The sequence below is a fragment of the Rana temporaria genome, chromosome 6 (genome assembly GCF_905171775.1).
Source record: "Rana temporaria chromosome 6, aRanTem1.1, whole genome shotgun sequence".
NCBI lineage: Eukaryota > Metazoa > Chordata > Amphibia > Anura > Ranidae > Rana > Rana temporaria.
In genome coordinates this window covers 172,046,408-172,290,200 of record NC_053494.1, presented here as the reverse complement: position 1 = coordinate 172,290,200, position 243,793 = coordinate 172,046,408, and the positions used below count along the sequence as shown (strand labels likewise).

General features: G+C 44.2%; 1 protein-coding gene and 1 long non-coding RNA gene across 2 annotated transcripts; one reads left to right on the top strand and one right to left on the bottom strand.

Moving 5' to 3' along the window:
• Positions 1–1,157: 1,157 nt before the first annotated feature.
• Positions 1,158–243,211, bottom strand: CERS6 (ceramide synthase 6). Its single transcript, XM_040357813.1, has 11 exons — positions 242,891–243,211; positions 160,532–160,637; positions 156,742–156,872; positions 131,050–131,107; positions 80,879–80,929; positions 67,146–67,238; positions 33,538–33,666; positions 30,908–31,014; positions 9,073–9,229; positions 6,216–6,239; positions 1,158–1,802 (listed from the first exon to the last, which is right to left on the bottom strand). The coding sequence occupies exons 1-11, from the start codon at positions 243,061–243,063 to the stop codon at positions 1,644–1,646; spliced, it is 1,188 nt and encodes a 395-aa protein (XP_040213747.1). The 5' UTR covers positions 243,064–243,211; the 3' UTR covers positions 1,158–1,643.
• Positions 107,719–108,719, top strand: LOC120944048. The gene is made up of 3 exons (XR_005750350.1): positions 107,719–108,068; positions 108,210–108,406; positions 108,634–108,719. It is a non-coding gene; the product is annotated as an uncharacterized LOC120944048 (long non-coding RNA).
• Positions 243,212–243,793: the final 582 nt, after the last annotated feature.

Genomic DNA, 243,793 nt, shown 5'->3' with positions numbered 1-243,793 from the left:
ACTATTTCATAATCTCTGACTATTAGTCAAAATGTGCAAGTGGCAGTGATGAAGGAAATATTTTTTTCTAAGATGATGCTCTTGTGTAACTGATGATAAATAGGTAATGTAAAAGGGAAAAGTCCTGGAAGTCGCACATCTCTGCAAACCCCTGTAAGACAATGTATACAGTATGACAGTCTCAACCTGGGCTCCAACCAGACATTAGATGTCTAGAGCTGGGACGAACTTTATCTTTGTCTGCACTGCAAGCGGTTGCTATATAAGAGAACCTGGTGAAGTCTTGAGCAGCACCTGTAAATTTAGTTTGGATGATAAATATGGCAAGCCACCCCTGTCGCCAGCAACGGATATATCGCTTGAAAGAAACGTCACAAACTTTTGTTCCGCACTTAATGATCTATCATCTTTTACCTTTGTGTATGGGTACCGTGTGTGCATGTGTGTTGTGTGTGGGTACTGTGTGTGTATGTGTGTTGTGTGTGGGTACCGTATGGGTACCGCGTGTGTATGTGTGTTGTGTATGGGTACCGTGTGTGAATGTGTGTTGTGTATGGGTACCGGGTGTGTATGTGTGTAGTGTATGGGTACTGTGTGTGTATGTGTGTTGTGTATGGGTACCGTGTGTGTATGTGTGTTGTGTATGGGTACAGTGTGTGTATGTGTGTTGTGTATGGGTACAGTGTGTGTATGTGTGTTGTGTATGGGTACCGTGTGTGTGTTGTGTATGGGTACCGTTTGTGTATGTGTGTTGTGTATGGGTACCGTGTGTGTGTGGTGTATGCGTACTGTGTGTGTATGTGTGTTGTGTATGGGTACAATGTGTGTATGTGTGATGTGTATGGGTACCGTGTGTGTATGTGTGTTGTGTATGGGTACCATGTGTGTTGTGTATGGGTATCGTGTGTGTATGTGTGTTGTGTATGGGTACCGTGTGTGTAGTGTATGGGTATCGTGTGTGTATGTGTGTTATGTATGGGTACCATGTGTGTTGTGTATGGGTACCGTGTGTGTATGGGTACCGTGTGTGTAGTGTATGGGTATCGTGTGTGTATGTGTGTAGTGTATGGGTATCATGTGTGTATGTGTATTGTGTATGGGTACCGTGTGTGTATGTGTGTTGTGTATGGGTACCGTGTGTGTATGTGTATTGTGTATGTGTATTGTGTATGGGTACCGTGTGTCCACCACTGTGAGAATGACAGGACTGTTCATTCCACAGTAAAGTGTGTTTGGCTATGTGTACATATTATATCAATGATCATAAACACTGTCTTAATCAAAAAAAATATCATAGAGCTTGATCACAGTCATCACTAAAAATAAAAAATAATAATAATAAAACATTTCACTCTGAAATTTAAAGCAAATACCAAAAAATAAATAACATTCAAGCATATGAAAATACTGACTCATTTGCAGCAGTTACCAAAACATAAAGCATGCTCACACGCACATAGACTAGTGCTTTTTCTATCAGTCACAAACTTAAAAATATAGAAAAAATAAAAATGTTAGTGCACTATTCAAATGCTTGATATTCCTATACTGGATTCTGTTGCAGAGATATTACGGAGCAATGTCATTTACAATTGACTAAATGGTTCCAGTAGCAAACAGTTTATTGTTCCATTGAAGACAGTTTAATGTTCATCTGAAGAGGTTCCAGCCGTCAGATAACCATTAATTCCGTTGGTACCGTTGACCCCGTTAGTACTGGAGTTATGAGGTTTTTGTACACGGGGTGGCGAGTCTTCGTCTTCTGAACTGGATTCAATATCACTTCTGTCATCTTTTGACACCTGTAGAAAAGATTATCAAAACTGTTTAATATTAAAGTGTTTTTGTCGTCAAAATATATGCTTAAAATAAAGGACATTTAAAATGGTAGTAAATTGCCGGTAATCTTTTATTTTTTTAACCTGCTAGGCAAAGTTATAGTGTGTTAGTATGCATCGCATACTAGCATATTATGTGAAACTTACTTTAGAACGAAGCCCTTCCAGCGGTGAGCTGTCACCACCTCCATCATCACTTGTCTTCCTTATGGGTTTGCTGACTCCGGCTGTGTGAGTGGCTGGAGCTGCAATGACGTCACTCCCGTGCATGCACGCAGGAGCCATCGTTCAAGGCATAGGATTCTGAAGGGTGGCCGTTCCTTCAGAGCGCATGTGCTGTTGATGTCACCAGCTACATCTACAGTAAATATCTTCTAAATGGTGCACGTTTAGGAGCTATTTACAGTACCTGTAGATAAGCCTTATTATAGGCTTACCTATAGGTAAAATTCATGTATGGGAGTTTACTCCCACCTTAATACTCACCTATTGCCTTTATAGACAATTTGATACTTCTGCGATTGTTGGTCCCCCACCGCTGTCACTGGTTCATCCCAGCAGTCCTTATATCACGACAGGACAGCATAGTGATGTAAGGAGAGGTGGATCAAACCACTCAGCACAGCAGATTTCTCTTCTTAACTGTTTCTTTTTACTACATTAAAGCGGGGGTTCACCCTATTAAAAAAAAAATATATATATTTTTTTCCTCTAGCATAAAATTAGGCATAGTAGCGCGAGCTACAGTATGCCTGTATTTATTTTTTTAGCCCCGTACTCACTGTGCAATCGTATATTGAAGATTCCGACTCCCCGCGGGGAATGGGCGTTCCTATCCAGAGGGAAGGTGATTGACGGCCGGCTCTGGCACGTCACGCTTCTCCGGAAATAGCCGAAATAGGACTTGGCTCTTCACGGCGCCTGCGCATAGTCTGTGCGCAGGCGCCGTATAGCGCCGTGAAGAGCCGAGACCTACTCCGGCTGTCTTCGGGGAGCATGACGTGCCAGAGCCGGCCGTCAATCACCTTCCCTCTGGATAGGAATGCCCATTCCCCGCGGGGAGTTGGAATCTTCAATATACGATTGCACAGTGAGTACGGGGCTAAAAAAATAAATACAGGCATACTGTAGCTCGCGCTACTATGCCTAATTTTATGCTAAAATGTTGTTATGGAGGGTGAACCACCGCTTTAAAGCTCCACAGGGCTGATAGCAGGAGAGTTGACTGTAAAAGTGGAAACGTTTTCAATTATTAAATCCTCCCCCATCCGGTTTTAAAAGAAAAAAAATGCCTGAGCTGTACTTACCCTCTCCACACTTCAGCAATGTCCCCACTTTCCTCCTCAGTTTAGCACTACCAGTCTTCTTCAGGCAGAATAGAATGACACATCAGACATACAGGCTATGTTCACAGTACACCAGGACTGAGCAGCACTCACACATCATTACCTTAGCAAAACTCAGTCCAGAAGGAATGGCTATATATATATATATATATATATATATACATACAGGGCTGGATTCCTGACAAGGCCACCAAGGCCAGGCCTCGGGACGGCAGTGGGTGCAGGGGCGGTGGGTGCAGTTGTAACACACAGCGGGAGACTGCTGTGTCAGGGAGCTCACTGTGAAAAGTTTGGGCACGCTGTGATAAAAGTGCTGACCTTCTCCTAGACCAGCTCATGTGATAGAGGCAGTGTTCTGTCTATCACACAAGCTGGCCTAGGAGGAGGGCGGGACTTTTATCACAGCATGCCCCAACTTTTCACAGTGAGCTCCGTGACACAGCAGGAGCAGGCGATGCCCGATGTGCGTAATGCACACACTGACTGGTGAGGCTACATGATTTGGCACAGTAAGGCTGCAATGATAGTGAGGGGGCTGTAATAATGGTGAGGGGGGCAGCAATGATGGTGAGGGAGGCTGCAATGAGGGCACAGTAAGGCAGCAATGATGGTGAGGGAGGCTGCAATGAGGGCACAGTAAAGCGGAAGTGATGGTGAGGCTGCAATGACGGCACGGACGGTAAGGCTGCAATGATGGTGAGGTGGCAATGATGGGCACAGGTTGGGGGACTTTCATTTTTTTTTTTGGGGCGGCATTGAAGGACCCGGCCTTGGGGTGGCAAAGGGAGTAAATCCGGGCCTGTATATATATATATATATATATATATATGTATATATATATATATATATATATATATATATATATATATATATATATATATATATATATATATATATATATATATATATATTTTATAAAAAGGTCTGGGGAGAAAGGGGGCAGGGTGCTGGCATAGATTTTAATTTGAAATGGAGTTCCACTTTAATTGTCTTCTTTGAAGAGGTCATAGTGCCACACACCTGGGAAAACTCCAAGTCAAAACAGAAGCAATCAATGTCCTAGGCTTAGGAGAAACCCAACAAACACAGATAATATAAAAAAGTCTAAGCAACAAAGTAAGCTCTTTTATTAACATACCTGTTGGTAAACCAAAATTAATCCAAAATTAAATAATGCCCTTGCTATAGGTGTAGGCTATTTATGTAGCTCATGAAGCCTGACTTGAAAACTCCCAGAATGCTGTTAAGCAAGGCCACCTTCACCTTCACCATCCCAGGAGCCAGCTCTTTCTCCTATTTAAACCCGCTCACATGCACTCTCTCTCTCCTGATGCAATAGCTCTAAGTTCACTCCTGAGGTATAGTGGTGGTGAACAGTAATAGCAGGACCTTGCTGTGCAACATCCTCGGGTATTCCAGTCAGACCTCATGAGGTATGTTAATGGCCTACACCTATAGCAAGGGCTTTAGTCAACTTTGGTCAGAACTGCACAGTTTAATTTTATCTACAAAATGTCCCTTTTCTGCATAGGTAGTTTTAGGTAAAGGTGAACTAACGCTTTAACCTCCTTAGCGGTATTCCTGAGTCTGGCTCGGTGTGAATTTTTCACACCAAAAGCGGTAACCCCGAGACACACTCGGGATCGCAGGATCAAGGCAAAGTTACTTACCTTGTCCCCAGGATCCTGGGATGTCTCCCCGCTGTGTGTGTGAGCCATGTTTACGCTCGATTCATCACAGTACCGGGCTCCGTTCCCTGCAAGCGTCGCGACAAACAGGGAAGGAGCCCGGCACTAAATTCAAAAAGTTAAAAACACATAACACATACAGTACATTGTAATCTTACAGAATACATTACTGTATCAAATTATTTCACATCCCTAATGCTTTGTTCAGTGACCTGCATGCAGTTTTATATTATATATACTGTGCTTTCTTTCTGGAAACGGCAGATTGTCCAAAAAGTGTCCCTTTAAGTCAAATGTGGTTTTAGACCAGCTAGAAAACAGCGATAATAAATTAGAATCACTTGTAGAATTGAGCGATAGCGATTTGTGGGGAAATTCGTCATCAAAAACAGAGTAACGACAGCGACAATTCTGCAACTGAGTACATTTCAGTGTTTTTGATTTGATTACATTATTATTGATTAAATTGTATTATTAATATATTATTATTTGTTATAATTATTTATAGTTATTTAATATCATATAATTTATGATTTCGTGTTTCAGATTTTATCATACTCGGGATGTCTAATTGACTCCTGTTTGATATAAAGCGGAGTTCCACCTAAAAATGGAACTTCCGCTTAATCCACTCCTTCCCCCCTTACATGCCACATTTGGCATGTAATTTTTTTTTGGGGGGGGGGGGAGTGGGGGGCGTCAGGAGGAGTGGGACTTCCTGTCCCACTTCCTCCTTCCGCCGAGGGGCTGGTAAGGCGAATAGCTTAATCGCCTTATTGCAGCCCCTCCCTGTAGGCGAGCGCCTGTGCAATCGGACGGCGCCGCGCCACTCGCGCATGCGCAGTGCCGCTCGCGCATGCGCAGTGGGTGCCCGACCGTGAAGCCAAAAGCTGTCACTGCCGGGTGCCCACACTAGGAATGAAGACGCCGGCCGGCGAGGGGGGGCGAGGAGCGGAGCCCCGGCCGGCGAGGAGCTGGAACCGTGGAGCAGGTAAGTGTCTGTTTATTAAAAGCCAGCAGCTACACTTTTTGTAGCTGCTGACTTTTAATAAACTGAAAAAAAGGCTGGAACACCCCTTTAAGAATCCTAGAATACTAAATACTAGAATAAATAAAAATAAATAGAAGAATAAAGAATACTAGAATCCTGTTTGATTTAAGTGTGTTTTTCCTAGGAATTACAGGCCTACAATATAAAATGCCAAATTTCCATGCAAAACATTGTACTGCTTTGAGCATCAAAAATCTGACATAATCATACCACCAGGGAGGTTAATGGGAGTTGTCCATGCAACAAACACCTAAGCTGTAAAATGATTTGACTTTCTGTAACTGAAACTTACATGCAAAGGATTCCACTTTCCAGTCTTCAGCGAGAGCAGAATGAAAAGAGCATAATTGTCAAAACACGTGAAAGCAGATATGTAAATAGAGATTCTCAAGAGTAGCGTACACAAATCAGCCACACAAAAAAAAACATACGCCAATGAAGCAACATAATTAAAAGATGCTTGAAAATTGGGAGTCATATGTAAACAACTTCACCAAGTAAATGATCCCTTCATTACATGAATTAAACAAGGCCCTTATGATTTATCAGTATAATTAAAGCAAAACTGGATCTTTATGTAATAGGGATTCTAGAACAAAGCTTGTGAATAAAACATAATATGAAGAAAACGATACTGAGGCCTTGTAAACACGACCGAACATGTCTGCTGAAACTGGTCCGCGGACCAGTTTCAGCAGACATGTTCGGTCGTGTGTACAGCCGACCGGACAGGTTTCCAGCGGACATTTGTCCAGCCGACCGTTTTCCAGCGGACAAATGTTTCTTAGCATGCTAAGAAACATGTCCGCTGGAAGCCTGTCCGTCGGACATGTTCGGTCCTCTGTACAGACTCACCGGACATGTCCGCTCGGCCGCCATCCCTTGCATGCGTCGAAGTGATTCGACGCATGCGTGGAAGCATTGACCTTCCAGGGCCGTGCACGTCGCTGTGTAATCGTCGCGGCCACGTCACCGCGTATCGTGTACGCGCGGATTTCTGTCTGATGGTGTGTACAACCATCAGACAGAAATCTCCGGGCGGACATGTCCGCTGAAAACGGTCCGGTGGACCGATTTCATCGAACAGTCCGTCCGTGTGTACGAGGCCTGAGAGTCATAGCTCAGACCTTCAAGCTCAACAGTAAAGCCCTGTACACGCGATTGGTTTGTCCGATGAAAACAGACCGAAGGACTGTTTTCATTGGACAAACCGATCGTGTGTGGGCCCCATGTTTTTTTTTCCATCGGTGGAAAAAAATAGAACATGTTTTACATTTTTCCTATGGATAAAAAAAATGATAGAAAAATCCGATCGTCTGTGTGGAACTCCATCGGACAAAAATCCACACATGCTCAGAATCAAGTCGACGCATGCTCGGAAGCATTGAACTTCATTTTTTTCGGCTCTTCGTAGTGTTGTACGTCACCGTGTTTTGGCACGATCAGATTTCTGACTGATGGTGTGTAGGCAAGACTGATGAAAGTCAGCTTCATCAGATATCTGACGAAAAAATCCATCGGATCAGATTCCATCAGATATCCGATCGTGTGTACAGTGCTTTAAAGTGCAGATGAACTGTTAAAAAACACATTAGTTATTTTAATAGAAGAATAAAATGAATAACACAATTCATGGTTACCAAACAATGTTGCCATTATTACCCTTCCGCCTTTTATTTCCCTGCAGATTTAAAGCAGCCATTACAGGCCCAGGTCAGTTGCAACGTTACATTTAGTCACTCTGCATCTGAAACTACAAACTTGTTTGTTTCCATATATAAACAATCTTGACAGGCTGCGCTGCGGGCGTCCATTTTTTAAAACTCGCGGCTTCCTCCTGGTCCCGCCCCGTTCCGTGATAGGCGTTTGACACTGTGTTCAGTGTTACACCTATCACGGACGTTCTTTCATCCTCGGACTCAGTTTCCCAGCAGACACTGTGTTCAGTGTTCCGCCAATCACGGACGTTCTTTCATCCTCGGACAAGAGAAGGTGATAGGCGGAACACTGAACACAGTGTCTGCTGGGAAACTGAGTCCGAGGATGAAAGAACGTCCGTGATAGGCGGAACACTGAACACAGTGTCAAACGCCTATCACGGAACAAGACGGGACCAGAAGGAAGCAGCGAGTTTTAAAAAATGGATGCCCAAGGTACAGTGACTCGAGTATAAGCCGAGAGGAGTTTTTATAGCCCTATAAAAAGGTCGTACACACAATAATTTTTCGGGTTGTAAAAAAAATCATTTTTCAGGCTCTTGAAAAAACTATGTTTTTTTCAACTTGATCATTAAAACGGCCTTGCCTACACACAATCATGAAAAAAAATGCTCTAGCAAAGCGCGGTGACGTACAACACGTACGACGGCACTATAAAGGGGAAGTTCCATCCTTTGGGCTGCTTTAGCTGATTTTGTGTTAGTTAAAGACGATTTGCGCTTTTCTGTCTGTTACAGCGTGATGAACATGCTTACTTCATTACGAACGGTAGTTTTACCAGAACGAGCGCTCCCGTCTCATATCTTGCTTCTGAGCATGGGCGGATTTTTAATGTCGTTTTAGCCCACACACAATCATTTTTTACAACCCGAAAAACGACAACGTTAAAAACGTTGTTAAAAATGTTTTTTTGGTCGTTTTTTCAGAACCCAAAAAATGCTCTGGAAGCCCACACACGATTGTTTTTAATGACATAAAAAAAAACTTCATTTTTTACAACCCGAAAAATGATCATGTGTACGCGGCATTATGCTCGAGTATATATGGTATTTTTTTGGGGGTTTAGTTGTAATTTAATAATTCCAAACATTTTACTTTCAAACTTCTACTGAGAAAGAAAAGAGGAAAAACTATTATCCCCGCCTCTTTTTTTGTTATTTCTATTATTTTGCATTATCTAGTAAAGATCTGTTGAAAGAATGGGTCAAAAAAGAAAAAGGTCTGTGTGTGTTTCAGCCGGGAAGGAAAAGAATATACTATTGTGAAAATGAAATTATTGATTTTTAGAAGTCAGGGTTTTGAATAGATCTATTATTGTGAGCGACATTGCGTTTTGCTTGGAAGGGTTATCAAAGCTCAGGAACGTTCTCAAACAGTACTCCGTGTTCAAAGGCCGATGGCTATAATAGGGATGGAGAGCACAAACCTCACCTTGCCTTTTGTGATGGCTTTGCAGGTGATCTTGATTATTAGGTAAGACCAGAATAGATGCAAAGACTGCAGGACTAGAAGCAGAAGATTAAAAACCCACCAGGAGGGATATGGACCCACAATTTCCCAGCTTTCAAACAACGTGGTGTTTAATATCCTGCAATACAAACATCAGATATTAAACAAACGGGGTCATCACAATTATTACACTCACGTATACAAGGCATCAATGGATTACTAGTGAATCATCAATGAATGTGAACACTGCATAGGGATAAAAAGGCACAATAAGTAATTGGTGTTATTGAAGATATAAATGAATGACTTTACTACACTGTAACTGCACACAAGTATAAAGGAGAACAAATGAAAGGAAAGTTATACAAATATATAATAAATAGGGCTGTGCAAATTACCTTTTAATTATTAGATTAATCTTTAATTTTTTTGATCGATCAAAATCTTTTTGATCGATTAAAATTATTTTGACTGGTACTCACCTCTCAGCCGGCTTCTGGGCCTTCAGGGAGTTCTGTCGGAGATCCAGTAATGTCACGGACACCAGCGGGGCTTTCCGTGTCCATCTGAAGGGCTCCTTTGCTGTGCCTTCATATCTGCATGCCGGCGGGACCTCACTATCTGCCACACGCAAGGGCTGTTACACTTCCCTCTATCACTTTCCTTTATCAACCTGGGATTCTACAGCCATCCACTGGAAGTTGTGATAGTTCCCTTCATGGGACATCTACATTCCAACGGACTGATGTTAACCCCTCCGCATCTGGATTCAGCAGTGGCATCGTTGTACACATTTTTATACCAGTATCATACTTAGCTACATGTTTTTATGACTGTTTTTGGTACCGTTTGGTATTACTCGCACCATTTTTACAGTTTATGTAGCTACATCGATTTCATCTTTAGTGCAATATTTATTTGGTTACCTACTTGAAGACTATAAAAGTTTTAATGCTATTCCCATCGAGCGCTGCCTTTGTGTGTTTTTTGTATCCGGCTATCCATTTTTCCAGTGGTTGGTAGCTGCACTGGGAATCAGCCTGCAAGAAGATCAGCTAAAAGTAGTTGGATCTGTATGTGCGTTATAATTATTTGAAATTAGTCGATTAATCGATTAAATTTTTTTTTTTATCAGTAGCAGCCCTAATAAGAAAGTGTGATACTGAAAAATAAGCCAATTAATAACAAGAAAGTATAAGTAAAAATGGTGATCAGCGCTACAATTTAAACAAAAAACAACTAAACTATAAAATAACAGTGCAAACCTAACATATAATGAGCCGTGTAGTCATCGGATTGGCTACAGCAGCAGGTCACCCTAAAGGTGATAAAGCCAATCTACTGCAAGACCAAATTATACAGTGACAATAACCTCTACGAGGGAAAAGGTCCAGTGAAAAACAAGAAAAAAATTGATTGAAAAGGAGGGAATGATCAATGTTAGGACGGGTGCAATATGGAGTGTACAACTACACAAGTCACTGAGCCTTATTCGTTAAACTCAATGGGAAAAGATGGGGAATGGGTCTTCTGTGTCAGGTGAATAATCCAGCAGCAGTCTCACATTGCCCTTACCTTCATCCAGTAGTCAGTTCACATAGAGGTCAAATGCTGTCTTCTCCTGCAGGTTCAGCGTCACCGGTCCCCCGTTCCAAATACACTCCACCGATATCCTCGTCCAAGTAAAGGATAAAACTTGTTTATTCCAAACAAGTTTTATCCTTTACTTGGATGTGCTTCACTATTTTTTGGCACCTTTCCTTCCCACTGGGCCCTACCTGCTTACACTCACGGATCGGAGGATATTGCACCCGAGGACCATCCACCCTACCAGGATATCGGTGGAGTGTATTTGGAACGGGGGACCGGTGACGCTGAACCTGCAGGAGAAGACAGCATTTGACCTCTATGTGAACTGACTACTGGATGAAGGTAAGGGCAATGTGAGACTGCTGCTGGATTATTCACCTGACACAGAAGACCCATTCCCCATCTTTTCCCATTGAGTTTAACGAATAAGGCTCAGTGACTTGTGTAGTTGTACACTCCATATTGCACCCGTCCTAACATTGATCATTCCCTCCTTTTCAATCAATTTTTTTCTTGTTTTTCACTGGACCTTTTCCCTCGTAGAGGTTATTGTCACTGTATAATTTGGTCTTGCAGTAGATTGGCTTTATCACCTTTAGGGTGACCTGCTGCTGTAGCCAATCCGATGACTACACGGCTCATTATATGTTAGGTTTGCACTGTTATTTTATAGTTTAGTTGTTTTTTGTTTAAATTGTAGCGCTGATCACCATTTTTACTTATACTTCATTCACTGTTCTAGTGCACCCTAAGATTAAGCAGCTTCAGTTTTTTACACGTGTTCATTTATTATACGTTCCAACACTCGCAGTAGCGCAATAGACCTTTTCACATAACAAGAAAGGCCTCTTGCATTTAAAGAGGAACTGCAGTCTGCTCACATAATTTGTAATGAAAAGATCTTTGCCATTCTGAAGCTTCCCTCCAACCACTTTGCATATTATTGTATCTATACTGCTATTCTATACTTGCCAAATATGCTGCTGAAATCTCCCTCCACTGAGTCTGGCTGCAATCATTTTAACCGTGGGCAGCTGAAGCTGCTGCCTGTTCACTTCCTGGATTTACACAGACACACAGAGGCACACCTCCAGCTCTGCAGCACTCATTGGCCCCCTCCCTTCCTGGCAAACTCTCACGAGAGTAAGAAAGAGAGCTGTGCATGATGTCATAAGCCTAGGCTTTTCACCAGACAAGAATAAGTGGGCTGTATAAGGTATTTTACTGTCAGAAATTTTTTTTTACTATCCAAAGTTAAAACAACAAGGGCAGAAGATTTAATAGATGGAAAGTTGAAAAAATTACTGAAGTTACGGTTTAAAGTGTTACTTAACCCACAACAGTAAAATCAGTCTGTAGATGCAGTAAAGCCTGCTTGTTGTTATACTCAGTGTGGAATCGAATGGAATAATCCTCAGCATTGTGTACAAAGGCTGTCTTCTCTGATCCTCCCCTTCTTTTACTGTCCCAAATCCAACTGTTGATAGTACAGAGCCTTGGGGGGCACTCTGCACATGCTCAGTTTGGTGTGTATTGCTAGAGAGTTTTTTTTTTGGAGGAATGTTCATGTGATCAGCAAAGGGCCAACCTGCACTGTCCAGACAGAGGGTCAGGGATCAAGCATTCTCTCGAGAAAATTGAGAAGCGGGGGGTGCCACGATTTGGGAGGGAGGGTTGCCCTGGGGACCTCTGGGCCCCTTACAAAAAAATAATAATAAATATATAAATATATAAAAAAATATATATAAAAAAGGGGGTAGCCATCCGGGGCCCTGGGGACCTCCGGGCCCTTTAATAAAAAGGAAAAAATATATATATATATATATATATATATATTAACATAAAATAAATGTTTTTTTTTTATATATATATATATATATATATATATATATATATATATATATATATATATATATATATATATATAAAAAAAAAGGAGGGTTGCCATCCGGGGCCCTGGTGTACTGCCTGTACATTGCTTTATTAATGTAATAAATGGTAAGTATTATACTCACAAGATGACAAATGTAACAAGCCCATCACATAGTACAGCATCATTAAGTTCACATTGCATCATATCATGTGGTAGGAGAAGGTAAATAGGCTAACGCATCTCGAGGGCTAGCCTCTTCCTCAGGATACAGCGCAAGACGAAGTGCATCTATACAAGCCAGGAATAAGATATAGCCTCCCAAGCGCAGGAGATTTTTGTGTTTGTATGGATTTGCAGATATAGCAAATGCAGGGTTCTGGGTTTAGTAACTCTTAAAATTTTTACTTGAATTACGAATGATCGACTCCTGTTTTCTGGCAAGTTAGAAGACATGGCAGCAAAATATTTGGCTTTGTAAAGAGCATTTATTATTTATATTGCTGTACATGCTCTTGAAGGGCATAATGCAAATTTTGCTTGGCCCCCTAGAAAAGTAAGACATGAGTTTCTGTGTCTATACATTGTGCAGAGATTGCGTCTTGAACACCCCATGGAATATGAACAACTAACAGAGGACATAAAATAATCTGCATAGGCAAAATGAAACAATGCAGGTAATAAATACAAGTTACACAGTGAAAAGTTTCTTTGTCTTGATTATATTTAGGAAGAAGGTGTTAGTTATTAACAACAATGTAAAATATGATATCCAAGATATAGCATACTTACCTTGGGCCAGCTTGGCACGCATGTGTAATACCTGATCAGTGATACAAAGACTCAGGTGCAGTTGCTATCCACTGACAAAGCAGGTAATGGCATACCTTCAATTTATAATAGCAGTCAAATTAAAGCTGAACTAGAGGATTTATTTTTCATACTTACCTCCAGCTTGGCGCAATGTAAACATGCCTACAGCGGCTAAGTGGTTAGCACTTCTAGCTAGCAGCATTGGGGTCGTTGGTTCATGTCCCAATCATGGCACTACCTGCCTCAAGTTTGCCTGTTCTCCCTTTGCCTGTGTGGGTTTCCTCTCAAATTTCAAAGGCATGCTGCTGGGTTCATTGACGCCTGTCTAAGTTGGCCCCAGTATGTGTATGTATGATTATATGTTAGGGACCTTAGACTGTAAGTCCCTTGAGGGTAGGGACTGATGTGAATGTATAATATAAATTGATGTGAAGTGCTGTGTAAATTGATGGTGCTATATCAGTACCTGTAATAAATATGATACCTGATTGGCCTCTGTAGAAGCTGTAAATCACTGCAGTAGCCTGAGCTTATACAGTGATAGGTGCAGTCTGCTGGGTCCATTGTAGATTTGCTGCCCTTCTGCATAGTAACCACAGGAGGTCACTTACTTGGGATAGCAGCCAGTCAGAGGCTGCTTTGTATTTTTCATAATGAATGCAAAGCGTTCTCTGATTGGACAAGGTGGAGAAGAAATACAGTGATGTCCGTGACCCCCTGTGGTTACTATTCAGAAAGGCAGCCACTCAATACGGCACCCAGAAGACTACGGCCATCGCTGTAGTAGCTCAGGGTACTACAGTGCATTACAGCTCCCACAGAGACCAATCAGGTATCACACATACACACTTACATTGTACCAAGCTGGCCCAATGTATAGGAAAAATATATAATCTATGGAATTCAGCTTTTAATTTCACTGTTATTATAAATTAGAGGTAAACCTTTGCCTGCGTTGTCATTGGATAGCAACTGCAAGTGAGCCTTTGTATTTATTTTTTCATTCTGGTAGAAGTTAAATTTTTATCAGACTTTTAGCAAACTTTTATTTTTTTTGCAGTTTTGATAGTTAAATCACAGAAATGGAAAAGAGAAACGTCCTGGAAATCTATATGTATAGATAGATAGATAGATAGATAGATAGATAGATAGATAGATAGATAGATAGATAGATAGATAGATAGATAGATAGAGTAATAATACACATACCTACACAGTGTATATAAATCTGTATCATAATTACACACTTTGAAACATAAATCCATTAATGTACAGGAGGGATGCAATGACATGACTGTGCCACCTAGTGGTGACAATAAACACAGCAAATGTTCTCTAGGATAAAATAGTCGGCTAAGGTGCTGGGGGGGCAAAGTCTTCACAAACCAGAATCCTCCCTTTTTTGCTGATTAAAGGGCACATTAATTTGCATGTAATATACACAGTGTATAGCATATAGATGCCCTATTGTTAGAAGCATCCGGAATTAGAAAAAAATCATACTGAGTGGCCTTTAAAAGTATTAGGTACCTCATTAAAGGTAATCATTCTTTCTCAGAAAATCTTATTCACCTGGTAGTTGTTCTAATGCACCAGCTTCAATATTTTTCAATATTTCACAAGCTACTAACACAGAACAATATGCGGATGGACTTCACTGTCGGTGGCGGCAAGTAGCTTATCTCTGCTATATTTACATCCTAATACAGAATATATATACAGTATATAAATAAACGTTACAAGCTCTTCTCTGACAACACTAAGGAGTTCCACCCAAAAGTGTAAATTGCACTTTAAGGCCTCCTCACCGGCTTTTGTTTGTGAAACAGAGCTTTTGGGGAGGCAGGGGGGAGCAGGTATCTGTTCCCACTTCTATTCCGTTTGCCTTAGGTGATCAGCAGGGTTCAAGTCCTGGGGAAAAAAGTGTGGGAACTCCCACCCAAGATCCACTCCCCCACCAAAAAAAAAAGAAAATGATACGCTCATATGCATATTTACTAAACGGCATGTTTTTTCGATCCACTGTATCTTAATAATCCTTTATGTTACTGGCTGCTACCTGTATATGTCTCCTGGGAGCTTTTGTCATTGTTCCCAGGAGGAATTGCAATGTCTCCTGGGAACAATGACAAAAGCTCCCAGGAGACATTGGCGGCATCGAGGAAGTGACAGAATACCCGCACACTACCCGATGAATCCCTATACAGGAGGCGGCCAGTAACATAAAGGATTACTAAGGTTCGCCTGCCCCTGACAGTGACTCGAGCTGGGCATCGCCGCTTAGTGAAGGATTGGCTCGGGCGGCTCGGCTGCTCTCGGCTGCTCTAGTCCTGCAAAGGGAACTGAGTTCCTGCTGTGAAAAAAGTGCAGGAACTCGGTTTCCACGCGTTCCCGCAGGACTTGAGCCCTGGTGATCAGAAGAGAAAGTTCTCCATCACAAAGCCTTCTGGGACACATGACAGGCAGGGATGGACTGACCATAGGGACTACAGGGAGTTTCCCGGTGGGCCGATGGCTCAGTGGGCCGTTTTAAAAAATATTTTTTTTTTTAAACGGAGACTCTCTCAGCCCCCCGTCTCTCAGTCCCCCCCTCTGTCTCTCAGTTCCCATGTCTCTTATTCCCCCCTCTTTTAGCCCCCTCCTCTGTCTCTCAGCCCCCCTCTATCTCTCAGACCCCCCTCTGTCTCTCAGCTCCCCCCCCTGTCTCTCAGCTCCCCCCTCTGTCTCTCAGCTCCCCCCCTCTGTCTCTCAGCTCCCCCCCTCTGTCTCTCAGCTCCCCCCCTCTGTCTCTCAGCTCCCCCCCTCTGTCTCTCAGCTCCCCCCTCTGTCTCTCAGCTCCCCCCTCTGTCTCTCAGCTCCTCCCTCTGTCTCTCAGGTCCCTCCTCTGTCTCTCAGGTCCCTCCTCTGTCTCATTCACTCCCTGATTCTTAGGCTGCTTTCACACTGGGGCGGGCATTGACGGTAAAACACTGCTAGTTTTAGCAGCACTTTACTGTCATTTTAGCTGCACTATTCGGTGTCTAGCAGGCGCTTTTAACCCCGCTGGCAGCCAAATTCAAGGTTAAATGTGCCCGTGTAGCACTGCTGCCGAAGTGCATTGCAGGCACTTCAGCTGCGGTGGCCATTCATTTCAATGGGCTGGAACGGTTTGTACACCGCTCCTCCACCGCCCCAAAGATGCTGCTTGGAGGACTTTTTTTAACGCCCAGGCAGCGCCCCAGTGTGAAAGCACTCAGGCTTTCACACTGGGACTGCAGTGGAGGTGTTTTTCAATCGCTTTACAGGCGCTATTTTTAGCCCAAAAGCACCTGAAAAATGTCTCAGTGTCAAAGTGGTCCTACACTCACCCCCTCTCTTTTACACTCACTCTATTTTTCTTACACTCACCCCCCTCTCTCACCCTCTTTCCCTCAGCCCTCCCTCTCTCTCTCTCATCTCTCTCACCCTCTCATGATATACAATAATAGATGTAGGGGCCTTTTGGTGGGCGTGATTTTTTGGGGGGTGGGGGGCAGCATTTTATTGAGTGGGCCGGTCTGGATGAAGTCCAGGGCCAAATTTTTGTCCCAGTCCAGCCCTGATGACAGGTCCTAGAAGACTTTGGGAACCTGTCACAGAGTGCAGTGTCGCTAATGCATGCGCAGTGTTGCTTGCACATGCGTAGTGGGCACCCGGATGTGAATTTGCAAGCTGTCACAGCCGGGTGCCCATAGAGATGCCAGCGCTGCCATAGAAGAGAACAGCGCATGTGGGTGCACCGCTGGATCGTGGGACAGGTGAGTGGCTGTTTATTAAAAGTCAGCAGATACAGTTTTTGTTGCTGCTGACTTTTAATAAACAAATATTTGGCTGGAACTCCGCTTTAAATTGCATCACATAATAAAATAATTATTAACTTTTCCAACTATATATTACAATTATTAATTTACAACAGTAAATTTTATGGGTGGTATTTGATCACCACTTGGTTTTTTATTTTCTGCAACATAAAAAAAAAAAAACATTTTTTTAAATAAAAACAATATTTTTAACCTTTTGCTATAAAACATATCCAATAAAAAAAATGTAAAAAAAAAATAAAAAAATTCTTCATACATTTGGGCTAAAATGTATCTTGCTACATGTCTTTGATAACACAAAAATCCTAATAAAGTGTATATTGATTGGTTGGCATGAAAGTTATAGTGCCTACAATTTTTTTTTGTTATACTAGTAATGGCGGTGATCAGCGACTTATAGTGAGATTGCGATAGTGCAGTCCCACTATAAGTCGCACCCCAACTATAAAAAGCTAGCACATTACACTTTAAGGGGAGCAGCTTTAATACTATTCATTTTGCACATTTTTCTCTTTAGCCGCAATGTTCTTATCAAATTATTAAAACAAATTTATACTGGGAGGAGAGGGACTGACAAACTACAGTTGACATCACCAGTTACACTGATACAATGATCAGTGCTAATAATATACACTGTCACTGTATTAATGACACTGGCTGGGAATAGTTTAACCAGGGTTTTTTTTCTGCAGGAACGCGGGGGGACGCAGTTCCGGCACCTCCAGGACTGAATGTGTACAAGGGTTGTTGGGGTGTGCTGAATGGTCTGCTGATGCTGGCTGCTGGGGTATCTATTGTAGCTGGGGGGGGGTCTATTTTAGCATGGGAGGGTCAATTTTTGCTGAGGAAGTCTGTTGTTTCTGGTGGGAGATCTATTGCTGGTGGGGGTGGATCTTATGTTGCTGGGCAGGTTAGTTGTCGCTGGGAGAGATCCACTGTTGAGGGAGGGGTATATTGTTCCTGGATGCTGGAGGGTCTCTTGATGCTGGCTGTGGGGATATCTGTTGTTGCTGCCGGGGGTCGCTAGTTGCTGGGGAGCCTATTGTTACTGGGGGGTCTATTTTTGCTGTAGGATATTTGGCTGCTGGTGGTCCATTATTGTTGTAGGAAGATCTATTGTTGCTGGAGGTTCTATTGGTGTTGCTGGCTGCAAGGGATCTATTTTACTGCTTTTCTTGTTATTATTAACAAATTCAATACAAAACTCTTGGCACCAAAAAATTATACTTGGTTCTGTATTCTCTATAAAGGGCACTACTGGAAGGTGGGCAGGGGGTGGGGTAAAGGAACGGTCACTTGAGGTGGGTAGGGGAGGAGAAATGGGGCAACTCATAAAGGGGAAGTTCCTGCACCTACACTTTGAGAAAAAAAGGCCTGGGTTTAACATCTAGGGTGATCAAGGGGTTTGTTTAATGTCTCTCTCTGCTTTGCAAGGATGAAAAACACAGAGATGTTCCCTCTGTACAGAGCACTGTGTTGCTTGTTAACACGGAGCTCTGAGCTGTGATTGCACACAACAGATCAGCAAGTCCGGGGAATCAATCATTGGCTGGGACTTGCTGAAAAGCTCCCGCTGTGTACAATAACAATGGGTGTCCGCAGGGGGGGGGGGGGCGTATGTGCGTTAGACATGGACGCCGTCAATAAACTAGTTTTGTTTCGTTTCGAATTGGCCGAAAATTAGGATTTCGTAATTCGTGTCTGAAATTCAATTTGGATTCGTACGAAATATGAATTTTTGTTAGATTCGTTAAATTTTCGTAAAGTTACGAAAGCAAACCCAGGAAGTCAGCAGTAAAAAATAAAAAATAAATACAAATTCCATAAATATATGCCATAATTTGTAGACGTTATGACTTTTGCGCAAACCAATCAATATATGCTTAGTGGGATTTATTTTACTAAAAGTACGTAGCAGAATACATATTAGCCTAATATTTTTGAAGAAATTTGATTCTTTCATTTTTTTTATTGTATATTTTTTAGAGCAGAAAGTAAAAAATGTTGTTTTGTTTCTTCAAAAAAATTTTTGTTTAAAGCGCAAAATATAAAAACCGCAGAGGTGATCAAATACCACCAAAAGAAAGCTCTATTTGTGGGAAAAGTAGGACATACATTTTATTTGGGCACAGTGTCGCACGACCGTGCAATTGTTAGTTAAAATAACGCAGTGGCATATCACAAAGGATGGACTGGTCATAAAGGGGGTAAATCTTCCTGGGGTCAAAAGGTTAAAGTTTACATTTTTATCTTGTTATTTTGTCTGGAGTTCTGCTTTTTGTGTTTGTGTTTTTTTCACTTTTTTTTTATTTTTTATTATTAAACCTCAAGTCATGTCAGTTAGCCTCCCTCTAAACTGACCCTCACCCCTATCATGTAATGTTATGACAGCATCACTCTCTGTTCTATTGTACTGGAAGCCCAGGCCGATGTAGTGAGGCACCCCCACGGGCTCACAGATAGTACCACACCATACAATTGTAGTACAGCTGTTTTTTTTTTTTTTTTTAGGCACATTGGGTAATGAATTTTTAATTATTTTTAATTTGGACGTTATTGTATTATGTATGGAAGAGCCCTGGGGCCATTAAAAAAAATAAAAAAAACTGAGTTTGAATAATTTTTTTTGAGATTAAGATTAAAAAAAATTAAAATAAACTCAGAATTCTTTAAAAAAAAAAATTCAAACTCAGAATTATGATTTTCAAAAAAAATAACTTTTATGATGACTGTAAACTTTTTTATTTTTATTTTAAATTTAGAATTCTGTAAAAACAAATGTTTTTTGATGGCCCCAGGGCTCTTCCATAATTATGTGGCCAGATTACATGTAAATGGAGCTTAGCTGATTTCTTCTTTAAGACAATGAAAGGAGCCAAGGTTGAAAAAGAATTATTACCAATGTAAGAAGCTTGCCATTCCAGAGTAATTACTTTCTGAAATAGTGGCAATGTCTGAGATCGCTTCCCATTCCTTGTTGCCAGAGGGTTCCTCATAGCCGCACTTGATTAAAGTCTTAGAGTCTTGCAATAACTATATGACCACTTTTTGATCTTTGCTAAATTGCTTATTGGCTCTCTACACTGTATCAGATTCAAAAGTCAGCAACTGAAATAATAAAGTGCATCAGCAGAAAAATGAACAAAGTGTAACAAAGTAGTTGTGACACCCCTGATACTATTACTGTAATGCTGGTATAGAAATATGAACTAGAACACAAAACTTACACGTGGTTTCGGCCCCTCAACTGTAATCAATCAACCCAAAGTTCAAGGTTTAATCCACCCAAAACAGACACGATCGTCTTATGTACATGGTGTCAGATTGCTAAACTCTCTGCATTTTCTACAGTGCCTCTGGATTCGTATACTGTATCTCTGGATTCTTTTACTGGATCTTCTTAAAGGGTAACTCCACTTTTGTGGGGGAAAAAATAAAGAAAAAATAATATAGTCCTGATCAAAAGTTTAAGACCAGGGCTCAAGACCTGCGGGAACGAGTGGGAACGGAGTTCCTGAACTTTTTTCACAGCAGGAACTCAGTTCCCTTTGCCGAACTAGAGCAGCTGAGAGCAGCCGAGCCGCCCAAGCCAATCCTTCACTAAGCAGCGATGCCCAGCTCGAGTCACTGTCAGGGGCAGGGCGAACCTTAGTAATCCTTTATGTTACTGGCCGCTTCTTGTATATGGATTCATCAGGTAGTGTGCGGGTATTCCGTCACTTCCTCGATGCAGCAATGTCTCCTGGGAGCTTTTGTCGTTGTTCCCAGGAGACATTGCGGAGGAATTTAGAACTTGCTTCTTTCTAAATCCCGCGATAACTCGCGGCAGACCTCCTCAATGTCTCCTGGGAACAATGACAAAAGCTCTCAGGAGACATTGCGGCATTGAGGAAGTGACGGAATACCCGCACACTACCTGATGAATCCATATACAGGAAGTGGCCAGTAACATAAAGGATTACTAAGGTACAGTGGATCGAAAAAAAAACATGCGTATCATTTTTTCGAAAAAAAAAACAGCGTATCATTTTTTTTTTCTTGGTGGGGGTGTGGATCTTGGGTGGGAGTTCCCACACTTTTTTCCCCAGGACATGACCCCTGTTTAAAACCACTTTAAAAATGGCAAAAAATCATATTTTACATTGTTGGAACTTAACAAGGTCCCAAGTAGAGCTTCAACAAGAAGAAATGAGAGCGAGACAAAACATTTTTTGAGCATTCAATTTAATGAAAACAACGAAAAAACTGAAACAGACTGTTTTTCAGCTGATGAAAAGTTTAGGACCACATGCCTTTAAAAAGCCAAATCTGTGCAAAGATGTGGATTCATTGTCATTTTCTGTCAGGTAGTCACACGTTGTGATGGCAAAGACAAAAAAACTCTCCCTTTTTGAACGTGGTCGGGTTGTTGAACTGCATAAGCAGGGTCTCTCATCAAGACACTGGACCATCCTCGACCCAAATTAAGGCCCTTACTGGTGCTAACTGCAGCCCCATAACCATCAGACGGCATCTGAGACTGAAGGGCTTCAAAAACAAAAAACGTCTTCAAAAACCTTGTCTCCTGGAACGCCACAGAATTGCTCATTTGGACTTTGCAAGAGAGCACCAAACATGGGACATTGAAAGGTGGAAGAAAGTTTTATTCTCTGATGAGAATTTTTTTTACCTTGATGGTCCTGATGGTTTCCAACGTTACTGGCATGACAAGCAGATCCCACCTGAGATGTTTTCTACGCGCCACAGTGGAGGGACGCCATAATGGTCTGGGGTGCTTTTTCCTTCAGTGGAACAATGGAGCTTCAGGAAGTGCAGGGGCGTCAAACGACCGCTGGCTATGTGCAGATGTTGCAGAGAGCATTCCTCATGACTGAGGGCCCTCGTCTCTGCGTGGTAACAACTGGGTTTTCCAACAGGACAACGCTACAGTACACAATGCCCGCAGGACAAGGGACTTCTTCCAGGAGAATAACATCACTCTTTTGGCCCATCCTGCGTGTTCCCCTGATCTAAATCCAATTGAGAACCTTTGGGGATGGATGGCAAGGGAAGTTTACAAAAATGGACAACAGTTCCAGACAGTAGATGGCCTTCGTGCAGCTGCCTTCACCACTTGGAGAAATGTTCCCACTCATCTCATGGAAACGCGAGGCATCAAGCATCCCGAAACAAATTTTTGAAGTGATCAACAATTACGGCGGAGCTACTCATTACTGAGTTCATGTTTGGAAGTTGGATTTCTGTTTTGGAGGGGGTTTAGTTTTTTTTTGGAGGCGTGGTCGTAAACTTTTGATCAGCTGAAAAACAACCTGTTTCAGTTTATTCGTTGTTTTCATTAAATTGAATGCTCAAAAAATGTTTTTTCTCACTCTCATTTCTTCTTGTTGCATGTTAAAGCTCTACTTGGAACCTTGTTAAGATCCAACAATGTAAAATATGATTTTTTGCCATTTTCCAAGTGGTATTAAACTTTTAAACAGGACTGTATATAGCATATACAATTGCGACACAAGTTATATTGTAATTGAATGTTATTAAAAATTACCTTTCCCTTTCAATCTGCAGCTCTGTAATTTTCTGTAAAATGCAATATGGCTACCTGGAGGTGTTCTGTACACAGAATGTGTACAGAACGCCCCCAGAAACATAATTTGATGCTTGTGTGATTGGCTCACTGATTTTCACAGAAGTCTGCACTAAGATACAATGAAGATTTCAGGCATCCCTCCAACAAAATGTTTATTTTTGGTGAGATACTTCCAATAGGAAATCAAAATGTGTGCAGGCCCAGTAGCTTTCCTCATTGGTGCCCTGCAGGTGCAGCAACTGATTGATAATTATGAAACCACACCTGTTAGATTCACTTTGCCACATGGACACAGAGAAACACACAGGGATTTTGTCAGATTAACAAAAGTTAGGAATCTGCAACCCAGTTTGTTACAATCCTTGCAATGTACATAGATCACCCAGAGGGGAATGTTTTTTCTCAAGAAAAGTAGAGATACTCTTTAACCACTTCCCACCCGGTCAATAGACAATTGACGTCCAGGAAGTGGTTGTGCAATCCTGACTTGACATCTATTGACGTCCAGCAGGATTACATGCTGGCGCGCGCGGCGATTGGTGATGCGGGGTGTCAGCCTCTGGCGGAGGCTCTTTACCACGTGATCAGCTGTGTCCAATCACGGCTAATCATGATGTAAACAGGAAGAGCCGTTGATGGCTCTTCCTCACTCACGTCTGACAGATGCGAGTAGAAGAGAGCCAATTGGCAGCTCTCCTGACAGGGGGGTTCGCGCTGATTGTTTATCAGCGCAGCCCCCCTCGGATGCCCACACTGGATCACCAGGGAGGCCCACACTGGACCACCAGGGAAGGGGGCAGTAAAAAAAAAAGAAATGAGAAAGATGCCAATCAGTGCCCACAAATGGGCACTGACTGGCAACATGGGCACTGGGATAAACAAGTGATGCCCAGTAATGCCCTCAGTGCCACCCCTCAGTGTCCATCAGTGCCACCCCTCAGTGTCCATCAGTGCCACCCCTCAGTGCCTATCCATGCCCAGTGCCCACCTATCAGTGCCCATCTGTGCCACCCATAAGTACCCATCAGTGCCACCCATGAGTGCCCATCAGTGTCACCTATGAGTGCCCAGTGCCGCCTATAAGTGCCCATCAGTGCTGCATACCAGCGCCGCCTATCAGTGCCGCCTATCAGTGTCCATCAGTGCTGCCTATCAGTGCCCATCAGTGCCACCCCATCAGTGCCCATCAGTGCCACCTCATTGGTGCCCATCAGTGCCGCCATATCAGTGCCCGTAATCGAAGAAAACGTACTTATTTACAAAAAATAACAGAAAAATATAAAAACTTTTTTTTTTTACATTTTTTCGGTCTTTTTTTAGTTGTTGCGCAAAAAAAAACCCGCAGAGGTGATCAAATACCACCAAAAAAAAGCTCTATTTGTGGGAATAAAATTATAAAACAATTGTTTGGGTACAGTGTAGCATGACCGCGCAATTGTCATTCAAAGTGCGACAGCGCTGAAAGCTGAAAATTGGCTTGGGCAGGAAGGTGCGTAAGTGCCCGGTATGGAAGTGGTTAAGGTTCCAGTAAGGAGATCTCTCCACCTGAGCCCCCTGCTCTGCCTATATGCTGCTTATTCATTTTACTATTGGAAAATACAGCAGCAGTACTGAGACTGTGTTGGCAACATTGGCTGAATTGAGAACGACAGCAGAAAGGATCGATGTATAATTTCCATCTACCTAGGCCAACTATCTTGTGCTCACCCACCTCCATATTTTCTGGTACAATGTTTTTATTGACATAAAGAATAAACAACAAAAAAAGTATAAACCAGATAAATTCCCATGCAGGGGATATGGGCATGAAGCATAAGACCACATGTAGAGATATAAAATAAAAACATAAAGCGTGTGGTGAAGGCATAAATTATAGACTAACACTGACCCGCAGGCCGAGGCTGGGGGTCTGTGTGATATGCCCGAGCCTATAGGCCCAGGGGCTAAGGTAGATAAGAGGGAACAGAACTAGCCGCAATAACGGGGGAGAAAAAAAAGGGTCAAGATTGGGGGGGGACGGACACAAACACTAACTCACACACAAACAATGGGGGGACAGGGAGTGGAGAACAGAGTGGCGGGCAAAAGGCCCAGAAATAGAACGTGTGAGAGGAGGGGGGTGGGAGAAAGAAACGTCCTTCAGGCTGGGGATAAGGTCAAATTAGTTTGGGAGTCCCAGGCTGGAGGGATGCAAAGTGGGGATTGCATAGGACCACCTATTTTAAGGAATTTGGAGTTTTAAGCCCCACCCACAACGCTCTGCACACACCACCAAATCCTTTCCTCCTGGGTCCCCATGGTTGAACTCCCCATTTCTTTTTTTGAATCAAATAATTTTTATCGAATTTTTTTCATTATACAACAAAAAAAAAACACATTTCCATCACATAGCCCCAACCAACATCAATACAAGGAAGAACAAAAAAACTTCTAGTTGTGTTGAATACCTGTCCACCCTCTGTACTCTCTGGCTCTTCTCTCTGGCCCTTACAGGGGGAACAGGCATCCAGTACACCCAAAGGTGTAGTGGATGCAGAAGATTCTTTACTTAGCCGGCAGTACTTCCTATATACAGCAAAATGTTTGAGGTGCCTGAAGCGCAACAATCCCTTGTTGCTGATCATCTTTTCTTAGAGCATCCTGTTGTTGACAGCATGTTGTCACATTACTGTATGGTTACTCTTGTGGACCCTTCCCCCCTCTGTCACAGTATAAATAAAGGAGCTAATATACAGGTAAGGCAGTGACACACCCCCAGTCACCTGCCCTCCATCTACTCATCAGTATTTATATGCCTCTATTGAGGAGACTGCAGAATGCAGAGAGCCTTGGCGAGGCCTGCAGCTTAATCATGTATTTGCAAATGCGTGCAACCAATCCTCTGTTCTTAATGCACACAGTTAGACAGTTGAATTTGGTTTGCTGTTTGGGTGGTAAGTGTGAGCCTGGTTATTACGTATACAACTTTATTTATACTTACTTTTGCTTAAAAATGCATTTCATTTAAAGTCCCAAAAACTCCCCCTTCTAATATACAGGTAAAGGCACAGGGAACTAGAGCAGTGTATCCCACAGTGTTGTTAGGACATACAAATAAATTAATTAATAAGCATAGTGATCTATGCAGGAGAAAATAGGATGACAAGAGTCCATGATCTTTAAATCTGTTTAAAAGTCCAAGGACCATAAAGGATGTTAGTGGAGGGTCCAACACTCAGGGCTGTCGTCATATGGGAACAGAATAAACCATGTTCCAGTTACACTGAAAGATCACAAGGGGAGAGGCACCTCTGGGTGCAGATATAGGACAAGTCCCTTGCTGGGAATTTTCCGCCAGGATCGCTGGGAACGAAGCCCGACACACAGAGTATCGGGCGGAGGACACAGCCCGCAGACACAGCAGGGGGACATCGCAGGTTCCTGGGGACAAGGTAAGTAACCTGGACTAGGATTCTGAGATGCAATCCTGTGGCTTGAGGTTATCGCTAATGGTACTGAACTATAACCCAGAGCCGCATTCGAGATTACCAACAGGGAGGTTAAAGTGGAACTGGATCCAGGGGCGGTTATGCGTTTTGAGGGTGTTCCCTCTTTATCAAACCAGCCTCCCAAGGTGAAAGATCTCAAATGTTCTGAAAACGCACCACACTGAATCTCACAGTAATGCGGACCAGTGTGAATATGCCCTAAAGGAACAAAAAGTCATGAATAAAAAAAAACACTCAAGTTAGCCCGATTTTTTTTTTGTATAATGTGAAAGATGATGTTACGCTAAGTAAATAAATTCCTAACATGTCACGCTTTAAAATTGCGCACACTTGTGGAATGGCACCAAACTTCAGTACTTGAGAATATACAAAGACAACGCTTGAATTTTTTTTTTTGAGGTTACATGTTTGGAGTTACAGAGGAGATCTAGTGCTAGAATTATTGCTCACGCTCTAACGTTCACGGCGTATGTAAGCTGTGTGTATCTGGCTCTGATATTAGCCAGTGCCTCACCAGCCTCTGACTTCACAGCACGCCCCTGCTCTGCACCCATCCCAGACTGCTTCATCTCAGTCCTCTTAGACGGGCCTCCCAGTCCTCTACTAACTGTGTGTACACTCATCAGCCCTCCTGGCTGCAGCTGTGGCCCAAGTTCACCCCCCAAGACTGGGGAGCTCCCTCAAAGGCCCAGACAGCCTAACGCTCCATCTTCCACCCAATCAACTCCCCCCCAGCTGGACTGACCCTGGATATTTCAGGAGGCCTGCCCCCTGCCAATCCAAGTTGGCAATTGGTCAGGGCTCCCTAGAATACCCCAAACAGCTCCACCCCTCTTCTCCTTCTTCCTTTATAGAAGACACTAGAATGTTCTAGAAAGAAGTGGGAAGTCCCAGTGATCCTGCCTGTGAGCCACCAGCTCTACTCTGAGCCAATCCCATGCCTGCCTAAATTGACCTATTCTACTATAAAACCTATATACATCACTCTAGCAACCTATAGGGTGCTACATAGCTATAGTACTACAGAATGTTTTTTAGCACCGCCATTACCTCTTAGACTGCGTTCACACTGAAAACCCCAGCTGTTAGCACTAAAGCTCCACTCGGGTTAAAAACTCCCATTTTACGGTGCTTTCAAAGCGATTTTTAGATGATTTGAAAGAGATGCCCATTCATTCCAATAGGCAGGGGATTTTGGGAACGCTAAATACTCCCAACCCGCCCCCAAAGATGCTGCTTGCACAAGTGCACCACCCGAGTGTGAAACACTGGAATGAGTGGGAGGCGGTATTCAGGAGCTTAGCAGAGGCGCTAAAGCACCTGAAAACTGCCCCAAAGGGGTCTTAGAGCAGAAAGATAATCCTCCATGTCCTTCCATAAGATATTTACAGAGATGTGCCTGAAATACAGGACTGTGTGTGGCTCCCAACTGCGAATGACATTTTTAAATGTCAAACATTTTATATAAAGTGACTATAAAGTCAACTGTGATTTGTATTTGTTTTTGTGTAAGGCAGCGGCGTCAGAAATGATTAGAATGTAACTGTGAAAGAGACAATGTTAGGCTATACTCTTCTGACACCAACAATACACTGGTTGACAATAAGACACAATAATTATTTAATGACTAGAATGCCCTTGTCATCGTCACACATAAGCCATGGGAATGTCAAACAGAAAGAAAGGGCTGGGTTAATAAGACATTCATTGTAGAGTTTACACAAGACTTTATGTAGGTGTAAGAGAATATTTTGGAAAAAATCTGGAAGGATTACATTTTCGGTCAGGTCTTTATTGATCTCTGTGTCCCCAATGGGCTGATTCAACTTTAATATTGGTCAAGATGACTATTGTCTTTGTTACAGAAATTGATGGGAAATAAAACATGTGTGAGCTTTCACAGCAACATGAGTTGAAGATAAAATTTCCAAAGGTGACACTGATTCTGGTGACAATTGTATAAGAGGGGATCTCATTTTAGTGAGGCCATCTCTTACTTCCTGCTGCATCTCTGGGACAGGAAGTGAAAGCAAATCTCCCTACTCAGGCACAGTTAGCAAAAGTAAGAAAGTGGTCTTAATTATTCCCTGCCCCACCTAGTATAGTTTTGTAATCCAGATAATTTCACAAGGAATTATTAAACTCTACATAACCTTGTAGCGTATCCAGAGGTATGCAAAATAATGACCAGTCAGATAGCTATCAAATTATCCTTACAATGCAGAATATAATTCCTACTGACCATAAAAGGTAGACTGGTTGAGAATAGCAATTTTACAGATGGTTGTGAAGGTAAGGCCTCATTCACACTTCGGGCCGTTCAGGTCCATCTGTCACGGACCTGAACGGCCGCTCCATGCATCGCTATGGAGCTTCGGATGTCAGCGGAGACATGACTGCTGACATCCGACCCGATCCGACCCGCTAAAAAACAGAGGTATGGGGGCCACGTCCCCATCCGTCCATGCGGATCGGATCGGGTAAGATCTGATGAAAACGGACATGCTGTCCGTTTTTTTCAGATCGCTCCATAGGGAGACAGCGGTGCCCGACAAGCCCCTCCCCGCTCAGTGAGCAGAGAGGAGCTTGTCATCCGGCGGCTCAGCGGGATCTGCGGACTGATCTCCCGCTGAGCTGACGGGAGCAGGCGGACTCCGTAGCGACGGAGTCCGCCAAGTGTGAATGAGGCCTAAGTGTAATGAGTCTCATTACAACTCCTCCAGTTGGCAGATAGGGTATGGTTTCATAGCACAGTGATTTAGGCACATTTATGAAGTGTTGTAAGGCTTTTTGAGATTTGATTTCCTATAACAGTTGGGGGTTGCCCTGGTGGATGGATTTAGGTAGGGGATCAATTACAAATAAGGTGTTCTGAGACATTCTTGTCTAATGAAGCAGGAGTCTGATTTAATAATGAGTTTTTTTACTTGGTTCTTTTATACATACAGTAAGCAAAATTGTTAAAAATATAGAGAACTTTACTCTTTCACTTCAAAACAAGATGAAAATGTGGTTTTATTGGTACAAATTCACGTTCACTTCTAAAAATTTACGTCTGCTCAGCTTGTGGTCCTAGATTCACTTTTGCCCTGCAAACAGATTCCATAAGGGACCCCATGTGTGGACAGTGCAGCAGTTTCCTCTTCCCCTCTTCACCGTTGTCCTTTTCCTACACCTCTTGTCCTACCACACTCCCCTTTTCTTGCCTACCATTCCTAACCCTACTTGTTTCCTATTTTCTTCCTCTCTGACCACCCATAGTGATACCAAACTATAGGCCAGATTCACATACCCGCGGCGCAGCGTAACGTAAACCGTTTACGTTACACCGCCGCAAGTTTTCAGTCTAAGTGCCCGATCCACAAAGCACTTACCTGTAAACACGTCCGGCGCAAGGCGGTCCAATTCAAATGGGGCGGGTACCATTTAAATTAGGCGCGCTCCCGCGCTGGACGTACTGCGCATGCTCCCGTCGCAAATTTCCCAACGTGCTTTGCGCGAAATTACGACGCGCCGTTTTGAGAATCGCGACGTCAACAAAGCACTTACGCTGGGAAAAATAAAAAAAATTCAAAAAATTCAAAAGCGAAGTGGGCATACTTTAACATGGTGGAGTCATTTTCCACCATGTTAAAGGTGCACTATCTTTGCGACGGAAATCTAACACTTGCGACGACGTAACGACGGGAAAAATCTTTGTGGATTGCCGTAACTCCTAATTTGCATACCCGACGCTGGTTTACGACGCGAACTCCCCCCAGCGGCGGCCGCGGTATTGCATCCCAAGATCCGACAGTGTAAGTCCATTACACCTGTCGGATCTTCTGGCTATCTATGCGTGACTGATTCTATGAATCAGTCGCATAGATACTCTGAGTGATACGACGGAGTATCTGAGATACTCCGTCGTATCTCCTTTGTGAATCTGGCCCTATATTCTTTGCTCAGTTTAATGAAGATTCATGTCCAAGTGTATGTACTCTCCATAGGTGTACGCAGCCTATTGCATGTGTGTGTGTATATATATGAACATGATGTTGTAAATTTCTGAATTTTCAGTTTTATGCTAAAATCCTGGATATTACACTGTCCCAAGTGCTATGGTCATTTCTGGGTTCGTAGATATGTACAGTATATTTCAGAAAGTGACTCAGAAACAGAGAACTGGGAATCTTTGGCCTGGGAGAAAAACACAACCAACTGAACCTTACATATTACACATAATGTGGTAATTGGATAAAACTATTTTTTTTTAGTTAAACTTTATAAAAATAACTCAGATAAACTAACCTAAGTAGAATATGCGCTAGCTGAAAAAAAGTCTGCGTGCTACTTCCCTTTAAGTACATAACTGTCATTAAAGTACTATTGAGTATGAAAGTGCCATGCACTAATATAGTTTCTGACTTAATGGCTAAGTAGGTGACAGCTGCGTCATCCTTTAGTAAATCTTCCTTCAGCAAAAGTATTTTGAAGCATGGAGTATGGAATGATCAATGGATTAAAGAAATGTATGAAATCAAATCAACCCAATAAAAGCCTTCTAATGGCAGGCTGTCATCAAGGAAGCTTAGGATATCATTATCACTGCATAACATAAGTCATTTTCTTCAATGTCATGACTACTTACCATAAAGGGAAAACACCAAGTCTGGCAATTACGAACACCAGAGCAAACACGACAAATAGGAGGTCGCACAGTTTTTGACATTTGGAGTAATTTGCCATTTTTGCTGCCTGGAATATAAAAAGAAAAACAGACGTTACTGCAAACTGACTGACAGCTCCAGCCTGTTATTAACAACTGGTGAGTTTTTTTTATTCTCACCCTTTAAATTGTTTTTGTAGAAGAAATTAAAGCAGACGCTCCAGCCTTGAGACATTGCCTAGATACTGTTTGACTTTTTTTTCAGAGTAGGATTATAGGATCAAGGAGAAATTTATTAAAGTGCCAGGAATGTCTGAAAGCCAAAGTGATAGTGGCTTGTTTATTGTGTTTTCACTTGGAATATGACAAGGTAATAAATTTCATGATTTATCTTCTCCGTCGCTAGATACGTAGATATAACTGCTATATATATATAATATATATACAGTAAAATCTTGGTTTGAGAGTAACTTGGTTTGAGAGTGTTTTGCAATGTTTTAATACATTTTGCCTTGATATACAAGCGATGTCTTGATATAAGAGTAGGGTCATGTCACAACCGAGTATAAAAAAGGAGAGAGGAGCCTCTAAGTGTAGCAATATGGTTACATTTGATGAAGGTACAACATTTAGAAATGTATTGCTACACTTAGATGTGCCTCTCTTCTCTTGTATACCCTGTAAAAAAAATGCTTTGATATACAAGTGCTTTGGATTACAAGCATGTTTCTGGAACAAATTATGCTTGCAAACCAAGGTTTTACTGTATATATATTATGAGGCACTAGCTAGCAGGATTGTGGGCAGTGTATAAGTGTTGCCTAGGTTTCTTGCCTACACGTTGTGAAGGGCTCCAGGGTTTGTGTCTGATATGGACAAAACAAAGGGGTAGATTCGCGTAGGGGCGCGCAATGATACGGCGGCGCAGCGTATCGTATTTACGCTACGCCGCCGTAACTTACAGGAGCAAGTGCAGTATTTACAAAGCACTTGCTCCGTAAGTTGCGGCGGCGTAGCGTAAATGGGGCCGGCGTAAGCGTGCGTAATTCAAATGTGGAAGGGGGCGTGTTTTATGTAAATATATGATGACCTGACGTGATTGACGTTTTTTTACGGACGGCGCATGCCACGTCCGTGTACATATCCCAGTGTGCATTGCTTTCAAGTACAGCGCAACAACGTATTGGTTTCGACGTGAACGTAAATTACGTCCAGCCCTATTCGCGAACGACTTACGCAAACAACGTAAAAAATTCAAATTTCGAAGCGGGAACGACGTCCATACTTAACATTGGCTGCGCCTCCTAATAGCAGGAACAATCTTACGCCGAAAAAGCCTAACGTAAACGACGTAAATACATTGCGACGGGCGTACATACGTTTGTGAATCGGCGTATCTAGGTAATTAGCATATTCTACGCCAACAACAACGGAAGCGCCCCTAGTGGCCAGCGTCAGAATGCACCCTAAGATACGACGGCGTAAGAGACTTATGCCAGTCGTATCTTAGGCAAATGTCGGCGTATCTAGCTTTCTGAATACAGAAAGTAGATACGCCGGCGCAGATTTGAATTTACGCGGCGTATCTATGGATACGCCGGCGTAAATTCTATCTGAATCTACCCCAAAGTTGCTATCTTCTCAGAACTTAAATACATTTTGGTCTGGGTCCTGGAGCCCAGAGTCTTTGTAAAACTCTGGGTAGGAACGTCCCCATTCCTAGTTCCTCATCTTACCAGTAGCCACACTTGCTCAGGATGAGGAGGCTGACTGCTGACAGACCACTAAAAAGGTAAAAATGTTGCCTGTTTACAGGACCCCATACAGCCTACCTAAAATGCCACAGCAGAAATGATACCCCCATCATTATTTTTTTTAACAAGGACTAGCTGTACAAAGCCCTCCTGCACTGAGACTATGTTTATTTGCTGCCTTGCTGAATAAAAGTGTAGGGCAAACCAGTTTCTGAGTGTCTCTGTCTTATGCATGGTTTACTGCTTCCGAAACCAGTTAAAGGGGTTGTAAAGGTTTGTTTTTTTATTTTCTAAATAGGTTCCTTTAAGCTAGTGCATTGTTGGTTCACTTACCTTTTCCTTCGATTTCCCTTCTAAAAAAATGTTTTCTTTGTTTTCTTTGTCTGAATTTCTCACTTCCTGTTCCTCCTCAGTAAGCTGTTCTGGCTGACTAACCCCCAGCAAGAACGGCTCGGATGGTGGAGGCAAACTTACTGAGGAGGAACAGGAAGTGAGAAATTCAGGCAAAGAGAAAAAAAATCATTTAGAAGGGAAATCGAAGGAAAAGATTAGTGAACCAACAATGCACTGGCTTAAAGGAATCTATTTAGAAAATAAAAAATTAACCTTTACAACCCCTTTAAGCCTATCCCTATTTTTATATATTTTTTAATATTATATTTTAATCCTCGCATTTGGGGCCACTGTCCTTTCTGAACTTCTTCAGGCCTGAGTTTTAGCACTTCAGGTTTAGTTTTAGCATTGTAGATCATTCTATAATTATTTCCAATAGTTTAAATGTAGTAAAAAGCTAGGACTTTAAAATGCTAACATGATTATGGATGGCTAATTCTAATCACACCATTTGGTTTCTCTTACCTCTAGGAGAACGTCGGCCATGTCATGAAGGCACATCACTAGGGTACCCACTCGTACCATATTGTTGACATAAGAGAACGTAATAAGAAATATCGTTGCAAGATGGTGAAGAAACATAATTCCAAAGTCCTATAAGAGAACCAAAGTCACAAGTTCAGAGTCAAACCAAAGTCTACGATAGATTCAGATTTTTTTTCCGTCAATTTATGGATATTTCTTCAAATTTTTTGTGTCCACAGTGAAGGTTTTTTTTTTTTTCCAAAAAAAAAACTAGTTGTTATTATGCATTCTATATTCTATACAAAACTACCAAAAACTTTCCTTATCATAAAAGCTGATTTTAGGTATTTGGATCAAAGATTTTATGAACGCTTTCATGATTTTTAATTAATATACAACTTTAGTGGTTCTGAACATTTTTTTGGAGTTCAAAATCGTATCTATACACTAAACAAAAATGTAGTATACTGCAGTTTACCAACTGCATTAGCTTTCTTTCTTAGGCTTTTTTTTTCAGGGGTTGTAAAGGCAAAAAAAATAAAATACTAAATAGCTTCCTTTACCTTAGTGCAGTCCTCCTTCACTTACCTCATCCTTCGATTTTGCTTTTATATGTCCTTATTTCATCTGAGAAATCCTCACTTCCTGTTCTTCTGTCTGTAACTCCACACAGTAATGCAAGGCTTTCTCCCTGGTGTGGAGTGTCGTGCTTGCCCCCTCCCTTGGACTACAGGAGAGTCAGGACGCCCAATAACACACAGCTCCTTTCTCTATCTGCAACGTAGAGAGCGTCCTGACTCTCCTGTAGTCCAAGGGAGGGAGCGAGCACGACACTCCACACCACGGAGAAAGCCTTGCATTACTGTGTGGAGTTACAGACAGAAGAACAGGAAGTGAGGATTTCTCAGAAGAAATAAGGACGAAGGATGAGGTAAGTGAAGGAGGACTGCACTAAGGTAAAGGAAGCTATTTAGGAAAAAAATTGTACCTTTGCAACCCCTTTAACTTTCATTTAGTGGTCCTGGAAGTAAAACATTTCCTGTCTTATGCCCCGTACACACGTCGGAATTTCCGATGGAAAAAAGTCAGATGGATTTTTTCCATCGAAATTCCAACCATGTGTATGCCCCATCGGATTATTTCCATCGGAAATTTCAAGGAATTCCGTCTGAGTTTAGATAGATAGAGAACATGTTCTCTTTTAATCCGATGGAATTCTGTCGGAATTCCGATGTGATTTTGGTCGGACAAAGGTCCGACCGTGTGTACAGGGCTTTATGGTGACAACTTTCATTGTAGTTTATTTATAGAGGAGCAGTGTTGTCACCTTTCTCCTCTCATCTATATTACATAGGATGAAGTGGATATATCTGAGAAGACTGATAACATTGTTTTGAGAAAGATACAAGGACACTAGATTTATGACAGGATCAACAAGCATTTTTTTTATACCAGCAAAAAGTGTTCTTAGCTTAAAAAAAAAAAAAAGGAAGAAGAATGCAAACACCACATCTTCATAATTCTTAATATGCAATCAATATACACTATTACATTTTTGTTCTTGGGTTTAGATATACTTAGCATGCACCAAGTAGATAATATCTATACGTTTTATGCAATGACTTTATTCAAATAATAAATAAAAAAAACATTATTCATAAAGAGGTTTGAGGTTTGTCATAATGCCACTCTGTTAAATCTTATAATCTTCAGATTCATCCCAGTTTGCTTGCTTCATATCTATCATGCATATATTTCACAATGAATGGTTTATTGATGGCTGAAATTTATGGAAACAGTTTTTTTCTTTCCAAAATATATTAAAACTGTCATCTCTCAGTAAGATAACCTTATAATGTCAGCCAAAACAGTTTGCTTGCCACCAATGTCATCTAAATATGCAGGACCAGGAGGCTATATCCTACTTTTAATCAGCAGGTCCTGGGATTTGATGATAGCTCTCTGCGGTTCATATTATGTGATAAAAAAACAAAAACAAAGTCAATAAATTACATTTTCTAAATTTTAAATTTGCAGAGGAAATGCAAGATGTACAATGAGTTGGTATTGTCATACTCAATGTGAAAAAAGGATATAGCTTTCCTTTTTGATTTCGGAAATATTTTTCAGAACAAGTTCAAATATGCATAGGTGCAGGGGTGGACTGACCATTGAGTCATTTGGGCACTGCACGAGGGCCCCATGCCACTAGGGGGCCCCATCAGGGTTGCCAGGCTCAGTAAAAGCAGGGACAGTATGTAAAAATCTATGGTTTTTTTTACATCTGTCCCTGATATGTCCGAAACCGACATGCTTTTGATGTGAAAATCCTGAGATTTTAGCTGCCCCGCCTCTGCACTGCCTCCTGGCGTGGTGACCATCTGTAAGCCCAGGGGCTTACAGGGAGTTGTCAGTCCGCCCCTGCAAAGGTGTCAAATGGGGTGTAAGTAAAAGGACAGCAACTGGACTCAATAATCAACCTTTCCACCTACCCATCATGTAAGGAGAATTAGGGACCTCTGTTATTCAATAAATTTACTCTGAAGCCTCGTACACACGCACAGTTTTCTCGGCCAGAAACAGCAAGAAAACTGCTGGCGGAGCTTTTTGCCAAGAAAACCGTGCGTGTGTACGAGGTTTTGAGGTTTCTCGTCGAGAAAACTGCCTGGAATCTCGACGAGAAAAATAGAGAACCTGCTCTCTATTTTCTCGTCGTGATTCTCGGCAGTGTTTTCCTGCCGAGAAACCCGAGCGTCTGTATACTTACCTATCGCTGTGGAAACCCGCGCATGCTTGAAATGACTTTGACGCATGCGCGGTTGCTTCCAAGGCATAGTGTAGGGTGCAGCAAGATGGCGGCGGTGGCATCGAATGTGACGAGCGCATGCTCGTCGTAGTCGATGACGTCACCGCGTTTGTACACTCGGCAAGCAAGAAAGCTTGTCAGGAAAAACAACGTTTTTTTCCTGGCGAGATTCCCACCCGTGTGTACAGGGCTTGACATTAAAAAACAAAAGTCCTTGTGTGCTAGAACTGGCAGTCATTAAAAAACATATATAGTCTTCTCATAAATAATGTATAAAAATAACCGAACCTCAGTGCAGCTGCCAAATTCTGGAATAAAGTAGACACAAAATATAGACAACAAATGCAGCGCTCGATGGGACCAGTAAAAAATAACTTTTTTGCAAATGTTTGTGCTCAATCAAGTTAATTTATTGAATGCAACATTGAAATAATAAAAAACAACTATCAAATGAAAATGAGATGATTAAAATAGACATAATGAATGAAAGCTCATTCTCATGGTTGAAATACTCAGAAAATTTATATATATACGATACCGCCACAACTCCAGGTAACATAGGGTTAACATCCACAAGTGTCCTCCCAAGTCCTGATCCTGACTGGATAACCAGATGGCTAGGAAGTGCAGAGGGACCAGGACTTACATGTTTCACGCGCTTGCACTTTGACAAAGCGCAGGCGTGTGAAACATGTAAGTCACGGTCACCATAGCAACATCGAGCTTGCGATCCGCCCAGCATCCGGCTACTCCGCGTTTTGGTTCCCGACATTTGCTTCCGGCATTTTGGATCCAGTGCGCGTCACTAAGGCCCCATACACACGATAGAATTTATCCGCAGATACGGTTCAGCGGACCGTATCCGCGGATAAATCCTCTCTAAGATTTCAGAGGATTTCAATGCGATGGCGTGTACACACCATCGCATTGAAATCCGCGCTGAAATCCTCTGCCGATGACGTGTCGCGCCGTCGCCGCTATTATGACGCGGCGACGGGCGCGACACTGTCATATAAGGAATTCCACGCATGCGTCTATTCATTACGGCGCGTGCGGGGAATCCCTTTGGACGGATGGATCCGGTAAGTCTGTACAGACGAGCGGATCCATCCGTTGGAATGGATTCCAGCAGATAGATATTCTGTGCATGTCGACAAATATTTATCTGCTGGAAATCCATTCCAGGGGAGATTTATCTGCGGATAGATATCCGACGGAGTGTACACACCATAGGATCTATCCGCAGAAACCCATTTGATGGGATTTATCTGCGGATAGATTCTATGGTGTGTATGGGGCCTTAGAGTGCCATCCAGGACACTAGGTCTCAGCACGCTTGATCAGCCTGCTTGACCACCAACATCTAGTGGCGTGGACTATAATACACCTCCGCAGCACAATGAGTTGGACACCCAAAATCAAGGTTGCAGATGCACTTTAGAGAGCTGAGTCTCTCCACCCTGATTTTCCCTCTGCACTTTCTAGCCATCTGGTTATCCAGTCAGGATCAGGACTTGGGAGCACACTTGTGGATGTTAACCAGGGGTCAAGTCCTGGGGAAAAAAGTGTGGGAACTCCCACCCAAGATCCACTCCCCGACCAAAAAAAAAAAATGATACGCTCATATGCATAATTACTAAACCGCATGTTTTTTTAAGCAAGTTCTTTCTAAATCCTGCGATAACTCGCGGCAGAAAACCGGCTGGTTTTCTGCAGGGATGTTTTAGGATGAACGGGGAAGGGGCTGGTAAATATGTAATTTACTGATCCCTTCCCTCTCGGAATGAACACAGTGGGCGATCTGTAGTTTGCAGTGTGTTTGAGCATTGGGATGCACACCCTAATGCAATGGGCTACGCACACCTATGCAGGGGTGTATTTAGGTTTTGTGCTGCCCTAGGCCTGGTGAAACTCACGCATCCCCTACTTTATATATGACGCACCCCTTCCTTTTTAAGACCCGCCCTGTCATTTTCATGGGATGAGGACAGTGGGACAGGGTGGGATGAGGACAGGGGGACAAGGTGGGATGAGGACAGGGTGGGATGAGCACAGGGGGACATGGTGGGATGAGGACAGAGGGACAGGGTGGGATGAGCACAGGGGGACAGGGTGGGATGAGCACAGGGGGACAGGGTGGGATGAGCACAGGGGGACAGGGTGGGATGAGCACAGGGGGACAGGGTGGGATGAGCACAGGGGGACAGGGTGGGATGAGCACAGGGGGGCAGGGTAGGATGAGCACAGGGGGACAGGGTGGGATGAGCACAGGGGGACAGGGTGGGATGAGCACAGGGGACAGGGTGGGATGAGCACAGGGGGACAGGGTGGGATGAGCACAGGGGGACAGGGTGGGATGAGCACAGGGGGGAAGGGTGGGATAAGCACAGGGAGGCAGGGTGGGATGAGCGCAGGGGGACAGGGTGGGATGAGCGCAGGGGGACAGGGTGGGATGAGCACAGGGTGGGATGAGGACAGATGGACAGGGTGGGATGAGCACAGGGAGACAGGTTGGGATGAGCACAGGGGGGCAGGGTGGGATTGCTTTTTCGCCGCCCCCCCCGCAAAGTGCTGCCCTAGGCCTGGGCCTTGTCGGCCTAGGCCATAATACATCTCTGCACCTATGAGGGAGACAATCAAATTTAATCTAATAAACTGGGCTGGTAGACATCTTTCTACACTGGGTTACCCAAATCACAATGGCTTTACTAATCAATGTCTGATATAAGAGTACAATTGATCCTCATTGGTAATTGGGATGCGCAGTGCAGAACTCTGATTACTGTTCCCAGAAATTAATTTACTGCACAACACTCTCGCCTTTGAACATGGCAGTGAGTGATGTAAACTGCTCTGCCAATTATGCTCAGTTACTTAAAGGAGAGATTAAAACTCCAGTAACATACTAATTAGAATCATTTCAGACATCTCAATGTTATTAGAGAAGAGGCAATCAGTATTACAGCACAGAACAAGTCTTTATTACATGTAATAACTAGAATTCATATATTACAAGGCAATTTATCTGAAGACGAAACAATCATTTTATATATTGAATTGTCAAAGGGAATTTATAGCCTGCACAAACAATTTGACTCTTGCAATTTACATAGGGAGGTCACCAAGTGATTGCACCTCAGCTCAGCCCAATTCTCCAAGAAAACAGTTACATATTTAATTGAAATACAGTGCCTTAAAAAAGTATACATATCCTGGAAATTTTCCACATTTTGTCATGTTACAACCAAAAACATAAAACTTATTTTATTGGGATTTTATGTGATAGATCAACACAAAGTGGTACATAACTGTGAAGTAGAAGGAACATTATAAATGGTTTTCATTTTTTTTTACAAATAATTATGTGGAAAGTGCATTCAGAAAGCAAGATACGCCGACATTAGCCTAAGATGCAACTGGCGTAAGTCTCTTACACCGTCGTATCTTAGGATGCATATTTACGCTGGCCGCTAGGTGGCGCTTCCGTTGTTTTCGGCGTAGAATATGCAAATGACCAAGTTGTTATAGCAACAAAGTTTTTTTTTCCCCCTAAAAAGCTTCCTTTACCTTAGTGCAGTCCTCCTTCACTTACCTCATCCTTCCATTTTGCTTTTATATGTCCTTATTTCTTCTGAGAAATCCTCACTTCCTGTTCTTCTGTCTGTAACTACACACAGTAATACAAGGCTTTCTTCCTGGTGTGGAGAAAGCCTCTTGAGGGGGGAGGGGGTGAGCAGGAGTGTCAGGACGCCCACTAACACACAGCTGAGAACACACATCTGCAAAGTAGAGAGTGTCCTGACTTTCCTGCTCGCCCCCTCCCCCCTCAAGAGGCTTTCTCCACACCAGGGAGAAAGCCTTGCATTACGGTGTTGAGTTACAGACAGAAGAACAGGAAGTGAGGATTTCTCAGAAGAAATAAGGACATTAAAAGCAAAATGGAAGGATGAGGTAAGTGAAGGAGGACTGCACTAAGGTAAAGGAAGCTATTTAGGGAAAAAAAAAATTCTGTTACAACCCCTTTAAGTTAAAAACAAAGTTTAAGTTTATTAAAAGAAATTAAAAAACCTAAAAAAAAAAGTTTCAGACTCTCCACCACTCGCCACCATATATTTCCAAAATCAAATATTCCAGAGCCCTTATTCACAGTTAGGTCTAAAACTCATAATCTGTAAGGGCTCGTCCACACTAGAGGCTGGGGGCCAGAAAAACTCCACTTCAGAGCCATGCTTTTACCATCCCCCAACTGCTACTCCTTTAGTTGCAGAGGCAGCAGCTGGGCGAACGGTTTGGCCTGAGCAAAAGTTAGGCCCGAACACCGCCTGTTCGGCGAACACCCAAATTTGCATGGTGTGCTGCACAGTCCATTCTGAGATCTAATTGGGCACAGCTCTGCCCAATCAGCGTCTAGTGAATAGCTTGTTGTTAAGGTGCTGGGCGGGAGAGCCGGCCGCGGAGTCATCAGCTGTCAATGGGCTTTGGAATCTGGAAGCCCCCTTTAACAAAGGGGCCCCAGATCCCAGCCCACCCCTGCCCATTCACCCAAAAAAATTCAAAAAGTAATAAAAACACAGAGACAGTTTTTGACAATTAATGTATTAAAAAATAAATAAATCACGTGTCCCCCGATGTAGAGCCATCATCAATAACGACTCCACCGCCGGATCCGAAAAATACATTTTGAAAAATCATTCCGCAGTTAACTAAGGCAAACCGCCCAACGCCTAGCTTGCAGTTTGACAGTTCTTATATAGGTAAGGGGTTGAGCGACATCACCTGGTGGCACCACCCTCGGAACGTCATGGACGTTACGTGCATGCTGGATCAGTGATGTCAACAAGGGGGCGGTGCCACTAGGTGAAGTCGCCAAGTGGCCCTTCACTTACCTAAATAAGAACTGTCAAATGGCAAGCCAGGCATTTGGCGGTTTGCCTTACTGGACGGCGTAGCTATTTTTTTTTCTTTTTCGGGTCCGGCAGTGCAGCAGTCATCGTGATTGATGATTTATTTACATCGGAGGACACTGTTTTAATTTTTTTTTAATAAAGGAATTGCCTCTGTGCTTTTATTACCCTTCGACACTTTTTTGGTGAATGGGTAGGGGTACTATGTACCTCATACTCATTCACATGGGGGGGGCTTCCAGATTCCAATAAACCCTCTGCCCACAGACCCCCACAACCAAAGCCCAGGGTTGTGGGGATGTGGCCCTTATTCCCATCAACATGGGGAGAAGGTGTTTGGAGTGGGGGGTGTAAAAGCCACATCCCTATGTTTAGGGGATGTGGCATAGAATGGTTTGGGGGGGCTTATTTGCCCCCCAACCTTTCTTGGCCTGCCAGGCTGCATGCTCAGATAAGGGTCCGGTATGTCATAATTTGAATGATAATTGCGCGGTCATGCAACACTTTACCCAAATCAAATTTGAATCTTTTTTTCCCACAAATAGAGCTTTCTTTTGGTGGTATTTGATCACCTCTGCGGGTTTTATTTATTTTTTCCTATAAACAAAAGAAGAGCAACAATTTTGAAAAAACACACAATATTTTTGACTTTTTGCTATACTAAATATCCCCAAAAATATATAAAAAAACATTTATTTTCCCTCAGTTTTGGCCGATACGTATTCTTCTACATATTTTTGCAAAATAAAAATCTCATATTTTGATTGGTTTGCGCAAAAGTTCTAGCGGCTACAAAATAGGGGATAGATTTATAAAAAACATTTTTTTTTTTTTTACTAGTAATGACGGCGATCAGTTATTTTATACTGTATGTGTATCACTTGTGCTGCATGCTGTGCTCTATCCCTGCACTGGGTGTGCTCTCACCTTGGATAAAGGTTATTTGTATTAATATGTTCAAATAGCGCCTTTGTCCCTCCCAAGGGGACTGGAAGTGTAGTTCCCGTGGTTCAATGACAGAATCTCTCCCTGCTTCTCCTACCAGTTTCTTCCGTCAGCCATGCACATATGAATACAAAAACGTCAATAGTGCTTTATCTTTAAAAACACACCATTTATTACTAAGGTATGAAACGCACATTAACAAAGTACTTCCAGTATACCAGACTGTTAAACACATATTACATCAGCTATATGCACCAGCATGGAACTACTAGATGTTAAATTACCACAGATTGCTATTCCTCGTCATCCACTGAGAGTTGTGGCATCAATGGGAGGGGCTTTAATGCCCCCCAGCCCGCAGACCCCCACAACCACCACCCAAGAGTTGTGGGGAAGAGGCTCTTGTCCCCATCAACATGGGGACAAGATGCTTTGGGGTGGGGAGGGCAAAGCCCCCCCATGCCCCAAATCACCCCCCCCCCCATGTTGAGGGCATGCATGTGGCCTAGTATGGTTCAGGAGAGGGGGGGAAATCGCTCGTCTCCCCTGTTTCCTGTCCTGCCAGGCTACATGCTTGGATATGTATCTGTTATTGATTTTGGGGGACCTCTACCATTTTTTTTAAAAATGTTGGCGTGGGGATCCCCCTCAAAATCCATACCAGATCTTAGGGTCTGGTATGGATTGTGGGGGTGACCACACTCTGTTTTTTTTAATTGTGGCATGGGGACCCCCTTTAAATCCACACCAGATTTAAAGGGCCTGGGATGGATTGGGGGGACCCTCATACCATTTTTTTTTTACTTCTATTGCCTTCAAATTCTGCAGCTGATGACTCATCCATTGTTAAGGACACGGCAGCCAGCTTTTTAACAAACTATTGACTGTGCGCTTGGTGGGTGTTCGGTAAACACCCGAACGGGTGATGTTCTGGGCAAACTTACGCTCAGCACTAACTGTTCGTCTTGGGCCCCAACCCTATTACTGTATTGGGCTTGTTTACTTTTCTTTTAACTGATAGGTGCCACATTGGGTTAAAATACCTTGTGTTGCCAGCACATAGGAGAGTTTAACTGCGGCTCAGTTTTCAAGTGGTTCAGCACATATCTTTCTCCCCAACAATGTGCTAATCAACATTGTTCTCGTTCCCTAAGCAGAACTTTTGATTGAAGTAGTGTTAGTGGGATTGGGGGGAAAAGGAAGTGGTAGATAACTGGAGAGCCAGGTCACTGCTTTGTGTGAGCGAACGGTAGTCCAACTCTATGTGCTGGCAACACATAGTACTTTAACCCTTGCTGAAGCACTTTGCAGTAAAAAAAAAAGTAAAAGAGCCCCATACGTATATGCTGTATACAGCTTGGTTGCAAGTTATCAAAAACAAGCTTCTAAAAAAAATTATTTGGAATAGCAAAAAGTGAAATTAGTTAGGTCTAATGATGACTATCCTACAGTATGTCTGGATAACTGCTGTCTACTGTAGGAATCTTGTATACATACCAGAGGCTACACACAGTACCCTTCTCCTAGAGCTGTGACTTATGCCGCCTACACACGACCGTTTTTCGGGTTCTAAAAAATGACGTTTTTAAGGGTCTAGAAAAAACAAAGTTTTTTTTCAACCCGATCATAAAAAAGGCCTTGCTTGCACACGTTCGTGAAAAAAAAATGCTCTAGCAAAGCGCGGTGACGTACCACACGTACGACGGCACTATAAAGGGGAAGTTCCATTCGGATGGCGCCACCCTTGGGGCTGCTTTTGATGATATCGTGTTAGTAAAAGACGATTCGCGATTTTCAGTCTGTTACTGCGTAATGAATGTGCTGCTTACTCCATTACGAACACTAGTTTTACCAGAACGAGCGCTCCCGTCTCATAACTTCTGAGCATGCGCGTTTTTTTCAAGTCGTTAAAGCCCACACACGACCATTTTTTACAACCTTAAAAGCGACAACTTTAAAAACGTTGTGAAAAAATAGAGCATGTTCGAAATTTTTAATGGCAATTTTTTAGATCGTTTAGATCATTTGATCGTTTGATCGTTTAGATCGTCTGATACTATATATCTTCATTGCATTTTCTTATATGTTATATATGACTAAGCACTAATCAATAGTGTGAAACGCGTCAGCTGTATCCCCTATTTTTGCAGTGATATGTGGTGGTTGAAGTTTTTTTACCAATAAAAGGCAACCGAAAGTTTTTTTAGAGTGCGGCTGTCCAAATATTCTTTCAAATTTTGCTTCGTGTATTGAGGGCACCTGGGCTTTTCTGAGAGGACACGGATCGTTTCCATACACCCATCTGGAGCAGTAACTCTATGGGCCAGATCCACAAAGACTTACGACGGGCGTATCAGTAGATACGCCGTCGTAAGTCCGAATCCGCGCCGTCGCAACTTTAAGCGTATTCTCAAACTGAAATACCCTTAAATGTTGCTAAGATACGGCCGGCGTAAGTCTCCTACGCCATCGTATCTTAACTGCATATTTACGCTGGTTGCTAGGGGCGTGTACGCTGATTTACGCCTAGAATATGTAAATCAGCTAGATATGCCTATTCACGAACGTACGCCCGGCCGTCGCAGTAAAGATACGCCGTTTATGTAAGGGGTTTTCAGGCGTAAAGATAAACCACCAAAAACATGGCGCAGCCAATGTTAAGTATGAACGTCGGAACCGTGTCGAATTTTTCAAATTTTACATCGTTTGTGTAACTCGTCCGTGAATGGGGCTGGCCGTAATTTACGTTCACGTTGAAAGCATGACGATTTGCTGACGTCATTTGGAGCATGCGCACTGGGATACGTCCACGGACGGCGCATGCGCCGTTCGATCGAAACGTCATTTACGTGGGGTCACAGTTAATATACATAAAACACGCCTACAGCTTACGCTGGCCCTAATACGCTACGCTGCCTAAAATTACTTAGAGCTACGTGGATCTGGCCCTATTTCTTTATTGAACTTTTTATTTACTAAGGCTAGCAGAAAAGGGAATACTTGATTGTGAGAATGTTGATTGAGAGAGTTTAGTTTAACTTTAAGTTTCTTGGTAAGATAGATAAGTTACATCATCCACACTTTTTGAAATACCATAACATAGACTTCAACAATATTTTTCTTTTAAATGTTTCTAACATCAAAAGCACCTTCCATAACTTATTCCCATACACTGCCTTAAGAAAACAATGTACGTTGCAATGGGTCATGAACCATTATTATGCTTGTTGTTTGAATACAGAATCCTAGGAGGCCTGACAAACCTATCTTTCATGGAGAAACCGAAGCTCCAAGTTCTTTATTCATCCAAAAACATAGGCATTTAGTCATGTGATGACTGCTAAAAAAATTCAGATTGCCTGATCCCCCCTTCAGCAGAGATCACATACCCAAATATCCAGGCTTCTTGTTATGTTAGCTTAGGAGAGAACTAAGAAAAGCACTTTCTCCAGGGAAAGTATTTCAGCCTCTTTGTTGTTTTTTATGTCAACCTCAGCAACACTGTTAAAGTGTATGTAAATTCAAATTCTGATTTATTTAGGTTTGGAATTGTGTTTTCTGTATAATTTTCTTAACGTGTAACGTCACTCTCTCATTACACATTTGCTATTTTAATCCTTGTGCTGCCAGCCTTAGTAAATGGATAGGAAGCTATATTATATTTACTAGTTTAAAAAAATAAATTAACATTTCTTCAGTTGCTTGCTGGTGTCTAGCCTAGACCAAAATGTCATACATCACACGAGTCTTCAGGTCATTTTTTTCTTTCATTTGGAGGAGGGGCTTTCTTAGCTAATCACACTCTCCCACCTTGCTGCTTGAGCTAAGGATTGGGTAGTGGTCCAGGTATGCGGTATGCCCTGGATGGCCACGCCCCTTATGACATCAAGGATCAGGCCATGCCCCTTCCTTTTTTAAGCAGCAGGATGCAGCGGAAACCACACACCCCCGTGTTATGGGTATGTAGCACTACCCCCGAAGGAGCTGCTGGTTTGTTTTGGGCGGCATGTTACCTCGTATTTCTCTGATGTCTAGGGGTGATTGGTGAAAGTTGTAGTAACGGAATGTCCATGACAGGTGTCTTTTTCTGTGCTCTTTATTACCCAGCCGGGTAAAAACAATAAAACTTGGTGAAGAGTAGAGGTAGAAGAAGAAATAAAGACAGCAGATCCAGATGTCAGAATTAGGGAAACAGTCCTGCTCCCACATGTAATGTCTATTTCACCTCCCCAGCCTGAGTGGGTTTAGCGCACCTGGCCTCTCTCACTGGCCTGGCAGCCAGAATGTCACTCGAACCTTAGGAAAAAGTCTCTGCCACAGACCCTCCTAGTAAATGAACAGCAGAGATAATCCTCCTTAGCAGACTTGGCACCTGGATCTCCTTCAGGTAGTTTTAAATTAGGGTACCGACTGACGGGCGGCCAACATCCAGCCTTTCAGTGTCCGGTTCCCCTGGTCCCCAATGCATAGTCAGGCCCTTATCGGAACACCAGCCTCTCTTGGTACTCCTCAGGCAGACTCTCCACCATCAGGCCTCCTCCAACTGGACAGACGACCCAGGACCTTCTTAAGTGGGACCCAGTCGATTACTGAGTCCCCAAGCGGCAGATCAATTGCTTCAGGCTAACGTGGTCCTGAAGCCAGGATCCTTGCGTTGCACGCGCAACCCCAGCGCGGAAGGCCATTCGCCGGGGCGGCGTGAAGTGGCTACCCTAAAGGTGCCTTCTGCCTCATAAATACCCTCTCCCAGCATGCACAGCGAGGCCAAACCCTCCTGATAGGCTGCTGGGCAAGAGCACCCAATCCTTGACTCCACTACTGCCACCTGCCGACCTGGGGTGGGATCAGCACCCCAGAAAAAACAGAATGGACCACAGCACAGCCAAAGTTGAGACAGAGACACAAATTTAAACAAATCAAATTGGTCAGAGTCCACTAACTCTCCGACCCCCTCTAAATTTAACATAGCACCGGTACTGGAGAATGACCAGGCGCTACAGGTATATGACCTGGTATGATTCAGTAGAGGGTGGGACACTCGCTTGTCCCCCTTCCTTGCCTGCTGGGCTGCATGCTTGCATAAGGGCCTGGTATGGATCTGGGTGGGGGGGCCCCCACGTAATTTTTTTTTACATTTTGGCATAGGTGTTCCCCTTAAAATCCATACCAGTCCTGAAGGGTCCCCACGACCCCACAACATTTTATGAGCATATGGCTTGATATGATTCAGGAGGGGGTGGGGCGCTCATTTGTCCTCCTTCCTTGCCTGCTGGGCTGCATGCTTGCATAAGGGCCTAGTATGGATTTGGGTGGGGGACCCCACGTAATTTTTATTTTTTTACATTTTGGCATGGGTGTTCCTCTTAACAACCATACCAGACCTGAAGGGTCCCCACAACATTTTATGAGCATATGGCCTGATTTGATTCCGGAGGGGGTGGGGCGCTCGCTTGTCCCCCTGCCTGCTCCTTAACAACCATGACTGTTACCGGTTGTTAAGATAAATTACTGCAAGCTTTCACTACTGAAATACTGCATCGCTTCATAAAATAGTGCATGCAAATGCCCAAACAATTGAGTGGTAATTTACCCAATTTCTTAAAGTGAAAATACTGCTTTGTGAATGAAGCCTTATGTATCTTTCCATTATAGCAAGGACTACTTTCACCTCAACATATTTCAAACTCCTGTGAGGAATATCATAAGTACATACTGCTCTACAATAAAGCTGCAGTAAGGCAACCTCTGGAGAACAGAGATAGAAATAGAGTGCTGCAAGGTAAGCGTGAGCTTCTTGCCTATTTTAAAATACAGACACTAAGAAAGAGATGAGAGAAGTAGAGAATTTTGCCCAGAGTTACTGTTCAGATGTTTTCTTTTTTAAACTAGCTGTAGGAATGTGATATTTCTACAGACTTCACAAGTACTTCCAACAATGGGCGGCAATTCAAATAGCCTTTTCTAAGCTTGAAAATGTACAGCAGAGTCATCGGGTATGATTGAGCTTTTATCCTTGCATATCTCCAAACTGTCCCTTATTTGGAGGGACGATCCCTCATTTTGAACCAAATCTCCCTGTCCCTCTTTCTCCCTCACCGGTCCGTCTTTTTGGCATGAAATAAGGATATCCATAAAAAAATGTATTATCAAAGGTTTTTAACTTCACTAAAACTTTTTTAAAAAATGTAAATGATTTGATTTGCTATTTTGAAATTTCAAAACAAAGGAAACAAAGTGATTAAAAAATTGGATTAAGCCAATAATTTTATGCACATTATTCCTCATGGTTAGTGTTACCAGAGGTATGGTAAGAGGGTGTCCTTTACCTAAATATTTTATGCTATAATATGTCCCTCTTTTCCATCTCGCAAAGTTAGAAGGTATGTCCTTCATCCTTAAAGCGATTCTATGGGATATTTTTTTTTAATAACAAACATGTTATACTCACCTTCTCTGTGCAATGGTTTTGCACAGGGCAGCCCTGATCCTCCTCTTTCCAGGTCTCCAGACAGCACTCCTGGCTCCTCCTCTTTGGTGAGTGCCCACCATAGGAAGCGGCTTGGTATAGGGGCACTCATGCAGGCTCACTCCAGAGCCCCGCTGCCTGAGTCTAAAGACACAGACAGCAGGACTCGGCCTTGCCACATACTCCTTCGTCATAGGATTTGATTGACTGCAGCAGGAGCCGATCCGTTCTGTCAGGAGGGAGAGAGAGGAGAGAGCTGTTGCTCCCTTGCGAATCATTGATTTGCGACGCAGCTTTTCTCCGTAAGAGGCATCGGCTCCTTTCCCTGCCGATGCCCCTTACGAAGAAACGCTGTGTCGGGTGGAGCATTAGGACTTGACATCAACACGAACCAGCTGACAGGCTTGAGAAGTATTGTTTTAATTGTTTGCTACCTTTTGCTTCTAAAGATGTCAGTAGCCCAGCAAATGGAATAAAAACTTTTGTTTTAAATCTACTGCACTATGAAGCCTTCCTTTTTCCTCTTTTAAATATCCTGCATGAGCTAATCCAGTCCTGGAAAAAAGGATTTCACGGAGATCACCACAGCACCTGGAACTGAAAAGTGGAGGAGAGGATCGTGTTGGACGAGTGAGCTGATCGGTCCGTGACCAGATTGATCCCTCCTGTATGTGCCCATATGATCTCCGTAATAGAGATCCTACAGATCTGGTAAGCGGCCTGTGTGGCGACTTTTATTATTGCCTATTATTACCTGTCTGTCCTGTGAAAAACAGTATTATCACCTGCGTTTTTTACCTAAGGATCCATCCATCATCCATCCACAGTGAATGTCATTTGCTATGGACGCTTAATTCAGTCAGTTTGTTTCAGTATTTGTTTTACATTCATTATTGGGAAGGATGTATAGGATACATTCCCAGTGCTTTCAATTTGTGAAGGACGCACATTTGATATATGTGAAGGATGCACATCTGATATATTTGGTTGCACAGTTAGGCTGGTAATTTCAAGAGAGGGAACATACAGCTCCTACAAGTTGGGACTTTGCTAGAATTTTACCCAGTAGACACAGAGGCCCAGATCCACAGAGGCCCAGATCCCCAAGATCTGCCTATCTTTAGGCAGGCATAGCGTATCTCAGATACACTACGCCGCCGTAACTTACAGCGTACTTTCCGTATCCAGAAAGAATTTGCGCCGTAAGTAACGGCGGCGTAGTGTAAATGTGTCGGCGTAAGGGCGCGCAATTCTAATGACGAACATGTGGGCGTGTTTTATGTTAATTCAACTTGACCCCACGTAAATGACGTTTTTTTTTAACGACCCATGCGCCGTCTGTTGGGGTATCCCAGTGCTCATGCTCGAAATCACGTTGCAAATAGTCAATGCTTTCGACGTGAACGTAATTTACGCAAAGCCCTATTCGCGAACGTTTTACGCAAACGACGTAAACAACGAAAAATTTGATGCTGTCCCGACGTCCATTTTTAACATTGCGTATGCCTCATAGACCCAGGGGTAACATTACGCGAAAAAAGCCTTACGTAAACGACTTAAAAAAATGCGCCGGGCGTACGTACGTTTGAGGATCGGCGTATCTACCGTATTTTCCGGCGTATAAGACGACTTTTTGGATGCAAAAAAATGCATCCAAAGTCGGGGGTCGTCTTATACGCCGGGTACGGTCTCCGTGCAGCTGCGATCGTCATAATTTCAAAGCTGCGCGCCGTCTTCTCAGCGCGTCCTCGCTGTCCTGTGATAGGCGGAACAGAAATCTTCCCAGCAGCGCCTCTGTTCTGTTTTCCGCCTATCACGGATGCCTTCTCATCCTCGGACGAGATGAGAAGGTATCCGTGATTGGCGGAACATAGAACAGAGGCGCTACTGGGAAAATTTGTGTTCTGCCAATCACAGGACACGCTGAGAAGTCGGCGCGCGGCTTTGAAATCATGGACGCTCGCAGCAGACGGAGACTGTCACCGGCCTGCAAAACGTGAGTGATGGCACAGTGGGGGGGAAAGTGGGGGCATGTAATGTGATGGCACTGTGGGGGCATGCAATGTGATGGCACTGTGGGGGCATGCAATGTGATGGCACTGTGGGGGCATGCAATGTGATGGCACTGTGGGGGCATGCAATGTGATGGCACTGTGGGGGAAAGTAATGTGATGGCACTGTGGGGGCATGCAATGTGATGGCACTGTGGGGGCATGCAATGTGATGGCACTGTGGGGGAAAGTAATGTGATGGCACTGTGGGGGAAAGTAATGTGATGGCACTGTGGGGGAAAGTAATGTGATGGCACTGTGGGGGAAAGTAATGTGATGGCACTGTGGTGGCATTTAATGTGATGGCACTGTGGTGGCATTTAATGTGATGGCACTGTGGGGGCATGTAATGTGATGGCACTGTGGGGGCAAGTAATGGCACAGTGGGGGCATGTAATGGCACAGTGGGGGCATGTAATGGCACAGTGGGGGCATGTAATGGCACAGTGGGGCTTGGAAAAAAAGGGGGTAGTCTTATACAGTGAGTATATCCCAAAACCAAAATTTTTCCTGGAAAATTAGGGGGTCGTCTTATACACCGAGTCATCTTATACGCCGGAAAATACGGTAGCTAATTTGTATACTCTACGCGGAAATCAACGGAAGCGCCACCTAGCGGCCAGCGTAAATATGCACCTAAGATCCGATGGCGTACTAAGACGTACGTCAGTCGGATCGAGCCCACATTCAGTCGTATCTTGTTTTGTGGATACAAAACAAAGATACGACGGGGCATCATAGAACTTACGCGGCATATCAATAGATACGCCGGGGTAAGTTCTTTGTGGATCTGGGCCAGAGCTTCTAGAAAGGGAATTTCCATTGTCATTTCCAGAGATACTGTTGCTGTTCCAGAGAAAATACAGTCAAGGATTTGTCATTTTTTCAGTGTACATAGAGAGTGTTATGCTGTTCTTCAAGTCAAGTTGGGCATCCCATAAATCCCTATTCCCTATCCAAGTTGTTTTCCCCAATAAAAATAACAAAAAAAGCCCAAGGACTGATTCTTTGACTCTGAATGGAAGTTAAAAAATGTGCGCTGCCTGGCTTTTCAGGAATAGGGGGACCCAAAATCCAGGGGCCCTCTAGGGGGTAGCAAGTGCAAGGGGCTCATAGACTGGTGCCTATTATGCCTAGCTACTAATCCAGCACTGATCTTTTCCTGTGAGATTGTGTAGAGGGGGTTGTGTCCTTTCCCTCCACTAAACTCTCAGATTACACTCGGCTCTCTGCTGTGCATTGTGGGACATCAGATACCTGTCCCATGCCTTCTAGAGCTGAGACTTTGAACAGCTGTCGTGAAAAAAGTACTGCAGATAAACAAGTACGACCTATGTAGAAGGTTTTGCTTCATCTCGGTTTATCACCAGAGGCAAGTCACTTATACTGTATGTAAAGGTTTAGAACCACTTTAATTTTGTGCTCACTTTCTTCTCTCAAGTTTTATGAAGCAGCACCTAATAATTTGAGTGGGCAAAGGGTGTGCAGCTTTCTTATGGTCTCAAAATGTCAAACTGCTAATTGTCGTCTCCAGCCAACTTTACCGCTGCAATGAATATTAGCAATTTCTAACTTGGAATGCTCAAATTCTCATTGCTAAATGTTAAAAAAAAAATTATATAAAGTAATTGATAAAAAGCATAGAGAACATTTTTGGATGAATAGGTTCCTACGTGCCATTAGTCTGACTGTTTAGTAAAATATATTACTCAGAGCATCAATTTATATTTTGCAGCCTGTTAAACAAACTGCATAGCAGTTATTTAACCACTTAAGGACCAGCCCATGTACATATACGTCCACAATATGGCACGTACAGGCACATGGGCGTATGGGTACGTCCTCGCCTATTAGCGGGTGGGGGGTCCGATCGGGACCCCCCCCGCTACATGCGGAGGTCGGGTCCGCTCGGGGAGCGATCCGGGACCACGGCGCGGCTATTTGTTTATAGCCGCTCCGTCGCGATCGCTCCCCGGAGCTGAAGAACGAGGAGAGCCGTGTGTAAACACGGCTTCCCCGTCCTTCACTATGGCGGCGCATCGATCGCGTCATTCCCTTTATAGGGAAGACACGATCGATGACGTCATTCCTACAGCCACACCCCCAAACAGTTGTAAACACATACTAGGTGCACCCTAACTCCTACAGCGCCCCCTGTGGTTAACTCCCAAACTGCAACTGTCATTTTCACAATAAAGAATGCAATTTAAATGCATTTTTTGCTGTGAAAATGACAATGGTCCCAAAAATGTGTCAAAATTGTCCGAAGTGTCCGCCATAATGTCGCAGTCACGAAAAAAATTGCTGATCGCCGCCATTAGTAGTAAAAAAAAAAAAAAAAAAAAAATGCAATAAAACTATCCCCTATTTTGTAAACACTATAAATTTTGCGCAAACCAATCGATAAACGCTTATTGTGATTTTTTTTACTAAAAATAGGTAGAAGAATACGTATCGGCCTAAACTGAGGAAAAAAAATGTTTTTATATATGTTTTTGGGGGATATTTATTACAGCAAAAAGTAAAAAATATTGCTTTTTTTTCAAAATTGTCGCTCTATTTTTGTTTATAGCGCAAAAACTAAAAACCGCAGATGTGATCAAATACCACCAAAAGAAAGCTCTATTTGTGGGGAAAAAAGGACGCCAATTTTGTTTGGGAGCCACGTCGCACGACCGCGCAATTGTCTGTTAAAGCGACGCAGTCCCGAACTGTAAAAACCCCTTGGGTCTTTAGGCTGCATATTGGTCCGGGGCTTAAGTGGTTAAAGCACTGCACATAGAAAGCAATCCAATCACTTCGATAGTTCTGATGGGAAAAGGCAACAAAGAAAAAAAAAACGCAAGCGCTGGAATGGTGCCATTGATTTTTTTGCTGATAGGTTTGCTTAAATTAAATATTGAAGAAACCCTGGCACCCTCTCAATTCCTCCTAGCTACATAGTAACTCAAAGGGCACCAGATTTAGACATGAGCAAGCTGTCAACAGATCCTGTAATAATGTAAAATTTATTAGTCTTTCTGAATATTTGAGGATGGAATAATGTATGAGGTTGACATTATGTCAAGCAAAAATATATAGCTATTCCACTGAACTCTAACACTAAAATAATATATATTATTTCTTAACAGGAACAACCAGAACTGTCAGCATGCATGCATTGTGCAACATGGTAAATTGTATCTGAAACACGTTTTGTTTTGAGTTTTCACACTTTTCTACTCAATCTGCTGATATATTTTATATAATGATTTATAATGATTTTAAGCTCCACTACAGTGCATGGAAAATCCTTTCTAAACAACTACCGCATGAACAATTTTGGGCCCAGATTCACGTAGAATCGCGGCGGCGTAACGTATCATAGATACGTTACACCGCCGCAAGTTTTCATCGCAAGTGCCTGATTCTCAAAGCACTTGCATGAAAACTTACGGTGGCGGCCTCCGGCGTAAGCCCGCGTAATTCAAAGGGGCATGTGCCATTTAAATTAGGCACGCTCCCGCGCCGGACCTACTGCGCATGCTCCGTTTTGAAATTCCCACCGTGCTTTGCGTGAAGTGACGTAATTTTTTTGAACGGCGACGTGCGTAGCGTACTTTCGTATTCCCGGACGTCTTACGCAAGAACAAAAAATTTAAAAATGTCGACGCGGGAACGACGGCCATACTTTATACAGCTGTGGGCTGTGTAAAGTTAGGGCAGGGAAAACGACGACTAAAATTGCGACGGGAAACTAGACTAGCAGCGACGTAGCGAACGCGAAAAACCGTCGTGGATCGCCGTAACTACTAATTTGCATACCCGACGCTGGTTTACGACGCAAACTCCCCCCCAGCAGCGGCCGAAGGTATTGCATCCTAAGATCTGACAGTGTAATTCAATTGCACCTGTCAGATCTTAGGGCTAACTATGCGTAACTGATTCTATGAATCAGTCGCATAGTTAGGAAGACCCTAAAACAGAGATACGACGGCGTATCAGGAGATACGCCGTCGTATCTCTTTTGTGAATCTGGGCCTTAGTATTTAACTTTAGTGCATGCGACTTTGGCATTAAGATGCAATCAGAGGGAAACAGGTGCACCGTCATGCCCCAGTGCTGGCAGCCTGTAAAAGTTTGTGAAGGGCTAACAGCTGCTGTGGCTGGATGGGGTTAAATGCTGCACTGAGTGATACTAACACTTAAAGCAGTTTGTGCCTAGGGACAAATGCCTAGAACGCAGACTGTTTGCATCCTGGGAAATTTGTTCCTAGACCAAATACTACCCCATGCTTTATTAGCACTCTCCTGCCCCACCCAGCCGCAACAGCTTTCAGTCTCTCAGAATTTAACAAGCTACCAGCATTGAGGCAGGATAGCGCACCCGTGCCCTCTGCCCGCACCTAAAGGCCCAGTGTGCATGGGGCTTAAAAGCCATCTAAAGACTCTTTGTCTTGTTGACCATAGCAATCAGAAAAAAATCTTTGAAGCCTAAACCCAGGTGTTAGTGAACTTTGCATAGCTGGTCCAAACTAACAATTTTTTTCACCAACAGATGCAGAGGCTGGGTCTACTGTAAAAAAATGTGCGCAGCATCAACAACATACAGTAAGTATACAGCGCTGTATTCCGGCAGCAGTACAGGAACAAAGTTAGGTGTAGCTGAGTGCTGCTCAGCTATTCACAGGAGGCTTTGTATTTTATGAAGGGGTACAAGGCTTCCTCTGAATTGCTGAATTGTAGAGGCAAGCAGATGACATCACAATCTCTGTCTCAGCCAATCAGAGGAAGCCCTGTATTTATTCATAGAAATACAAAGTCTCTTAGGAATGGCTGAGCAGTTGTGTTTCTGGAGCAGGGAGGGAAGTTCCTGTACCATAGCCAGAACACAGCACTATACATATAAGTTGTGAATGTACAGTAGTTAATTCAAAAAAATAAGCAAATGCATTTTTAAAATTCAACTACTATAATTACCTAAAATGGTCTTGTTATTAGCCTATTGTAATCTGCTATACAGCTGCACCCCAGAGGGAGGGAGGACCAGCACTAGCAGCCAATCAGGATCTGTTGCAGTGCACATGTGCTGCCAGTAAATCTTTGGACAGGAGAAAAGAGCACAGAATGAGAAGAGTATGCTGCTTTCCCTTCACTGTCCAATCAGAAACACAAGTGTGTGTCCAGATCGTGCTGTAAAGCTGTAGCAGCTGCGGAGGTCCCAGACCTACACTATCTATGGTGTCTGGCTGGGGGGGGGGGGGGGTTGGGATGGATCACCAGGCTAGTTGAATTACAAATGCTATAGCAGGTTAAATAAAAACAAAAAACTTGCCTGGACCATCCTATGTTGACATATAATAGACCACCATCGGGTTACTATAAGTACTTTGCGGAATACCTGACCCCCTCTTAACTAGGGTGTTTATTTCCCTACTAGATGGCCATTCCTTTCAACCAAAAACATTGACTGTGCCGCTTATTATGCTTCGGAAAATTGATCCTGACCATATGTCCTGGGCTAACTATCATCCAATCTCCTTGCTTAACCACAATGTTAAATTATTAGCAAAGGCCCTTTCCTCGCATCTGAAGGAGATCATAAGCTCTCTGATTCATAAGGATCGAGTGGGCTTCATTCCTAAATGTAAAGCCTGACGTCTTTATTACATTTAAATAATTCCTGTCGCATACCAATCTTAGCTGTCTTGTTATACTAATAGGTTGACTATACTCTTGGGATCGTGGCCAGTTCAATCCCATGAACCATCCTTCTCTTTTTACCCCCCCCCCCCCCATTCCCCCACTACTTCTCTACCTTTTTCTTTTATTTATCAGTACATTTCTGGATATTTTGCTGACTTCGCTGGGTCCTAGTTTCCCCCCCGGGCCATGGCTGGGGTGGGCCACTTGAATGTCATCTCTTCATCTTAAAGCCATCATTTGATGGAATAGATTTGTCCATATGTTGATTGGTTCGCCTCCTGTGTACAGTTGTCATTTGTTTTGACATGTTAATGGCACTTGTTAATGTACCACTCCCTGTGTGGAAGCATTCCCTAGGATAGCTGTTATGTTTCATGTGATGGCTATTTATATATATATATATATATATATATATATATAGTATCTATATGCCAAATATCCTAAAACTACAACTACTGTGTAATGAATATGTTGAAGTTGAAGCTATAAGCTATAAGGGCCAGATTCACAAATGAGATACGACGGCGTATCTCCTGATACGCCGTCGTATCTCTGTTTCTATCTATGCGACTGATTCATAGAATCAGTTACGCATAGATAGCCATAAGATCCGACAAGTGTAATTGTTTTACACTGTCGGATCTTAAGATGCAATACCGCGGCCGCCGCTGGGGGGAGTTTGCGTCGTAAACCAGCGTCGGGTATGCAAATTAGGAGTTACGACGATCCCCGACGGTTTTTCGCATTCGCTACGTCGCCGCTAGTCTAGTTTCCCGTCGCAAAGTTAGTCGTTTTTTTTGGTGCCTTAACTTTACACAGCAATCGTATTGCTGTGTAAAGTATGGCCGTCGTTCCCGCGTCGAAATTTAAAAAATAACGTTGTTTGCGTAAGCGGTCCGGGAATACGGAATTACGCTACGTGACGTCACTTTGCGCAAAGCACGGCGGGAGTTCGGAAACGGAGCATGCGCGGTAGGTCCGGCGCAGGAGCGCGCCTAATTTAAATGGCACACGCCCATTTGAATTGGCCCGCCTTGCGCCGGAGGCCGCCGGCGTAGGTTTTCATCGCAAGTGCTTGGTGAATCAGGCACTTGCGATGAAAAATTGCGGCGGTGTAACGTATCTAGGATACGTTACGCCGCCGCGATTCTACGTGAATCTGGCCCTCAGAAACTGATGTTTTCTGCAGCCCTGAAGTCATTCGCCTTCATCTCCTAGTATAAGATATGAATATCACTAATAGTATTGTATTGCTAGGCAGAACATGAGAACATCTTAATGAATGAGATGCTTCTACTTTTTATCTCTAGGGAATGAATACATAAGAGATGTTAATATGCTTTAGGTTACATGCAGGTAGAATGTAAAACCCTGTGAGAATAGCATGAAAAAATGAATCATACACAATGTAGAATATTTAAATTGTATCAACGTTTAGGACTGGATTGGCTAAATCTATAAGGACAGGAGAATACCCTTTTAAGCCTCAGACAATCTGGTCATTTAAGCATTTAGGGCCAGATTCACAGAAAAAGTACGCCGGAGTATCTGCTGATACTCCGGCGTACTTTCAAATTTGCAGCGTCGTATCTTTAGTTTGAATTCTCAAACCAAGACGGCTTCTAGCTTCGATCCGACAGGCGTACGGCTTCGTAGCCTTCAGATCGTAGGTGTAATACTTCGGCGCCCGCTGGGTGGAGTTTGCGTCGTTTTCTGCGTCGGGTATGCTAATTAGCTGTTTACGGCGATCCACAAAGGTACGCGCGGTCGTCGCATTCTCTTACGTCGTCGCTAGTCGGCTTTTCCCGGCGTAAAGTTACGGCTGCTATTTCGTGGCTTATATTTAGACTTGCCATGTTAAAGTATGTAACGTAAATGCGATACGTTACACCGCCGCAATTCTATGTGAATCTGGCCCTTAATGCTGAACCCCGGGAAAATCAAAAAAATTCCCTTGCAGTAGGGCTCTCCCCACAATACAAGAATTAAATGCTCAATTAAAGTTTTTTTTTTTTAAATCTCATCTTGCTCCCCTGCCACCCAGCCCACTCCTCTTCTTCTTAATGCTCTGGATTGAGGGTGATCCACTGTCCAATAGCCCTGATTTGTATATTATGACATCTTAAGCTGGCCTCAAATGGATCGAAATGTGACCAGTCCCTCCCACACTAACACAGCAGGGGGTTAACACTTGTGTAAATGGGGGAATCCATTATTTTTTCGACTGACCCATCTATGTCCAACCTTAGAGCCTGCGACCACTGGGGTGCCTTGGGGAAGAGGCTGCGGGCGCTGGTCCTGAAGTGTGAGGATTAGGTATCTAAAGCCTTATTTACACAGGTGGCAAACAGACAGTTGATCTATGTATTTACCACCTAAAGCCTAACAAGGCAGCCTGAGTGGATGGCACAGATGCCACGACTCCAATGCTTTTCTTCATGGTCACAGCAAATTTAACTTGAAATGCTGAGTTTGACAGGTGGCATGGGACACCTAGAGATGTCATTTGGACTGTGCTGCCTCCTGAACATCTGGTAACCGCTGCTCTACCACCCTCTAAAGAACCATCTAGTGTGGCACATAGGGGCAATAGGGACTGCGGCAGGTCTAAACAAGGCATATACATTTCCTTTTTATTGGTACCCTAGGCATAAAGGAGCATTTAAAACTTTAAGCGCAGGGGGAGCCCCACTGCAAAGAATTTGTTATCCCGGAGTTTAATTTTAAATTACTGATTCTATGACACATTTCTGCTTCGTTTTAGGAACTTTACATCTATCAGTGGTGTAGAACATTCCACTCTTTAAAAAAGTCACAATCTATTTGTATGAATTTTCTCTATAAGGAGTAATAGAGATTTTTTAAGCAGAAAATGTTCCCTACTGAAATTACAGTTGATGCTCAGCCATGCATATCACCAGTGCCGTGTATTTGGTATTCTGTTATGAAAACCTTGGTACAAGTAAGGTCATTTTAAATTGCTGCTGCAGTAGCTACATCCCTACAATAGAGATTGGCTCAAACTATTCCTTCTGCTCCGTGCTCAGAGATTCAATAGCAGAAACTGCAACAAAAAAGTTAAAAAAAGAAATACTGCATATAAAGTTAAGAGAGTTAAACTGAAAACACTCTTATCGTTAAAATGACATTACGAATATTAGTTTTCTCCAAAAAATAATCCATGCACATCCACTAATGGCCCTGTAATTAATATTTCATTAAATCATTTCTTACTTCTTACCACTTACTTGCTTAAAAAAAAATGATAACACATTTTTGAATGCTTTCGATTTTTAAAAACTGGCTCCGATTGTTTTCCGGGCAAACCGGAAGTGATGTCATGTCATCGATTTTGGTTTACTGTTATGATCAGTGGACCAAAGCTGATCCTGGCTTTTTTTTGCATCCACCAGCCGGTGGATGCAGAGGCTGATCGCTCGGGTCTTCCAGAGGGACTCAAGAGCCAGAGAGAACCGCGGAACGTGGTGGGAGGGGGACGTCCCCTTCCACTGCTTGTAATAGCATTTGAGCGGCTAGTAAGCCTCTCCGATTGCTATTACAAGAGAGCCAAACGTCGGCTCTAAAAAACGATACTGGATGCCTGAAGCTGTACAGGTGCCGCCCCGCTGAAAAATGCCGCCCCAGGGAAACGTCTTGTTTGCTTTTTGGTAGATACGCCCCTGTGCACTGCTGCATGCATACTACAAACCCTATAGTTCATGGTCCATCTCAGGCGCGAGAAAAGAAACAGTGGCTAAGGGCCAGATTCTGAAAGAATTACGTTGCTCCACGGCAGCGTAACGTATCTGATTTACGTTACACCGCCGCAGGTTTACAGCGTAAGTGCCTGATTCACAAAGCTCTTACCTGTAAACTTGCGGCGGTGTAACGTAAATCTGCTCGGTGCAAACCCGCCTAATTCAAATGGGGCGGGCACCATTTAAATTAGGCGCGTTCCCGCGCCGAACGTACTGCGCATGCTCCGTCGGGAAAATTACCCGACGTGCATTGCGCCAAATGACGTCGCACGGACGTCATTTGTTTAGACGTTAACGTAAATGGCATCCAGCGCCATTCACGGACGACTTACGCAAACGACGTGATTTTTTAAATTTCGACGCAGGAACGACGGTCAAACTTAACATTGCTTAGAACAACTAGGGCTCAGCCCTAATTTTACGCGGCATATCTCGATGGAAACAACGTAAAGTTAGAGCGACGGGTAACGCGGACGTTCATGGATCGCCGTAACTAGTCATTTGCATATTCTACGCCGACCGCAATGGCCTCGCTACCTAGCGGCCGGCATAGAATTGCATCCTTAAGATCCGACAGTGTAAGTCAATTAAATTATAAGATTTTTTAAATATGGAGTTACTTTTCAATCACCCTGTATATCTAAGCTGTATATACAGCACTTGCCTCTCTGACTTAAAGCGGCGCAGCGTAAATACTATACGCTACGCCGCCGTAAAAATGCGCCGATCTACGTGAATACAGCCCATTGACTGTACCTACAGGTAAGCCTTATTGTAGGCTTACCTGAAGGGACAAGTTCACAAAAAGAGTTTACTACTGCTTTAGGGGATGGGTATGATAAGGGAGAAAGGTGCAGGGTATAGAACGGGTTCTCAGTATGTGCCCAGCGGTATCAAGGTATGAAAAATTTTCTTCATTTTCAGCCTTCCTTTTCTTTTGTTTGCACCTCTTGATCCTTTCAGTAACCCACTTCCTGTCTAAGGGTGGCTACACTCACTGAGCATCATGTATCAATGGAGGTGCAGCGTTGCTACCCTGGGCTGCTCTCCTAATATTTCATTACACAGGTATATGGTTTGTAATAGATAGCTCAGAAATATATTAACATTGCTTGATACGTCAGTTCACAGGAAGTTTCAAGGACACTGGAATTTGGCAGAATTAACAGTACTTAGCCTGAGAAAATATGCATCTACCGCATCAAAGGCTATCTAAGCTTACAATAGTACAACAAGCTGAAAGAATGGGACTTGAATTATACCTTACCAGTATTATAAAGAGCTTAATAACTAAATATTACAGAAAAAGATAAATTTTATAATTCAAAATTATTTAGTAGAAAAATACTACATTGCATGTGTCACATATAATATTCCAGACATAAAAGCTTCTGTCCGCATTATTTTCAGACAATAATGACGACGGAAGCTTTTATGTCTACACGTGATGTAGTATTTTTTTTACTGAATTTTAATTATTTTGTATAAAAAAGTGGATATTTATATGTAATAGTGTGTTATTAAGCTCTTTATTACACTGGTAAAGTATAATTAAAATCCAATTATTTTCATCTTTTTGTACAATTCCACGCAATTATAGGGCTGATACCTACCAGTGTTGGGGTAATTAATACAGTATTAAATTGGGCCTTCACTATTTAATATCTAAGCTACAATATATTACATTTATGTTTTTGGGTTAAGATATCCTTTAAGAGAACAGGGTTTTCTTTTAAGCTAATTAAAGAAAATATGCATCTAGCATGCATATTTCTGAGCATGCATGGATTTTTCTCCGACGGAAATTCCACACAGACGATCAGAATTTCCTATTTTTTTACACCGATGGGCCCACACACGACCGTTTTTTCCGAAGAAAAAAGTCCATCTGACTTTTTTCATCTGAAAAAACGATCGTGTGTACACGGCATTAGTCTTCTCCAGTCCAGAACAAAGATAGCATGGAGGGAGACAGCGGAGATCAGAGCTTCTCCTCTGCCCATGTAGAGCCAGAGCATGTAAGATGGGTATGACGACATCTGATCTGTCCCTTGCAGGGAGGATGGATGGATGGGGGGGATCTTATCATACTGGATGGTATGGTGACATTGTGCTGGGATGACAGTAGGAGGGAAAGACAAGCTTCCTTCACTGCACACTGATCTGTGCTGGATCAGGACACTGACAGGCAGATCTATCATCTCCTGATCATCCAGGGATTCCCTCCTGCAGGAGATCCCTCCCTGTTCTTTCCATTTTCTTCCCTGATCATGTCTGCAGGGATGGACTGGCCATTGGGACCACAGGGAGTTTCCCAGTGGGCCGATGGCTCAGTGGGCCGGCATCAGTGACAGTGGACTGCTGCCCCCCTCCGCTCCTCTGTCTCTTCCTCCCAGAAGCGCTCACCTGGGGGTAACAAAGAAGCAGGGGGGACAATAGAGGAGCATGGGGGGAGGGGACAGACAGCTGACTCAACAGCTATGGCCTAGGAGTTTCTCACTTCTGCCTAATCTTGTACCATAAGGGGGGCACTGAACTGAATCAGGTGAAATAATGTCTAGCTTCCCCACTGGTACTGCCTATAAGAGTACCAGTACCAGCCGTTCTACTCTAATAAAGTAGAACGGCTAGTGGCTAGTGAAGGGGGAGAGGGGGCTTGGGTGGCCGGGGGGGGGGGGGCGGGAGTTGTCCGGCCACCATGGGAGAGACCTGTCAAAGTGGGCCAGTCTGGATGAAGTCCAGGGCCAAATTTCTGTCCCAGTCCATCCCTGCATGTCTGTATATGGAGAAGGTAGTATAGCAGTGCAGGAGAGTAGGATTCCTCACTGCCATATACTAAAGTGTAGCTGGAGTATATATAGTGGACATCTGCCAGAGAGGGTTTGGTGGTCTGCTTTGGGGGCTCCATGCTAACATTGGCTTGTACAGAACTTAAATCAAAGACAATGTATCTGTTAGCACCCAACTGTTGACAATAAACTCTGTGACATTAGCTGACTTATATACAGTATATAATTGTCTACATATAAATGCTTTCATATTGTATTTGTATTATTATTATTATTATTATTATACAGGATTTATATTGTAGATTGTTTTTGTTTTTTTACCATGCTAAAAACAGCAAAAATGCATTCAGTATGAAAGAAGTTTAAATCTGTTTCTTTTCTATTTATGAAAAAAAAAATCTACAATACAAAAACATTTCTTTAGGTATATAACAAATCCACAACCATCTCTTTAAACCCTATGGGACTCTTCACAGCTGCAGGCTCAGTGTGTTTTGAAAAGCCCTGAATTCTGCATTTTTTGTACAGTTTTTAAAACCACCCAAAAACACAGATTAAAAAGCATAAGAAACGCATCAAAAACACACCTGCATTGGAGCGTAACCGGATTGGCCCAAAGGAGATCCGATCAGATTTGTCGCCAGTTGGAGGACGGAGACGTAGGAGAAAGCAGTTACCCACGAGATGGGGTAAGTGCGGGGCCCCGATTGACACTGACTGGCTGGGGGGGTGGGGTGGTTGAGTGCAGGGCCTTGTGCCATCCGTAACGGGGGGGGGGGGGGTTTGGGGTGGCGGCGGGTGGATTGCTTGTGCCCCCCCCCCCCCAAACGTTTCCTGAAAACAATTGGACGAGAGGAGCTATCTGGGCTGCCTTGTAGCAATAGGTGATGTTCATTTTATTGGGATTTTATGTGATAAATCAACACAAAGTGGCACATAATTGTCAAGTGGAAGAAAAATGATAAATGTATTTCCATATTTTTTACAATAAATATGTGAAAAGTGTGCATTTGTATTCAGCCCAGGGCTGTCTTAATGAGAGGGCATACCTGGGCACTGCCCAGGGGCCCCAGCTGCATGGGGGGCCCCTGTTTTTTCCCTAAAGCAGCTGGTCCTTGAGCCCACGCTGCCCCCAAATTTGGGGCCCCATGATGGCACTGAGAGTGATAGATACAATGGGGAGGCAGTCTGCCTCCTACCTACTTGATGTCTGTTTACCTGCACTGTCATCATTGTAGGGGCCCCATATCATTACGTTGCCCAGGGGTCCATGATGCTATTAAGATGCCCCTGATTCAGCCCCCCTGAGTCAATACTTTGTAGAACCCCCTTTCACTGCAAATACAGCTGCAAGTCTTTTTGGGGATGTCTCTACCAGCTTCGCACATCTAGAGAGCGACATTTTTGTCCATTCCAAAATAGCTCAATGTCTGTGAACAGCAATTTTCAAGTATGAATACTTTTTCAAGGCACTGTACATTGCTTGCATTTAAATATATATTTAAGGACACATTAATGAATACAGAGCAGCATTGATTTGTTTCTTTTATAGCTGCCTGAATTGTAGCTTTAATTACTAATGACAATTAGCTACACAGTTTTTCTTTCTAATTAAATGAATGTAATTATCTGCAGAATCTTTATAAGGCTGGAGCTGCTTATTGATCGCCAGTTTAAAAAAAAAAATCACATTTCTCTGCCTTGACTATACAGTAAAACCTTGGTTTGCAAGCATAATTCGTTCCAAAAAACATGCTTGTATTCCAAAGCACTTGTATATCAAAGCATTTTTTTACAGGGTATAAAAGAGAAGAGAGGCACCTCTAAGTGTAGCAATACGTTGCTAAATGTTGTACCTTCATTAAATGTAACCATATTGCTACACTTAAGGCTCATACACACGGTAGGACATCCAACAAAATTTCCCTTGGATTTTTGTCCTAATTGATTTGTCCTGCCACACCCATAGCATACACACAGTCAGACTTTTCTGCAAACTTTTCTAAAAGTTTCCTAACATCACGTGTTTTTTTTTGCTCTTTTCTGCTCTTTACCGCCACCCTTTGGTTAACTTCTGCTATTGTTTGTTGCTTTTAACATTGGTTTTGAGCATTCGTATTTGCACTTTGTCCAAAAGTTGGTTGGATTGCTGTACACACGGTCACACAAAGCACCATCTGACTTTTGTTGCCGAAAAGTTGGTCCGTTCGCAGACCCAACTTTTTGTTGGATGAAACCAGAAAAAGTTGGTCTGATGGAGCGTACACACGGTCGGACAAATTTGAAAAGTTGCAGATTTTGAAGTTGGTTGGCCAAAAGTCCTACCGTGTGTACAGGGCTTTAGAGGCTCCTCTCTTCTTTTTTATACTCAGTTGTGACATGACGCTACACTTGTATCAAGACATCGCTTGTATTTCAAGGCAAAATTTATTAAAACATTTTGCTTGTCTTGCAAAACGCTCTCAAACCAAGTTACTCTCAAACCAAGGTTTTACTGTAATTGACCACAATGTATCACTTGATCAGACAACCAGACACCTACAGTAGGTGTTTTTTTTTTTTTTTTTAACATGTTCAGCAGAAAATTTAGATTTATTAGAACTTAAAAAAAAATGAGGACGGAAGCAATTGTGTGTCATGTTTTCATCGCTGCATGTGACCTCACTGGTGAGACCCCTTTTTGTTACAGGACACCACAAAAAGAATGAAGGAAACAGGTGACACCACAAAAAGATTTCCCTATTTTACTTTGCAGTCTGTTTCAATTGCCTTCCCATTTCAGTAAATTCCCATTATTCCTTGTCCTTCAATCTCTAGGACAGGAAATTAGGGGGATTTTCTTAAACGGGGGTGCAGACATCAATAAAAACCTACTGTAGCAGAAATTCCAATCATTCTCAGCTCTATTCAAAACCAAGAGATACTGTATAGTAAATATAGTACTTTATGGTAAGCTGATTACACTTATGGCCTGTACACACAATCGGTTCTTCTGATGAAAACAGACCGATGGACCGTTTTCATCGGACAAACCGATCGTGTGTGGGCCCCATCAGTTTTTTTCCCCATCGGTGAAAAAAAATAGAACCTGTTTTAAAATTTTTGTATGGTTAAAAAAACGATAGAAAAAAACGATCGTCTGTGGGGAAATCCATCAGTCAAAAATCCATGCATGCTCAGAATCAAGTCGACGCATGCCCCGAAGCATTGAACTTCATTTTTCTCAGCACGTTGTGTTTTACGTCACTGCGTTGGACACGATCAGATTTTTAACCGATGGTGTGTAGGCAAGACTGATGAAAGTCAGCTTCATTGGATATCTGATGAAAAAATCAGAATCCACGTAGCCCATCCTATCACCGTGGGCGAAGACGAGAGAAAGCCACAGTGATTTCAAATCTCCAGACTGAGCTAGTATGCTATGCATACTAGCTCATTATACCTTTGTCTTGCAGGGTTTTTTTCCCAAGGGTTTACAACCACTTTAAACCTTTAAATGGCATTTTGCTCGGTCTATTAAAAAAAGTAAACAAAGAAATCATTTCTGGATCAACAAGTTAAAATAAAGGGGAAAAAAAGCCTAAAAAGAACAGCCATTACATCTTAGGCCTCGTACACATGACCGAGTTTCTCGGCAAAAACCATCAAGAAACTTGCTGGGAGATATTTTTTTGCCGAGGAAACCGGTCGTGTGTACATTTTCATGAAACTCGACGAGCCAAAAAGAGAGCAAGTTCTCTATTTTCTCGACGGGAATGGAGAAACTTGCCTTGTCGAGTTCCTCGACAGCCTGACAAGGAACTCGACGAGGAAAACGATGTGTTTCGCCCGTCGAGTTCCTCGGTCGTGTGTACGAGGCTTTAGAGATTGGTTTACTGCAATCTATAACATTTTTGTTTTGTGGGTTGATTACACTTAAATTATTAAAATAACAAACAACAAAAGTTACAATGATCATAAACCATCCAGGAGATAAAACACAATGTAAATTTTATCATATTCATAAACTGTCAGGAACTTATTTTAATGCTGCAAAGATGTTAGCAGGAAACAAATACAGACAAATAATGGATTAATGGAACAAGGCAAAGGATCATCATATTGACATAAAAAAAAAAAATCTGTAACTTTTTCTTTGCTATTGAAGTGAAGCTCAACAATTTAATGTAACAATGTAAGGGTATGTCATGAAATTAGTTTTTACCTTTCGTTTGATGTCTGTAAATTGAGAAAACATCAAAGACCAGTAAAAGGACAGCTCGACAATGTAGTAGTAATGCAAGTCAGCTGTTAGTTGCTGAAAAACAAATAGAACTGTTTCAATTTGAATAACTATGTAAGATTACAGAACACAGCATAAAGAAAAGTATTTACAAAGTGTATTAGCAGAAGTAGAACTCCAAATGCAAAATACATCACAACAATCTCTCCCATCATTAGTATGCCCCTCACCAGACTTTAAGGCCCGGATTCTCGTACGAGTTACGCCGGCGTATCTCCAGATACGCTGTCGTAACTCTGAGTCCGAGCCGTCGTATCTATGCGCCTGATTCTTAGAATCAGTTACGCATAGATTTGTATTAGATCCGACCGGCTTAAGTCTCTTACGCCATCGTATCTAAACTGCATAGGGGCGTGTACGCTGATTTACGCCTAGAAATATGTAAATCAGCTAGATACGCCAATTCACGAACGTACGCCCGGCCGACACAGTACAGATACGCCAGGCTTTTCCCGGCGTAAAGTTACCCCTGCTATATGAAGCGTACATGAGGCGTACCAATGTTAAGTATGGACGTCGTTCCCGCGTCGAATTTTGAAAATGTTACGTTGTTTGCTTAAGTCGTTTGCGAATAAGGCTGGGCGTCATTTACGTTCACGTCAAAAGTATTGGCTTCTTGCGGGTAAATTTGGAGCATGCGCACTGGGATACTTTCACGGACAGCGCATATGCCATTCGTAAAGCGTCATTTACGTGGGGTCACATTAAATTTACATAACACATGCCCACATATACTACATTTGAATTAGGCGGGCTTACGCCGGCTTATTTACGATACGCCGCCGCCAGGGCAGGACTTAGGGTGGTGGGGGCCCCTGGGCTTGAGTCAATTTCGGGCCCTACCTTCTATACATTACGGAAAATGGGCGTGGGTCATGCAAAATAGTGGGCGTGGTTAAAATGGGCGTGGTTCGGAAGGGGTGTGATTAGAGTCTGAAATGAATGAGGGATAGAGGGAGAAAGAAAGAGGGAGAGAGGGGGAGAGAGAGAGAGAAAGGGAGAGAGAGAGAAAGAGAGGAAGAGAGATGAAGGGACAGCAGGCCCAGATCCTACACCACAATACAAATATGTGTATCTATCTATCGATCTATCAATTTAGCTATCCATCTTAAATATATAACAAGCTCTTTAACGTCTATTTGCACACCAATGACTCTATCCACAACCAATATTTCTTGGTCCGAAAAGAAACAAAAGGCTCACTTTTTTTCCAATAAATAAATAATGATTAAAAAAGTTCAAAGTGATCATGTGTTTATTGCAATGCACAAATATCTTGGTCACAATAAGAATAAAACACTTATTAACCTGGAAAACATTTTGAAAAACAAACAAATACCTTGTAAGGTTGCAATCATAACTCATTGAACTAAGTGCAAGATAAATTGTGAGTGTTGTAGTGAAAAATCAAAACTATGCACACAAATTAGAAATGTACAGTCAATAAAATAAAAATAGTACACTATCATATTTTAAAGCGGAGGTTCACCCAAAAATCAACTTTCTGCCATTAGATGCAGCATACTGCTGACATCTGCAGTATGCTGTTTTTTTCTTTTTTGTAATTATCGTTTTATCAGCCGTTGTTATCTGGCTCCGAGCGGGGATTTCTGCGGGGAATAGGCGTTCCTAAGCCAAGCGGATTTGATTGACGGGCTGCTAAAGCGCGTCACGCCTTCTGAAAATACCCTTAGTGACATTAGGGTGTTTACGGCGCCTGCGCCTTCCGTGTAGAGCTGATTGCGCAGGCGCCGTAAACACTCGAGTGTCACTTCGGGTATTTTCGGAAAGGCGTGACGAGCTTCAGCAGCCCGTCAATCAACTCCGCTTGGCCTAGGAACGCCTATACCCGGAAGGAATCTTCGCTCGGAGCCGGATAACAACGGCTGATAAAAAAAAAAAAATAGCATACTGCAGATGTCAGCAGTATGCTGGATCTAATGGCAGAAAGTTGATTTTTGGGTGAACCCCCGCTTTAAGAAAGCATTACATCAACAACAGAATCCAGAGGCTGATCATTTAAAACAACAGGCAAGGTAGAGAAAAAAAGAAAGGTGATCAGGTTATGACTTCATGCATGTCATCTCATTTTAAAGATATTAACAGTACTATTTAGAAGTGGCATCTTCTGGATTTCTTTGCAGCAAAGTCTTTGATCAAATCAGAAAAATCCACTTTACGTAGAAGGTCACTCTCAATTGACATCAGAGTGAGATGATTTAATTTCTGCTGTACAATCATGGATCTTAATCTATTTTTTACTAGTTTCAGTTTGGAGAAACTGCGCTCCCCACTTGCATTTGTCACTGGTAATGTCAGGTAAAGTCTGAGAGCGAAATCCATGTTTGGAAAGATGGTCTGTAGTTTTCTTTTTTTAATGCACAAAATAAGTTCCCTAGCAGATGATGGCTCATCATGGCAGATGAATTCTTTGAACTGGATTATTTCTTCACAAAATTCATTTTCCAGGTCAGTGTGGTATCTCTTCTGTAGATCTGCCGCTTTTTTATTAAGATGTTCTGCAGAGAGGGTAGATATGTTGTTCAGGAAGCCAAAAGTGCTGTTAAGGTCATTATAGGACTGAAAACGGCGATCAAGTTCAGCCAGCAGCCTATCCATCATAACTAGAAACACACCAGATGAGAACCGTTCTCTACCTGATAAGTGAACCTCAGGTGTTGCAGACTCATCCACATGAGTCTTGCGTTTTCTTTGTCTTTGTGTATCTTGTTTGTATGTTGCTGAAACAGTGGGAGACATCGCTTTTGCTTGCTCTTCAAACACATCAAATTCATCTCTCAAACCAACAATATATTCCCGTAGTGACCTCACCAAATCAACAGCATTGCACAGGTCCAGATCCACAGCTTGAAGTGCAACACTTGTCCCATGAAAGCGTTTGAGAACATTATTCCACATAGTGCAAAGAAAAGCAATCTCAAGCCTGTTCATTTTTTTATGCAGTGACCAAGCATCATTTTGTATTGTCGGGTTCTGCTTGCTGTCTTCTGCAATGTTCATCAGTGACGCTTGAATATTGGCATAATTCCTGCACAGTGCCTTGGTGGCCTGTGCATGCGCAGCCCACCTGGTGTCAGAGAGAGATTTTAGTGTCTCAATTCGGTGGTTTTCATTAGGCTGCAAGCCTGCAGTTACCACTTTCCATCTAGCTGTGGATTTCGAGCAGAAGTTAAACAAAGTCTGAATGAAGTTAAAAAAATCGGCGGTCTCTGTGCAGCAGTTTACACTATTAACTCCAGCCAGATTAAGCGTGTGCGCGGCGCACGGCACCCACTCTACTAGTGGATTAATGCTTTTGATGTGAGCTTGCAGCCCGTTGTACACTCCTGACATGTTTGCGGCATTATCATAGCACTGTCCACGGCAGTTACTGATATCTATGTCCATCTCATGTAAAACTGTGAGCACTGCATCACAGAGTGCCTTCCCTGTGTGGCTAGATATAGGGAGAAATTTTAAGAATCGCTCTTCTACGAGGCCCTCTGGTGAAACATACCTTATGATAAATGTAAGCTGATCAATGTGCGTCATGTCAGGAGTTGAATCAATGCAAATGGAAAAGTACTTTGCCACTTTCACTTCAGAAATGATTTCAGAAAGCACTCTATTGCTCATTAGCTCGATAAATTCGTCGCATGTTTTTGATGAAAGATATGAGGGGGTTCCTACCCCAGCATTGCCATATATCTGTATGTGTGATTTCAAGAATGGGTCGAATTCACTGATCAGTTCCAGGATTCCCATGTAATTCCCATTGTCAGCTCGACCAAATATTTCACTGGAGCCTCGGAAAGCCAATCCCCGCTCTGACAGAAATTTTACAACTGCAACCACTCTTTGCAAAACTTCATTCCAATAATTGCATTGCGACTCGATCTGCTTTTTAAGCTGAGAATCTATAACTCCGTCATCTGCTGCTCTGTTGATGTAATTAAACATAGCCTTTCTATGACTGTCACTATTCTCGTGCTCGGCAAAGCGTTTGGTAGCATGTTTCCAGTCATTATAGCCAGACTCAAAAAGGGATTGACCGTTACCATCGCCAAAAAGGCGGCAAGCAAAACAAAACACACAGCCGGCGGATGGTGAGTAGAGCAACCATTCTCTGGGCAAGTATTTACCATTCAAATGCTTGCGTTTGAAATGATTTTTAGAAAACAGTCTCTTCTGATCTTTGTATTGGCGTTCAGAAGCCTTGACATTAGCATCCTTATTTTGAACGGACTCCGGCCCTTTTCGCGCCCAATAAGCACGCACGCTTTCATCAATTTTACCCCAGCGAGCAGGATCAGTGGATAAAGAATCTGTAGTTGGACATTGTTCGGTCGCTGTTTCTGACTGAAGAGATGACGATTCATTGATGGGCTGCCCTGCTTGTGAATTCAAATCATCTCCAACCGTTTCTTCCACTGGGTTCGGGTTGTTGTCCTCTGGATTCTCCGCTTGCACATCAGGCTGTGGTGTCATGGGTGTAAAAAATCCAGTAATCCTTTTCGTTTTACTGAGAACTTCCTTTTTGCGTTGCTGTCTTTCATTCTTTAGTTTTCTTTTAAGCGCGCCACTCTGATACCGTTTGTCCGCCATTACATCACTGTCTAATAAACACAAAATCCAGCGCTCAATGAAGAAGCAGGCTATTCAAATCACTGTTAAAACATTTATTAGTACTTCCAAATGATCCATAAATACAAAAAACTGATTGGATGGGACAAATTTGCTGAATAAATAGCGATTGAAGCAAACTTTCTGTATAGCATCAACGTCACTCCTCCTGTCCGATGGACCGTTTTCATCGGACGAACCGATCGTGTGTGGGACCCATTGTTTTTTTTCCCCATCGATGAAAAAAACGTAGAACCGGTTTAAAATGATCTGATGGTTAAAAAAATTATAGAAAAAAAACGATCGTCTTTGGGGAAATCCATCGGTCAAAAATCCACGCATGCTAAGAATCAAGTCGACGCATGCTCGGAAGCATTGAACTTCATTTTTCTCTGCACGTTGTTGTGTTTTACGTCACCGCGTTGGACACGATCTGATTTTTTAACTGATGGTGTGTAGGCAAGACTGATGAAAGTCAGCTTCATCGGATATCTGATGAAAAAATCCATCGGTCCATTTTCATCAGATATCCGATCGTGTGTACGTGGCATAAGAGACGGCCGCCAAGCTGACTGATGTCCGGGGCGGGTAGTAAGACATATAATGTGCCTGTGATTGCATGATTTACACACCCTGTCTTGGCACTCCTATAAGCATGTCACTAAAACCCAGACATGGGTGCAGCCCAGGTCTGAGGGACCAGACTCACCTGCACATCAAATCCTTCTATGCAATACCATGGCAAGCACCCAACACCCATTCATGCACCTTAAAACCTCAGGAGAATGGAAAAGCCTAAATTGAGCCCCTGTGCTTGCTTGCCCATTCATATCTGTGTTGGCATTCTATAGCACCACAAAACCCTCTAACCTCCTTCAGATAGTGTCATGCCACCATTATTGACACCAAAGACTTGACTACCTCCTGTTTCATGCTAGCCCATGGCAAGTACCCAGCACCCCCCTCACACCATCCTCTTACACACTCAGCTAGTGACAGTGTAAAATATTAATGTAAGCTTTGATTGCACATTGCATATGATGCCACATTGCCACCAATACCCCTGCCCTGTGGGTTCATTCGATTGCATCCCACCTCTAAGGACACCATATACTTGACCACTGTCTGTTCAATGCAGTCAGAAGGCAAGCACCCAACAGCCACTCATGTATTGTACCAACAACACCTTATACCAGCAGATAGTGATCAATGATCATGTAAATGTAAGCCCTGATTGCACATAGCCTATGCTGGCATATGATGATCATGCAGTGCCATCAATACCCCTGTGGGTTCATTGGAATGTGTCCCACCTCTAAGGACACCATAGACTTGACCACTGTCTGTTCAATGCTAGTAAATAACATAAAGGGTAAAGGCAAACACCCCACAGCCACTCATGTAAGTCTGTACCAACAACAACACCTTCAGATAGTGATCTACTGATCATTTAAATGTAAAAGCCCTGATTGCACGTGACATGATGTGGATGACATGTGGGTTCATTACAAATTTCCACCTCTAAGGACACCAAAGACTTCACTTTACCACCTGTTCAATGCACCTGACCCGGCCAGCACCCACTTATGTACTTTAGATCAGACAGAGTCAGAGACCTTACCTTAACTGTCGTTTAGTAGAGAGTGAGTAAGAGTCCCGACGTCAGGTGAAGAGCAGCTTGCTCTGAGTCACTCACGCGCCCAGCCCCTGCAGAACGCGGACTTGCCTAAGACGAATCGTCGCAGACTGCCAGTGACTGGCTCCGACGTTGGCAGTGGCAGAGCCGCAGGGGGGAAACAGCCGGAAGTGTGCTGTATACGGACAGACCGTCACGGTACCAGTGCAGTGCCACTGACTACCCAGACTACCCAGCAGTGACCCTTACGGACGGGCCCCCTATTGGACGGCTGGCTTACGGACGGGGCGCCGGGGCCCCCTATTGGATGGCTGGCTTATGGACGGTGTGCCGGGGCCCCCTATTGGACGGCTGGCTTACGGACGGGGTGCCGGGGCCCCCTATTGGACGGCTGGCTTACGGACGGGGCGTCGGGGCCCCCTATTGGACGGGGCCCATGGGCTTGAGCCCAGTCAAGCCCTATGGTAAGTCCGGCCCTGGCCGCCGCAACTTTGGTTTGAGAATACGGCACTTGCCTGTCAAAGTTGCGGAGGCGTAACGTAAATAGTATACGTTACGCCCGCACAAAGATACGCGCTTCTACGTGAATCCGGGCCTGAGCCTTCAGTCTACATCAAGCAGGTGCTAATTTTATTTTATTTTGTAGAAAAGGCGGAATAGAGAATGGTCAGAATGTCACTCATTTTTTATTTTATTTTTTGCTGTCAATGTCCCCGCCGCTATCACCAGGATGGAGAAAATATCTCAGTAAGTTTTCTTCTTACTTCCTGTTGTGTCTCTGGGAACGGACATAAAGAGAAATCTATCCAATGACACACAGAAAGTAAACAAAAAAAAAAAACTATCAAGGATTTTAACCATTACACTTAAGCCGCATACACACGATCGGACTTCCATCTGACAAATCCGTGGATTTTTGTCCGAAGGGCGTTGGCCGTGAATACAGACAGCAGAACTTTTTCAGCCAACATTTACGAAACTATGTGGTTTTTCTGCTTTTTATCATCACCCTTTGGGCAACTTCTGCTAATGATGTCTTATGGTTAGCATTGGTTCGGAGCATGTGTGTTTGTTCTTTGGATTTTAGTCCGACGGATTTGTGTACAAATGATCGGATAATCCGACGGAACACATTTGTTGTCGAACAATTTAAGAGCATGACCATCCAACATTTGTTGTCGGAAATTCTGACAACAATTGTCCAATGGAGCATACAGACGGTCGGATTATCCAACAAAACACGTCCAATTGTTGTCGGAATATCCGATCACGTGTACGGGCCTTAACACTATCCAAAGTTCAAGTTCTGCCATTTGACAAGCTGAGGAAAGAGGAAAAATAGCGCTGGACCCTAAAGTTATATTATTGGTATTGTGGTATTGCTATCTTAGTATTGATGATGGTTCAAGCAATTTGGTTCCTGGGCAGACAGCTGCTATACTCCAAAGGATCTCCACAGTCCCCATGGCTTGTAGAGTAGTATAACAAAAATGTAAATTAAAGCACCACACCACAGCTAAAAAGTCCACATATGAATTTATTATTTATAATAATTGATATAAATGTCAAGAACACAACCCAAAAAGTAGGCTACTCTTTGGACTGTACCCCTGACTTTTATCTGAATACAGGCGGTCCCCTAATTACAAACACCTGACTTACAAACGACTTCTACTTACAAACGGAGGGAAACAACAGGAAGGCCCTTTTCACATTGGGCAGTGAAGGCGCGGTTACATAGTTACATAGTTAGTCAGGTTGAAAAAAGACACAAGTCCATCCAGTTCAACCACAAAAAACAAAAAAACAAAATAAAAAACACAGTAAAATCCTATACACCCAACTCCATACCCACAGTTGATCCAGAGGAATGCAAAAAACCCCAGCAGAGCATGATCCGATTTGCTACAGCAGGGGAAAAAATTCCTTCCTGATCCCCCGAGAGGCAATCGGATTTACCCTGGATCAACTTTACCTACAAATCTTAGTACTCAGTTATTTTATGTACATTTAGGAAATAATCCAGGCCTTTCTTAAAGCAATCTACTGAGCTGGCCAGAGCCACCTCTGGAGGGAGTCTGTTCCACATTTTCACAGCTCGTACTGTGAAAAAACCTTTCCGTATTTGGAGGTGAAATCTCTTTTCCTCTAGACGTAAAGAGTGCCCCCTTGTCCTCAGTGTTGACCGTAAAGTGAATAACTCAACACCAAGTTCACTGTATGGACCTCTTATATATTTGTACATGTTGATCATATCCCCCCTTATTCTCCTCTTCTCAAGAGTGAATAAATTCAGTTCCTCTAATCTTTCCTCATAGCTGAGCTCCTCCATGCCTCTTATCAGTTTGGTTGCCCTTCTCTGCACTTTCTCCAGTTCTCCGATGTCCTTTTTGAGAACTGGGGCCCAAAACTGAACTGCATATTCCAGATGAGGTCTTACTAATGATTTGTACAGGGGCAAAATGATATCTCTGTCTCTGGAGTCCATACCTCTCTTAATACAAGAAAGGACTTTGCTCACTTTGGAAACCGCAGCTTGGCTATTTTAAGCGCCGCTATACCATCATATTTACCGCCATATTAGGGCACTAGCGGTGCGGGTCTAACCCCCGCTAGCGGCCGAAAAAGGGTTAATACCGCCCGTAATGCACCTCTGCAGAGGCGCATTGCGGGCGGTATTACCACGGTTTCCCATTGATTTCAATGGGAAGGTGCGGTATAGGAGCGGTAAACACCCCGCTCCTATACCGCTCCAAAGATGCGGCTAGCAGGACTTTTGGAGCGGTCCTGCTAGCGCACCGCTTCAGTGTGAAAGCCTTCAGGCTTTCACATTGAAGCCTGCAGGGCATGATTTTTTAATGCGGCATAGCAGAGCTATTTTTAGCGCTGTACCGCATGAAAAACGCCTCAATGTGAAAGGGGCCTAAGTGTGAGGAAATCTACCCCTAGGAAGGGAAATTCTCTCCTGTAATGCCCTGTACACACGATCGGTTCGTCTGATGAAAACAGACCGATGGACCGTTTTCATCGGACGAACCGATCGTGTGTGGGCCCCATCAGTTTTTTTTCCTCATCAGTGAAAAAAAATAGAACCCGTTTTAAAATTTTCGTATATGGTTAAAAAAACAATAGAAAAAAACGATCGTCTGTGGGGAAATCCATCGGTCAAAAATCCACGCATGCTCAGAATCAAGTCGACGCATGCCCCGAAGCATTGAACTTCATTTTTCTCAGCACGTCGTAGTGTTTTACGTCACCGCGTTGAACACGATCGGATTTTTAACCGATGGTGTGTAGGCAAGACTGATGAAAGTTAGCTTCATTGGATATCTGATGAAAAAATCCATCGGTTCGTTTTCATCAGATATCCGATCGTGTGTACAGGGCATTAGAGTTAATATGGGAAAAAGGTGTCTCCACTGATGCTTTATCACTAATCCTTGTTTCCCTAATAACTCAAAATTTTCAAAATCCAATTGTCATTGGGACAGAAAGTGTGGTGAAATCTTCTGAACAAGGGCACAGACAGCAAAACAAATGTTACAGGGGTGATAACCCTTCACTATGCTATCCAAAAAGCTTAAAAATAGATTTTTTGGGCTGGAGCTTCACTTAAAAAATTGACCTGTTCCAACTTACAAACAGATTCAACTTAAAAACAAGCCTACAGTCCCGGGCCCGGATTCAGAAAGGAGACACGACGGCGTATCTCCGGATACGCCATCGTATCTCTGAGTGTGCGGGGTCGTAACTATGCGACTGATTCATAGAATCAGTTACGCATAGATTTCCCTAAGATCCGACCGGCGTAAGTGTCTTACACCGTCGTATCCTAGGCTGCATATTTACGCTGGCCGCTAGGTGGCGCTTCCGTATATTTACGCAAGGAATATGCTAATTAGGTAGATACGCCGATTCAGAAACGTACATTTTTTTACGTTGTTTACGTTAGGCTTTTTCCGGCGTAAGTTACCCCTGCTATATGAGGGGTATCCTATGTTAAGTATGGACGTCATTCCCGCGTCGAGTTTTGAAAATTTTACGTCGTTTGCGTAAGTCGTTCGCGAATAGGACTGTACGTAAGTTACGTTCACGTCTAAAGCAATGACGATTTGCGGCGTAATTTCGAGCATGCGCACTGGGATTCTTTCACGAACGGCGCATGCGCCGTTCGTGAAAAACGTAAAATACGCGGGGTCACCATTCATTTAAATAAAACACGCCCACATCATCCACATTTGAATTAGGCGGGCTTATGCCGACATACATACGTTACGCCGCTGTAACATAGGGCGCAAGTCCTTTCTGAATACGGAACTTGCGTCCTAATTTACGGCGGCGTAACGTATCTGCGATACGTTACGCCCGCCGATAGATAGACAATTCTATCTGAATCCGGGCCCCGGTCTTGTTTGTAACCCAGGGGCCGTCTGTAAAGTCGTATCTGGACCTTTTAGCAGCAGTGTGGTGCTTCAGTTTAAATTTTTACTTCTGGAATTTGATATGGCAGAAATTTTCTTTATGTGACTTTATGTGACCATTTACCATCTGACTAAAACAGAATAATAAAACACAAAGTATCCAAAGACAAATTAGGGAGCAAATTTACATTTTGACAAGTAATCCTACATGATTAAATAAGATTCAGGCTTAAATTATTTATAACTCCGGTCGTGACCATTTGTCTTTAAGTAAAGCATCATTAATGGAGCTTTTGCAGCCCGCTAAGCCCAACATTCAGGGACACAGAATCGTTTCTGAAATAGAATTAAACAGCTGGGGCTCAGAAACATGAAATGGCCTCTGCAAAGATCAGCGCTTTCCAAATATCTATGTAGTGTTCAGCAACAGATGTGAACCTCCAGGGTTTAAAAAAAAAATCCTTCATGTTGTCGGTTCATATTCTTTTCAAACTCTGAGCTAACATTTTTTTTCTTTTAACGTAAGCTTCCAAAGCACACTAAGTTGTATTGCAATTTAAACATAGGGCCACTGCTGGGTGACACTGCTACCACTATCCCCAGAATACAAGAATTAGATAGGCCAAAATCTATGGAACTTTCCCAGACATGTCTCGAAAATGTTTACTTTAAATCAAGATTAACTACAAACGTGAACATTTGGCATTTAAGCGTAGTTGATAGACCAAGCTTAATCATTCACTGCCTATAGTTTTCCCCTTGGCTTTGACCTTAAAAGGGGACTTTAACCCTAAAGCCCTGTACACACGATCGGTTTGTCCGATGAAAACAGACCGATGGACTGTTTTCCTTGGACAAACCGATCGTGTGTGGGCCCCATCGGTTTGTTTTCCTATGGATAAAAAAACGATAGAAAAAAACGATCGTCTGTGGGGAAGTCCATCAGTCAAAAATCCACGCATGCTCAGATTCAAGTCGACGCATGCTTGGAAGCATTAAACTTAATTTTTTCAGCACGTCGTAGTATTTTACGTCAGCGCGTTTTGGCACGGTCTGATTTTTGACTGATGGTATGTAGGCAAGATTGATAAAAGTCAGCTTCATCGGATATCTGACGAAAAAATCCATTGGATTAGATTCCATCAGATATCCGATCGTGTGTACGAGGCTTTAAGCTCATGTCCTGTTGCCCTGCTTTCTCCTCCCTTCCTCTCTTAGGCCTCGTACACACGACCGAACATGTCTGCTGAAACTGGTCCGGCGGACGAGTTTCCGCGGACATGTTCGGTCGTCTGTACGGCCGACCGGACAATTTTCCGGCGGATCGGACAGGTTTCCAGCGCACAAATGTTTCTTAGCATGCTAAGAAACATGTCCGCTGGAAGCCTGTCCGTCGGACATGTTCGGTCGTCTGTACGACTCACCGGACATGTCCGCTCGGCCGAAAGCCCTTGCATGCGTCAAAGTGATTCGACGCATACGTGGAAGCATTGACCTTCCAGGGTCGCGCACGTCACCGCGGCGACGGCGCGGCCACGTCACCGTGTTCGCTGTTCGCGGGAAATTTGGTCTGATGGTGTGTACAGCCATCAGACCAAAATCCGCCAGCGGACATGTCCGATGAAAACGGTCCGCGGACCGTTTTCATCGGACATGTCCCGTCGTGTGTACGAGGCCTTACAATTTTTTACTTAAGTTGACCCTACATGGATGGAAATTTGGCCACTTCAACAGGGACTGGCTGAATTTCAATCCATGTAGGGGCAGGAAGAATATACAGAATTATTATTATTATTATTTCATGTACAACTATGTTTAGTGGTAGATATGCAAGACCACCCACATACAGTGGGAGGAGTCTGGGAGGTTCCTCATGGCTCGATGTCATGGTGCATGGTCATGTGTGCGTATGTGTTGTGTATATAAGGGAGGTATTTTGAGGAATGTCTTCACTGCTGGGCTCTGATGAAGAGGCTTAGAGCTTCGAAACACGTCAGCCAGCGGTGACCACCTTCACTTTCTCCATGACTGATCGGAGTGTGGTTCGAGGTCTTCTTACTGCAGCTTATGTCGATTAAGCTTTACTGCGATTCTTTCTTCTACACTTGTGAGTAGGCCCTGTATACATTTTGATTCCATTAAAATCTTTTAACGGTAATACACTAGGCTGGTGTGCCTTTGTTTTCTTTTCTCTTGTTTGCCATCCATGAAAGGCAGCAAAGCCAGTGGTACCGTTGTTGATATCATCCCTATGGGCATTTGACTTTTGGATTATCCTCTCGTGCGCAGGAGAATTTGTTTTCGATATACAGAATTGTCCTGTTGCCTTCTTCTTGGGTTGTGTATAAAGTTGTATGTGGACTTTTTAGCACTGGTGTGGTGCTTTAATTTACATTTTTGTTACATTACTCTACTAGCCATGGGGACCGTGGAGATCCGCAGGGGTGTAGAAGCTGTCTGCCCCGGAACCAGATAACTTGAATCAACATCAATACTATAAGATAGCAATACCAATAATATAACTTTATAGGTATTGTCTTTTGCAGGCTATTGCCTACAACGCTGATCTGTGTATACTGATTAATGTCACAGAACTGAAGAAAACGAAAAAAAAAAACAAATGCAGCCACTACATTTAAGGATTGGAAACTGCAATATATAAAATCTATGTTCTTGATTTTAATACCGTATTAATGAATAGCTTTTCTTTCTGTCCTTAGAATGACAGAGTACCTGGCATGCAAATAACATCTTTCCTGTAATTGACAGAGCCACATAAAAAATATCTGTGCCCCATCTCAAATGCATGGTGACATCAAAGTTTACAAGAAGTGGAATCACCTTTTTAGAAGATGAAATCATTGGCCGTATGATGTATCAGAGACAAAGAATGGGCACACAAAATGGATCAAATATTCAAACTCATTTACATTTTCCTGAAAATAAGAGGCAGAGGTACATAGTGTTCTGCTTACCTGATAAGGATAATTGTACCAACATTGTCTTGTGTTCCAGAGCCATGGAGTCTTAAAAGAGGGAAAAAATATATATTGTTAGATCTTGTTAAGCAGGACCTAATATCGTTTGTACAATAAAATGTGGCTTATTTAGTTAAGGAGTTGATTCACTTAAAAGAGAAGTGTAGGAATGGGAAATAACAAACATTGATACACACCTAGATGGCTGCAGCAATAATCTCAGCTGCAGCTTTCCCCTGATGCCTCTCAAGCTGCGTACACACGATCGGTTTGTCCGCTGAAAACAGACCGATGGACTGTTTTCATCGGACAAACCGATCATGTGTGGGCCCCATCGGTTTTATTTCCATCGGTGTAAAAAAAAAGAACATGTTTTACATTTTTCCTATGGATAAAAAAACGATAGAAAAATCCCATCCTCTTTATGGAACTCCATCAGTCAAAAATCCACGCATGCTCAGAATCAAGTCGACGCATGCTTGGAAGCATTGAACTTCATTTTTTTCGATTCGTCGTAGTGTTGTACGTCACCGCATTTTGGCATGATTGGATTTTTGACTGATGGTGTGTAGGCAAGACTGATGAAAGTCAGCTTCATCGGATATCCGCAGAAAAAATCCATCGGATTAGATTTCATCAGATATCCGATCGTGTGTACAGGGCTTAAGATCGAGAACTGAGCTATCAAATACCACTGATCACTCAGTTTTTGGTCTTCCGTGAGCAGAGAGTGGTGCCTGTCAATCATCAGCTCTCTGCTCTGCCCCTCCAGCACTCACTGGAGCGCAAGGCTGTGGAGGGGGCGGGAGCAGCTGTCTTAGTCTCCCAACAGCTTGCTGAGAGCCTGAACCAGCTGCTGGTCTGGGTATCTGGGTGGATCTCGACTTTAACATCAGGATTGATCCACAGCTTGAGTGATGCCAGCCAACAGTGGACTTTAGCCTGCTATCAGATGAAAACAGGTCACAGGAGTGCAGTATCAAGTGCACTTCTGTGACCCACAGGAGAAGCAGAGCTATATGAGCTTTTATGGGGGAAAAAAAAATCAATTTGCACCCGAAAAAAATGAGACTTGGAAACTACAAAACTTGTGTTTATTAAATATCAAATAAAATAAATAATTCTTGTTAGGCACACAGTGTTGCAAGGAAAATACATAAATAAAACGATTGCAATTAAAATCAAGAAAGGAAAAAAGACAAAAATAACAGAAATATATGTCCGGACTAGGAACACTGTGGGAGCTGCATTTGTCAGTGCGGGAACAGCATGTATGGATGTGGGGAGATTAACTCTGTAATGAATGCAGCACTGACACTTGCAGTCCACCCTACTTCTCCTTTAATACATTTTGTAAATATTAACTTAAATTATCTAATAACTTAAGAAGATAATTCCTCTTCACTTTGAATGCCCATTCATGTGCAGGTGAAATGAATAAACAGACTTTGCTATTTACATGATTGGATAATTGAAGCAAATTTTCAATTCATAGAGTGAATATTCACAAATCCTTCAGTAAACCAGACTCTACTGTATATGTTGTGCTATATGGCTTGCTGAAAATATTCAAAGCAGCCTTTATGAACATGGAGGAACTTTTAAAATAACTTGTCATGGACCTTGGAATGCTGAAGTGTATCTCTTTGAAATCTGTTACACAGTGGGGGGTCTTCTGCCCTGTCTTAAGGCTAACCCCCCCCCCTCCAGACGTCTCCATGGTCTGGAGGAAAAGCATTGTTCTGTGTCTGGCTATTGTGTACATTGATTGCCCCCTGGGGCTTCTGTCTCATTACACATAACAGTCCCTCCATTCAAGCTATCGGACCAATCCCTGCTGACTCATTTTCAAGTCCTCATTTGCATGGCTAAGGAGGACCTGAAGGAGGACTACATGTACTTTACAATTGACCAATAGGAAAGCGATTGTTGGGGGTGGGATATTCCAAGTTCTGTTTAAAAGTGTGTTGTGTACTTCCAATAAAGGTCTTTCTGTTTGAACTTACATACAGCCTGCCTGGTGTTTGTTCTAATTGATTACGAACGGCACATCGCTGTAGTTCAGATCCCGGAGCCTTGGATGACCAAACCATCAGACGTTGCGATCTGCAAGCTGACTCAATAGTAGCAGAGGAGTGTAGGGAGAGCGGAAGCGAGCGAGCAAGGGTCTCGTTACATTGGTTGGCAGCAGTGGGATTTGCTCTCCAGTAACTGGGACACTCCAAACCACAACAATGAATGACCAGCTATGCAGTCTGCAGGAGAACCAAGCTGAAAGATTAACTTGAGAGCCGTGGAGGGACCGGTGGGACAAAGAACAAGGCCACCCTGATCAGTGAGCTAGCCGAGATGGATCAGAGGGATGGTGATGCAGGACCCCGGTCAGTTGAAGACTTGTTTCAGCAACGAGTTCGAGAGCGGTTGGCATTATATGGTGCTAACCCATCAGAGACCGCCATACAGAATGCCATTAGAGACATCCAGCTGCAAAATGAGCGACAAGAGAGAGAATGATAGCGGCAACATGAGCAGAAAATGGCAGAAATACGGCAATCGGAGAAAACGCCTAAAGATGCAGCACCTTTCCGTAAGTTGCCCTTTCGGGCGTTCAAACTATTTAAGGAAGTAGAGGAGGAAATTGAAGAATTCCTGCAGGACTTTGAGAGACTATGCCAGATACATGAAGTACTGTCCCAAGATTGGGTTGCCTTACTGGCGAGTAATTTAACTGGCAGAGCGGCAGATGCGTATAGGGCCATGAAGGACGAGGACGCTAAAGACTATGACCGGGTAAAAGAAGCTCTGCTAGCCAGATTTGCCATTACACCCGAAGCCAGCCAGATTAAGTTTAGAGAATCCCGGAAAAAAACCAACATAACATACGTGTAGTGGGCACATCGTCTGCAGCGGAACCTTAAGGGCTGGTTCCAGGGAAGCTACGCTCATACTATAGAGGACATCACCCAGTTAGTACTCTTGGAACAGTTCTTTAACCACATTCCTCCAGTAGTACGGGATTGGGTGCAAAATAAGCGACCACGAACTGTACAGCAAGCGGCTACTTTGGCCGATGAATATCTGGACTCTCGAAGGTCAGGCAAAAGCGAGCGCTATCCCCTATCTCGGCCCAGTTTACCAGCCCGACCCAATCCTCCTACCAGACCTAAGTGCTATACCTATAACCAAACTGGTCATCTGCAGCGATATTTCCCTACCCGATCCATGAGGTACCGAGAGACTGCTCATCCATCCAGACCCTCAGTCCGACACAAACCTCCTACCAGACCTAAGTGCTATACCTGTAACCAAACCGGTCATCTGCAGCGATATTGCCCTACCCGATCCACAAGGTACCGAGAGACTGCTCATCCATTCAGACCAGCGGCTCATCGCTTCCAGAACGAGCCCAACCATCGAGATGTTCAGGAAGAGTGTGGCAAACTTTTTGAGGCTGATCCTGTCCAAGCTGGCAGTATGGGTTAATGGTCAGCCGGCCCAGGGACTCAGCGATTCTGGGGCTACGATTACCCTCATCCAGCCTCACATGATTCCCCAGTCGGCCCGGACCGGCCAGACTGTTGCAGTCAGGGTAGCAGGGGGCAAGGTGCTATGCTTATCCACCGCCCAAGTCCTCTTGGATTGGGGCTCAGGGGAGCGACAAGTGCGAGTGGCATTACTACGTGAGTTACCCGCAGAAGTACTTTTGGGGAACGATTTGGGGCATTTAACTTCCTCATATGCCCCAGAGGCCACCATGGCCGTGACCACCCGATGCCAGAGCCAACTTCAAGGCAACTCCACTCCTATGGGGACCCAGACGCCTCCATGTTCGGGCTGGGAGCTGTACTCAAGTTGGTGATGACGGGAAAGAGCAAACCGGTGGCGTATCTCAGCCACAAGTTGTTACCCTGTGAAGTTGGATATGCTGGCGTGGAAAAAGTGTTTGGCCTTAGTCTGGGCTCTAAAGAAATTGCAGCCCTATGTGTATGGACGCTCTTTTACCGTCATGACAGACCACAATCTCTTGATATGGCTTAACCGAGTGGCGGGAGAGAACGGGCAATTACTACGGTGGAGCCTGGCTTTGCAACTGTACAATTTCACCATACAATATCGGCCAGGGCCTCAAAATGGGAATGGGGATGGGTTATCCCGACAGACAGACCTGGAACCTTAAGACCGCTTTTCCAACATCCTCGAGTTAACCCGTTTGGGGTGCCACTGTGGCTGTTGGACTGTTTCCCAGGGGGGAGTAATGTCATGGACCTTGGAATGCTGAAGTGTATCTCTTTGAAATCTGTTACACAGTGAGGGGTTTTCTGCCCTGTCTTAAGGCTAACCCCCCCCCTCCAGACGTCTCCATGGTCTGGAGGAAAAGCATTGTTCTGTGTCTGGCTATTGTGTACATCGATTGCCCCCTGGGGCTTCTGTCTCATTACACATAACAGTCCCCCCATTCAAGCTATCGGACCAATCCCTGCTGACTTATTTTCAAGTCCTCATTTGTATGGCTAAGGAGGACCTGAAGGAGGACTACATGTACTTTACAATTGACCAATAGGAAAGCGATTGTTGGGGGCAGGATGTTCCAAGTTCTGTTTAAAAGTGTGTTGTGTACTTCCAATAAAGGTCTTTCTGTTTGAACTTACATACAGCCTGCCTGGTGTTTGTTCTAATGGATTACGAACGGCACATAGCTGTAGTTCGGATCCCGGAGCCTTGGATGACTGAACCATCAGACGTTGCGATCTGCAAGCTGACTCAATACTAGCAGAGGAGTGTAGGGAGAGCGGAAGCGAGCGAGCAAGGGTCTCGTTACATAACTTTTTATAACAATTTTTTTTTAAAAACAAGTTCCAGGGAAACTCTGCTAATAATGATCATATTTAGAGCTCATGGGACATTACCATGGACAGTACGTTGATTTATAAGAAAACAATATGCAAATTAACAATAACGCCTAACATTCTACCACATCCAATTTGCATAGCAGGAGATTGTGACCAACTCTCTATGGAGCCGGTCCACACGTCTCCAGAGTGAATTGCACAGGAGTCCTGTGCGTCTTTTTGTCAGTTTTAGGTCCGAATTCAGTCAAAAATTTGAGCTGAAATCTGACCTGAAAACGGTGAATGGGGACGCACCGGACTCCTCCTGTGACCCGGAGTGTACTGCAGTGTGACCCCAGCCTCTAAGATGAGAAGGAGAAACACCTTTTAGCGTAAAGTATATAGGCAAATTTCACACCCTCGTCACACCCCACAGTTACATGGACTATGGAGAATTACTAACTAAAAAAGAAATGGTCAAACCCACCAGTGCTGAAGTTTTTTCTATTTATACTGTCTTTTCATAATTGCAAATTCAGTCATTAGGGCCTGGTTCACACTATTGCAGATTTACAGCCCACTTTTGCATTGGCACGGCAGCCCATTCATTTGATTATACGCAGGGAAAAGGTCCCTGCAATATTTCAAAAATCATATAGGATATCTAAAACATAAATTACAAATGAGAAGTTGCTTAAGCAATCTGTGACACTAGATATAAGAATTATATGAAGCAGTGCTAAAAAAATTTAACTCAATATTGTGAACACACAAAAATGAATCAATATAGTGGCATAAAACTTATTAGGTGAAAAACCTGCATAAAGAAATCACATCAAATATAAAAAAAGTGTCCATAAGAGATCATTCACAAGGGCTAAAAAATAAAAATATATGTGAAACAAGAAAGTTAAAAGGAAACAAATCGTCCACGATTCACTTGCTCCACCAGTGTCCCCAAAATCACAATTTGTAGTGCTTCCACCACCAGGTGACACTCAGGCCGTACACACGGTCGGACAAATCCGATGAGAATGAACCGAGGTTCAGTTTCATCGGTCCAAACCGACCGTGTGTATAGCCCATTGGTCTGTTTTCCTTCGGTCCAAATTTTTAAAACATGCTTTAAAATCGACCCAATGGCCCGCTGCCCGATCGGTCCAAACCGATGGTTAGTACAGAAAGCATAGGTTCAAAACACGCGCATTCTCAGAATCAAGTCGACGCATGCTTGGAAGCATTGAACTTCGTTTTATTCAGCACATCGGGTGTTTGACGTCACCGCGTTCTGACCCGATCGGTTTTTGGAATGATGGTGTGTACGCACATCAGACCATCAAGCCAGTTCAGCGGTGAACCGATGGAAATGGCCCGTCCAGCCATTCTCATCGGTTTGGAACGACCGTGCGCAGGTTACATCTCCATATGATCTTCAAAGCACCAAACGGTTTAAAAATGCAGTAGCCGGGAAATCACCATGTTATTTCCCTGCAGCTCCTGCACCTGTGCTCCATTTTTAAATGTGGGGGCGGGGGGGGTTGGGGGTACCAGTAAGAATGAATGGTAGCCTCTCGCATTTTGACTTCGGGTGTAGGAATTGCTGCTTGCTGTGGGGGCAGGAAGAAGGACCAAGGAGAGCCGGTGGGGGACTCGAGAAGAGGGGATTCGGGGCTGCTCTGTGCAAAACCAACTGCACAGGTGCAGCTAAGCATGAACAAAAAAAAACACTTTATTTTCACATAAGCACCCAGAGGAAGAACAGAGAGGCAGGGCCACCATCAGGGGGGTACGCTTTTTTTTCTCCGCCAGCACCCAAAGCCCCCCCCCCCCACCTCTAAGGGGCCAGGTGGTCCCCAGGGCCCCCGGATGGCATCCCCCTTTTTTTTCTGTTCGTCAGCACCCAAAGCCCCCCCCGACCTTTATTCGTGGCGGCAGCCCCCCATCTTCTCGATTTGCGGCCCCCCCCCATTCTCAATTTGCGACACTCCCCCCCTTCTCAACTTGCATGACTCCCCCCGCTTCTCTGCTTCAGGGGGCCCATGCCAAAATTCCTGATGGCGGCCCTGCAGAGAGGGGATAGAGCACAAATGTCACCACTGTGCTGTGCTTTTTGACTGACAACAGAGGAATTGGTCAATCGCACACCCCATTCTGATGCAGCCGGGAGCCAGAAGTGTGCATATCAGATGCTCTCAGCAATGCTTAGAGAGCTCTTCTTGAGGAAACAAAAAATAAAATTAGCAATGTGCAGATTAAAGTAGGAAAAATATGGTGGCTCCTTCTCAAAATGTTGGCTGATGTGGTGACGTCTTCAGTATATTCTAACTATCTGAACAGTTACAACTATACAGGTAAGGGGTTCTGACTTTACCTGCTGCATACCTGTTCCAGATTACAGATTCTGATAGAAAATGTCATCAATAACATGCTTTGTACATCTGTCACCAAGCCTTTGTTTAACTGAGCATAACCATGAAGGAACAGCAAAAAAAAAAAAAAAAAATCAGTAACAACCTCAAAAAAGGAAATCTCCCCTTTTATGCTTGACATTACCCTGAACCTTCCATTTGCTGTCCCTTTGAATGAGCTATAACAGGGCACTTACATAACACTGTAACACCATAGCAACAGGACATTAAAATTCACGCTGAACAATGCTCTCTGGGCTTTGTGAATAGCTAATCAACTTCAGTTAGTCAGCAAAATGATATAATAAGTAAAGGACAGAATGTACGCTATTTTCTCTTTAGAAATGGTACATTCTTTTTTTTTATTATTATTATTCTTATTATTTAGTATACAGCAAAATGTTGTATTATACACTTCACCATTGTCAGTTTTTTCACTTATTTTATGGTGTGTTTTTATACTTAACCTTCCACTAGACCTTTTAACAGATGGAAAGGAAAATTGGCCAGCCTCATAATTAGAGAGGCACCTGCTCTAAATGACTCTATTATAGATGAAAAAATGAAAGCTTGATATAAGATACTGATTAAATCAAACGTGCCCAGGCAACGCTCTTTGAAAACTACGTAGGGTACAGCTCTTCCCCTATACCTCAACAGCTGTTTTCTGACATTACATATTTCTGGGACAAAAATATGGCCCTGGACATCATCCAGACCGCCCCACTTTAATTTTGCAAACAAAGGTGGGCACTGTGTGGGGGGTGGAGGACACCCAGGGACACCGTGGGGAGTGGAGGACACAGTGGGACACTGTGGGGGGGGGGAGTGGAGGGCACAGTGGGATACTGTGGGGGGGTGGAGGACACAGAGGGACAGCGTGGGAGTTGGAAGACACAGAGGGACAGCGTGGGAGGTGGAAGACACAGAGGGACAGTGTGGGAGGTGGAAGACACAGAGGGACAGTGTGGGAGGTGGAAGACACAGGGGGACACCGTGGGGGGTGGATGACACAGGGGGACATCGTGGGGGGGTGAAGGACACCATAGGGGGGGTGGAGGACACCATGGGGGGGGGGGGGGGAGGACACAGTGGGACACCGTGGGGGGGTGGAGGACACCATGGAGGGGGGGTGGAGGACACAGTGAGACACTGTGGGGGTGGAGGACACCATGGGGACTGGAGGACACAGTGGGACACAGTGTGGGGGTGGAGGACACAGAGGAACAGAGTGGGGGGTGGAATACATAGGGGGACACCGTGGGGGGGTGGAATACACAGGGGGACACCGTGGCGGGGTGGAGGACACAGTGGGACATTGTGGTGGGGTGGAGGACACAGTGGGACACCGTGGCGGGGTGGAGGACACAGTGGGACACCGTGGCGGGGTGAATGACACAGAAGGGGGTGGAGGACACACTGGGACATCGTGGGGGGTGGAGGACAGAGGGGGACAGCATGGGGGCTGGAGGACACAGTGGGGGTGAAGGACAGAGGGGGACAGCATGGGGGCTGGAGGACACAGTGGGAGGTGGAGGACAGAGGGGGCAGCATAGGGGGTGGAGGACACAGGGGGACACCGTGGGGGATGGAGGACACAGGGGGACACCATGGGGGCTGGAGGACACAGGGGGACAACATGGGGGAGCTGGAGGACAGAGGGGGACAATGTGGGGGGGGGGGTGGAGAACACAGTGGGGGTGGAGGACAGAGGGGGACAGCATGGTGGGCTGGAGGACACACAGTGTGGGAGGGGAGGACAGAGGGGGATAACGTGGGGATTGGAGGACACAGAGGGGGGTGGAGGACAGAGGGGGACAGCATGGGGGGCTGGAGGACACAGCGGGGGCTGGAGAACAGAGGGTGACACAGTGGTGGTGGAGGACACAGTGGGGGGTGGAGGACAGAGGGGGCAGCATAGGGGGCTGGAGGACACAGTGGGGGGGGTGGAGGACCGAGGGGAACAGCGTGGGGGAACATGAGAGTATCATGGAGCCTCATCCGATGCCCGCAATAAGACCTCTCATGGCGCACTGCTCTCTGCCGGCCCCTCCGCTCTTCTCATCCACCCTGGATGATATCATTTACAAGCACCTAGAATGGACGGGAGTGAAGGAGGGGCCAGCGAGGAACAGCACACTGAAAGAGGTCCTATTGCAGCCGCTTCCAGTGCTAGTGTTGCAGCTGTTATAGGGCCCCACAGTATCGATAGGTCAGTCCACCCCTGCAGTACAGCAGTGCTCAAAGTAATGGCTGAGTGGGCCGCGCAGCCATTACTTTGATAGGCTGTCACTCAAACCGGACCCCTGAACAATCGCCCACAGGGATACTCCAAGTAATCCAGATGGCCAGTACATGCCTGGAATAAAGTAATGTGATGTATGTGTAGGCTTTGGCTCTTTCATTTAAGTGCTGGATGCAGAAGAGTCGGTGTTATTGTTGCAATGCCAGTGGAATAAATAGAAATATCTGGCAAAACATGATCTACACAATGGGCCGGATTCAGATACATTGCAGTATCTGTCGGCACGGCGTAACGTATCGCAGATATGGTACGCCCCTGTAACTTAGGGCGCAAGTTTCGTATGCAGAAAGAACTTGCGCCCTTAGTTACAGCGGCGTAACGTATGTGTGTCGGCGTAAGCCCGCCTAATTCAAATGGGGATGATGTGGGCGTGTTTTATGTAAATTCACTGTGACCCCACGTATATGACGTATTTTACGAACGGAGCATGCGCCGTTTGTGAAAAAATCCCAGTGCGCATGCTCGAAATTACGCCGCAAGTCGTCATTGCTTTAGACGTGAACGTAACTTACGTACAGCCCTATTAGCGAACAACTTACGCAAACGGACGTAAAATTTTCAAAACTCGACGCGGGAACGACGTCCATACTTAACATTAGCTACGCCTCATATAGCAGGGGTAACTTTCCGCCGAAAAAAGCCTAACGTAAACTACATAAAAAAATTCGCCGGACGTACGTTTCTGAATCGGTGTATCTACCTAATTAGCATATTCATTGCGTAACTATACGGAAGCGCCACCTAGCGGCCAGCGTAAATATGCAGCCTAAGATACGCCGTCGTATCTCCGTTCTGAATCTGGCCCAGTATATCTATGGGGCTGAGGGCACTGCAAAGGTTGATTGCTCGTTTAGGTCTAGGGGACTTATTAACGTATGATTGACGATCCTCTCCTCCTTTGTGCTGCTAGACCGCTCCCTGCAGCCTTGTCTCCTCTATACTTCAGAGGGCTAAGGTTCTGTCATCATCAAGACCAATGTAGGGTCCATAACCTCATAGCAAAGGATAATTTTGAAGTCTCTCAGAGGTGGGCAATAAAAGTGAAGAATTAGATCACTACAAACATCCATAAGGGATTGTTTCTCATTAAAGCAAGTCTAGCCGGCCTAATATCTTGATAAATAAGTGCCAGAACGTACTGCTGTTCATCTGGCCATACATTCAAACGTTTGAAAAGAAATTCTGAAAAAAAGTTATTCGAATATTCTTTTTTGTCATCATGGAGTCAACAATTTTTTTTAAAAAGCTCTTAAAGTATAACCAAAAGCAAAACTTGTGTTTTAGTTTTGGATAGAGTGGAGAGGGATTAGAATGATGGTCAGTTTTTATTGCTGTCTGTGCCCCTTTTTAGAGAGATTCACCCTCTCTATTTGTCCTGTTTACTGTTATCATTGAAAGAGTAAGCAAAAAAAATTCCACATATTAGGTTGTACCCAGAAAAGTAATAGAGGAGTGTCTTCCAATGGAGACACTAGTTGTGGTGACCTGGGGTCTCCAAGGAATTCCCTTCATTTGCAGGAAATTCATCTTACTTCCTGTTTGGATATGGGACAGAAAGTGAAGGTAAATTTCCAGAATTGGACACAGATGGCGATACAAAATCTGACAGATGCTATATACAAAACAGAAAAAAAAAGTACTTTCAAATGTGTCCAAACCTGCTATTTGAATGAAATCCCAGCTGTATTAAAAAGACTTCAATTACAATATGTATGAAATACCGAAATATACTACAAGAACCACATTCACAGTTGGAAATTCATTTGTTCACGGGAATGTTTTCATCCTGCGCCTTGGAGTTTTCTCATCAATATGACTGAAAATGAATATCGACTTGACCCTACTAACCATTAATAAATAAATGTTCAGAAAACAAATATCTTCGAACAAAATTCATCATGTCTTCTGTTTAAGTCAATATTAAGCTCTGCCTCCTCCAGACACTAATGCCCTGTACACACGCTCAGGATTCCCGACGGCAAAAGATCAGTCGGAAATTCCGAGGTGAAAACCGAGAGCCTGCTCTCTACTTTTTCCCCCGTACACACGTACGCACGTTCGGTTTTCCCGTCGGGGAAAACTCCTATGAGAGCTTTTCCTCTGGAATCCGACCGTGTGTATGCTCCATTGGTCTTTTTCTCCACAGGAAAACTGACAAAAACGTCAGTTTTCAGCCTGGAAAAAGTCCACCGGGAATCCCAACAGGAAAAAAGAGAGCTGGTTCTTTTTTTTTTTTTTTTTTTCGGCTGATTCCGGCTGTCTGTTGGAAAAACTGCAATGGAGCTTACACACAGCTGGGATTCCTGGGCAAAAGCTCCCCTCGCAGTTTTCCCGTCAGAAAATCCGGTCGTGTGTACGGGGCATAAGCCCTACATTTCTCATTAAGCACTTGCCAAGTCCAACTTGCAGAAACACGGGGCCAGATTCAGATAGGTGAGCGGATCTTTAGATCTCATTTGCGTTACGCCGCCGCAAGTTTTTGAGGCAAGTGCTTTATTCAGAAAGCACTTGCCTGTAAACGTGCGGCGGCGTATCGTAAATCCCCCAGCGGAATTCAAATTCCGCGGGTAGGGGGCGTGTAAAATTTAAATCAGGCGTGTCCCCGCGCCAAACGAACTGCGCATGCGCCGTCCGTAAAATTTCCCAGCATGCATTGCTCTAAATGACGTCGCTAGGACGTCATTGGTTTTGACGTGAACGTAAATTACGTCCATCCGTATTCGCGAATTACTTACGCAAACGACGTAAAAAATTCAAAACTCGGCGCGGGAACGACGTATACTTAACATAGGATACGCCGCACATACCCCTCATATAGCAGGGGTAACTATAAGCCGGAAAAAGCCGAACGCAAACGTTGTAAAAAAAAAGCGCCGGGTGGTCGTTCGTTTCTGAATCGGCGTAACTCCTCATTTGCATATTCCTTGCGTATACAAACAGAAGCACCACCTAGCGGCCAGCGTGAGATTGCAGCCTAAGATCCGACGGTGTAAGTCACTTACACCTGTCGGATCTTAGGGATATCTATGCGTAACCTGATTCTATGAATCAGGCGCATAGATACGACGACCGGACTCAGAGATACGATGGCGTATTAGGAGATACGCCGGCGTATCTCTTTTCTGAATCCGGCCCACGGACTAAAAATGTAAAAAAACTATAAAATGTTACATATTATGTTTGAATTTCCTCTGTGGTGCAGGGGTAATCATCCTTCCAGGGAATTATGAGTATTATGAGTACTTCATGTCTTGAGAAAAGATGCTAGAACCCAGTACTGGGAGTGAGATCTCAGCGAGATGTGGACTTCTTTATATTCCTCACTAAAATGTTATCCTCTACTCTACAGGCATTTTTTTACACTTTCAACCGCTTTTTTAGCACAGGCGAGGGGAGTCACTAGTGGTTGTATACCCAGTGAAGTGACTGGCCTCAGGTGAAATACAGAGATCAAACAAATCCTCCAAGATATGTAGTTCCTTTTTATCTGCAGTCTATTATCTACATCCATTCAAAACCCAGCATTTATAAAGCTTGTCTGAGCTGTTAAGAAAAGGGGAGCAGAGACCTGAAATTACACACTGCACGGAGCTCAGTGAGGAGAGCTCTGAGAGCTGATTGGAGGGAAAGGACACCCCCTGCTTCACACAGCATACAGGAACAGAGCTGAGGCTATCATTCACAGGCTTTGTGTTGGAGCTCCCTCCCTGACACCTTTTTTTCTCTTGGCATCAGGAAATCTTGTCGGAAATGACTCATGCAGATAGCAGAGGAACAGGGTAGCAGGCAGAAATGACACTTAGGCCCAGATTCACGTCCAGCGGCGTATCTCTGCGGCGGCGTAACGTATCCAATTTACGTTACGCCGCCGCAACTTAGAGGGGCAAGTGCTGTATTCTCAAAGCACTGGCTCCGTAAGTTGCGGCGGCGTAGCGTAAATCGGCCTGCGTAAGCCTGACCCGACGTGATTGACGTTTTTGCGGAACGGCGCATGCGCCGTCCGTGGAATTTCCCAGTGTGCATTGCTCCAAAGTACGCCGCAAGGACGTCATTGGTTTCGACGTGAACGTAAATGACGTCCAGCCCCATTCACGGACGACTTACGCAAACGACGTAACTTTTTCAAATTTCGACGCTGGAACGATGGCCATACTTAACATTGGCTGCGCCTCATATAGCAGGGGAAACTTTGCCCCGAGAAAAGCCTAACGTAAACGTCGTAACTTTACTGCGTCGGCCGCGCGTACGTTCAGGAATTGGCGTATCTAGCTAATTTGCATACTCAACGCGGAATTCGACGGAAGCGCCACCTGGCGGTCAAAAAAAAACCGCAGTTAAGATCCGACGGCGTAAGAGACTTACGCCTGTCGGATCTAATAGATATCTATGCGTAACTGATTCTAAGGCCCCGTACACACGAGAGGATCCATCCGCTGGAATTGATCCGCGGACCGGCTCCAGCGGATAGATCCCCTGGTGTGTACAATCCAGCGGATCTGTTTCCGCGGATTTTTATCCCCTGGGTTGGATTTCCAGCGGATAAAAATTTTAAGACATGCTTTAAAATCTATCCGCTTGAATCCATCCCAACGGATTGATCCGCTGGTCTGTACAGACTCACCGGATCAATCCGTCCGAATCAATCCCCCGCATGCGTCGCAATGATTCGACGCATGTGTGGAATTCCTTATATGACAGCGTCGCGCACGTCGCCGCATCATCATCGCGGCGACGGCGCGACACGTCATCGCAATGGGATTTCGGCGCGGATTTCGATCCGATGGTGAGTACACTCCATCGGATCAAAATCCTTGCAAATCCTCGAGAGGATTTATCCGCGGAAGCGGTCCGGTGGACCGTATCCACGGATAAATCCTCTCGTGTGTACTAGGCCTAAGAATCAGGCGCATAGATACGACGGGTCGGATTCGGACTTACAACGATGTACATGGCGCTACGCCGTCATAAGTTCTCTGAGAATCCGGGCCTTAGTGCTCTGGAGTGAGACAGGTACACATTACAGAGGGATATGCTTTGTTTATATTTCATATCTGAGGTTTACAACCACTTTAAGGACACAGAACTTAATCTGTTTGAGAAAGAAACAGCCAATCAGTTCCTATGCCTCTCACAGAGGTGCCTGTATATACCCGTTACAGCCTAGCCTGCTAAACCCTTCTATCGTGGCCTTTAAGCTGATCTCTTTTGCAAATACATCTAAAAATACAATGGTTAAAAAAAATGTTTAAAAAAGACAATCACATTTGTAAATGCTAAATATGAAAAGCTCCCTCTACTTCCTTGCGGCTCGGAAGCGTTTGCTTCTAAACGTTTCCATAAATGTCTTGCACGGCGTGATAGTAGTTCTGAGGAGTCAAATTTATGCAGCCAATAAGGTTAAGAAATGTCTCCTTTTGTGTTCATATAATCTACCTGTTACTTCAACATTGTTCAACATATGAAGATCATCCTCCTAAGCACACTCATTGTTCTTTCAGCATGTAAGAGAACTATAATTGTCTCCAGTACACTAGTCTGTTTCCAATATATCATGCTGTGAAGAATTGTAGTGCAATTTAATTTAGAGCAGCATCGCGGTGTCTTTTTGCGTGATTTCAAAATTGTTTATTATAAGAAAATTCCATGTCTCCATGCCGCCTCCAAAAACAATTTGCAAAGCTGCACTTTATGACACACTCAAATGGCTTATAGCTGTAAAAAGAAAAAAAAAATCCCCACTTTAAATCAATTGGCTCATAGCTCAATGTGAAAACATTCTACTTGTTTGTGGATATAAGTGATGAATTTCAGCAAAAATATACTGTATATACTCGTGTATAGGCCGACCCGAATATAAGCCGAGGCACCTAATTTTACCACAAAAAAACTGGGAAAACGTATTGACTCGAGTATAAGCCTAGAGTGTCCATCTGCATGCCTCACTGTGCCTCACTGTGTCCATGTTCATGCCTCACTGTGCCCATGCCTCACTGTGCCCATGCCTAGAATGACGTTTAACATGGGAGTCTATGGAAGGACTGCCCGGATTTTGAAAAATCGGTGCTCCCCAGCCGTAGGTCCCCCAGACAACAAACTTTGCACACTTGTAGAGGAAAAATGGGGCTACATGTGTGCCAAGTTCCGGGATCCTACGACCGCCTGTTACCGGGTCTCCAAAGTCACCGGAGAAATTACCATTTAACATGGGAGTCTATGGAAGGGGTGCCGGCTTTGAAAAATCGGTGCTCCCTGGCCGTGGGGCTACATGTGTGCCAAGTTTGGGGTCCAGGGGACCTACGGCCGGCCAGTACCGGGTCCCCAAAGTCCGGGAGATCAGGCGCAAAAAGGTGACTCGAGTATAAGCCTAGGGGGGCATTTTCAGCACAAAAAAATGTGCTGAAAAACTTGGCTTATACTCGAGTATATACGGTAACTGAAAAACTTTGTGTATATCATCATGGATCAAGTTTTTTTAAAATAAACGGTTTCCTTAAAAACCTTGATCCAAGAAGTGCACAAAAAATGGTTTCCCTTTATCTCTAAAGTTAAGAACTACCAGGGAGAAATGGTTCATTCGTCCCCTGGAAATAGCAGAGGTCTTTCATGAATACTATAGTTCATTATACAATGTGAGTCAGAGGGAGGAATGTAGGGAGAGAGAAATCCATGAGTACCTGAGAGACCTTAACCTTCCCTCAGTGTCCACAGAGGAACTGAAGAAACTTAATGTCCCAATTACTCCAGAAGAGGTAAAAAGAGTATGGCCCTTGGAAAGTCTTCGGGACCTGACAGGTACTCAATCTTATACTATAAGAGATTTCAAAAGCTTTTGATCCCTAAACGATGAAAATATCTTAATGCCCTTGTCGAAGGAGAGACCCTGCGGAAGGAATCACTATTGGCCCATATAACCCTCGAGGGAAGGACCCAACTGTCCCAGCGAATTACCGGCCAATATCCCTGTTAAATAGAGATATAAAGATCTTTGCCAAAGTAATAGCGGAAAGACTAAAGCCCCTACTACCAAGTTGGGTAAACAGTATCAGTGGACTGTACCAACGTACCCAATCCTATTTATATACCATGGAGACACGTTCCAATGAATTGGCTTTTTTGGTATTGTTTTCAGCATGAACCAATTAGAACTATCTCTATTATTGTTACCATGAACTGTTGGAATTTTTGCAATATCCTTTGATTATTGTACCAGGTTCAATATGTTACTATTGTAATTGTTTTACTTTTACGCTATTAAATAACTGACTGTGTATTGTTGTCAGGCAATGCTTTCATGTTATGCGTGTGGTTCTACTGATTCTGTCACTTGCCATTTTCTATTGTTATCGCCAATCTCCTGGGGTTCATGCCTCAATTAAAGTCCCACCCTCTCTTTCTCGCTCGTAAACAGTGATCAGGTAGGGTTTTTACCAGGGAGGGAGGGAAAAGATAATGGCCTGAAGTCACTATGTCTGATTCATAAAGTAGAGGGGGGGGGGGGGGAGTCCCCAGTCGCATTCCTGACAATTGATGCCAAAAAGGCCTTCGAAAGGGTGGACTGGGGCTTCATGTTTAGAACATTAAGACATCTGGGTATTGGTAAATATGATGAAATAGATACTAGCCTTCTATTTTCACCAAACGGCCAAAATCTGAATAAATGGGACCTTATCTCCCCCTTTGGACCTATTTAATGTGACAAAGCAGGGGTGTCCCCTGTCGCCAATGCTGTTTGTAATAGCACTGGAACCCCTGTTAGCTTCGTAAAAACCAGGACTTTAGAGGGGTAAACGTAGGGGAGAGGTAGTTCAAAGTATATGCCGATGACCTGCTATTTTACATGTCCAATCCTAGAATAACAATCCCAGTTATAATTGAGGAGTTGACCAGGTACGGAACTAACTTTAAAATAAATATGTCAAAATCAGAGATTCTAAATACTACTACGGTATCTCAAGGGAGGAACAGCCTACCTAGGAATAAAATTGACTGCATCACTAGGGAATATGTTCAACGCCAATTACATACCAGTGCTCAATAAAACCAAAGAACACTTGGAGAATCTGAGGCATAAGCCCCTTTCATGGATAGAAAGAATTAATGCTTTAAAAATTAATATATTACTAAGGTTGACTTATATTTTTCAAATAATCCCAATAACAGTGCCCCAGGACTATTTTAAGAATTTAAGATCAATGATATTAAAATATATCTGGGCACATAAACGGCCCAGAATTGCATATGCAACCTTGACAAAAGCTAAAAGGTTGGGAGGATTAGCAGCCTCAGACTTTGAGAAATACTATCAGGCAATCTGTATTTCTCGGATGTTAGGCTTTATTCACACCTACTGTATGCATTTTTAGTGCTTTTTGCATTTTGTAGATTTGCACCACAGAACGTGTTCCATAGGAAACCATGTTAAATGGACTGTAGTGCAAATCTGAAAAATGCAAAAAGCACTAAAAATGCATAGGTGTGAATCAAGCCTAATGGCGCGTACACACGATCATTTGTCAGCATGAAAAAAACTTTGTTTTTCAGCATGTCCAAAAACCGACGTTTTCCCAACTTCATCATTAAAACGACATTGCCTACACACTGTCGTTTAAAAAAAATTATCTAGCAAAGCGCGATGACGTACAACACGTACGACCGCACTATAAAGGGGAAGTTCCATTCGCCTTTGGGCTGCTTTAGCTGATTTCGTGTTATTAAAAGACGATTCGCGCTTTTCTGTCTGTTACAGTGTGATGAATGTGCTTACTCCATTATGAACGGTAGTTTTACCCGAACGAGTGCTCCCGTCTCATAACTTGCTTCTGAGCATGCACAGGTTTTTTACGTCATTTTAGCCCACACACGATAATTTTTTACAACCCGAAAAACGACATTGTTTAAAACGACGTTAAAAAATGCAGCATGTTTGAATTTTTTTTTGTCATTTTTCAGAACCTGAAAAATGATGTGTAGCCCACACACGATCATTTTAAATGACGTTTTTGAAAAACGTTTTTTTCATGCCGAAAAATTATCGTGTGTACGCGGCATTAGAGTGGATACATAATAAAGAGGGGAGAAACTGGGTGAATATAGAGATTTCTCAAAGTAAGGTAGATTTAGGGAAGTTGGTTTGGATACCACGGCAGTACCGAGAATTAGTTAATAGTACAAACCCACTAATTAGAAACATTTTTAGAATTTGGGATAGCTTGGGAAAAATTCACCATTGGGATCACAATTCACCACTATTATCGATACTTGGCAAAATTATTTTAAGCCAGGGAAAGAGGAACAAAAAAAAAAAAGAACATTTTTTTTAAAGGGTAAGTATATTCAACCTACTATATCCCTGTATAGGGGAAAGCCCATAGAATTGAAAAGGCGTAGAGCCTGATCATCCTTATAACCTTACCAGTAGTAACTGTATTAATCTTTTTAATGCAAACACACACAATACATAACCCACATTTTTGGTAAAATTTTAAAGATTATGTTACGCAGATTAAATAGATACCAAACATGTCACGCTTTAAAATTTCACACGCCAAAACAAGGTAAATTTTATTATCCACATGCAACACTTTACAATCCTTTACAGGTTACCACTTTAGATTTGCACAGGAGTTCTGGTGCTAGAATTAGTTCCCATGATGTGACATTGGTGTTAATACCTCACATGTGTGAGATGATCACTGTTTACTCATGCGTTTGCCTTTGTGCACGAGCACAGGTGGGGCACTTTAAAAAAATGTTTTTACATTTTTTTTATCTGTCGCTTTAAAAACAAAATGTTATCACTTTTATTGCTGTCACAAGAAATGTAAACATCCTTTGTGACAGCAATATTCATGTGACAGGTACTCTTTATGAAGAGATTTGGGGACTATAGGACCCAAGATCCCCCTCTGCCATTAAAAGCATTTGATCACACCAAGGTCGGCATGTTTGAATGCTTTTTATTTTTGAAAATGGGTAAACCAGAAGTGATGTCAGGTTATCGCTTCTGGGTTACCATAGCCAAGAGCTGAACAAAGCCGCTCCGGGCTTTGTTTCGGCTCCCCGATTAGCCGACGGAAGCGCTGCCTGGTCGTTCCGGACTCCTGGCGGGCACCCTAACCACTAAATGAAATTGAACCAGACTTTTTTACAAATCACACCACTGGCAGCACTCATACGTCTTTTTCCCCAAAACAACCTCTGGATATGACTCTGAGCACGTGCACTCAACTTCTTTGGTCGACCATCGCGAGGAATGTTCTGAGTGGAACCTGTCCTGTTTTATGGTATTGGCCACCATGCTGCAGCTCAGTTTCAGGCAATCTTGGCAATCTTCTTATAGCCTAGGTGATCTTTATGTAGAGCAACAATAATTTTTTTCAGATCCTCAGAGAGTTTTTTGCTATGAGGTGCCATGTTGAACTTCCAGTGACCAGTCACCAAATTTAACACACAAGCTTGCCATTCACACCTGAGACCTTGTAACACTAACAAGTCGCAGCACAGAGAGTCAAAATGGCTAATTGGGCCCAATTTGGACATTTTCACTTAGGCGTGTACTCACTTTTGTTGCCAGCAGTTTAGACATTAATGGCTGTGTGTTGAGTTATTTTGCGGGGACAGCAAATGTACACTATTATACAAGCTGTACACTCACTACTTTACATTGTAGCAAAGTGTTATTTATTCAGTGTTGTCACATGAGAAGGTATAATAACATTTTTACACTTTTGTGATATACTGTAAAGGCTCATACACACGATCGGATTTTCATCGGACAAAGCGTAGGACTTTTGTCCGAAGGCCTGGGTGTTGGCCGTGAGCTTGTATTGCATACAAACGACAAAGAATTGACGGCAATTTTTTTTAACCAATAATTCCACCTTAATGCCACTGTTTCTTGCAGAGTTATATGGGAACGGCACAGAAAACTGATGCTGAAATATTCATACTACAGATGTGTCTTGTTGCTCTTGAGCTAGTAATTCCCCAAAGGCAAACATGTGTTGGTAGACATGCTGAGGCGGCATCCCCTGGGATAGTTATTTGTTCGGTAGCTATCCTCATAGGGGGATGCTCTTGCCCTGGCACATTACAGACAAATGATGTGTTTCATTTAACCTGTATTAAGTGTTTTTCAATTAACTGCCGTGCTTAGATTGTGTGATGCTTATATATGTATACACTGGTTTAACAAAAAAAAAAAAAAAGAAAGAAATCCCTGCTTTGAACAGATGGTGCTATGCATCATTTCCCATGCATGGAACACTGTGGGAACTCTTCTAAATACTGCACAGACCAACCGTGTTTCATAATTACTATTCATATTTTGGCAGGAGCCTCGATCACTAATACAACACTGTCTCTGCAGGAGATCACTCAGCCCAGGGAAGTACTACCGCTTACCTGACTGCCTTCTTCAATTTGCTCGGCTCCCAAGGGAGCAGAAAAAGAAAGTTAATTTCACAGAGTACCTACTATTTTTGTCTCTTTTCACTTTTCCGAGTTGCCGTTCAGCAAGTCACATTATAGCTAAACTCTAGGTAGTAAAAATAACTAAATGACGCACTTATATAATCATTGAAAAACAATTTAATGTATTTTTAAATGTGATTAATGTAAATACCTGAATTTGACTTGGTATCGGTCTCTTGTAATTGCCTACATAGTACATATTTAGAGCAAAAGGAGGAAAGGGTTTCTATGAATACTTTAAATAAAAGATATGTGACTTTAGATAATTGATTATGATTGTGATGATGAATGTAATATATTGACAACTCTAAAATCCCTTATTTGGCTTTCTTGGGATAACAACTAAAGGCTAAGAAGCCACTCAGCTGTTATCCCAAGCATCGGGAGGGGACTCACCCCCTCTTGTCGCCTTCCGTGGCTTACCCAGGCTCTCCGACACATGAGCCGGCTGGCTGGAGGCCTAAATGAATCTGGTGTTCCGTCAGAATCCTCTGCATATTACACCGCCACCCTGCACATCACCCAGCCCCCCTGCATATTACACAGCCCCCCCTCTGCATACTACACAGCCCCCCTAACCCCAGATGTGTAAGCACGGATGGAAGGGGCGCTTTACATTTTTTTTATATATATATTTTTTTACACTGTCCCTGTGAGAAAAAAAATTCTGATCAATTTTATTGCTGTCAGAAGGAATGTAAACATCCCTTGTGATAGTAATAGGCAGTGACAGGTACTCTTTATGGAGGGATCTGGGGTCTATAAGAATACAAACCCCTCCTTTGCACTTCAAAGCATTTAAAAGGCCAAGTTTGGCTGTTGTGAATACTGTAATTTTTAAAAAATTTGGCGCCTGTAAATCGAAAGGGATGTCATAATATTGCTTCCGGGTATTAGGTCTGAGAACCGATCGAAACTGATTCCAGTGCTCCGCCAGAATCAGCAACCCATTAGGAGGGATTTGTGGTCTTATAGACCCCAGGTCCCTCCATAAAGAGTACCTGTCACTGCCTATTACTGTCACAAGGGTTGTTTACATTCCTTCCAATAAAAGTATTCAGAATTTTTTTCTCTCCACGGAACAGTGTAAAAAAATAAATAAAAGGGGAAAGTGCCCCCTCCCTCCACGCTTACACAGCTGGGGGGGCTGTGTAGTATGCAAGGGGGGGTGTGATAAGCAGGGGGGCTGTGTAAAATCAAGGGAGGCTGGGTGATGTGTGGGGGGGGTGTTTAATATGCAGGGTGGACTGTGTAATATGCAGGGGGGCTGTGTAATGTAAAGGGGTCCAGAGTAGGGTGACCACATTTCGAAACTACCATTCAGGGACACCTCCCTTCCCAAAAATCAGCTTGTGTTGTAAAGAATCACAGCACAGTGATTGGACACAGGAGGCAGGATTTATGATTCCTCCAATCACAAGCGGGGGGGGGGGACTGTGCTCCCCCAGGCATTCCCGGCCAGGACAAGTACTGTCAGTGAGTAAAGTAGTGAGGTGGCGGCCTTTTTTGGGGGCATTAGTTTGGCTTGGGGGGTGGCTGTGTCAGTTTCATTCCGGGACACTGTATTGTCCTGAAATGAAGGTGCCCGGGACAGACCTGCAAAATGCGGGACTGTCCCGGGCAATCCGGGACACGTGGTCACTCTAGTCCAGAGATGCGGGGCTGTGTAAATTAAAGGGACCAGAGGTGCGGGGGCTGCATAAATTAAAGGGGCCAGAGGTGCAGGGGCTGTGTAAATTAAAGGGGCCAGAGGTGCAGGGGCTGTGTAAATTAAAGGGGCCAGAGGTGCAGGGGATGTGTAGATTAAAGGGGGCCATGGGTTCGGGGGCTGTGTAATGTTATCTTCATTTATTAACAGGTGAATGTGGCCCCCCATGCATTCACCCTGCTGTACATTGTACACTTAATCACGCTATTATTGTAAAGAAAATTCCACCTAGAGATAAAATAGCCTAGTAGCATTTGATTTTCCCCCATTGTTCCCCCATTTCACTCAAACCACAAGAAATGTACATGCATTTTCACAGAACAAATAGCTTAACAAAATTTAAGACTACCAGGGTTTAGTAATGACTCAGAGAACACGCTTTCTATAAAGAGGTGTTTTTGCAAAGCTGTCCTTAGCAATGGCTAGGGGATTGCTATTAAAAAGCAAGAACCACTTACCAAAAAAACAAGACACAATCAGTGAAGGCCCTTTACCTACCACAGCTCTAGGTAGTCTTAACGCTGTGTCCTAAATTGTGTCTACAATCAAATTAAACTCTCTAGGCATCAGCACATTAAATCTGACACCGTTTAAGCTGCAAATAAAACATTAGTGTTTTAATCACCACAGTCCACAGCCCTAAACCTTATTTTAGCAGCCAGTTCCAACACTTCTGCTTTCAGCCTGATTGTTATAATATAAAAAAAGGGAGGTGGCGCTGCTCTTCAACTGAAGGGTGACCCACAGGAGTGAATCACAATCCACTTTAATAAGTGAGAAAATAAATTGTAAGTTAATCCACAATAGTGTGATGTGTTAAACACAAAAAAAAAAAAAAACCTCAGTAGCAGGTGACATTAAAGTGCAACGTGCTATTACATGATCATCAAGTGCATAATGCAACATACCATAAATGTGCCAAAAAATGTATATATACTATATTATATATATATGTGATCATTTTTTCACCTTTTTGCAAATGCTTTTTATATGTATACACAAATGTTTTACCTTTCATTTCTATTTTAAACTGATTGTAGTGTTTTACAAAGTGAGGATTTATAATCACTTTAATAACTGTCTAACGGGGCATTCCCATCATATTGGAGAGATTTACTGTTGCTAAATAATGTTTTGCTTCGGTAACCCAAACACTGAAAGAGTGATTTCTGTAACTGATCCAATTGTGATGAGAAAGCTTAAAATGATTGTAAAGTCTTGTTTTTTTTTCTATAAAAATAACAAATATGGTACACTTATGCCGCGTACACACGATCAGTCCATCCAATGAGAACAGACCGATGGACCGTTTTCATCGGTTAACCGATGAAGCTGACTGATGGTCCGTCGCGCCTACACACAATCGGTTAAAAAAACGATCGTGTCAGAACACGGTGGCGTAAAACACAACGACGTGCTGAAAAAAATGAAGTTCAATGCTTCCAAGCATGCGTCGACTTGATTCTGAGCATGCGCGGGTTTTTAACCGATGGTTGTGCTTACTAACGATCGTTTTTTTTCCCATCAGTTAGGAATCCATCGGTTAAATTTAAAACAAGTTGGCTTTTTTTTAACCGATGGTTAAATAACCGATGGGGCCCACACACGATCGGTTTTGACCGATGAAAACGATCCATCAGACTGTTGTCCTCTGTTTAACCTATCGTGTGTACGAGGCCTTACCTGCTCTGTTGCAGTGGTTTTGCACAGATCGTCCTCTTTTCGAGTCCCTCTTTGGTGCTCCTGGCCCCTCCCTCCTGTCGAGCGTCCCCCACAGCAAGCAGCTTGGTATGGCGCACACGAGCCGCAGCTCCTTGTATCAATTCAATCATGGAGCCACTGTGTGGCTCCGCCCCCTCTCTCTCATTGGCTAACTGACTTTGATTGACAGCAGCGGGAGCAAATTGTGCCACTGCTGTGTCTCAGCCAATCAGGATTTTTATGAACATCGCTGGATCGAGATGGGCTCAGGTAAGTATTAGGGGGGCTGCTGTGCACACAAGGCTTTTTATCTTAACGCATAGAATGCATTAAGATATAAAAACATTTTGCATTTACAGCTTACAGTCTAGTATCTTGGCAGACAGTGACTCAATCCAATCTATGTGGGAACGGATGCATGTAGGTTTCTCTGAACTCAGTGTCCCCGCACCCACATGAATGTCAAATTGGGAGCAGCAGCTGTGTCTGTGCAGCTACTGCATCCCATTAACATCAATGGACTGTCGGCATGGGGATGCATGAAAAACCTGTTCATTCCTGTGTGGGTAACAATTTAGTAGGTCCCATGTGAATGAGGCCTTAAGCTGCCTGTGGACGATGCAAGTCAGTAGGTGACCATACTGTCTGGACAAACCGGATCTAAGGAGGTATACCAATGCATAAAGCGGCTATTGAAACAGCACAACAGTACTATTTTTGTTGTTTTACAGCAACCATAAAGTGAGAATGTGATTCAGAACAAAAATGGATATAAAAGAGTGTGGAAGCTAAGCCAGCACTTGCTATGAAACTGTATCTGAGTTTGCATATATTCCTTGTCCTTGTGTTGCTTTTCTCCGGCTACCTCCCACACACCAACGACATGCATAGATTGTAAGCTCTTTGAAGGCAGATCCCTTTTTGCTTTCCCTGATATGTATTGCCTTCAAATCATCTGACCAGCACTTTGATATGAACTCTGTATGCCTAACGCAGTCTTCCAAGGGCTAACAAATCCCAGAGTGTCTCTGCAGCTAAATACATTTATGGTTTGTAAGTCTACAAAAAAAGCCACAGCTTAAACATGTTTGTATTTAGAAAATCAGATCTCACAATGTGTCGGTACCCAAGATCTTATCACTGCGCCAAAGAAACACCTAATATCAATAGAGCAGCCACTTTAAAGAGACAAATGTAATAAAAAGCATCTACCAGACACAAGATGGAATGTAAATAGTGGCACTAAATAAACAATAACATAAACAAAATATAATATATCACACACCCACTGAATATTAGTGTATGAAACTGTTGATAGGTATTCAGAGCAGAGATTCTCATGACTTCCGCTGTGACAACGACAGACTATGGCTTCATTTTAGAGATCTACAGTTAGACCTTGTACACACGATGAGAACGGTCTGAAGGACCGTTGTCATCGGTTAACCGATAAAGCTGACTGATGGTCCGTCACGCCTACACACCATCGGTTAATTAACCGATCGTGTCAGAACGCGGTGACGTAAAACACAACGACGTGCTGAAAAAAACGAAGTTCAATGCTTCCAAGCATGCGTCGACTTGATTCTGTGCATGTGGGGGTTTTTAACCGATGCTTTTGCATACTAACGATCGGTTTTGACCTATCGGTTAGGCGTCCATCGGTTAAATTTTAAAGCAAGTTCCTATTTTTTTAACCAAAGGTTAACTAACCGATGGTGCCCATAGGGCAGGCACTGATGCGTCATATCTGACGCTGGTGTATTTCCCCAGGAGTTTCCTCTTCTCCGCGCCGGCGCGCTTGACTCAGCATCTCCTAGAGGGATGCCCTTCTCTTGCGCAGACGCGGTCCCTGTGGCTCCCATGGGTAATCCCCATGACATCTGCCGTGACAACCACGCCCATTTCAGAGTGAGGAGCTGCCCCCTATTCAGCTGTATATCATCTCACTCTGATTGAGGGCAGCATATTAGTGAGCCGCACAGCTGTTCTATCAGCGTGAGCTCTACTAGAGGAATCATTCCTCAGTATACTGAGGCAACAGCAGGTCATAGGTATGCTCTCATGTACCATCTTTTTTCATATCATTTTATTTTTATGCTATATCTCCCCCCTTTTTTCTTTCAAGTGTAATTCAGTGTTCACAATAATCTGGATGTGATACTTTGTTGTCACTTGCAAACTTTGTGAAAATATATTATATTTTACTTATTTATTTGTCAACACTGAGGAAATATTTTCTCTTGGGGTGACTTTTTTCTTTTTCTTTTATTTTATTTTTCACTATCCAGTATTTGGACTATACAGATCTCTTGGGCAATTTATCAGCCTAATTTCTGGCAGTTACTACTGCAACTCCAATCAGGTAATACTATTACCATTATTTGTTTAAATCAGACAAGTACTTATTGTCACTTTCTTCATGTTCTACCTCTACTATTCTGATAGGTTTAACAATTATAAGGTTTAATTACTACACAAGAAATGTTACATTTCTCTTGTAACTTAGATTCTTTTAATATTCTGCAGCCTATATAGGCGCTTATACCTATATTAATATTATCTTTATTACCGCTGTCATTTGCAGTTTTAATAATTAACTCTCAAACTAATCTGTTAATATATAATCTTATGACATAGTGAATGACTTCCTATTTTGTGCTGTACAGTATTGACAGAAATCTCTTGGGATGATCCATATCAATCTCTTTTGAGACTACCCCATCATCAATCTTCCCATTATTCCTATCATTATTTGAACCAGGTAATAATCATCAATCCTTTTACATATATCTTTCTATAGATGTCTGTTCATCACATTTTTTCTCTTTTTCTGATTATATTTCTTTTTTTTCTTCTTTTTTATTTATTAATTTTTTTTAATATTTTTATTCTGTACCCATAGTACCTGCTTGCCTTCGGCTCCTCCTCCTCTACAGGCTTGCATCCAGGCTCTGTGAGGTGCACGGTGACCCTACCTGCATGCATAAGAGGATTATTTCCTCTTTTTCCCATCCCCCCTTCCTTCCATCTGGGATTTTCCATCTGGGATTTTGAGCCAATCACGGCTAACTACTCAGGTTTTTCAGTCCATTTTTTCAGGTAAATATTTCTGTCAAAGTCCACAGCTATCACAGACACTGCATTAACTCGACTTCCGTCTACTTAAACAAAACACATTGTCTCTATGCCTTATAAATTATGATTACATCAACATATATGGTCAATCAGATACGTTTGTATGTACTGATACAATAAATCTATGTGACTATTTGTATATATTATTACTGATATATTTCCGTTTATTGATATACTCTTTGTTTGTTCAGACTACTGCCCCCCATTGGTTCCTGACGAAGCCCCCTTGGGCGAAACTAGTAGAACCGTTACATGTGGGATGAAATGAAGATCACCTGCATCTTTATGCACTTGAAGTATCATTTTATTTGTTAGTCTGGAATTTGTCTAGTATGCATTTTATAGCATTCAATGTATAATTTTTTCTTTTTTCTTCTTTTTTGATTTTTCTATGTCTTTTTACAAAGAAAATCTTTTTACAAAATAAATCTTTTTGATATTTATATTGGTGTTGTGGCTCTCATGATTGAGGTTTGACCAGGCCCACATATTTTCATATATTATTACTGTTCATGCTTTAACAAGAGTCCCCATATTTTGCCTGTAAAGGGTAACCCCTATAAATCTTCTTTTTTAGAGGGACTTGAAAGCTGACAGTCAATCCTTTGTAATTAATGTTTATGCTCTGTCAATCCACTTATAACTGATGGTGCCCACACACGATCGGTTTGGACCGATGAATGGTCTGATGGACCGTTTTCTCATCGGATGGACCGATCGTGTGTACGCGGGCTTACAGTTTAGAGAACAGTCATAACGTGGTTCAAAAAATTGTGGCAGAGGAAGGATGTACTGCCAGAAACCTGATTGCATGGAGTGTGCCCCTGGAAAGCAAAGAAGGGAAATCCAAGTGGTCATGTGGAAAACCTAAGAGAGGAACCCACAAATCTTCCAAACAGAACAACTCCTTTCATTGCAAACTGAATGCTGGTTCCACAGCAGATAAAATCCATGACAAAAGCCCAACCAAAACACGGCTCTCTTGGAAGGTTGACCTGCGAGCACGATACTGGGCATTCCTATTTGACAATTTCAGGAGCGCTGTGGATGAATTATATGTGAATCAAACCAAAGTGTTGATGAATGGAAGATTACGGATACCTTGTGGTCTTTGGATACCTGGAACATTTGATGGGAAATCCATGACCCTGAGGGGTACAATGCTTTACTAGCCGAACATGAGAATGTGAGTCAATTTATGTTGGTGAGTTTACATCTAACTGGAGAGTGGAGACATGGTTTTGATCACGTGGTGTGGTGTCAGATAATTCAATCAACTGAATACCCATCAACGGATTTATTACCCGGAATTGGATGTTATATTTATGGACTTTTTTCTTTTTTGCATCCTCTGCAATATTCACTGGGTGTGTAATATGTTATATTTTGTTTATGTTATTGCTTATTTAGCGCCACTATTTACCTTCCATTTTGTGTCTGGTAGATTTTATTATGTTTTGTATTTAGGCTATAGAATAATTGTGCCACTAACAATTTTATAATAATATAATACGAGGTGGTATAAACAGTTTTGAGACAAGTTTTGTAACATGCCAACAGATGGCAGCACAAGTCTGCATGCACAGTCACAGGGAGCAACGACCTTCATAAGTCAGTGTGCCGAAAGACATCGTCCTATGCACATTGGGAGCTGTGCAACTTGTGCTATTCTGACCTAGTGCGTTACCACGTCTGCTATTCCATCATGGACACTGACAATGAGGTACTGACAGGTTTTCTTGATGTGCACTGATTGGCACTGTGATGAGCACTGATTGACACTGTGGCGGGCACTCTCAGGCATTTCTGATGGGCACTATTGGTGGCACATCTGATGGGGCTGTGATGATAATCAGCACAGACCCCCCCCCCTCTGACAGGGAGAGCTGCCGATCGACTCTCCCTGTCAGCGCGAACCGAGGAATGACGCTTACCGAAACTTCCTGGTCCACGCTGTAATCAGCTGTGATTTGTCACAGCTGATCACATGGTAAGGAGCCTCCGTCAGAGGCTCCTTACTACGATCAGAGATGCAGTGTATCAAGGTGACACACAGCATCACTGATCGTCACTAGGGATGAACCAAACACCCTCAGTTCGGTTCACAACAGAACATGCGAACAGGCAAAAAATTTGTGCGAACACCGTTAAAGTCTATGGGACACGAACGAGAAAAATCAAAAGTGCTAATTTTAAAAGTTAATATGCAAGTTATTGTCATAAAAAGTGTTTGGGGACCCGGGGTCCTGCCCCATGGAATGCAAAAAAAAGTTTTAAAAACGGCCGTTTTTTCAAGAGCAGTGATTTTAATAATGCTTAAAGTGAAACAATAGAAGTGAAATATTCCTTTAAATTTCGTACCTGTGGGTGTCTATATTATGCCTGTAAAGTAGCGCATGTTTTTCCCGTGTTTATAACTGTCTCTGCACAAAATTACATTTCTAAAGGAAAAAAGTAATTTTAAACTACTCGCGGCTATAATGAATTGTCGGGTCCCAGCAATACAGATCAAAGTCATTGAAAGACTTCTGGAAGCCTCCTTTAACAAAGTCGAACTCCAGATCCCGGCCCCCCCTATGTGAATTGGTAAGGGGTACATTATAACCGAGGGCGCCGCCTTTGGTTATAAAAGAGCTGTCAAACAGCTTGCACGTCATTCGGCCGGGTGTCTCTGGAGGAGGCGGTATCGTTCATAGCGGCGGGTCCGGGACCGGGATCGTAGAAGGATTACGGCGCTGGAGTTTTTTTCTATTAAAGGACTTGTCCCAGCTTGGTGTGTGTGTGTTTAACATTTTGCCATTTTTTTGTGCAATGGTAGGGGTATAATGTACCCCATTATCAATTCACATGGGGGGTCGGGATCTGGGGGTCCGCTTTGTTAAAGGGGGCTTCAAGATTCCGATAAGCCCCCCAGCCGCAGACCCCCACAACCACTCCCATGTTGAGGGCATGTGGTCTGGTATGGTTCAGGAGGGTGGGCACTCTTTCGTCCCCCTTCTTTTCCTGTGGCCTGCCAGGTTGCGTGCTCGGATAAGGGTCTGGTATGGATTTTTGGTGGGAACCTCACACCATTTTTTTTTTTATTTGGCGCAGAGTTCCCCTTAATATCCATACCAGACCTGAAGGGCCTGGTAATGGAATTTGGGGGACCCCCACGCATTTTATTTTTTATTTTTCAATGACTTTCATCTGTATTGCCGGGACCCGACAATTCATTGTAGCCGCGAGTAGTTTAAAATTACTTTTTTTACTTTAGAAATGTCATTTTGTGCAGAGACTGTTATAAAAACGGGAAACATGCGCTTCTTTACAGGCATACTATAGACACCCCCCAGGTACGAAATCTAAAGGAATATTTTACTTTTATTGTTTCACTTTAAGCATTATTAAAATCACTGCTCCAAAAAAACTTCAGTTTTTAAAACTTTTTTTGCATTGATACATGTCCCCTGGGGCAGGACCCAGGTCCCCAAACACTTTTTATGACAATAACTTGCATATTAACCTTTAAAATTAGCACTTTAGATTTCTCCCATAGACTTTTAGAGGGTGTTCCTCGGCTTTTCGAATTTGCCGTGAACAACCCAAATTGTTCGCTTTTCGGGAAACGGGCGAATAACCAATGTTTGAGTCGAACTCATGTTCGACTCGAACATAAAGCTCATTCCCTAATCGTCATGCTGCGTGGGTGCCGGCATGTTATCCTGCTGGACGTCATAGACGCCCAGTCAGGATAACTGAACCACTGCCCAGCCATCATTCTGCTATAGGCCGGGCGGGAAGTGTTTTTTGTTTGTGGTGCTCATGAAAGTGGGTCGTTTCCCATTATGCCATGTTGTGGACGAGGTCTACTTACGATGCACATGGGGGTACCTTTCGCGCGGAGTGCACTCATCATTGCCTGGGACAATGTGGAGACTGCAGTAATGTGAAGGATCTAACATTATGGCAGTTTCGTACACACGACCGAGGAACTCGATGCGCGAAACACATAGTTTTCCTCGTCAAGTTCCTTGTTAGGCTGTCGAGGAACTCGACAAGGCAAGTTTCTCCATTCCCGTCGAGGAAAAAGAAGACATGCTCTCTTTTTGGCTCGATGGGATCCTCGACAGTTTCCTCATCGAAAAATGTACACATGACCGGTTTCCTCGGCAAAAAAAAATCCCAGCAAGTTTCTTGCTGGTTTTTGCCGAGAAACTCGGTCGTGTGTACGAGGGCTTAGTGATGAGCCTTTCCCCCAGGCTGGGCCAGCTGCTGGCTCACTGCAACTATACACAGTTCAACCTGCCTACACTACAATTTACTTAGCTGATGACCAAATGTCTACATGGATCACATTAGATATATCATTTCCAGACAGTCTCATTATGGGCACATTGAGTTTTGTCTGGTGGATATGAAAGTTAAAAATATGCAGAGAGGCTGATTTAGTTGATATTTTGGATACGGCACAATGTCCAGGCGGGCGGAGAGAAGCAGTGCTGAATAAGCAGGAAATCCTTCTCCTGGGATTTTGGCTGAAACTAGCTCATAAGACTGTTTTGACAAGAACAATAGTTTGTTAGCATAGAGAAGCTACTTTCCCAGTAGCTGTCTCTATATTTACTCTGTATCAAAAATCTCTAAATAACAAGTTTCACTTTTTTTTGGGCTATATAACCTATTTTGGTCATATAAAAATAATGTAAAGGAATAAAAACATTTCACAAAACCAGGGCAATTTCTGCCATAAGGAAAAGGAAGAATCTTGTTTCTGGCGGGGGATGTATAAAAGGTTTTGTTGGACTCTATGCATACCTCCAACTGTCCCTAAATTAACAGGAACTGTCCCTAATTTAGGCGAAAGTCCCTCTGTCCCTCTTTCCCCCTCATGTGTCCCTTAGATTGGTCTGACCTATATAATTGTATATATAATGCACTTTTTATCTTTCAAAAAGTGTTTCCCAGTGCTAAACTTTTCACCCGTTTTTTTAAATTGCTGCATTTGTAAATTTCAGAAGCCAATATAAAAAAATAGTAATGGAAAAAAAAGCACTTGTGGGTTTAACCAATTTTTTTTTAATTCTCCTTTAACCACTTGACCACTGGGCACTTAAACCCCCTTCCTAACCAGACCAATTTTCAGCTTTCGGTGCTCTCACAATTGTACCCATTTGAAATTTTTGTCCTTTTTTTTACACAAATAGAGCTTTCTTTTGGTGGTATTAGATCACCTCTGGGTTTTTTATTTTTTGCGCTATAAAAGAAAAACGACAGAAAATTCTGTAAAAATAAATAAATAAAAACTTGTTTCTGTCATATTCACAGGTTATTTCTCACACACAGCATATGCATACCACGAATGACACCCCAAAACACATTCTGCTATTCCTCCCGAGTATGGCGATACCCCAAGTGTGCGACTTTTACACAGCGTGGCCACATACAGAGGCCCAACATGCAGGGAGCACCATCAGGCGTTCTGGAGCACCCAGGCCAATTCTGACATTTCTCTCCTACATGGAAAAAATCACCATTTATTTGCTAGAAAATTACATAGAACCCCAAAACATTATATATGCAGAGTATTGGGGTATTGCGGAGTATTGGGGTATTGCAGAGTATTGGGGTATTGCGGAGTATTGGGGGCATTGCGGAGTATTGGGGGCATTGCAGAGTATTTGGGTATTGCAGAGTATCGCGCAGGGTATTGGGGTATTGCAGAGTATTGGGGTATTGCAGAGTATTGCGCAGGGTATTGCAGAGTATCGGGGTATTGCAGAGTATCGAGGTATTGCAGAGTATCGAGGTATGGCAGTGTATGGGGTATGGCAGAGTATGGGGTATGGCAGGCAGAGTATGGGGTATGGCAGGCAGAGTATGGGGTATTGCAGGCAGAGTATTGGGGTATTGCAGAGTATTGGGGTATTGCAGAGTATTGGGGTATTGCAGAGTATGGGGTATGGCAGGCAGAGTATGGGGTATGGCAGGCAGAGTATGGGGTATGGCAGGCAGAGTATGGGGGTATTGCAGGCAGAGTATTGGGGTATTGCAGGCAGAGTAATGGGGTATTGCAGGTAGAGTATTGGGGTATTGCAGGCAGAGTAATGGGGTATTGCAGGCAGAGTAATGGGGTATTGCAGGCAGAGTAATGGGGTATTACAGGCAGAGTAATGGGGTATTGCAGGCAGAGTATTGGGGTATTGCAGGCAGAGTATTGGGGTATTGCAGGCAGAGTAATGGGGTATTGCAGGCAGAGTAATGGGGTATTGCAGGCAGAATATTGGGGTATTGCAGGCAGAGTATTGGGGTATTGCAGGCAGAGTATGGGTTATTGCAGAGTATTGCGCAGGGAAGGATGGCTGGATCTGTGACTGCAGTTGTCACAGATCCAGCCACAGCAGCTGCTGACACCCGCTCCCCCCCCCCTCTCTCTGTACCGAACGGTACAGAGAGGAGAGGGAGGAACCGGCGTCATCAAATGACGCCGGTTTGTTTACAAGTGATCGCTCCGTCATTTGACGGAGCGATCACGTGGTAAATGGCCGCGATCAGCGGCTATTTACCGTCATCCGTGATGCGCCGGGTCTTCTAGACCCGGCGAGCACGGACACTTCCGCGAGCGCGCCCCAGGGGACGCGCAAACGCGGAAGTGCACGAGGACGTCCCAGGGACGTCCTGTCAGGGTAACTCGACCGCGCTGTAGCAGTATTTTTGCTATAGCGCGGTCGGCAAGTGGTTAAGGGGGTGTGGCAGGAGATGGGTCCTATGCCTATATACTTGTGCGAATGTGTGTCCCTCATTCCCATTTCCAAAAGTTGGGAGGTCAGCTGTATGTATGGTGATTCTCATATCTCTTTGTAAAGCCTCATACACACGATTGGATTTTCTGCGGATAAAGCGTATAACTTTTGTCCGAAGGGCGTTGGCCTAGAACTTGTCTTGCATACAAACGGCAAATAATTGTCGGCCAACAAACACAAAACTATGTGGTTTTTCAGATCCACCAGCGCCACCCTTTGGGCAACTTCTGCTAATGTTGTGTTATGGTTATCATTGCTTCTGAGCATGCGTGTTTGAACTTTTGAGTTTTGTCTGAAGGACTTGTGTACACACAGTCGGATAATCCGACAACACACATTTGTTGGCAGAATATTTTAAAGCATGTTATCCAACATTTGTTGGCGGAAAATCCAACAACAATTGTCCGATAGGGCATACAAACAGTTGGATTTTCCAACGACAGCCTGCCATCACACAATTCCCGTCGGAAAATCCGACTGCGTGTACGGGCCTTAAGATGTGTTCCCGTTTAAAGGAGTGCTGCTGAACCAGAGCCATTGACAATTTCAGCTGTATTTCTGAATATAGCTCTCCATGTGTTTTTGTATTTCAATTGTTTATTGCTGTCAATGTCCCCCACTGGTCACAAGGACAGGAAGTAAAGTAAAATCTTCCTAACAGTAGCAGGGATAGAAATAAAAACCTCACAAGGTTATACTCCTCCCCTATTATAATCAGCAGCAGGGATGGTACAGCAGAATCTCAAAATGAAATATAAATGCTCCTGAATACCATTTTGCATATCAACAATACATCATATTCATTACTTACCGTATTTATCGGGGGAAAAGCGCGCTCCCGCGTATAGCGCGCACCCCTAAAGTTGCCCGAATTCCTGTGGAAAAAAGATGTTTTGTACTTACAGTTTTGGTGTCTTGCGTGGCGTCCATCGGCGGCCTCGTCGGGTCCGGCGTCCGTTTGCGGCTTCGGGTGTCCTCTTCGTCGGGTCCGGCGTCCGTCTGCGGCTTCGGGTGTCCTCTTCGTCGGGTCCGGCGTCCGTCTGCGGCTTCGGGTGTCCTCTTCGTTGGGTCCAGCGTCCTTCTGCGGCGTCCTCGCGTCCTCCCCGCTTGTTTCCCGCGCCGAGTTTGAATACTGCGCCGAAATATACCGAGCGCAGTACACTCGTGTATCGTCGGGCAGGCTCGGCAACTCTCGCGCTGACGTCCTGTACGCTCAGGACGTCAGCGCGAGAGGCGCCGAGACTGCCCGCTCGGTATATGTCGGCGCAGTATTCAAACTCGTGGCGGGAAAGCGGGTATCGGCGTATACCGCACACCCACGGTTTTGCCCTGATTTTCAGGGCAAAATAGTGCGCGGTATACGCCGATAAATACGGTATGTCTTTTGTTTTTCTACATTAGGAAACTAGTTCCTGTGCATGCCCTTCAAATATATTGTAAAAGAATATCCTCCTGCAAACGCCATTCAAGCCTGCCAAGTAGGATATAGCATTGCCCTGGAGTCCTCTCTCCTTTTAAAGCAGGTTATTTTATATCCAAGGATACATTGCTTTAAAGTTGAACACAAGTCAGATATAAAAGGCACACATTATTGCAAAATAATTAAAGCGGCTTAAAGGAGTTGTAAATTTTTTTTTGAAATGACTGTTTACAGGGTATAGAGACATAATAGTTAACTGATTCCTTTTAAAAACGATTAAAAATAGATACAAATCAATCATATAATGTACCTGTAGTTTCTAGATTCGTTTTTGCATGTTGTTTCCTGCCTCTGTGCTGTACAGAGCCACAGAGCCAATATGGTTTGGAAAACAAAACTGATTGGTGCTAAGGGGTTTTAGACACACAGTAATCACACCTCCTTGATTAGTGACCACAGAGAGAAAGCTCCCAGTACTGTGGTTATCAGGAAACAGACAACCAGGAAGTGTGGAGATCAGAGAAGAATTACAGCAACTTGAGAGCAAAAACGAACAATGAGGACATGAAAACAGCACTGCATTAAGTAAAGGAAGCTATTAAGATTAAAAAAAAAATCCTTTACAAACCCTTTAAGTATCTTAATTTGACTTGGTATTAGCCTCTTAACCTCCCTGGCGGTATGATTATTTCAGATTTTAGGTGCTGAAAGCGGTACAATTATTTTGCATGGAAGTTTGGCGTTTTATATTGTAGGCCTGTAATTCTTAGGAATAACTCACTTAAATCTGTCCAAACAAGAGTCTAGTAGACATCCCGGGTATGATAAAGTTTGAAAAACAAAATCATAAATTATAATATAATAAATAACTATAAATAATTATAAAAAATAATAATGTAATTATAATAAAAATTATTCAATAATGTAATCAAATAAAAATCACTGACATTTGCTCAGTTGCAGAATTGTCGCTGTCATTACTTTTATTGTTTGATGACGAATTTCCCCACAAATCGCTATCGCTCAATTCTGCAAGTGATTCTAATTTATTATCCCTGTTTCCTAGCTGCTCTAAAACCACTTTTGATGTAAAGGGACACTTTTTGGTTGCTATGGACAATCTACAGTTTGCAGGGAGAAAGAAAGGTTTTTATTATATAAAATGACATGTAGGACACTGGACAGACCACTAGGGACAAAGGGGGGGGTGTATTTTTTACATACAGTACTGTAATCTATAAGATTACAGTATACTGTATGTATTGTGTGTATTTACTTCTTTGAATTTGGCTCCGATCTCCGCCCCCGTGACATCGTAACGTCGCAGGGAACGGAGCTCGGTGGCACACAGGCACTGTGTAAATCGAGCGAGGACACAGCTCTATCACACAGCGGGGAGGCATCGCAGGATCCAGGGACAAGGTAAGTAACTCCCTGCCTGTGGACACTGCGAGGCGATCCCGAGTCTGGCTCGGGGTTACCGCTTTTGGTTCTGAAATTCCACCCCGAGCCCGACTCGGGAATACCGCTGAGGGGGTTAAAGGCTAAGTTCACCTTTTATAAAAAAAATTATAATAATAAATACACATTGTGCAAGCAAAAAATGTGCATTTAAGGCATTGCACACTCAATCAGCAGATCACTGGTGCAATGCTTGGATCCTGCAGACTCGCCAGTACACAGTCTTCCCGTACCTCTATTACAGCCACACAGGGGTTGGTTTACTAAATCTGGGGGAAGCTAATTGGCTACCATACACAACTGTACCAGACTCTCCATTTTTAGAAAATCAACCCCAATGTTAATGAAAGGCAGGAAGAATCAATGGACTACAGGTGCGCTCACCAGTTCCCTCAAAGTTCATTGAGAACTACACAGAGGTTGATGGTATTTGTAGTTCATTCATTCACAGAACTTGGAACCTCGCACATGTTTAAATTTTGACAGCGAGTGTGGGGAGAAGATTCCAGACCACTGTCATGGGGAGGGGGATGGGGAAGAAAGGAACAAAGAGAACTTGCTTCTCCAGGTGAGAAATGAAAGCCTGATGGATCCGGTGGGTGGCCATCTGTCTAACAGAAATAAGAAGAAATGGCCGCACCCCAAATAATTTTTCTGGCAGTTGTGGCTGAAATTTTAGTTGGTATAGCTGACCGTGGTTTGGTTTCAACAGAACCCCTTATTTTCTTCTTCTTGATTCAAGTTTGAACACTGCTGATTGGCATTCTCAATTTCTTGGATATTTTTTTTATATCCCTTTCCTGTTTTTTACAGTTCAACTACCTTTTCCCGCAGATCCTTTCACAATTCTTTTGCTTTCCCCATGACTCAGAATCCAGAAAAGTCAGTGCAGCACTGGATGAAAGATGCAAGGGTCTGTCAGGAGTCCAGAAACTCATTGACCTTTTATACACACACACTAATTACAAGCAAACAGATCACAGGTGAGCCATTCAAACCCCTTTTGTGTGAAACTTGTGTGCATGTTATCAGGCCAAAATCACCAGGGTATGAAAACTTTTGATCAGGGTCATTTGGGTAATTTCTGTTGTCATATTTTAAAAGGAGTAAACACAGTTGATTGATAATAAATGACTTCAGCCAAACACTAACCGTGAGTGAAAGAAATGTTTTTTTGTGTTATCTTTATATTCTAAAATATAATATAATTATAATATATTACATAAAATGCCCAGGAAATCATAAATTCTGCAAGGGTATGTAAACTTATGAGCACAACTGTTCAAAACCTTTGACAGGTAAAGCATCTCTTGTATATTTATTCCATCAACGCATTTAAATGTTTTTCTGGAGTACAGCTTTAAGGTAGCCTCACTTCCCTGATTACATTTTCTATGATATAATATAAAGTGAACATCGATGACAGAGAGTAGAGTTGCCCCATACCAGCCAAAGCAGGCATGCAGGTGCAGGATTTCAGATTGAGAAAAATTGCCAGCAGATTCACATGAAGATGTAAGGTAGGGTGACCAGACGTTCCCGGTTTTTCGGGGACAGTCCCCTGGCTGAGAACATTGTCCCAAGTCTGCCCCCGGTTTTGTCCCCGGATTTAGGGCCAGACTAAACGTAGACAGGGCATCCCATGCTGGCTGAGAAACAGACTTTTGGTTCGAAAGCCGACATCCCCTGCTGGACGATCTCACTACCACTCCTGCTCTTCAGTGGAGGAGAGGCAGAGCCAAAAAATTACTGTGTGGAGGGCTGAGACCAGTAGATGAGCATATGGGGGGGGGGGTCTGTTTGTACACAGGTGAGGGCAGAGGGGGGGCAGGGGTCAGAGCTGATGCAGCTTCATGGAGCAATGGAGAGTTTAGCTGTTGGGGAGGAAGGGCTGAAAGGTGGTGTGCATAGTGCTCTGTGTATTATGCAGTCTCGTGCCCAGTGCTCTGTGTATTATGCAGTTCCGTGCCCAGTGCTCTGTGTATTATGCGGTCCAGTGCCCAGCACTCTGTGTATTATGCTGTCCCATGCCCAGTGCTCTGTGTATTATGCGGTCCCGTGCCTTGCGCTGTGTGTATTATGCGGTCCCGTGCCCAGCGCTCTGTGTATTTTGCGGTCCTGTGCCCAGCACTCTGTGTATTATGCAGTCCCTTGCCCAGGGCTCTGTGTATTATGCTGTCCAATGCCCAGCGCTGTGTGTAATATGCGGTCCTGTGCCCAGCACTCTGTGTATTTTGCGGTCCCGTGCCCAGCGTTCTGTGTATTTTGCGGTCCTGTGCCCAGCACTCTTTGTAGTATGCGGTCCTGTGCCCAGCGCTCTGTGTATTATGTGGTCCCATGCCCAGCGCTCTGTGTATTAAGTGGTCCTGTGCCCAGCACTCTTAAAAAATAAATACAAATAGGTCCCCGGATTTCATTTTAAAAATCTGGTCAACTTAACTTGAAGGGGTTGGAAAGGTTTTTTTTTTTTTTTTTTTTTCTAAATAGGTTCCTTTAAGCTAGTGCATTGTTGGTTCTCTTACCTTTTCCTTCGATTTCCCGTCTAAATGTTTTTTTCTTTGTTTTCTTTGTCTGAATTTCCCACTTCATGATTCTCCTCAGTAAGCTGTTCTGGCTGACTAACCCCCAGCCAGATGACAGGGGCAAGCTTACTGAGGAGAAACAGAAAGTGAGAAATTCAGACAAAGAAAAAGGAAAAGGTAAGTGAACCAACAATGCACTAGCTTAAAGGGACCTATTTAGAAAATAAAAAACGAACCTTTACAACCCCTTTAAGGAATTGTTAAATGATTTTACCCTCCATCATTGCCCAATACCTGTGTAGCACCCCCTTACTTTAAGTATGGGCACTATGCTAAAGTTAGTGGGGAATGGGAGAGTTATTTTGCTCCCATTCGCAATTTTCTAAAATTGGGACTTCTGTCACTCCAGAAACGTCCACTGGGTCAGTCTGTGCTCCAGGGATGCAATACCATCCCTGGCCAGCAGTTGGCGCCAGAGGGGTACTGGCAGAGCAACTTTCCCCAGCAGCCAATCAGAGAAGTTTCTCCCTCGCAAGGCATGCTGGGGAGGGGTATATCTGTGACAGGTGTCATGTGCTAATCGAGTTTTGCGGGGTCCCAGTTCCAGGTGCGGCATCCACCTTCAGGGTGCGCGCCTCCATGGACCCCGCCAGCGAGGCCCACCAGGCCAGAACTGCAGTCTACATAAACCCTCATCCAGAGATAAAAAGGGACTCCAGTGACTTACTGGGTTCCCGGTTCTATTGAAAGGATCCCAGGCTGGGTGCCATTCGATTGGGGAGTCGGCTTGAGGGGAACCCGGAGGCAGGTTGTCCAATAGGGCTTGAACGAACCATTCGGGGATCTGGTGACCGGAATGGTGACAGGTATGTGCTGCTGTCATCCGGTGACCTATGCTAAAAACCTACTGGGAGGATTCGCTCAATCTATCCATCTAGCTCACCTAAAGTAATTGGCCTGTGGCAGAGGCCCTAGAGCCAGGTCTGTGAGAGAGATCTGTTCCTCTCAGAAAATCCTAAGTGACACTTCGGCTGCCAGGCTTGTGAGAGGGGTCTGTCCGGGGGCACTTTACCCACTCCAACTCGAGTGGCGACGAATAACAGTTTGGTACTCTATTGAGCAAGTACTGCTTACCATATTTATCGTGGTATAACGCGCTCCCGCGTATACCGCGCACCCCTAAAGTTGCCCCGAATCCTGTGGAAAAAAAGTTTTTTTTGTACTTACAGTTTTGGTGTCTTGTGCGGCATCCATCGGCGGCCTCGTCGGGTCCGGCGTCCGTCTGCGGCTTCGGGTGTCCTCTTCGTCGGGTCCGGCGTCCTTCTGCGGCGTCCTCGCGTCCTCCCCGCTCGTTTCCCGCGCCGAGTTTGAATACTGCGCCAACATATACAGAGCGCAGTACACTCGTGTATTGTCAAAAGAAGGTACAGCGCTGATGTAAGTGAAATAAATTGTGAATATTTCTTGCTTTGGGTATTATGAGCAATAGGTACTAGCTGCTTTTGTCACTTATTATCATTCTTTTATTATCACGTATTAGCGCAGTGTTTTCCTTTGGTTTTTTCCTTAGGAATTTTTTACACTCGTGTATTGTCGGCAATGCTCGGCTACCCGCGCTGACGTCCTGTACGCGGGAGGAGCCGAGACTGCCCGACAATACACGAGTGTACTGCGCTCGGTATATGTCGGCGCAGTATTCAAACTCGGCGCGGGAAAGCGGGTATCGGCGTATACCGCGCACCCACGATTTTGCCCTAATTTTCAGGGCAAAAAAGTGCGCGGTATACGCCGATAAATACGGTAATTAATATCCGGGCCTGACACTGCGAGGATCTTCTTTCTCCTTCATCAACCTGCTCTTCCCACTTAATGTTGATGTTGGCCGTGTTTGGCCTGGAATAAAGCATTGGAAAAACCCTTTATTCACTGTCTGGACTTTCGCTCGCTGCTTTGTTCTCCAACTGCACCCATACGCCACATTAAGGTAACTCAATATGCCGATCCCAAAAACAAATCAGCGGCTCCTTCGGGGGTAGCGCTACACCTGCAATATCATTTTTCGGTAATGTGACTCTAGATAGATAAATAAACACAAATAAGAACGGAAGATTTTCAATCAAGCTCTCAGAAATATGGTCTATCTGCATAGACTGTAAAGTTGCTATGGTGTTCAAAAAATAGTTAAAATCCTTGGATTTGATAGAGTATTTTTATATATTTTTTTGACTTTTTAAAATGTAAAAAAGTCAAATAGTTGCTAGGCAACTTTGTATCAGGAAAGACTAGTAAAATGCATAAACAGCCCAATTTAATCCCATTTTTGCAGCGTTATTTTATTCTAACAACTAAAACTCAAAAATTGCAAATATACAGCAACAAAAACATAGCATCTATTAAATAAGTAAATACATCAAATGTGAATAAAAAATAATATTAAACCCGATTGTGTATTTCTTAAAACCACTAAATGTACTTTTAAATACAGGCAGTGGAAGTACCTGAATATAGCTTCTCATAGAAGCTTCTTGCAATCACCCACAAAGCAGATCCCAGGGAGAATTAAGATCAACACGGTGTCTAATGGTTGCCATACACGATTCGATCTTTTTATCCGATCAACGTGCAATTCAATCAAAGCAATTGAAACGGTAATCGATTAAGCCATATTTTCTCAGCCAATCAATTTAGACTTTGTTTAGCTAAGACTTAAAGAGGTTGTAAAGGTTCCGGTTTTCTATTTTTAAAAACAAACATGTCATACTTACCTCCACTGTGCAGTTGGTTATGCACAGAGTGGCCCCAAACCTCCTCTTCTGGGATCCCTTTGTGCCGCTCCTGGCTCCTCCTCTTCTCGAGTGTCCTGTCGGAAAAGTGCTCTCCTACGGGACACCCACATGCTCCCGTGTCCTGCTGCTGCGTCTGTTGACAAAGACAGCAGAATTCGGCTCCGCCGCCTAGTGCCAGCGTCATTGTATTTGATTGACAGCAGCGGGAGCCAATGGCTGTGCTGATATCAACCTATCCAATCAGGACACGAGACACCGGCCGGATCTGGTGTGCTCATTTCCGTTGCAGGAATTACAATTACGGTAAGTATAAGGGGGGATCAGGGGGGCTGGAGTAAAGAAGGTTTTTTACCCTAATGCATAGAATGCATTAAGGTGAAAAACGCTGAGGTTTTAACGTCCGCCCACTGTATATATACGTCCTCTTTTTAAAGATGGATATCTCGGTAACGGCAGCAGCTGCTGCCACAACCAAGGTATCCATCTCTTCTGTGGGCGGGCGTGTAAACGATAACGGCGGTCTTCGCGGCGGATTCGCCGCGAGATCGCCGTTATCGGTGGCGGGAGAGGGGGCCCCCCCTCCCACCGCTCTTCCGCGCCCTCCGCCGCTTACCGGAGCCATCGGTAGCGGCGGAGGAGATCGGATGCTGCTGGCTCTTCAGTGAGGACTCGAGTGAGGGCAAGATGGCCCCCACCCGTCCTCATAGCTTTGCTGGGCGGAAGTGACGTCAAAACGTCAGTCCCGCCCAGTGTCTTAAAGAGACAATTTTTTTGTTGTCATTTTTTTAAATGACAAATTTTCCTTTTTTTTTTTCTTGCATTTAAGTCTAAATATGAGATCTTAGGTCTTTTTGACCCCAGATCTCATATTTAAGAGGACCTGTCATGCTTTTTTCTATTACAAGGGATGTTTACATTCCTTGTAATAGGAATAAAAGTGATACATTTTTTTTTATTATTATTTCAGTGTAAAAAATTATAAAATCAATAATAATAAATAAGAAAACAAAAAAAATAATTATTTTAAAGCGCCCCGTCCCGACGAGCTCACTCGCAGAAGCGAACGCATACGCGAGTAGCGCCCGCATATGAAAACGGTGTTCAAACCACACAAGTGAGGTATCGCCGCGATCGTTAGAGCGAGAGCAATAATTCTAGCCTACTCTGTAGCTCAAAAGATGCAACCTATAGCATTTTTTAAACGTCGCCTATCGAGATTTTTATGGGTAAAAGTTTGACGCCATTCCACGAGCGGGCGCAATTTTTAAGCGTGACATGTTGGGTATCATTTTACTCGGCATAACATTATCTTTCACAATATATAAAAAAATTGGGCCAAATTTATTGTTGTCTTATTTTTTAATTCAAAAAAGTGAATTTTTTCCAAAAAAAGTGCGCTTGTAAGACCGCTGCGCAAATACGGTGTGACAAAAAGTATTGCAATGACCGCCATTTTATTCCCTAGGGTGTTAGAAAAAAATATATATAATTTTTGGGGGTTTAAGTAATTTTCTAGCAAAAAAAAATGTTTTAGTCTTGTAAACGCAGAATCTGAAAAACACCTTCTGTCCTTAAAGCGGTTCTCCACCCTAAAGTGGAGTCCCGCTGATCGGAACCCTCCCCCCCTCCGGTGTCACATTTGACACCTTTCAGGGGGGAGGGGGGTGCAGATACCTGTCTAAAGAGTATTTGCACCCACTTCCGGCCCGGCATTCACGGGCAAAAGACGGGCATTCCGTCACATTCCGTCAACCCCCCCCCCCCCCCCGTTGTGTGCTGGGAACACTCGGCTCCCAGCACACAGCGGGAGCCAATCGGCGGGCGCGGAGCGACTCGCGCATGCGCCGTAGGGAACCGGGCAGTGAAGCTGCAGCGCTTCACTTCCTGGTTCCCTCAGCGTGGATGGCGGGGGGATTGGCAGAGAGACGAGCGATCGCTCGTCCTCTGCTGCGATCGGCGCTGGACTCCAGGACAGGTAAGTGTCCTAATATTAAAAGTCAGCAGCTGCAGTATTTGTAGCTGCTGGCTTTTAATATTTTTTTCCCATGGCACATCCGCTTTAAGTGGTTAATGAAACTGAGTTGATCATCCAGAGCAAAAAATGACCAATCGTGTTGCATTAATCATCATGAATATGATTATATTTTGATTGATCAGATTATGAGATTACTAGTGGAAACAGAGATGTGATCGATCACTTCCAATCATAAGTTACAAATGTATCTAAACAAAATCCTTTTCACTGTTTGTGGCATATTGATCAAACAGGTTTTCAACTATAGATCGCTTAGTACAAGCAAAAAAGTTTGACTGGAAAATAAATCGATCGTTTATCGATGTGCCACCATAACACTGTGAGACTGCTAACAGGACCAGGAAGTAAAGATCAACTGCAGTGCAGTGCCCAACATAACAATTCAAGTCCTGGAAATATGTTTACGCTAGCACTCGCTTTTCTGTGTATTTTGATGCAAACAAACCCAAATGACAATTTTCAAATCTAATGAAAAACTTAAACATATTCCACACTTAATTTAAGCCCGGAAAAATGTCCCTGTTTTACCAATCAGACTGTATCATCACACGCTGTAGTAACAGTAACATTTGATCTGGCGCATATGGGTAGATTTAGGCCCCTTTCAGACTGGGGCGGGAGCCGCGGTGGTGGTACAACGCCGCTAAAAATAGCGGCGCTATACCGCCGGGATTGCCGCGGGAATCGGCCGCTAGCGGTGCAGTATTAACCCCCACTAGCAGCCCATAAAGGGTTAATACCGCCCGCAATGCGCCTCTATAGAGGCCCATTGTGGGCGGTATTGCCGCGGTTTCCCATTGTTTTCAATGGGAAGGAGCGGTGAAGGAGCGGTATACATGCCGCTCCTCTCACCGCTCCAAAGATGCTGCTGACAGGAGATTTTTTTGTCTCCCGCCAGCGCATCGCCTGTGAAGGAGTTTTTCAGGCGGGATAGCAGCGCTATTTTTAGCGCTGTACCGCCTGAAAAACTCCTCAATGTGAAAGGGGCCTTACTAAAACAGGAGCATTCAGAATATGGTGCAGCTTTGTATGGTAGCCAATCAGCTCCAAACTTCAGCTTGTTCAATTAAGTTTTAACAATAAAACCCTGGAAGCTGATTGGTTTCTATGCAGAGCTGTACCAGATTTTGCATTTTCCAGTTGCAAATCTGTCCCATAACATTTAGTTGTTTGTTAGTGAATTAAAGCAATAATGAAAGCAAAAACAATAGTATGTTATATTGCAGCTTACCAATTCTTAGATGTAATTGCTGTTTTAGTTTTCTTTTAAAGGCTTTGTTTCCTTTATTTTCACCTGCTGATCTGGCCAGTAAGTCTGTTAGTTTTTGACCGACCAAGCTGTGCAGACAAAGTAGCAGTTAGAGGGTTGAGACAAACCATTTAACACCAGCAAGGGTGCTTACACTGGCCAGCTTTTACGTAAAACCTTTATTTTTATGAAAAACTTGGTCAATTTGAAGTTTGTTGTCAAAAAGTGTGGTCGTGTGTATTGGCCTTTATAACCCTCCTCCAAAATTAAAGAAAAAAGGGCCAGATTCAGGTACCTGCGCCGCGGCGTAACGTATCTCGTTTACGTTACACCGCCGCAAGTTTTCAGCGTAAGTGCCTGATCCTCAAAGCACTTACCTGGAAACTTGCGGCGGTGTAACGTAAAGACGTCCGGCGCAAGCCCGCCTAATTCAAATGGGGTGTGTACCATTAAAATTAGGCGCGCTCCCGCGCTGAACGTTCTGCGCATGCTCCTTTTGCAATTTTCCCGACGTGCTTTGTGCAAAATTACGGCGCCCTGACGTGTTTGTGAATGGCGACGTGCGTAACGTACTTACGCCGTACTTACGCCGAAAAAATAAATACATTTAAATTCGAAGCGGGAACGACGGCCATACTTTAACATGGCTGGTGTAAAGTTAAGCAATGAAAAATATTGCTTAACTTTGCGACGGGAAAAAACAGCGTTACGCACGCGAGTAGGTTCGTGGATCGCCGTAAATGCTAATTTGCATACCCGACGCTGGAAAACGGCGCGAACTCCACCCAGCGGCGGCCGAAGTATTGCAGCCTAAGATCCGAAGGCGTACGAAGCCGTAAGCCTGTCGGATCTTAGCCAAAAGCCGTCGTATCTTGTTTGTGAATCACAAATCAAGATACGACGCGGCAAATTTTAAAATACTCCGGCGTATTTGTTCTGTGAATCTGGCCCAAAGTTTTTACCTTTAGTTCTACTTTAAGTTGTTTGTCAGGTCCATCTAAATCTGCTAGTCTAACATTACTCCCCCCCCCCCCCCCCAGACTGACAATGCTGCTGTCGAAAGGTGCCTCCATTACTCCTCCAGTGCAGTGGAGACACCCTGACAAGAAGTGTGTTATTGGCCCGATGACCAGGTGAAAATAAAGGAAAAAAATGCTGGAAAATAAAATGTATGCAGTCACCACATATAAAGGCTCATTTGGCTGTACTTCTCCTGTGAATCACAAGAGTGCAGTTCATTCTGCACTCCTGTGACCCATTTTCAGCAGGCCGAAGCCCACTGTCAGCTGACATCACAGAGCCGGTTCAGGCTCGAGAAAGATCACGACCATATGGTCGGGATCTGCCCACATGCCTGGACCGGAACCCGGCTCATCCACTCCCACCGCCTCCACAGCCTAGCACTCCAGTGAGAGCGGGGGGGGGGGGGGCAGAGCAGACAGCGGTGACTGACAGCACCAACTCTCTGCTCAGGGAGCTCTGAGAACCAAGCGATCACTCAGTTCTCAGCCTTAGAGCCGGTGGGGGACAGATGCAGCATCGGATCGATATACTGCATCCACCTAGGTAAGTATGATTCTACAATAAAAAAAATCCCATACTTCTTTTTTAAAGATTGTTACAGTAGGTGAACCCGATATTGTGTCAATCTCGCTCTCTTTCTCGGCGAGATTGAGCACCTACGAGCCCCATCGCGGGAGCCAGCGCCGAGCTGGCTTGCCGCGATGGAGACAGAGCCGTCATAGAACCGACGGGAGATCCGACTTGGATTCCCACCAATTCTACATGTGTGCGGCGTTTGTTATGAATCCTGAGGGGGAAGTCCCCGCCGGATTTTAAATAAAAATCCGGCATGGGTTCCCCCCTCAGGAGCATACCGGGCCCTTAAGTCCGTTATGGGTTGTAAGGAGAGCCCCCCCTACGCCGAAAAAAAACGGCGTAGGGTGTCCCCCTACAATCCATACCAGACCCGTATCCAAAGCACGCTACCCGGCCGGCCAGGAAGGGAGTGGGGACGAGCGAGCGCCCCCCCCCTCCTGAGCCGTACCAGGCCGCATGCCCTCAACATGGGGGGGTTGGGTGCTCTGGGGCAGGGGGGCGCACTGCGGCCCCCCCCCCACCTCAGAGCACCCTGTCCCCATGTTGATGAGGACAGGGCCCCTTCCCGACAACCCTGGCCGTTGGTTGTCGGGGTATGCGGGCGGGAGGCTTATCGGAATCTGGGAGCCCCCTTTAATAAGGGGGCCCCCAGATACCGGCCCCCCACCCTAAGTGAATGGATATGGGGTACATCGTACCCCTAACCATTCACATGTAGGAAAAATGTCAATGTTAATAAACACACCACACAAGGGTTTTTAAAATAATTTATTTTTCTGCTCCGGAGGCCCCCCCTGTCTTCTTTATTAGCTCTGTTTACCAGGGGGGGCTTCTTCTTTGACGTCTTCGGGTGGGTGGGGGCCGCCGTCTGGTTCTCTTCCACCGCCGGGGGGGGTCGCTTTTAAAAAAGCCCCCACCCCCGGCGGGTTTCCTCCGGCGACTTCGGCGGGGGGCTTCTTCTTCCGCTATCCCGACGGGTCTTCTCCGCTATCCGGGGGGTCTTCTCAACTCTCCGGGGGTCTCCTTCTATGTTCGCCGCTCTCCGCTGTTGACTCGGCGCACCCCGGTTCTTCCTCCAGCTGTCCGGTGCCTTCTCCTTCAGCGCTGAACGTCTATCTTCTTCTTCCGTGCTGTGAAGTGTTCTTCTTCTTCCGGGCTGTGACGTCATCTTCTTCACTTCTCCAGATGTTGACACGCCGGCTCTTCTCGCTGAAATGACGGATGCGCGCCTTGCATCGGACCTATATAGGCCTCACAGTCCCATCATGCTCTGTACCTAACCATGTGATACCTACCCATGTGGGTAGGTATCACATGGGTAGGTACAGAGCATGATGGGACTGTGAGGCCTATATAGGTCCGATGAAAGCAGCGCACCTGCCATTTCAGCGAGAAGAGCCGGCGTGTCAACATCGGGAGAAGAGAAGAAGAGAAGACGTCACAGCACAGCGGCCTGAAGGGAGAAGTAGAAGTCGTCACAGAACAGCGGAAGAAGAGGAGAAGACGTCACAGAACAGCGGAAGAAGGAGAAGGCACCGGACAGCGGGAGGAAGAACCGGGGTGCGCCGAGTCAACAGCGGAGAGCGGCGAACATAGAAGAAGACCCCCCCGGAGCGGAGAAGACGTCACAGAAGAGCGGTGAAGACCCCGGAGAGCAGAAGAAGACCCCCGGAAATCGGAAGAAGAAGCTCCCCCTGGTAAAAGAGCTAAAGAAGACAGGGGGAGCCTCCGGAGCAGACTAATAAAATATTTTAATACCCTGTGTTTTTTATTTGTGTTTTTACCACTTTTCCTCCAGGTGAATGGGTAGGGGTACGATGTACCCCATATCCATTCACTTAGGGTGGGGGGCCGGTATCTGGGGGCCCCCTTATTAAAGGGGGCTCCCAGAGGGCTCCCAGATTCCGATAAGCCTCCCGCCCGCATACCCCGACAACCAACGGCCAGGGTTGTCGGGAAGGGGCCCTGTCCTCATCAACATGGGGACAGGGTGCTCTGGGGTGGGGGGGCCGCAGTGCGCCCCCCTGCCCCAGAGCACCCAACCCCCCCATGTTGAGGGCATGCAGCCTGGTACGGCTCAGGAGGGGGGGGGGCGCTCGCTCGTCCCCACTCCTTTCCTGACTGGCCGGGTAGCGTGCTTTGGATACGGGTCTGGTATGGATTGTAGGGGGACCCCCTACGCCGTTTTTTCGGCGTAGGGGGGCTCTCCTTACAACCCATAACAGACCTAAGGGCCCGGTATGCTCCTGAGGGGGGAACCCATGCCGGATTTTTATTTAAAATCCGGCGGGGACTTCCCCCTCAGGATTCATAACAAACGCCGCACACGTGTAGAATTGGCGGGAATCCAAGTTGGATCTCCCGTCGCTTCTATGACGCGCTTGCTGGGATGTGCTGTCACTATTCCAGTGAGTGCGAGATCTCGGCACCATGTCGCCGAGAATCAGCGCGATGCTGTCGTGCTAAAAACACAATATCACAAACACCTACTGTATGCTGCAAAATAATCAATTTTAGTGTTTTGGTTTAATACCACTTTAAGGCATATATCTTATAACTGGATAAAAAAAAATCAGATAAAAAAATATTCAGATTTGATTGGCCCCTTTGGGTTTGGAATGGCAGCTAATTATAAGTATTAGTGCAGCATTTCTAAGTAAGCCCTTAAATGTTAATGCTTGGTTTATTACACCAAATAAACACCAACGCATGTTAAAAAATTAAAAATAAAATAAAAAATGTACCTACTGTACCTTTTTCAGATATCTGATCCCATATGTGAAGATATAAAGGTTGAATGTAAACTTCCACCTGTAAAAAAAAAAAAAAAAAACATTACACTCATTTATTATGTGATACAATAACTCAGGGTTTGACAAATTTGCTTGGAATCTAGGAGCCAGCTAAAAAAGTTAGGAGCCAGAAAACGCACCCCGTCCCGACGAGCTTGCGCGCAGAAGCGAACACATACGTGAGCAGCGCCCGCATATGTAAACAGTGTTCAAACCACACATGTGAGGTATCGCCGCGATTGGTAGAGCGAGAGCAATAATTCTAGCCCTAGACCTCCTCTGTAACTCAAAACATGCAACCTGTAGATTTTTTTAAACGTCGCTTATGAAGATTTTAAAGGGTAAAAGTTTGTCGGCATTCCACGAGCGGACGCAATTTTGAAGCATGACATGTTGGGTATGAATTTACTCGACGTAACTTTATCTTTCATAATATTAAAAAAAATGGGGATAATTTTACTGTTGTCTTATTTTTTTATTAAAAAAAGTGTAATTTTTTTCCCAAAAAAGTGCGCTTGTAAGACCGCTGCGCAAATACGGCGTGACAGAAAGTATTGCAACGATCGCCAATTTATTCTCTAGGGTGTTAGAATAAAAAATATATATAATGTTTGGGGGTTCTAATTAGAGGGAAGAAGATGGCAGTGAATATAGAGAAAAATGACATTAGAATTGCTGTTTAACTTGTAATGCTTAACTTGTAATACCAACGGCCACCACCAGATGGCGCCAGCTCACACAAGGAAGAGCTGGGGACTTCACAAAAGAAAAATCTTTTTTTTTTTTTTTTTGCCCACCTTCCAAACCAAGGACCTGATCCACAACGAGCGGGCTTAACTTAAATATTCGGATTTAAGTTACACCGCCGCAAAATCTCTACCTAAGTGCCCGATCCACAAAGCACTTACCTAGAAATTTTGAGCGGTGTAACTTAAATCCGTCCGACGTAAGGCGTTCCTAATCTAATGGGGCGAGTCCCATTTAAATTAGGTGCGCTCCTGCGCCGGACGTACTGCGCATGCTCCCGACGTTATTTTCCCGACGTTCTTTGCGCGGTTTTACGTTGCGCCGGGTTTTGAGAATCGCGACGGGCGTAAAAAAAAAAAGAGTTGCGGCGGGAATTTTTTTTTTTTTTTTTTAAATGACAGCGATGCGGGATAGAAGGGTATACTTTTACAAGGTGTAAACAGTTTACACTTTGTAAAAGCAGCCCTAATTTTACGACGGCAAACTAATACTTACGGAGAAAAAACAAAGCGTAAATGCTTCGTGGATCTCCGTAAGTTACAAATTTTCATACCCGACGCTGGATTTCGACGAGAAATGCCCCCAGCGGCGGATGCGGTACTGCATCCTAAGATCCGACAGTGTAAGTCCCTTACACATGTCGGATCTTCTGCCTATCTATGAGAAACTGATTCTGTGGATCAGTTCCATAGATAGAAACAGGGATACGACGGCGTATCAGTAGATACGCCGGCGTATCCCTTTTGTGGATCAGGCCCAGGGATACGACCGCGTATCAGTAGATACGCCGGCGTATCCCTTTTGTGGATCAGGCCCCAAGTCGCCAGGATGCTATTTCTAGTCGCCATGGCGACCTGGCGACCGGGATTTGTCGAGCCCTGCAATAACAGATTATACTAATATTAAAATGGTCAGGTTTGTCTACAAATTGACAAGGGTAGCTAGTTACCGTATATCATACCACTGAATGACAAAGGCAACATGAACATATTTAGGACATTATCATTTTTGAAATGTTGTTTCCTGTTTACTTTTTTTATGACTTTGTTTTATAAAAATGTTTGTAACTTATTTCAATAGGCAGATTTTTTTTGCATTTTTCTAAAGCATTGAGATTCAAGATCTTTAATTTTTTAACAGTTTAGCAGGGCTGAGCAGAATGTCAGCAATAAAGATCCTAAGACCAATTAGTAGCCAGAATGTGATCTAACTTTTAGGTGAATCATAACTGTCAGTTTTGTATTGGAGTTGTCTGGGGATGAGAACAACCAAGATGAAAGAGTTGAAATGAAAAGCTTGATCAGATGTCTAATTGCAAAATAAATAAAAAAACAAAGACTGTATAACACAAATGATCCGAAAATAAAGCAAAACTAAAACCATCAATTCAACAATTAAAAAAAAAAGTAATGGACCCTAACAAACTAAATATAAGGACTATAACGGTACCCAGTTTTTGTAAAAAGTATAAAAAAATATTTATTATACAGTATGATAAAAATTGCACATGTGTATATATATCAAACATACAAAACACACAAAAACTGCACATATAACATAACCAAAACCATCTAGTACTCCTTGAATACAGGTTCTTGATGGCTCCCCTATGGTGGAGCACAGTGAGGCCCCATACACACGATAGAATTTATCCGCAGATACGGTTCAGCGGACCGTATCCGCGGATAAATCCTCTCTAAGATTTCAGAGGATTTCAATGCGATGGCGTGTACACACCATCGCATTGAAATCCGCGCTGAAATCCTCTGCCGATGACGTGTCGCGCCGTCGCCGCTATTATGACGCGGCGACGGGCGCGACGCTGTCATATAAGGAATTCCACGCATGCGTCTATTCATTACGGCGCGTGCGGGGAATCCCTTTGGACGGATGGATCCGGTAAGTCTGTACAGACGAGCGGATCCATCCGTTGGAATGGATTCCAGCAGATAGATATTCTGTGCATGTCGACAAATATTTATCTGCTGGAAATCCATTCCAGGGGAGATTTATCTGCGGATAGATATCCGACGGAGTGTACACACCATAGGATCTATCCGCAGAAACCCATTTGATGGGATTTATCTGCGGATAGATTCTATGGTGTGTATGGGGCCTCAGTTGCTGTAATTTCAATGCAGTTTGCGTTTCGCAGGAGATAACCTGCTTCTACCGGAAAAGTTTCAGCAAGAACACTGAAAATGGAATGGTACATATATCAGTTACAGCTTGTTATTTGAACAATAAATGCACCGTGTGACCAGCTGTTATTTCATACCTCAGTTAATAGTAAAAAAACTCCCAATCATAGGCGTGCGCACATAGAGCCAGATCCACGTAGACCGGCGTAATTTTAAGCAGGTGTAGCGTATCGTATTTACAATGTTTCATGTTGTTACAAACTTGGCAGACTGCCCAGATTTTTAGGAAGCATTAGGAAGGAAGCATTAGTTACAATGTTTGCTGTTAAAAACTTGGCAGACTGCCTGGATTTTTTCTTCACACACATAGAAGTTTATCGGGTTCTAAAAAATTTGTTTTTTTTAATGTCATTAAAAATGATCATGTGTGGGCTTCAGAGCATTTTTCGGGTTCTGAAAAACGGGCAATTTTTTCACAATGTTTTTAACGCTGTCGTTTTTCGATTTGTAAAAAATGGTCGTGTTTGGGCTTTAATGACGTGAAAAACCTGTGCATGCTCAGAAGCAAGTTATGAGACGGGAGCGATTGTTCTGGTAAAACTAGCGTTAGTAATGGAGATAGCACATTCATCACGCTGTAACAGACAGAAAAGCGCGAATCGTCTCTCACCAAACTTTTACTAAAACGAAATCAGCAAAAGAAGCCCCAAGCGTGGCGTCATCCACATGGAACTTCCCCTTTATAGTTCCATCGTACGTGTTGTACGTCACTGCGCTTTGCTAGAGCATTTTTTTTCCACGATCGTGTGTAGGCAAGGCCGGTTTAATGATCGGGTTGAAAAAAACGTCGTTTTTTATAGAGCCTGAAAAACTTCATTTTTTACAACCCGAAAAACGGTCGTGTGTACGCGGCATTAGTTACAATGTTTCCTGTTAAAAACTTGGCAGACTGCCCAATATTTTCTTTTGACAGCTGATAAGTCTCTCCACTTGTTATATGAAAGAATTGCCAAACTCCCGTCAGGGGGGTTGAATAGAGATAATGATTTCTTAAAGATTAAGGGCCAGATCCACGTAGCGCATCATAATTTTAGGCAGGCGTAGCGTATCGTAGTAACGCTACGCCGCCGATACTTTGAGAGGCAGGTGCTGTATTCACAAAGCACTTGCCTCTAAAGTTACGGCGGCGTAGCGTAAATGTGTCGGCGTAAGGGCGCGTAATTCAAATGACAAAGATGTGGGCGTGTTTTATGTTAATTCTACTTGACCCCACGTAAATGACGTTTTTTGAGGTTTTGAAGAGTCTTGGGTGTGATAAAGCCTTCAACCCTGGGTCCACATTTACCAACAGTAACCAACACACCGATTCTTCAGGTGTTCATAGAGATTTTGTTAGGAAGCAGACGGTAGCTCAGGGCTTCTCCCTCATGAAGAGACCCCTGTGCTGCCAAAAAGCAACAGTTCCACAGATACAATGGGAGTGTGTGTCTGAATACTGGCCTGTCCTTGATGAATGTCGGGTAACCTGACCAGAACAAAGACCAGACCAAAGCAGGTTGGAAATTGTTAGACCTTTGTTACACGAGAGGTATTCTGAACCTTTAGTGTACCTCATACTGCTAGGCCTTAGCTTATTGTTGGTGTAACTTTGCTATTAAATGGACTAAGCTGCAACGGAAAACTGTAGATTTATATAGGAATGTAAAAGCAATGTTCACTGCTGTCCTTATCAAGGCCATACTGCAAAAAAGAAAGCAATTCCAATATTTATTTATTTTTATTTAAAAAAAGGGGGGTTGCCATCCAGGGCTCTGAGGACCTCTGGGCCCTTTAATAAAAAACACACATATATATATATATATATATATATATATATATATATATATATATAAAAACATTTTTATAAAAAGAAATTACAAAAAAAGGGGGGTTTCCATCCGGAACCCTGGGGACCTCCGGGCCCCTGGGAACCTCTGGGCCCTTTAATAAAAATAAAACATTTTAAAAAAGAAACCCCTGGGCCCTTAAATAAAAAATAAATAAAAACTATATATAAAAAAAAAATTATAAAAAATAAATAAAAAAAAGGGGGGGTTGCCATCCAGGCCCCTGGGGACCTCCGGGCCCCTGGGGATCTCAGGACCCCTTACAAAAAAAAGGGGGTTGCCATCCGGGCCCTTGGGGACCTCTGGGCCCCTACAGGTGTACTGCCTGTACCCCCCTGATGGCGGCCCTGATTAAACCCCTAAAAACCTTCTCCGGGGGGCTGTTATAATGCCTCTCTAGGCAAAATTTATAATCTGTCCTTTGCAAGCTTCCCATATCATATGCACATTGACACATCCAAGGTGAACAGCACCACTCCAAAACTGCACGTTTTCTCCGCTGTGGACACTGAGGGTTCCAACACAAGAACCGGTCTATGTTCACGATCCAGGGCACTAGTAGTCGCTATCTGCTCATCAGTACTATCAACTCCTTCATATACCTTTATTGATCCACAAAGGGGTATGGCCATATACAAAACATCCCAGCCCAGGTATTTTTATTATTATTATTATACAGGATTTATATAGTGCCAACAGTTTGCGCAGCGCTTTACATCAGGGAAGACAGTACAGTCACAATACAAATCAATACAGGAGGGATCAGAGGGCCCTGATCGTTAGAGCTTACAATCTAGAAGGGAGGGTCAAGTGGAACAAAGGGTAGTTAGCTGTGGGGGATGATCAGATGGACTCAAATGAAAATACAGTTGTTAGGTGTGGGTAGGATAGGCTTCTCTGAAGAGGAGGGTTTTCAGGGATCCTCTGAAAGCTAATAGAGAAGGAGATAGACGGATAGATTGGGGTAAGGAGTTCCATAGGCTTGGAGAGGCTCTGGAAAAGTCCTGGAGACTAGCATGGGAGCAGGTGATGAGAGAGCTAGAGAGTAGGAGGACTTGAGAAGAACGAAGAGAACGATTAGGTTGGGTATTTAGAAACTAGGTCATTGATGTAGCTGGGGGCAGAGTTGTGGATGGCTTTGTAGGTAATTATTAGTAGTTTGAATTTAATTTGTTGGGTGAGCGGAAGCCAGTGGAGGGATTGACAGAGGGGAGTAGCAGAGACAGAGCGGTTGGTAAGGTGGATGAGTCTGGCAGCAGCATTCATGATGGACTGAAGGGGGGATAGAGTATGCAGAGGTAAGCCAATGAGGAGGGAGTTGCAGTAATCAAGGCGAGAGATGACCAGGGAGTGAATTAAGAGTTTTGTGGTGTCATTGGTTAGAAAGGGGCGTATTTTGGAGATGTTGCGAAGGTTGAGGCGGCAAGATTTGGACAGTGATTGAATGTGAGGCTTAAAGGACAGTTCAGAGTCCAGGATTACTCCTAGGACCTTGACATGTGGGGATGGGCTGATAGTTGTGCCATCAATTTTGACAGAGAAATCAGGGGAAGAGGCACGTGGGGGAGGGAAAATTATAAGTTCCGTTTTGGATAGATTGAGTTTGAGGAAGTGATGCGACATCCAAAGTGATATATCTGATAGTAAAATAGGTATCGCCCCTCCCCCAAAATTAGGCCTATTAGGGTCCCCGACAGAGGACTTTTTGTATGTGGTCATGACATTAAGGGATCTATAAATGCAAATGAAGGAGTTTATACCAGTGTGGTGTTCATGATAACTATATGCACAAAGACATTTTCATTTTCATATTCTTTCTTATGAACAAAATGTACCTTGTGATTAGGGTTGCCATCTGTCCGGGATTCACCCGGACAGTCCGGGTTTTAAACTATGCGTTCAGGTTTCAGGTGGACTATAACTCAGACACATTATTTAGACTGGGCTGTGGCTCCCCAAGTAACCAAGATAGTCACCCACAAATCTATTGCCGCCCAGGAGCTGTGGGCGGCTGTCTTAGGGCAAGTTAGGCATCACGGGGGGCCAGGGCAATGATGTCAGCAAGAGCAATTTGGCCACACCCACTTTTAGCTGTGGCATGCTATGCAGACCGCATTACTACTCTCGTTTGGGGGCACCCAAAGGCGTCTCAGGTCCATAAGTGTTCGTCGGGTCTGGCTTGAAGAAAAGGTGGCAATCCTACCTCTTCCCCAAATCTAACTTGATTTCATGTCCAGGGCCAACAATGCTATTCAACTACTCTGCAAATGGAAGCAATGCCCTTATGAAGTTCTGGTGACTGGTAAAGAACTTCCTCCAGTGCACATACTCATCAATTGAATACTGAGCTCCGGCAAAGCTAAGCCTGCACAATCAATTTACTTTCTGTTGTGTGCTTCCTCCAATGTGCATGCCTTGTAATACAATACAGAGTTCTAGCACCGTTCAGTCAGTTCATCAACCTCCCTTTCCGCTGTCATTGCGCCGCCCAGTTTTCGCCAGAGAAAGGTCTTATACAGAGCTTTTGCGGTCACGTGACCACAACATAAACAAGAGAATTTTAACATGAGCAACATTAGAAACATCTTAGCGTGATAAAGCAGACTTAGCGGTAACGTTAGAGCTGTCCTGTCACACTCTGGGGTGGGCAAAAGATGACTTGGGCTCAGAGGAAGTGGGTTTGAATGATGCTGGCCATCAGACTGGGGACATAAAGTGGCAGGGAAAAAAGTACTCTCTGAATGGAAAGTGAATATTACAGCAAAAGCTGGTTTTGTTGTTTCAATTTTAATGGAAATCTGAATAAATTTGTATTTGTCTCAGATCTCAAAACACTACAATGTAGCAGCTGCTTTTATAAGACGTTCTATGAATAGAACATTGCTCACTACAAGCAATTACATACATGAGAACATGTGACTTTGTTTCATCAAATTAATAATGCTTAAAGCGGAGGTTCACCCTATAAAAAATTTCTAACACTACGCCGGCGTAATTTCAAAATTCCTGCGTCGTATCTTTGTTTTGAATCCTCAAAACAAGATACAATGGCATCTCGGCTAGATCCGACAGGCGTACGTCTTTGTACGCCGTCGGATCTTAGATGCAATTTTTCGGCGGCCGCCATGTGGCGTTTCCTTTGAAATCCGCGTTGAGTATGCAAATTAGCTATTTCCGTAATTTCCGTTCGGCTTTTTCCGGCGTATAGTTAAAGCTGCTATATGGTGGCGTACTCAATGTTAAGTATGGCCGTCGTTCCCGCCTCGCATTTTGAATTTTTTACGTCGTTTGCGTAAGTCGTCCGTGAATGGGGCTGGACGCCATTTACGTTCACGTCGAAAACAATGACGTCCTTGCGACGTCATTTGAAGCAATGCGCAGTTCGTTCGGCGCGGGGACGCGCTTCATTTAAATGAAACAAGCCCCCTCCCCGCCGAATTTGAATTCCGCGCCCTTACGCCGCGAGAGAAACACTTACGGCGCAAATTCTTTCAGGATTCAAACCAAAGCAAAGTAAGTTACATCGGCGTAGCGTATCTTACATACGCTGCGCCCGGTGCAGATGTATGTGGATCTGCCCCAGTATGTCTATGGCTGTGGTGCCATCTCATGCTCTATGTTTTCCTTTCTTTAGTAAATCACCCTTAATGTTAAATATGTTTGTTATGGACTGTGGGTGCAATATAAGGCGTTAAGCAGTAGAAAGACAAGCCAAGCCTTTATTGGTTTGATTTTCTCAGATGAAAAAAAAAAAAAGAGGTGATAGTATTTCCTAATAGGAGTTAAAATTTACAGGTCCAATGGAATAATTTATACTTTACCAATGTGCAAAAAATATTTCTAATCACCGAAAAAAAAATTATGGAAAGATAACTGGACATCTACTAACGCCTCTGAAATTATTGCATCTAATGACTGAAGTCTACAATAATGTTATGGATATTTAAAGCAAATCAGTGGAAACTTTAAAGGTTCCAGTTAGTAGAACTTCAACCGCACCATCTGAGCTGGCAGTACAGCCTAATAAATAAAGAACATTATATCAATGGTGTGTCATGTTATTTAATTAACAATGTACTCCATCACACCAAATATGCTATAAAGCTGGACATGCCATCTGCTTTTAATAACACGGTCCTATCTGATGCTCAGAACCAATTACTAATTTCACATTATATCTGAATGAATGCTTCTGTGCATTGGCAGCCATATGCAGCAACTTTTATCGCTTAATTAAATTAAACTGGGCCTGGCCCAAAATGAGACAGAAGGAATTCGTTTTTATTTAATGTATTTGATAGATTTAAAATACAAGTTCACCTTTTTTCTTTGCAAATATTTTTTATTGTATTTTTCATAGATACACAATAAGGCACGAATAAAGGTCATAACAATGTAACAGAATCTTCGTCATACTTTGTGTTCATCACTGTGTCTGGGAAGGCCACAAATTATCATTCAACTCGGAAATAACAACATAGGGCCTTTTTAAAATGTTAATGCTATGAAAGGGCGTGACTGCAGCGACTGCAACCCGTGCAGCTGCTATGGGGGCCTGGGGGGCCCATGAGCCCGGGGGACCGGGGGGGCACTTCATATCTAAAAAGTGATTGTAAAATTTGTGGCTCAGGAGTGCAGATATTAGTAGCTGTGAATTACAACTTGGGGTCGATTTACTAAAGGCAAATGGACTGTACATTTTGCAAGTGCAGTTGCACTCATTTTTCCCAGAGTTTGGTAAATGTGGTAAAGCTGTGTTGACTTCCATTATCCATCCATGTGCAAGCAAGAATTTTTTATTTATTTTTCCTTACATCTGATTGGGTATTCCTTACAAAGTAAAGCTATAGGCCCAGATTCACGTAGAAGTGCGGCGGCGTAACATATCGTAGATACGTTACACCGCCGCAAGTTTTCATCGCAAGTGCCTGATTCACAAAGCACTTGTGAGAAAACTTCCGCCGGCGGCCTCCGGCGTAAACCCACGTAATTCAAAGGGGCGTGTGCCATTTAAATTAGGCGCGCTCCCGCGCCGGACCTACTGTGCATGCTCCCTTTTGAATTTCCGCCGTGCTTTGCGCGAAGTGACGTAATTTTTTCGAACGGCGACGTGCGTAGCGTACTTCCGTATTCCCGGACGTCTTACGCAAGAAGGAAAATTTTTTAAATTTCGACGCGAGAACGACGGCCATACTTTATACAGCACATACGTGTGCTGTGTAAAGTTAGGGCACCAAAAACGAAGACTAACTTTGCGACGGAAACTAGACTAGCAGCGACGTAGCGAACGTGAAAAACTGTAGTGGATCGCCGTTATTACTAATTTGCATACCTGACGCTGGTTTACGTCGCGAACTCCCCCCAGCGGCGGCCGCGGTATTGCATCCTAAGATCCGACAGTGTAAAACAATTACACCTGTCGGATCTTAGGGATATCTATGCGTAACTGATTCTATGAATCAGTCGCATAGATACTCTGAGGCCCCGTACACACGACCAAGTTTCTCGGCAGAATTCAGCCAGAAACTCGATCGGAGCTGTATTCTGCCGAGAAACCCGGCCGCCTGTACACTTTCGGCCGAGGAAGCCGACGAGTTCCTCGTCGAGCCAAATAGAGAACATGTTCTCTATTTCCTCGTTGTTCAATGAGGAAAGTTGGCTCGCCGAGATCCTCGGCGGCTTCACACAGAACTCGACGAGCAAAACTATGAGTTTTGCACGTCGAGTTCCTCGGACGTGTGTACGGGGCCTCAGAGATACGACGGAGTATCTGAGATACTCCGTCGTATCTCGGCTGTGAATCTGGGCCTTTGACATTACAACTGCAAAGTTGTATTTTCCTCTAGTAAATCAACTCAATCAATGATTCAGCTGCTCAAAGCTTAGTTTCCATGTAGGGACTTTGGCAGAAAAAGCTGAGTCTCTGGGAAGCCCTGCCTGCTCCTTAGCAAGACTGTCTGTATAGGATGTGTAATCCTGAATACTGTATTACATTCAACATTAAAGTGGATGTAAACCCTCCATACACCCAGTGACGTGAACAGTCTCAGATGATACACAGAAATGAACCAAATCTCCCTACATAGGTTTTATATGTATATCTGCTGTCTTCACATTTATATACTGTTTAAAAAGTTTAGATCATGTTAGGAGATTTTCTCTTCCTGTTTAACACAGAGTGTAATGTCTGGTGATAAACAGAAACAAGTCTCCTGCGCTCTGGTATTTTCAGGAAGTGCTATGGGGTGGTGCAGTTCAATTAAAAGTTATCTTCTATAGTCTTGCAGCCCTCCTCAGAATCGTGGGAATTCATAAAACTATAAAAGAGAAAAAAGAGTGAAGGGCGCACCGACCTAGTGTGATACTGATAAGCGAAGATAGCTAACATTGCTGATTGGTGGAAAGGCACACACCTCCTCTCATCATAGGCAGAGACTCTCAGAGGTGTTTTGTAATAGGGCCAGCTCCCTATTAATCTATTTTATCAACCTCCCCAGACAGAAATTTCAGGCTGCTTTTATCTGATGTGTCAAGCCTCGTACACATGACCGGTTTTCTCGGCAAAAAACAGCAAGAAAACTGCTTCTTGCCGAGATTCCCGTTCGTGTGTACGAGGCATTCAGGTTTCTCGTCATGGAAATCTGGCCAGAATCTCGATGAGAAAAAAAGAGAACCTGCTCTCTTTTTTCTCGTCGAGATTCTTGTCGGCCTGTTTCCCAACGAGAAACCCAAGAGTGTGTATACTTACCTGTCGCCGTGGAAACCCGCACATGCTCGAAATTACTTTGAAGCATGCGCGGTAGCTTCCATGGCATAGGTAGGGTGAAGCAAGATGTCGGCGACGGCATCGAATGTGACGAGCGCATGCTCGTCATACGCGATGACGTCACCGCGTTCTTTGCTTTCAAGAGAACCGCGGTTCTTTTGAAACGAAAGTCTGTACACTCGGGTGGCAAGAGTTTCTTGCCAAGAATCTCGCCAGGGAAAACGACAGGTTTTTCCTGACGAGATTCTCGGTCGTGTGTTCAGAGAATTTGTCAGGAGTTATCAGGCTGATAACAAAAGGAGAGTTCAGGAGAGAGCTATGGGTCATAGCTCTTTGAAGAGAGATAACAAAATACTGCAGATATATGTGACCAGCTAAAATTTCATGAATCGGGTTTACATCCACTTTAAGTAACACCAGAATAAAAAAAAAGAATGTAGATATAGAATTATATATTGAATTTAAATATAAAAAGTTGAAGCAGTATTATTCCCAAAAGCAAACATTTATTATACTGCAGTTTACCAATTCTTATGCCTCGTACACACGAACATTTTTCTCGGCAGGAAAAAAATTTGATTTCTCTTCAGCCTGACTTGCACACAGACGTTCATGCAAAAAAACGTCCAACCAAAGCCCGGTGACGTACAACACATATGACGGGACTATAAAGGGGAAGTTCATTTCAAATGGCGCCACCCTTTGGGTTGTTTTTGGGCTGCATACTTGATTCTGAGCATGCACGTTTTTTTTTCCCTCTGAAAAGCATACACACGACCGGTTATCGCAACGAGAAAAAAAACTGACGGGAAACACGATGAGAAAAAAGAGAGCCGGTTGAAATTTTTTGCAGGCAGTTTTTTCGTTGAGAAAATTGCTAGGGAGCATACACATGACCGGTTTTCACGACCAATATAAAAAATGGCAGTTTTCTCGTCGTGAAAACCGGTCGCGTGTACAAGGCATAAGATGTGGGGGCTGAATTTGTTTTATTTTTCACGCTTTTTTCTTCTGTTTTCATCTAGTGAACAAGCTCTTCTGCAAATGTAGCAGTTAGGCCGCGTACACACGACCGGTTTTCTCGGCAGAATTCAGCAAGAAACTCGATGGGAGACGTATTCTGCCGAGAAAACCGGTCATGTGTACACTTTTCGCCAAGAAACCCGTCGAGGAACTCGTCGAGCCAAATAGAGAGCATGGTCTCTATTTCCTCGTTGGGCAATGGGAAAATGTGGCTCGCCGAGATCCTCGGCAGCTTCACAAGGAACTTGACGAGCAAAACGATGTGTTTTGCCCGTCGAGTTTCTTGGACGTGTGTACGGGGCCTGACAGTGTTGAGAAAAAACATTTACCACTGACAGCGGTGCTTGCAACGATCAGCTTTTATGTATTCATGTAAAACTCTTTATCTTGAAAAGAAAAAAAATTGTTGCTTTAAGTGCTTAGAAAGTGATAGCTGGAGTTTGCCTTCAATTTGTTAGTGTATCTAATCTGCTAGTATGTCTCACACTCCCCCCCCCCCCAACCAGACTGGCAATGCTGCTGTCTAAAGATGCCCCCTGTGCACCTTCATCCAGAGTGGGGGCACTCTAATACAGGAGGTGTGTTACTTAGCTGATCACCAGGTGAAAACAGAGGGGAAAAAAACTAAAAAAGAAAATGAAATTAATCTCATCCGCATCTAATGATTGGGAAGCTGCAATGTATTACATTTTTGGGTTTGGGTTTAATGCAGGCATGTCCAAAGTTCCAGTTTCGGACGGCCCGCCTGGTAATTTGTGGCCCCCAACGAATCCCTGAGCACCGGGGAGGAGTATTTCCGGTTTACATGGCGTCCTATGTAAAAGGCAGTCCCGTCTCCTGCGCTGCTATTGGACAACTGTTCTATCTATCATAGGAGGCGGGACTTTCAAATAAAGAGGCCGCCGAGAAAACAGGAGTTTCTCCTGTATGTCTGTTGGCACTCGTCCCGCCCCTTCTCTGTCTCCTCCAAGGCTGCAGATGGGCATGAATCAGACTGCACTGACGGCAATGGTGAGTCTGCATTCATGGCAATGGAGTGGGTGCGACATTCATGGCACTTGTGAGGCTGCAGATGGGCACTGATTAGGCTGCATTGATGGGCACTGACCCTTATTTTGCTTCACAGTTCTTTATTTAAAATGTAAGATTCCTGAAACTTCCTTTTTAAAGTGAAGGTGCGTGTTATAAGCCGATAAATACGGTATATCCAAATAACACGCCCAAGCTCATCTCTTCACCACACACAGCCACAAAGGCAAGAGAATTCTTGTTGGGCGGTGTATTAGTGCCCGGACTGACACACTTAGACCGAATTTTGATAGTTTAGGGAATGTCAGGCAAAATGGTCGGCCCTCACGTATGTTCACTTCATCAAATCTGGCCCTCTTTGAAAAAAGTTTGGACACCCCTGGTTTAATGCCACTTTAAGAGATGAGCAAAGAAAATTTAAGAATTAGTATGTATCTATATATTATTATTAATTCCTGTATTCTAAAAGGAGACTTTCCCTCTTGAGAAATGGAAATATATATTTTTTAATTTACATATTTGCACAGCACCTACCTATTCTGTAGCATATTTAAACATCAGTCCCCACCCTAGAGGAGCTTCTATTCTGTGCCCTACATTATTGGCTCATGGGGCCCCCCCTGACGCCAGGCCGGTGCCCGAGTGCCCGAATGGTCAGTCTGCCCTGCCAACATACTGTACATACAAACATAGTTACATTTGTGTAAGCACTCTCTTTTGTGGAAACTGAAACCATGACCCTAGCTCTGCAAGGCAAGTGTACTAACCACTTAGCCACAATTATAATCTGTGCGTTGCCTCCAGTGAAGATAAAATAAATTATTTCTGAAGCAAACTTCCAGCTGTACGTTTGCCAAATATATCCTCATAGGAGACATCTCCTTTTTCCCATTAAATCTTCTTGTCTTCTTCCCCCATTTATCTTAAATCCCTAAATAATGAAATCTTCAGCTGTGAAGCCAGTGCAGCAATCCTATATTAATGGTGGATAATATGTATATGCTTCTATCTTTATTCTTAAAATCATTAGCCAACTTTAATTGAATCCTGATCCAGCCGTCTAGTTAGGTGTAGTTCGGAATAACAATGTTTTTATCCCTGGGACACCAGATTCTAATTAAAGTGGAATTGCAGGCTCTTTCTAACTATAGTTTAGTGCCACTTTAAACCCACATAAAAGCCAGAACAGTTGGTTGATATCGATTTTATTAATAATTTTTCGACTGGAAAAGTTTTGGAAAACAATACCCTAAAGTTTAAGGTGTTTTCTACTTTCACAAAAAATATGTAAAACATCTTTCAGTACAAAAAACTTTTGCAGTCAGTTTGCTCTTAAAGTAAAATTTCAGTACAGATTCACCCTATTGGACCCAAGAGTTTCCAACATCCCAATTCAAGGAACCATCTATGGGAAGTGCCCCCCAGGAGATATATTTAAAGTGGAGGTTCACCCGGAAATGTTAATTTTTAACATTAGATTGATGCTCATTTTGTCAAGAGGAATCGGTTAGTTTTTATAAAAACTAAGCAGTACTTACCATTTTAGAGAGCGATCTTCTCCGCCGCTTCCGGGTATGGGCTGCGGGACTGGGCGTTCCTATTTGATTGACAGTCTTCCGACAGGCTTCCGACGGTCGCATCTATCGCGTCACGATTTTCCGAAAGTAGCCAAACATCGGTGCGCAGGCGCCGTATAGAGCCACACCGACGTTCGGCTTCTTTCGGCTACTCGTGACGCGATGTATGCGACCGTCGGAAGCCTGTCGGAAGACTGTCAATCAAATAGGAACCCGGAAGCGGCGGAGAAGATCGCTCTCTAAAACGGTAAGTACTGCTTCGTTTTTAAAAAAACTACTCGATTCCCCTTGACAAAACGAGCCTCAATCTAAGGTTAAGGGCAACAAGTAACCAGCAGGATTTAGAAATATAGAAATAGTTTTAGTATAAAAATGTGGTTTATACATCACCATAATCAAAGTACATCTTGAACTTTGATTATGGTGATGTATGCACCACATTTTTATACTAATACAATTTCTGTATTTCCAAATTCTCCTGGTTACGTGTTGCCCTAAGAGCCGGTTCACACACAGGCGGCACGACTTTGGGGGCGACTCGGCAAGGCGATCTCAAGGTGACTGGAGAGGCAGCTTGCAAAATGACTTCTGTATTGAAGTCAATGCAAGTCGCCCCGAGTTGCCCCCAAAGTCATACAGGAACTTGCGTCGCTCCTATTAGAACGGTTCCATTGACTACTGCGGACCGCGACTTGTCAGGCGGTTGAGTCGCCTGACAGGTCGCCCCTGTGTGAACCGGCTCTTAAAGTCCCTTAAAGGAGTTGTAAAGTAAAAAAAAAAATTCAACTCAATGCAATTTTTCATTAAGGTGAAAAAACATCTGATGCGGCCGCCCGAGCCCCCGTTATACTTACCTGACCCCGCAAAAGTCCCGCGCTCGGTCCCGAGATCCTCTTCGCCGCTCAGCCTGATTGGCTAGAGCGGATGGATTAAGAGCAGCGCAGCCATTGGCTGGCGCTGCTGTCAATCACATCCAGTGATGCGGCGTGCCGAGGGGCGGGGCCGAGTGATACAGTGAGCGGCTATGGCCGCTCGCTGTATCACGGGAGCGCGCCCGCAATTACTCACCATCATGCGAGCTCTCGCATGACTGTGGTCAGTACTTGCGGGGAGGACCAGAGACAGCCGCTGAGGGACCTCAGAAGACGTGGATCGGGGCCACTCTGTGCAAAACGAACTGCACAGTGGAGGTAAGTAGAACATGTTTGTTATTTTAAAGGAATTTTTTTTTTTCGGGCAAAATTTACATTTTTTTTTTTTTTTTTGCAATATAAAATTAATTACACTGAATATTCCCTAAAACATATTGTTAAATCCCCAATTGTTACTGAAAGCAGTGCAAATACTTACCTGATATCCTCTTGCGATCCTGTGGCAGTTTCCATCATATCTGTGGGCATGTGAAGCCCAGTTCCTGTGTCTTCCTGGTTTTTCTGGGTAACCAGCATGCACCTCTCGATCTCAATCTCGCGCATGAGCAGTAGAACAGCATTTGTAGATTATTCGGTGGAGTACAGCGCACAGACTCCTTACCCAATTGACCAATGACCAATGACACCCCCCACCTCCCGTGATCCCAAAGTGCCCAGGGCAGCTTCCCCTTCTACCCACCCCTCGTTCCGGAAAAACATCTCTATTTGCTCCTTGTTCTAACATTTGGAGTCTCTCCCCTTGGAATACCAAAACTAAATGTCTCCTCGGCAGATTTGGAGGAGACAGTCTACTACACAGTTGAAAAAGAGGAACAATCTATTTACTTGCTGGAGGTAGAAAAACCCTTGAAAGTGGCTGTAAATGCTTATATATCCTATATATCCAGTGAAGTGACTGGCCTCAGGTGATACACAATGATTAAACAAATCTTCCTACATAAGTTGTACCTGTTTGCCTGCAGCCTTCTTTTCTCTACAGCCTTCTAATGCATACAATTTACACATCTTTTCTGAGCTTCCAGAGGCAGGGGGCGGGATCTGATGTCAAACAAGGCCCAGCATAGAGAATAGAGCTGAGTATAATCTGAGACCTGGGTGGAGTGAATGGACACACCCCCCACAATCTCATAGGGAAACATGCACAGTTGAGACTGTCAATCACAGGCTATGTGTTGGAGGCCCCCTCCCTGATTACTTGAAGTTGGCACAATCTGTCAAAAAGAACTCATGCAGATAGCAGAGGAACAAGACAGCAAACAGAAATCATACTTTGTGCTTTACATTGAGACAATTACACTCTATAGAGGGACATGCTTTGTTAATTTTTCATGTCTGAGGTTTACAATCACTTTAACAACTTGCCGACCAGCCGCCGTCATTATAGCGCGGCAGGTTGTCTCGTTCCCGCAATTCGCCGTAGGTGTACCTCGTCTCCTGTAACAGCCATAGCAGGGGCGCCCACTGCACAGCAGGAGACACAATGCACGTGGCTGGCGGCCGTGATGTTTGTCAGCCTCCTGCGATCGCAGGAAAGAGAACCAGAATGGGGATCTGTCAATGTAAACAGACAGATCCCCGTTCTAACAGGGAGAGATCTGCTGTTCCTAGTGATTAGGAACAGCGATCTCTCTCCTCCTCCAGTCAGTCCTATCCCCCCACAGTTAGAAACACCTCCCAGGGAACACATTTAACGCCTTGAGCGCCCCCTAGTGTTAAACCCTTCCCTGCCAGTGAAATTTTTACAGTAAACAGTGCATTTTTATAGCACTGTTCGCTGTATAAATGCCAATGGTCTCAAAAAGTGTCAAAAGTGTCCAATCTGTCCGCAGCACTGTTGCAGTCCCGCAAAAAAAAAAACGGAGATCGCCGCCATTACTAGTAAAAAAATAAGTAATACAAATGCCATAAATGTATCCCCTATTTTTTAGATGCTATAACTTCTGCGCAAACCAATCAATACACGCTTATTGCCATTTTTTGTTACCATAATTTACCAAAGATGGGGCACAATTCCTCCCATTGACACCAACAATTGGGCCCAATGACACCAACGATGGGGCACGACTCCTACCACTGATACCAATGATGGGGCACAATTCCTCACAATGACATTAACAATTGGGCCCAATGACACCATTGATGGGGCACGACTCCTACCACTGATACCAATGATGGGGCACAATTCCTCACAATGACATCAACAATTGGGACCAATGATAATACACAATTCCACCCGCTGATGTGGGGACCTTTTCTACTCCAAATTTCAACAGTCTGGTCCCCTTAAAGTCTGAAGGACAGTAAACTGGCCCCCTCGTTAGAAAGTTTGGAGACCTCTGGTCTAAACTGATGAAGAAATTCGTTTTTTTTACAATTTTTGGGGGGATATTTAATATAGCAAAAAAGTTAAAAATATTGTTTTTTTTTTTCAAAATTGGTGCTCTTTTTTTGTTTATAGCGCAACAAATAAAAACCGCAGAGGTGATCAAATAACACCAAAAGATTGAGTCAGTCCCTGATCCCATTTTAGTTCTGCAAGTGACACAGAAGATAGCCCCCAGCCCACCCTAAGTGAAATACTGTATGCAGTCCATAAATGTACTGCCTCTGTGAATGCTTTGAAAGACCGTTTTGGGGGGCTGGAAGAAAAGGTGTCTCTCCTCCGCCAAGATATACAGAAGATCAGGGAGCGAACCACAGCCGTGGAGGGGATAGTGAGTGATATGGAAGATCAGATGCCCCATATTACTAGGGATGCACGCGGTGCGGCCCAGCAGGCCCGGCAGGCCTATGACAAGACTGATGAAATTGAGAATCGCCTCAGACGCAATAATGTGCGTATTGTGGGGCTTCCGGAGAAAATTGAGGGCAGAGACCCTACAACATATGTCGAGAACTGGCTGCAGGAGGTGTTCGGTAAAGACGCGTTCTCCTCCCTATACGCTATTGAAAGAGCTCATAGGGTGCCCCCGCGCCCTTTACCCCCTGGAAACCCACCCAGAGCTATGCTGGCGAGACTCCTGAATTATAGAGACCGTGAGGTGGTGCTGCGACTGGCGAGAGAAAAAGGCACGGTGCTACACAATGGCACGAGAATCTCCTTTTACCCGGACTTCTCGGCAGAAGTACAGCGCCGACGCTCGAGATTTTCTGAGGTCAAGAAACGCCTGCAAAAGCTTCAGCTCTTGTACGCCATGTTGTTTCCTGCTAAACTTTGCGTAACGGCAAGAGATCAGAATCACTTCTTTGAATCTGCTCAAGATGCTGCCGGATGGCTGGATCACAACGAACAGGATCTACGTAGAAGAGGCCATGACGGGGGAGAAGGTTGATACTGCTTGTGATGTCCGCACCAGGCGTGGAGGGCGCAAGCTTTCCCACTGAAGTGTTCATTTGACCAGTTGAGGGCCTGTTCCAGTTTCTTACTCAAGGCGAGTGAAATTCCTACTACAAGTGTTTGCCCCTTGTTTTTTGGTGGAAAACTTTTTTGTTTCCCCCTTTCCCCTCCCTATTTTTTGTTTTTTGTTCTATTTTTCCAAGTCCCTGGCAAAGGGCGAGATGCAAAGCTGCACACTGTTTGTATGGGGCCAGGCGTATGTGGTGGCCTGGTTCCAGTGCTGGCGCCCTGTTGGCGCGGATGGGGTTCACCCACGCACCCCTCTAGGTTCTAATGAGAGCCCCTGTCGGGTCTCTTCGAGGTGGTGTCTCTATCTGTTTTTTGGCTCACCTATTGCTATTATTTTTTTTTCTTCTCCTTTAACTTTTTTCCATTGCACAAGTGTTACTCCTAGTATGGAAATGCATGTCCTGATACGTCTGAGGATTGTCCTGCTTTGCTCACAAATTGATCAACGTGCATACTTGGGACTGGCCCCTGGACATGTGAGTTCCCCCTTCCCCTCCAATTTACTGACTGATTTTATGCAATGTCTGATTCGCCCATAGTGACTTGGAATGTTCGGGGGGTAAATGATCCGTTGAAAAGGACAATGATTACTGCTTGTCTAAAGAAATTCCACCCGGCCATCATAGGCCTGCAGGAAACTCACTTACAGAAAGACACGGTGGGGTTTTTGCAATATGCCTGGGTGGGGAAAGCATATCACTCCACTTACTCTGCGTTTTCACGTGGAGTGAGTGTATTGATACACAGGGCCTTGGCCTATCAGGAGTTAGACTCCCTAATTGATGTGTCGGGTAGATTTGTGTTCCTCTACTGTAAACTGTATACGTTGACACTTATTTTGGCTTTTGTATATATCCCCCCTGTTTTCTCGGGAGGTGTTGCAGGTGCTGTTGTCCTATTTGGCCAACAAGCCGGACATTCCAGTATTGATAATGGGTGATTTTAACTGCTATCTAGATCCCAAACTTGATAGACCCCCCCCCCCTGTGTCTCCCCCCAGGGGGGGGCCGGGGCACAGCTCTCAGCAGGCTATTGCTTGAGGTGGGGTGGACTGACATTTGGCGGATCCGCAATCCCCATGGCAAGCAATTCTGCTTCTCCAAGACCCATGGGTCTTTGTCCCGAATTGACCTATGTGTGGGTACCCCGAATTTGGTGGGCAATGTATCCGGGGTGGAGTACTATCCTCGAGGGGAATCGGATCACTCCCCGTTGGCGCTTTGGTTGGTCACACAGCCCCCCAGCTCCCTGCCTAGGGCTCCATGGAAGCTAAATGCCTTCTGGCTTAAACTGTTTACCTCACCGGAAAGGGTCATCTCCCAGATGCGAGAATTCTTTAGGTCGCATGCCAACCGTAGTGATAGCCTTCAGACTTGGGAGACCTTTAAAGCATTTACTAGAGGGGTGTTCATCCACGAGGTACAAATTGTTAAGCATAACTCTTCGGCCCTGCAGGAACAAGTGGGTGACCAGGTGAAAAAGCTCGAACTGGCATATGTGACTGATCCGTCGGATTCGGCACGGGAGGCATGGATGTAGGCCCAGGATTCCCTGGACCGTCTGAGATCCTCCACTGCGGAACGTAAAAGGTTCTTTACTAAACTAGCATTCTTTGAGGAGGGGGAGAAGACGGCCGCTTGCTTGCTAGAATTGCACGCTCTCAGCAGCAGTCGCCGGCTATTTGTGCTATTCACGCGGCTAACGGCAGGCTGGTTAAATCCCCTGATGCTATTATATCCGAGCTGGCCACTTTCTATGAGGATCTATATGGGTCGAGGGAAGATTACACGGACGACGAGTTAGTCACATACATGTCCCAAATTGATTTGCCGTCGTTGTCGGCAGGGGCTCGTAAGCAATTAGATGCACCTATAACTCTGGAAGAACTTCAGGCCGCGGCTTGTTATTTTCCTACGTGTAAGGCCCCGGGCGAGGATGGGTTGCCCATGGAAGTGTTCACCCAGTATGGGGAGCTGCTACTCCCTGAACTATTGAAGATTTTGAATGCTTCACTGGAGAGGGGGATGCTCCCTGACTCTATGAACAAGGCCAATGTGATCTTATTGTTGAAACCAGGGAAGGATCCAGTTGACCCGGGCTCATATAGGCCAATTTCGTTGCTTCAGAGCGACGTAAAGATCCTAGCTAAGGTTTTGGCGATGCGGGTCAATGGGATAGTGTCCACGATTATCCACCAGGATCAGGCTGGCTTCATGCCGCAAAAGTCCACAGCAACTAATTTACGTAGGCTATACCTGAACATGCAAGTGCAGGCAGACAACGGGGGGCGGAGGGCCCTGTTATCGCTGGACGCCAACAAGGCGTTTGACAGCGTCAGCTGGAGGTACCTGTGGGCAGTGTTGGGAAAGTTCGGCTTTGGAGAACGCTTTGTGGCTTGGACCAGGCTATTGTATGCATCCCCGCAGGCGTCCATTAGGATGGCGAATAAGATGTCGCCGGCGTTTGCTTTGGGCAGGGGGACTAGGCAGGGCTGCCCTCTGTCCCCCCTGCTCTTTACGATCGCTATAGAGCCTCTGGCGGCCCTGATTCGGACGAGTGCCCGGGTTGAGGGCTTCAGGTATGGTGACCTCCATGAAAAGATAATGCTCTACGCTGACGACATGCTGCTTTTCTTGGGGGACCCCACCCTGTCGTTGCCGGGGGTCATGGCTGTCATTCAAAGGTTTGGCCACTTTTCAGGTCTGACCATTAATTGGTCCAAATCTGCCCTGATGATGCTTGATGAGGACAGGGAGGTGATCCTCCCGGCCTCATGCCCCATTCCTGTAGTGGATAGTTTCAAGTACTTAGGGGTGCAAATTTCTCCCAAATTGTCAGAATACTGTCTGCTAAATGTATACCCATTGCTGTCCCGATTTAGAGATAAAATTAACACATGGAACAATCTTAAGATGTCCCTGGCAGGCAAAGAAAACTTAATAAAAATGATCTTAATGCCCCAACTGCTGTACTTCCTACATAACTCCCCAGTGGTTATTCACTTGAAGGAACGTAAAAGGTTCTTTACTAAACTAGCATTCTTTGAGGAGGGGGAGAAGACGGCCGCTTGCTTGCTAGAATTGCACGCTCTCAGCAGCAGTCGCCGGCTATTTGTGCTATTCACGCGGCTAACGGCAGGCTGGTTAAATCCCCTGATGCTATTATATCCGAGCTGGCCACTTTCTATGAGGATCTATATGGGTCGAGGGAAGATTACACGGACGACGAGTTAGTCACATACATGTCCCAAATTGATTTGCCGTCGTTGTCGGCAGGGGCTCGTAAGCAATTAGATGCACCTATAACTCTGGAAGAACTTCAGGCCGCGGCTTGTTATTTTCCTACGTGTAAGGCCCCGGGCGAGGATGGGTTGCCCATGGAAGTGTTCACCCAGTATGGGGAGCTGCTACTCCCTGAACTATTGAAGATTTTGAATGCTTCACTGGAGAGGGGGATGCTCCCTGACTCTATGAACAAGGCCAATGTGATCTTATTGTTGAAACCAGGGAAGGATCCAGTTGACCCGGGCTCATATAGGCCAATTTCGTTGCTTCAGAGCGACGTAAAGATCCTAGCTAAGGTTTTGGCGATGCGGGTCAATGGGATAGTGTCCACGATTATCCACCAGGATCAGGCTGGCTTCATGCCGCAAAAGTCCACAGCAACTAATTTACGTAGGCTATACCTGAACATGCAAGTGCAGGCAGACAACGGGGGGCGGAGGGCCCTGTTATCGCTGGACGCCAACAAGGCGTTTGACAGCGTCAGCTGGAGGTACCTGTGGGCAGTGTTGGGAAAGTTCGGCTTTGGAGAACGCTTTGTGGCTTGGACCAGGCTATTGTATGCATCCCCGCAGGCGTCCATTAGGATGGCGAATAAGATGTCGCCGGCGTTTGCTTTGGGCAGGGGGACTAGGCAGGGCTGCCCTCTGTCCCCCCTGCTCTTTACGATCGCTATAGAGCCTCTGGCGGCCCTGATTCGGACGAGTGCCCGGGTTGAGGGCTTCAGGTATGGTGACCTCCATGAAAAGATAATGCTCTACGCTGACGACATGCTGCTTTTCTTGGGGGACCCCACCCTGTCGTTGCCGGGGGTCATGGCTGTCATTCAAAGGTTTGGCCACTTTTCAGGTCTGACCATTAATTGGTCCAAATCTGCCCTGATGATGCTTGATGAGGACAGGGAGGTGATCCTCCCGGCCTCATGCCCCATTCCTGTAGTGGATAGTTTCAAGTACTTAGGGGTGCAAATTTCTCCCAAATTGTCAGAATACTGTCTGCTAAATGTATACCCATTGCTGTCCCGATTTAGAGATAAAATTAACACATGGAACAATCTTAAGATGTCCCTGGCAGGCAAAGAAAACTTAATAAAAATGATCTTAATGCCCCAACTGCTGTACTTCCTACATAACTCCCCAGTGGTTATTCACTTGAAGATTTTTAGAGTGGTGAACACCCTTTTCAGGAAATTGCTGTGGAACGGGAGGGCCCCCAGGATTAGGCTGGAGCAGCTCCAGCGAGCTAAAGATGATGGAGGGTTGGCGGTCCCCAACCCTTGGGTATACTACCTGGCTGCACAGCTACAGCATTTGGTAGGCTCCATGGCTCGGGATCCTGTGGGATCGGCGGCACGGCTGATGCTGTTTGCTTCTGGAGCCGAAACCATTCCCCTGGGCCTGGAGGCACAAATGTTTCTCAAATCCAACAAGCTAAACCCGACATTAACGTTGACTCAAAAGGTGTGGAACAAGGGCAGGCAGCTTCAGGGGGTGAGGGGGTTCACTGAACATAGTCCTATATGGAATAACTCCACTTACATTGAATTAGCTAAATTGCAGCAGGAATCCCGATGGAAGACCCATGGGATAACCATGTTGTCTCAGATATTCCATAATGGCAGGCTGCTGACGTTTACTCAGCTGCAGGCTCGGTTCGATCTTCCGGCATCCATGTGGCTCTCATATCTTTAGCTTAGGCATGCAGTGGCAGCACAGGGGAATGCTGTGGAGTGGACGTTGTCACCCGCTCCAGTATTCCACTTGCTGAGAACAACCTCCGAGACCAAAGGAATTATTTCCCAGTGCTATCAGATGCTACTGTCCAGACACCTGGACGCGTACCTGTGCGGGACCTTGTCTGCCTGGCAGGGGGATCTCGGCCAGGTTACGGGTGACCAGTGGGAGGAAGCCCTTCAATCCTTAACTACATGCTCCCTAAATGTCACACAAAAGGTTTCAGAACTTTACATATTGCTGAGGGTACACTATACACCGGTGAGATTGCACAGAATGGGTAGGCGGGCGGACCCGTTGTGCTGCAGATGTCAACAGCACGAGGGGGACCTAATACATCTCCTGTGGCGATGTCCAAAACTACACAGATACTGGGGTGAGGTGGTGGAGACAATCAACTCTGCTTTCCAGATGAAGGTCCCGGTTGATCCTGTTTGTTGCCTGCTGGGGGTGCTGGAAGATGCAAACCCCGAGGAGGCGACCAGGGTGGCTGTCTCTAGGACACTGTTCCAGGCTAGAAAATTTATACTAATGGGGTGGAAGTCTGTCTCCCCGCCGACCCATTCCTCCTGGATTTCTCACGTGGGAAAGGCATTAGTAATGGAGAATATATCTACCAACATAGAGGGTGTCCTGGCAGATTTGAGAGGATATGGGGGATGTGGCTGGATACACCGGGTTTGAGCCCCAGGGAGCTTGTCATGACCAGACTTTTGAGGTGCCTGTAGACATCTACTAATGTGGGATTACTGGGGCCTGTCGAATGTATTATTGATGTCGGGTGGGAGGGCATGTATATTGGATACATGGGGAGAACCGGTGCCGGTGGGTGAAGAGAGGGACGTGTCTATCTTTAGGTATGCTATATGTTTTTAAGGACTTAACATATGTCTGTGCAATGGAGAGCCGTAATATTTGTGTGAACTTGTGTATGTATCAATAAACACCTTTCTGATTTAAAAAAAAATAAAACACCAAAAGAAAGCTTTATTTATAGGTACAACGTTGCACAGCCGCAGAATTGTCAGTTAAAGCGACGCAGTGTCGTATCGCAAAAAATGGCCTGATCATTAAGGGGGAAAATCTTCCAGTCTGTAAGTGGTTAAACTACAAGTGAAAAACATCTACTTACATGCTCTCACAGAAGCGTGTTAATGTACTTGGCTTTTCTTGATTCCTTCTCTGCCTAAACCATCGTTGGATACTGCGCACATCCCAGTCCAGCTGCTTTGAAAGACCTTCCAATCTCTTTTCATCTGGATGCTGTAATAAAAGCACAACATATTTAATTCCACTGTCTATCGGCTGAACATTTCTGACCTCGCTGATGTCTTGTTCTTTTCAAGATAATGGTAGCCCAAGGGTGCCTGCCGAGCTATGCGGCACTTTATAGACATCTCACTTTATAATCCAACCTGACAAATTAGCAGGTATCACAAAAGTACCATCTAATTTCTGTGTCTAAATATCAGCTTTATATAGTAAGGCAGTGTAAACAGCAAAATGATTGTTCAAAAGGCATTACAAAGTATTCACTGTCATCGGAAGATCATCTCAGTGCCTAAAAAGCATGAAGTATACACCAGAATACAAAGTGTTGCAAATAATATAGATAAATGTTACTTTCAAAGAAATGAATATGTAAAGTCTTTATGGCAACATTTGATATCTTTATTATGAAGTCTCAATTCCATTTTAACAAAGAGACCCTAGTCATTAGACCAGTGGTCCCCAAACTGCAGCTCATGGGCTGTGGCCCTTCACCGACAGCAATGATGGGGCAAGATTTGTTCCATTGGCATTAACAATGGGGCAATATTCCTTTCACTGACACCAATGATTAAGCACTATTCCACCCACTGATTACAATGATGGAGCACTATTCATTCCATTGATACCAATGATGGGGCACTATTCATTACATTGATACCAATGATGGGGCACTATTCCTTCTAGGGTTGTCCCGATACCACTTTTTTAGGACCGAGTACAAGTACCGATACTTTTTTTCATGTAGTCGCCGATACCGAATACCGATACTTTTTTTAAATGTCATGTGACAGTTTTCAAACCACAATACAGACTAAGGATATTTTCTTTAGAATTATGAAGAACTCTAACTCAAGACATTATAAAAGAATAAAAATGAGTAAAAATGAATAAAAATGTTTTATTTGCTTGTCACGCAGTAGTAAAAAACTCAAAGAATTTTCATAGAACATGTTGATAAATACAAAAAAAGTATTCTATTTAGGTATCGGGAGCATTTGCGCGAGTACGAGTACTCCCGCAAATACTCGGTATCGGGACCGATACCGATACTAGTATCGGTATCTGGACAACCCTAATTCCTTCCATTGATACGAAAGATGGGGCACTATTCCCCCCACTGGTACCAATAATGGAGCACTATTCCTCCCACTGATACCAATGATGGAGCACTATTCCTCCCACTGATATCAATGATGGAGCAATATTCCTCCCACTGATATCAATGATGGAGCAATATTCCTCCCACTGATATCAATGATGGAGCAATATTCCTCCCACTGATATCAATGATGGAGCATTATTCCTCCCACTGATACCAATGATAGGGCACTATACTTGCCATTGACACCAATGCTGGGGCACTATTCCTCCCACTGATACCAATGATGGAGCACTACTCCTCCCACTGATACCAATGATGGAGCACTACTCCTCCCACTGATACCAATGATGGAGCACTACTCCTCCCACTGATACCAATGATGGAGCACTACTCCTCCCACTGATACCAATGATGAAGCACTATTTCTCCCATTGATACCAATGATAGGGCACTATACTTGCCATTGACACCAATGCTGGGGCACTATTCCTTTCACTGGTACCAATAATAGAACACTATTCCTCACACTGATACCAATGATGGAGCACTATTCCTACCACTGATACAAAAGATGGGGCACTATTCTTCCCACTGATACAAATGATGGAGCACTACTCCTCCCACTGATACCAATAATGGAGCACTACTCCTCCCACTGATACCATAGATGGAGCACTACTCCTCCCACTGATACCAATAATGGAGCACTACTCCTCCCACTGATATCAATGATGAAGCACTATTTTTCCCTTTGATACCGAATGATAGGGCACTATTCTTGCCATTGACACCAACAATCAGACACTATTCCTGCTCCTACTAGCCCAGGCGCTAGGCCACTTTTTTAGAGTCACCAGTTACCAACTCACCAACTCAGGGACACTTTCTACTCCCATTGACCACCAAGCCTAGGGCATTGCTTACTCCCAATCACTACTTACGCAGATCAAACCTAACTTTATGACTACCCACCTAATCTTGAGTAGAACTCCCTTTTGCCTCCAAGGAAGCCCTGATGCATGGATGGATGTCACCGATACCTCTGAAGGTACTATGCAGTCGGTAGCAGACACAGGTACTATGAATATCCCCGCTCTGTGGTGTGCTTAAATGAATTTAAATTAAATTAAATTTTGACTGCAAGAAAAAGGTGTATACAGGCATACCCCACTTTTAAGTACACAATGGGGTTTATTTACTAAAGCTGAAAAGTGCAAAATCAGGCTCACTTCTGCATAGAAACCAATGAGCTTCCAGGTTTTATTACCAAAGTTTAATTGAACAAGCTGGGGTTAGACGCTCATTGGTTTCTATGCAGAAGTGAGCCTGATTTTGCACTTTTCAGCTTTAGTAAATAAACCCCATTGTGTACTTAAAAGTGGGGTATGCCTGTACTCTTTTAAGAATGAGTGTGAGAAGTTCCTGCGCTGTCTGTACTCAGTGAAGTATATAGAATAATAAAAATGAATCTACATTATCTACCATATAATCAATAACATCTGCTATAACAAATGACAAAACATTGCAATAAAAGTTCATAAGGTGCTGTGATTCTTCAATATCACAATGATTCCTTCAACGTGACATCCCACTACGTGCCCAACTGGATTAACATGTGGAGAATGTGGAGGCCAAGTCAAGACTTCATTGTTGTGTTCCCCATTACCCTACTGAAAAGCGCCACTGCCATCAGGGAATCCTGGTTCCATGAAGGGGTGTACTTAATCAGTAACAATGTTTAGGCAGGTTTAGGTGCTTTGCCAGCGGTTTGGCGGCGCTGCCCATTGATTTCAATGGGCAGGGGCACTTTCATAGCGGTGTATTCACTGCAAAGAAGCTGCTGGCAGGACTTTTTCTGATGTCCTGCCAGCGCATCACTCCAGTGTGAAAGCCCCCGGGCTTTCACACTGGAGTGAGTGGAGCGGCTCTTTCCGGGCGCTTTGCAGGCGCTATTTTTAGCACTATAGAACCTCATTGTGAAAGGGGTCTTAAAGTGGATGTAAACCCTTACATAAACCCAGTGAAGTGAACAGCCTCAGATGATAAACAGAGACGAAACAAATCTCCCTACATAGGTTTTACATGTATACCTGCTGTCTTCAACTTTCTAATGTCTAACATCAGGTTAGAATGTTCTCTTCCTCATTCAGCTATAGAAGTGGAGTCTTGGCTTACATTGGGTGATTGGAGGAAAGGCACACCTCCTCCCTCCCTCCACATAGGCAGAGTTACAAAGATACTTTCAGAGCTGTGACAAGACAAGACAAGCTCTCTGCTAATCTATTTATAGCATCCTCCCCAACACACATTATCAACTGCTTTTATCTCGCGTCTCAGAGAACTTGAAACAGCAGAAACACATGGGACTCGGCTTTAAGAGAGATAAGTAAACAATACATATATATGAGCATAGGTCAAATTTCATGAATCGGATTTACATCCACTTTAATGATGCCTGAACATGGTCAGAGGAATTCCTGTTGATGATAGCCTTGCAGTAACTGTTAAACACAGGTTATTATGGTGAGGTTTCTTTGCAGCACGGTACCTTTGTAATTGCAGTGAAGACTTTTTCCAGTATGGCGTTGTGCTGGGCTTTTTGTGGTCCATTGGCTTGTATTTTCAGAGCCAAGGCACATGGTTTAGCAATGAACCTAGAACAGCAACAAAGACAAACAAATAACATTAATATAAACAGCATTTCTACCCCAATAATCTTTGCCATTAAACTTGGGACAACTCAAAAAACCAACAACAACAAAAAAAACTGTCTTAAAAACATTGGGGTAGATTCAGGTAGCTACGCTATAATTTAAGGCGGCGCAGCATAGTGTATTTACGCTACGCCTCCGCAACTTACAGGAGCAAGTGCAGTATTCACAAAGCACTTGCTCCGTAAGTCGCGGCGGCGTAGCGTAAATGGGGCCGGCGTAAGCGCGCGTAATTCAAATGGGGAAGGGGGGGCGTGTTTTATGGTAATATGTGATGACCTGACGTGATTGACGTGATTTACGAACGGCGCATGCGCCGTCCGTGTACATATCCCAGTGTGCATTGCTTCCAAGTACGGCGTAACGACGTATTGGTTTCGACATGAACGTAAATTACGTCCAGCCCTATTCGCGAACGACTTACGCAAACAACGTAAATAATTCAAATTTCGAAGCGGGAACGACGTCCATACTTAACATTGGCTGCGCCTCCTAATAGCAGGAGCAGTCTTACGCAGAAAAAGCCTTTATGCAAACGACGTAAAAAACGAACGCCGGGCGCACGTACGTTTGTGAATCGGCGTATCTAGGAAATTAGCATATTCTACGCCGACAACAACGGAAGTGCCCCCAGCGGCCAAAGTTATATTGCACACAATTCTACGCTGCCGCAATCAAGTTACGTCGGTGGAGGAAGCCAATTTTTTCAGCGTAACTGCCTTTGAGAATCGGCGTAACGCTACGCGGGCGCGGAATTCAAAGGTATGTGAATCTACCCCATTGTATCAAACATTGTATGTTTATTGTGTCAAGTGTCAACTTCTCCGTAGTGTTTACAATGTACACATTTTGCTTGGAAATCATGCCGTATCAAAAAATTGAACGGCCTGTAAAAGACATAAATTACTAATAGAAATAAGTCTGTAGCCTTCCTGGCGGTATGATTATGTCAGATTTTTGCGTCTCAAAGCAGTACAATTGTTTTGCATTAAAATTTGGTGTTTTACATTGTAGGCCTGTAATTCTTAGGAATATCACACTTAAATTTGTCCAAACAAGAGTCTAGTAGACATCCCGGGTATGATAAAGTTTGAAACACAAAATCATAAATTACTTTTTAGGATGCATTCAATTGAAAAAAATATGGTGGTTTACAACTCCTTTAAATTGGAAAATATCAAAGTGAAGACCTCTGACACATAGGGGTTGATTTACTAAAATCTGGTGCAGCTTCCTTTGAATTGCCACCTTTGACTTACCTATAGGTACTGTGAATATTTATAAGATATATGTTAAAGGAGTTGTAAAGGAAAAAAAAATTTCACCTCAATGCAATCTATGCATTAAGGTGAAAAAACATCTGCTGCTGCTGCCCCCCCTGAGCCCCCGTTTTACTTACCTGACCCCTCGAAAGTCCCGCGCGGTCCCGATATCCTATTCCCCACTCAGCCTGGCCGTTGATTGGCTAGAGCGGATGGATTGAGAGCAGCGCAGCCATTGGCTGGCGCTGCTGTCAATCACATCCAGTGACGCGGCGCGCCGAGGGGCGGGGCCGCGTGATACAGTGAGCGGCTGTGGCCGCTCGCTGTATCACAGGAGCGCGCCCGCAATTAGTGACCACCATGCGAGCTCTCGCATGACTGTGGTTACTAAATGCGGGGAGGACCAGAGACAGCCGCCGAGGGACCCCAGAAGACATGGATTGGGGGCACTCTGTACAAAACGAACTGTACAGTGGAGGTAAGTATAACATGTTTGTTATTTTAAAAAAAGAACATTTTTTCCTTTAGTGACCCTTTAAGATATTTACTGTATACTGCGCCGATTATGTCATCATGTGTTGTGAAGAAACGGCCATTGTGCTGTTTCCTCAGAAGCATGTGCTGTGACCGGAGACTCCCGCGCGCATGAGTGACGACACTCGGCTCCGGCCAATCACAGAGCCAGAGTCCGCAGCCCCAGAAGGAAGAAGAGTGAAGATGGATGCTTCCCCTTTAAAGTATAACTAAAGGCACTGACAGCACTGATAGGGCACTATTCCTCCCACCGACACCAATGATGGGGCACTATTCCTGTCATTGATACCAATGATAGAGCACTATCATGCCCCTGTACAAATCATTAGTAAGACCTCATCTGGAATGTGTGGTTCAGTTTTGGGCACCAGTTCTCAAAAAGAATATTGGGGAACTGGAGAAAGTGCAGGGAAGGGCAACCAAACTGATAAGGGGCATGGAGGAGCTCAGCTAAGATGGGGCAGTATTCCTCCCACTGACACCAATGATGGGGCAGTATTCCTCCCACTGACACCAATGATGGGGCAGTATTCCTCCCACTGACACCAATGATGGGGCACTATTCCTCCCACTGACACCAATGATGGGGCAGTATTCCTCCCACTGACACCAATGATGGGGCAGTATTCCTCCCACTGACACCAATGATGGGGCACTATTCCTCCCACTGACACCAATGGTGGGGCACTATTCTTCCCACTGATACAAATGATGGGACACTATTACTCCCCCTAATATCAATGGTGGGGTATTATTTACTCCCCTGACACCAGAACATTTTCTTCTCCCCCAGACCACAGTCCAGCCCCCCTAAAGTTGGAAGGGCAGTAAACTAGCCCTGTGTTTAGAAAGTTTGGAGACCCCTGAGCTGGATGATCATCTCCCACTCGTTTCTGTGTCCTTGCAGTTCTCTGAACCACGTCAGGTTATTATGTTATTAAGCGGAGGCACAACAAATAGATTTCTGCTTCACACCAGGAGGATAATTGTGTTCCCACTTTAGTAAATACTATTACTTTTCCGCTACCCTATTTTACCTCAGATTTTTTTTTTCTAATGACAAAATTGTATTTTATATATGTGCTATAATGACAAAAAAAGAACATTTGTGCAGCTGTTCAACTTCACTTTCCATCCTTTAATTAAGTCAGATTAAAGCAACAGTCTGTTTCAGGCTCTGTCTTCTGCTTCTCTCTTGGGAAACAGAGCAGCAGGAATAATTCTCAGTTCTGTCCTATCAATGTTCTATCTTGTACAATTATTATTGCACACATTCCTTTGCCTCTGCAATTTGTTTCACCTACACTTTGAGTGAAAGCAGCAAAGCTATTTTTAATAGGCCACTATACATGCTTTATGCACTTAATATACATCACGCACATAGACTCTATGAAACAGTTATTATTAAACGAATGTATCATTCAGTGGCGGCTGGTGCTCCAAATTTTTTTTTTGGGTGGGGGGTTCAAACAAACTGGAAAAAAAACATCAATTGCAGCCACTGTGCCATCAAACGCAGCCATTGTACCCATAAAATGCAGCCACTGTGCCCATCAAACCCAGTCACTGTGCCAATAAAATGCAACCACTGTGCCCATCAAACGCAGCCACTGTACCCATCAAACGCAGCCACTGTGCCCATCAAACGCAGCCACTGTACCCATCAAATGCAGCCACTGTGCCTATCAAACGCAGCCACTGTACCCATCAAATGCAGCCACTGAGCCCATCAAACCCAGTCTCTGTGCCAATAAAATGCAACCACTGTGCCCATCAAACACAGCCACTGTACCCATCAAATGCAGCCACTGTGCCCATCAAAGGCAGCCACTGTGCCCATCAAATGCAGCCACTGTACTCATCAAATGCAGCCACTGTGCCCATCAAACACAGCCACTGTACCCATCAAACTCAGCCACTGTGCCCATAAAATGCAACCACTGTGCCCATCAAACTCAGCCACTGTACCCATCAAACGCAGCCACTGTGCCCATCAAACGCAGCCACTGTGCCCATCAAACGCAGCCACTGTGCCCATCAAAGGCAGTCACTGTGCCTATCAAAGGCAGCCACTGTGCCATCAAACGCAGCCACTGTGTCCATCAAACGCAGCCACTGTGTCCATCAAACGCAGCCACTGTTCCCATCAATTGCCGCCACGGTGCCTATCAATTGCCGCTATCGTTCCCATCAATTGCTGCCAGTGTGCTCATCAATTGCAGCTACTGTGCCCATTAATTGCTGCCATTGTGTCCATCAATTTCTGCCAGTGTGCTCATCAATTGCCGCTAGTGTTCCCATCAATTGCTGGCACTGTGCCCATCAATTGCGGCTACTGTACCTCACAAAATGCTGACAGAGTGCATCCTCCGCCCACCCGACACTTATCTGTCTTGGTGGGGCAGCGGGTCGCGGCGGTGGTGTCCTCCACACTCCACAATGTTTTCTCTTCCGGTCCTCTGCTTTGATTGGATGCCTGATAGACATCCAATCACAGTGCCTGATGTTTCAGCCAATCAGGTGACAGGCAACAGACCCGAGCACCTGATTGGCGGAGAGGCGGTTCAGTGTTAGGAAAGCGAATATTCATTCACTTTCCTAACACACAGCTGAAGCCTCGTACACACGAGCGAGAAACTTGACGGGCGAAACACATAGTTTTCCTTGTTGAGTTCCTTGTTAGGCTGTTGAGGAACTCGACAAGCCAATTTTCTCCATTCCCGTCAAGGAAATAGAGAACTTGCTCTCTTTTTGGCTCGTCGAGTTTCTCGACAGTTTCCTCAACGAAAATGTACACACGACCGGTTTCCTCGGCAAAAAAATATCTCCCAGCAAGTTTCTTGCTGTTTTTTGCCAAGAAACTCGGTCGTGTGTACGAGGCCTGAGTGAACTGCGAGCGTCCAGCATAGCGCTCACTGTTAACCTTTTTTGGCACCTATTAGAACCTACAGCTCTAATGAGGTTCTTCAAAAAAAATACCCCACCGCTGTAATTCAGGCTTCTGGCAACCAGAAAAGGGCCAGGCGCCTGAATAGGGGGTGGCAGCGGTGACCATAGATAAATTCATGCAATTCATGAATCTATCTATTGGTGATAGAGGGGTGGCAGAAGAGAGGGGGCGGTGACTGTGCGCCTCTTATGGAGGCACCACCACTGGTATCATTGAAAACCTTACCACTTTTCCCAACATCCTACTACAGTTTAGTTAAAGGCCAAATCCACACAAAAATGTTGTGTGTGCTGCATTACCAATTAAAGCAAGACTACACTCTCTCAATTAACATTGCCCAGGTTTAATCCCTATGCTGCTAGCATTAGTAAATATATGGGAAAGTTTGTCATATTTACTTTTTTTTTTTTTTTTTTTTTAACATTTCTTCAGTTACTTCCTGGTTTCTTGGCTAGGCAAATGATGTCATACATCCCAGGAGTCTTCAGGAGGTGTTTTCTCTGCTAATGACGCCCTCCTGCCTGCATGCCTGGGCTAAGGGCAGATAGATTGCAGGAAGTAAATGCTACATGAATTATCTGCCCTTACTCGGCCATGGCCAGAAATTGGGTTTCTCAAAGTATAGAATTAAAGTGATTTCTCAGCAAAATAAAGCACAGAGACATGGATGGATGGGGAAGTTTTCTTTGAATATTAAAAACTAATTAAATAGAGTTTTTGGTTTGTGGTGCTCAGATGCACTGTAGTTCTACTTTAACCACTTCCCACCCAGCCTATAGCAAAATGGCAGCTGGGCAGGACCTTTGTCAATTTGGGTGGATGTCATATGACGTATTCCCAAAAAGTGCCATTGGACACAGTCAATAACTGATCAGCATATCAGCCCGATGTCGGTAACAAGTGATCACTGTGACCAATCACAGCAGATCACATGGCAATTGTAAACAATGGATGGCTTCCTTTCATGCCATCTATTGTGTACAATTGTGTTGCTAGCTGTGATTGGTCATAGTGAACACATGGTACAGACAGGGCCAATCACAGCCCATCTGTATCATGTGATTAGCTGTGGCTAATCACAACAAAATACACTGAATGAAGCAGCTTATACCAGTGAAATTCACTGGTATAAACAATCATAATGTGTAAAAAAAAAATAAAAAAATACTGATCGCTTCCCCAGAGTGGTACAGTGGTACTATGGTAACACTATACTTCTCTGGTCACAAAAAAAGTAGAAACATATGTAATAAAAAATAAAACATTGAGAAAAAATATTATTATTTTTTTTAACATTTTTTTTATATTATTATTTTTTTTAACATACTGTAATCAGTCAGTGTCCCTGATCACTGCTACACGTGTTATATGATAACGTTGTATTACACTAGTGACAGTATGTAAACACTTTTTTTTCTGCATTATCCAAAAAACATATACAGTGTTGCATGACCATGCAATTGTCATTCACCTAATCCTGTTAATATATAGAAATACAGTTTATTAATATAGAAAAAGTCCATTGTAACACTATTATTGTACAATATACATTACAGATGATATTATATGTGCCGAATTCCCTCCAATGGGTTTCCACATTTTCAAGGATGTACATGCAGTTAAAATAATGAAAAGTATCTCATATATTAGATCTTTGCAAATTTTTCAAAGTGTGTATTTTTAACCATCCACGTGTAATGTCCACCTTTGATCAAGGAAACACATAATGAGGCACCTGGAGGGGTGGACTAATCTGGTCCATGAAGATCATGAAGATAACAGGGGCCCCTCAGGCTGACCCTGTCCCCCAAGGGGACCATACCTCCTGGCACCATTACTGCATGCAAGAGTGGTGTATACAGGAATAGTGCCACTAGGTACAGGCGTAATTAGCAATAAAGGTCTGAACACCATTATTAACTACACCATTCAGCAACCAACAATATATTATTATTTAGGGTACGTAAACCTCTCCACAGTGTATCAATCTGTTAGTACAATCGTTTATATAGAGTAAGCACCCATATGCATGCATGTTTCTTCCAATGATTCAACAGTAGAGTGAACATCCTTGTTATACTGTATTATGCTTGATGTTATATGACACACTTGGTTATCTGTACCTGTTGTATAATTGTATGTATATGCCTAATACAAACTTATTGATAAAGCAGTTTGGCTATGTGGTGTGGTTACGCTATACCAGCCAGGGCCGGTGCTACCACTAGGCAAACTAGGCAGCCGCCTAGGATGCCCTGCTGCCTAGGGTGCCCGGCCACTGGTGTTCCTACTCTCTTCTCTCTCCAGCAAGCAACTATGTCTCAGCATCAGCAGGCAGCCGCCCCTCCATTTGCACATAGTGTCGGAGGACTGGGTCCCGAATGAATGTAACTAAGCAAACCTTCATTGATGGGCACTGGTAGGCTGCATTTGATGGGCGCTGATGGGCTGCATTTGATAGGCGCTTCATTAAAAAGGTGGGGTTTACATGGGCTGAGGAAAGGGGTGGGGTCAGGGGTGGAGCCAATGGGGGGCGGCAAAATGATTGATTGGATATATACTGTATTTATGCTGCCTCGGAGGGGACAGGGAGGTGCAGGGAACGAGTGCTGTCAAATTACATACAGGAGAATCTCCTGTTGACTCAGCGACATCTGTAATAGGAAGTCCCGTCTCCTGGGCTGCCATTGGACGACTCCTCTGTCTCATAGGAGGCAGGAGAAATTGTATTAAAGAGGCTGCTGTGTAAACATGAGATTCTCCTGTATGTAATCTGTTGGTGCTCATCCCCCCCCCTTCCCTCCAAGGCTGCAGATGGACATCGATCAGGCTGCATTCATGGCAATGGAGAGGCTGCACTAATGGCAATGGAGAGGCTGCATTCAGTCAATAGAGAGGCTGCACTGATGGCAATGGAGAGGCTGCATATGGGCACTTATTAGGCTGCATTGATGGGCAATGACCCTTATTTTGCTTCACAGTTTTTTATTTACATTTTTTTCCCCCTGAAACTGAAAGTGAAGGTGCTTGTTATACACCGATAAATCTGGTATATCCAAATAACACGCCTGAGCTCGACTCACCACACAAAGGCAAGAGAATTCTTGTTGGGCTGTATGTATTAGTTGCTCGAACGAACACACTTAGACCAAATTTTAATGGTTCAAAGAATGTCGGGCAAAATGGTCGGCCCTCACACATGTTCACTTCATCAAATCTGGCCCTCTTTGAAAAAAGTTTGGACACCCCTGATGTAGAGCAACAATTCTCTTTTTCAGACCCTCAGAGAGTTCTTTGCCATGAGGTGCCATGTTGAACTTGCAGTGACTAGTATGAGAGAGTGAGAGCAATAACAGAATTTAACACACCTGCTCCCCATTCACACCTGAGACCTAGTAACACTAATGAGTCACATGACACCGGGGAGGGAAAATGGCTAATTGGGCCCAATTTGGATATTTTCACTTAGGGGTGTACTAACTTTTGTTGCTAGCGGGTTAGACATTAATGGCTGTGTGTTGAGTTATTTTGAGGGGACAGCAAATGTACACTGTTATACAAGCTGTACACTCACTACTTTACATTGTAGCAAAGTGTCATTTCTTCAGTGTTGTCACATGAAACGATATAATAAAATATTTACAAAAATGTGAGGGTGTACTCACTTTTGTGAGATACTGTAAATGTAATGATTATATAACAAATACATAGCTGCATTCATTTGTGTCTTTTATATCTGCCTGGAGTTTAGCAATGAGATTCTTTAATATGACAAAGTCTGAGTTTGAGGTTTGAAGGTCCTATTTTTTGCCTTTAATTAACGATAATTTTACAGTAATGAATAGCTTTTTCCAAGTAACATTTGTCAGAAGAACAAATTATAAGCAATTTCTACAAGAAAAAAAAAATTCAAATTACAGCAGACATTGTACAGTTTACAGCTATAAGAAAAAAACAATTATCTCCAGCATTTGTCATTACAGTTTAACCAGAAAGGATTCCAAAATTAGGAGCCATTGTTCAAAGAGACATTTTATCTCTTTATGGGATCAGAGCAATATTTTTGAAATTACTTTAAGGGTGATGCTGACCTCAATTAGCCTGCAGATGCCGATTACTAGCTGTCAGTCCATAAGGGGCACGGGGCAGCACCCCCCCCCCCATCTCCATGTGCCACCCCTAATCTCCATGCAGGGCACCAGATGCATGGATTTCTATCAGGGTTTTTTTCTTAACGCACATGATTACAGCCAGAGGCTCTAATTGGCTAATTGGCTTCAAAAAGGTTGAGCCCACCCACTTGTGACATTAGCAAATCAACATTTGCTATTGTCTTCCTGCTTCTCCTCACGGCCAATCAGGACAGGAAGCGGGTCCCAAGACCCGATTGGCCGGGAGGAGAAGTGACTGGATTGACCGGGAGGAGAAGCCGCCCGCGACCTGAATGGGTTAAGTGTGGGTGGGCGGGGGTGAGCACCAGCCCCCACTGTCAGTATCGGCCGGTTAAACAGCAACTGGCTGACATTTGACCCATGTGAACACCAGCCTGTGCAGAAGCCGGACGTTCAGGCATACTGAAAAGCCAGCATCTGATCAGCGCTAGCAGCCAATGGCTGTGAACACTGACTGGTGTGTTCTGATGGAGGTGGGGGCCTTCCCCCTGTCAGAACACAATAGCTCAGCAGGGAGATCGATGTACTAACATCGGATCGTTGGTACAGGTAGCTTCTCTCGAGCCCCTCAGTTTTTTTCCATTCAATCCCGCTGGGTTGAAAAAAAAAATGAATAGTATGTACCAGGCTTAATCCAGTTTTTTTCTGTTTCTAAAGATACCCACTCAAGTCACCCAAGCATACATATTTGTGCCTATGGAACAGGGAGGTGGAGAGTTACACTTTGAAGCCCAGATTCTTAAAGGACTTACGACGGCGTATCGCTATGTACGCCGTCGTAAGTCCGAATGAGAGCCGTCGTATCTATGCGGCTGATTCTTAGAATCAGTTACGCATAAATTCGGCTGAGATACGAGCGGCATAAGTCTCTTACGCCGTTGTATCTTAGTTGCATATTTATGCTGGCCGCTAGGTGCCGCTTCCGTAGATTTCCACGGCGAATATATAAATTAGCTAGATACGCCGATTCACGAACGTACGTGCGCCCGGCGTAGCAAGATACGTTGTTTACGTAAGACATACGCCGGCGTAAAGTTACCCCTCATAAAGCAGGGGTAAGTCATTTTAGGTATGGACGTTGGAAACATACGAACAGCGTCGTATTTTACGTCGTTTGCGTAAGTCGTCCGTGAATGGGGCTGGACGTAAGTTACGTTCACGACAAAAGCATTGACTATTTGCGGCGTAATTTTGAGCATGCGCACTGGGATACGTTCACGGACGGCGCATGCGCCGTTCGTTAAAACTTCAATCACGTCGGGTCACGATTCATTAGCATAAAACACGCCCACACTAGCCTACTTTGAATTACGCGGGCTTACGCCGGCACAGTTACACTACGCCGCCGTAACTTTGGGCGCAAGTTCTTTGAGAATACGGGACCTGCCTCACTAAGTTACGGCGGTGTAGTGTATCTGAGATACGCTATGCCCGCACATAGTTACGCCGCCCTACGTGAATCTGGGCCTATATCTGTGATTGATAATTTGTTGGAGAAAACATGACTGGGATTTCTATCGCTTCCATACTCTATCCAAAACTGAAAAAAATAATAGGTTGCCTTTACATCAAATTTAAAGACCCCAGCCCCACCCTCCTTATTCCCCTGATAATTAAAATTTGGAGTCACAACTACAGTATCTCACAAAAGTGAGTACACCCCTCCAGTGCCGAAGCTTTCTTTCAGCCGGGGAAATAAGAATCAGATCGGCGCCTAAATAGGCAGCCGCTGCAGGGGGGAAATATGGGCAATCGGTTCTATTAAATACCAACCCTCCGGTCCAGTGCTGCAGGGAGGCACCAGGGTAGCATAAGTCGGGTTGCCATTACAACCCCTAATGCTACGCCCATGGATAGTGGCTTCTCCAACATTCAGAAATTTGTCAGTGTAAGGCGCCTTTCACGCGGGTGAACCGATTGGGTCTGCCTGTCCGTTGATACCCGCCGACATCCAAACCGATCCTATCCCCTAAAAATAGACAGATAGGGCATCTGTTCCCCATCCGTCTGGTGGATCAGAGGACAGTTGGACGTAAATGGACAGGCAGTTTGTTTACATCCAACTGCCCATAGAGGAAAGTGGGCTGTGTCTGTGTAGGTGGAGTGGACACAGACTTGTCATCCGCCTGCTCAGCAGGGATCAACGGAGAGATCCCATGCCGAGTAGGCGGATCTGCTGGCAAAGACCGCCTGCCTGTGTGAAAAAGATAATGCAAACAGGGAAGCTGATACAATAGGGGGATTAGGCAGGAAATTGGGAAAATCCCAGGCTATAGCTGTTAAGTTATATATCTGTCCCCTCCCCCCTGTGCTCCTCTGGCCCCCCCCCATGCTTCTCTGGTCCCCCCTGCTCCTCTGGTCCCCCCTATTCCTCTGGTCCCCCCATGCTCCTCTGTCGTCCTGTTCTCCTCTGGTCAGTGGTCACCCCTTTACTCCTCTGGCCTCCCTGTGTTCCTCAGGTCCCCCCCCCCATGATCATCTGGTCCCCCTGCGCTCCTCTGGTCCTTCCCTGCTCCTCTGGACCCCCCCTGTGCTCCTCTGGTTCCCACCTTGCTTTTCTGGTACCCCCTTGCTCCTCTGGCCCCCCAAACTCCTCTGCCCACCTGTGCTTCTTTGGCCCTTGCGTGCTTCTCTGCCCCCCTGTGCCCCCGTGCTCCTCTGGTTTCCCCTGTGCTCCTCTGGTCCCCCCCTGTGCTCCTCTGGTTCCCCCTTGCTCTTCTGGTTTCCCTTTCTCTTCTGCCCCCCCCCAATCTCCTCTGGTCCCCCATGTGCTAATCTGGTTACCCCCTGTGTTCCTCTGATCTCTGTGCTCTTCTGGTTCCCCCTGTGCTTGTCTTGCCCCCTATGCTTCTCTGGCTCCCCTGTGTTCCTCTGGTCCCCCCAAACTCCTCAGGTCCGCCCGTGTTCATCTGGTCCCCTGTGCTCCTCTGGTACCCCCCTGTGCTCCCCCATGCTCTTATGGCCCCCCTGTGATCCTCTGATCCCTGTGCTCCTCTGGTCTCCCCCAAACTCATCTGTTCCCCCCCTGTGTTCCTCTGGTCTCCCATGCTCCTCTGGCCCCCCCCTGTGATCCTCTGGCCTCTATGCTCCTCTGGTCCCTGTGCTCTTCTGGTCCTCCCCAAACTCCTCTGCCCCCATGTTCCTCTGGTCCCACATGCTCCTCTGGTCCCCCCTGTGCTCCTCTGCTCCCCCTGTGCTCCTCTTGTCCCCCCAGTGCTCCTCTGGCCCTCCTGTGCTCCTCTGACCCCACCCCAGTGTTCCTCTGGTCCTCACCAAACTCTTCTGTCCCCCGTGTGTTCCTCTGGTCCCCCATGCCCCGCTGGTCCCCCCTGTGCTCCTCTGGTCCCCCCCCCAAACTCCTCTGATCTCCCCTTAACTCCTCTGCCTCCCCCTTCTCTGGTCTCCACGCATCGCTCCCCTCCTCTCCCTGGCTAGTTGTGCAGTGTGGGCTGAATAATGACAATATACTCAACACAGAGAAGCTTATCGTATGATCCAGAAGACAGCCAAACTGTTTGCAGACTTTCTTGTGCATCATCTTTAGAAGAGGCTACCTTCTGGGACAACAGCCATGCCGACCAATTTGATGCAGTGTGCGGCGTATGGTCTGAGCACTGACAGGCTGGCCCACCCCACCCCTTCAACCTCTGCAGCAATGCTGGCAGCACTCATACACTTATTTGCCAAAGAAAACCTCTGGATATGACGCTGAGCATGTGCACTCAACTTCTTTGGTCGACCAAGGTGAGACCTGTTCTGTTAAACTGCTGTATGGTCTTGGCCACCATGCTGCAGCTCAGTTTCAGAGTCTTGGAAATCTTTTTATAGCATAGGCCACCTGTATGTAGATCAACAATTCTTTTTTCAGATCCTCAGAGAGTTCTTTGCCATGAGGTGCCACGTTGAACTGCCAGTGACCAGTTTGACAGAGTGAGAGCGATGACACCAAATTTAACACAACTGCTCCCCATTTACACCTGAGACCTTGTAACACTATTGAGTCACATGACACCGAGGAGGGAAAATGGCTAATTGGGCCCAATTTGCACATTTTCACTAAGGGGTGTACTCACTTTTGTTGACAGCAGTTTAGATATTATTGGCTGTGTGTTGAGTTATTTTGAGGGGACAGCAAGTTTACACTGTTATACAAGCTGTTCACTCTCTATGAACATTGACTATTTGTAATCCTTATGCTGCTAGCATTAGTAAATAGATAGGAAAGTATATCATATTTACTTGTTAAACTTTTTTTTTACATTTCTTCAGTTACTTCCTGGTTTCCAGGCCTAGGGAAATTATGTCATACTTCCCAGAAGTCTTCAGAATGGGAGGAGGGGTTTTCTTTGTTATGCACACCCTCCTGCCTGCATGCCTGAGCTAAGAGCAGATGGATTCCAGGAAGTAAATGCTACATGAGTCATCTGCCCTTACTCATGATGGCCACAACCAGAAATGCTAGAGGGAGGTGTTTTCAGGTTATTTCTCAGCAAACTAAAGCATGGACACATTGGATGGATGGGTGAGTTTGCTTTTAATATTAAAAATTAATTAAAGAACATTTTTTGTTTGTCGTGTTCAGATTCACTGTAGTTCCACTTTAATGTTTTATTACTTTCAGAAGGTTGAAATAAAAGCTTTGTTCTCAACTAAAAACCCCGATCTGCACAAAATGTTTCTATGTTCAAAGACATATCTTGTGACTTAGGAATAATTAGTTGTCTATACTTTAGCTCTAGAAGTAGATACTTATTTTATAAATCTTTGATATTGGTTCTGGTGGCTGTGAAAGAAAAAAATCTTGTTTTCTGTTTGATATTTTGCCGCTTTGATCCAAGGTTACCGATTCCCTCTTAAAGTGACCCTGTCGATATACAAATAAAGCTAAAAGATATATACTTCCCTTTCCTGCTGCGCAAGCTGCTCAATGCCACTCCATTCAACAGAAATCGATCCTTGAATTCCACACGGAAGCTGACATTTCCAGAGGTGTTGATATTATCTATCCCTTGCCGCTTTTCTTGGTTCCTCCTGCCAATCTGTACATCATTATAGTGGACAGTAGTGATGTGGAGGTCAGCAGGAGGAACGAGTGAACGCTACAGGGATCATCACTCCTAGAAATGTCAGGTTCCCTGTGGACCAGGGGATCATTTTTACTGAATGGAATGGTATTTTGCAGCAGAGGCAAAGGAAGAAATAGGTATACAGTGATACCTCGGTTCACGAACGCTTCTGTTCACGAACAACTCGGTTCACGAACAGGAAAGTTCATAAAAATATGCTCCGGTTCACGAACTCCGCCTCGGTTCACGAACAGGAGCCGCGGCCATTTTAATACTATTTCCCAGCTGTCACATGGTCGTGACTTTCTGTAGGAAGACCGTGGAGAGAAGAAGACACACAGAAAGAAGTACTGTGAGTACTCTGCAAACATTTTGAGTGATTTTTTGATTTTTGGTGTGCTTTTTAGCACATACAGTACTGTACTGTACTACAGTACTGTCCTTGCTGTATTGTACAGTTCACTGAAGGAGATCCCCCTGATGTCCTTATGGAGGGGGACTCTCCCTCCAAACAATAACTGCCTCCCACCTGCCTTCCTCCATGCCAGAAGTCATCTCAAGCAAGGTTAGTGTCCTCTCTTTATACATTACTATACTGTATTAATGTGTATTGTAATTTGTTTCATATTTTTGTGCTTCAAAAACCCCCAAAAAAAGGTCAGCACGGATTAACTGGATTTACATTGAACCCTATGGGAAAATGTGCCTCGGTTCACGACCAATTCGGTGCGCGACCAGAGTCAGTTCACGAATTAAGTTCGTGAACCGAGGTATCACTGTAATTCTCTTTTTTGTTTACAGGTACAGCTTTATGTAGGACATTTAGTATAGGAAAAAAGAAAAGAACGGAGGGCGCACCGACCTAGTGTGATACTGCTAAAATGAATTTATTCAAATGTTAAAATCAATCATTGTACTCACAATGTGGAGATTAAAATCAGGCATTGAAAGACAGTGCAGCAGAAAACCAGCAACATCAGTGGAACACGATAGTCCCTTGAACCAACAATCGATGTTAAAGCTGACGCGTTTCGGGGGGGGCATACCCCTTTCTTCAGAGCTTAGTGGTCTGCAGTGCTCACCACTAAGCTCTGAAGAAAGGGGTACGCCCCCGAAACGCGTCAGCTTTAACATCGATTGTGGGTTCAAGGGACTATCGTGTTCCACTGATGTTGCTGGTTTTCTGCTGCACTGTCTTTCAATGCCTGATTTTAATCTCCACATTGTGAGTACAATGATTGATTTTAACATTTGAATAAATCCATTTTAGCAGTATCACACTAGGTCGGTGCGCCCTCCGTTCTTTTCTTTTTTCCTAGTTTTATGAATTCCCATGATTCTGAGGAGGGCTGCAAGACTCTGGAAGATATCTTTTAAATTTAACTACACCACCCCATAGCACCTCCTGAAAATACCGGAGCGCAGGAGATTTGTTTTTGTCGGACATTTAGTATAGGACAGGGTTGTTTTAAATAAATACAAGATGTTATGACCACTTTAAAAGTGCAGTTTAAAATCTGAAGGTCTTTTTGACCTAAATTTCAGCTCACAAATTTGAAGGAAGTCTTGGTTTACATTCAGCTATCAAAACTAGACACCCACCAGTAAGCATCTCTCATGTCCACCAAGCAAACCATAACATCAAAGGGTATAGAAGGTGAGAGACTTCAGTTGAGCTTCAATATCTGCCCAAAGCCCAGCTTTAAAATCGACTATCCAACCAGACACTGTGAAGGCTACATTATTCCAGGTGAAACTAGTAGGGCTTCACTGAAGTCACAAACTTTCAGACTGAAATGCTTGAACATATCTGCTTTTTTTAACTCCAGTTACCTAAAACGAACATTGTCCTTGACAACGTGACAATACAGCAGCGGTGGGTCCATAAAGGGCTCAAGAGCGCCACCCCATCTCTCCTGCACCGCTCTAATTACCTTAGATAGATTTATGCAATGCATGAATCTATCTATCTATCTATGGTCGCTGCTGACACCCCCCTATTCAGGTGTCCGCCCCCTTTTCAGGCACCGGGCACCTGAATTACAGCAGTGGGGGTGTTTTTTTGGATGCACCTGATTAGAGCCATAGGCTCTAATAGGTGCCTAAAAATGTGAGAAGCGGGTGCAATGCTGTGCATTCGCTTCTCACTCAACTGTATGTTAGGATGTTTCAGGTCTGTGTTACCTGTCACCTGATTGGCTGAAGCGACAGGCGCTGTGATTGGACGCCTATCAGGCATCCAATCACAGCAGAGGACAAGAGGAGGAGCGGGCGGGAGAAGACATTGGGGAAGATGGAGGACACCGAACACCACTCGCCGCCTGCCGCCATCACCCGCTGCCCACCCGAGACAAGGTTAGTGCCGGGCAGACGACGGGCAGGCGGGGGGCACAGTGGCAGCACTTGGGGCACAGTGGCAACATTTGTGGCACAGTAGCAGCACTTGGGGCACAGTGGCAGCACTTGGGGCACAGTGTCAATACTTGGGGCACAGTGGGAGCATTTGATGGGCACAGTGGCTGTGTTTGATGGGCAAAGTGGCTGTGTTTGATGGCACAGTGGCTGCGTTTGATGTGCACAGTGGCTGCGCTTGATGGGAAAAGTGGCTGCGTTTGATGGGTACAGTGGCTGCGTTTAATGGGCAAAGTGGCTGCGTTTGATGGGCAAAGTGGCTGCGTTTGATGGACACAGTGGCTGCGTTTGATGGACACAGTGGCTTTGTTTGATAGGCACAGTGGCTGCGTTTAATGGGCACAGTGGCTGCATTTGATGGGCACAGTGGCTGCATTTCATGTTTTTTTTCCAGAATTTTTCAGAATGTTTGCGCCCCCCCAAAAATGTTGAGCACCAGCCGCCACTGCGTGACACTGATTATAGCCTTGGTATCATAGCAATGATTGGCTCTGGTACTATAACAAAACTGGGTTTGACAGTACTATAGTACAAATTCTGCATGTCTTGGTACGATGGTAAATGTCAGGTTTACGCTGATACTAAATAGTTACATACCGTACTTGACTTGCTAAGGAAGGTATATCAGTATATCAGTCAGCAGTTTCTACAAATATACATTAAACCCAGAAATAAACCATGATAACACCGAATGTAACCTTTTCAGTAACATAGTTGGGTAAATATTCTTTAGTGGAAATCTGAGTCATTATTTACAAATGTAAAGTTGTTGAACACGGTTGTCTTATAAGCTTTTACTGAAAAATAGGGTCGGACAATCCCCAGAAGCCAGCAAACCAATATGCCTAAAATTATAATTGCATCTAACTTTGTAGGCCTTTTTGATGCGATAACATGTTCTCTGTGCCCCTAAGGGTAAGTGCACACATGCTCCAGAGGCATGAAATGTATGAAGTGTCTATGACTTCAGCTTCACGCCTCTCTTCGCTGTCAGACCTGTCCCTACAGGGAGCACCTGTCCGCTAGAGCAGACAAAATGAGTTGGACTGCAGCCTAAAATATGGGCATAGGCACCAATCCATGACAGCTTTGTAATGGTACACTGCAAAAACTGAAAAGTGACTGCTTCATACAGCAATTGTGTAGCATAAAACAAATAAGTGGCGAAGTAGGAGTTTCAGGTATATCTAGGAATTTGGTTAAAACCCTGAAAGAAACTCAATGTTCTACCATTTGATGTGCACTTTTCATGAACACAGCAATACACAAATACTTGCCAGCAGTACAAATTAATTCAAATTAACAATAAATACAAAATCTATCCTATGTACGGTAATTCATACTTTGTATCTAGTACCACCAAGTACCCAGCCACCTAGTGGTAGAGGAGAAAAGTGCAACAAGGCCAAGCTTAGGGAGAAATCAATAGATCCCTATTAATGGACCAAGATAACTACTCTTGGCAAGTAAATATGTGAGGAGCTCCCTGACTAAACTCCAGGGTGATACATACAAAACCAAAATAAAGTTTTCCTAGAGAAAGACTTTAAATTATTCATACTCAACTAGGGTTCCTCCAGAGGTTTCTAGGTACGTCCTTGAGCTGTAGAGGATTGTCCTCCAATTTGATGATGCTTGTATAGTTCCAAGGCCAATCTCACTTGATAAAATTAGCAGCATGACACCAATGATCTTTTTATCTGTCTGTAATGGTAGCATTCTAGCTTTTTTCCCCACTAACCCTTGATACATTGGTTTTAATAAGGGTTAACCGAGACCTGAACATTTTTTAAGGGTTAATATGGATGGGGTAAAAAGGTTGAGACAGGTTGCTTTAAATTATACTAGCAAGTTGTATCTATGGGCATTTATTTTCCTATGGTGACATTTTTTTTTTCAGTTCAGCTATAGATTTGTATGATCCTGAGTTGGAATCAAAGTGTGCCTCCATGTTTTCAATAGTCAATGCAGTAAAACTGTGATGTTCAGCAACCACTAGAGACAGTTCCTACATAGCAGCTATTCTTAACTAGGGTTCCTCCAGAGGTTGCTAGGAATTCCTTGAGCTGTGTTCCTCGACCAATACCACTTGGCAGAGCCAGTTACTTGACACCAAGGATCTTTCCAGGGTGGCATTCTGACCATCACTGTAAGAGGGGCAAATATGTCCGCCACAAGGTCGCAGTCCCGCTAAAAATAGCAAATCGCCGCCAGTACCAGTAAAAAAAAATGTATAAAAAATAAAAGTCCCTAAATCTATCCTGTAGTTTGTAGACGCGATAACTTTTGGGAAAACCAATCAATATACCTCTATTGCAATTTTTTTTTTACCGAATATATGTAAAAGAAAATATATCAGCCTAAACTGATGACTACATTTATTTTTTATACATTTTTTTGAATATGTATTAAAGCAAAAAGTTAATTATTTTTTTTCAAAATTGTCGTTTTTTTTTTGGTTTATAGCGCAAAAAATAAAAACCGCAGAGGTGATCAAATATCACCAAAAGAAAGCTCTATTTGTGGGAAAAAAGGACACCAATTTTGTTTAGGTACATCATCGCACAACCACGCCATTGTCAGTTAAAGCGACGCAGTGCTGTATTGCAAAAAAATGCTCTGGTCATTAAGGGGGGTAAAACCTTTCAGAGCTGAAGTAGTATATATTGTACTCTTATATTACCTCCACTGCTCTAAAAAACTGTATTTTCGTGAGACTTTAGTAATAAAGAGAAAAGGAACTGATTAGAAGAAATGACTTAAATAGCACAAAATCCATGCTCTTATCTGGAAGAATAGTATATACTGACAGATGTAAACATGTATTTTTGGCACTTCAGAAACTGGCAGCCATGTAAACGGAGTGAGGTAATTTTTTATTTTCAACTTCAGCATAACAACAATAACAACCAGGTAGAGTGAAGAGTCTGGCACTCTACATCTCCATGGAGAAAGGGTACTTTATGCCAGAAACGTTACTTGCAGATCCTATAATATTTGAAGCTGACATTTTTCAAACAGCAGGCACTACACTTGCATGCATATACAGGCATACCCCGCTTTAAGTACACTCACTTTACATACACTCGCGAGTAAGGACATACCCGCGAGTGTATGTAAATTGCCTTACAAGTACTGTACAGACATTTTGCAGCCACAGTAGAAGGAGCTGAAGCTCTGAGAGCATAGCTCACCCTGTTCCAGTGTGCCCCTGACATCCCCACTACAGCGCCTGACACCCGCACTACAGCCCCTGACCCCCCACTACACCCTAGAAGTGAAAAAAGGTATTGTTTCACTTTAGGTACATTTTCGTTTTACATACATTCTGTGGTCCCATTGTGTACTTAAAAGTGGGGTATGCCTGTATAGTATATGCTAAAATGGATCCAAGCCCAAAAAACAAAGGGCCAGATTCACAGAAGAAGTACGCCGGAGTATCTACTGATACTCCGGCGTACTTTCAAATTTGCCGCATCGTAACTTTAGTTTGAATCCTCAAACCAAAATGCAACGGCTTTTGGCTTCGATCTGACAGGCGTACGGCTTCGTACGCCTTCGGATCGTAGGTGTAATACTTCGGCGCCCGATGGGTGGAGTTTGCGTCGTTTTCCGCGTCGGGTATGCTAATTAGCTTTTTCCGGCGATTCACAAAGGTACGCGCGGCCGTCGCATTCTCTTACGTCGTCGCTAGTCGGCTTTTCCCGGCGTATAGTTAAAGCTGCTGTTTCGTAAAGTATGGCTGTCGTTCCTCGGATGTCATTTTTCGTACGATATTCGGATTGTGTGTATGGGCCATAAGGAAAAGACCAAGCTTTCTCAAACAGTACTCCGTGGAACCCTAAGGTTCCTACATAGGTTGCTAGAGGTTCCTCGAGTAGTGGCAAATTAGTAGATACTTTTCCACTGATACAATTTAAGGCAACCTTTCTCAACCAGGGTTCAATGGAACCCTAGGGTTCCTCCAGAGTTGGTAGGAGTTCCTGGAGCAGTAGTGGATTAAACTCCCACCTGGTGATGCCTGCATAATTCAATGCCACGTGGCAGAGCCCTGCATAGGACCAGTGGAGCCCCTTCTTTTTGTTGTTAGTTAAAGGGATTGCAAAGGCAGAAGGTTTTTTATCTTAATGCATTCTATGCATTAAGATAAAAAAACTTCTGTGTTCAGCAGCCCCCCTGAGCCCCCCAATACTTACCTGATCCCATCTCCATCCAGTGATGTCCACGAGTCCCTAAGCCATCTGAGACTCTCCCTCTTGATTGGCTGAGACACAGCAGCGGCACCATTGGCTCCCGCTGCTGTCAATCAAAGTCAGTTAGCCAATCAGGAGAGAAAGGGGCTGCGCCAAACCACAGCTCCATGTCTAAATGGACACATGGATCTGCAGCTCGGCTCGGGTGCCGGTGATGTGAAATTTCCTCAAACCTGTGAAAAAATCGGACCCGCGTCACTTCCGGTGCTCGTACGTCAGAGCACAGCTGATCGCGGGTCCACGGCGCATGCGCAGCGCATGCGCAGATGGGTTTTTTGAGTCTGAAAATATCCTTGACTGGGGTAGGCGGGCAGAGGCGGATCAAGCTCAATTCAGAGACTCGGGTGGGCGGGGCGGAGGCGGTGCAAGAGTTTTAATGACATTATCGGCAGCACCGCCTCCAGCCCCGTCCCTAAGCAGAGCTTCTTGAGGTCCGTGAAAAATATAGATTTGGGTGGGCGGGGCGGAGGCGGAGCAACATTCTCAATTACATTGCAGCCAGCACCGCCTCCAGCCCCGTCCCTTTACACACAGTAGCCTGCTTCTTCCCATACTATTTTGGTCCGAGAATTTCACAGACTCGGGTAGGCGGGACGGAGGCGGAGCAACAGTTTAATGCCCAATATTAAAGTCTGTCAAGAAAATGTCTATTTAGGTGAAGATCTTCTGAATACCCGACCAACAAACACATTTCCAATTTATTACTCATTTCAATGGGAAAGTTTAAAGTGCCAAAAAGTAAAGTTCCGCTCTTCTGTATTTTTTTAGGCTCCATGTACACAGGACCATCCTCCCCACCGGCTGCAGGGATCAACCCCCCCCCCCAACATCCTCCCAGCTGTACGAATCACCCCCCCCCACCGCCATCCTCCCAGCTGTACGAATCACCCCCCCCCCACCGCCATCCTCCCAGCTGTACGAATCACCCCCCCCCACCGCCATCCTCCCAGCTGTACGAATCACCCCCCCCCACCGCCATCCTCCCAGCTGTACGAATCACCCCCCCCCCCCCGCCATCCTCCCAGCTGTACGAATCACCCCCCCCCCCCCGCCATCCTCCCAGCTGTACGAATCCCCCCCCCCCACCGCCATCCTCCCAGCTGTACGAATCACCCCCCCCCCCACCACCGCCATCCTCCCAGCTGTACGAATCACCCCCTCCCCCCACCGCCATCCTCCCAGCTGTACGAATCACCCCCCCCCCACCGCCATCCTCCCGGCTGTACGAATCACCCCCCCCCCACCGCCATCCTCCCAGCTGTACGAATCACCCCCCCCCACCGCCATCCTCCCAGCTGTACGAATCACCCCCCCCACCGCCATCCTCCCGGCTGTACGAATCAGCCCCCACCCCCCCCCCCCCCCCATCCTCCCAGCTGTACGAATCACCCCCCCCCCCCACCGCCATCCTCCCAGCTGTACGAATCACCCCCCCCCCCACCGCCATCCTCCCGGCTGTACGAATCACCCCCCCCCACCGCCATCCTCCCAGCTGTACGAATCACCCCCCCCCACCGCCATCCTCCCAGCTGTACGAATCCCCCCCCCCCCCGCCATCCTCCCGGCTGTACGAATCAGCCCCCACCCCCCCCCCCACCCCCATCCTCCCAGCTGTACGAATCACCCCCCCCCACCGCCATCCTCCCAGCTGTACGAATCACCCCCCCCCCACCGCCATCCTCCCAGCTGTACGAATCACCCCCCCCCCACCGCCATCCTCCCAGCTGTACGAATCACCCCCCCCCACCGCCATCCTCCCAGCTGTATGAATCACCCCCCCCCACCGCCATCCTCCCAGCTGTACGAATCACCCCCCCCCCCCACCGCCATCCTCCCAGCTGTACGAATCACCCCCCCCCCAACATCCTCCCGGCTGCAGGGATCAACCCCCCCCCCCAACATCCTCCCGGCTGCAGGGATCACCCCCCCCCCCCAGCTGTAGGGATCACCCCCCCCCACCATCCTCCGAGCTGCAGGGATCACCCCCCCCCCCAGCTGTAGGGATCACCCCCCCACCATCATCCGAGCTGCAGGGATCACCCCCCCCCCCAGCTGTAGGGATCACCCCACCCCACCGCCATCCGCCCAGCTGTACGAATAACCCCCCCCACCACCGCCATCCTCCCAGCTGTACGAATCATGCCCCCCCCCCCACCGCCATCCTCCCAGCTGTACGAATCACCACCCCCCCCACCGCCATCCTCCCAGCTGTACGAATCACCCCCCCCCCCACCACCATCCTCGGACCTGTGAAAAAATCGGACCGCGTCACTTCCGGTGCTCGTACGTCAGGAGCACAGCTGATCGCTGGTCCAAGGCGCATGCGCAGATGCTTTTTTTTGGTCCGTGAATATCCTAGACTGGGGTAGGTCACTTGTGCCCGTCATACGCAGCCAGTGTGCCCACTATTTGCAGCCACTTGTGCCCGTCATACGCGGCACTTCCTTCTTATTCTGTAGTGGCGGCTGTGGCTCCTGTGTCTGCTTTGCTCCTCAGGCTTCCTCCGTCATGTCTCCTTTTCCGCCAAAGCGTTAGGCATCCGATAGGATCGCCTAAAGCTTTGGCCAATCGGGAGACAGGTTTTACTGACCTGCCTGCTGATTGGCAAGGAGGAACTTTGGTGTGAAAATAGCTTCTGGCTCTTATCACGTGCTTAAAGATACACACCCCGCCTATCCCCGCCATAGTATTTCATGCATCCGGCATCCTGAAAGGGGCCACGCACATGAATAGGGAGGGCGGCAGAGGTGACGGGGGCGGTGCCCATGCGGGGACACCATTCTCTCCCCCGGAGGACGAGGACACCATTCTCTCCCCTGGAGGACAGGGACACCATTCTCTCCCCCAGAGGACGGGGACACCATTCTCTCCCCCGAAGGACGAGGACACCATTCTCTCCCCTGGAGGACGGGGACACCATTCTCTCCCCCAGAGGACGGGGACACCATTCTCTCCCCCAGAGGACGAGGACACCATTCTCTCCCCCGAGGACGAGTACACCCTTCTCTCCCCAGAGGTAGGGAACACCATTCTCTCCCCCGGAGGACGAGGACACCCTTCTCTCCCCCGGAGGACGAGGACACCCTTCTCTCCCCCGGAGGACGAGGACACCCTTCTCTCCCCCGGAGGACGGGAACACCCTTCTCTCCCCTGGAGGACGAGGACACCATTCTCTCCCCCCGGAGGACACCATTCTCTCCCCCGAGGACGAGGACACCCTTCTCTCCCCAGAGATAGGGGACACCCTTCTCTCCCCCGGAGGACGGGGACACCATTCTCTCCCCCGAGGACGGGGACACCCTTCTCTCCCCCGGAGGACGGGGACACCCTTCTCTCCCCCGGAGGACGGGGACACCCTTCTCTCCCCCGGAGGACGGGGACACCCTTCTCTCCCCCGGAGGACGGGGACACCCTTCTCTGCCCCGGAGGACAGGGACACCAGGGCTGGACTGGGACAAAAATATTGCCCTGGACTTCATACACTTTGACAAGTCTCTCCCATGGCGGCCGGCCCCCATGCGCCTCTGTCCCCCTCTCTGCTCCTCTGGTTCTCCCCCTGCTTCTCTGTTCCCCCACATGCTTCTCTATCCCCCCCCCCATGCTCCTCTTACCCTCATGCTTCTCTGGTCCCCCCTGTGCTCCACTGATACCACCCCTGCTTCTCTGTTCCCACACATGCTTCTCTGTTCCTCTCCTACTCCTCTATACCCCCCCCCGCCCATGATGCTCTGGTCCCCCATGTGCCTCTATCCCCTGTCCCTCATGATGCTCTGGTTCCCCACAGCGCTCACCTCCTCTCCCTGTCCAGCCCTGGTGTCCTCATTCTCCGGGGGAGAGAATGGTGTGCTCGTCCTCCAGGGGAGAGAATGGTGTCCTCGTCCTCCAGGGGAGAGAATGGTGTCCCCTACATCTGGGGAGAGAAGGGTGTCCTCGTCCTCCGGGGAGAGAATGGTGTCCTCAGGGGAGAGAATGGTGTCCCAGTCCTCTGGGGGAGAGAATGGTGTCCTCCTCCTCCGGGGAGAGAATGGTGTCCTCGGGGGAGAGAATGGTGTCCCAGTCCTCTGGGGGAGAGAATGGTGTCCCCGTCCTCTGGGGGAGAGAATGGTGTCCCCGTCCTCCGAGGGAGAGAATGGTGTCCCCGTCCTCCGGGGGAGAGAATGGTGTCCTCATCCTCCGGGGGAGAGAATGGTGTCCCCTACCTCTGGGGAGAGAAGGGTGTCCCCGTCCTCGGGGGAGAGAATGGTGTCCCCTACCTCTGGGGAGAGAAGGGTGTCCCCGTCCTCGGGGGAGAGAATGGTGTCTCCGTCATCCGGGGGAGAGAATGGTGTCCCTGTCCTCCAGGGGAGAGAATGGTGTCCCCTACCTCTCGGGAGAGAAGGATGTCTGTCCCCGTCCTAAGGGGAGAAGGGTGGCACCCTCTCCTCCTCCAACCACCCAAGGATCAGCTCTTCCAATTTGGCCCACACTGTGGCCCATCTCCTTCTCCTTCAAACAGCCAGGGGCCCACTCCTTCTCTGCCAACCACCCAGGTTCTCTCTCCTTCTCCCCCAGGCCACCCAGGGGCCCTCTTCTTCACTAAATGGCCACCAAGGGGCCCTCTCCTCCTCCAAACACCCAGGTGCCCTCTCCTTCTCCCACGGATACCCAGGGGCCCTCTCCTCCTCCAAACACCCAGGTGCCATCTCCTTCTCCCTAAGCCACCAGTGACCCCAAAGCGGGACACACATGCGCTCTGCCTTCCCGTGACCTGATACCCACCGTCCTGGGATGCCATGATGATGGTGTGCAAGTCTCCAGTGTGAGGGCTATAGGTAAACTCGCACTCAGCTTCTTTGGCCCGATTGGAGGAAAAGCAGCGGCGGTGATCCAGACCCCAGCACTTGACAGAGATCAAAGACCAGTGGTGGCCCCTGCATGGTGGGCCCACAATGCATGGGCACTGCCCCTGTCACCTCTGCCGCCCTCCCTATTCATGTGCGTGGCCCCTTTCAGGATGCCGGATGCATGAAATACTATGGCGGGGATAGGCGGGGTGTGTATTTTGAAGCACGTGATAAGAGCCAGAAGCTATTTTCACACTAAAGTTCCTCCTTGCCAATCAGCAGGCAGGTTAGTAAAACCTGTCTCCCGATTGGCCAAAGCTTTAGGCGATCCTATTGGATGCCTAACGCTTTGGCGGAAAAGGAGACATGACGGAGGAAGCCTGAGGAGCCAAGCGGACACAGGAGCCACAGCCGCCGCTACAGAAGAAGAAGAAGAAAAAGGAAGTGCCGCGTATGACGGGTACAAGTGACTGCATATGGAGGGCACAACTGCTGCGTATGACGGGCACAAGTGGCTGCAAATAGTGGGCACACTGGCTGCGTATGACGGGCACAAGTGACCTACCCCAGTCTAGGATATTCACGGACCAAAAAAAAAGCATCTGCGCATGCGCCTTGGACCCGCGATCAGCTGTGCTCCTGACGTACGAGCACCGGAAGTGACGCGGTCCGATTTTTTCACAGGTCCGAGGATGGTGGTGGGGGGGGGGTGATTCGTACAGCTGGGAGGATGGGGGTGGGGGGGGGTGGGGGCTGATTCGTACAGCTGGGAGGATGGCGGTGGGGGGGGGTGATTCGTACAGCTGGGAGGATGGCGGTGGGGGGGGTGATTCGTACAGCTGGGAGGATGGCGTGGGGGGGTGATTCGTACAGCTGGGAGGATGGCGGTGGGGGGGGTGATTCGTACAGCTGGGAGGATGGCGGTGGGGGGGGGTGATTCGTACAGCTGGGAGGATGGCGGTGGGGGGGGTGATTCGTACAGCTGGGAGGATGTTGGGGGGGGGGGTTGATCCCTGCAGCCGGTGGGGAGGATGGTCCCGTGTACATGGAGCCTAAAAAAATACAGAAGAGCGGAACTTTACTTTTTGGCACTTTAAACTTTCCCATTGAAATGAGTAATAAATTGGAAATGTGTTTGTTGGTCGGGTATTCAGAAGATCTTCACCTAAATAGACATTTTCTTGACAGACTTTAATATTGGGCATTAAACTGTTGCTCCGCCTCCGTCCCGCCTACCCGAGTCTGTGAAATTCTCGGACCAAAATAGTATGGGAACAAGCAGGCTACTGTGTGTAAAGGGACGGGGCTGGAGGCGGTGCTGGCTGCAATGTAATTGAGAATGTTGCTCCGCCTCCGCCCCGCCCACCCAAATCTATATTTTTCACGGACCTCAAGAAGCTCTGCTTAGGGACGGGGCTGGAGGCGGTGCTGCCGATAATGTCATTAAAACTCTTGCACCGCCTCCGCCCCGCCCACCCGAGTCTCTGAATTGAGCTTGATCCGCCTCTGCCCGCCTACCCCAGTCAAGGATATTTTCAGACTCAAAAAACCCATCTGCGCATGCGCTGCGCATGCGCCGTGGACCCGCGATCAGCTGTGCTCTGACGTACGAGCACCGGAAGTGACGCGGGTCCGATTTTTTCACAGGTTTGAGGAAATTTCACATCACCCCCATAGCAAGCTGATTGCTGTGGGGGCACTCGGCAGGGGGGAGGGGCCAGGAGCAGCGAAGTGGGGCTTGAGTAGAGGAGGATCTGAGCTGCTCTGTGCAAATCCACTGCACAGGGCAGGTAAGTATAACATGTTTGTTATTTAAAAAAAAAAATAGACTTTACAATCACTTTAACTACCACTGGCACCAATGATAATATACGCCGTCGTATCTCTTTTGTGAATCTGGCCCATTCTTTCCACTGACCACGATTGTAAGAAACATTCTTTCCACCGACCTCCAGTGTAAGGGGACCACCTCTCATTAACCACCAATCTGGTGTGGCTTACCTACCCCAGTTTGTATATAAAAATTTGTTTTATCAGACGTTCCTTGAGACCCGAATATTATTGCAAGGGTTCCTCCATGGTAAAAAAAAGGTTGGAAAAAGCAGAAATAGACTGTGACTACTTTTACAAAGTCAATATTTTTCTCCCACTAGAGTGAATTGTACCATGCTTCATAGGTTTTTTTTGCCTTTCTCTGGATCAACTAAGAATATAAGATTGTGCTCATAAGTGTTTTATATGTATTTATTTAATTCTACTTGGTTGAACTATGTGGACTTGTGTCTTTTTTCAATCTGACTAACTGTGCAAGTATGTGCCAAATTGTAAAGCTGCCATATGCATGTCATAGCACAAACTGAAATTTGTCAGAGCAAGCTACATTTTTTTTTTTCAATAAGTCCTTTTAGACATTCTGTTGGTCACACCATTGCTGTATAGAGCAGTTATTTGAGAAGCTGTGGGCGTCTGTCAGCTTGAACAAATCTGATCATATTAAAAAGAATTGTTGAAATTGGACTTTGTATGCACCACAATGACAAAATATATAAAAAATACATTTCTTTATTGCACAACTGTTTTAAAAGAATTGACATTGCTAAAAAACCTTTTCCATTCATGAATGCCTGGATGGTATATATCACAGCACCAACCAAACCAATATTTATTAATCTGTATATGGATCCCAAAATTCTTGTATGATATATTGATAAAGTTGCAACGGGCTTTGTGTAAAGTGGTTATGGCCTGCTGTAGCTCAGCTCAGCTCAGCTCTACATGTTACGTGTCAAAAAGCTTCTTCAGGAGCTTAGGCATAAGTTACCATATTTGCCGGCGTATAAGACGACTGGGCGTATAAGACGACCCCCTATTTTTCCAGGAAAAATTTTGGTTTTGGGATATACTTGCGGTATAAGACTACCCCCTTCCTACTAGTCTTTCTGGAAGCTAAGGGGTAGCCAGAACAACCGCTGACAGGAACAACCGCTGACAGAAACAGGCTTTTTTCAGATCTCACTGTGCCATTACATTACATGCCTCACTGTGCCATTACATTACATTACATGCCTCACTGTGCCATTACATTACATTACATGCCTCACTGTGCCATTACATTACATGCCTCCACTGTGCCATTACATGCCTCTCTGTGCCATTACATTACATGCCTCCACTGTGCCATTACATGCCTCACTGTGCCATTAAATTACATGACATGCCTCCTCTGTGCCATTACATTACATGCCTCCACTGCGCCATTACATGCCTCCACTGTGCCATTACATGCCTCCACTGTGCCATCACATGCCTCCACTGTGCCATCACATGCCTCCACTGTGCCATCACATGCCTCCACTGTGCCACCACATGCCTCCACTGTGCCACCACATGCCTTCACTGTGCCGGCCAAGACGATCTCCCTACCTTACTTTCTTTTCAGATTTTGGCTTCCAGGCTGCGGGCATCCATGATTCAAAAGCCGCGCCTCCTCCTCAGACTGTTCCGTGATAGGCAGAACACTAATTTTCCCAGCAGGGCTTCTGTTCAGTGATCCGCCTATCACAGATGTCCTCTCGTCCGAGGATAAGAAGGCATCCGTGATTGGCGGAACACTGAACAGAGGCCCTGCTGGGAAAATGAGTGTTCCGCCAATCGCGGAACAGTCTGAGGAGGAGGCGCGGCTTTTAAATCATGGATGCCCACAGCCTGACGGAGACAGGTACCGGCGTATAAAATGACCCCCGACTTTGGATGCATTTTTTTGCATCCAAAAGGTTGTCTTATACGCCGGCAAATACGGTAAGTTACCATATTAACCGAGATAGGAGTTTATTAGTTACAAATTATGTAAACTAAACAAATGTCCAGGATGCAGCGGACTCCACAAGGATGTATCACCGATTATTCAGATGGTCTAATTCAAGACAGTACATTGCGTACAAGTACGCAATGCCCCAGACAATGATTCATGAATATTGCAAATTGTGGCAGACTCCGAATACGGACAAGGTAGCCAAGCTTAAAGACTACCATAATAGTTAAAGTTATAAAGGATAAAATGGGGCTTGCATTAATATCCATAAATGGTGAGGTAGATATGTAAGGTCACCGTATTGGTGAGCATCCACGTCAGAACTCTGCCACGCCTGGACCACTCAGCGTTATGAATGAACCATTCAGAATGAAAACATACAGGCCTAGCAACAAGCCAGGCCTGCTTAAATTGTTATTCTTTCTAGCACACTATAAGAGGGTGCTACAGTAGGATGTGCTGGATTTTATTTTTTATTTCCCCAAGAATATCTTTAATCAAATCGCTGCAGCAGTGCTATCGCTTGCACACCCCCTAGAAACTAACTTTTCAACCGACAATAAGTGTACCCCAGGGGGCACTTCTGATACCGTCAGAGTGTACTGCTATTTTTAAAACTAAAAGCAGTATAGCAGAGTAAAATGTTTGTACAAAATAAATAACACATAAAGAATGTTTCAGTAAGTATTTTTATCTATGGTAAAGTGTAAGGGATTATTCAGATAGCATTTAAACACAGAGGGAGTATTGATAATTATACATAAGCAAGGACGGTATGAGATTAAGTGACTCATACCACAAGGTACTTGGCAAATGTCGGCTTCTAGAAAAGGGAATATACTGTATTTAAAAAAGTGTTGGGAAACTGTCCTAATAAGCCTGTGATTACAACTGGCATTTGAAATACTGCAACTTAAAGGGGAGTTCCCCCTGGGGAAAAAATAAAATAAAAGTCAGCAGCTACAAATACTGTTGCTGCTGACTTTTTATATATGGACACTTACCTGTCCAGGGAGCCTGCGATGTCAGCACCCAAAGCCGCTCTTCAGGTCGACTCATGTCACGGTTGCTGCCGCTGCCATTCCTGGTAAGGGAACCAGGCAGTGAAGACTTTCAGCTTCACTCCTGGCTCCCTACTGCGCATTCGCGCACGTTGCGCTGCGCATTCTGAACTTGTGTGTCTCCCAGAAGACAGCGGGAGAGAAGCAGGAGGGTCCGTAAGTGGGAGCAATTACCCGGATTTGATAGGTATCTGCTTGCCCCTGAAAGGTGCCAAATGTGACACCGGAGGGGGGGGAGGATTCCGATCAGCGGAAGTTTCATTTCTGGGTGGAACTGCGCTTTAAAGAAGAACCCCAGCCAAAAACAACAATTAGCCCGTTCAAAGATAAAAAGAAAAAAGCGGCTTTTGTTGTAATAGCCACTTTTGATCTGGATGTTTGGCTGTCTGTGTCCCTTTAGGAGGTCTTTCTTCACTTCCTGTCTCAGAGATACAGAAAGTAAAGGATATCTCTAGACAGTTGTTGACAGAAGAGGTCACCACAATGTATTATCTAACCTCACATCCTGTTCTGGTGAGAACTGTGAATAGTTTTCCCTATCAATGTCTGTCTTGCTGTCAATGGCCAGCAGGACAAATTGAGGGGTGTATCTATCCAGCAGGAACACAGACAGCCATAAAAAAAAAAACTTGCCCAGATTTCTAATCTGTCCCTACATTTAAAAGTTTTCATTTTTTATTGCCTATGCATATGCATATACTTTAAAGCAGCCATGTTTTAACCCCCTAGGGTTGATCCAGAGTTTGCTAGGGGGTCCTTGAGCTGTGGTCCTCCCATCTGATGATGCTTGCATAGTTCCTTGACAAAGCCACCAACTTAAATGGCATTTTCCCCATAGATTCCTGAAGTAAAAAGATAAACTGTTTTAAAAGAGAAGTATGGACTTTTTTTTTCTGAATCATACTTACCTAGGTGGATGCAGTATTGGTCCAATGCTGCATCTGTCCCCCGCCATCTCTAAGGCCTCGTACACACCACCGGATCTATCCGCTGGAATTGATCCGCGGATCAGTTCCAGCGGATAGATCCGGTGGTGTGTACGTCCGAGCGGACATTTATCGGCGGAAAAAATTCCAGCCGACGGATTTCCAGCGGGTAAAAATGTCTTAGCATGCTAAGAAATCTATCCGCTGGAATCCTGTGCAGCGGATTGATCCGGTGGTCTGTACAGACTCACCGGATCAATCCATCCACTCCTCTCCCTCGCATGCGTCGTAACGATTCGAGGCATGCGTGGAAGTCTTTATCTTCCAGCGTCGCGCACGTCGCCACGTCATCATCGCGGCGACGGTACGACACGTCACCGTGGATGGATTCTGCGCGGATTTCGATCTGATGGTTAATACAACCATCAGATCAAAATCCGCCAGAGGATTTATCCGCTGGAACGGTCCGGATAATCCTCTCGTGTGTATGGGGCCTAACACTGAGAACCGAGCAATCAAACATCGCTTATCAATTGGTTCTCCGGACTCCCAGAGGAGAGAGCTGGTGACTATCAGTCACCGCTGTCTGCTATACGCCCCTCCTCTCGGTCATTGAAGCGCTAGAGGGGGCAGGAATGGCCAGCTCAGGCTCTCAGTGGCCCGAGGCGGTTACTGGTCCAGGTATATGGGCGGATCCTGACTTCATTGTCGCGATCTTGCCTGAGCCTGGCTCGGCAACAGGACGTCAGCCGACAGCGGGCTACAGCTCACTCTCTGTTGAAAACGGATCACATGAGTGCTGAACAAACTGCCCTCCTGTGATCCACAGGAGAAGTACAGCCAAACGAGCTGTGGTTGTACTTCTCCTTTAATATATAACTTAGGGTAGATCCTCCAGGATCAGTTGTATATATATTGCAAGGATAGCAACAAATATCATTTCATGGTGCTACAAGCTGCGATTTGTCCTGAAAATCAAACATGGCTACCAAATTTCTAGGTGTCCTCAGTCTACAAATACCATTCAAAATGCCCCCATAGTAGGAAGCCATGTTCAACATTACAGTTTTAGAAATCATAGCTGGCTTGATGAGCTAAAGAACAATTTTTTATTGCATAAAATAAAAAATAAAAATAAGTGAAGCAATTATAGTTACCTCAATATTTTTTTTTTTAAATGAGTTTACTCTCAGGTTTGGAAAAGCCAGCTGAAAGGATTGGTCTCATAAGACAGCTACGTATAAGAACCAAGTGACAGAAATTAATAGTAGACTTTAGCAAAAGGAAAATAAATCAAGAGGTCTGACACCAACAGCCTTGGGAATACAGATGGATTCCACTCAGCAAACATGCACAAAATAGAAAGAAAAAAGCATCACATATAACCTATTTGGATGCTGTAGGGGTAATATAAATAATTCCACCAGCTTTTTAAGTGAGACCCATACTCAAGTTATGCCCACAAAAATGAAGAAGGACAAAGGACCAGTCACCAATAAATTCTGTTGGCTTCATGTAGATCTCTTTCCAAATTTTGACTTATCATGCCTTGTTTTGCACAGTGTCTCTATGTGGAGGCAGCCATTTTAGTAAAGGAACAGGGCTTTGCTTCCCTATGGCAGAGCTGGCCGCTGATAACTAGCGATCTGATAACTTGAAGCAGCAAGAGTGCAAGTATAATACAGAAGCAGGGAGATCTTTGCATGAAGGCCCTCAAGTGCATCTTTCTCTCCAGCAAGCCCTCTGAGTAACAGTGAGCAGAACAGTAGTATCACTAAATCTGACTCCAGGTCAGCATTGCCTTGGATGATCTCACAATACAGATATACAGCAATTATACAATTATTTTACAGAGCAGGAGTGCCTAGACACGTCATGATGTGTACTGCTATTTTTCAGGAGGAATTACTGTATATACTCGAGTATAAGCCGAGGCAGCTAATTTTACATTTTGCACACTTGTAGAAGAGAAATGGGGCTATATGTGTGCCAAGTTCCAGGTCCAGGGGACCTGGCCGGTACCAGGTCCCCAAAATCACAGGAGAAATTACCATTTAAGATGGGAGTCTATGGAAGGGGTGCCCGGCTTTGAAAAATCGGTGCTCCCTTGTCGTAGGTCTCCTGGACAACAAACTTTGCACACTTGTAGAGGAAGAGTGGGGCACATGTGTGAAACGTTTTTTTACGACCATCCGGTACCGGGTCCCCAAAGTCTAGGAGATCAGGCACAAAAAGGTGACTCTAGTATAAGCCGAGGGGGGGCATTTTCAGCACAAAAAAAAATTGCTGAAAAACTTGGCTTATACTCGAGTATATACGGTAAGTACAAAAAATAAAATTTTCAGGACACTGCTAAGTCAAATATAACCTCTCTAAATATTAACATAAAACAGCAAATATGTTTTATGAGTTTAGGTAAACGATGTTAGGGGGAAAAAAACCTTTCACCCATATCTAAAAATGAAGTCAAAATGCCTATCTTTTTAAATGAATAGGAAAGTTGCATTTAATAAGGGATATTTTGCATAATAAAATCCCTGCTGGTCTAGAAAATCTAATAGTATAAGGCTCCCAAGAGATGCCCCAAACAATATCATTGAGCATGGGGAGCAGAGCACATTTTTACAACAATGACCTAGGGCTATAAATATCATTTCACAACTAGAAGGATAAATCATAAAGTCGTTCCTGCATAATTAAGTCATTTGAGGATTGTTTCTCACCCCCCACCTACTGTAGTCTTGAATTTCTAGCAGGAGGGAAATATTCCAAAAAATAGACCAAGCAATGGAAAACATTTTTAAATTAAATACAATTACCAAATAATTGATCTATGCTAAATGTTATTTTTATATATTTCAACTATAAAAAAACAGAGCAAAGGGACATACATTGGTCCCTATGAGATTGCAGGTGTCAGCGGATGAGCATCCGCTGACACCCGATCTCACCCGCCTCCGCATTCCTCCAATTCTGCAGACGGAGGAAAACCCTATTTTTCCTTCCGTCTGCGGATCGCATCGGATGAACACGGACAGACGGTCCGTGTTCATCCGATCCACCCATAGGGGAGAGCGGAGAAAAGACAGGGTGGTCCCTGCACAGTGTGCGGGGACCTCCCTGTCATCCGCCGGGTCAGCGGGGATCAACAGAGCGATCCCCGCTGAGCAAACAGAGGTGCACGGGGCGGATCATTACTGATCTGCCCCCCGTGTGAAAGGGGCTTAACAGTGTAAATTTGCTGTCCCCTCAAAATAACTAAACACACAGCCATAAATGTCTAAACTGCTAGCAACAAAAGTGAGTACACCCCTGTAACGGAATGACACCCAGAGACTTTTGGAGGATGGGGGGTACACCTGTGCCAGCGTCACTAATGACTCTTGTGTCTAGGGTCATCCTATGCCCCTTTTGGGCATAGGGTGACTGGGAAATATTAATTATAAATTACATGAGATGGGACATTACTGTTAATTCATGTTTTGCAGGATATCTGGACATATTACAGTTTGGTTAATGCTGACCCACACCAGGTCAATAAGAGTGTCTACTTCAATGTTTAACCTAGGCTGTTGATATGCTAAGTCTGCTACTGTAGTGTTGAAAGCTGTGATTGCATTCTATTGTCCATTGTGAGATGCTAATGCCACTGTTTTGTGTGAAGATGCTATTGAGGATAGATATGTGTTGTGAGTTAGCAGTCTAAAGGTCAGACGTCTGACTTAAGGAATGTGTATTATGCAGGTGAGGGGAACTTGTCGGAGACGTAATGTCTGGGGGATAATTAACTCCTCTGAATGTCATTATGTAAAAGAATGTGATTGAAGTGCCGTGTGGGTGGAGTTGTTTCATTGTTCACTTGGTTTCTAAAACTGTATATAAGAAAGCTAAGTTACCATTAAAAGGGTTCATACATTTTGACTCAGAGAACGGAGCTTGTCTCGTTATTTCTGGGGAAATGGGATGTCTGATGTCTGCTAGATTGTGGAGTGTCAGATAAGCTGTCGTGACTGATTGAAGGGAAATCGTAAACGGTGGTGACTGTTACAACCCCTAAGTGAAAATTTCCAAATTTATGTTGAATTGTAGCAAAGTGTAATTTCTTCAGTGTTGTCACATGAAAATAAATAATAAAATATTTACCAAAATGTAAGGGTGTACTCACCTTTGTGAGATACTGTATGCATGTATGATATATATATATATATATATATATATATATATATATATATATATATATATATATATATACACACTGCAAAAAGGGAACATTATTATTATTTTTTTTCCTAAAAGGCAGGGCTTGCTTAATATCCTATAGAACTACAGCTTGCAGGACAATAAATTGACTATATCTCTTTAATACATAATGGCCTGGGAGGGATAACTGCTGCAATGCAGACTGGACACATCTAGATGTTATTAATACTGACCTTTGAAAGACTTAAATACATTTTAATCTGGAAGCACACCAAAAAGTGGGTAGGAAAATGTTCATCTTGAAAGCAAAATAATGTCACACTAATTTTCAGCATGCTGCGCCATCTGGACTATCTGTGTTGCATTGTCAACAAATGTAGAAGCGAAAAGAAAGACAACTGAAGTCCAAAACTGACAATATATACATTAGTTTACCATAAAAGTCTAAAACCAGTCAATTTTATTTTTGTTTTATTTTTCGAAATGAGTGGGATATTTCTGTCTGTAACTCTATTGAGGAGGTTTTTCCCCGTTACCTGTCCAAACGACACCACCAAGGGAAACAAGGAAGTGCCTGTCACCAGGATAGAAAAATAGCACTAAAAACGTTTGCAGCAAACCACAGCTAATCACAACAGTACACACTAAATATTTCATTCAGAAAATAAATGATATTCACTGTTATAAGCAATCATAGCGTGAAAAAAAAAATCCCGAATCACCTCCCCAGAGAAGTACAGTGTTACTATGGTAACACTGTATTGGTCTGATCAAAGTATGTAAAAAAAATATAAAAAAAAACAAAACAAGAAAATAGTAATAAAAAAAGAATGAAAATATTAAATAAATAAATAAAATGTATATATCTTTTTATTATTATTATTTTTTTACATACTGTCACCAGTCAGTGTCCTCGATCACCGCTACACCAGTTATATGATGATGCTGTACTGCACTAGTGACAGTATGTAAAAAAAAAAAAATAACTGAAAAAAAATTTTTTTTTGAAAAAGTGACAAAAAATTACAACTTCAAAAAACTCTCCATGCCTCTTACTAAATACATTCGATTGTCTACTTTCCAAAAGGGGTAATTTTGGGGGTAGTTGTACTTTCTTGGGTTTTTCAGGCCTCAAGAAATTAGATAGGCTGGCAGTACATCAGGATTGATCGATTTCTACAGACTAAAATTTGTAATGACCCAAATAATACTGATTTGGGTTATTTTCACCAAAGAAATGTAGCAGTATATATTTTGGCCTAAATTTATGAAGAAAGATTTTTTATTTGCAAAATGTTATAACAGAAACAAAGAAAAATCAGGGGTTCAACATTTTAAGTATTTTTATTTATTTAGCATAAAAATTAAAAAACACAGAGGTGATTAAATACCACCAAAAGAAAGCTTTGAAACTTTGAATGGCAATTGCGCGGTCATACAACACTGTACCCAAATGAAATTTGTACTGTATAATAATTTGTTTACACAAATATGTAAAAAAAATATTATACAAATTTCATTTGGGTATAGTGTCGCATGACCGCGCAATTGCCATTCAAAGTGTGACAGCGCTGAAATCTGAGAATTGGCCTGGGCAGGAATGGAGTGAAAGTGTCCGGTATTGATGTGGTTAAACCTTGACAGGGGTACGTTAACTGTTGCCAGTTCTTAAGCAATATCTAGATTACATAGAACACACTCTGGAAGAAATGTTCACCAATTATATTGTAACTGGGGCTATATACAGTATATTCTCATCACGTGTGATACCTTGATGCATTTATACCTGCTTTATTTTGACCCCTTGTCAAGATAAGCATTATTATGCAATTGAAGTCTATCTAAACTTTTGTACTTTCATTTTGTAAAATTCTTTCAATAAAAATCTATTGAAACAGAAAATGAAAGCAGTGCATACTATACTGTATATAATACAACTAAAGTAATAGGCAGACTGAATAAAACATGTAGCAATATAACATGAACAATTGGTCCACTAGCTGCATTGTCTATTTCTGTACAGCATCGTTTTATATACAAGGCCCTTCTAAGCTTTTTGGCATCAGCTTCTGTGACTCAGATAAAAATGAAATGTAAAACAAGCATATGAACTGCGTGAAACACAGTAGGTGTTATTTTATGTCTGAAGTGGAAAAAATGGAACACATCTACTAATAGCAGGCAGGAGTAGCTGTTGAGAGCAAGTCCATACCTAAAGTTCTAGAAGGCAAAGAGGCATGACTTTTAGAATGTAAAGCGACCCATAGATTGTGCAATATTGCACCACGGGTGGAAGGAAAGAAAATTGCTAAATTGCTTCATCAACACAGTCAGCAAGCAGACTTCCCTGCCGGCAGAACACAATGATCGCTTCTGGCTTGACGGATTGACTTCAGTAAAGTCTGTCTGCCCATAGATGGATCGAATTCATCTATTGCCAGCTTATGTTTTAGACAAAATGGAAATCTCTGTCTCACCATGATCATACTGCCATTATCTCAGATAGAAATGTACAGATCTTCAAAGCCTTATGCACTTTTAAATGACATTATACACAGTGGTAAAAGATGTGCTTTTGTGCAGTCTCTTGAAAAGCATCTTCCTAGTTAGTTTATTGGTTAGTTGGTTGGTTGATTGGTTGGCTGGTTGGTTGATTCGTTGGTTTATTTGTTGATTGGTTGGTTGGTTGGTTGATTGGTTGGTTGATTGGTTGGTTGGTTGATTGGTTGGTTGGTTGGTTTATAACTAAATTTCAATCCATGTATGGTCACTGTGGTTGTTCATCCATCCGGTGGCTTGCATACATTTTTTGGGCAAATTTTTAGGCATTTTGTCAAGCAACCCTGAAGAATCCTGAAAGCACCCTAGTTGAAGAAGGCTGCTATAGACTTTAATACTGATCTGTGCATTCTGATGAAGGGAAAGTCCCTCCCTGCTGGCAGAATACAATTGCTCAGCGAGGAAGATTTCCCCATCCACTTCAAATGTGTAGATGAGGGAATTGGGTCAGTTTTTTTTGTTTAAGTTAGTTGGTTGGCTGGTTGGTTAGAAGGTTGATTGGTTGGCTGGTCTGCCCTGACTATATTGTGTGAACAAAGTAGACCTGCTATTTCAATGTTGTTACATTGATTAATGTGTAAAGGCAAAACATTTCCAACTGCAATATTATGTTCTACGGTGACATTCCAGATTTTCTAATCAGACATTTTCAGTTGGTCCCTAAGGCCCCATACACACGACCGGTTTTCTCGGCAGAATTCAGCAAGAAACTCGATGGGAGACGTATTCTGCCGAGAAAACCGTGTACACTTTTCGCCAGAAAACCCGTCGGGAAACTCATCGAGCCAAAAAGAGAGCATGTTCTCTATTTCCTCGTTGGGCAATGGGAACATTTGGCTCAACAAGTTTTCTGACAGCCGAACAAGGAACTCGACAAGCAAAACAATGTGTTTTGCTTGTCGAGTTTCTCGGTCGTGTGTACTGGGCCTGACAGCTCTGTAATGCACCCTACATGGTCTGGATTTTGTACCTCTTATTTAAAAGGACTCTGTTATCAGTCTATTATTTTCAACAATAATCTTCCCATACGATATTATATGAATTTAACATATTTTATACATGTTAAGCTGGCCATACGTGGATCAAAATGTGATTTTAGATCTCTGTATGGACAGTGTGGCTACAATGAAATGTATCTACCGATCAAGTTCTGTACAACCCCCGTCAGATTTTTGCTGTCTGATTACCGCTGCAAGTTATAAATGCAACCATCAACACAGGGGACATAACTTACAGTTAGTATGTCCCTTGTGCTGTTTCGCCTTCTAGAAATCCTCCTCCATCCAACCATCCCCCCCCTCCCCGGGGCCACCATAATCTTCCAGTGCATGATGAGGAATGGTCAATGTGACTAAAGGGCTGTCAGGAGTTTCCAACAAGAGAACTCAAAAATGCCTGCCCTTTCCTGCCCAATTCGCCATTCATAGAAATAGTGCTACAGCTTCTATGAATAGGGTCAGACAGATGATTAATAGCTCCACAGATCCTGTGCCAGTCATGGAAGCTGTAGTCTTGCTTCCATGAATGGCAGATCTGTCAGGAAAGGGCAGGCATAGTAGAGTCCTGCTGATGAGAGTGCCTGTCAGACCTCTAGTTTTATTAACTCCTATTCCTCTGGAAGGGCGGATAGGATGGACGAAGTGTTCTCCTACAGGAAGAAGAACCAGCACAAGGTTTTGCCCCTTGTGCCGATTTTTATGTTTTTGATTTAGAGCTTTAGAGCTGAACTCTTGTGAACTGAAAAAAGCTTATTTTTTTTTTCTCCACTGCAATGGGTAGATGCCCATTTTTGCCTAGCTAGGTTACCAGGAACAGGGACTTTTACTTGCCTTATACTTCACCCCAGCAGGCTATTTGTTCTAGGCAACTGGTCCCCTGAGTTCAACTTTAAGTTAGTGACAGGGCTTCTTTAAATTTGGTTGAATATTTGACCACCTTTGGGCTAAAAACGTACATGAAAATCGTAACTGGATAACAATTGGTCACCACTTGTGACAGATCCCCTTTGGGGCAATTTTGGTGATAACCTTGGGCCCAGGACTACCTACCAGTGCCATGGTTGCTAAACCTTCGGCATATAAAGTATGTATTTAAAAATCATGGACATAACTTGCACATCCAAATATAGGATCCCACCATGGCCCTTCTGCCAGGCAAAATGACCAAGACTGGCTATCACATTGACATACAGGATCTACATTTGGTGCAGGAATAATTTTTCCTATTGGTTAAAATAAAAAACTATGAAGTTCAGGGGCCTTAGAGGTAATAACTCCAGTGGTAGTTGATCCAGTGAATATCTAATAGCCTTCTGGGGGATCAGGAAACCCTAATAACCATCCCTACAGTCAAGCAGAGAGTTGGAAACATAAAGGTGTGGGGCTGTTTCTCTGCTAAAGGTACAGGCTTTGCTGCATTGAGCATGACAGAGACCAAAACATACCGCCAATATAACGAAGGAGTGGCTCAAGAAGAAGCACCTAAGGTTATGGAGGGGCCTATTCAGTCTCCAAAACGTAATTCTATAAAAAAAAAATGATGGAGGGAGCTGAAGAATTCGAGTTGCCAAGCGACAGCCAATAAACCTTAAGGATTTAGAAAAGATCTAAAAAGAAGAGTGGCCCAAAATCCCTCCTGTGATGTGTGCAAACCTGGTGGCAACCAACTACAAGAAACATCTTACTACTGTGCTTGCCAACAAGGGTTTCTCCACCAAGTGCAAAGTCATGTTTTGCTTGGCGATCAAATACTTATTTTACTCACTAAACTGCAACTCAATTTATAACATTTGTTTATTTTTTTCTGGATTTTTGGTTAATATTCTGTCTCTATGATTTAAACACCTATGATAAAAATTCTAGACCCTTCATTTCTCTGTAAGTGGGCAAACTTACAAAATCTTCAGGGGATCAAATAATTATTTTCCCCACTGTAACTATATATTGTCATACATGTGATTGTGAGATTCCAATATTATTTGGTGGCCTCACAATACCTGATGTTCCAATTATAATATGGACTGCATGATCACAAGACTAGACTGACTGCAGACATGTGGACAATGATGACAGGAATTACATATTATTTTCCAAGCCTTTTTTTTACTGTTCTAATGGTTCTGTATGCCAATTACACCTGTTCCTATGCTTGCCTCATTTATTGAGCATACGATCACATATGCTGTAAATATAAGGACACACAAGATAATTATTACTTATCAATTCAAATAAACAAACATGTCAGAAGAAAAAAGCTATCCAACCTAGGGCGGCAGTTATTTTTGCCAGTTAACGAGTCCATGGATCATATATTGATTTGAAGTCAGTCGTTTTAATTATCTATTTGTACACTCATGAATCACAGAACACAAGGGGAGACATTTATTAAAGCAGTTGAGTATTAATCAATGTGCAATTTGCATGCACAAATTTAATAAAGCGTTTGTTACCCCAACACTTCATATTCCTGATATGTGCCTGCTGTACCATGTACTTGTACGAGAAAGTATCCTGTTCTCTTTGTATTTCTTCCTTTGCATGAAATTTCTGGTGCTCCCTCTGCTCTCCTATTAAAAGCTGACCACGCTAAGCAGTGGAGCACACCATGCTCTCCTCCAGTTATCAGACCTGTCCTAACATGCCTCCCCTGCACAGCATTCACTGGGAAGCTTAGTGTGCTGCTGCTTCCCCCCAGCTCTTATGCAACTGAGAACAGAGGGAGTGTGCTCACTTACAAAAAGAGGATAAAAAGGTATTTATGATGTATTTTTATCTCTATACAAAAATGTTTTGCCTTTCATTTATATTTTAAACTGAATTGGTTGTTTACAAGGTGATCATTTATAATCACTTTAAGCATTGAAACTGTATGTATAGATAGCCTTTATTCTTTAGTTTTGGATAGAGGAGAGTTAAAGCCCCTGCTGGAGTTTTTTCTTCTGAGCATCATTGGGGAAATTTCCCCTCACTTCCTGTCCCAGATGCACAATGTGAAGTTAGAGGAAATCTTGCAAAGAAAAATCTTTCAATGGGGGCATCTCTTCCAGGGACAATTTTAGACAATTTTCCATGGAACAGATGCCCCTATTAAAAGATGTCCCCTCTTGTTCTGTGGACAAGTCTTATCATTTGGATTTCCCCTAATATTCTTTATTTATGACAATGATCACTAGTGCAAATGGTGCATTCCCCCAGTGGGAACACAAGCAGCTTTTAAAACTTGACAGAAGATCAAATTATTCCTCCACTCCGTCCAATGCACAAAAAAAAAGGTTTTGCCTTGAGCTTTCCTTTAAACAAAAGATCCGGGGCTAAAGCCCATGGCAGCGAAGTAAAGAAAGTCATACGCTTGGGTGGGCATATACACGTATATGTATATTTCCTCTGTCCCCTGCACCCCACTGTAGTGTCCTCTGTCCCCTGCACCCCACTGTAGGGTCCTCTGTCCCCTGCACCTCACTGTAGTGTCCTCTGTCCCCTGCACCCCACTGTAGTGTCCTCTGTCCCCTGCACCCCACTGTAGTGTCCTCTGTCCCCTGCACCCCACCACACAAACACACACTGTGTAGGTAGAACTCTCCTACCTTAAACAGGTGTACAGCAAGCAGAGCATCTGAGATCGGCATCACAGGGCTGGATGGGGCAGTTTTGGTTGCCGGGCAATCCTACCAACCAATCACCTGCTGTTTAATGAAAAAGTTAACTCCTGCAGTTCCCGCCCCCATCCAGCCCTGTCCTACTGGCCGCTCACCGCTGTCCAATGAAGAGGACAGCAGCGAAAATGTCCACTAGCCGGGTGCCCGCATTCAGAAGTGGCGGACCGGGTGCCGACCCATGCTCTAAAGACTCTGGGCTATGGGCCCCAGATCCGGAGCTATATTCTCAATAGCCACCCCCTAACGATGCCTCTGGTCAGGATATCTTCATACACAGCTAGTGCATAGAGTAGGGGATATAGGGATTGTGCTTTTAATGCAGCTGAAAAATGTGTATTGACTACTTAAGGATAATCTGCCATGGCATTTAAGAACTCTGGCAAAATACATTTGAGACCTTGAATAGAACAGAATTATTTCAGTTTCACTGCAATTACTGACCATCTGATATATGACGCATAGTCAATAAACTCCACTGAGAGAAAGGAAATACGGGGAAATGCAGCTGATTTCCCTTTGCATGAACTCATCTATTATATTTTCTGAAAATCAAGATTTTGAAAATATTTGGCCCTAGGAAAAAATCAATATGGGGCCAGATACATGATTAATGTTGCGCCACCAGCTCACTAGAATGTCACCTGTCCCATTCCCAGCTATATTGACGTGCACACTATCCATACTGCACTGTGCATACTGGCCGGAGACAAAAACTTATTTTTTAGGACAAAGTGCATGGCTGATTTTCATGGACAGTTTTTGGTTTTAAAGTTGTATTCCGGAAATCTTCTAATATGCACACTAATGCCTTGTACACACGATCGGAATTTCCGATGGAAAAAGTCCATCTGACTTTTTCCATCGGATATTCTGATCGTGTGTAGCCCCATCTGAGTTTTTTCATCAGATATTCCAATGAATTCCATCTGAGTTTATATATAGAACATGTTCTATTTTACTCCGATGGAATTCTGTCGGAATTCCGATGTGATTTGGCTGGGCAAAAGCCTGATCGTGTGTACAAGTTATAACATGACTTTTTCTCTTCACATTAAATGTTTAGCCCACCCAAAGCTAATATTTCACTTTTTGGTAGATGTTGGAGTTTTAAACCATCTGAAAGGTCCTCCTTATATCTCAAGGGGACTTTATTTGATAGGTAGCATCAAGACAGCAACAACTCAGTGTTCTTGCTAGCGACTCCATAGAAAAAGAAAAGTGGTTTGTTAGCAATCATGTTGCTGTCAAACTGTCGCTAATGGCAGGATTGCTCATCTGACATGGCCCTAGCTGTCCTTTCCTACTGACAGCATACAGAGAGCTTGAGGATATCGACACTACATCATCTCCATACGGACCAAGAAGTTCAACGCAGGCACTGTTCTGGAGATTATGGTAACTACACAGTTTGACAATATATCACTGTGGCACTAAAACATTTCCTGAACATACACTTATACTTAAAAATAATTTATTATTGCCTATTAAATCCGTCACAAAACAAAATACCTGCAAGAAGCCTCAGAAGTAATATATCATCCATGCAAAGCCTCCAAAATATTATACAGTATCTTTCTCTCTGTATACTAGTTCAAAGGCAGCAAATCTGAAGCAAATCTGCTTCAAACTGAATAATATTGTCTCAGAACGTATATGCATCTCAAAAGTCAAAGAAATCAGCATTAATCTAAGGCTTCACAGGAAAGCATTTGGCTTCATGATGGATTCTAAATTTATGATGGATTCCAGATTACTTATTGGAAAGCAGCACATAAAGCCAACAAATAAATAATTCAATTATTATTCTAGTTTTCTAAAACACCTTTTATGAATTGATATATAATGATTATTGGTCACCAAACACTGCGTATGCGTATTTAATAGGCTTATGCCGCGTAGACACGACCGTTTTTTGGGTTCTAAAAAAATTAAGTTTTTTTTAATGTCATTAAAAATGATCGTGTGTGGGCTTCAGAGCATTTTTCGGGTTCTGAAAACAATGTTGTTGTTTTTCGGGTTGTAAAAAATGGTTGTGTCACGATTTAATGACGTGAAAAATCAGTGCATGCTCAGAAGCAAGTTATGAGATGGGAGCGCTCGTTCTGGTAAAACTACCGTTCGTAATGGAGTAAGCACATTCATCACGCTGTAACAGACAGAAAAGCGCAAATTGTCTTTTACTAACACAAAATCAGCTAAAGCAGCCCAAAGGGTGGCGTCATCCCAATGGATCTTCCCCTTTATAGTCCCGTCGTACGTGATGTACGTCACCGCGCTTTGTTAGAGCATTTTTTTTCACGATCGTGTGTAGGCAAGACCGTTTTAATGATCAAGTTGAAAAAAAAACATCATTTTTTTACAACCCGAAAAATGATCGTGTGTACACGGCGTTAGAACCAGAAGCTCAGCAATTTTGTGTCCCTGGAGTAACAGCAATAGTGACACAAGTGCTTTTAGACATGATTAAAAATTAAAAAAAAAGACAAAAACATGAATATAATCCTAGTTGGAATATAAATGCTTTGCCAGATCTTTTAAGGTTGGCAATACCTTCTATGTTATTTTGAGTTTGGGGTGTATATTTTAGGTGCAAATAAAAACATAATATAACAAACCAATAAGCTTTAAATAAAACACTGTAAAAAAAAATCTAAGCTCAGGATAAATTACAATATAAACGTCTTCAGGTCTGTTTTTTCAGACTCACATTGAACACAGTCACCAAAGCCTGCAAGGCCTCGTACACACGACGAGGAACTCGTCGTAAAAGACACATCGTTTTCCTCGACAAGTTCCTTGTCAGGTTTGTCAAGAATCTTGACAAGCTTTCTTTGCGTACACACTGTCAAGACAAAATCTTGTCGTTCTCAAACGCGGTGACGTACAACACGTACTACGGCACTATAAAGGGGAAGTTCGATTCCACTGGCACAACCCTTGGGGCTTCTTTTGCTAATCTCATGTTACTGCGTGTTAAGTAAAAGTTTGGTAAGAGACAATTCGCGCTTTTCAGTCTGTTACAGCGTGACAAATGTGCTATTTACATTACAAACGCTACTTTTACCGAAGGTGCGCTCCCGTCTCATACTTTATTCTGAGCATGCGCCGGTTTCTAAGCATACACACGAACGTGTTTCTCGTCGAAAACCAGCCCGACGAGGAACACGGCGAGGAAATTGAGACTCCCGACGAGGAAAAAGAGAACTTGTTCTCTTTTTTTCTCATTGAGTTCCTCGGCAGTTTTCTCAATGAAAAACATACACACGACCGTTCTCCTCTGCAAAAAAGCTCTGCCACCAAGTTTCTTGATGGATTCTGTCGAGGAAAATGGTCGTGTGTACGAGGTCTAACTGCAAAAGACTGTGCCATGCAGAAGAATTGCCCAAGACTGTGCCATGCAGAGGAACTGCCACTGACTGTGTAATGCAGAGGAACTGCTCAAGAATGTGCCGTGCAGAGGAACTGCCCAAGACTGTGCCATGCAAAGGAGTTGCCACTGACTGTGTAATGCAGAGGAACTGCTCAAGAATGTGCCGTGTAGAGGAACTGCCCAAGACTGTGCCATGCAGAGGAACTTCCCCAGACTGTGCCATGCAAAGGAACTGCTGAAAAATGTGCCATGCAGAGGAACTGCCCAAGGCTGTGCCATGCAGAGGATCTGCCAATGAGTATGCCCTGCAGAGGAACTGCAAAAGACTGTGCCATGCAGAGCAATTGCTAAAGACTGTGCCATGCAGAGGAACTTTCAAAGACCTTGCCAAGCAGAAGAACTGTCAAAGACTGTGTTGAGCAGAGGAACTTCTAAAGACTGTGCCATGCAGAAAAACTGAAGACTGTTCCATGCAGAACTGTCAACGACAGTGCCATGTAGAGTAACTTCCAAAGACTATGCCATGCAAAACAGTCAAAGACTGTGTAGCGCAGAGGATCTTTTAAAGCCTATACCATGCAGAGGAACTGCCAAAGACTGAGCTATTCCTAAACCTGACAGGCTGCAAAAAAAAAATCCACTGGCTTCCCTTATAAAAGATACTGCACTATACACAGTGAATGAGAATTTGCCATACAGAAATAGACTTTCAGACTGTCTTATTAAGAGAAAGAGTTAAAGATATGGTGTCAGATAAGACGTATGTCAAAGACATGCTGGCAGATATATGTGAGGCAAATTATATTGCACAGCCCTGGAAACTGATATAGTTACTTGTAATAATCTTTTAGCAAACATGATTGCACATAGTGATTACAAACAAAGAATTTCATAACGCCCACAGGAGCTTGTAGAAATACATTATACAAACAGAAATAATTTACATATATACAAGGATCAGCATTCGGCTGATTGCAAATAATTTATATGAGCAGATATAAAAAGATCATAAATCACAGTTAATACAATAAAGCACAATGCTAGCAAACAAATCTGAAAATAGTTATTAAAGTAAAACACAAGTCCACATGTATTAACGGCCTACGGATCTACATGATAGAGGCTTATAGATTGGCATTTCAGGGTCCCACTGGCTACATTCTCATTAAACTGGGACAAAAGCACAATTCTGTAGGTGGGAATTACAACAAAGAGAAGAGAATCAAAATGCCAAAGCCATGATGGAAATGTAATTCTGGACCCCCATTTATATTTCAGGAAAAAAACTGTTCAATTAGGATGTCTGCAGCTATACAGAACTGTTATTTCTTCAGTGGCCAATTTGTTCAGAATTTTTTTTATCTAAAAACTACCAAATCACTTCCTCCTGTAACAGAAAAGAGAATAGAAAAAAGAGGGCACACCAGCCTTGTGCATTATCCTTTGATATGTTTATTAAAAGAAGAAATATTAAAAACTACTCACAAGCATGGAAAAGGAACCACAATATAACAATAACTTAACTTGTGGCAATTCGTCTACTGATAGTCTCCGGATCACAAAAGAGAGGAAGTGCCAACCACTGCTGGCAGGCGCTTTTCAAAAGAATACCTTCTTCTTCAGAGGCTCAAAAGAGAGGTGCAGTGGTTCGCACGTCCTCTCTTTTGTGATCCGGAGACTATCAGTAGACGGACTGCCACAATTTTAGAGACTTTCATATTGTGGTTCCTTTTCCATGCCTGTGAGTAGTTTTTAATATTTCTTCTTTTAATAAACATAGCAAAGGATAATGCACAAGGCTGGTGCGCCCTCTTTTTTCTATTTTCTTTTCTGACTGCTAGGATGCCCCTATCCTGGAGGGCCGCAAGGCCTGAGACATTATCCACACTGAACTTTGGATCATCCAGTCTACACATGTGTGTGCAAGAGTATTTGTAAACAAACGCATGCCAGTGTGAACAGGGGATGCATTAATGTGCCATAGCCCGCCTGGTGGTCAGGAGCCTCACTCAATCTCTTCACGTCTACTTGTCTTACTGGTTCATTCCTGCAATACCCAACATTTTTCAGGCAGAGGGAGGCAGTTTTGGAGTATTGTGTGTGTATAAGGCATGTACAATTTTTGTTAGTGGTTCAAGGGATTTAAAATTAAGAGTTTAGTAAGTGTCCTCCATGAGGTCCAAAGGTTGGTGACCACTGATCTAAAGCAGCTATTCTTAACGCTAGGGTTCCTCCAGAGTTTGCTAGGGGTTCCTTGTGCTGTGCTTAACGGGTTCAGTGCCACTTGGCAGATCTAGTAGCAGGACACCAATGATCTTTTCAGCTGCCTGTAAGGATGGCAATCTGATCCCTCCCCCCCTCCGGTGACACAATTGGCACCTTTCAGGGGGTGCAGATACCTGTCTGAGACAGGTATTTGCACCACTTCCGGGTATGATCCCAGTGGGGAATCCACTTGCCTGTGGGTCCTGTCTTGCTGCGTTGCTTTAATGTGAACACAGAAGGTTGGCATCTCAACAGGGGCACCATTCAGGGATCCTCTGCAGTTTCTGAAAATACGCAAAGAATTCTCTGATTGGAACGAGTTGGAGAGTGTGAAGTCACTGCCGCACTTCTCCACTTAGCCAAATCATTGACTGCTTTGCATTCATTCAGAAAATGCTAAGTACCGTATTCTCTGAATGATGCCTGTTCCAAGCAGTTAACCTCCTGTGTTTAGAACAGCACAGGAGGTGCTTGGGCAAGCCTGACCAATGTATCCGTGTATCATATGGCCATGCCTGGAATTGTTCTTTAACCACTTTCCGCCCGCCAATGACATATTGACGTCGGCTGATCACGAAGTAAACAGGAAGAGCCGTTGATGGCTCTTCCTCACTCACGTCTGACAGACGCAAGTAGAGGAGAGCCGATCGGCGGCTCTCCTGACAGGGGGGTTCGCGCTGATTGTTTATCAGTGCAGCCCCCCCTCGGATCGCCACACTGGACCACCAGGGAAGCCCACCCTGGACCGCCAGGGAAGGGCAAAAAAAAAATAAGTGCCGCCCATGAGTTCCCATCTGTGCCGCCCATGAGTTCCCATCTGTGCCGCCCATGAGTTCCCATCTGTGCCGCCCATGAGTTCCCATCTGTGCCGCCCATGAGTTCCCATCTGTGCCGCCCATGAGTGCCACCCATGAGTGCCCATCAGTGCCGCCTATGTGTGCCCATCAGTGCCGCATACCAGCGCTGCCAATCAGTGCCATCTCATCAGTGCCCGTAATTGAAAGAGAAAACTTACTTATTTACAAAAAAAATTAAACAGAAAAAAATAAAAACGTAATTTTTATTCAAAATTTTCAGTCTTTTTTTAGCTGTTGCGCAAAAAAAAAAAATCGCAGAGGTGATTAAATACCACCAAAAGAAAGCTCTATTTGTGGGGAAAAAAGGACGCCAATTTTGTTTGGGTACAGTGTAGCATGACTGCGCAATTGCCATTCAAAGTGCGACAGTGCTGAAAACTGAAAATTGGCTTGGGCGGGAAGGTGCGTAAGTGCCCTGTATGGAAGTGGTTAAACAATGGAAAACCCAGATTAGCCCTTCTATGGTGAAACTCCTACACACAATCTCCCTACAGTAGGAAACATTGGGGTTAATTTAGTAATGGAAAACAGAGGAGTTGATTTAGTAAATCAAGGCAAATAGACTGTGAACTTTACAAAGTGCAGTTGCACTCTGCAAGAGCAGTTGCTCCAGAGCTTAGTAAATGAGGTAAAGCTTCAAGATATTGTAAAGTCTCATTTGTTTTTTCTATAAAAATAACAAACATGTTATACTTACCTGCTCTGTGCAGTGGATTTGCACCGAACAGCCCGGATCTTCCTCTTCTCTGGTCCTTCTTTGGCGTTCCTGGCCACTCCCTCCTGTTGAGTGCCCCCACAGCAAGCAGCTTGCTATAGGGTAACCTGAGCCGAATCACAGCTCCGTGTGTCCATTTGGAAACGGAGCTGCAGTTTGGCCCCCGCCCCCTTTCTCTCCTGATTGGCTAACTGACTTTGATTGACAGCAGCGGGAGCCAATGGCGCTGCTGCTATGTCTCAGCCATTCAGGAGGGAGAGCCTCGGACAGCCGAGACACTCATGGACATCGCTGGACAGGTAAGTGTTAGAGGGGCTGAGGGGGCTGCTGCACACAGAAGGCTTTTTATCTTAATGCATATAATGCATTAAAAAAAACTTCTGACTTTACAATCACTTATGCCCTGTACACACGAACGTTTTTCCTGACATGCCAAAACCCGAAGTTTTTCCCAACGTGATTCCTCTCAAGCCTGCCTTGCATACACACGTTCAGTCAAAAAAAAACTCGACCAAAGCGCGGTGACATCCAACACGTACGTTGGCACTATAAAGGGGAAGTTCCATTCAAATGGCGCCACACTTTGGGCTGCTTTTGCTGATCATCGTGTTAGTAAAAGTTTGGTGAGAGACGATTCGCACTTTCCAGTCCTCATGCTTTTCAGTCCGTTACAGTGTGACGAATGTCATATCTCCACTACGAACGCTAGTTTTTCCAGAACGAGCGCTCCCGTCTCATACTTGATTCTGAGCATGCACATTTTTTTTCCCCTCGGAAAAGCATACACATGAGCAGTTTTCGCGACGAGAAAAAGACTGACGGGAAACACGCCGGGAAAAAATAGAGTAGGTACGATTTTTTTTGCGGGCAGTTTTTTTCGTCGGGGAAAACTGCTATGGAGCATACACACGACCGGTTTTCCCGACCAATCTAAAAAATGGCAGTTTTCTCATTGGGAAAACCGGTTGTGTATACAGGGCATTTCACTTTGCAAAGAAGACCCAATCACATGCAAGGAAAATAGAAAATCAGCATTTTTCCTTGCACATGATTGGATGATGGAAGTCAGCAGAGCTGCTGCTCATTTACCAAGCTCTAAAGCAACTGCTCTTGCAAAGTGCACAGTCTTTATGCCTTTAGTAAATCAACCCCAATGTGCATCCTAAATGTAGGCACCTCCCGAAACACTCGCAAAGTGCACAGTCTATTGGCCTTTAGTAAATCAATCCCATTTTCTGTTAAAGGAATGCTAATAATATGCTGCTGCACTGCAGAGAAGACTAATAACGATAAACCATCAAGTTTGTTAGAATAAATTCGGGTTTAATGAAGCATAAATTATGAATATGAATTTACTTCAGGCGTGTTTATAATATTATGTATTTTAAAACCCCAAACAAACAAACAACACAGCAGCCTGAGTCATTTATATAGATGCGTCAGTGGCTACGTTCAAAGCAGACAGAAAATAAACCATAAACAGCATTAGTATCTTTTCATTTAAAGACTGGCTCTGTAAATATATTAGGAATTTCTAGTAAATTATCCAGTAAATTCCGGGGTCGGATCTACACCAAGTACTATTTAAAATCATCTCTATTCACTTATCTGATACAATCTTTATTGGACATCATTTTTATTTTTCACTCATTCAGGGGGACTCAGTCACACTGACTAGTGTTGCTCACGAATATTCGCATTTCGAATATTCGTTACGAATATGGCATATTCGAATATTCGCGAATAACTCGAATTTCGCGGCCAATATTCGCTATTCCGAATATTCGTATTTTTTCAAATTTATTTTTAAAACAGATCACATCCTATCGACTTCTAAAAGCATTGCTGGTATGATTAGAGACCCTGGGCCGAGTAGCTAAGCTGAGGCGATCCTTTTATGTTGCCGAATATTCGCAATCGCGAATATTCGATTTCCGAATATTCGCGAATACTTTCTCCGCCCTTCTTTTGCATCAGAGCCAATCAGAGTTGTCAAAATCTCGCAATCAATTTCACATTCGCATTAGCGAAATTTCGATAAAATATCACCAATATTCGATTTCCGAATATTCGCGAATACTTTCTCCGCCCTTCTTTTGCATCAGAGCCAATCAGAGTTGTCAAAATCTCGCAATCAATTTCGCATTCGCATTAGCGAAATTTCGATAAAATATCACCAATATTCGATTTCCGAATATTCGCAAATACTTTCTCCAGCCCTTCTTTTGCATCAGAGCCAATCAGAGTTCTCCTACCACAGTTGTCAAAATTTCGCAATCAATTTCGCATTCGCATTAGCGAAATTTCGCAATTTTTTTTTTTTTTTTTATAAAATATCACGAATATTCGATTTTAGCGAATATTTCACGAATATTCGGCTATATATTCGTGATATATCGCGAAATCGAATATGGCGTATTCCGCTCAACACTAACACTGACAATGACATTTATCCACAGCCCTTCTCCAATGTACATATTAATGAAATGATACTCCCAGATTTGACCCATATTGTACAATCATACCAACCTAATGGGCTGTGGTCGTTTTTTAAAGTGGTTGTAAAGGAAAAAAAAATTCCTTTAAAATAACAAACATGTCATACTTACCTCGACTGTGCAGTTCGTTTTGCACAGAGTGGCCCCGATCCACGTCTTCTGGGGTCCCCCGGCGGCTGTCTCTGGTCCTCCCCGCAAGTACTGACCACAGTCATGCGAGAGCTCGCATGGTGGTGAGTCATTGCGGGCGCGCTCCCGTGATCCAGCGAGCGGCCATAGCTGCTCACTGTATCACTCGGCCCGGCCCCTCGGCGCGCCGCGTCACTGGATGTGATTGACAGCAGCGCCAGCCAATGGCTACGCTGCTCTCAATCCATCCGTTCTAGCCAATCAGCAGCCAGGCTGAGCGGCGAAGAGTATCTCGGGACCGCGCGGGATTTTCGACGGGTCAGGTAAGTAGAACGGGGGCTCGGGGGGGGGGGGGGGGGCGGCAACATCACATGTTTTTTCACCTTAATGCATAGATTGCATTAAGGTGAAAAAATGTTTTCATTTACACCTCCTTTAATGTTGTATACACTGGTTTACAATATTAGAACAAGAATTTTTGTATATGATCATGCAATAAAGTTTTATATATATATATATATATTTTTTTTAACCACTTAAGCCCCGGAAAGATTTACCCCCTTCCTGACCAGACTTTTTTGCGATACGACACTGCCTTACTTTACCTGACAATTGCGCAGTCGTGCAATTCTGTACCAAAAAAAAAAAAAAATTATGTCCTTTTTTTCCCACAAATAGAGCTTTCTTTTGGTGGTATTTGATCACCTCTGCGTTTTTTGTTTTTTTTTCGCTATAAACAAAACAAGACAATTTTGAAAAAAACAAACAATGTTTTTTACTTTTTGCAAGAAAACATACCCAATAAAAAAATTGTAAATCTAATTTTATCATCAATTTTGGCCAATATGTTTTCTGCTACATATGTTTGGTAAAAAAATTAACAGTAAGCGTACATTAATTGGTTTACACAAAAGTTCTAGTGTCTATAAAATAGGGGATAGGTTTATGGCATTTTTATTATTATTATTTTTATTTTTTAGTAATGACAGTGATCAGCGTTTTTTAGCGGGACTGCAACATTGCGGCGGACACCTAACTGACACTGTCGAGGATCTTGTCGAGCCAAAAAGAGAGCATGTCTTCTTTTTCCTCGACAGGAATGGAGAAATTTGGCTCGCCGAGTTCCTCGACAGCCTAACAAGGAACTCGACGAGCAAAACGATGTGTTTCAACGGTCGAGTTTCTCGGTCGTGTGTTCGAGGCTTGACAGGGACCTAAGAGACTTGCTGCCCATCAGGTCCACTTTGCTTTTGATTTACAGCAGATGGTAGTAGACAGAATCAAAAGCCACATTTGGACTGAAAAGCAGATAAGTATCCTCCTACTGCCGTCAATCAAAAAGAAAGTGGACCTAAAGGGGAACTAGTTTCTCAGGGCCTAATCCTCAAAAACCTGGCGCAACGTAACTTTTTCCATTTAAGTTACACCGCCGCAAAATCTCTAACTAAGTGCCCCATCCACAAAGCACTTACCTAGAAATTTTGAGCGGTGTAACTTAAATCCGGCCGGCGCAAGGCGTTCCTCTTCTCCAGGGGGCGATTACCATTTAAATGAGGCGCGCTCCCGCGCCGGCCGTACTGCGCATGCTCGTGACGTCATTTTCCCGACGTGCATAGCGCAAAATTACGTTACGTCGGGCTTTGTGGATTGCGACGGGACAATAAAGTTGCGTCGGTTAAAAAAAAGATACAGCGCCAAAAATAAAATTTAAAATTAAAAAAAAAAACGCGTCGCGAGCAAGAAAGGTCTGTTTTTACAAGGTGTAAACAGTTTACACCTTGTAAAAGCAGCCCTAATTTTGCGTTTGCAAAATAAAACTTACGGAGAAAAAACGAAGCTGAAAAGCTTTGTGGATCTCCGTAAGTCCTAATTTGCATACCCGAGGCAGCATTTCGACGCGAAATGCCCCCAGCGGCGGATGCGGTACTGCATCCTAAGATCCGACAGTGTAATTCAATTACACATGTCGGATCTTCGTCCTAACTATGGGAAACTGATTCTGTGGATCAGTTCCATAGTTAGGACCAGGGATACGACGGAGTAACAGCAGTTACTCCGTCGTATCTCTTTTGAGGATTTGGCCCTCAGTTCCTAAATATTAGAGTAACCTGAGGCATGTCAGAAAGGTAGACTTAGCGTTTAACTATGTGTTATAACACAATTTGGGCTTATTTACACTTGCTTCGGCTTCAACACACATTAACGACTAGTTTACACTTGATGCAAAACAAGGCTTCAGACAGGCTTTGTTAAAGCTCTCTGAATGCTAGTCAAAGCCCCTGTCAATAAATAAAATGGTTAGCGTACAGTCCTGTTTACACCCTGCTTTTGCTTTGCTTTGCTTTGGCTTCAATTAAAAAATGATACCCCATCTAGCTTTAGTAGTGCTTTAAAGCGCCTTTAAAGGGGTTGTAAAGCATTTTTTTTCCTTAAATAGCTTCCTTTACCTCAGTGCAGTCCTCCTTCACTTACCTCATGCTTCCATTTTGCTTTTAAATGTCCTTATTTCTTCTGAGAAATGCTCACTTCCTGTTCTTCTGTCTGTAACTACACACCGTAATGCAAGGCTTTCTTCCTGGTGTGGAGAAAACCTCTTGAGGTGGCGAGCAGGAGTGTCAGGACGCCCACTAACACACAGCTCCTTTCTTTATCTGCAAAGTAGAGAGTGTCCTGACTTGCCTGTTCGCCCCCTCCGCCCTCAAGAGGCTTTCTCCACACCAGGGAGAAAGCCTCTCATTACGATGTGTAGTTACAGATGGAAGAACAGGAAGTGAGCATTTATCAGAAGAAATAAGGACATTTAAAAGCAAAATCGAAGGATGAGGTAAGTGAAGGAGGACTGCACTAAGGTAAAGAAAGCTATTTAGGGGAAAAAAAATTTCCTTTACAAACCCTTTAAAGCCTCTATAGAAGTCTATTGCAAAGCTCGCTTGAAGCCCCACTGCAGCCCCACCAAAGACTCATCGAAGCCCCACAAAGCTTTACCAAAGCCCCACTAAAGGCTCATCAAAGCCCCATCGAAGTTCCACCAAAGCCTCATCGAAGGCTCATTCGAAGCCTCATCAAAGCACCAAGCAAAAGCAACGTGTAAACAGGACTGTAAGCTAACCATGTTATTTAGTGACAGGGGCTTTGGCAGGCGTTCAGAGAGCTTTAACAAAGCGTGTCCGAAGCCTTGTTTTGAAGCTAGTGTAAACTAGGCCTTTGGTAATTATTGGTTAAAGTACCAACTTCAGACTATGAAGAACATCAAAGATTGCAACTCTTTCTGTATAAATCAAAATTACACTGTTGCATACATGTAACAACCAATGACAAGGAAAAATTGTACCTTATTCCCCCTTTAGCAGATGAAAGAGGCGTTAAAGTGTCTACCCACTGATTTCCTTTTGTTCTTGGTAGATGCTGGTGGATATTAAATTGGTTCTGAAGGCTTAATGTTTTATTTTTTTTACTTTAATGTATTATTTGCAGGTGAAAAACCTTATGCGTGCAGCCTCTCCCTCCCCCCATTATACTTAAAGTATCACTAAAGGAAAAACATTTTTTAGCTAAATAGCTTCCTTTACCTTACTGCAGTCCTGGTTTCATGTCCTCATTGTTTGTTTTTGCTTTGAAGTTGATGTAATTCTGCTGTGATCTCCACACTTCCTGCTTGTCTGGCTCCTTATAACCATCATACTGGAAGCTTTCTCACGGTGGTCTAAGGTGTCATTACTGTGTGTCTAAAACTTCCCAGAACCAATCAGATTCATTTTAAAAACAAAACACTGCCCTGGATTTGTTTGTTTTTGTTCTGTGGGTCTCTTTACTTCACAGAAACATGAAGCCAGTTTAAAAGTGAAAGTGAAACTAGAGGCACATTATATGATTGATTTTTATCTACTTTTAATCATTTTTAAAAGGAATCAGTTAACGTTTATGTCTCTATACCCTGTAAACAGTAATTTCAGCAAAAAAAATGTTTTCCTTTAGTGACCCTTTAACTGTGCGTGATCTCGATCCAGCAATGTGCACACGAGCAGTGGCTCTCTCGGCTCTCTCTTTTCCTATTAGCTCAAAGACAGCAGCAGGAGCCATGACAGCAAGTGAGGAGGGAGCAGGGGAAGAGCTGAGTCGTGCTCTGTGTGGTAATAGATACGCAGAGCTGGCTAAGAAACAAATCTGCAAAAGTCCCCCTATAGCAAGTGGCTTGCTATGGTGAGCACTTGGCAGGGAGTAGGAGTCAGGAACGCCAAAAAGGGACCCAAGAAGAGGAGGATCGTAGCTGCTCATTGCACAGATATGGTAAGTATGACATGTTTGTTATAAATAAAACAAAAATAAGGGTTTACAATCACTTTAAAACGCCTGACAATTTCTTATGTAGCGTCCCCTTACTTTCAGTATGGGCACTATGCTAAAGTTAGTGGGGAATGGGAGAGTTACTTTGCTCCCATTCACTATTTGTTTAAATTTGAGACTCCTGTGATTCCAGAAATGTCCACTGGGTCAGTCTGTGATCCAGGGATGCAATATCATCCCTGGCCAGCAGTTGGCGCCAGAGGGGTACTGGCAGAGCAAGTTTTCCCCAGCAGCCAATGGAATAAGTTTCTCCTCGCAAGGCATGCTGGGGAAGGGTATATCTGGACAGGTGTCATGTGTTCTAAAATCTTTGCGGGGTCCCAGTTCCAGGTGCGGCATCCACCTTCACTATCTCTGTTCTCACAACTACACCCCTAGACAACGCCAGGGTAACTTAGTAGGCCGATCCCAAAATCAACCAGCGGCTCCTTCAGGGGTGAGTGCTACACTTATATCTATTGGTGATTAGAGAATACCTGCTAGTGAAGTTACAATAGGAAGCCCACCAGGTCCTCTTATCATTAAAATATCCCTTTTGGTAGAATGACTCCTTTTTTGTGACTTTATATCTCTTAGTTTTAAATATTCCAGCTTTTTACTGTACAGGCATTCGGGCTTTCACTAGAATTCTGACTACGATTCAGTAATTTCTATAGTAGTAATATATTAGTGATGATCTGTCACTTACAGTGTTATCACACTGCCTAATTTATAAGATATCAGTGTGACACACGACTCGCATATCAATGCACAATCTGCATCCTTTATATACAGTATGTGTTTCAGAATCCAAACAGCAGCTACAGTATATCAATCTAATCTCATCAGAATAATATCATACCTCCCATAACCCCTACTGAATATTAACGACACTCATTAAATTTGTGTACAGGCGAGGCGAGGCAGTATTCCGAGACTGCATATTAATCGATGGCCAAATGAATGTAACTTCCAACAATAGCCATAGGCTCTCTGTCATTAGCAAAACTCTGCCATTTAATTCTTTCTTTTTCTACTGCGCTTAGCAGAAGCTGAGAGCTTTGTGACCACAGGGCATATTTCACTGGCCAGACATGCCCCGGTCATGAGTTGTTCAGCTTAGACTTAGTCAAGAATCCACAACGTTAGACCAAGTTGTGGAATATCATGCGGCTTTCTGCTGCAGACAACTGTTTTAGATGGAGAAGAGCCACCCAGGAGCCGGACAGAGAGACCCCTTCACTAAGGAAAAAAAAGTAAAGTAAATTCAATTTAGAGTTTCAACACATCTACTGAAGGACATGAGTGACTCCAGAGAATTTAGGGAAGGTACACTGAAAGGGGGAACATCATCACTGATAAATACAATGTAACATTCTCACAACAACCTTCCAAACCATCAACAACTAAAACCACGATGGCTTAGATTAAATGAATGACATAGCATAAAGAATGCATTGAATGCCTGTTGAAAAAATGAATGAATAAACTGTGAATGACACAAGTGAACCAATGAGTGGTAAAGAAGATGGACACTATTGAACCCTATTAGATATGGCTGCTTCCATGTTATTCATTATACTTTTACCTATTTTCACATTGATCTACTCCCAGTAGCGCAATTGGTTCTCACTTATATACATTTTTCGATGTAACATACTGTTTTGTTACATTGCAATTCTTTGCATTTGTTACATACAGACAACAGGCTTTTCCTGCAGTCTGCTCTCTAAAAAAAACTGCAAAGTGACCACTCATTAACTGTAATTCACTCATTCTTCACCTATTTTTCCTTAAAGCGATACTGAACTCCACAAAATTCTCACCTCCACCTTCCAGCAATGTGATAGTTGCATCCCTACCTGGCCGCTGTCATCTTTTTTCCAGACTAGTACTTCCAGGTGTTGGGTTTTTGATCTCTTGAATGGCCGGCTGGGAATGACTTTAACACACCCATTCACACAGTGGAGCAGCTATCTCGGAAAAAGCCAGAGGCATGTCATTCATTCAAAGACCACAAGCAGAAGAGACATGACAAGAGCTACCTGCTGTCACTTTGATCCTTTTAAATGATTACTTTTAATAAAACCTTTGGATGCTATTTGAAGATCCATGGTGTGCTGGCAAATATGTTGTCGCGATCAATGGTCAGGCTCAGACACCAGTAGCTGTAGCAGTAGGGGGACTCCCACCAACCAGCTGGATAGGCATACAAGCAGTTCACCCTGGCAGATGACGTGGGCTCAGCTGGAGTACAGGGTATAAGTACTAATTGGCAATCACCAGAGCTCCTGATGGTGTAGATGGGCTTTGCTGTGTGTTAGTACCAGATCGCGGTCTACAGGGTCGCCCCACCAGGAGATGAACAAGACAGGGTCCAGTAGTGGATATAGCAGGTAAGGATCAAACAAGAGCATAGTCAGTAAACAAGCCAAGGGTTGTTACAAGTGGTTGAAGGTTGGGATCAGGCAATAGAATAGTCGAGGAACAAGCCAAAGGTCGGTAACGAGTGATAGCAAAAATATGGACGGCAGCAGGGAAGACAAGAGTGAGATACTGGCTGAAGTAAACACAATAATCTGGCAAACAGGAAGTGCAGAGACGTGGCTTAAATCAAGAAGTTCATGGGAGGAGCAAAGACTTTAAGGTTAAGCAGAAGTCAAGGCACAAGGCAGAGTTGTCCAATGGATAAGATAGAGTGCTGTGCAGTCCCTCGGGTAGCTTGGCGAGAAGAGTCATTGCCAGACACAGCACAGTTCCCAGATTCAATTCCAGGCCCTGACATATGTACACTGAAGAGAATTTTGGAGGATCCTTGGGACCATGGGACTAGTAGTCACTAACAGAGAAAGCCGAAAGGAAGCTAAGTAATATCTAAACAAACATGAATTCCAGCAGGGCTTTCCTAACAATCCTGTATTGAATTATATTGTAACTCTACTGTCTTCCTTAATATTGTAAAGCTCTGCACAAACTGTTGGCGCTTTACTGTATAAGAATAATAACATAGGCACCAGGATTTACACAGTTGTGTCATTTCTGGGCCAGCATCTCAATGCAGAATGTAGATGATGACCTTGGATAATGAAGGCATTGTCATCTGGAGTACTGTGATCTCCGTGATACCTGTAAATGTTAACACATGCACCAGTATGACAAATATATCTTAAGGTAGATCCTCTTTCATAATAAAAATACCTTATAATACGTGGGGCTCATGCCAGACTCTTCTAACAGGTTTCTCAGCAATGCTCTGAGGTGCTGCATGATTTTGTCTATCCCAGTAGAGCTAAGTACAGCAATTTCACCATAACCATTCGGCAGCTCTGAGAGCAAGTACCTGAGTATTACATGAAACCTACAGCCGACGCATGCAAACAAGCAGAATGATGGATGATTACAGTTGTCCGCAGAAACCCCGGAGAGCAGCTTTTGTCGCGGAAACAAATTTTAGTCACTAAATAGCAAAAAGCATCAATTAATGTTTCCCAGATCGGAGAACGCTGATTTGTGATTGAATACCCCAGCAGGCCAATCACAAGGACAGACATGTAAATGTAAGAAAGGTGTCTGTAGCAATTACAGCTATTAAGCAAGTAATAGTTTTTCAATACATGTTATTATTCGTTTTTACACCCACAGGAAACAAGGCCTATCAGCTTTGCCATATTATAGTTTAGAATAAAAAAGCATCCTATTAGGTATAGACTGAATGCAAACAGAACACGTCTCAAAATACACCGGGGCTCATTTATCTGCACCTGTAAACAAAAGGAAGTAATATCCATAGCCACCAATTAAAATACCTCTCCCTTTCAACCAGTGTAGTAAAAGGCCTTATGTGCAAAGGCAGCTAGGGGAGGGCAGGAAAATAAATGGTTTAACTGTGGTTTTACATCCTACAACTATCCAGCTGCAAGTTAACATGGCCACTGATGCAGATTTTTTTTTTTTACCAAAGGTCACATTTGGTTTGCAGTATTAGAGCCAAGTGCAACCTATTTATATATATATTGCAACCAGGGCCGTCTTTAATATGGTTTGGGCCCTGGGCAAACATTTTTTTTGGGCCCCCCCAATGCAATTTTGCTCTTTACCCCCATGCCATGCCATGCCATGTGTAAAATAGAAGAACTTTTTAAAACACTGACCAGACCTGCACCTGCAATGCATGCCATGGCACGCATAGCAAGGGGCAGGGCCAGAGCGTCAGTGGAACTCAAGGCCCCGCCCACCCAAGGCCTGGTCCGCTGCAGCTCCTCGATCTAAAAAAAATGCAGCACTGACACTGGCTGCGCGCGGTGCGCCACTGATGACAGTAACAGACACTGTCTGTCTGTTTGGAGATTTTCAGCGCCGATTTGTGGGCAGCACGCAGGCAGGGCCGGTGCAAGGATTTTTGCCAGCTAAGGCGAAGGTGCATTTTGCTGCCCCCCCCCCCCCCCCCCCTGGACGCACGCACACACCATACATTATATCTGTGCTCCATTAAGCTTTAATGACCTCTGTAGCTGCGGATACTGTGGATATAATCATACTCAAAATTCTTCATGTCCAGTCTCTCAACAGCTCAGCTCATTTATCTCCACCAACCACCCACCCACCATCCATCATCCCATCATCACCACCCACCAGTGACTAAGAATTTGAGCTCACCCTGTTTCCACTCACAGCAGCAATCTGACAGCCTTCCAATTTTTAGCTGCAAATTACATTTTGCATAGCCCATCAAAAATATTATATATCAAAAATAATACAGAGAAAGTGAATGAACTTATCAACAATGGAAAGGCTTCACAAGAGGACATATGGTTATTAGGGATGAGCCGAACACCCCCCCGTTCGGTTTGCACCAGAACCTTCGAACGGACCGAACGTTCGCGCAAACATTTAGAACCCCATTGACGTCTATGGGACTCTAACGTTCGAATTCAAAAGTGCTCATTTTAAAGCCTAATATGCAAGTTATGTTGTAAAACGTCTTGCCCCAGGGAACATTTATCAATGGAAAAAAAGTTTTAAAAACTGTATTTTTTTCAGGAGCAGTGATTTTAATTATGCTTAAATAAATAAAATAAAAAAATGTAATTCCTTTAAATATTGTACCTGCTGGGTGTCTATAGTATGCCTGTGAAAACGTCTTTGAGAATCCAGGTCTTGCCCCAGGGAACATGTATCAATGAAAAAAAAGTTTTAAAAACATGTTCCCTCGCGCAAGACCCGGATTCTCAAAGACGTTTTCACAGGCATACTATAGACACCCAGCAGGTACAATATTTAAAGGAATTTTTATTTTTTTATTTTTTTATTTAAGCATCATTAAAATCACTGCTCCTGAATCTTTAGGTGCAAACTACAGAGCACACGGCCAGTACACACCAAGTATTTTTAGGTGCAAACTACAGAGGACACAGTCAATAAACCATTTAAGAATACTGCAGCTAGCACAATCACCTGCCTGCCAATAAATTAGGAAGAACGAATCTAAACTATACAGTGTATAAATATATGTACAACACCTGGGATGTATATATATCCTCTATACACTGTAACATTAACTGACTAGCCTGCCTGTCTGCCTGCTCTATCTACCTGCAGGTGGCCTTTTATATTGTGGGGCGTGTACTAAACCCCCTGAGCCATAATTGGCCAAAGCCACCCTGGCTTTGGCCAATTATGGCTCTCTGTTTTTTGCAAGCTGTGATTGGCCAAGCATGCGGGTCATAGTGCATGCTTGGCTAATCCTCAGCCAGTGATGCCGCAGTGAATTATTGTCTGTGAAACGTAACTCGAATTTGGCGTGAACGACTCGTTTTGTTCGTATTTCGATGAACAATCGAACATACGATGTTTGAGTCAAACATGGTTATGGATGTATAACTATAATATAGGATACAAAGGGTCTATTGCAATGACCCACATAGTGCAAACCACCAACCCTCGTCCTTTTCTAATGCTAACTGCCCATTTGAACCCCTTTCACTGGTTTGTTTTTTCAGTCTGCACAAGAGAGAAAAAAAAGACGAGCAAGAAAGGCAAATTAACAGAGGAAAATAAAAGGGGTAAAAGAGATTATATAGACAAATCTCAGGCCAAAGAAAACAGGATCAGAATAATCTGAGCTGAGAAATTCAATGAGAATTGAATGGTTTTGGACATAATGTGCCGAGCAAAGCATTATGAGTTTGCCCCAAAGAGAAAATGAATAAATCATACATATTTCAAGATGTTCACTTAATCGTTGAAGTACTTTATTAGCCAGGACATAAAAATAGAGTTTGAGCTACACGAAATTGTCCAACATTGGGAATAATTTCTATAAAAGAACATATTGAAGCGCTAAATGGAGTAAGTTCTTCTCAAATACAAAAGAAATAGATGATTTTGTGTCTAAAGGCTATACCAGGATCGGTAAGAACCTAATAAGCACTGTTTGACGATAATGAACAAGGTATACATCTCTATTACAAGAAATAATGTAAAGTAGATGTTTGAAATGCGGTTCATTACCTCCTGATTTAAATCATATGATATATGAATAGGGTTATCTTCAGTGGCGGCTGGTGCTCAAAATTTTTGGGGGGGGCGCAAACGAAAAAAAAAATTGTAGCCTCACTGTGCCCATCAAATGCAGCCACTGTGCCATCAATTGTCACCACTGTGCCATGCCATCAAATGCAGTCACTTTGCCATGCCATCAAACGCAGCCACTGTGTCATCAATTGCCACCACTGTGCCATGACATCAAACGCAGCCACTGTGCCATCAATTCTCACCACTGTGCCATGCCATCAAACGCAGCTACTGTGCCATGCCATCATCAATTCGCACCACTGTGCCATGCCATCAAACGCAGCCACCGTGCCATGCCATCAAACGCAGCCACTGTGCCATGCCATCAAACGCAGCCACTGTGCCATGCCATCAAACGCAGTCACTGTGCCATGCCAGCATAAACTATAAATGCCATCTATAAACTATAAATGCCCTCTGTATTCTATAAATGCCATTAATATTCTATAAACAATAAATACCATTTATATGCTAAAAACTATAAATGCATGCCCAGGAGCCGCACACACGACACAGGGGGAGCCCACTGACACAACCCACGTGCAGTAGTACAAAGCACGGATGCTGGAAGCTGGTGGTGTGAATGCTCAGCCCTGTGTGCGATCAGACAAAGACACAATACCTGGGCGGTGGTGTGGTGTCACTGGCAGCGGTGTCACTGGCGGTGTCGGCTGTGTGTGTCCCGGGCGGTTTAGCCAATCAGGTTACCGATAGCCAGAAGCGATCAACCTGATTGGCTGAGACGCCTGTCAGTCTTATCCAAGGAACGCACCCCGGTACGTTCCCTGGATAAGCATCCGGAAGGCTGAGGGCTGTACCCGGAAAGCCTATCAGAGCCGCTGGCTCTGATAGGCACTTCCATACAGCCAACCAGCTGCCGCTATTCAGGTGGTCGGCGCTCATATCCGAGTCCGACCATCTGAATCCGGCCAGCGGCGACAATAACATCGATTCATGCAATGCATGAGTCAGTGGTGTGTGCGGGAGCCAGAGGGGGCGGCGCTCCAGCGCCCTCTATGGACGAACCGCCACTGGTTATCTTAGAAATATTTGGAATAAATTAGCAGAGTGATTTGGGAAACCAAATTGGAAGAGGTTGTACTCCGCTTTAAGAAAATAGCATTTTTGGACCCGATTCTGAGTCCTGGTAAGGATGTAATAATAATTTCAATCCTGGTGGCCTTGAAAATGATATTGAGTGGGAGGTTGAAAACATGTCCCCCTCGGGTCATTGCTGTACAGAAGCAATTGTCTCATTACATTATATCAGAGCTTTACAATTATATGTGTGAGAATCCTCAGTCGAGTAATGGAAAGTTCATTAGGATTTGGTGTAAGTTCCTGGATAAATTCTGGCTTCAGCAAATATTAGGATGTTATTATAGTACTATGAACTAAATCTTTAATGTTTTACGGCAAATTAGATCTTTTTTTAAACTTTTTCAAATAAAAGATTGGAAAAAAAGACAGGCGTTGGATAATAAATTCTTAGCGCAGTGGAGGCATGGAAGTCATGTTTGCACACTTTAATAATAAAATAATTAATAACTTAGATACTCTGTATTGCTCTTTATTCAGAGAGCCATTGTGTAAGTAGTGTTAGAATTGAAGGAAGATGCATTATGGAACAAGGCGCCTGGCTGGGAAATGTGAGCAATGAGAAGGAGAAGCAGTGTAGGAGAAAAGGGTTTTCTTATTAGCACTTGTTAGTTCTAAAGCAGCTTGTCTTTGTTTTTGCCATATGTGTCCTAGTTCTACTTTAAAAAATCGATTGAGAAGAACAATGGAAGGTAGAAACGGAGAATAAAGCTGCACTAAAATTAAATCAAGAGACTCTGAGAACAGTAATTATGAGAAAAATGTAGAATAAAACATCACAATCTCCTTGGTTCTTAGATCTGAATTGTACACTGTACTCAAAAATATTACATATCATATTTTGAGACAGATATAGCTTTCTTTTAGTGGTATTTAATAGTCATTGGGTTTTCTTATGTTTTGCTATAAAAAAAGATGATTTAAAAAAAAAAACGCTGCTTCCCTTGCTTTCTGTTATAAAACTTATCAATTAGAAATGCCAGGACATGACAAACACCCCCAAATGACCCCTTTTTGAAAAGTAGACCCCCCCAGGTGATCTTATTATTTTGGGATTTTTTTTTAGAAACTGTGGGCCTGATCCACAGACGCCGAGCGCAACTTAACTTTTCAGAGTTAAGTTGCACTGCCGCAAATCTCCCAAGTTAGGTGCCGATCCACAAAGCACTTACCTGGAAATTTGCGGCGCTGTAACTTAACTCCGTCCGGCGCAAGGCGGTCCTAATACAAATGGGCGATTCCCATTTAAATTAGGCGCGCTCCCGCGCCGGACGTACTGCGCATGCTCCGTCGGGTAACTTACCCGACGTGCATTGCGCTAACTGACGTCGCTCCGACGTCATTTGCTTAGACGTTAACGTAAATAGCGTCCAGCACCATTCACGAACGTCTTACGCAAACGACGTAGAATTTCAATTTCGACGCGGGAACGACGGCCATACTTAACATGGCTTAAGAGAGCTAGGGCTGAGCCCTAGTTTTTCGCAGCGTAACTCGACGTAAACGACGTAGAGTTAGCGCGACGGGCCCGTCGGAACGTTCGTGGATCGCCGTAAGTGTTCATTTGCATATTCTAGGCCGGCCGCAATGGCCTCGCCACCTAGCGGCCGGCCTAGAATTGCATCCTTAAGATCCGACAGTGTAATTCAATTACACATGCCGGATCTTCTCCCTAACTATGGAAAACTGATTCTGTGGATCAGTTCCATAGTTAGGACCAGGGATACGACGGAGTAACAGCAGTTACTCCGTCGTATCTCTTTTGAGGATTTGGCCCTAAGAAACATGCTGGTATTGAGAGAGTTAAAACGTGGAGCTTGGTAATGATGCTGTACAACATAGGTTATACATAGAGGGCGGAGGAAGGGGTAAATGTGCAGGTCACATACAGTGCCAGTATGAAGATGAGGGGGTAAAAGTGGATCTAAAACCTTAAAGGGTCACTAAAGGTTGTTTTTTTTTTAGCTAAATAGCTTCCTTTACCTTACTGCAGTCCTGGTTTCATGTCCTCATTGTTCGTTTTTGCTTTGATGTTGCTGTAATTCCTCTCTGTTCTGGACACTTCCTGGTTGTCTGTTTACTGATCACCACAGTACTGGGAGATTTCTCACTGTGGTGACTAATCAAGGAGGTGTGATTACTGTGTGTCTAAAACCCCCTCAGCACCAATCAGTTTCGTTTTCCAAACCATCACTGCCCTGTATTGGCTCTGTGGCTCTGTACAGCAGAGGCAGGAAACAACATGCAAAAACGAATCTAGAAACTACAGGTACATTATATGATTGATTTGTATCTATTTTTAATCGTTTTTAAAAGGAATCAGTTAACTATTATGTCTCTATACCCTGTAAACAGTCATTTCAGCAAAAAAAATGTTTTATTTACAACTCCTTTAAGGCTCTACTGCCTCTGACTGCTAGTTTTAGTAAATTTGGGTGGGATTTGATGATGTCATTACTACTGTGCTGCACACAGTTCTGCTTGCTGGAGGTTCTGAAATAAGGAAGCAAAGCCCTGTCTGTACTCAGGTACCGTGCGGAACAAGGCATAGCAAGCCAGTAATGAGGAAAGATCTACTGCAGGGAGGCAACAGGTAATACTAGTCCATCCTCTGCCTTCCTTTTTTGATAAAGTCTCCAGAGTTTCTTTCCTCTTTAAAGATCTGGGGCCAGATTCACGTTTCTGGGCGCATCTTTGTGCGGGTGTAGCGTATCCTATTTACGCTACGCTGCCGCAACTTAGACAGGCAAGTGCAGTATTCACAAGGCACTTGCTTCGTAAGTTGCGGCGGCGTAGCGTAAATGGACCGGCGTAAGCCAGCTTAATTCAAAGTAGGCTGGTAGGGGGCGTGTTGTATGGAAATGAATCGTGACCCCACGTAAATGACGTGCTTAACGAACGGCGCATGCGCGCGCATGCTCAGTATCATGTCGAATTTTCTCCCTAAGTTACGCCGGCTCAATGCTTAGTCGACGTGAACGTAACCTACGCCCATCTCCATTCATGTAGGACTTACGCAAACGACATAAAATATGATGCTGTTCCGACGTGTCCGACGTCCATATCTTAACATGACTTACCCCTGGTTTATGAGGGGTAAAGTTACGCCGGTCGTACGCCTTAAGTACATAGCGTATATTAATACGCCGGGCGCAAGTACGTTCGTGAATCGGCGTATCTAGCTCATTTGCATATTCAACGCGGGAAATCTACGGAAGCGCCTCTAGCGTCCAGCGTAAACATGCACCCAAGATACGACGGCGTAGGAGACTTACGTCGGTCGTATCTTGGCAACAGTGAGGCGTATCTGATTCTATGAATCAGTCGCATAGATACGATGACGCACTTTCTGACTTACGACGGCGTACATGGAGATACGCCGTCGTAAGTCCTTTGTGAATCTGGCCCCTGCTGTTGAGTAGTTCTCATCCCCTCTCCCCTTTCCTAATTTCATTCTTTTTTCATGTAAAAAGACAAATAAACTTTACCAAAACAAAGTAAGTAAAAGTTAAAGCGGAGGTTCACCGCTAAAATGCTGTTTTTACCCTTAGAGTGATGCTCGTTGTGTCTAGGGGAATCGGCTAGTTGTTTTAAAATCGAACCTGTACTTGCCTTTTTAGAGAGCGATCTTCTCCGCCACTTCCGGGTATGGGCTGCGGGACTGGGCGTTCCTTCTTGATTGACAGTCTTCCGACAGGCTTCCGACGGTCACATCCATCGCGTCACGATTTTCCGAAAGTAGCCGAACGTCGGTGCGCAGGCGCAGTATAGAGCCGCACCAACGTTCGGCTTCTTTCGGCTACTCGTGACGCGATGGATGCGACCGTCGGAAGCCTGTCGCAAGACTGTCAATCGAGAAGGAACGCCCAGTCCCGAAGACCCATACCCGGAAGTGGCGGAGAAGATCGCCCTCTACAACGGTAAGCACTGCTCGGGTTTTAAAACAACTAGCCGATTCCCCTAGACACAACGAGCATTAATCTAAGGGAATCAAAGTTAAAAAAAACATTTATGGGAGAACTCCCGCTTTAATGATTTATCCTTTAATAAGATGTAAGGTAATGAAAAGAATTACAATTCGGAAGTGGAAAAAATAAAAATGTCAGTTCGGATTGTTACTACAGAAACTGCAGCAGCTGAATTTATCAAACGAGAATAGGGTGGCTCTTATCACCCACCCATAAGACGAGTTGTTCTATAGATGGTCCATCCTCCAGGGCCATGCTGCTTCATCAAACAACGGCTGGTCATCTTTTCCACAGCCCTCTGTGAAAACTGTAATGCATGCCAAGACATTTTAGGAAATGCAACAAGCCTCTTCCCTCCCGCGCCGCAGAATCATTTCTTTCAAGGATATCCATCTGATTAATTATGGCAGATCCGCAAAAACAATTAGCTGGTATTCTAATGATATGGCATTTGGCTTTAACTCTGCCTGCGCCAATGACTGTGCAAAAAGGAATCCTTTGTAGTGGCTTTTATTTTCCTCTCTAGATCAGCAACATCAAAGGAGACACGGAGATGACCTCTGTTAAATTCAGTATTGCTGAGGACTCTCAAGCAAATCTCACCTCCTACTGACAGTAATAGCACAATCTGCTGAAAGTGGAGATAGATTATCTGACCCCCACCGTCAGATCTGTCTTATTACAATAAGAACAAGCTGGAAGTAACAGCCAAACATACTCTCCATATACTATTCCCTGGTGGAGAGACTGCAATCTCTGCTCCACCACCTGGTCACATGTGCGTGGTGAAGGCTCTACAATTAGCCAATTTGTTCATTTTCTGGGCAACAATACGGAGAAAACATTGACTTACTTGGTTTATTCTTATTGGTCAAATTAAATACTACTGACATTTTATACATGCTCAAGCAATATCAGGGGCGGACTGACCATTCGGGCACTGCCCGAGGGCCCCATGCCACTAGGGGGCCCCATCAGACCTCTAGTCTTAACCACTTAACCCCCGGACCATATTGCTGGTCAAAGACCAGAGTACTTTTTGCGATTCGGCACTGCGTCGCTTTAACTGACAATTGCGCGGTTGTGCGACGTGGCTCCCAAACAAAATTGGCGTCCTTTTTTCCCCACAAATAGAGCTTTCTTTTGGCGGTATTTGATCACCTCTGCGGTTTTTAGTTTTTGCGCTATAAACAAAAATAGAGCGACAATTTAGAAAAAAATGAGTATTTTTTACTTTTTGCTGTAATAAATATCCCCCAAAAATATATAAAAAAAAAAAAAATTTTCCTCAGTTTAGGCCGATACGTATTCTTCTACATATTTTTCGTAAAAAAAATCGCAATAAGCGTTTATTGATTGGTTTGCGCAAAAGTTATAGCGTTTACAAAATATGGGGTATTTTTATGGCATTTTTATTAATATTTTTTTTTACTAGTAATGGCGGCGATCAGCGATTTTTTTCGGTACTGCGACATTATGGCGGACACTTCGGACACTTTTGACACATTTTTGGGACCATTGGCATTTTTATAGCGATCAGTGCTATAAAAATGCATTGGATTGCTATAAAAATGCCACTGGCAGTGAAGGGGTTAACACTAGGAGGCGGGGAAGGGGTTAAGTATGTCCCTGGGTGTGTTCTTACTGTGGGGGGGTGGCCTCACTAGGGGAAATCACTGATCTTCTGTTCATACATTTTATGAACAGAGGAGTAGCATTTCCCCTGCTGACAGGACCGGGAGCTGTGTGTTTACACACACAGCTCCTGGTCCCCGCTCTGTAACGAGCGATCGCGTGTGCCCGGCGGCGATTGCGCCCGCCGGGCACGCGCACGGGAGTCGGGGGCGAGCGGGGGGTAGCATTTTCCCCCCTTGACAGGACCGGGAGCTGTGTGTTTACACACACAGCTCCTGGTCCCCGCTCTGTAACGAGCGATCGCGTGTGCCCGACGGCGATCGCGCCCGCCGGGCACGCGCGCGGGAGTCGGGGGCGAGCGGGCGGCGCACGCGCCCCTAGTTCCCTGCGAGAGAGCCGACATAGAGCTACGGCTCTCGCGCAGGAGAGCCAACCTGCCGCCGGAGAATGACGGCGGCAGGTCGGCAGGTAGTTAAACTGGGCATACATGGATTGAAATTCACCCAGTTCAGCAGGAACCAGACAAATTTCCATCCACCCAGATTGCATAGAAGTCGATCTACTGGTCAACCTCTGTACAAGCAGCCTGTTGCGTATTTCCCAATCAATCAGTGTCGCTGGCAATAGCTGGCAGCACTGATCATTGTATGCTGACGGCAGGGAAGGCTCCTCATCATCAGAACACAAGAATGTGGATAATGGATTTGGATTTTTTTTTTTTTGCTCAACCCACTGGTTGAACTAAAAATAAATGATGAATGTATGGGCTACCTTAGTAACAAGATGTTTTATAAATGTGTGAAACCATCAAATTAACACTGTTAAATAAGGTGTGCGTTGGACCCTTATGGAGTCTTAAAGTGTCACGAAACCCACATCATAAAAAACTATCAATAAATGGTATATAACATGGTATTCATTCTCACTCAGTTACTATGAGATCTATTTTCTTTACCCTGCAAAAATCCTGCTGGAGCCTGCTGCTCTCTATCTCCCCCTAGTGTCCATGCCCCCAATTCAGCTAGGGATTTTGCATAGCAGTGTTGACAGATCTGCACATGCTCAGTTTTCGATGCGTTTCTAGGCTGAGCATTTCCTCCCTATCACATCTGAGCAGTTCATGTGACTATAGAGTCACACATGTGGGAGTATACACAATGGTAAAGGACAGCCCACTCCCTCCTCCTCCATGACCACTAACCAGCTAAACACAATGGGGGGTGGGATTATATGAAGATTGATTGAGGATTCGCCTCCCTCTTATTCTAAGACACAGGGACACATTGACATACACCATGTTATCGCAAAAAATGAATACAAATTTGATTTCAAATATATATTTGTATGACATTTTAAAACAGTTTATTAATATTAATAATTTAATTTTACTCTGTATCCTGTTTTCTTTTTTTTTTGGACATGTGACCAGCAGCAGAGGACTCGAAGCTCCTCCAGCTTGTTTCCCTGCAGACAGGCTGGAAAAGATCTGGGTCATGTGGTAGCTGTATATCAATTAGGAAAAAGGTACTTTGATTTTTTGAATCAACTTCTGTATATATATGGCGGCAGAATGGCTCTGCTGCACGAATTACCGTATATATACTGCGGGTCCTTTAAGAGCCATAGCAGGCGTGCATGCCATCCCTGCCGGGCCAACCACGATCATGTCCACAAGAGCAGGAACGGGGATTTGTGTGTGTAAAAACACAAATCCCTGTCCTGTCAGGGGAGGAGAAACAGATTGTGTGTTCCTATCAAGTAGGAACAACAATATGTCTCCTCCCCCAGTCAGTCCAATCCCCTCACAGTTAGAACACACCTAGGGAACACATATTTGATCCTAGTGTTAACCCCTTCCCTGCCAGTGACATTTATACATTAATCAGTGGCTATTTTTAGCTCTGATCGCTCTATAAATGTCACTGGTCCCAAAAAAAGTATCAAGAGTGTCCGATCTTTCCGCTGCAATGTCGCACTCCCAATAAAAATCGCTGATCACCGCCATTACTAGTAAAAATAATAAAAATACCATAAATCTATCCCCTATTTTGTAGACACAAAGGGCCAGATTCACAGTGGAGATACGACGGCGTATCTGCTTATACGCCGTCGTATCTCTGTTTCTATCTATGCGACTGATTCATAGAATCAGTTACGCATAGATATCCCTAAGATCCAACAGGTGTAATTGTTTTACACTGTCGGATCTTAGGATGCAGTACCGCGGCCGCCGCTGGGGGGAGTTTGCGTCGTAAACCAGCGTCGGGTATGCAAATTAGGAGTTACGGCGGATCCACAACGGTTTTTCGCGTTCGCTACGTCGCCGCTAGTATAGTTTCCCGTCGCAAAGTTAGTCGTCGTTTTTGGTGCCCTAACTTTAGTCAGCAAGCGTATTGCTGTCTAAAGTATGGTCGTCGTTCCCGCGTCAAAATTCAAAATTTAACGTCGTTTGCGTAAGCCGTCCGGGAATACGGAATTACGCTACGCGCGTCGCCGTTCGGAAAAATGACGTCACGGCGCGCAATGCACGACGGGAGTTCGGAAACGGAGCATGCGCGATAGGTCCGGAGGCCGCCAGCGTAGGTTTTCATCGCAAGTGCTTGGTGAATCAGGCACTTGCGATGAAAAATTGCGGTGGTGTAACGTATCTACGATACGTTACGCCGCCGCTCTTCTATGTGAATCTGGCCCAATAACTTTTGCGCAAACCACTCAATATACGCTTATTGCGGTTTTTCTTTTACCAAAAATATGTAGAAGAATACATATTGGCCTAAACTGATGAAGATTTTTTTTTTTTTTTAAATTGGGATAATAACCACTTATGCCCCGGACCATTTTGCAGCTAAACTACCAGGCCACTTATTGTGATTCGGCACTGTGTCACTTTAACTGACAATTGCGCGGTCGTGCGACATGGCTCCCAAACAAAATTGATGTCCTTTTTTTCCTACAAATAGAGCTTTTTTTTGGTGGTATTTGATCACCTCTGTTTTTATTTTTTGCGCTATAAACAAAAATAGAGCGACAATTTTGAAAAAATTCTATATTTTTTGCTTTTTGCTATAATAAATATCCCCAAAAAATATATATTTTTTTTATAAATTTTATTTTTTTCCCTTCAGTTTAGGCCGATAAGTATTCTTCTACATATTTTTGGTTAAAAAAATCACAATAAGCCTTTATTGATTGGTTTGTTCAAAAGTTATAGCGTTTACAAAATAGGGGATAGTTTTACGGCATTTTTATGAATTATTATCTTTAGTAATAGCGGTGATCAGTGATTTTCTTTGTGACTGGGACATTATGGCAGACACATCGGACACTTTTGACACATTTTGTGGGACCATTGTCATTTTCACAGCGATCAGTGCTATAAAAATGCACTGATTACTGTGAAAATGACACTGGCAGTGAAGGGGTTAACCACCAGGTGGCGCTGTAGGGGTCCTCAGTTTAGGCCGATACGTATTCTTCTACCTATTTTTGGTAAAAAAAAATCGCAATAAGCGTTTATCGGTTGGTTTGCGCAAAATTTATAGCGTTTACAAATAGGGGATAGTTTTATTGCATTTTTATTATTTTTTTTTTTTACTACTTATGGTGGCGATCAGCGGTTTTTAACGTGACTGCGAAATTATGGCGGACACTTCGGACAATTTTGACACATTTATGGGACCATTTTCATTTTCACAGCAAAAAGTACATTTATAATGCATTGTTTATTGTGAAAATTACAGTTGCAGTTTGGGAGTTAACCACAAGGGGGCGCTGATGGGGTTATGTGTGACCTCATGTGTGTTTACAACTGTAGGGGGGTGTGGCTGTAGGTGTGACGTCATCGATTATGTATCCCTATAAAAGAGATCACACGATCGATGACGCCGCCACAGTGAAGAACGGGGAAGCTGTGTTTACACACGGCTCTCCCCGTTCTTCAGCTCCGGGGGCCGATCGTGGGACTCCAGCGGCGATCGGGTCCCGCGGTCCCGGAGCTTCGGACCGGGTCGCGCGCATGCGCCCGCGACCCATGGCTGGACAATAGCACAGCACGTACCTGTACGTGCATGTGCCCAGCCGTGCCATTCTGCCATTCTGCCGACGTATATGTGCAGGAGGCGGTCCTTAAGTGGTTAAAGCGGAGATTCCACCATTTTTTTTCTTAAAGTCAGCAGCTACAAATACGGCAGCTGCTGACTTTTATAAAAAATGGACACTTACCTGTCCAGCACGCCCGCGATGTTAGCACTCGAGGCTTAGCAAACGCTTGGTCCTCGTCTGCTTCTGCCTTCATCCTCGGTGAGGGAAACAGGAAGTGAAGCCTGACGGCTTCACTGCCCAATTCCCTTCTGCGCTTGCGCGAGGATCGCGGAACACCGTCACTGGTCCCCGCTCTCTCCTGGGAACAGTGTTTCCCAGAAGACAGCGGGGGGAGTGACGTCACAGGCTGGATTCCCCGCCAGGATCAGACCCAAAAGTGGTGCAAATACCCATCTCAGACAGGTATCTGCACCCCCCTCCCCCCTGAAAGGTGTCAAATGTGACACCGGAGGGGGGAGGGATCCAAAAAGCGGAGGATCACTTTTTGTGTGAACCTCAGCTTTAAGTGGCTAATTATAGCAAATAGTAAAAAATATATATATTTTTTTTTTTTTATTGTTGCTCTTTTTGTTTATAGCACAAAAAATAAAAACTGCAGAAGAGATCGCATACCACCAACGTGTGGGAAATGGCAAAAAATGGCCTGGTCATTAAGGGGGTAAATTCTTCCAGGGCTGAAGTGGTTAACATAATTACAGTGCCATCATCCACATACAGAAATAGAAGGAACTATGTAAATTAAACAGTGTGTTTAGTATCACTTTAAATTCACTCTTGGGGGGGGGGGGGCCAAAAATATCAGATATGAGATACTGTACAGTAAAACCTTGGTTTGAGAGCGTTTTGCAAAACAAGTAACATTTTTAAATACATTTTGACTTGATATACAAGCGATGTCTTGATATAAGAGTAGCGTCATGTCACAACTGAGTATAAAAGAGAAGAGAGGAGCCTCTAAGTGTAGCAATATGGTTACATTTAATGAAGGTACAACATTTAGAGGCAGGCATCCGGAGTAAAGCTGTCCACATAGATTATTCTCCTCACCGCCATTGATGTCGTCCTTTTCACAAGCGGTTCAAGCCTCGCTTTCAGATCACTCTACTGCAGGGTAGTATTCACAGGCATGATTGCAGACTGATATCGGTGAGAGCCGGCGGTGAGGAGGACGGTCTATGTGGATCGCTTTACCCCGGATGTGCCTCTTTTAATCATCAACCATGTGAGTTTCTTCTAATCCCCTTGTGGAGGTTTCCATTTGTGGATGGACAATTTATGGTTACATAACTTATCACATTGCTCAGGGCTCGACAAATCCCGGTCGCCAGGTCGCCATGGCAACTAGAAATAGCATCTTGGCGACTTGACTTGGAAGGTGGGCAAAAAAAAATAAAAAAAAATTTGGTGAAGTCCCCAGCTCTTCCTTGTGTGAGCTGGCGCCATCTGGTGGTGGCCGTTGGTATTACAAGTTAAGCATTACAAGTTAAACAGCAATTCTAATGTCATTTTTCACTATTTTCACTGCCATCTTCTTCCCTCTAATTAGAACCCCCAAACATTATATATATTTTTTATCCTAACACCCTAGAGAATAAAATGGCGATCGTTGCAATACTTTCTGTTACGCCGTATTTGTGCAGCGGTCTTACAAGCGCACCTTTTTGGGAAAAAATTACACTTTTTTTAATTAAAAAATAAGATAATAGTAAAGTTATCCCCATTCTTTTTAATATTATGAAAGATAATGTTACGCCGAGTAAATTCATACCCAACATGTCACGCTTCAAAATTGCGTCCCCTCGTGGAATGCCGACAAACTTTTACCCTTTAAAATCTCCATAGGTGACGTTTAAAAAAATCTACAGGTTGCATGTTTTGAGTTACAGAGGAGGTCTAGGGCTAGAATTATTGCTCTTGCTTTACCAATCGCGGCGATACCTCACATGTGTGGTTTCAACACCGTTTACATATGCGGGCGCTGCTCACGTATGTGTTCGCTTCTGCGCGCAAGCTCGTCGGGACGGGGTGCGTTTTCTGGCTCCTAACTTTTTTAGCTGGCTCCTAGATTCCAAGCAAATTTGTCAAACCCTGACATTGCTATAATCTTTTTATATGGACTATAAACTGAAAGACCTATGAAGAAATGGTTGTGGAACAAATCATTTGAGTTTCCATTATTTCTTATGGAAAAAGTTGCTTTGGATTACAAGCATGCTTCCGGAACGAATTATGCTCGCAATCCAAGGTTTCAGTGTACATGTTTTTTAGAATTACATTTTTAGAGGTACAAACTAGGGCTGTGGAAATGAACTATTAATTCCTTGATTAATCTTTATTTTTTTTTTGATCGATCAAAATTATTTTGATTGGTACTCACCTCTCCACCAGCTTCCGGACCTTCAGGGAGTTCCGTCGGAGATCCGGTGACGTCACGGACACCGGTGGGGCCATCTGAAGGGCTCCTTTGCTGTGCCTTCATATCTGCATGCCGGCGGGACCTTCCTATCTGCCACACGCAAGGGCTGTTACACTTCCCTCTATCACTTCCCTTTATCAACCTGGGATTCTACAGCCATCCACTGGGAGTTGTGATAGTTCTCTTCATGGGACATCTACATTCCGAAGGACTGATGTTAACCCCTCCTCATCTGAATTCAGCAGTAGTATCGATGTACACATTTTTATACCAGTATCATACTTAAAGGTCTGAATAAAGAATGATGAGCGCAAACTGAAAATCTAAAAGTGAATATAAAGACAGTCCATAGGGGACTGATAACAATCAATAAAGATATGCAGTGAATTCAAAATTAGTGAAATAACCCAAAACTGATAATAAATCCAAAAATAAAAGTCCAAATATATAAATCAAAGTTTGGATAAATCAATCTAGTGTGCCAGTGATAAACAAAACTTCTGCACTTCGGGCATCAATGTGGACAATCTTGATAACTCTTTGCTTAGCCTGGGCTCGCAGTGCGCTTACCTCCAGACACTAGGTCATGCGTGTCAACGAAATCCTCCCAAAACTGGAACAGAATCCAAACAGTGGGTAACACGTGTTGCACGGAATCTTCCCAGTGCTGAGATAGAATCGAGGGGCGTTCTCTGTATCAAATACCAGTATAGGTCCAGGCGCAGCGAAGTCGACTCCACAGGATAGCCACAAGGTGTATCAGGAGCAAATTCACCGATGAAGTCACGTGTCGTGACGTAATGCATAAGGTTAGATGTGACCGGAAGTGACGTGACACCCTGACCGTCCACCGGAAGTGCCGCTGTTTGGCGTTTTATTCGTTTTTTCAATTTGCTCCTGATACACCTTGTGGCTATCCTGTGGAGTCGACTGTCTTTATATTCACTTTTAGATTTTCAGTTTGCGCTCATCATTCTTTATTCAGACCTTTATTTGTTGTTAGCACATTTTAGATTTGAGCAGCATTTTGTTTTTCACTGGTCACTTTTAATTTTCACTGTTGGCTAGCGCTTTAGTCACCCACTTGTCTATTCCAGTATCATACTTAGCTACATGTTTTTATGACTGCTTTTGGTACCGTTTGGTATTACTCGCACCATTTTTACAGTTTATGGGCCAGATTCACGTAGAGATACGACGGTGTATCTCCTGATACACCGTCGTATCTCTGAGTTGTGCCGGTCGTATCTATGCGACTGATTTATAGAATCAGTTACGCATAGATATGCCTAAGATCCGACAGGTGTAATTGTGTTACACTGTCGGATCTTAGGCTGCAATTCCCGGCCGGCCGCTAGGTGGCGTTTCGGTTTATTTGCGCGCCGATTATGCAAATGAGGAGATACGCCGATTCCGAAACGAACGACCGCCCGTCGCTTTTTTTTTACGTCGTTTGCGTTCGGCTTTTTCCGGCGTATAGTTACCCCTGCTTCTATGAGGCGCAGGCACAACTCAGAGATACGACGGTGTATCAGGAGATACACCATCGTATCTTTATGTGAATCTGGCCCATAAACTGTAAAAATGGTGAGAGTAATACCAAACGGTAGCAAAAGCAGTCATTGTGAAGTTTGTGAATCGGCGTATCTCCCTCATTTGCATATGTGCAAATAAAATCAATGGGAGCGCCCCTTGCGGCCAGCGTAAATATGCGCCCACGATACGCCGGGGTAGGAAAGTTATGTCGGTCATATGCAGCGTATCTCAGACGTATAGATACGACGGCGCATAGATAGACTTACGCGGCGTATCTCGAAATACGTCGGCGTAAGTGCTTTGTGAATCCGGGCCCATGTATCTGTGAGATCTCTGGGGATCTGAGTGTTTCTTATCAAACACAAGTGGGCTTTGCTCCATGTAGACGTGTTTATAAATACATAGATACAGTACAAAGACATCAACAGGGATCAATCTTGCTGACAAAAAATAATAATAATAATAATACAAATAAACAAACAAAAGAGCCTTCCACAGGTGGGAGGAGCTCAGAGATCAGATCCCCCCAGAGATAGAGGAAGTATTTCTATAAAACTATTTACCAAATACTGACACCGAGATAGTGATTGGTAATGAAATGATGTATCAGCCACACATCAGAGGGACACAGATGATCAGCACTGCAAGTAATAATAATAATACAAGTACTTCTCAGGGCAACCCTGAATACCAGACACATTGTCCCTGGAAATTAGAGGCAGGCAGTCTATACCAAGCATTGCCCCTGGAAATCAGAGGAACTCAACCCATACTAGAAGCTGTCCCTGGAAATCAGAGGAACTCAACCCAAACTAGAAGCTGTCCCTGGAAATCAGAGGAACTCAACCCATACTAGAAGCTGTCCCTGGAAATCAGAGGAACTCAGCCCATACTAGAAGCTGTCCCTGGAAATCAGAGGAACTCAGCCCATACTAGAAGCTGTCCCTGGAAATCAGAGGCACTCAGCCCATACTAGAAGCTGTCCCTGGAAATCAGAGGAACTCAGCCCATACTAGAAGCTGTCCCCGGAAATCAGAGGCACTCAGCCCATACTAGAAGCTGTCCCCGGAAATCAGAAGCACTCAGCCCATACTAGAAGCTGTCCCTGGAAATCAGAGGAACTCAGCCCATACTAGAAGCTGTCCCCGGAAATCAGAGGCACTCAGCCAATACTAGAAGCTGTCCCTGGAAATCAGAGGAACTCAGTCCATACTAGAAGCTGTCCCTGGAAATCAGAGGAACTCAGCCAATACTAGAAGCTGTCCCTGGAAATCAGAGGAACTCAGCCCATACTAGAAGCTGTCCCTGGAAATCAGAGGCACTCAGCCCATACTAGAAGCTGTCCCTGGAAATCAGAGGAACTCAGCCCATACTAGAAGCTGTCCCTGGAAATCAGAGGCACTTACTCAGCCCATACTAGAAGCTGTCCCTGGAAATCAGAGGAACTCAGCCCATACTAGAAGCTGTCCCTGGAAATCAGAGGAACTCAGCCCATACTAGAAGCTGTCCCCGGAAATCAGAGGCACTCAGCCCATACTAGAAGCTGTCCCCGGAAATCAGAAGCACTCAGCCCATACTAGAAGCTGTCCCTGGAAATCAGAGGAACTCAGCCCATACTAGAAGCTGTCCCCGGAAATCAGAGGCACTCAGCCAATACTAGAAGCTGTCCCTGGAAATCAGAGGAACTCAGTCCATACTAGAAGCTGTCCCTGGAAATCAGAGGAACTCAGCCAATACTAGAAGCTGTCCCTGGAAATCAGAGGAACTCAGCCCATACTAGAAGCTGTCCCTGGAAATCAGAGGCACTCAGCCCATACTAGAAGCTGTCCCTGGAAATCAGAGGAACTCAGCCCATACTAGAAGCTGTCCCTGGAAATCAGAGGCACTTACTCAGCCCATACTAGAAGCTGTCCCTGGAAATCAGAGGCACTCAACCCATACTAGAAGCTGTCCCTGGAAATCAGAGGCTGGTGGCTTATACACTAAGGTGTCCCTGGGAATGCTGACAAAACTCTGTCCTCAGAAATGCTGGCAGCCAACACAAGAAATTGTCCCTGGAAATAGAGACAGCCTATACAACACACTGTCCCTGGAAATGCAGATGGAACAATACAACTGTAGTCCCTAGAAATGCAGACAGGCCATAACAAACGTCCCTAGAAATGCATGCAACCCATACAAGACACTGTCCCTGGAAATGCAGATAGGCCATTACAGACACCCCTAGAAATGCATGCAACCCATAAAAACACTGTCCCTAGAAATGCAGGCAACCCATATAAAACACTGTCCCTGGAAATGCAGACTGTCCAAAAGAGGACACTGTTCCTGAAAATCAGCAGCAGACACCCCATGAAAATAAACACTGTCCCTGGAAATTCAGACAGCCCATAAAAGTCACTATTCCTGGAAATCAGATGAAGACAGTCCATAAACGACTGTCCCTGGAAATCAGGAGAAGACAGCCCATACAAAAAAATGCCCCTGGAAATTAGAGCCAGGCAGCTCATACAAGACATTGTCCCTAAAAATCAGGAGCAGGAAGACATTGACATTGACCCTAGAAATGCAGACAGACCATACAAGAAATTGTCCCTGGAAAAGCAAACAGGCCATACAAGACTCTGTCCCTGGAAATCAAAGGCAGATAGTCCATACCAGACATTGTCCCTGCAAATGCAGCCATTTGAGGAATGCTGAAGCAGAGTGTTCCCTGCACTCTGGAAAAGGATGGGGATAAGAATGGGGCTCCCTGCACTCCGGAATATTATCAGGATAGGACTCCCTGCGCTCTGGGATATTATCAGGATGGTGCTCCCGGTACTCCAGCATATTATCAGGATGGTGCTCCCGGTACTCCAGCATATTATCAGGATGGTGCTCCCGGTACTCCAGCATATTATCAGGATGGAGCTCCCTGCACTCCGGCATAAGAATGGGGCTCCCCACACTACACCATATTATCAGGATGGAGCTCCCTGCACTCCGGCATATTATCAGGAATCGAGGCTCCAGTTCCCTGCTCTCCAGTATAGTGATGGAGCTCCCTGCACTCCAGTATAAGGATGGTGTATCCTGCACTCCAGAATAAGGATGGGTCTCTCTCCATTCCCTGTACACCAAAAAATAGAATGTGGCTCCCTTCACTCCAGTATAGTGATGGGGCTCTCTGCACTTCGGTATAAGGATGGGGCTCCCTGCACTCGGCATATTGTCAGGATGGGGGCTCCAGTTCCCTGCACTCAGGTATAGTGATGGGGCTCACTGCACTCTGGAATAAGGATGGAGCTCCCTGCACTCCGGTATGGGGATGGGGCTCCCTGCACTCCAGCTTAGTGATGGAGCTCCCTGCACTCCTGTATAAGTATAGGGCTCCCTGCACTCTGGTATAAGGATGGAGCTCCCTGCACTCCAGTTTAGTTATGGAGCTCCCTGCACTCCAGTTTAGTTATGGAGCTCCCTGCACTCCAGTTTAGTGATGGAGCTCCCTGCACTCTGGTATAAGGATGGAGCTCCCTGCACTCCAGTTTAGTTATGGAGCTCCCTGCAGTCCAGTTTAGTTATGGAGCTCCCTGCACTCCTGTATATGTATAGGTCTCCCTGCACTCCAATAGTGATGGAGCTCCCTGCACTCCAGTTTAGTGATAGAGCTCCCTGCACTCCGGTGTAAGTATAGGGCTCCCTGCACTCCGGTATAAGTATGGGGCTCCCTGCACTCCGGTGTAAGTATAGGGCTCCCTGCACTCCGGTACAGTAATGGGGCTCCCTGCACTCCGGTGTAAGTATGGGGCTCCCTGCACTCCGGTGTAAGTATGGGGCTCCCTACACTCCGGTACAGTAATGGGGCTCCGTGCACTCCGGTGTAAGTATGGGGCTCCCTGCACTCCAGTATAAGTATGGGGCTCCCTGCACTCCGGTACAGTAATGGGGCTCCCTGCACTCCGGTACAGTAATGGGGCTCCCTGCACTCCGGTATAAGTCTGGGTCTCCCTGCACTCCGGCATCTAACCAGGATGGGTTCCGTCGTACCTTTCGAAGAAGAGTCGGATCATGAAGATGCAGACCGCCAGGGGGATGGCCAGATAGAGGTCCTCTGCCTGGGGGAAAGTCGCCTCTTCTGTGTTCTTCAGATCCGCCCAGGTGACATTGTGCGGCAGCCAGAACCTCTCATTCCAGAACCAGAGCAGGACACCTGAGGCCATATTGATGATGAGTCGCTGTGATGCTGATGCTGCGCCTCCTCCTCCTCTCTACCTGCTGCAGCCGATGGATGTGTGATGGTGGGGAGGAACAATGCCGACACTTGTCTATGGGAAGGAGCTGAGACTAATCAGCACTGCCTCTATTCTTCCTTCCAGCCTTCCTTGTCATGGAAGGGGCGGACTCTACACACACACAGCTGCCAGCCCTGCCAGCATGCCTTTCATTGGGCTGAGCCTGGTGTCCTTTATATCCAGTCTATAGAAAGCCTGCGAGCTGCGAGCATAGAGGAGAGGTCACAGGAGTTTAGCCTGCAGATCAAACATGACTTTCCGGTCTGGAAAGAAGAATCAGAGACTGCAGAGTGCAAGGGCAGCTTATTAACACGGAGGAACCCTTCAAATAACTTTCAAGCTGCATTCACACTTGTGTAACACACAAATGCACAAAATCGCACAATTTTACACACCTTCTTCAAATGCATATAGCGCTTGCAATGCCATTTGTTGTTAATGGCACCCCAGATGGAGCAAGAATCACGCACAGCTTTGCACATGGCGAAAAAATGCATAAAGATCTAATTATTATTATTATTATTTAGGTACTTTTAGCGCCGTTAATTTCCGCAGCGCTTTACATATACATGGTACATTCACATTGGTCCCTACCCTCAAGGAGAACAATCTAAGGTCCCTAACTCGCATTCATATACTAGGGCCAATTTAGAACAGA

Bases quoted from the DNA above. Each gene is read 5' to 3' on its own strand.
- CERS6 (XM_040357813.1), bottom strand. From the start codon at position 243,063: ATGGCCTCAGGTGTCCTGCTCTGGTTCTGGAATGAGAGGTTCTGGCTG. The intron at 156,873-160,531 runs GTACCGTGCTGC...CTTTTATTACAG, and splicing joins TCTTCACTGCAATTACAAAG to CATCCAGATGAAAAGAGATT. The intron at 1,803-6,215 runs GTAAGTTTCAGT...TCTTTTCTACAG, and splicing joins GAAAGTGGAATCCTTTGCAT to GTGTCAAAAGATGACAGAAG.